This window comes from Medicago sativa, chromosome 1 (genome assembly GCF_051527215.1).
Source record: "Medicago sativa cultivar Bolivia chromosome 1, Bolivia_mono, whole genome shotgun sequence".
Lineage (NCBI taxonomy): Eukaryota > Viridiplantae > Streptophyta > Magnoliopsida > Fabales > Fabaceae > Medicago > Medicago sativa.
The window spans coordinates 37,874,252-38,155,047 of NC_140749.1; the positions used below are offsets into that span (position 1 = coordinate 37,874,252).

Genomic DNA, 280,796 nt, shown 5'->3' on the forward strand with positions numbered 1-280,796 from the left:
TGTAAGCCATAAGCTCATTTAGTGGGCTTACCAAACAGACCCTTACAAGATATTCGGCCTTTAGGGTCATTTTCGACAAAGTTCATCTATCATTTCACATCTTTAAAACAATTGAGACAATTGAATCAAAACTAAGTAAACAAATTCTAATATCTCAACTATATATACTCTTAAACCAAATATGAGTGCGGTTGAGTATACATGTGCGTTTCACCGGCTAGATACGACGAAATCAAACAAATCACAAAGTTCGTCTCTCTTTAACATTTTTCCAAAAGAATGCCATTTTACAAAGCGAAACAAGTTAAAACTCATTGAAATCATTCACAACCATTTTTAGAAATCATGTATTGAATAAACAACCTTAACTCTACCCATTTCCTTTGAGAAAAACGAGTTTCGAAAAAAATCAACGTCCTTAGACACTTTTCAAAAGTTTGAGGTATGATTCATTAAACCAAGTTCAAATCAATTCAATTGATGTTTACAGAGGTTTAGAAAACTTAATTACATTTAATTACATCAAAAGAATCAGTTTGGAATGGTTCGGATCCACCCCAAAACCCTAAAACGACAAAAAATGAGTTGCTGCACTGTACAACTCGCCATGGCCACCATTTTACTCGCCATGGCCACCAGTTTACTCGCCATGGCAAGCTTGGACAGTCCAGCTCTCGGGAAAAATTCCATTTTCACTCCAAAACCCCAATTTTTGATTCCCCAATTCCCAAATTCGTCCCCAAAGTTTGTCTAAACGTTTATAAACATAAAAAGGCACTCAAATCCATATGAAACTTGAATCAAAACAGCATCCCATCACAAATCATCAATTTACCCATTTTTCATAAAACTTTCAAAAACAACTCAATTCACACTACAACTCCACAATTATGAATACTTATGGTATCAATCATCAACAACAACATCTCACAACAACAACAACATCAATTAACCTTGAATTCATCAACAATCCAACAACAACAATATCATACTTCACCAATTTTTTGAGCAAAATACAAAGTATTCACATATATACATCTTAAGCATGTAATTTCAACATCAACAACTTAATTATCATCAAGTTCACATACCCAGACATTGAATCCAAATAAGAGCACGAATTTCACCAATTAAATTCACAATTAATCACTTTACACAATTAAGCACTTATGGGTTTAAGTAGAAAAGAGATTATACTAAAAGATTATGAATGAAAACTATCCCCCTTACCTCAATTAAGCACAAACTAGGCTTAGGCTTCACTTTAGCTCGACCCTCTTGAGTCTCTAACCCTCTTCTTCCTCTCCAAGCTCTTCTCTTCTCAAAACCTTTTCTCTTGCTCTTTCTCTCTCTACCTCTCTCAAAAGTGTGAAATGTGCAAATGATTCTATGTGACCTAATTTCCTCAAAAACTAGAGTTTAAATAAGCTCCTCACAATATGGTTCAACCCTTAAAATGTCTTAATGGGCCTAATACTATTACAAACTAATTCACAACGTTTCTACCCACTTACGGATAAAATAACGAATAGTTACCGGCTCTTAATTAATTACCGCAACCCACTAGTGACTTAATAAAATATTCATTCCCACTTAAAACGCTAAAAATAATCCTCAATGAAAAATTACTAATTTACCCTTTCTCACACAATGACTAAAATACCCCCTAAGTCCAAAATGACTAAAATACCCTTCTAACACCGAATTCTAATAATCTCAACCAAAATACACATAGAGGCAGTTAATCACATACAAGCACACATAAACACACATAATAAATAATAAAATAAATCTAACAAAAATTGGGCTGTTACATTGCTCAGTACTTGAAAGACTTTGGGAAGGCCATTGCTTGGAGTCAGATTCCTCTTAAGGCTGGTGTTCCTCTGAAGCTTATCAGAAGAAAGAGGAAGCAGGCAGAATCTGAAGATGAATAAGAAGAAGAAGAACCAAAGAAGAAAGTCAAGAAGGCAAAGGCTTCTAAACATTCTGCTTCTGGCATCCAAAAGGAAGTAGCAAAGTTAGTGCCTTCTCAGGTTCTGACTAAAAGAACAAGAGGATGAGGTTCTGATGCTACTTCTCAAGCTCAGAAAGTTGTTCAGGAGACACTTTAGAAGCCAAAGAAAGTAACATGGAAATTGAAGCTCTCTATTGAAACTTCTAAAGACTTAGCAGGTGAGGAATGAACTACTATGGCTCAGGTGGTGGTGAAGAAGCATGTAGAAGCTGGTAAGCAAGTGTTTGAAATGTCAAAGAAGCTGGAACAGTCAACTATGGGACAAGCCAGTGAGATTTCGAAGACTAAAATGCAAATCAAGCAGGAACAAGGTACTTCAGAAGTTGTTGGTTCAGATGTTGATGCAACATGTAATATTGCATCCTCTACTCTCTCAAAACTATTAGACTTAGACTCACCTCACACTCCACATATAGATGACCAACATCTTAGCTCAGTCTATTCCAATCTACAAAAAGCTAAAAAAACCATCACCCAGACTGAGACCAATTCCTGATCAAGGAGAGGCTCCTAAGAAAACCACATTCATTGACCCACCAACTGTCACACCATTACATACTCTGCAACCTAGAGAAGAGTATGACGGTGATACCTTGATCCCTCAAGAATACCTAGACAAGCAAGCCATACTTGATCAGATAGATGATCTAAGAGTTAAGTGTGACTACCATAATCACAACATAGAAAGTCAGGTTAGAGCTAGAAGAGTTGCAGAGGGACCTTCTGGTAAGTCTCGAACTTTATCAACCTCATACAATCCTCCTCAAACAACAAAAAATTCATCGTCTATTTTAGTAAGTTTATCACAACACTTACATGGTGAACTCCCCACATATCAACCTAAACCAATCCAACAAATAGACCTTGAAACAGTCCTTATCTTTACTGTTTTAGACTCTCAACAACAACCATTACCTACACAAGAAATAGCATCTGAATTATGCACTGCTATCATAGTTTCAGAAATTCAACATCAACCAAACTCACCCTCACATACAGCCTTTGATACAACTGCTTCTGAACAAGTTGTATCAGAAGATCAAACAACAACAACAACCCAGACTGAACCACCCTTTAATCAAACAGTCTCTGATACATCTTCAGTATTAGAAGACCAAGCCTTCATGTTCAACCTTTGCACTTTGCTAAACCTGAAACAATCATTCATCATAACAACATTCATGATTGTAGTTCAGTGTTTAGGAAACCATCATCTTCTAGGATCAAACCTATTCTAGAACCTATCCTTAGCTTAGCCTCTGATGACAATGCATCTGATAACAATGCAACTGCTATGGAATTATCTAATTCTGATGATGAAGGTATTCCAGTTATCACTGTCACAAAAAACCAAGCCATACATGTACCCCCAACTTCCCAACAAATTTCCTTATCACCACCTCCTATCCTAATCTCAAACACAGTTATGAGATAAGTATGCAATAATATCTTTAATGATTTGATGGAGCTGGTGAATTCAAGAAATCAGGGCATTCACCTAGAGAACTATAAAGATAAATGGAACAATCTTAGGGAAATGGTGAACAGAGTTCTTGATGATCTTTAGAGTTTATCTGTCCAAGCTCAAGATAAGGTTATGAGGAACTGGTTTGATGAAGTTACTAAGAGCATGACAGCTGTGGAAGTCAAGAGGTCAACAAAACAACTTTCAGACTCTCCACACTACATTGATTACTCAAAGATTTCTGCAGTGGTCAAGTCAGGTCTTGATACTTCATGGATCACTCAGATGTTTATCAAGCCAGAGAAAGTTGTTATGAAGAGTCTGAACATGGAAGACCTTGAAGAAATGAAGCCGGTTGAAAAACTTCAGGAGGATCTGTTTGAATAGAAGATGGTGTCTGAAGACTTAATAAGACAGTTGGCAGAGCTTAAGGAAGAACAGAAGCAACAGAGAGTCATTCAAGAAGCTCAGATTAAGAATACAAAAGATCTTGAGATGAGATTGAAGCAACATCATGATGAATCTTTGGCCAAGAAGCTGCCTTGGAAAAGAAACAGGATGAGACTAATGTAGGGACTGCTGACATCTTGAAGATGTTGAAGAATCAACCTTATAACCCTAGTTGCACACCTTTTTTGCTTGTTGTTTATCTTATGCTTCTAATATATCTTATGCTTCTGATACATTATTTCTCTTTGATACAATATGTTAATGTTATGCTATGTTTATCAATTATTAGTTTTGCATCTGATATATTGTTTTTGCTCTGATATGTTAGAAATATTCATGTTTTATCCTTATCTTTTCTTACTCTTTTCTTTAATTTTAGTATTTTCGTTTATGACAAAATGAGGAGTAAGATATAATAACATTTAGGCTCTGAGTCCACTAAATTAAGAATAAAATTAATTTAGGAGAACCTTCTTCTCATCCCTTAGTCTTTGGATTTCATGTGAATTATTTCGAAGTGAAGAATTTTTTGTGCTTAAAATGAATTTAATTAACTTGAATAGAACTCAGAGGAGCTTACAAACCTCACCTTAAGGACTATTAGACTCAGGGGGAGCTTACAAATCTCAAACCCTAAAGTCAACTTATTAATTAGACTAACAACAATTGACTATTAATACTAGTGTTTGTCATCATCAAAAAGGGAAAGATTGTTGGAGCAAAATGTGTTTAACATTGTCACCTTAAGTTTTGATGATAACAAGGTATTAAAAGTTCAATTGGATATGTTAATATTCATTCAAGTGTGCAGTATCATATACTAAAATTTATAAGTCTTTAAACAAGGTATTGGTTCTGAAAGAACAAATGAGAGCAAATGAATTTACAAAGGAAGCTTATGTTGCAAGTCTGAGTCTAAACACAATCAGAGTCTGAAGACCATCAGAAGCTAACTACCAGAGTCTGAAGTCACCCAGAGTCTGAAGTTCGTCAAAGTCTGAAGTAAAGAACCTGGAGTTAGTTATATTTATTGAAGACACAAGTTTGCAGAAGAAATAGAAGATTGGAGCAACGACTATTTCAGAGAAATTAGAAGGCATTGGATGTTTATCCACTAAAGGTGAAACACCCCGTTTTTCCCAAAATAAAAATTTCACATATAAATCAGAGTCATTCAACATAAACGGAATGTCATACTTCTTAAAAATCATAAATGGAATAAATAACAATTCATCTTTCATAAATTGGTCAACATAAATATTCAAAACTTCGCAGCGGATTTTAATTCAACAACAAAATTAGTCTTGGCACGAAGGCCTCATCAAAACATCTCGTAATAATCCAAAAACTAAATCATAGTCATGTAAAATCATAAGCAGTACGTAAGGAATAGAAAATAGCCACAAAAGTTCCCATTCCGTTACGTATCAGAGCACCTAAAGACACAGTGAGAGATAGCCACTCACGAAAGCAATCAACAGCTACTTATTCTCGATCACCTGCAAGTTACTCATACGTAGAGCAACATTTCCAAGAAGAAGGGGTGAGATTCACAAACAATAATGTTAAGCATATAATTCAACAATTATATTAAACAACATGAACATTATCAACATATCATAACAATGGTCATGTAGCATCATTATCATCATCATAATCAACTTCATAATCAACATCAATATCAACTTCATAAATCAACTTAACAACTTGACTCGACAATGCAACTTAACTCGACTATGCAACTCTATCATTTTACTCATGCATGTGGTACCATTCTAGGTAATAAGCCCTCGTCGCTTTTGAGCATAAATATACTCCTAGGGCATGAGCCCTCATCTTTATTGAGCAAAATCTCCTAGGGCATGAGCTTTCGTCTTTAAATGAGTATGCATGGACTCAACATCTTACAACTTAGACAGCATGAACGTCTTATATGACTCCAATAATTTGGATCAACATCTCACATCTTAGACCGACACATGTAGCTTTAATCAATAGTAAACAGCAACATGGTAGCACATCAATAATCTCAAGATATAACAATATCAAAATGTAATCATCGTCTCAAAACATCACTTATAATTCACATAATGCTTATACGATTATATATATCATCAGTAACAACATTAAATCATCTTATAACAACTTCACAGATCATCGTTAATGTTATACCCTAATTTTGGACCTAAAAATACCTGCTCAGAATATTTTTCCATCTTTGATATATGTCTATTATTCTTGAAAGATTGCCAATTTGCTATTGTTTTACACTGATATTTTACTCTGCTTTATCTCCCAATTTATCTTTAAAAATCTTTTCAAACTGTGAATTTGTCTATGTTTTCTTGCATTTAAAACCATCCAAATGTTTTTCTTGCATATCAAGTCACTTTGAAGTTGTCTCTGATCAATTGCATGTTTCTCTGCACTTCATTTCTATATTATTTGCAAAATTCATAATAAAGGGGTATTTTAGTCATTTCATGTGTCCAACTTCATTTTAATCCCTGAAAATTGTCTTTGAGTCATTTCATTTGGTTTAATAAAGTCCTTGATTTAATTCATGTCAAAATCCCTTTTAAAAAAATTACATTTGAGTCATTTTGAGTCAATTTAGTCCTTAAGGGCATTTTAGTCATTTCCAGTGTCAAAACCCTGTTTAATCACTGAAAAATTGTCTCTGATTCTTTTAATTTGCTTGTATAAACTCTTGCTTTAACTCCCTGTTAAAAAACCATTTTAAAATTGCATCTGAGTCATTTTGAGTCGTTTTAGTCCCTAGGGGCATTTTGGTCATTTCACATGAAAGTTTGACAGAGAGAGGTTACTTTAAAGTACCTCATTTATGTAGTTGGTTCATTTTAGTCCTTTTTGTGTTTTTCTTATTGTTTCACTTTACGTTTTGTCCATTTTACCAATTTTATTCCATTTTTTATTATTATTTTCATTTTGGTCCTTTTACTTTCAGAAATTGCACTTCAGTCCTTCTTTCCATTTTATTTTTCTTTTAAAGTCTTTTTCAATTCACATTTTAGTCCTTAGTCTTAAAAATTTGCAGTCCAGTCCTTTATTGTTCTAAGATTTGTTTTGTAGTCCTTTTAACAAAATTGCAGATTAGTCCCTCAAGTCTCAAAAATTGCAGAAAGGTCCTCAAGTCAATTTTAAGCCAAGGCCGAGTTTGTTAAGGTCCAATCCATGTGTCAACGTCCGATTGGAGCACCAGAACACATGGCAGCCTATATAAGGCCACCTAATCATTGCAACAGCACAATCATCAATCACAATACGCCAACTCAACAAACACATTCATCATTTTCTCTTTCTTCTCCCAAAGGATCAAAACTGTAACCGTTTCTCAAGAACACCAAGAACCTTCATCCCCAAATCAAAACCCTAAAATTCCAGAACTACCAATCCAACGCAATTTCAACAAAATTGAAGCGATTCTCAGAGATTTATCATCAAATCTTCATCATCGAATCGTTTTCTTCGCAATTCAAGTGTGAATTCATCACTTACAGTGACGAATTCGCCACGATCACGAAGAAAGGTTTTGAGAGAGAACAAGAAGAAATTGAAGCAAAGTTTTGAACCGGTGAAGAAGAAGAAGAGTTTCACCGATTTATTTTCGGTTCAACACTTACCAGAAGAATCAGAAGCTTTCTGGAGGATCTTTGTTCGAATCTCCATTTCAATTCAGGTAACCACAAAAACCTCCTCGTTTTTCATCGCAAAAAGCTCAACGAAGGTTCGCAAACACAAATAAACGGTGAATCAGAGTAGGTTAACAAGTTCTAAGACTTGTTCTCTCGAAGAACTTTGAAAAAGATTCGAAAAAGTTTGAAACCGAAACCTTAGAATACGAATCTACGAGGATTCACCGTTTATTTTGTAAATCCAAGCTCATATTCAGAATCAGTGTAGAAAATAGTTTAGATTAGGGTTTCATTTCAAGAAGTTCTGAAAAGTTTTGAAAACGTTGAGACCGTAACTTCAAGTGTAGATCTACGAAGATTCACCGTTCTTTTTGTAAAACTAAGTTCAGATTCATAATCAGCGTGAAGAATAGAACAAATTATGGTTTGGATCCATGAGGATCAAAGATGTTTGAAGTGTTGCCGGAATCTAGAATTCATGGCGGTGACAATGAAGATTCCGATGAATCTTCATCGTCTCCAGCCGTTTCATTCCAGAAACCGGCGGTGGAGAGATGAACACCGGTGAAGAGAGAAGTGAGAGCTTCTCTCACTAGAACGAGAGAAGAGAGAGAAGTTGAAGTGTAAAATGAAGTGAACCGGTCCACAAACCCTTATATAAGCAAGCTGAACCGGTCTGGTTCAGTCTTGGTTCACTTGGCTTTGCATCCTGGCCTTTAGATCTAGGGTTTGATCCAATTGGATCAATCCAACGGCCTTTGTTGCTTCCCTGTAGATCCAGGATCCACTTCCCCTTGGGCCTGGGCTTTGGTTTGGATTTCTTGCGTTGTGCTTTGATTTTTTTTTGCTATTTTCATCACTGTTTCTTGCTGTTTGCACCCCTATATGTTCAAAAACTTTGATAAAAATTCCATAAAAATTTACACATGTTCTTGATGATTTTTGTGATGTTTTTGTGCTGTTTGTTTACTGAAAAACTTGATAAAAAATATTGACGTATTTTCTTGCTTATTTCTTGAGTCTTGTATTAAAAAACCTATGGAAAATTGCTTGATTTCCATTCTAATTCTTGAAAATATTTGTGATCCATGCTATGTGACTTTGTAAAGTTTTTTACCTATTGTTTTGTGTGTGTTTTGCTGCATGTGTGAATAATGATTAATTGCTTGCTTTGCAAGTTTTGTTAGTGGATAAATAATGTAAATATGTCTAAATTCACTTCAAAATGCAAAGCTTATCATGTTGCTTTGATTCTCATTCTACAACCTGAGTTTGTGCCTTTGAAAAATGTGTTGAATTATGAGAATTATAGGCCATGTGATTCTTGTATTTTTTAAGGTTGAGTTTTAGCTATATTTTGCATTATCTTGTGTTAATTTCTATGCTCTTGTTATAGTGTTTCACTTGCTTTACCTTTACCATATTACACCTTATGCTACTAACAATTTCATTATGTTTCATTCATCCATAAGCATCTCATCCTCCATCTTATATTCTTAGTCTTTATTTTCTTACACTTTAAAATTCATGCAAAGGTTAGAATGTAAAACTTAGGGATTTTGTAATATTTTTCTTATGCTTTTAAATTCTTGCAAGACCATAGCATGTATTTAGGCCAATGATGTAAAGGACAATGGACTCTAATGATGTACACCGACACAAGCACCGACACATGCATGTACATCACATGGTTACTTTAGGTGAATGTTTAGGGAATGTATGCCTTAGATGTATGCTTATGAATCGCGATACTTAGAAAAATTCTCTTTTCCAAAAAATATGAATAACTTCACTCAAATAATTTTCTAAATAAACTTTGGGATCAAAATCCCATTGATTTTCCCTTTATTTTCTTAAACAAAATCCTAATGAACTTTAACCATACTTAGACTCCTTTTGCAAAATAACTAATTCCACCTCACATTTTTCCAAACCTTATACCCTTGAGGCCTCTCTCTCTTATTCTTCAAAATTCCATTTTCAAACTTAAAATCAACCAACAAAAACAAAAACATTTTTTGGAAGAGAACTACATGGAGTTTGATCCCTTAAAAGGGTATGTAGGCAAGAAGTCAAAACTTCTCCAAGTCAAATAAAATAAAAATTCAAACATCTTCTTCTCCCTCCAATTCTTGACTTAGTAAACTCTTAGGTGTAAATACCATTTTTTCAAATAGCATTTAAAAACAGTTAATATTATATTCAAACATCAACAATTCATCATATAACATCGTATTCAAACATCAACAATTCATCATGCAATTTTGTAGAAACATAATACATAACATATTTCCATGTCAAACCAAGGATACTAGAAGGATTTCACAATTATCAACAACTTTCATGTTTATACCGAAGACCAATTTAAAACAGAGACGTGTGAAAAAGACGTAAAAACATGAAACAGAGAACGCTGTCACCGTACAATTTTGCTAAGACCTCCTCGGAGTATTTTCATCGTAACTCAAAAACTAAAAGTCATTTTCATGTCAAACCAAAGCCACGGGAAAGCTAACAAAATTATCTAAAACTTTCATGTTTTCACCCAAGGCCAATTTTGTACCGATCAATACCCGTTTTCGTTTCGAAATCGAACAAGTTGTGGAGAAAGTCCATAAAAATTCACTGTGACCTACGTACAGTAATTTGACCATAACTCAAGTTCTATAAATCATTTTGACGTCAGACCTACGGAATTATAAAACTAACATCCATACCTACAACTTTTGTGTTTTTACCTAAGACCAATTCTGTACCGATCAATACCAGTTTTTGTTCAAATTCGGAAAAGTTGTGTAGAAAGTCCATAAAAATTCACTGTGACCTACGTGCAGTAATTCGACCATAACTCAAGTTCTATAAATCATTTTGACGTCAGACCAACGGCATTAGAAAACTAACATCCATACCTACAACTTTCGTGTTTACACCTAAGACCAATTCTGTACCTATCAATACCAGTTCCTATTTCAAAATTCGGGACAGAGATAAGAAAAAATCAGGAAAAGCAACTTATATTATTCAAACTTCACATTCATTCAAAATCATCACAATCAACAACAACAACTCAACATAATTCATACCCAATTCATAATATGACATTAACAACAACAATCATCGACAACCACAAATCAACAACAACATAACATAAATCATCAATTATCACTCTTAACCCTAATTCTCCAATTCTCAAAAACTAAACCTACAACATGTTAAATGAAATTTCCAGAATCATAAACTCAAGATTATTGAATGATAGTCCCACCCTTACCTTAGATTGATTGATTGCAAGGATTCTACAGACTTCTCTTCTCTGGTTCTTCTCTTCTCTAGGTTTCTCCTCTTTCTCTAGGTTTCTCATCTTTCTCTCAAAAACAATTTGCACGTAATCCTTATTTTCTAACTCTGACTCTCCTCTTTATATAAACCTTAACCTATTTATTTTCTCTTAATTCAAATTCTGCCCCAAAGCCTCATTATTCTAAATAATTATATTTCTCCACTAAATATATACTTCCACTAAATATATTCTTCCACTAAATATATTTCTCCACTAAATATATACTCTCACTAAATATATTCTTCCACTAAATATATTTCTCCACTAAATAATAAAATAGGGGCTACTTCTCTAAAAAAAAAAAAATAGGGGCTACTAATAAATATCAACACATAATAATAAAAATATCACTTATCAAACATATTAATTAAATTATAACGGAAAAGACTCTAAACTCAAATAAACAAATAAATAAGTAATAAAAATAGAGCGTTACAACTCTCCCCCACTTAGAATATTTTCGTCCTAAAAAATGTACCTCAGATCAGACGATCCTCATCCATGGTCTGAGTACCAGATAAAGCAAACACCTTCCCACCAGACAGAACTTTCTTAGGTTTCTTGCACTGCGAACCAATGTGACCTTCATTACAATTGAAACACACCACATCATCATGCTTACACTCTGTAATAGCATGCCCTTTCTTCCCACAACGGGAACACCGTTTTACATCACCAGAACTAGCATTACTCTTGTGCGTACCAAAAACCACCTTCTGAACCTCACTGCATTACATGACCCGGAAAATTCTTTCAACTTCTTTGAGCCAAGTCTGAGCTCCATCAGGGTCATACCTTCCTTTGAAAGTATGTGGATGATTCCTCAGAAAAGTTTCCAGCATCCTAACTCCGTCATTAGCACCGGCACCAGCATTATGTTGTTTCCCCACAGCTTCAGCTACAGCTTGCAACGCATCAGCAATAACAGCATCATTCCTTCCAGCCATCTTAGTTCTCTACACAACAGACAACAATCAGGACAACACAATGACAGTATTTCAACTGTCACTCGACACAACCGACTCAACTACTTGGCCGGACGGACCGACCTGCTCTGATACCAATTGTAACACCCCGTTTTTCCCAACATAAAATTTCACATATAAATCAGAGTCATTCAACATAAACGGAATGTCACACTTCTTAAAAATCATAAATGGAATAAATAACAATTCATCTTTCATAAATTGGTCAACATAAATATTCAAAACTTCGCAGCGGATTTTAATTCAACAACATAATTAGTCTTGGCACGAAGGCCTCATCAAAACATCTCGTAATAATCCAAAAACTAAATCATAGTCATGTAAAATCATAAGCAGTGCGTAAAGAATAGAAAATAGCCACAAAAGTTCTCACCCCATTACGTATCAGAGCAACTAAAGACACAGTGAGAGATAGCCACTCACGACAGCAATCAACAGCTACTTATTCTTGATCACCTGCAAGCTACTCATACGAAGAGCAACATTTCCAAGCAGAAGGGGTGAGATTCACAAACAATAATGTTAAGCATATAATTCAACAATTATATTTAACAACATAAACATCATCAACATATCATAATAATGGTCATGTAGCATCATTATCATCATCATAATCAACTTCATAATCAACATCAATATCAACTTCATAAATCAACTTAACAACTTGACTCGACAATGCAACTTAACTCGACTATGCAACTCTATCATTTTACTCATGCATGTGGTACCATTCTAGGGCATAAGCCCCCGTCGCTTTTGAACATAAATATACTCCTAGGGCATGAGCCCTCGTCGCTATTGAGCAAACGCTCCTAGGGCATAAGCCCTCGTCTTTATTGAGCAAAAGCTCCTAAGGCATGAGCCCTCGTCTTTAAATGAGTATGCATGGACTCAACATCTTACAACTTAGACAACATGAACGTCTTATATGACTCCAATAATTTGGATCATCATCTCACATCTTAGACCGACACATGTAGCTTTAATCAATAGTAAACAGCAACATGGCAGCACATCAATAATCTCAAGATATAACAATATCAAAATGTAATCATCGTCTCAAAACATCACTTATAATTCACATAATGCATATACAATTATATATATCATCAGTAACAACATCAAATCATCTTATAACAACTTCACAGATCATCGTTATATTATATTCAAACATCAACAATTCATCATATAACATCGTATTCAAACACATCAACAATTCATCATGCAATTTAGTAAAAACATAATAAATTATACATAACATATTTCCATGTCAAACGAAGGATACTAGAAGGATATCACAATTATCAACAACTGTCATGTTTATACTGAAGACCAATTTAAAACAGAGATGTGTGAAAAAGACGTAAAGACATGAAACAGAGAACGCTGTCACCGTACTATTTCGCTAAGACCTCCTCGGAGTATTTTCATCATAACTCAAAAACTAAAAGTCATTTTCACGTCAAACCAAAGCCACTGGAAAGCTAACAAAATTATCAAAAACTTTCATGTTTTCACCCAAGGCCAATTCTGTACCGATCAATACCAGTTTTTGTTTCGAAATCGAACAAGTTGTGCAGAAAGTCCATAAAAATTCACTGTGACCTACGTGCAGTAATTTGACTATAACTCAAGTTCTATAAATCATTTTGACGTCAGACCAACGGCATTTGAAAACTAACATCCATACCTCCAACTTTTGTGTTTACACCTAAGACCAATTCTGTACCGATCAATACCAGTTTTCGTTTCAAATTCGGAAAAGTTGTGCAGAAAATCCATAAAAATTCACTGTGACCTACGTGCAGTAATTTGACCATAACTCAAGTTCTATAAATCATTTTGACGTCAGACTAACGACATTAGAAAGCTAACCTCCATACCTACAACTTTTGTGTTTACACCTAAGACCAATTCTGTACCGATCAATACCAGTTTCTATTTCAAAATTCGGGATAGAGATAAGAAAAAATCAGGAAAAGCAACTTATATTATTCAAACTTCACATTCATTCAAAATCATCACAATCAACAACAACAACTCAACATAATCATACCCAATTCATAATATGACATTAACAACAACAATCATCGACAACCACAAATCAACAACAACATAACATAAATCATCAATTATCACTTTTAACCCTAATTCTCCAATTCTCAAAAACTAAACCTACAACATGTTAAATGAAATTTCCAGAATCATAGACTCAAGATTATTGAATGATAGTCCCACCCTTACCTTAGATTGATTGATTGCAAGGATTCTACAGACTTCTCTTCTCCGGTTCTTCTCTTCTCTAGGTTTCTCCTCTTTCTCTAGGTTTCTCCTCTTTCTCCCAAAAACAGTTTGCACGTAATCCTTAATTTCTAACTCTGACTCTCCTCTTTATATAAACCTTAACCTATTTATTTTCTCTTAATTCAAATTCTGCCCCAAATTCTCATTATTCTAAATAATTATATTTCTCCACTAAATATATACTTCCACTAAATATATTCCTCCACTAAATATATTTCTCCACTAAATATATACTAAATATATTCTTCCACTAAATATATTTCTCCACTAAATAATAAAATAGGGGCTACTAATAAATATCAACACATAATAATAAAAATATCACTTATCAAACATATTAATTAAATTATAACGGAAAAGAATCTAAACTCAAATAAATAAATAAGTAATAAAAATAGGGCATTACATAAGGACCTTAGGGAAAGGACAATAGTACAATTGTACAACCACTACTCCACTGCTCAACTCATGTATGTGCATAGTACTGCTACAGTTGTGTCTCTGCTGGTTAATTCTCTATACAAGGAATGAATTTCAAATTATTCCTGTAATACCCCGTTTTCCCAACATAAAAATTTCATCATAAATCAGAGTATTTTAAATCATAACCGAGTGTCACATACTTCTTGAAAATTCATAAAATGGATAATAATAATTATCTCTCAAATTCAACATCAAATTCTAAAACCATGCAGCGGAAAATAATTCAGCATACTAAAGTATTGGCACGCAGGCCTTATCAAAAATCTCATAAAATAGTTCAATACTTAATCATAAAAAGGGTTCATAAAAGACACGTAAGGAATAGATATGAAAGCAAGCCACATCCCGTTATGTATCAGAGCACCTAGACACAAAGTGAGGAGTCCACTCACGAACACTTCTAGTCTTTATTACCTGCAAGTTACCCATACGAATGGCAACATTTTCAAGCAGAAGGGGTGAGATTTCACAGTCAATAAATTAAGCATGTAATTCATTAAAATGCATTTAGCAACATAAAACATTATTAACATATCAAACATTTATCATTTAACATATTATCATTTCATATTCAAATACCATCATCATATATCATCATCATTAAATATCATGTTCAACTTAACACTTGACTTGACAACACGACTCAACTTGACAATGCAACTCTTATCAACTTAACAACTATAAACCATCGTGAAACTTCTTGATATGCAAATGGATGTGGTACCATTCAGCAACGTAAATGAGCGTAATTAGGCTCTCGACATGTGAGCACAAGGCTGCCGGACCTAAAGCCCCCAACTTTAATGAGCACAAAGGCTGCCGGGCCTAAAGCCCCAACTTTAATGAGCACAAAAGCTGTCGGGCTTAAAGCCCCCATCTTTAATGAGTATGCATTGGACTCCATCTTCCTACAACTTAGGCAACATCACGTACAACTCTTACAATTCCATTAATATGGACAACTTCTTAAATCATTACAACTTAGACCGAACCGTGCAACTTCAAGACATTAACTGTCAACAGCATTAAACAACAGCAAGATACAGCGTATAATAGTGCTTGAATGCATTAACATTAATTGGGAAATGGATTATCTCAACATAATATCATAAAACATCATAATATTACTCATACATCATCACTAATAATCTCAGTCATTTAAACAGACTTCTGGAACATCTGAAAGTATCCTAAACAACCCTCTTTCTTACTTCTAAGGTCAACTCACGACTACACATGCGAAAGGATCGCATCGGGACAATTTTGGGCAACTAACAGCCTAACTCGCAGTGGCGAGTAACCTTGCTCGCAATGGCGAGCAAAGCGTGCACTCTGGGATTCCTAAAGTCCTTGCTCGCAATGGCGAGCTATCCTGCTCGCAATGGCGAGCTTACAGGTCACTCGCAGTTGCGAGTTGTGTTGCTCACAGTGGCGAGCTCTGGTTCCTAGCTCGCAGTTGCGAGTGTTCTTGCTCGCAGTTGCGAGCGATGAATGTCAGTACGGCCAGAAACCTAAAAATTACAACTTTTCACCTATCTTCATGATTCTTTCATCCAAATAGCATCTAATTATCATCTTAGGCAATATCTAAGGTCTGTACACTAATTTTGCATCAATCTAACATCTTTTCATGGTTCAATCATCAAAATCGGTCTTAAACCTAATTCCCAATTCTCACCAAAACTCAACCTAATCATGCTAAATTCATTCTACAGAATTATATCCTTAATAATATTGAAAGTTAGTCCCACCCTTACCTGGTAATTGAAGAAAATCAACAGCCTCCTCTTGTTCTTCTCTCTTTCTGACTTTTTCTCCCTTTTCTCCAAACATGTACGTTCTGCCTAAAAACTTTTCTCACCCTAACTCCTTCTATTTATAACCTCACTCTAATTTCTCTTAACACCTCTAAAAATGATCTTTTCACATCACAGCCCAAATTCTAATATTTTTATTTTATTTTCATATCTTATTTTATTTAATAATAAAATAAGTCATAACAACATAACAACTTCACAACATCATATACCCCACATAATTTATTTATAAATCATATAAACCACTCAACTTCATGAATCATAAAATTCACACATATCAATCATGAAAATCACTTAAATCATATATATAAATATATTTCTAAATAATCAAATAATTAAGACGGGCGTTACAACTCTCCCTAACTTATAGAATTTTCGTCCTCGAAAATTTACCTCAAGCAAACAACTCTGGGTAAGACTCCATCATCTTACTCTCTAGCTCCCATGTCAAGCTTTCACCAGTCGTTCCACTCCAAACAACTCTCACTAGAGGTATCTCTTTGCCCCTCAACGTCTTCATCTTGCGATCATCAATCCTCAAAGGTAAAGTCTCCACCGTAAGGTTGTCTCTAACTTGCACATCATCACCCTGAATCACATGGGACGGGTCTGGAACATACTTCCTCAGCTGCGACACATGAAACACATCGTGCAAATTCGATAAATGCGGTGGTAAGCCAACTCTATAAGCCACCGTGCCAATTTTCTCAGATATCTGATAAGGACCAATAAACCTTGGAGTCAACTTCTTTGACTTCAATGCACGACCAACACCGGTCGTTGGAGTAACTCTCAAGAACACATGGTCTCCCTCTTGAAACTCAAGGTCTTTCTTACGCTTATCATGGTAACTCTTCTGTCGACTCTGCGACGCTTTCATCTTCTCTTGAATCATTTTCACCTTCTTAGTAGTCTGTTGAACAATTTCTGGTCCTAAAACCACACTTTCACCTGTCTCAAACCAACACAACGGAGTCCTACACCTCCGACCATACAAAGCCTCGAAAGGTGCCATCCCAATACTTGAATGATAGTTGTTATTATAAGTGAACACTATAAACGGGAGATGACTATCCCAAGTTCCACCTTGCTCAAGTACACATACTCTCAACAAATCTTCGAGTGACTGAATCGTTCTTTCCGACTGACCATCTGTTTGGGGATGATAAGCCGAACTTAATCTCAACTTAGAGCCTAAAGCCTCTTGCAAACTCTTCCAAAATCTCGAAGTAAATCTTGGGTCTCTATCTGACACAATGCATGAAGGTACACCATTCAACTTCACAATTTCTCGAATATAAATTTCCGCCAACTGAGCTACCGGAAAACTGATATTGATCGGAATGAAGTGTGTCGACTTCGTCAATCTATCAACAATCACCCAAATGGCGTCATTCCCTTTAGGAGTATTCGGCAAACTCGTCACAAAATCCATGGATATACTATCCCATTTCCACTCTGGTACATCTAACGGTGTCATCAATCCAGCAGGTTTCTGATGCTCTACCTTTGACTTCTGACAAATCAGACAAGAGTACACAAATTGTGCTACATCACGTTTCAATCCAGACCACCAAAACAACTTCTTCAAGTCATGATACATCTTTGTAGCTCCCGGATGAATACTCAAGCTACTCCTATGACTCTCTTCAAGAATCATCTTCTTTATCTCATCATTGTCTGGAATACAAATCCTACCTCGAAACCTCAACACACCTTGATCATCTACCTTAAAGTCACTATCTTCAGTTTGGTTACTAGCAACCAATAAGTCCACAAACTTAACATCAGCTTTATGCGCATCTTTAATATCTTTTAAGAAATCATTATCAATTTTCAGCATTCCTAGCTTAACGCTCCGAGACGACATTTCACAAACTAAGCTCATATCTCTAAACTGTTCAAGCAATTCAAATTCCTTCACCATCATAGCAGACATATGTAAACTCTTCCTACTTAAGGCATCCACAACGACATTGGATTTACCCGGATGGTAATTCAAACTAAAGTCATAATCTTTCAACAATTCGAGCCACCTTCGCTGTCTCATATTCAATTCCTTTTGATCAAACAAATACTACAAGCTCTTGTGATCACTGAACACCTCAAATCTCGAACCATACAAGTAATGTCTCCAAATCTTAAGCACAAATACAACTGCAGCTAACTCCAGATCATGAGTAGGATAATTTCGTTCATGAGTTCTCAACTGTCTTGAGGCATAAGCAACCACTTTACCATCTTGCATAAGCACACTGCCTAAGCCCAATTTGGACGCATCACAATACACCACAAAAGGTTCATCAGGTTTTGGCAAAATCAAAACTGGAGCCGTCGTCAAACGCTTCTTTAATTCATTAAAACTGTTCTCAAAATGAACATCCCACACAAAGGTTTTACCTTTACACGTCAACTGTGTTAGCGGAAGTGCTAACTTAGAAAATCCTTCTATAAATCTTCGGTAGTAACCTGCCAAACCCAAAAAGCTTCTAATCTCTGTAACTGACTTAGGAGTCTCCCATTGTGATACTGCTTCAACTTTAGATGGATCGACTGCAATACCACTACCAGAAATAACATGGCCAAGAAAACTTACCTCATTCAACCAGAATTCACACTTAGACAATTTAGCATACAACTTCTTCTCTTTCAGCACTTGCAAGACAATCTTCAAATGTTCCGCATGTTCTTCTTCTGTCTTGGAGTAAATCAAAATATCATCAATGAACACAACCACGAAGCGATCCAAAAATGCATGAAAAATGCGATTCATATACTCCATAAACACGCCAGGCGCATTACTCACACCAAAAGCATCACCTTATATTCATAATGACCATATCGCGTCCTAAAAGCCGTCTTCTGCATATCTTCATCTTTTACTTTAATCTGATGATAACCCGACCTCAAATCAATCTTGCTGAACGCACGTGCACCCACCAGCTGGTCCATCAAATAGTCAATTCTAGGAAGTGGATATCTATTCTTTATAGTTACTTTATTCAGTTGTCGATAATCAATGCACAACCTCATACTTTCATCTTTCTTCTTAACCAACAATACCGGCGCTCCCCAAGGTGAAACACTCGGTCTTATGAACTTCTTATCTAGCAAATCTTCCAACTGTTTCTTCAACTCAGCCAACTCAGAAGCTAACATACGGTAAGGTGTCATAGACACAGGCTTCGTTCCCGGAACAAGATCAATAGAAAATTCAACTTCTCTCTCCGGTGGTACATCAGGAATTTCATCAGGGAAAACTTCAGGAAAATCACACACCACTTGCAACTTATCAATCACTGCTTGATTCTCCAAAGATAAGGATGCCATCAAGGAAAACATCAAGATCCCATCGCGTTCTAATTGCTTCAGCTGCTTAGTAGACAAAAATTCCGTTCCACTTTCCTCTTCAGCAGAAGAGAAACGCACCGACTTACTAAAACAATTAATGAGAACATGGTTGTACTCTAACCAGTTCATACCAAGAATTACATCCATTCCACTCAGAGGCAGACAAACTAAATCAATCTCAAAATCACGATCAAACATAGACAAAGGACATCGTAAACAAACAAGAGAAGTAGTCACCAAACCCTTAGCTGGAGTTTCGACAACCATTTCTCCACTCATATCAGACATGGCAAGACCCAACTTAGAAGCACAATCAAAAGCAACAAAACAATGCGTAGCACCAGTATCAATAATAGCAACTAAAGGAGTATCATTAATATAACAAGTACCTCTGATCAAGCGATCCTCACTATCAGTCTGAGTACCGGTCAAAACAAAAACTTTCCCTCTAGTCTGGGTCTTCTTCGGATTCATACATTGAGATCCAATATGACCCTCTTCCTTGCAGTTAAAACACACAATGTCCCCATGCTTACACTCTGCAAGTGTATGTCCTTTACTGCCACAACGAAAGCACCGTTTAATATCCTTAGTGCAAGCATTACTCTTATGGCCTTTCTCACCACAAGTAAAACAAACAATCTCAGCACCAGCATCTTTCTTATTTGACCTTCTCTCATCATTAGCTCTTCCTTTTCCTTTGTCAGCAGGAGCACTGTAAGGCTTTGGGCGACTTTGCTGGCCCTTACCCCTCTTCTCACTCATAATCTTATAATGGGCTTTGTTGTCATCTTCATAGATTCTGCATCTGCTCACCAAAGCAGAAAAGTCACGGATCTGTTGGTAACCAATGGCTCGCTTAATATCAGCACGCAAACCATTCTCAAACTTGATACACTTAGAGAACTCAGCATTGTCTCCAGTATAATGTGGATAGAACTGAGCCAGCTCCACAAACTTTGCTGCATACTCTGTCACCGACATGTTTCCTTGCTTCAGCTCAAGGAACTCGATTTCTTTTCTGCCGCGAACATCCTCAGGAAAATATCTATTCAGGAACTCCCTTTTAAACACAGCCCAAGTAATGACTGCATCATCTTGCTCTAGGGTAGGTTGGAGGCTCACCCACCAGTCATCAGCTTCCTCAGCCAGCATATGCGTACCAAAACACACCTTCTGATCATCAGTACATTGCATAACTCTGAAAACTCTTTCAACCTCTTTGAGCCATGTCTGTGCTCCATCAGGATCGTACCTTCCTTTGAAAGTGGGAGGATGGTTTCTCAGAAAGGCCTCCAACATTCTCACGTCAGCATTAACACCAGCACCAGCATTATGTTGTTGTCCTATAGCTTGGGCCACAGCTTCCAATGCAGCAGACACCGCAGTATCATTCCTTCCAGCCATTCTAGTTCTCTTATAACAGATACAATTAGCAGCCTCCAGGTCTCTTCTCTGCACAACATATAACAATTAGAATAACATAATAATGGTATCCCAACTGCTAAAGACACAACTCGACTCTCTACTTGGCCGGACGGACCAACCAGGCTCTGATACCAATTGTAACACCCCGTTTACCCAACATAAAAATTTCATCATAAATCAGAGTATTTTAAATCATAACAGAGTGTCACATACTTCTTGAAAAATCATAAAATGGATAATAATAATTATCTCTCAAATTCAACATCAAATTCTAAAACCATGCAGCAGAAAATAATTCAGCATACTAAAGTCTTGGCACGCATGCCTTATCAAAAATCTCATAAAATAGTTCAATACTTAATCATAAAAAGGGTTCATAAAAGACACGTAAGGAATAGATATGAAAGCAAGCCACATCCCGTTACGTATCATAGCACCTAGACACAAAGTGAGGAGTCCACTCACAAACACTTCTAGTCTTTATTACCTGCAAGTTACCCATACGAAGGTCAACATTTTCAAGCAGAAGGGGTGAGATTTCACAGTCAATAAATTAAGCATGTAATTCATTAAAATGCATTTAGCAACATAAAACATTATTAACATATCAAACATTTATCATTTAACATATTATCATTTCATAATCAAATACCATCATCATATATCATCATCATTAAATATCATGTTCAACTTAACACTTGACTTGACAACACGACTCAACTTGACAATGCAACTCTTATCAACTTAACAACTTTAAACCATCGTGAAACTTCTTGATATGCAAATGCATGTGGTACCATTCAGCAACGTAAATGAGCGTAATTAGGCTCTCAACATGTGAGCACAAGGCTGCCGGACCTAAAGCCCCCAACTTTAATGAGCACAAAGGCTGCCGGGCCTAAAGCCCCCAACTTTAATGAGCACAAAGGCTGCTGGGCCTAAAGCCCCCATCTTTAATGAGTATGCATTGGACTCCATCTTCCTACAACTTAGGCAACATCATGTACAACTCTTACAATTCCATTAATATGGACAACTTCTTAAATCATTACAACTTAGACCGAACCGTGCAACTTCAAGACATTAACTGTCAACAGCATTAAACAACAGCAAGATACAGCATATAATAGTGCTTGAATGCATTAACATTAATTGGGAAATGGATTATGTCAACATAATATCATAAAACATCATAATATTACTCATACATCATCACTAATAATCTCAGTCATTTAAACAGACTTCTGGAACATCTGGAAGTATCCTAAACAACCCTCTTTCTTACTTCTGAGGTCAACTCACGACTACACGTGCGAAAGGATCGCATCGGGACAATTTTGGGCAACTAACAGCCTAACTCGCAGTGGCGAGTAACCTTGCTCGCAATGGCGAGCAAAGCGTGCACTCTTGGGTTTCCTAAAGTCCTTGCTCGCAATGGCGAGCTATCCTGCTCGCAATGGCGAGCTTACATGTCACTCGCAGTTGCGAGTTGTGTTGCTCGCAGTGGCGAGCTCTGGTTCCTAGCTCGCAGTTGCGAGTGTTCTTGCTCGCAGCTGCGAGCGATGAATGTCAGTACGGCCAGAAACCTAAAAATTACAACTTTTCACCTATCTTCATGATTCTTTCATCCAAATAGCATCTAATTATCATCTTAGGCAATATCTAAGGTTTGTACACTAATTTTGCATCAATCTAACATCTTTTCATGGTTCAATCATCAAAATCGGTCTTAAACCTAATTCCCAATTCTCACCAAAACTCAACCTAATCATGCTAAATTCATTCTACATAATTATATCCTTAATAATATTGAAATTTAGTCCCACCCTTACCTGGTAATTGAAGAAAATCGACAGCCTCCTCTTGTTCTTCTCTCTTTCTGACTTTTTCTCCCTTTTCTCCAAACACGTACGTTCTGCCTAAAAACTTTTCTCACCCTAACTCCTTCTATTTATAACCTCACTCTAATTTCTCTTAACACCTCTAAAAATGCTCTTTTCACATCACAGCCCAAATTCTAATATTTTTATTTTATTTTCATATCTTATTTTATTTAATAATAAAATAAGTCATAACAACATAACAACTTCACAACATCATATACCCCACATAATTTATTTATAAATCATATAAACCACTCAACTTCATGAATCATAAAATTCACACATATCAATCATGAAAATCACTTAAATCATATATATAAATATATTTCTAAATAATCAAATAATTAAGACGGGCGTTACAATTCCTTCCTAGGACATTAACCAAATCAAGCAACAAATCATTGGAGATGATCAAGCTTCAGTAACAACTCTTTTGATGTGTTGGAACTTCTACAACGTATCTTTTATACCTCTATATAAAGGAACGAATACCTGGAGATTTGCAGAGACTCAATGTAACACCCTATTTCTCAATGATAATTATTAAATAATAAGAATATATTTAATACTAAGGATGTTACAAAACTCGACATTATATAACAAAATAACGATAAAATGTTTTCTTTTAAAATAAATCCACCGGAGAAGAAGAAAATTATTCACTGATCATATTAATAAATTCATACTTGTCGTTCAATAATCATAACTAGGAAAATAGCAAAGTTTCCAAGATTCAACTCAAACTGCAATTAAAATTTAAATCGTCATCCCCAACCCTAGTGTTACAATATCAGAGTTCGTAGCGACTACATGCTTATTCAAATACTAATAGCAGAACTAAACGGAGGGCATCCCCACTTTCTAAAACGTCCCATAGCTACTCCTTGTCAACCTGAGTATCTGTACTCAAGGTACAACTACCATACAGAAAACAACACAACAAAATAAGGGGTGAGAAATCTTGTCATAACATAATAATAGGGAAAAACACGCATATTAAATAAATATCAAAATACTATAATCTCCACCATATCTTCACTCTCAACAGTTATTATGCATAATCTCTTCTTTCACATATCACTGCAACACATCATTTTCACACTTACAACCACCAAGCACAAAACATCATCATATATATGCATATGGACTCTCCTATCGACCTATATGAATGTGGTACCACACCTACTCATCATTTTGCCAGAGTTATGTTACTGGACTTTCACCTACATAATTTGCCAGACGTATGTTACTGGACTTTCACCTGCATAATTTGCCAGAGGTATGTTACTGGACTTTCACCTACATAATTTGCCAGAGGTATATTACTGGACTTTTCTCGACATCAATGCACGACACCATGCTCTATACTCTATATGAACGTAAAGAATTAAATTCGACAAGTATTACACGTATACACTTAATCACATAACCCACATATTAATGCACGACTCCAATGCAAGCACTCAAACACCATCACCACTCTCATCATCATCATAGATAAACATCATCACTCTCATCATCGTTATAGATTAACCATCAACATCATCATCATCACAACAACATAGACATCGTCATTCTCATCATTATTATAATATAACATCATCATTTGCTATCGTAGTAATTTCTTTACATATATATAATATTAATCGTCATCACTCTTTGTTACAGTATGGATTCCTCATCATTACTCTCTATCAACTGTTTATATCACCACCTTATATCTTTATTAATCCAACTCTTACGCATGACTCATTTCTACGTCAACATCCCTCTATTTTATTTCATTATTCATTTTATGGAAATACTTTATTCTCTCCTTTATTTTAGGCTCTCTATGAACTTTATCTTTGATATCATATCCTATTCCTCATTCCTAGTCTCAAGATGTTTTCTTATTCATTATCATTACATACAACTTACCCACCATACATAACTAGGTTCTTCCTCCATTGCCATTAACTCTTTCATACTTATTATCCTCAATAAAACTATTTTATATCTTATTACTTTGTTCTGATACTCGTAGTCATATATTCACCATCCATTCCCCTAATCTTAACTTATTCTAATTTAAAGTTATTATCTCACCTTATCATTAATTTCGACTTCATAAACTTTCCTCACTAAGACTACATTATAATTCAAGGTTTCATTCTCTCGATACTAGTCGTTATTATTATCGTCAACCATTATAACTATTACCTCTTATCCTCTTTCCTATTCATCTTCCCCTCTTCTAATTAATCCATGTTTTATTCATCGTTATCATCATTCCTATTATCTTTCATTACTTAATATACAACCCCTTATCTTCTCTCATTTCATCTTAATGACCCTCTCATCGTTTACAATCATCTACATTAGACTACTATATTCTCTATTCATTTTTTTACACCTTATACATTATTATCTAACATTCATCTTAAGTTCTTTAATTACCTTGGCTCTTTTACTCTTTAACTTAACGGTATTCCTAAACTCATTATTGGTTTAAGGATATTATGTATAACCTCATCAGTTACTCGTAAGAGCACCTACTTCATATCCCCTTTTATCATCGTCTTAAACTCCTTTTACTATATCATGTGTTTTTAGACTCACCACGTACCCACACTATTTGCTCTATTGAATTCTCATCTTATAACCTTAGTTAATTGGATATCTTTTCTCACTGTTATTATCACCACCGACCTTGCCCAATGTTTTAACTCCTACTCGCAACATAACCCACTTCATCAATTACTCGTCACCCTAAATAAGATATGTCATCTGCATTGCTCGTCATTCACAAACATCATTTATTACATCATTCATCATCAACATTAAATAATTATAATATCAACATAGATCTTCATCTTACGACAGTAACCCCTCATCATTAAACAACATCTTACACAAGCATATATACACATCACATTCCTTTGTCATTCATTACTATATTTGGAATCTACTCTCGTCATTCGTTCTCTCCATCACTACATCTTTCATTCTAATAGTATACCCCATTCTCCATTCTAATTTAAGTGTTTACCCCTCTACTAATATTCCTCGTAACGTCATCCAAATTATCTTTCACTTCCCATTTCCAAGCCATCTTGACATTCTTAATTTCTCATAGGCTATTATCTTCGGTTCATATTTAAGTTTGTTATTATCTTGAGGTAAATCACTTCTACTTATGCTCGATCACACTCCCTCATCTATATATGTAAATTAGGGGTCGTTACATTTACTTTGCACACTAATGCCTTTCTTAAAATCACTACTACTTTAATAGATGTTGAAGGGTCCACTAAAAGGATTGTACTGAAATTTCATTAACAACGCATCATGACCCAGGTGCGGTGTTTAAATCATAACTCAAGTTCTAAAGGGACTAATGGATTGCATCCAATGGGAAATGAAAGCTAAAACCTTTATCTACATCTTTCATGAAGAGTCCTAAGTCCAATTTGGTACAGAGAATGGTGGAAAGATTGGTTTTCCTAAACCTAGGCAGTATTTAGATCGTAAATCACGTTATGGATGTATTCTTAAGGTGAAACCAGATCCATTGGAAAGCTAACATACATACCTACATCTTTCATGTTTACACCGAGACCCAGTTCAAAACGGAGAATATGGTTAAAAAAAATAGTTTTTATTTGTTGAGTTGGGTTGACAAAATCGGGGGCCGAATTTCCAAAATCGGGGCCCGATTTTTGTCGAATCAAAACACTCAAATTTTAAGCCATAATCGGTGGCTGATTTCCCAAATCGGGGCCCGATTTTGGCTGACAGACAATCGACCAAAAATAGTCCAAAATTGCGTTTTCTTCCAATTAATCACTTTTAACTCACTTAAGTCAATCCCAACACACCCCAATTGTCCCTAATTATCACTCTAGGTTTACCCTATTGTTTGGGCATTAATTCCTTCTTAACCTATCCAATTTTACACTCGTTCAGGGTCATGTTCTTAACTCTAATCTCTAAACTAGTTTCCCTTAACATTACTCTTTCAACAACAATTTTACATCTGTTCAACATAATTTTCAGTGGAACTCTTCCTTATAACAACAATCATAACTTAAGAATTAATTAACCCCAACAACGTCCTCATCACCATACTACTATAATCCCTTTACAGCCCCACAAGAAAAATAAACCCTATAGATGATTAGATTCTCCCCCTTACCTCGAATCTGTAGAAACCTTCGGTTTGGCTCAATGTTGCTGCACTATGGTTCCACTTCTCTCCATCTGCTTCTTTTCTACCTTTTCTCTGATCAGCAAAACTGATTTCTAATCCCTAATATTCCCATTTATATATGGGCTCACTAATCGTTATAATTGCCTTTATTTCCTATGCACTACTCTTTTACTTCTCCCCTCCCCCACTTATGAAAATCTTACTTTCTACACCCACGACTCTTTATTTATTTTGTTAGGACTCTCCTCTTCGTTTCTTTTTAATTTTCTCAAACTACCTCCCACTCCACATCATTATTTCTATTTTCTCAACAACAAAATAATACTCAAGCACAAGAAGCAACAACAATAGTAATAATCAAAACTCCACTTATTAAAAATTGTGGAATTAATTAAAAATAGAAAATTGGGGTGTTACACTCAACAACATTTAAACTGAGCCAAGACTCTGCTGAAATTGTTGTGCATCAATCACTTAGAATTTCTTAAAAACTTTCATATCTTAGAAATTTTAGAGTCTTAAGAGTCCAATTTGTTTTATATTGTGAACTCCACTGATTTTATATCAAGTGTTCAAACCAAACTTATTTCTGTATAATTTGTTTGTTTAGAAGTCTCTTGCTTTTGTGCTTGAGCATATGAAATATCTTGCTTGTGTGCTTGAGTATTTGAAGTCTCTTGCTTTTGTGCTTGAGCGATTGTAATCAGATTGGATTATAGTGAAATCTCCTTTGAAGTACAAGGGGAAATGGACTACTTCCGGATTGTGGAAGAAACCAAGATAATTGTTCTCTCTCTCTCTCTCTCTCTCTCTCTCTCTCTCTCTCTCTCTCTCTCTCTCTCTCTCTCTCTCTCTCTCTCTCTCTCTCTCTCTCTCTCTCTCTCTCTCTCTCTATATATATATATATATATATATATATATATATATATATATATATATATATATATATCTTTACTTTATTCGTTGCATTAGACTCTGAACATTGTTTCAGACTCTAAACTCTATCAGACTCTGGACTTTGAACTTAGTTTTTTTTTTAAAAAAAAAGAATAATTTGTGCATGTTTTAAAAGATAAAGACTTAAATAGAAAAAAAAAATTAAGATAAAACTATATATAAAGAGAACAACACCTTCTTCAAAAAAAAATAAAGAGAACAACACCTTGCAGCTCCTTTGTGCTAACTTTTTTCTTCCAAAAATGTCATCAATTTTCAATACAAATAACACATGTGATAAATAGATAAGAATAAATTTAAGGGTTAATTATGTTTCTAGTCCCTATAAAATAGTGACCTTGTAAGTTTAGTCCCTACTTAATTTTAATAGCATTTTTAGTCCCTATAAAAAAAAATTTACTTATAATTTTAGTCCCTGCTAAAACAAAGTTTGATTAATTATCCTTAAACTCTTAAATTTTTGAACGATTTTTTTGAGACAAGATTAGAACACTATGAAAGGTTCGTTTACTAAAATTTAGAATTTTCTGACATGAAATGAATTAAATATGAATTTTTTAAAACGACAAAAGTTAAAGATAAAAAGTAATAAAATCTGGATGTAGAAATCAAATTTTGCAATAATTTTTTGCGGACGAACTTTTAGTAATGTTCTAAACATGTCTGCAAAAAATTGTTCAAAAATTTAAGAGTTTAAGCATAAATTAAACAAATTTGAATTGAGTAGGGACTAATACTCAGTGCAGAAAAACAAAATTAAGGACTAAAAATGCTATTAAAATTAAGTAGGGACTAAACTTACAAGGTCGCTATTTTATAGGGACTAGAAACATAATTAACCCTAAATTTAAATATTAAAAAAAGTAACAAACACGATATATATATATATATATATATATATATATATATATATATATATATATATATATATGCTAGAAGACACCTTTTATGAAGGTGTCTTTTATCAAGTTACTCTATGAGCATTTGCGAAAAGACACCAACTTACTTTTATGAAGGTGTCTTTTAGCAAAGTTATAACTATAAAGTGAAAATCACACCTTAAGGTGTGACTTGTTAAAAAACACCACCAAAGTGTGGCTTGTAACAAAACTCATATATATATATATATATATATATATATATATATATATATATATATATATATATATAGACACACACACACATACATACATACATACATACATACATACATACATACATACATACATAACATACATACATACATACATACATACATACATACATACATACACATATATACAGATGTATGTATGTCTGTATGTATGTATGTATTTTTTTCCTTTATCATATAAAAAGTGTAACAAACTAGATGAATATATTTATACTTACTTTTTCATTATCCCAATTATACCCTCAAACAACATTTTCTATAGGCTAAATTTCATTTTTGGTCCCTTAACTATTTATGTAGTATCGCTTTGGTCCCTTAATTAAAAATTCGATTTATTTTGGTCCCTCCACTTCTCTCTGTTACACATTTTGGTCCTTTCCGTTAGTTTTAATTCAAAAACATTAGGTTTTCTTCATCTTATTCTCCTCTTTTTCATCTTCATATCATCTCCATCAACCTTCAACAACAAGAATCCCAGAAAAATTTGAATTTTAATCATACTTTTTAAGGTTAAATAAGTTTTTCTTCCCTATAAATATAATGAATTTTAATTTTAGTCCCTAAAAAATTAAGTTGAATGTTTTCAACCTCACAAATTTTTTTTATTTTGTTTTTGGTCCTTAATGGCCACTTTATGTTCATGTGAATGACAAGATTATAACTCTTTTGTCTTCAAATTGTATTCATGTTATGTCCGCTTATTATGTTTAACGTTTATTATGTTCAAAAAATATCAAAAACATGTCAAAATTATATCTATTAGGGACCAAAAATAAAACAAAAAATTTCATGAGGATGAAAACATCTGATTTTATATTTTAGGGACTAAAATCAAATTTTGATATATTTTTAAGGAAGAAAAACTTATTTAACCTACTTTTTAATTAATAGATAAATACAATTATTAACATATAAGAAATTGTTCGATTTATCTCGATAAATATTTTTTAAATATTTTTTAAAAAAATAATTAACGATATCAACAATCAAAATTGTGTATTGATATGTATAAAGTGATTAATTACAATATGTATTTTAAAATGTAATAAATAACTTTATACAAGAGTGTGATGGTGTTTATTGATTTGACAAGTCAAGAAACACATGTGAAGGTTGTGACTGATGCATACATTTGAACTGACCTTTCCAAGACCGACTAGCTAATTAAGCTAATGGATGGATGGACATATGCTCTGAGTCAGGATAAGTGAGTGTTTCTAAGTGACCTTTTCACCTCTTAAAACGGTTAACATCCGTACCATATTAACTAGCTACGCTCTTCTAAATCATATGCACTCTGTAATTGTATTGCAAATGTCCATCAAACACATCACCTTTAACTCACTTCTCAGTCTCACTTCTCACTTCTCATACTGCAGTGTGTGACAGTGACACTGCTACTACGGACAAAGTGCCATTTTGGATCCGTCCAAATTTAATTGACACAATTTTGTTTTTCACACATATTAAGAAAAATGTATAAATAAAGGGGAAAGTGGAATACTACCTCCGTCCCTAATTATAAGACCCTTTTGAGATTTTTTTTTGTCCCTTTTTATAAGACCCCTTTGTTATTTCCAACTACATTAATTATTTCTTTACATACATGCCCCTATTTATTATACATCTTTTTCTTCAATCAGCAATAAATAACATGTTGAAAACATAAACCAACCCTCTTTTTAAAGGATAAAATTGTAAAAACAATAGTAATTACAAACATATTTAATACAAATATCCACTATCTTAATTCCCGTTATTTTTTCAAAAGGGCCCTATAATTAGGGACGGAGGTAGTATATTGTATTGGGAATGATAAAAGTAGTATTATTTAATGTTATATTGTATTGGAAATGATGAAAGTTGTATTGAAAATTGAAATGGGTCAGTTATTTTGGGACATTTTTTTTTAGAAAATGGATCAGTTATTCCGGGACGGATGGAGTATTGATTAATGATAGGTATTTGTAACTTGAAACCAAGGACATTTGTTAAAAGAATTATATAAAGAAAGTTGTGTTAAAAAAAGTACTATTTATATAAAGAGTTTATTATATGACTAAAAATATTATTATATTTTATTTTTGGAAAAATACTTAATAAAATTTGTTTGCATTTTTATATGAAAATACCTATTTTTCTCTTTAATTTTTCTAATTATAAGAGTTATACGTATTTGTTCGCGTATATTACAATGTTAATTTGAACAATTAATCCATAAATTTATTAGTCATGTTAATATTTTTTTATGCTAATTTTTTTAATTTTAAAATAGACTTTTTTGTAGGTAACTGAAAAATACTAGACATTTAACAAAACAAAAAAATCGGGGTAGCCAAACTAACCCATAAGGACAACAGTCTTCGCTCTTCTCATTAGTATCATTAGAGAGGGACAAATGTAAATAATTTTGTAAGTTATGTTTGAGATCTAAGGTATTATTTGCCTTTGATTACATTCCTTCACCCAAAAATGTGAAAAACTTTTGTAGTTGAATCGTGATAATTCAATTGGATTTAATCTATTTCAATTTAGTTTGGATTTAAGATTCATGTTACATGTTTTAAATCTTGAATTTGAAAAAGAATAAGGTTGCTAAATAAATCTAAACATGAAAATGTTAAATAAAAATTTAAAATTAGATTTTACATTCAATTTATTATCATGAAAATTTAAATTTAATTAGAAAATAATAGCTCTTAGGAATAAAATTATCCAATCAAATTAAGTATTTATTCATAATTAAATTTAAATTCTCTTTGTAGTATATAATAATAATAATAACAACAACAACAACAATAGAGAGAGGATACTTGTTATCAATCGTTTTCATTTTTTAATCTTTAATAAGTACACTAAAAAAACTTGTTAGCAATACCTTATTTTTCAACTAATTAAATAATGATTTATCATAGATCGTTTTTCTTCAATGGCATCATCATTTTGGTCTATCTTTTTTTTTTAGCAACATTTTGGTCTATCTAGATCTTTGATTTATCACCACCAATAAAAACTTTAGTCTGTTATATTATATTCGACCTATCCTAAGTGAATACAAATTAAAAACATGTTGAAACTTTATTATTTTTGTTATTATTAGTTTTTTTTTGACAGAATTTTATTATTATTATTGTTTTTTTGTTTATTACTCCCTCCGTCCCGGTATATCTGAGCCAGTTTGGTTTTTCACACAGATTAAGAAAAATGTATAAATAAAAGGGAAAGTGGAATATATTGAATTGGGAATGATGAAAGTAGTATTAATTAGAGTTATATTGTATTGAGAATGATGAAAGTTGTATTAAAAATTGAAATGACTCAGTTATTTTGGGGTACTTTTTTTAGTAAATGGGTCAGATATTCCGGGACGGAGGGAGTACTATTTTCTAGGGTTGCTGGATATGGCTTGGCGGGGTCTGATTTCATGCATGGCACTGACTTCCACGTGCCCTCCTTCTCATCTCACCATCTTTCTTAGAAATCAATTACCATATTGATCAGTAATCAAAAGGAAAGAAGTACTAATACTCAACCACATGTGATGTCTTCCTATAACTTCAACCAACCTATCACGTTCAAGTCTCTCTCATTCCTTTTGCCTTTTACTTACTTTGAGTCAGAAATATTGGGACAGCACTTGTGTGACATTATGTCACGGTGACATTAAATCTGAGCCACACAACACACATTGCCACACAACATCTGGGCCACACAACACATACAACACATCTGGGCCACACAACACACCACCTTTGTGTGGCCCAGATTTAATGTCACCGTGACATAATGTCACACAAGTCCAATCCGAAATATTGTCATTGAGTTGATCCATCTTCCTCTCTCTCTAGTCTAGTCTCTACACATTTTGGCTAGTTCGATGACTTCTCTATGTACGGATCATACTCAATACAGTTTTAACTGCAGTCAAGAGCATGTAGCTGTTCCCTCGCCTTCGTTACCATCTATCTACATGAGAGCTAGTCTTACGAAAGAAACTTCAAAGAGAAATGATTTTTTATGACTAATTTATGATGATTTTTTCTTCTATATATATATTTAGATTGTGTTTTTACTTTTTCGTTTGAGTGTTTTAGTTTTCGGTTCAATACATACTTTAATTTGTTTATCTTTGGTTGACTCATAAATTGTTCAACAAATGGTTGTTCAAGTAACATTCATCAACGTCAAAATAAAAAGTATAAATGTTGAAATTGAACTTGAGACATTTTTAAAAAATCGGCCGCTAAGATAAGAAGCGTCTCACTTTATAAACATTTATTAAAAGTTTTATCTATCCAATATGGGATTTATGTTTTTCTCAATAATTAATAAATCAATTGTTATGAACTGAGTGAAGACCCACTCTGTTTGAACTTAGGTTCGATCCAATATCTAAGAGCAGACGACATCATACGTCCAAAATCTTATTGGATAATGGTCCGGACCAAATGATCATGACTGTTCAATCTCAATCCAATGCATGAGTACCACCCAAAAGATCACATGCTTAGCATCGGGTCAAGTATCACCATTCTTACCATATGTTAAGTCACAGTCTTTCTTGAACCCCTTATTGACATGGGCTTCAGAGCACGTGCAGGTACACAACCTCCCTCCGATGGAGAAGGACTCAAGGTGGCCTTCGGCGGATGACGAAAGCTCAAACCCTCTAGATCTCAACCCAGCAAGTCATCTTCTCATGTCCAATTGGATCAGTGGCGACTTCGTTGAGGATCGAACCCTAGAACCAACCAAAAGATGGTAAACTCTAAATCCGTCCATCGCAACGTTAATAGAGTTCAAAACGAAGGAATCGTCAATTCCTCCTATTCAGTCCTAGAGCCTATCGCATCAACAAGCAACATAGGAAGATAAATTCAAATGAGTTGTATCTAAAATCACTAGTTTCTCATAAATTTTAAAACCTATATTAGCCAAACAATCAACAACAAAGTTGTCTTTCCGAAGAGTATGACACAAATCAACAATTCAATCTTGACTCAAGAGCTTCTTAATTAAGCTAATCAAGTTACCAAAATCTTTGAATACAAATAACAAATAACACGCCAAAAACCAATCGACCAACACAAATCCAGACCATGGTAAAGTGCAAGAATTCCAACATGTAAGATACAAGAGGGATCAATATTACCATAGAAACCCGTAAAAAAGAGTCTTCGTGATCTCGAATAAGACCACAAAACCCTATTAAACATTAATTCCTAAACACGCTACCATCAACATTAAGGGGACTTCCATGATACATATAAGTAGCTAATTCATTTTAATTAAAGAAATAATTTATATAAAATGTGGTAATCAAAATTTGTCAATTAGTCTTCAAAAACAAATTTAATCTGTCAATTAAAGATGATTTTTTTTAATGTGGAATATTTGAACTGGCATTTGAAGCTCGCCTCTTGGACGAAAACCATCGAGGAGGGGATGGAATTCGAACCTATGTCATGCAATTCGTGAGTCATAAGCCTAACCACTATAATTCTTTCACCGACAAAATTTTGACTCTTTACTTAGGAAAATATAATGATCACAATTTCTTATCACTCTAACTTTTATATTACTCACAAAGAAAAACAATTTCTATATTACTACACCTTATAACTGCAATATGAATTTAAATTTAATTGACATGATACAAGTGAAGCCTTAAAATGATTTTTTATTTATATCTTCAGAATATGTATGTATGCACTACGAAGTAAAACAAAGACTAAATCATGTAAGGACATTAAACTTCTATTCCTACTTATAAAACTGAAAGTGATGTACAATTTGAGTGCCTCATAGACATGTACACAAAAGGATCATTTAGCAATTAACAAAGCTGATACAGAAGAACTATAACATTACAAGTTACCCGTGTGGTTAAAAACAATTCTCACGTGTAAAAAACGCTTCATCTTAGAGGATTGCCCAAAACTTTTTTCTACAAATTAAAACAGTTTCCATCTTCTTTTCTTTGTTCTCTAGCAAATGTGACTCTACATCCCAAAGGAATTTTGGGGCTAAATCGTTGATTCTTGATATAATATGTTCTTCATCCCTAATGATAATAAATCCCTGCAGATAATAAGTGAGCTCTAAGTTATCAACTTTATCCACAGGAAGACAAATAAACACTATGTTGCACTGCTATAGTGTAGCTATAGCCGCTATTTGACAAAACTTTGTACTACATCCGTTCCTTATTATAAGAGTCAATTCACTTTTTAGATTCATTGAATAACCGATGTATTTTGGTATATCAGAATTTACCAAAATTCTTATTTTATTTCAGTCACATAAACTTCGACTTCAATAATACATGCAGAGAACCATGAAGGTAACATTTAAAAAAGTAATTAATTACCAGTGGCCGTGCAAGACGATCCATCTCCAGCATGATATCCTCTAATATACAACCTAGCCCTAGGTTTGTGTACTGGGAAAAGAGGTAGTTGGCATGTAAAAGATCATATGTACGAGGATAACTTGAAAATGGCTCACACCTGATGTAAAAGATATCTACATTAGCTGCAGTCAACTAATAATACACATTTTAACATTGTATTTACTATTTATGACATTAGTTGCAAAATATTACCAATCATGAAAAGTTCCAATCAAACCCCGGTCATAAATTCCAGACAAGGTGTTCTTCATGCCTGCAGGAACTACATTCATTACCCAAACAGGAAAGTTGTTCAATGCAACGGCAAATCCACCATAAAAGGCATTCATATCCATCACGTTGCGTATTTCTGTTTCCTTGACATTCATCAGTCTCCAATAATGACGAGTCTGATCTTGCCAGAAGATAGAATCTGATGTAAATTCATCTCGATTTATACCTGTTGTTTAAAAGGTTAGAAGGGTCATCACATTAGATTGAAAGGGAATTCTGTGTGCACCACATTCATGTTTATTTTATCTTATGATTTCCAGTTGAACAGTTGTCCAATATCGTCCTTTTGATTTAAATGTATTGATCCTTTCCAATCTCAACTAAAAAACAGAGCACAAACAAGATATTGACTTTCTATATTGATATCGGTATGTAAATGAACTAAAAAGAAAACACATATCGTAGGCAATTACGGGAGGTGTTCAACTATATACCTTATGATAATACGCCAAATTTTTTCAGAAACGTGATCTTAGAAAAGCTAATATCTGCTGTACATCATATACCAAAACATGATCTTAGCAAAGCTAATATCTGCTCTAGTGAAGATTGTGCCTTTGATTAATGAAATCGTTATGATGATAATAAAGCATATGTATCATTAGCAATACCATTGGAATCACAGTTCATGAAATTTCTGAGAGCATGCATGGTATATGATGCTATCTGAGATTTGCAACACAATTATATTATGTGCATACAAAAAATCTATGGTGTAAGTGTGCACATCAAGATTGGTAAGAATAATTTAAGAATAAGAAAAATGGACATTAACTTCTTGCACAGTATATCAAAAGAGAATTGGCAGACCTATCTTGTTCAGCTTTTCAGAAAACACTGAAAGGCGCTCGTGACTTGGGGGTAGCTTGTAAGACTCCGCATTAGAATTTCTGACTTGTATACAGTTCTTAAGTGGGATATTCCATGAAGGTTTAGACTCATCATCTACATCACAGGCATTTATAAGCTTTTGTTCTGCATTCTGCTGAAGGCAGGAGGGATGATTATTTTCTTTAATCCATATTGCAGTCTGAACTTTACGAGCAATGAGTCTCCAACACATTGCTGTAGTCAAGTTAACCAACTTATCCCAAATGACAGGAAAATCTTTATCTTTTCTGTAAGCAGGTGGTGCTGAATAAACAAAATAACCATTTGAGCGAAGAAGACGATCCAATTCCTTCAGCAAAATCCCATCTGCGTATAACAAAATAAATTAGCAACAAACAACCCCACCAACAATAATAGCTTTGACATATACAAATTTCATCTATTCTATAAGATAGTCAGATTGAATCTATAACAGAAATAATAAATGGGTCTAATTGGGCAAGGGTTCACCCATCAGTGTTTATAGCAGCCTTTGGAACATATTGTACCAGGTCATTCAATAAAAACAAAAATGATGATGATGATGATGATGATGATAGCTAATAAGGGAAAAAGAAAACCTCTAAGCTATACAATTCAAAACTACAATGAGAATAATGATGCCAGTACTTCTTGTTTTGTTGTTTTCTGTTTTATTTTCTCTTGATGATATATCCTTACAGATGAATTATTAAAAACTAGACAAAATGCAAGAAATAACTTCAACAAAGCTCAATTCTAAAAAAAATAAATAAATAAAATAAATAAAAAAAAAATTTATGGTTCAAAATCTAACAACTCAATACATACATAAAAGTTAACTTTACAAACATGTTTTTAGGGAGCTAGTTTAATAAGATTCCAACACATGTTTTGTAAAATTACCTATAGTTGAGGGAGGGTATTTCCTTTTATCCTTAAAAATACACAACTTTTTTAAAGTATCATATAACAAAAATATACTTCTTGAACAAGGGAGCAATAGCATAAAATGGTATTTTGCACAAACAAAAGTAAAGAGATATGTTAAAATGTCACTCATCGCTCGTCAGATAAATGAATGCTTTGCGGTAGAACGGTAGCAAAAAAGAAATGGTCAGGGACAGATTTCAAACATGGTAATGGAAGTCAATCTTAAGAAGAGACAAAACATACTTCTAACGTGTTGCAATGCATTGGTTGGCTTGAGATCAATGTTATTAGTAAATTTCACTATGGTAAAACACAAACTAATTAAACAACTTTGGAGCACAGCAGTGATACATAAATGGAAAGCTGTCCAACATTTTGGTTTTAGAAAATATCACAATTTGTAAACACAAAAGTACTTCTTTTAGCTATATCAGGCATGTAAACACAAAACTAATTAACGTGTTGCAATGAAACAAAAGTAAACAAAACTTCCTCTCAATTTCTCTCCACTCAACTTCCCTCCTCTCGAAAGGAAAGCCAATATATATAAACATCATAAGGAAAGCCAATTACCATTTTCATGAAAGTCTATACGGCATCTTGAACAGTGAATCATTTCAAATGACCCTGAAGGAAATGGCAGTTGTTTTGTGGACATGGCGGAGATCATTGCACCTATTCCTCGCTCTAATGCAAATTGAATCTGGTTTTCATGACCATCCTTGGGAGCAAAAGACATAGTTCGAATATCCAAGGGAAGAAGATACGCTGAAAAGCTGGCCACACCACAGCCAAGATCCAGAACTTGAACTATGCCCGCAGAACGTAAATCACCAGTCTCATTTGTAATCATATTTCCTATCCTGCATTTGTAAAGCCATCAAAAGACTGACAGTTGTATCTTGCACTACTCACACAACATACAAACATTCCATGCTCAAGTTATAGCACCAAGCAAAATAATTGCAAGATAGGTAGAAATTGATTTTACTTAAAACTTTCAAGTAAAGTTGAAACTGATATTGACCATTTATGTATGAATAAAATGTCAAGACTCAAGATTAGCTTTCCCTCCCCTCTCTCCCTCTCACCGGTGTATGTAACCTTAAAAATATCAGTTAGCTGCATCTGGTTTCAGTCTGTTTCAATAGCACAAACTAACTACAAATTGCAACAAAGCAATGGCCTGAAATAGGTAGTATCTACAAACAGCATTCAATTTTTTACGATGATTTTTGTATTAAGCCCATAAGTCCAAGAGTAAGCCAGAGAGAAAAGGGATTCATTCCAATGTGCCAACCACAACTTTTCCTTCATTAAGTTGACTCCTGAGGCACCATTTTCAAAATAAACACACCCTTGTGGTTCCATTGACTCCAATAATTTTAGTCTATTGTGCGCGTACCTCTTTACTACAACGTTGTAACATAATTTTTTTTTATAACACTTTCTTTTATTGGAAATCGTACTCAAAACAGATGTCTCAGAATTCAGAAACATAAGGAAAGAAGTTTCTGTGGTCAGCCGTGACTGATTATCTTCTGGATTACACATAGTTACTTTAACTTCTTAACACTAGTTTTTTTTTTTATTTTTGGATTTAACACCGAGAGAAGTTTATGTGAGTGGGTCCCAGAGACTGACCAGGGTCAGGGCAGGCCTCAAGGCTCAGGGAGCGCTAGCACTAGGTTTAGATTGAGAAAAAAAAAATAGAAAGAAAAGAAGATCTTAAGGCTTGGTTTGGGATGGGTGCCTGGAGGTGAGAGGAGAGAAGGACGAAAGAGAATTTAAGATAAGTTATCCCCTTGTTTTAGACTTTTTAGAAAGAGAAGGAGGGGACGGAAAGAGTTCGGTGTTTCTTTTAAACCCGGCAAAGTCCTCCTCGCATTTTTATTTTAGTTCCCCCATATACGGGTGTTTAGCCTCCCTCCCTAGCTTTCCTCCAAAGCCATCCCCTCCTAACTCTCAAAGCTTTAAAGTTTGAAACTTTTAATTATTTGAACAGAAATTGAAGACCAAAAATTTCTCTTAATTTCAATTTCAAACAATATTTCTCCTTTCATTGTCTTTTCTCCCATCTAATGTTTTAAACAAAATAACAGGTGAGTCGCAGTTTGCTTGGTGACCATATGATTACACCTTTGAAAGACAATTAAAAATCAGACAGTCACGTCATTTTCCATTCAACACCAATCAATTTGTCACATATTATCTTAAGAATAATTTCCAAATAATTCAATACGATCAGGGTAAAAAGATTATTTAGTTTTCCAAAGAAATAAAGCATAACATGTAATTGCAAAAGAAGAAAATCTAAGCTCAATAAACAAATGCACAAATTATTTGCAGAAGAACCTAGCTCGAGATAAGGAATTCTCAGTAAACCCAAATCACAGGGTATAAATATATTGCTATCAAAAAGAGATAAAAATTTACATCTGGCATTACTCTACTCATCTTTACCTGCTCTCTCACATAGTTATCTCAATCTTAATTTATAGAAGAATCTACTTCAAATATGAAATAGATCATATGTTCACATATCACAAAATGCCATGGCGGTGCCATCTTTCACATGTTGGCCATGGTGGTTGTAAAAAATTCCATCACCGCACTCCGCCATAGTATCACCGTGTTTGACAACATTGAGCCACACTCAATCTGATTTCAAAATATTTATCTCGCGCAAGAATTCATGCAGCAAACAATCAAGCCTTATCCCACTAAGTTGGGTCGGCTACATTGATCAAATTACGCAATAATGTTCTATCATAAACCATATTTGAATCCAACTCATTAATCTCTAAATTTTTTCTAAGTCTACCTCTACCTTTAGTGATCTGACTATCTCCATCTGATTTGCTCTCCTTACTACATAATCTACAGGTTTTCTCTCTACATGCCCAAATCAACTAAACCTAGTTTCCCCCATCTTTTTTACTATAGGTGCTACCACAACTCTCTAATGTTGTCATTTCTAACCCTGTCATGTCTAGTCTTACGCAAGAATTCATACAGCAACAACCAAGCCTTATCCCACTAAGTGGGGTCGGCTACATGGATAAAATTACGCAATAATGTTCTATCATAAACCATATTTGAATCCAACTCATTAATCTCTAAATCTTTCCAAACAATGTCTCTTAAAGTTTTTCTAGGTCTACCTCTGCCTCTAGTGACCTAACTACGCTCCTTACTACAAAATCTACAAGTTTTCTCTATACATGCTCAAACCACTTAAGCCTGGTTTCCACTCTCTTTTCTACTATAGGTGTTGCCCGAACTCTCTCTCTTTCTAATGTTGTCATTGCAAATCATATCATGTCTAGTCTTACAACACATCCAACGCAAAAAAAAATGAAGTTGTAATCAATCATCCAAAGAAGTATAGATAGGTACCTCTGTATGTACTCAGATGCCCCATTCTTGAAATGAGTGCCACCACCAGGAAACCACCAGAGATGATCCTTTGGATGGACCCAATTTTGGCCTCCTTTGACATCAGCAAGATGTGTATGATTCACATTACTCCTCCAAACATAATCCCTACTAAGAGGCCATCTGATAGGTATTTTATAATCCTTAGGCGGCGGAACCAAACAAAACAAACGGTTTTCGAGTGGAGGACAATGTCTCTCCAGCTCTTGTTTTCTAGAAACATCAAGATGAGACATCAATGTTGCAATGTAAGAAACATCGTGACAAGGGATATACTCATTAAACTTCAAGGGACATATATCTACCCCAGTGTCAGGAATTACCAAGGGAATTTTGCGGTAAGTGAGAGCAACTTTGTTACTAAATCGTGAAGTTCCTGTAAAAATTTGCATATGAGTGAGTCAGAAAGTAGCATATTTGAAGGACGGACACAAACACCAGACACGACACAAACACTGACACACTAACACCGCTAATAATTTGAGAAAATCATGTAACTCAGTGTAATTATATGTGTTGGTGTCGTATCCGTGCTTCATAGATATTAAATGAAATTGATATGAAATTGGGTAATTACCGTTAGAAGAGGGAGTGTTGTTGTTGAATGAAGAAGGAGAGGAAGAAGGAAGGTGAGAGATGTAAAGAGGAGTATTGTTACCAAAAAGAGTACCGACATAAAAGGAAACAATCATGAGAAGTAAAGAAGCCATTATGATTTGGCCAGATTTAGAATCAAAGGCAGAACCAATAGTACCAAAACCTCCCATTGTTATTCGAGTTCACTCAACTGGGTTGTAAGATGCTGAATCAGTGTAACATGGGCAATGATTGATGAATGAGAGAAAGAGAAGAAGAGGTTCAAGCTGAGTTAGCAAACTCGTGTTTCAGATCGCTTTCCTTTTTCGTATTATATTTTATTTTTGGGGTTTGATTGTATAATTAATTAATTTTAGTTTCCGGCTAGACAAAGCATAATATATGCAAGGTTCGATGTTTAAAACCCGACCACCAAAAAAAATTGGTTGTATTTTTCTTAAGTATTTTTTTGAAGGAATTTATATCATTATCTATCGTCCTCGTGAGCTTAGCTCTGTTGGTAAGAACAATGCATAATATAATATAATACATGAAAGGTTCGGGGTTTGAATCCCGACCACCACCAAAAAAAAATCATTATCTATCTATCAATCGGACTAGTGTGAAATTTCTTGTTTTTTTTTTTAACAAGCCAAAATGAAATATAATAATCACCAAGAGCTATTCATCTCGCACAAGGCGTGCAAAGATAAACGCTCCTATAAGAATACAAAGTTCAGTTCTCTGATGTCAATAAAAAAACACAAAAAGAAAGAAGAAAATGAACATTACTCCATAACACCCATACAAATTAAAGGGTGCCGCCACCAGTCATTAATATTATAACTGAAAGCTGAAGTTAGCCTATTAGCCTTTAACTAAGAAAACGACACAAATTTTACTTTGTCAAATAGTTGTTCCAAGTCTTCTGCTTTGTCTTTGAAGATCCTGTTGTTTCTTTCCTTCCAAACAATCCACACGCAAGCATGCCAGATCACTTTGAAATAAGAATGTGTAAATCGCGGTAACCCCGCCATGTGACCAAACTAATGTTGATGAGCACTGACAGAGCCTGGAGAGATGAAATAAATACCAAGCCACCGATAAACCCTGTACCAAACACTGCGAAAGATGTCACATCGAATTAGAAGGTGACACGTCGACTCCATGTAGCCACAACCACCTATGCAATTAATGTCGTCCTGATGAAGAGCCCTCCTACGAAAAAGATTGTCTTTGGTAGGACGTCTGTTGCGGAGAAGGCGCCAAACAAATATAGCAACCTTTAACGGAACCTGCTTCACCCACGCTGCATCATAAAGACCACGCTCCATTGATGTGTCAGGAAGTGTAAGAAACTGATAAATCCCCTTAACGGAGGGAGTAATAGGGATAAATTCCTTAAAAGGTTATTTACCCTCTCTGATATTTTCTTTGTTTTAGAATTCTTATACTTTGTATATGATCATTATTAAATTATCTTTGTATTTAATATTGACTTTTTATTTTATAAAATAAATTGGTAGTATTAATAAATTGTATATTTAAAAATAATAATATTGCATCATATAAATATGATTAGGGACAATTTTATTTGCAAATGGTCCTATCTTTAGGGACAATTTTTTTTTTCCCAAATAGAATCTTATAATTAAACACATAGGGAATATATCACATGGAACCGCATCATTGCATGAATGGCTATGATAATTTGTTTATTTTAATGGTAAATGTTATCAATTAATTGTTAGATTAATATTTATTTTTTCATGTCGGTTTAAACTCATGACCTTCAACTCTTTATCTCTTATTTTGAATTAGTTGAGCTACCGCACAGACCATGCGTTGAATATCTTTGCTCTTGATTTGAGTTAAGGAAGACAGCAAAATTTATCTAGGGATTCATATGTTGTTTTTGGAGGTTTACTAAGGTGTAAAGCAGGAAATGAAGATCAATATTGTCAAAATGAAGAAAATGAAGTTTCAAACCATAAGAATTTTTTATGAATCCGGGCCTGGGATTCAAACAACAAATACATGTTACATGAAAATGAAGATTAAATAAATAGTAGTATGCATAAACAACTCAATTCTCAAGACAAGGTCACAACTGTTGTACATCGAAATGGACTTTTTTTAAGTTTGAGAAGCTAATTGTATATTCAATATTGGGTTAATTATGTTTCTAATCCCTATAAAATAGCGACCTTGTAAGTTTAGTCCCTACTTAATTTTAATAGCATTTTTAGTCCCTATAAAAAAAAATTTACTTATAATTTTAGTCCCTGCTAAAACAAAGATTGATTAATTATCCTTAAACTCTTAAATTTTTGAACGATTTTTTTGAGACAAGATTAGAACACTATGAAAGGTTCGTTTACTAAAATTTAGAATTTTCTGACATGAAATGAATTAAATATGAATTTTTTAAAACGACAAAAGTTAAAGATAAAAAGTAATAAAATCTGGATGTAGAAATCAAATTTTGCGATAATTTTTTGCGGACGAACTTTTAGTAATGTTCTAAACATGTCTGCAAAAAATTGTTCAAAAATTTAAGAGTTTAAGCATAAATTAAACAAATTTGAATTGAGTAGGGACTAATACTCAGTGCAGAAAAACAAAATTAGGGACTAAAAATGCTATTAAAATTAAGTAGGGACTAAACTTACAAGGTCGCTATTTTATAGGGACTAGAAACATAATTAACCCTTCAATATTTTGTAAAGGAGTGGATAATTTGACTGAGGGCTATCATATTGCAGATTAAAGTGAACATATTGTGTTTCTATAATCCAATTGTCATTATAATCTCAAAATAAAAATCACCAAGAGAAACAAAAGTAAGCTTCAGGATAAGCAACATGCAGCCAGATGAAAAGCAATATACATTTGATAAAGGATTTGAAAATTTAAAAGATAGAAGAGAATAACACATCAGGCATTATCGGACTTTTTTTTTAAGGAAACTCATCAGACATAAATGAGGAAAAAATTCGGATTATTATAATCAAATGAATGCAAAGTATGAGGTGATACAATGGTGAACAATAATGATCACGAATCGGGAAAAAATAACAACATTAGCACCATTAACGGTGTTCAAGAGCACTAACTTTCAGAGTCAGAATTAGTAACAGAAGCAGAGGCAGTGAATGCAGAAGAGAACACTGGAAATATTAGTACATATTGAAGGACTTCTTGTTGTTGAACAAACTTAGAAAGAAGATAGGAATGTGATAGGCTATTGCAAGGTTTTACAACTCGAGAGTTTACCTCAACTCGTTTTGCCTAGGTAAACTCGACTCGTAAACTCGACTCGAGAACTCGTATGAGTTTACCTAAAATTTAAATTAAATAAAATTTATTATTTACATGACATATGTAAACTAATATAATCCAATAGTGCAAAATATGGCTAAATTATAAAGGTTTTCAACCACAATAATAAAACATTATGTTCAACTAAACATCAAAATACAGAATAATATTGTAAATAGTCCAATAGTGCAAAATATGACTAAATTATAAAGGTTTCAACCACCATAATAAAGCATTATGTTCAACTAAACATCAAAATACAAAATAAACTTGCAAAATCACAAGTCTCTAAGTCCTAACCATCCAAAAAGGCAAGTTTCACAAGTTCCTAAAGTTGTTAATAAAACTATAAAAAAAATTAGACTTACATTCCGATTTTACTCGAGTTTACCCGATTTTACCCGAGTGTACTCGATTTTATCCGAGTTGACACGATTTTAGTACCTAAAAACGTAAACTCGGTAAACTCGGCGAGTTAACACTCACTCGATTTGTGGAACATTGTGTACTATTGTCAATAAGGCCAGCCCTATCCAAGTATACAGCAATTGAGGGAAGAAATAGCTGAATGGAGGAGAATCTGTAAGTATGAAGCAAATGGAGGGAGTTAACAAAACAAACATCTGTCAAGAGGAGATTGGGCTCCAAATGCTGAGAATCATGCACGGAAAGGTATGGAGATATGGAGACTGCCTGACTGTTCAGCTAGTGATGATTGACAAAATTGGAATCAGTTGCACATTGTATAAGAAAGAAATGAATATGAGAATTGTCTAGGAATGAGTAATGAAAAAAGATTAGAAGAATCTTGGTAAAGTATGAATAACTCAGTTCTTTGATTCTAATCAAACTAAAAAATGAGTTAGCAGCAGCAATCGTCAGTCAGTCTACATCCACACAAGAGGTACAGTCAATGTCTTGAAAAGTGATTCTCCCCAAGTAAAAATCATGTATATGATTGGTACAGAGTGGGAGGCACTTCTGGTTCAGGCTTTCATGAATTACTCCCATCCCTTGCACCCATTTTTCTTTCTCCATTGGGTTCACATTCAAGCTGTTTTGTAGCAATCGAACCCGATAAAAGACTGTTGTCGTCTTGTCACAGAAATGAGCAATATGTGTGGGATGCCAGTCTTACTGTTGCCAACGATAAAACCCCATCTACAGGTTTTGGATCTGAAAGATTTCTGTCTCCCATCATCTTAACCTCCTTCTCTGTGGGAAAATGTATTTCCTCATTTCAATTCATATCATAGACTTTCAAATCTTTGCTAAAATGCTTTATAGCTTCACGCTTTGTGAATTTGTGCTTTTCTGCTAATGTCAAGATACAAGAGAACCTCAAGTGATAACTTACAATAGTTTTGACCACCTTGAAGTTGTGGCAACAGCAGAAGAAGTCAAGCCACCTTCTTGCTATGCCGGCATACCATTTGATAATATCGGCATCCTCAAGAGCAACGAGGAATTCAATTGGCCTTGGACGACCCATATGATTTGTAAAAGTGCCAAGAATGGAGAGCTTCTGGAGGGGAGGGGTTTGTGTAGCTTAGTTTTGTTCATAATATAGAATCTCCCTAATTTTGGAGGATTAAAAAATTGTATTAGAGGAGGATTTTAGGAGGTTTGGGTAAATTTTCCAATATATATTGTTATAATACTCGCAAAATTAATAGTACATTAATCATAAGTATTCTTTTTTTCATTCACTAGAAAAACACTCAAAAACATTGGAAGGTTTCTCTATTTTTCCCTCTAATCTCATCCTTCCAAAGTCCTCCCCTCCCCCCTCCAAACTCTCAACCAAAGTCTTAAATGCCTCGCGTTTTGCTATAGCCATCATGTTAGTTCCTAGCATCCTGTGAATCAATAGCCTATGAAAATTTTAAATAATTTTCTTTATTGTATTTTACAACATTATAAATAACTTTCTGTCAAAAAAAGGTTATAAATAGCTTTTTAAATAAAAATCACATGCATAAGCTTTTTTGAAAGCTACTAATTCAAATATTATCAATTATTTACTTATTAAAGAAAAAACATATTGACATAAATGAATTCTTTTTTGAGTGATATTAACATAAATATTAATTTAAACAATTTATGTAACTAATTGTTTATACAAATAGTTCAAACCTTTAGAAAACAAATACAGAGTGATAGACTCAGGTCTCATAAGGTTTCACTCCAAGCAATCAGCATCATTCCATTGCATTTTTCAAGCAGCATAAAGTCACTCAAATGGCCACCCAGAATGTTGTGCATTCTGGCTATTTTCAGGTATACCTGGTGTTAGTGAGCTGCTTCCAGTTGCTCCGTCATTACTTCTAGAATTAGAAGAGCCGAAAGGCCACAAAAACGAAAAAGGGTTTCTCCTTCTTCCACTCTGTTGTGGCAATTCTTGACGGCAAACAGGGCAGGTGTTATGCTGAACCAACCATGGTACAATACAATCTGAGTGAAACATATGTTTACATGGCATTCGTCTTGCATCAGACCCAAGCTCAAATTTATCTTGGCATATTGGACAATGTGGATCTGATCGAAGATGCCTCGACGATATCTTCACAATAGGAATTGCATCTATAGAAGACCGCGATGCAGGTGGGGGGCCTCTCCGGTCATTAGCGGAAAGCTGTTCTAACAGTTCTTCAACTCCAGGACCGGTAAAATAGTTAACCGAGTTACCTATTGTGACACCAGTTCCCGGAGTCCCATTAAAGAGAGCATCAATGCCACCTTGTCTAGAAAACCTGAATGGAATTTGGCCACCATAGATTAACAAAGGAGCAGTAAACCTTGGAGCGTGTTCGGGAATTGAATCCGAGACCGATTGTTCCCTATCTGCCATTTGATGCCTTTGTCCGAGTTCTTCAACGTTGTCCACTCCATAGCTAGAATGGACCATATCGTTGAGATCTTGAACAAATCCCCCATCACAACTAGAGCAAACGGTATGTCTCCGTCCCAGTCGAACCGGCCTCATGCAAATATAACACCAATGAGTATCCCCAGTACTTGACATCCTCCCTTTATTCTTCTTGTCCTCTACACAACAATTTGCTAGTTTCACAGAGAAACTGTGAATGCTTATTTAAGAGGATGATCTATAAATACCATGAATCAGAACTAAGCAGTGTTACAATTGTAAATATGCACTTAATGAAATTGTTTACCAAAACACAAATATAATTTTTATTTCTGGAACTTAAACTCAACATATTCATCATTACAATGTTTTTTTCAGCTTCAATGTGAATTATTTATTTACCATCAAAGAGGCAACAACAATACAAGAAATTAATTATAAAATGTCATTGTCAATACCATAGGCAATAATAAATAAATTAAAATTCCCCAACGAAATTAAGTTTTAATTTAATTTAAAAAAGAAGAGAATTTTGGAGATGTTTGAAATCCAGAAGAGAAAATAGTGAAGTTAATTTAAGGAATCGGTTGAATGAAATAGAAAGTGATAAACATGGTACGTACCTGGTTGAAATACGGATCTAGTGTGAAGTGTGAACAGAGAGAGGGAGAGAGAGAGAGAGAGAATGCAAAGTTCTAATCAGGTCCAGATAGAAACCACTCTCGTTCTAATTTCTTTCTTTTACCTACCTACCGTCAATTCAATATTACTGCTCTGCTACATTCTCGTTATTTTATTTGTACTTGTCTCTTTGCACACAATCGAGTACAGCGTGATAACATCATTTATTTATTATTATTATTACTATTACACTCCTGATACTGAGTGAGTGAGAGAGGAAGACCAATTATTGTGCGCATATGCTCCAATTATTCCATTCAATTTCCCTTTTAATCCATTCTTTCAAAAAAAAAAATTTCCCTTTTAATCCAACTATACTCCAACTTTTTTAGAGTTTCATTTCATTTTTAAGTATTAAATTAAATTGACAAGTTAAACAAATTGACAACTTTATTTTTTTAGGAGATAAAGACATATAAAATTTTGAAAAAATAAATAAAATTAACAATGATAGAACATATTTAGTGGTAGGACCTGCAATCTATTTTTTATGTATTATTTGAAATCCTTACTACAAATTGATTATATTATTAGAAATCACCAATTAATTGGTTATGAGAAATCAGACACTACTATTTAATGGAATATGATGGTCAATTCGGTCTAAGAAACTGGGTCATTGATTTATTGATCGAATCGAAAGACCCGATTTTTTAATTTAGTTTCTGTAAAAAAAACAAATGTACATTTATTAAATCAGATTGATTTGGATGACTTAGGTTAAACCGCTCTATATTAAAAATTAAAAATAATGTTTATGACATGAATTTCATAATAATATAAGTTAATACAATTAAAAAATTCACAAATTTAATAAGAGAGTTGATGTCATTGAAAAGGCAAGTGTGCGACATCAAAACAATTTGTTACTACGTGTTAAATTACAAAACTAAAATTTGGACATCGATATCAGTATGCTGGGGTGGCAAAAATACCCATGCCCACGGGTACCCGTGGGTAAAATCCGTCACGGACACGGGGCGGGTAGCTAAACGGGTATCCACGGGTATAATAAACGGGTATTTGACTACCCATTATTATATGGATATGGGCATGGATTTGATTGTACCCATACCCACGGGTACCTATACCCGATAATAAATTAGGTAAATTACTAAAATATCCTTATATATTTTATCTTATCTTATCTTATTACTTAAAGTTGTTACCTTATTGAAGGAAATTTTACCCCCCACCTAAGATTCCTCATTAATAACCTATTTTTATTTTTAATTTTTTTTAATTCATCTTACTAAGTTCACCGTTTCCACTTCATTCACACCATAAAATATATCCTATGGGTTATGTAAGAATCTTGAATTTTCTATGGATTATGTATGATTTATGAAATTTTGAATGAATTATGTGTGATGTTTAAAAGTTGAAGTATTTTGATAATTAAAAAAAAGTTATTATTTGTATCAAAAATAAATAAATTCAAAAATTCATGGGTACCCATGAATACACATGGATACATCAATATCCACGGGTACCCGCATAGTGGGTACTCACGAGGGTATGCGGCGGGTACGGGTATCATATTTATCCAATGAGGCGGGGACGAGTATCATACTATCCGTACCCATGGGTACCCATTGACATCCCTACGTATGCATAGTATGCATCCATACGGTAGGCATCAAATGTACTTGCAATAAATACAATAAGAAAGCTTAGTCTACGATTAAGGACAAAGTGGTTTGAGAATGGTCCAATGAGATATAAAGTCATGCTCTTTAAATATTATGTTAAATACAAAAATATACTCCCTCCGTTTTAAAATGAGTGCTTTGTGAACAATTATCAGTGTTTTGTGAAAAATTAGGTAAACAAAATTATTGAACCATTCCTTTCAAAAAAGGAAAAGTAATGGTTACTTATTTGGACTTGCCCAGAAAACAAAACAACAAATTAGATCTGCATCTTCTCAAGTTGGGATTTGAGTGGAAAAAAGTTAGAAAAGATAGAGATATGGAAGGAAAAAAAAAATTGTATGTGGAAAGGAATAGATGTTCTCGTTTTAATTTTTCAAATTGATTCAATCTAATGGTGTTTTTTTTGTGCTTCACTGATGAGGGACTTAATTGAACCCTTACCTCAAAACCCACCTCTATAAATTATTACACGTTCATCACCTTTTTTAATTTGTAATCAAAAGGTCCAAAATATATTTTCAAAAACAAAAACTTTTTTTTTCTTACTTAACAATAGGTTTTGTAAAATCAAACTAATATTAATTTTAAAATTTTCCATCATTTCCCTTTTCCTCCCTTCAACAACTCCTAAATATCACAATGAAAACGTAATATCCGAAAAGCCAATGACAAAATATAACAAATTATAATATTTGTGTAAACTAAATCATCAGTGATGAAATACCTACAATTTACAAATTCCTTTCCAATTTGCTAAATTTTAATCCAACACAAATGTGGGTAAGGGGAATGAAACATTTTCCATCAAAACACCAGAGCAACATTTTACCTATGTATTTTTTTAACTTGGAATAGAAATATTCTGCCCCTAAAGACCTGCTTTTTCTATTAAAGGTATGCCATCGGAATATGGCAAAACATTTGCCATGTAATCACGCCACTGAGGCCTATGGCGGGTATCCAATCGGATATTTGGTGGTTGTCAAAAAATCCACCACGCCATTCCTCCATGGCCACCACTTAACATCGTTGATGCCAGCAAACCCTTTTAATCGAGCCAATACCCCCAAGACCGGGGAAGAAAGACCAAAATGGAAAACGGGACTATGCTAAATGTACACTTGTACAGAAATCTAAATCAAACACCCTTACAATTTATGAGGAAAGGAAAAAGCAGAAGATACAATATAGTTTCTTGCGCTAACAAAAAAAAACTGTTCAGCCAAGCAGATGTTATTTTGCACAAAACTCAGACTTAAATCTGGTCAGGTTCTGGGAGAATTTGTCCCTGTTCTTTGGGTCCAAGCTAAGTGTCACATCTTGCATAAGCTTATCAAAGCTTAGAGAAAGTCTCTGGTGTCTGTCCGGTGGCTGCACATTAATTCAAAGAAAATTAAGATTTTAAACTTGTATTACAAGTAGAATAACTAAAGAAGTAGCCATAGTACAAGACTGGTTAAGCCACCAAGACAGTTCAGGAAATTTTATTTTCATTAGTTTGAAAGCTTAAACTTCAGATTACAATGAAGGAACCATATATTTAACATAGGTAAGATTGTTGAGGCTAATACATAGTAATTTGAGAAAAAACTGAACAAATATATAAAGTCTATTTTTTGTATTGCAGTTGATTTTGTTTAATGTTATAAAATTTAGATCAATTACTGATAAATTTATCTACCAAGAGCTCATTTTGTACTTATGACCGTGTTAATATAGTTTATAGAAGCCCATAATACTTGCTAATTTATGCAATAAGACATGCCAGACAAAGCAAATTTCACATAAAGCCTAAGGACTTACATATGAAGCCAAAATTTGAGACTTGATATTTGCAAACATCTGCAAGAAAAGTAGAAAATCAACGAGTCAGTATATACCGTGGAAATCACAGGATTTGTAGGGAGTAGTAAGAAAGGATTCTCTCAATAATACTAGATTAGACAGATATGCATGCATTGATATTGAAAAAAAATGCAAAACTACAAATTACGTCAAGTACTAATGTTAACTTAAGCCCATCAAGACTCCTAACCAAGATCAAACAATGAAAAGAAAAACTCAAACAATTCCTCCTCAATGAGGAAGAAATGCTTCTTCAGGATACATTTGATATTTTGAATACATCATGTTGAGATACTGAAAAGTTGTGACTGTTTAGTTTTATCTCCACTATTTATTGTATTGATTAATCTTCCCTATTAATTGGGGATTAACTAGGAGACTCCTGCCTATATAAATGAACATTCTCCCCACATAATAGGGCAACCCGGTGCACTAATGCTCCCGCATACGCAGGGTCCGGGAAGGGGTCCCACCATTTTTGGTGTATTCTATGCAGCCTTACACTGTTTTTTACACAAGAGGCTGTTTCCAAGCTTGAACCCGTGACCTTTCAGTCACATGCAACAACTTTACCAGTTGCGCCAAGGTAACCCCTCATTCTCCCCACATAATATGATATAATAAACAACATATTTTCAGTCTTAAGACATTATAATAGTTGAATGAGATTCAAACACACACACACACACATTCATCTCAAGCTGGAGCATATAAATCATATGCACCAAATTTATTGCATATATAACTTTGAATTAGAATTAACATGATTCTAGTTTATAGAATCTGAAACTGTACGGATACTTGTGGTTTAGTCTATTTATAAATTTCCTATAAATAGAGCTTTTACCTTAGGAAACTTAAAGGCTAAGAATTGGTCCCTTTTGGGTTTGTGGCTAGGGTTCAAGAGCAAGCGGCAAGAAGAGGGAACACAGAGAAGATCATGGCTCTGGTGTTGAGTGCTTATTGTGGGGTCCTTGAACGAGAGACAAAATCACCAAAAAGTGGGAACTTTTAGGGAAACTTAAGGGCCAAGGGTTGAGAGCTTTTGGGTGAGAAACTAGGGTTGGGAAATACACTCTAAACACCTTGGGTAGACAGATTTCATTAGAGGAATGATTGAAACTTTCTCTCTTGTATTCTTGAGAGAAGGAAGAAACACGCCAAGATGGTTCACCTAGTTTTAGGTTGAATATTGTTGCTTGGATTGTTTGGTTGTTGGTTGCCATTGTTATTTGCTCCACATATCGTCTTGTTTGTTTTTGCACAAGGGTTCGAATTCACAACAATACTCTTAGAATTAGAGTTGACTCTAACTCATCTCAACCCTAGAAATCAGTCTATAAGGTGAAAATTGCCTCCCACTTTCAGGTTGTATCATGTCAAATGTGCTGTTCTTAACAAATACATTATATTAATATGGGACCTAGTTACAACAGGATAGGCATACCTCTTCACTAATTAGTATCATACTTAGAATTGCTCTACCAAGAGTCCATTGATTGCCGCGGTCCTCCAATACAACAACCTCAAATAAGGTTCTCAATATCTGAGGAAAATATGTTAAGAGACAATTAATGATTAGGACACGGTGAATAACATAAGAATGTAAGAAAAGATTTTGGAGAAACAATGTTATACAATATATATATATATATATATATATATATATATATATATATTTTAGAAATACAAAAAAAAAAAATGGTAATCCCATACGTCAACAAGAATCACAAAATTACAAGTAAAATAAAAACACAATAGCTTTGCATAATCCATCTAAATAAAATTTATAAAAATGCTACAAATATGAAACATGAAAAATTTAGGTAATCCATTAATAAAATAAGAGTCGTAAAATTGCAGAGACAGTAATTATCATGATTTGTTTCTTGATTTCCTTATTTATTTAAGATTAGGAGTCTTTTTTTTAGTAGAAGATTATGAGTCTTGTATACCTATAAATAGGGGTGAGTATTTAATCTTTATTGTATTAAGTTAATTGTTAAAGGACTAATAGTTATGGAATGCTTGAGTGAAATTCCACTCAGCTGATCTGGTTTATATACACTCTAGAGAGTAAATACAATATGGGAGTTACAAGAATATTAATCAGCTTTCTAGTTCCTAAGTACATGAATGTGATTTACTAGGCAGATAATTAACTATTGATCTTCTAGCTACATCAATAACTGTACATATTAATAAGGTATTTATTTTATAATTTCAACACTCCCCCTCAAGATGGAGCATATAGATCAAATGCTCCAAGCTTGGAACAAATACTTTGAATTCGCGGTCCCCTTAAGGATTTTGTGAAGATGTCTGCCAATTGATCGTTAGAGCTAACCGATTCGGTGATGATTTCTTTAGAAAGGACTTTCTCCCGGATGAAGTGACAATCAATCTCAATATGTTTAGTTCTTTCATGAAAGACTGGATTGGAAGCTATATGTAGGGCTGCTTGGTTATCACAACAAAGTTTCATTTGTTGAGTATCTCCAAATTTCAATTCAAGAAGAAGTTGTTTAATCCAAATGAGCTCACATGTAGCTACAGCCATAGCTCTATATTCAGCCTCTGCACTAGACCTGGCAACAACATTTTGCTTCTTGCTCTTCCATGATACAAGATTTCCTCCAATAGACACACAATACCCTGAAGTAGAACGCCTGTCGATGGGTGAACCTGCCCAATCTGCATCGCAAAATCCAACTACTTGAGTGCTTCCCTTGTCTTCATAAAGCAGTCCTTGTCCTGGTTGTTTTTTAATGTATTTCAGAATTCGAATTACTGCATCCCAATGATCTTTATGAGGGGATTGCATGAACTGACTTACCACTCCAACCGCAAAAGAAATATCTGGCCTTGTAATAGTGAGGTAGATGAGCTTTCCAACCAATCTCCGGTACCTTTCAGGATCGGAATAAGGCTCCCCTTGGTTGGGTAACAATTTTTGATTTGGATCCATAGGACTGTCAACTGGTCTACAGTCCAACATAGCAGTTTCTTTAAGTATATCTAATGCATAACTCCTTTGTGAAATGATAACCCCGTTCATTGACTGAGCAACTTCAATACCAAGAAAATATTTCAGCTTTCCTAGATCCTTGGTCTGAAAATGTCGGAATAAATGTTCCTTCAGTTGAGAAATTTTTTCTTCATCATTTCCAGTTATGACTATATCGTCTACATAAACCACCAAGTAAACACATCTATTAGGAGAGGTATGGCAATAAAACACTGAATGATCCGCTTCACTACGTTTCAATCCAAAAGCCTGAACCACTGAGCTGAATTTCCCAAACCAAGCTCGTGGGGATTGTTTGAGCCCATAGAGAGAGCGCCGCAATTTGCAAACCAACCTAGACTCCCCCTGAGCAACAAATCCAGGTGGTTGCTCCATATAAATCTCCTCTTCTAAATCTCCATGTAGAAATGCATTTTTAATATCTAATTGATACAATGGCCAATGACGGATGGCAGCTATGGCAAGAAATAAACGAACAGAAGTAATTTTTGCCACAGGAGAGAAAGTATCACCATAATCGAGGCCATAAATCTGGGTATAACCTTTGGCCACCAAACGGGCTTTGAGACGATCAATCTGTCCATTAGGTCCAACTTTAACAGCATAGACCCATCGACACCCAACAGGTTTCTTTCCTGGAGGAAGAGGGACCAAATCCCAAGTGCCATTATGCCCCAAAGCTTGCATTTCATCAATCATGGCTTGTCGCCATCCTGGATGATCAAGTGCCTCACAAACATTTTTAGGAATAGAAATAGAGGATAAAGATGCTATAAAAGAATGATAAGAAGGAGAAAGACGGTGATAACTTAAGAAATTATAAATAGGATGAGGATTTCGAGTTGACCGATTACCTTTCCTAACCGCGATCGATAAATCAGGGATTTCGTCAATCAGGTCTGTAGTAGGGTTGACGCCTGGAGTAGGACATGATTCAGTTGGTCTTTCAGTGCCTTCCAATTCGGTATTAGGAACATGTGGTCGTCGTTGGTATGTAATGAGTGGTCTATGAGATGGTGCAGGTGGAGGAATAACTGGGGTTGAATCTGTAGCTGAAACTGATTCATGAAAAGGAGAAAATGATGGACCAAAATAGGGAATTGGAAAAACTTCTTGAGTGGTGTTAGATTCAACCGATGATGGTAAAAAATATGGTTTTTCTTCGAAGAAGGTTACATCTGCTGAAACATAATAACGGTTGTGAACTGGAGAATAACAACGATAACCTTTCTGCAACCTAGAGTATCCAAGAAAAACACACTTGATTGCTCGGGGGGACAACTTATCTAAACCTGGAGAAAGATCATGAACAAAACAAGTACTTCCAAAAACACGTGGATTAATATGAAACAAAGGTTCTTTAGGAAATAAGATGGAGTGAGGAACTTTGTTATTGATAGAAGAAGAGGGCATCCGATTAATCAAAAAACAAGCGGTTAAAATTGCCTCACCCCAATGACGGACGGGTACATTTGCATGAAGTAACAATGTCCGGGCAGTCTCAACGAGATGTCTATTTTTCCTTTCAGCTATTCCATTCTGTTGAGGGGTATGAGGACAAGAAGATTGATGGAGAATTCCATGTGATGTCAAAAAAGAAGTAATAGCAGAAGAGAAATATTCTTTTGCATTATCACTTCTAAGAATACGAATTGTCTTATCAAATTGGGTTTTAATTTCATTAACAAAAGAAGTGAAGATGGACAAAATTTCAGATCGTTCTTTCATTAAGAAAACCCAAGTACATCTAGAAAATTCATCAATAAAGGTAACAAAATATCTATAACCCATAGAAGACACACGACTAGGACCCCATACATCTGAATGAATAACTGAAAAAGGTGAGTCGACACGACTTTCAACTTGTCTAACAAAAGAAGATCGAACATGTTTTCCTAATTGACAGGATTCACAAGAGAGTGTCTTTATTTTTTCAAGACCTGGAACCATTATTTTTAGTTTGGATAGGTGAGGATGTCCAAACCGTTCATGAATAAGTTTTGGTGAATTGGAGGCACTGCAAATCCAAGAAGAATCAGACTTTAGATAGTAAAGACCATGTGATTCATGTCCTACGCCAATCGTCCGACCCGTACCACGTTCCTGTATAACAAATGAGTTAGCATCAAAGGTTACTGAACAATTATGAGAACGAGTAAGTTGACTGAGAGAAACCAAATTGAAAGGGCAACCAGGTATAAACAAGACAGAACTTAAGGACAGAGAAGTAGTGGGTGACACATGACCTATACCCTTTGCTGCAACTCTAGAACCATCGGCTAGAGTAATAAAATGAGGATTTTTGTTAGGAGAGATAGATGAAAATAATGAACCATTACCAGCAATGTGATCAGAGGCACCTGAATCAATTATCCAAGAACTTTGATCATGACCAGATTGAGAAATACAAGCAGTGGAGTTATGAGCAACTACAACAGATGAGCTTGGAGATTCCTTGGCAGCTTTTAGCTGAAGGTATTCTTGATAGTCAGCTTCTGAAAATTTCATCTCTGATGTTTCAGACTTGGAAGTATTCGCAGATTTTCCAGGAAATCCATAAATAGAATAACAAGTGTCTTGTGTGTGGCCCATTCTTTTGCAATAAGAACATTGAGGTCGACCTCCTCTTCCACCTCGTCCTCCACGACTTCCACGGCCTCCTCGTCCCCCTCGGTTGGAAACCAAGGCAGAAGCTTCAACAACATCAACTGAATTTACTTCTGTTTTAGGCGAAGGGACTCGAAGGAGACGAGTTGTTAAATTTTCTAAAGAAGGAACTTCTTGTCCAGTTAGGACTTGATCACGAACATGATCAAAATCTGGGTGCATTCCTCTTAGAACCAACACCATATATAGATTATCAAGTTTTTTCTTCATTTCTTCAATTTTGTCGGCTTCCAAAGATAATTTTAACTCCTCTACCGCAGATTGAGCTTTGGAAACATAGGAAACCATGTCATGGTCTGTTTGCTTTAGAGTGGCCAATTTTTGTGCAGCATCATACAATTGTTGGATGTCATTAGCAAAGACACTTTGAGCCTTCTGCCAGAAAGAGTGGCAAGTTTTAAAGGCTCTAAAGTTCGTCAAGATGGTCGGCTCAACAGATTGCCATAGGAGAGAACAAAGCTGATAATCAAGCTTTTTCCATTCATCACGTTTTTCTGTTGAAATACTTTCTGATGATTGTTTCAGATGTTCCTCATAGCCTTGGCCAAGAAACCAAAGTTCTACAGAGGAAGACCAAGCTAAATAATTTTTTCCATTCAATTTTTCTGAAGTGATTGTTGGTGTTCCAGAGAAAGAGAAAGTAGGTCCATTATTTTTTTGAGAGCCTGAGGCCATTGTGAGAAAAGCAAGAAAGAACTAGAAACAAAGGACCCAAAAAAAAAAAAAAAAATAGATCCTGGAAACCAGAAACAGAGGACCACAAATGGAGGAGAGTGTGAGAGTGACTTTTGGACTAGTGGTACTGCAGGACCAGAGGCAGTGACCCTTCAAAGAGAACCTGCTCTAGATACCATGTTAAAGGACTAATAGTTATGGAATGCTTGAGTGAAATTCCACTCAGCTGATCTGGTTTATATACACTCTAGAGAGTAAATACAATATGGGAGTTACAAGAATATTAATCAGCTTTCTAGTTCCTAAGTACATGAATGTGATTTACTAGGCAGATAATTAACTATTGATCTTCTAGCTACATCAATAACTGTACATATTAATAAGGTATTTATTTTATAATTTCAACATTAATATCAAGTCATTGACTATCATATTACACAACTATCATATTCGAATTCCTTATCATTTCGCTTCTCCTTCAATAAGCCATAACTTCGACAAGATGGAAAAATTACATAATAGAATAACAATTTGATCAACCCTTTGATTGATAAACTAAAAGCCTGACACTGACATGGCTATAACAGAAATCAACTCTTGGGCTTCAAATCAAAATGCAAATGTATGATTCTTAGCAATGTTTCCTCATAAATATAAGCTTAAAGGTTTGTATATATTTGCGAATGATTTGACATTTGAAATAGGGAAGGTACTAGTAACGAGTATGTAATGCTATGTATATTCAGCAATAACAAGCTTAGTTATAAATAATAAATGACAAAATTGACTACAAGACATGCAATTGAGTCAATTTTTGGTGATGCTGTCTAGCACATCCCATACGCGATAGAGGTGGCAGAATTTGGCCGCAAAAGCGGCAGCTACTGCCTTATCATTAATTTGAACACTATGGTTGCAGAATAGTAGCCACCAGAAGCTCTGCACTTCCGATATAATGCACTATTGACAATCTTGCAATTGACTATTTACAAACTGTAAATTATAAGAAAATAAAGATGAATCTAAGCAGCAAGCCAACCACAGACTTACTCTAGAAAATAGCTCGGGGAACTCAGCAACCAGTCCAACTGTACTAAGAGCAACAGGTGAGGCAACCGACTCTCCAACAGTGACATGGTTGAAATAAAATGTAGCAAAGTTGTCAATAGCAGAGGCGCACTACATAAACAAAAGGAAATTCAATGCATCAAAGCAAATATATGGCATCATTAATTAAGTTTTGCTTAGTTTCCTTGTTCATGGCATAAACAAATTGACATGCACTTCATGAATTAAAAGTCGTATCGATATTCTCAAACCAAAATATGTGCAAATTTTTACAAACCTGAGATGATATTTTTTCACTCAAGTCTTTAATGCCCAACTCGAGCGAACCAACAATTAGCATTAGTGCATTTTTATCTAAATTGAGCACAAATGACAAATGGCCATTGAATAGAGTCTCCAAAAACGCAAAGTAAGACGCTGCAATCTGAAAATAGACCATCAGAGAAAAATGTTTGAGTTGAATAATATAGAATGATCAACTTGTATTTCTTCACAGTGAGGTTGTGCAAACTTATATACAAGAGAGAATCTCTGAAGAAAGGAAAAACATAAAATAAGGAAATTAAATCAATCCAAATAAATAGAGAATAATCAACACTTACATTTAAGCTGGAGCATATATATCATATGCATCTAGCTTGTTACATATATAATAAACCTGAGGCCCCCATAGAGATTTAGAGAAAACATCAGCTAACTGATCATTTTAGTTCACTGAAGTGGTTTTAATTATGTCTGTTAGAAGCATAAAAGTATCTGATGCATTAAGCATCTTAGTGTAGTTTAGTTACACTTAGTTTAAGCTTAGCATTGCAAGCTAATGACAGTTGTCAGGTTGTGTACAATTGTCATACTACCTCAAGACTCTATATATACTTTGTATCCCATGTAAATTGAACTCTAAGAAGAAATAACAAATTCAGTTACAGAGTTAGTTACAACTCTCTCTCTTCTCTCTCTCTCTCTCTGAGTTTCTCAAGCTTTTCACATTCATCAATGGTGATTCTTGTTTCTAACAATGCTAGAAAAAATCTTGACTCAGGTAAAATGACAATCAACTTCTAGGTGTTTAGTCATCTCATGAAAAACCGGATTTGAAGAAAATACAATGTCAACTGATTATCACACATAAATTCCATAAGGCCTATTCTCACAAATTTTCAACTCTTGTAATAAGCGTTTTAACCCAGTTGGAGATCATATCATACCCCAAGTTACACGATTTAAATATCTTGGGTCCATAATACAAAATGACGGAGAAATAGAAGTTGATGTAAATCATCGTATTCAAGCTGGGTGGTTGAAATGGATAAGAACCTCAAGTGTTTTATGTGATAAGAAAGTACCGCTTAAATTGAAAGGAAAATTATATCGGACAACAGTTAGACCGGCGATGTTATATGGTTCAGAGTGTTGGCGGTTAAGAACCAACATGAGAATCAAATAAGCATAGCGGAGATGAGGATGCTGTGTTGGATGAGTGGTAAGACTAGATGGGATAGGATTAAGAATTACACCGTTAGAGAGAGAATTAGGGTAGCACCTATAGTAGAAAAGATGGTAGAAAACATCCCATCATGCACATCACCTGCCCAGTCAGCATCTGAATATTCAACAATTTCGATATGACCTCTATTTGAATAAACAAGTCATTCTCCAAGTGACCCATTAATACAAGATCCGAACTACATCATTGCAATGGTTATCAAAAGGTGGATTTAGAAATTGACTCACAACACTAACAACAAACAAAACATATGGTTTTGTCATAGTGTGGTGATTCAGTTTCTCAACTAACCCTCTGTATTTGCATGGGTTCGGATATGGCTCCCGCTGCTTCTATAGAAGCTTCACATTGGGATCAATAGGAGTATCAACCAGTTTATAATCAAGCATCCTTGTTTCTTCCAAGATATCAAGAACATATTTTCTTAGAGATGGCAATATCTGCCAGTGACTTAAGCTACTTCAATCCCAAGAAAAGAACGCAATCGACCTAAATCTTTGGTATGAAATGGTTGAGTAAATGTTGCTTTAGGTCTTTAATGCCTTCTTGATCATCACAAGTAATAACAATATCATCTAAATATACCACAAGATAAATGACTTTGTTCAAAGATAAACGTCTAAAAAATACAGAATGATCTGCTTCACAATGAATCATGCCAAACTGTTGAATAACCTTGCTGAATTTTCCGAACCAAGCTCGAGGTGATTGTTTTAGACCATAAAATGTTTTTTGTAGTTTGCAAACAAGACTAGACTCGCACTGAGCTACAAAGTCAGGTGGTTGCTCCATATAAATCTCCATGCAAGAAGTCATTTTTAAGATCAAGTTGATACAAAGGCCAATGTTTCATAGCAACCATAGACAAGAAAAGACGAACAGAGGCCATCTTTACAATGTAATCCAGTTTTTCATGAGCGCAGCGAGCACATAGAAATTGATTGTCACTTTATTCGCAAGAAGATTCTTTCTGGGCAGATTGTTGCATCCTTTGTGAACTCTAGTCTACCAAGTTTCTCAATCTCGGGGGCCCAAGAATATCTTATATAATCTTCCAAGCTGGATGCATATGATATATGCACGAGTATTGGGGGGGGGGTTGAAATATTTCCCTAATTTTCTTTCCTTTACCTTAAGCAAATATTTAAGATTGTAAATTTATTAGATTCATAAAGGCTCTTACTCTTATCCCTATAGTTAAAGGATCTTGATTGTAATCCTATTAATATAAGTAGACAGGGCTGAGGGTTAATCTCAAGCAATTCTTCCCCATTTTCAAGTTAAGAGAATAAATATACAGTTTCAGTATTAAATAAATAATAACTATGATATCATGTCTATCCTAATTACCTCTCAAAAAAAATTGTCTATCCTAATTACTTTATATTCCTATGAACAAAATATATTTAGATAAATAGCAACCCATAGTTTTTAAAATAGCCTGGGCTGATTGTTTTGATTCTAAGATTGTGTGATCATGTTTCTATTTGCTCCCTTGACTTGTAAACTCCTTGAGAAAACTAGTGAAATATTTCAGATTCAACTATTACATGTAGGGTTTGATAACGAAATGTCCACGTAACTACAGTTATATCACAATTTACAACAAATAAACAAGAAACCATAGAGGAAAGCAAGTCTTTTATTAACCAACAGAATAAAGAACATGACACAAAAGTAAAGTAATACCTTCCGAAATGCAAATATATCTCCCAGAGGAATTGACAACATCAACTTTATAGTAATATCAAGGGCATCAAAGAGTGCTCTGTCACCATAAAGTTCAAATATACCGAAGTTGACAAAGTTCCCAGATAGTGCTGCGAGCAAAAAATATATATTAGACAAATAATCCTCATATGGGGTAATGAAAATAGAATGCTCTCAGTCTTGTCAAATGCAGATAGCGGAAAATAGCGGATTGTTAAACAAATAATACTATATCGTTTACTCTATTGTATTTTACTTCAAGCACAAAAAAAAAAGTACATAATGTTATAAATAAGACTGAGAATTTATAGTGCCGTCTCTAGCAATTTACATTTCAGACACTCAAGCAACTAAATTTCAATTGCTGCAATTAGACTACATGTATATCATGACAAAATTTACACAAGGATCGGGTGAAAAATCATTCCATAAGTTAAAACCAGCAAAAGATATTTAAATTATAATAGAGTAAGATGATTATGAAAAGTGGTAGAGAGATGATGTATCTGAAAAAATGAATTTAGCATTTGGTGTTTAGGTTTAAATAGCTAAGATTACATATACCAGAACCTAGATAACTTCATGTGTCTGATAGAACAGTTTATCCACTTCATCACATCCTTGATATCAAAAAAGAAAAATCTATAGAAATATAATAATATATTACAGTAAATACAAACCTTGTACAAGAATTATCATACAAATTGAAATCCCCTTGTATTTGGATGCATACATGTCTGCTTTATTAGGAAGAGAAATAATTCTTGATCCATATGCAACAATAAGTTTACTGACTTCTCGGAAAAGCAGTATGCCATTAGGGGAAGAAGAATCAAAAGCCAATCGCTGGGATTTGTTCAGGACTAGTTCAGCAACAAATTTCAACAATGGAGTTGTTACCTGCATCAAGTTATTGACATCAAACATCCCTCCAGATATGCAAACTAAAATTTAATATTCATTGAAACTTGGAAGATTTACAAGATTAGCTATTTCGACATGAACTGTTTAACGGCTACATAATATTGCCAATTCCTATTGCAATTTGGTAAAAGGTGAGCAAGGATTTGACCGAAGGGATTCCAAGTCAATGAGGTTATGCAATTCTAGTACTGGATTCATGGCATCCCCATTTCCATTTTGAGTGACATTGACCTTACCATTTTCAGTGGACCCCACAATATTTTGTGGCGGGGCACTTCTCTCCTTTGCATGCTACAAGGTAATACCTTAACCCTACTTTGCATTATAATCCTAATATTAAACCTGATTACGAGTTAACACATGATTGTCTACAAAAGATACGGGAAATATTAGGGAAGTTAATAAGATTGATGGCCACCAGGCAGATATCAAAAGTATATCAAAGTTTCTCGCTAGTCCAACCTAGATAGCAAATTCTGGACAATAGCACACAGTGGCCTACCTCGAAAACAAGTTTAGAGGTATAGCCCATTGTAGGATGGCTGCAATTTGAATATGTTTATACATATTCAATTATTATTATTAATAATACAACATACATCGAAATAGTTTTATACTATGTATATACAATTATTTTTTATAAAATAAATATTTATGAATACCAAATGTCAACACACACACACACATATTCAATTATTACTAATAATACAACATACATCGAAATAGATATATGGGATGTATCAAATGAGAGGTGTTATTGTGAGAGGGTGAGAGCAGTAAATAATAGACATCCGATTAGAATAAAGATTTATTTTGTTCCTATTGTGGTGAAATTGTTCCTATAATCCTATTATAATGGGATGGAATTGATTTTTTAATAAAAAAATTAAATAATATTAATATTCTATAAAAAGATAAAATTTGTAACTAGAATAATTAAATAAGGGTATAACTGGAAGACAAAAAGCCAGCCCAGAATCATGTATCCTATTATTATTATTGTCATGTATCCCTCAAGGTCTCAGGACCCAAGCTTCTATGGAGGAGTAGCTTGAAACCTTGAGGAGGAGCACACTCTAAGGACCCAAGCTAACACAACCAGACCAACCCAAGTGGGTTATTATTATTATTATTATTATTTGTAAATCACACCTGTACGATTATTATCAAGAAATAATTTTCAGTAATTTCCATTCAAGTGTCTCCCATTGTTTTCACTTTTTAGCAACTATCTATTTGATCAACTTTTCCTATTGAAACCATAATTTCTGTTCTCACCTAACTAAACCACCTACTGCCAATTTATCAACAAAAAAAATGGGAAAGTAAAATGGGAGAAGTACAAACTACATACCTAAAAAAAATACCTTCATTATGTACTCATTAGAGTAGGAATCTCAACTTTAATTCAAAAATTAGTTGTAGTCATATTTTAAATGCAAAAAATTGGTCATGATTGATAACGCAAGACAGTTTGTTAAGGGAAAACTAAATACCAGACTCACCCAAAAAAACAAAAAGGTATAATGATGCAATGAAAAATTATACAAAATAAAGGCAAATTAAGGTAAATGATATTATTCCTTGAATTGCATTGGTTACTTTGTGATCACCCAAAAACCATCATCAACTAAAAAATATGTAGCATACCTCTGGAATATCAGCATAATGTACAAGGCCTTTGAGAAGAATGGGCATGTGTGCAGGATAAAGCCAATCAAAGAGGAATCCATATGTTCTACGACTGTTAAAATGCAATCCAAAGAAACCAAAAGGAACTAATATTTTAAGAACAAAGAGAAAGGGAAAAAGCAATAAACGAACAAGGCCTCAGAAAATAAAACAGAATTTCTACCAACCTATTAGTTGCCATTGCGATTCCACGAAGATCACGCATCAACCCAATAAATGCATATTTCACTGCATCTGATTGGAACAATGCATCAGGTGTTGAATTCAATCTACCAAAAACCTAACAAAGAAAAACCATCAATCAGAATGCAACAAATAAATGAATAAATCAGCAGGATAAATCAATCAATAAAAAACTGGCAATGCTAAACTGTAAACTGCATACATTTTGCTGGACATATTTTACATGAATAAACAAGTTAGGTATACGATGGTGCCACGAAATGTAATAGGATCCATGATTTGAAAAGCCCACTTGGAGATGGAGATGCTGAGTTGGCAAGTTAGTTAGAGTGGGAGGTAAAATACACGTAAAAGGGGTATATGAGAGGGGGAAATGAATTATTCATGGCTTTGGGTTTACTTAGGCTTTGAACTTGGGCAGAAAGAAATCTAAATTCCTCTGAGGAGCATTGCTTTGGGGTTACAGGAGAGATCCTCTAGTAATACATTTCCTTATCTTTCAATCAATAATATAGTATTTTCTTTCATTTGTATTTGAGTTCATAACAATTGGTTCATAGCAATTACCTCTCTCTCACACAACTCATATACCCCTTTCACGTGTATTTTCCCTCCCACTCAACTAATTTGCCAACTCAGCACTTCCCTCTCTAATTGGGTTTTTCTAATCATTGATCCTATCAACATGCATCAATTGTTACATAAGAATCTCAAGATGTCAAACCAATCAATAAAAGGATTAAGTTTTTCTGATCATGGATCCTATCAACATGTATCAATTGTTACATAAGAATCTGAAGATGTCAAACCAATCAATGAAAGGATTAACTAGACAATACTTTAAGTTTGAGGAGTTAAACGTATTAGAAGCAGTTATTCACAAATGGCCCATAGTTGAAGGGATGCACTAGTGTGTGTATTTTGATTAATTAGTTGTCCAAAGACTTCAACAATGTCTTGTGTAAGGAAATAAAAAAATTACATGCACGGAAATCAGATGAACAACTTTCCAGAAGATTCATACAGTCGACTCAATTCCATAAAAAGGATATGAAGAAAAGGTAAAATTACATCTTTTAAAATTCAACATTGCACTTTCTATTGAATTGTAATGGTAAACAAAAACTACCAACCTGTAGGAAAGGTTCCATTGAAGATTTGAATTTCAATTGGCTATCTTCCATGAACACTAACATGCCAATAGTATAATACAGTGTTGTTCTGCTGCGGAAACATTCCCAATTTTCTAAAAAAGGGAATTGTTCCCTCTGAAAAAGAGAAAGAAAAGTTTCCCTTAGAACTTCGATGATATAAACAAGCATGGAAGTTAACATAAATCAAGAAATCAAGTTCCCTTAAATCAGTGCTTTGTATTTCTATCACATCATTATGCACAAAATCATATATAGTGTATTTATTCTCTCTTTTTTTTATTCCTTGTACGGTATAACTTTAATATATATGCAGTACAAAGGAGATCAAAAGTGTATCTCATATTTAATGGTTAGAAGTAACTCACATTCTATGATATAAACAAGCATGCAAGTAAACATAAATCAAGAAATCAAGTTCCCTTAAATCAGTGCTTTGTATTTCTATCACAACATTATGCACAAAATCATATATAGTGTATTTATTCTCTCTTTTTTTTATTCCTTGTACCGTATAACTTTAATATATATGCAGTACAAAGGAGATCAAAAGTGTATCTCATATTTAATGGTTAGAAGTAACTCACATTCTGATTCAAAATTATGTGCTTAACAGTATCCAACTTAAGAAGCAGCTTTCCCGTCATATATCTACAGAAACAAAATCCGTATCAAATCAAATAGACAACATCCAAAAATGTAAATAATAAATGATAATACTCCAAGGAAGTTGAGACAACCAGACTAACCCCGATGCCATTTCCAGGAAGAGAGTTAATGTATGATCAATAACCTCTTTGCACTGCAAATAAAGTTTCCATGTTATGAATTCAATATTAACAGTAATGGGAAGGATGACTGAAATCTAAAATCACCACCTTTGTGTAATACTTGAGATTAGTAGCAATCTTTCCTACAATAACATTCATCAGTAGAAGATGATCATGGAGTCCAAGAAGTTCAGATAGCCGGGTGTATAACTGCTGCAATTGCCATCCAAAATCGCAAGAAAATACAATGGTTAAACTCTCTAAAGAATATAAGAAAATTGAAAGAAAAATATCTCCCAAAGCATTACCTTGGAAGAAAAAACAGCCTGGTCACCAATATAACACCTTCTAAGATGTTGTAAAAAGGTTAGTATAGCTCGATCAAGTCTTTGCTTGCTCACGTCTCCATACCTCTAAATTTATCCAACAGTAGGAAGAAATATCAAAACACAAAGCTAAGGAATAGGAACAGACTTTAGTACTTCAAGAAGAAAGCCATAGAGATACTTTAAAATCAAAGGTAGTTATAACTTCATGATATATCATCAATAAAAGATTTAACGAAAAATAATAAAATGCACAATTGAGAAGCAGGTGAAAGGTGTATTATTTAAATTCTTGACCAACTTTGTGAAATGGTTCACATCAGGGCAAAAATATAATTCAAAATCATCAAATGGACGTGGACATGGACAAGTATTGTATCATAGAGATACTTTAACTACAATATATTAATTTCCAACCAAAGGAACATAGGTCAATTTGAAAAGTGGATAAAGCTGCTTGCAAGTAACTTCATCATAAAAAAGATGCAAAAATGGGATTATGCAAGCCTAAAATAGAATAGGACTCGATGAAAGAAAAGCTCATCAGTAGGTTAATAAATGGGGAGAAAATCATGCAAACACCTCGGTAATGGGCTAAATGAGTTGAGCTACTCATGAGTTTAACTAGTTAAGCACTTATTCAATATGGTTTGGTTCATCAAACAAATTAGCTCGAGTTCAAAGTTAGGTTCAAATATTTAAATGAGGCAAGCTCAAACTTCGTAGGCTTGACGCTAATAGATCACAAATAGCTTTTTTTTATAACTATTATCAAAAGAATTGCAACTTTGTTTAATATTGAATTATTATTTTACACTATGAAAGAAAAGCTCATCAATAGGTTAATAAATGGGGAGAAAATCATGCAAACACCTTGGTAGCAGTCTAAATGAGTTGAGCTACTCATGAGCTTAACTAGTTAAGCACTTATTCAATGTGGTTTGGTTCATCAAACAAATTAGCTCGAGTTCAAAGTTAGGTTCAAATATTTAAATGAGGCAAGCTCAAACTTCGTAGGCTTGACATTAATAGATCACAAATAGCTTTTCTATATAACTGCTTACCTATAAAGATGGACATGCTAACTATGTTGGCACCTCAAACTCTAACAATCATTAGCGTACCTAAGTATATTTAAGAAAAGAAATGATTGCAACAAAGAAACGCAATAGGGGAAGACCATGCCTATTATGGGACATTAATAGATCACAAATAGCTTTTCTATATAACTGCTTACCTATAAAGATGGACATGCTAACTATGTTGGCACCTCAAACTCTAACAATCATTAGCGTACCTAAGTATATTTAAGAAAAGAAATGATTGCAACAAAGAAACGCAATAGGGGAAGACCATGCCTATTATGGTAAAAGTCTTCACTAATGAAAGAGGGAATCAAATCCCACCAAGCATAGCAATCACCGCTAGCCCAATAAGAAACTAATTTGTAACCAAAAGAATTTCCCTCCCTAAAAATATGAGAAACTGTAAAGTACCTGCTCTTAGTGAGAGACACATTTATGTTGGGAGAGTTTGTAAACTGTTGTCTATGTATATTGTGTATAGGCTAACCATAATTATGCTATAACGGTAATTGTAGTAAACTTTGATCTATGTGTTTATTACTTTTCATCTATATGGAAACCTCGTTATGTAGTTTGGAATGGATTGCACTATATACCTTTCTTTTTGTTAATCAACACGGTATACAGAGCCTCAAAACTTTGTAACCCTCCATTGTGTATACTTGGAGTCTCACTCAGGAAATCTTATTCTGTGGGTTAGCCATCTAAACACTATCATTACATCATGCCTGAAAAGTCCGATCCTTACCGCCACAACAAAACTTTCCAATGAACTTTTCCTCTAAAATCATAGCTTTCACAACCTTATAGTAAGGCAGACCCTGAATCTATGCAAATTTATGAGTCTACCAGAGTTCTCACAAATGATTGTATAAGCTAGTTACTTGATTTTGATGCCTACAGTCATAATCCTGGATGATTCTGAGGCAACTCGAGGGGTTGACGACCATGGTCACCCCAATGAGGCAGACACAATCAAACGGGCTTTACGAATAATTACTCAAGCATACTGCAGAAATATAACATGAAAGGATAACCCAATACTGTGTGGATAAATTAGGAATGTTATCATTTTATTGGTTTATAGGAAGATGGAATCCTGGAATTAATGTAATAATTATTGTTTCCCTTTAATCCTTCCTTTCTTATTTTCCAGGATTCTAATTCCCTTTGATTAAGCGATTTTTCTTGGTTAGTAAGACAAAAAAAAGCATATACCACAGGAAAGATCGTGCAGCTTTTCAAATATTTTAAGATACACTAAATTTTATCCTTGAAAATTTATATACCTTTTTATTGAAAAAGCTTGAAAATTTATATACCTTATTGTGAACTCCAGCGTCAGTAATATTTATCAATTGCAGAACACATGCTGAAATCTCCGCATCAAGTACCTCATGTGATTCTCCACTGTAATATAGAAATCATAGATAACTCAACACTTAATTTCCCGAAAGTGCTTAGTTTTCACTAACTGTTTAAGCAATTACCTAAAACCAGACATCTGCTTTGTCTTGAGTATTGCAGCAACTATGTGTGTGAACCAAGCAAGTTTGGTTTCTGTTACAGAAAGTTCATAACTATTCATGGGGATTGGAAGATTTGCTTCCTTCTACACATATTTAAAATAAATATACCAAAATTAGCCAATTGTACAATAAAACTTTAAAGACTTTATGAAAAACAACCACTGAAAGAATACCATATAGCTTTGTATGATAGGCTCCACTATCTTCATTAAATACGAACTGCAACTGTCATACTGAAATTCAACGAATCAATAAAGAACTCAATAGTAAAGATAGTTATTCAAAGCATAAACTCCATGATATTCAAAAATATAATTTTGTACATACGATAACATGAAACTCAGGAAAAGAATCAAAAAGCATCAACCTGAAATCTACAGAGGTAAGGAAAAAATTCAAGCTGATCTTGAAGCACTTCGACATTGTCAAGTGGGTCTTCACCAAGTTCATCAGATAGTTCAGACTGCAATAAACCGATGATTTAAGGTCAAAGTGAGAAAAAATACTTCACTCGCATGCCTATCTGTAAAAGAGTATAAAACACCTGACCTGCAATGAATCAAATCTCGACGATACAAAACATTCTATAATTTTAGGGACATATTCCTCTAGCAGGTTAGGCTTGTCACTCTTGAGATATCGCACAGACGTCGCTGATTTAGACCATAAATTTAGAAGGTAGTAAACACTGCTTCCAGCCCACTGAAAAAAAGAAGAAAAAAAAACACAATTATTAAGTAAACTGTTAGTTGAAACTACGAAAACAATACAGTGGGCATCCTAAAGATGAGAAAATAAAGAAAAAAAGAAAATGAAAAAAGAAATTTATATCAGTTTATGACACCCTGCAATCATTTAGAATGTCTGACATACAGCCCTCTCTTTCACCAAACAAAATGTATATTCGGTGGCCCTAGGGAACATGTTAAATGGTCATAGAAGCATACCTGCCAAGACTGCAAAGATTTTAATGTAAACTCTGCTACTAAGCGTATCCAATCACTATAGCCTTCAGCATTCACAAGTTCTGATAACTACAGCAGAAATAAATAGATAAATAAATAAGGAAGAACTAAGAGAATGTCTTCATTTTAAAAGGTAACTAGACGAGTCAGTATTCATAACCAAAAGATTATGGTCAAATTATTTGTGTATACTAAAGTGAACTAAATCAAGCAAGATAGATTAGGAAGTCGGAAGTGAAGACAAGAACGGGTCACCACGACGGTTTCCATAACCTACTTTCCTGATCGATGAGCAAAGTTTATTGAAGAACAAGGTAACAGAAATACAATATGGGAAAGTGTCAAATATATTAAAAATATTTTAAAGCATCTTGACGTAGCTTAGAATAATTTGGAGTATCTTAGATTATCTTAGCATTGGTCCATATAAATATGCAATTTTTTCCTTTAGTCTCTGTTAAACTATTTTTGTTTTTAATCCTTGCAAATATACCACTTTTTGCTCTTAGTCATTGTTAACTTATTTTAGTCCATGTAAAATTTTAGTCCATGTAAAATTTGTTCATGTTGGAATTGGTCCCTGTAATATGTGTGTAATATTCATTTTAGTCCTTATGTAGCCCATATTGGAGGGATATTGTAGGGATCAATTCCAACATAAACAAACATTTCAGGGAAAACAAAGACCAAAAACAAAACGTGATATATTTGCAACGACTATGAACATAAACAAAATGTAGTATATTTGTAGAGACCAAAAACATATTTCAACCTAAGATACTGTTAATACTATTAGCATCCTTGAGATATTATCCAAATTGTATTTTACGGGATTCTTTCCTTGTTTCCTTTCTTAGTTCATTCTATTTCCAAATCTTGCGGAATTGGTTAGGCCAGCCACCAGTAAATATGTTGTGCTTTAGCCTCATTCTAATATAGTGAATATACAATATATTCAGCTCAAGTGTGATACTTACTTTAGTAAGTCTCAAAGGGTGCATATATTGTTAAAAAAGTTTAGAAAAAAAAATCATGTCTACAATTAAAGGAAACAGGGATAAAGATTAGCCGAGATACAGAAAGAACCGGTAAGAGCATTTGACTCACCTGATAATTTATTTTAAAGCGGCCAAGAAGCCGACAAAATGCATGATAGTTATCATGATCAGCAAGACCTGCTTTACAATGAATTAAAGCATCGGTTATGTACTAAAAAATGTGTATGTACACAACAAGTCCAAAAATTAGCAACATTCCAAGTCTTTTCTTTGAACTGTAAAATAAATTAGGCTTAAGTATATTTATAGTCCTTGGAAATGCGTCTGTTTTTAATCCCTACAAAAAAAATTAAATTTTCCATCCCAAGTTTTATCATCTTAACACTTTTCATTCCAAAAGGACTATGGTGATGTGGCAAACAGATTGCCACATGCCTTCGAGAGTCTAGACACTCATCCTACATGGTGTTGCAAATCATAACTCCCCACCCACCAACTCCATCACAGCACATTCCCAGCAACCTGTTTTAGCACAAAAACAACGGTTAACCAATTTGCTGAATTGCTGCGGAATGTCTGTAGGATTGGAGAGCCATCACAGAAAGTTAATGATGATGTGATTCTGAGACTTGAAACTCTTGGGATATATGGAGATGAATCAAAGCCATGACCTGTGCTCGCTTCTCAAACAGTGGAAGCAAAACCCTGACATTTAATTCAGTGATTGAGAAATCATTCATTGATGTCACCGTTTTGGGAGAATTTTCCTAAAATCAACGGCTAGGGCTGCGCCCTTTCTTTTTGGGGTTTTGGGAAGCATGGTAGATGATATGTAGTGTTACGTTGGATTAATATTGTGGAAATGACATCGTCATCTTTGACATATCATCTATTAACAGAAGTGATGTAACAGCAAGGTTGGGAAATGCCAACAGTGATGAATCAAAGATGGAAAATTGATAAAAACAATTAGGGACTAAAAATGAAGGGACTTAAATTTCCATGAACTAAAACATAATTAGGAAATAAATCAATCCCAATGATGACATTTATATGGCTATTTTCACTTGTATAATGAATGTGTAGTGACCACATACGTTCTAACACTGATATACTGCTGTTTCTATATGGAATTGTGTATTTAGCCTTTCTGGAGCATAATTGGTGTTTCCTCCTAGATCCCTAGACCAATTTAGATAGGGATATATATGTGCATGGGCACAATATGCAGGAGACAAAATAAGTTTTACCTATTCCAGTTTGTAAAATTTCTTTGGTGCCCTGCATTAAGTGTGACAAAAACTTCAATCTGGCAGCATCATCCGAAAACAAAGATCGTCTAGAAGAAGCTAGGCGCACTAAGCACTCCAATGCCTACATGTTATCAAAAAAATAATGTCAAAAAATCATAATACACAGAAGTTTCTTTACATATGAATGGATAAAGCAGACTACCATATTTAAATTTAGAATTTTGCTATGAAGGTAGAAATCAAGAAACAAAGGCCCCTGTTAGAGTTCTTTGGAAGAACACTAGTAGAAAGGGAGTTTATTCGTCCCTGCAGTTTATTGATTGAAAAAGGTAAAGGGAAATCAAGAGAGAATACTCTCCTTCAATGGAATTTCCGGTCAAAACTACAATTGCCAAAAAGATCCGTGAAAGAGAGAGAGGAAGTATTGTATATAGACACTCCTACACAATAGGGCCCAAAGATCCAAAACAAAAAATATCCTAAAAAATAAACTAACTTATTACAAAACAAACTAACAGAATCCCTAATTATCCTAAACCCTAATAGTCTGATAGAATCTGGTACCAAACATGGAGATTTAATAATAATAATAATAATTAACTTTTATTGTTGATAGAATAGGATTACACAATAAATTCCCAAGAAATTTGAGAGCCTTGGTTCTCTCCCCTCCAAGAATTCGAGAGCTTGGTTTCTCCCTCTCAAATAATCACTTTCTTGTAAGTAAATTTATCGAAATCAAACAATAGTAAGAATAAAAATAAATCTAGACAGGTCTTTCAGACAGCATTTACAAAATAATGTATTCAATAAAATTTCCTAGAAGGCATTGACTCTAGTATCATAGTAAACTAACAGAAACAAACCTCTTTTGAAAATGGTTGATTCATTGTATAATAATCAAAAAATATCTGCAATGTTGAGGAATCCTCAATTACAGGTTTCCAAGTTGATGGAACCTGTACAAACAATTTGAATTGCAAATCAAGAACTGCAAACCAGGCGGAAGTAAAAAAAGACAACCATCTATTAACGAAGGAATATACATATACCTGAACAGTACCAATCTCATCTGAGCTTTCATCATATGCTGTCCCCATAAAATCAAATGATAGGCAACTGAGGGAAAGCATAAGAGACAGTTCCTGCAACTTGCTCCCAGCTAAAAGTTTTACATAAAGCACAATTCCAAAATTCAGAGCATGAATCAGTGTTATTACTCCAAAAAATGAATGCATGCATGTATGACCATCATATCAAATATTCAATATACCATCTGCTTTTAACTTGAAAAGAGAAGTTAATGATATCTGGAATATCAGAAAAAGGGATTGATCCCTAAAAGAGCTCGCAATCCTACGTTGACGAGTAGCATGTAATCCAATAGTGTGCTGAAAATGAAGAACACAGAAATGGATAAGTAACAACGACACAACAAAATCATCAGCTAAATAAAGGTACACAAGTTCAAAACAAATATAACATGCGGTAGGTCACCAAAGTAACATTAAGAACAAATATGACATGTGGTTATCATTCTCTGGTTGAACATATCAATAACATCACTAATCAATAGAACCCTTCATAAGAACAGATTTTACGGCTTTCCTTTTATTAGCTAAGCCAATAAAATCCAAATTACCTATATACAAATTAATTATTTGAATATTATTCGGAAACCTGTTCTTTTCAACTGATATATAGCAAGTGCGCTGTGTCTTTGTATAGCCTGATATTAAATGATAACTGTTTGTTAAAGCATTAAATATTGACACAAACCTGATTTATCTCGGAAACAAGCTGACTCAATATCCTCAAACCTATAGCATAATGACATTGTGCCTGCCAAAAGCATTGACTATGTGAGATTAAAATTTAATGCAATTATAAGTGTAATAATACAAATAGAGAAGAATTACAAAAGATGGGGAAAACCAATCAAAAGAACATAAAACAGAACAAAACAATTTAGAATAAAATAATCCCAAAATCCTAAAGCACCATATGCCAGAAACAAAAAAGAAACTATGGAATACATGTCCAGGATTCAAAAAATATTCCTAATAGGCGGCAGTTAGTAGAACTTCCTTCTATCAACATTGAACTCTCTGCATTGCCAGAAAACAAAACCACACTACCAAAATAAACTAAGCACATCTTGGCCAAATACCTATATGAAGTAAATGAGCATCAAAAGTATGTAGATAATGTTTGACTCTATGAAATTAAATGTTTGGCTTTTCGGGGAAAATTATGATCATAAGCCAATATCCTTTGTATAAACATGGTGTTGCAGCCTATAGCGGAAGTATGGCGGATATAATGGGTGTTGCGGCCTATGGTGGCTGCCACAAAACCAGCCATGGCCCACCATAGCGGAAATTTGACAACAATGGATAATATTGGGTGTGACCCAATTCTTCTAATCATTTCAACATATATTCGAAGAAGTAAAGAAGGTAAGCTAAAGTTTTGTGGTGGCAAAGTGCAATGTTTTTAAACTTTGCAGCATTTAGGTGAACTATACGGCATCTAAAATCAACAGTCAGACTCAGAGATTTTCAGAAAAAAGAGAAACAATAAACCAAAAGCATTCGTTAAGAACTAACATAATGTAGCCATTAATGTATGAAATATGGTATAAAAGTCATTTATATGCTGAGTAAATGCAATGTACTAAAATAAAATGGCTGTAAAATATAGAAAGTGGCCTGTTCACATAGACGTAGCTCTCTTATAAACATATGCCATGTCACCTGACTCAAGAAGTTCGTTGCCTCTTTAACAACCTCCCAGAATCTTTCATCATCTAGCCACCCAAACTTTGTAAGACGACATAAAAGTTGAATCAACGATCCAAGCACAAAGGGCTCCAGCTCAGGTCCTCTGCTGGCCAGATAGTTTATGAGATAGTTTCCTTCAGAAAAATTGCAGTTTGATCAATATGGGTAAAAAGAAAATAGCAACTGAAGCAACTATAAGTTTAAAAAATGACAGCAATACAATCCAAAATTATGAATATAAATTTTACAAAAAGAACCTGAAAAGAAAATAGGAGAAATTTCCCTAGGAGGTTAATTCAAGAAATGAGAGGATAATATATGCAAAATCATGTGGCATCAACTAGACTACTAATATTGACTGTGTCTAATTATGCAGAAATCACACTCAGTAAAACCAGGTTAGGAAAATGGACAAATAAATCCCCTAAAATATTCCTAGTTATATTGATATGAAAGCAAGCAAAAATATTACGAATATCAATCCGGAGCTGTAACGGAAGGTTCTTCTCTGTGACTTGCTTCAACAAGCTCGAACTAGCCAACATCAATGCATATGGAGAGGAGGTGTTATCGAGAACATATTGGCACTGTGAAATGTAGTCAGCATTTGAGGAGAAGCATTTGAGGGTACTTTCAGCATGTGCTCGCTCAACGGAATCCTGCGAGTTATAAAGCCTCTCGCACAATGCTTCCAGTTGAGCTAAAGTCTCCATTCTTCACTGCTTAGGAAGTGTATCCAAGAATTCAGACGAAGTCAATTCTTCTCGATTTTCCACGCATAAACAATAAAAATCTACAAGGTTTCATGTGAATTGAAGAATACATTTAGAGGTGGAAACACAAAAGAAAAGTAACATAAAGTCAGTGAAAACAAAAGCAATATATCGAAAGCATGAGCTCTTTCGATGCAAATGATCGGACAACATTGAAGTAAATGAAATTGGATCCATAAAAATAAAAATATTAAATGTTTACAGATTTACAAGATAATATTTCAAGTCTGAAACTGTTTGAATTACAAGAATAGTCTAAAATACAAAGATAGGTGAGCATAAAAGGATGATCACGAGCAAATCCAGCCACTGGTCCAAGAAAAATGATCCTGGGAGAAGAAAGAATACGTCAAAATACGAATCATTCATACATAATATAGAACCATCAACTAAAGTAAATAAAACAGGTATTGTTCACGAGTCACGACACGAAAAAAAACAACTGTGATTCTAATAACATTGGCATTTATGAGTAGCATTCATCCATGATCCATCCCATGAAGGAAGACATTGAAAGAAACAGCGATATCGAATATAGTAGAAAGATAATTAATGAGTGATTGAAGTTGTTGTCCTAACATGATAATTTATTGAAGAAATCTAAGTATAAAATTCTACAATGAATGAATATTGAAGTTGAAAATTGAGCAAACATGTTAGGGTTTTGTAAAACCTAGTTATGTTTGGATTGAAGTTTATGACTACAGAAATTAATTAATTAATTAATCTACCCTAGAATGAATGAATCAATCAAAGTTCATAAAATTTGAACACTCACGTATGAAAAATGAAGAAGATTAATGTTGATGATGAATTACAAAATACAATACAATACAATAGAATGATATGAAGCATAAATAAATAAGATGAATGAGTTCTTACAGTTACAGATAGCAAGCTGAAGCAACAATGGCGAAACTTTCAGGACTAAGGAAGGTGTGTGTGGTTGTTTTCTCTCTCTCTCACTAATTTCATTTCATTTGTAGGCTACGGGTGGAAACGGGTCCGTTTTGTCTACAGCCCTTACATTATTATTATTATAATCAAATCTTTTTTCTAAATTTATTAATTAAATTCAAGTCAAATTCTTTTTAAAAAAAAATCTTTTTTCTAAATTATTTAATTAAATTCAAGTCAAATTCTTTTTAAAAAAATATTTTTTCTAAATTATTTAATTAAATTCAAGTCAAATTCTTTTTTAAAAAAATATAGTCAAATTTTTTTTAATTAAATTCAAGTCAAATTCTTTTTAAAAAAATATTTTTTCTAAATTATTTAATTAAATTCAAGTCAAATTCTTTTTTAAAAAAATATAGTCAAATTTTTTTTGAAAAAATATATTCAAATAAAAAATTGTAATAAAATACAATTTTCTTAATGAATATTTTTTTGGTCCCCGGATGTGTAAAGAATAGTCATAATAATCCTTCAATGTATCGAAATTATATACGTAAATAGTAAAGATTTGATTCTTTTAAATTATATACGAAAAAATTATAATTATTTTCAATTTGCTAATGTTTTTTATCAAATTTTATACGTAAATAATGCAAATTCTATATTCTTTTAATTAAACTTGTACGTGTCAGTCAAAAGTCCTCGTGAGCTTAGCTCAGTTGGTATGGACAATGCATAAAATATGCAAGGTACGAGGTTCAAACCCCGGCCACCACCAAAAAATGCGTGCTAGTCAAAAAAAACTTTTTTTTTTTGACAAAAGTCAAAAAAACTTAAAACAACTTCTATTGCCAGTCAAATAAAAAAAGCTTATACGGAAATAATGCATATTAATATAATTTCCTGTTCATCCTTCAAAAAAAAATCCTGTTCAGTTTATTATTTTAAATAAATTTTATATGAAAATAAGTTCAATGTATCTTTCCTTCAAAAAAAAAAAAAAGAAGTCCAATGTATCTTTTTAATATTAAAATAAGTTCAATGTATCTTTTTTATAATAATAATAATAATACTAATATATACTATACATAAAGAAAATCATTCTTTTCAGCTTTTTTGAATGGTTTTTTCTCTTTCAAAAATATCATCAATTTTCAATACAAATAACACGTGTAACAAATAGATAAGAGTAACAAACACAAATGTCTTGTATGGGTATACTCTTGTAATCTTTGTTTTAAATCTGAAACCACGGTGGTTGCGTTTGCGCCGCCGGTGAACTAGCATTGTATTGTTTTAAGTGATTCTCTTTTGCACACCTTGTGCGAGATGAATTACTTCTGGTAATTTAATTTCATTTTGACTTGTTCAAAAAAAAAACACAAATGTCCACTTTTTCCTTTATCATTTAAAAAATATAACAAATTAGAAGAGTGTACTATACTTACTTTTTCATTTTCTCAATTATACCCTAAAACAACAACTATTTCTATAATAAACATTGATGTTGGTGTCATTAAAGAAATAAGAATTTAAATTATATATTTTTGTTATATTGTTGGTTTCATTATCATTTAAATAGTTTGATTTGTCCTCGTGAGTTTAGCTCAGTTGATATGGACAATGCATAAAATATGCAAGGTCCTGGGTTCGAACCCTAGCCACCACTAAAAAAAAAATTATATAGTTTGTTTTGTTATAATTTGAAAGCAAAAAATATTTATATTAAACTTTTTAAAAGTTCAAAATTTGATGTTTCCAATGCAAAATTGTTAGCATGACCCTAAATTTATTAATAGTTAATACTCTCTTCGACGCAAATTATATGACGTTTTGGCCGTTTCACACATATGTGTAGTAAAAGTATGATTTGTTGGCAGCACATCAGATTATGGAGCCCTTGGATGGTTGTCTTTGATTATGTTGCAAGCTTTCCGACTAATGTGTTTGTTATCTCACAACATCTGGATCAACAGCAAAAGCAAGTCTTCGGTGTGACCTTATGGAGTATCTGGAAGCATAGAAATAATAAGGTATGGAACAATGTCATCGAAACGGCTCAAGTTATATGTGATCGTGCTGGAAGAATGTTCAAACTATTCGTCATCTTACTCCTCGGCATTCCATTACTCATAGAGATTTGATGTGGCTTAATCCAAGTTTCGGTAGGTTTAAATGTAATGTAGATGCCTCCTTTTCTCATGCTCTGGATTGAGTTGGCATTGGTACGTGTATTCGAGATGATGAAGGTCGTTATCTATTAGCTAAAATCGAATGGATGACTCCGCTTCTTGATGTGGATTTGGGCGAGACTTTAGGTTTATTATCAACAATGTATTGTGTGTGTGTGTGTGTGTGTGATTTGCTGCTTGGTATTGTGGATTTTGAGCTTGATTCCAAAATTGTGGTGGATAGTCTTTAATCTTTATGGTAGTAAAAGCGGCGTATCTAGTTATAGTGCAGTGATCAATGATTGTAGACGTTTGTTAGCTTCTAGTTTAGCAACCTCTAATATTAGGTTTATTTGGAGTCAAACCAACGAAGTCACTCATAGTTTTGCTAGGGTTGCCTCGCGTCATGCTATCCATATTCATATTAGGATTCCATCTTGTATCTATACTGTTATTACTAGTCCCCCTACCCGTGCTATCGCACGGGCATTTATAGTCTTGATTATAAAAAGTATAGTACCAAGCCAAGTATCATATAGTAAGAAATCAAAATACAGTATATAAATGAAAAGTAAACTCTTCCCTCCCTTCCCTCTTAGTCTTTAAATCTTGGTAACTTTCTAATTTTTTTTAGGAAAATAAACTTGCATTATAGTTTTTTTTTAAAGAGGAAACTTGCATTATAAACTGGGACCAGAAGTACCCAAAATGGAAAGATACAAAAGTAATACTAATTGATTTAAGTCTTAGTTTTAGTTCCAATGAGAATATGGTGAATAGTATTGCTTCCCAGTCATATTTCAATCTACCTCGTAAGCTATAGAGATATTTTCATGTGTCATAACTTAACTATTGCCTACGAAATAATCAGAACCACGTATTTACTATAAAATAATTAATAGTTTAGATGAGTAGCAAATGAAATAATTAGATGATGTTAGCATATATAACAGAATAGTTTTATCCTACATTGGTAGAATAAAGCAAGAGCAAGGCAAATGAGCATAGTCACTGAAATAATATCACAAAGGTGGGCTCTGCCAAAAAAAAATAGACAAAGGTCCGATATATAATTAGAAAAATGAAACTGAACCACACCTATCATTATGAGGTGTATATGACACTATTATTACTCTTAAAATGAAAACACACCAGCAACAAAATTTCAAAGCATTAGTAACCAACAGTGAATGTTATAAAATATTAACCAACATTTCGATCAAATTTACATGCTTGCAGAAACTAAGCAGATACAAAACAAATTCCTAATGTTGTGTATTGAAAGAAGAAACCAAAATCATATGAACACTCATCTACTGCTGCTACGATATAATTACTCCTTTAATTGTTAAGAAGCTCTGTGTATTGCAGAATGCTAAAGTAATGATATCTATAATCTACATTAGTGCAATGTCAATGCAGACTTTAACAGAAAGAAAGTACATGTGTTTCTTTGTTTAAGAGGTTGCAAATAATTCTCAAGGGAGTTAAAATCTTAATAGGATAATGTGTCATGTATCAAACTTGACACACACTATGCTATTTTGCGACATTTGCAAAATCTATGTTCAACTTAAAAAAAATTAGTTAACACTATTGCACTGAAACTTGCTGGTAGCTTAGACATCGCCTCTTTGCAAAAATGTAACACAGAAGTTTGGTGTCATACTTCTTTCTCATTGCCATTGGAATTTGAACCAAAATCATTGGATAAAAGCACACAGATCCTTCAACGTCATCAACCTTGTTTGGTTATGCAAATTGAATTGAGAATTATGAAACATATTCATAAAACTCTTCCTTGTCATCGACCAAAGATGTCACATAGTGTCTCTAGCTTCCACTCTTCCTTGTCAACATCGACATAAAACTGCTTGGTACCCTCAAGGATCAGCTCATCAGGCTTTTTCATGAATTTCCGAGTAATCATCAGAAGATGATGGTAGCGAAACAAAACAGAACTTACTGTCATGCTAAATAAATTCACAAATACTACTACTAACAACAAAAATAAATTTGATCTTCATCTCATAAAGATAAGCATCATTAGTTTCCTCTTAAACATGCTCCAACGGAACTGCAATTATTAAAGTAAACATGATATTAGAAATATTAGAAAGAGTTAAGTTTGGAACAATGTAAATCACGTGGCAAAGTAAATTATAGTGAGTTATATTTGCATCATATCAAAAAACTTTCTTTTTGATTAAGCTTCTATGAAACATTCATGATCAATAGATGAAAAATAAAATGCAGCAAACCAACGATCAACCATCTACATGATCAATAGATGAAAAAACCTTCACTTCAGCTTCTTCATGTTGTGCCACCGTCTCAAAGTTTCCGGCAATGCTCACCCATTACACGCAGAGAGAGAAAGGCCGAGCACAATTGGAATCTAGGTAAAATGATAAAGATAAGGCAAAGCTTATTTTTTAAGAAGTTAGAGCAAACCTTGTTAAAATTTTTCAAAAGTTGCAACACAAATATGACCATTGCTTCCAGCAGCAAACAACTTTGCACCAAATTTGTCCACCTAAATGAATTACTTGGCAAAATCAATTATTTTGAGGATCGAAACTAAAATTGGCATATTCAAAAGATGTTCAAATAAAATGTCTAATTTGTAAAGTCAAGATATCAACATTAAAACCAAGACTACATGTGTAGAAACCTCATAAATCTGCATAGGACTTGAATTCACTCCAAGTTGGAACTCAAAAGGAAGAGGGTGCCAATGAATTAAAAAAGAGTAATAATCTTTAAAATTTTCTATGCATATAAAGAAGATTGATATGAGGATATTTGCCATTGATGTTAGAATAATATGTGCAGTTGAGATTAGGTAAGCATGCTCGCGGTCTCACCTTTTATACTTTGTTCTGCAACAAATAGCACCAACCATGCCTAACACAGTTAAAAGTGGAAATCTGTAAGTTAGAGAGAGAGATAGAGAGAGAGAGAGAGAGAGAGAGGCAGTAACAGAGAGTGTATACCAAATTGTAAGGAAGCAAAATTAAGAGAATCCAGTTGAAGCCACACGCTCTTGTCCTTTCGGCGAACGACAACATTAATGAAAACAAACAAATTGCAATAATCAGGAAAAATCAAAAGATAGAGAGAGTTAAAACCAAAAGGATCCAGTTTGGGACCATTCAAACAATTTTCTTTAAGAATGGCAAATATAAATAAATGAGTATAAGGAACGGTTCAGATAATTTACATCCATCTTATACAACAATAAATAAACTAATAGGGTTGGGTTTGCATAAAATATGAACTAAATGTCGGTGTCCATCACCTGTTTTGGATTGAATTCAACAATGAATGTTCGCCATTTTAGTCGAATAAGCTCGAGATTTTCATAGTCATCGTCAATAGTGGCTAACCAATCAACTTTTACTGCACATAGACAAACAAACATTATACTAAATCAACATACGCTGCAATGATATATAAATGACATAATTCGGATATGTATGTCTCAGATTCTTTCTATAATTAAAAATCATGCTAATTTTCAGTTCCATCACATTATAACTCTAAGTCCGATTAAAGTCATCATATGAAATCTATATAAATAAAACAACATTACGCACGCAACACATACTGATTCATAGTTTGATTGCAACACATACTGATACATAGTTTGATTACCAATAGTGGTCAACCCTGCACAAATCATCAGAAATTATAGAAACAACACAAAGATGGACAAATGCACCAGACTCAATTTTTTCTTAAAAAAAAAAAACCAAATTTTCAAATCCTTTTTAGTTAGCATTTTACAGAAACAGTATATTCATTAAAATTTGGCAACATAACGTAATCATATAACATTGATTCATAGTTTCCCAAACGGAGAATACGATAACAAAAAAGAAAAGCTTCATAGTTTGCACATAAAAATCTTAAACTGACTTACTGACCTACTCTATACCACTAAACAGCAAATACAGAAAAGACACAAAGGAATACTAAACAAAAAACACATTATAAAACATAATAGAAAATAATTGGACTCAAATGTTTGTATTGAAGATGAGATAGATATATGAATGCAATTAGCTCCACAGATAATGTAATAAGATTCAAGAAACATGTTATTGGTTTGAAATATGATGACAAATATATATTCAAGTTCAATTCAGCACCTGTCATGTTGTGCAAGGCTCTCGCTGTTTTTGCCTTGATATCAAATCCGATTTCTGTATCCATTAGCCTGTTGGTTGCACAACAGTATAGAAGAAAGAAAAGGAAGATGATTTCAATTGGCCTTGATTTCACCACCGTAACCACCGACCATCTACCATAGTTCCACTTCAGGCACCGTCACCACCTCTGTAACCACCGACCACCATTCATTTTCTTACAATCTTCAACCGTTCTTCCTTTTTTCAATCCCAACTAAACCGAACCACATCTTGAGCAGTGGAAACAAAGAACGTTAAAAAAGGGAAGAGGAAACAGATTCTGTGAATTGGAGAAGAAATGGTAGAGTTACGATGATGGCAGGGAGAAGGAGGTGAGGAAAGGAAGACGAAGAAGGGGAAAAGATGGAGAAGAGGAAGAGAGAGGGAGAGAGAGAGAGAGAGAGAGAGTGAGAGAGTGAAGGATGCAAATCGCATAAGAAATGAAACAACATTTATTAATTGCAATTGAATTTGAATTGATTGTTGTGATGTGTGCAAGCCAACATTCAGATAAGATCAAAGGCTGATATGATAGTGGTGCCTAAGGATAGAGATCCAACGGTCAGCATTGTTTGGAGCCAAAAAGAATAGGTTTAGGGTTGGCACATTTTCTTAACATTGTTATTAGTATTAGAAATAAGTTAGATTAGATTAGATGAATGAAATGCAATAAGTTTTCTCTTGTAAAAAAATAAAATAAATGTAATTAATTTTGAATGGGAAAGAGATGTTATGAATTGTTTTACAAATTTTTCCTTAATAAATTATATAGGAAAGATAAATTAAAGAATTGAAAGATGAGAGAGTACTAAATAGTTAAGGATATAAGAGAAAAAGTAATATTAATGTTTCATTAATATTGTAAAGTGGCATGTAATTTTGGACAATTTTTTTTTTCAAAGTGACATATAATTTAGGACAGAGGGAGTATTGTTTTTTCAAATTTGTCATTATGTGAAAACAACTTATCATAAAAGCTTCAAAAACCGAAAACATCGAAAAAAGTGAAAACTAATCATCTCAACCTTTGTCGGTCACCTACACCTCTATCCCCTCCCCTCAAACCCAAACTCTAATAAAACGATGTAGATGTTTGTCTTGGTGGTGAGAAGACTCTCAATGCAACACCACCATCAAACCCCGTCAGGATCTTTTCTTGTAGGATCACCTCAACCTCCGCCAACGTTGGTTTTCATCTCGGTTCCTTATGATTAGGGTTGCTTCATTTCAGATTTGTAAGGATTGAAGGTTGGTTTTTCAGGTTTTGAATATGGTTGCACCTATGCTTGTAGGTGATTGTTCGATTTGGACTGTTTCAAGATAGATCTTGGTGTTGATGTTCGTTTTCATACGTTGGTGATGATCTCGTTCTTCTCCTTCTAATGGGTCCCTCAATGTCGGAGCTGTCGTGTTGGCATGGGTCAGTTTGGATGCTCTCTCTAGTAACTGTGCTACAAGCTCCGCCTCTATCGAAGGCCGCGAAAGCCTTTTCAAAAGGTTTGGTTCACCAGGATCAGGTCTCAGTGACTGGGCTCTGAGCTCACGCTACTTTTTCTTGATAGGACGCTTATCCGATGTATTGGATTGATAGGCTAGAAATGGTCGTGAGTTTGGTGTTGTTTTCCAGTAGATTGTAGGTGCTTGGATTCATTATTGTGTGGCAGTCGGATTCACTCACCTTAATCAAAATCAGGATATGGTATTCCTTGTGCCACACACTTTCTTGTTTTTTTTTCTTTTTTGCAATTTGGTTTCACATTCATACTTACGTGCACTGAATTGTGCTAGTAGTGTGTGTTTGATTGCCATGGATTGCATATGTGCTTACATACCCTCTCGGTTTTATTGTTTTACTATTTTTTTTTCTTTTATTTATACTAGGTCGAATTTATGTATCTCTAGTCTTTTGCACTCTTTATGCTTAACTTTATTTCACTTAGGGTGTTGAATATCCATTTGTACACCATATGTTTAAAAAAAATTGTCATTATGTGAAATGATGATTTTATCTTGATTAGTGTTCCATACACCATACTAGGGGTGTTCAAATCCAAACCGATCCAAAATAAAACCGTAAACCGATCCAAAAAACCGAAAACCACAAAAAAAAACGAATATTTTTGGATGTGTTTGGATGTTGTTTTGGAAAAACCGCTACGATCGGATCGGATTTCGGATTACCTTTTCAAAACCGAACCGAACCAAACCGAACCGCAAAAGTAATTTTTTATACTTATTTATTATTTTATTAGTATTATATATTGCATTAATATATTGCTTATTGGTATTTAATCTTGTATATTGCATTAATTTAATCTATATTATTACTACTTCATCTATTTTAAATATAATCAATCATTTTTACCGTGGAATGTTAACTTTTTTAATAAATTTGTGTCATATTGTGTATCAACCCTATTATTTTATTGTGTATGAGTAATATTAAAATTAATTATAAAAATTACATGTTACACTTTGGATATCCAAAAATCGATCCAAATTAAACCGCATATATTTGGATCGGATCGGTTCAGATTTTTTCAACATAATCATCCAAACCGAACCGAACCGCACATGATTTTTATTTTGGATCGGTTGATTTTTTACCTCAAAACCGATCCAAACCGGACCACGAACACCCCTACACCACACCATCGGTCTCGTTCGTGTAGTTTTTTTTATCACATGACGTTCTTGTTACTTGTGTAACGGTGATATGTTTCTAGATACCACTCATTAATTATATAATGAAAAAATTCAACTTCTATGTTACTTTTATGTAGTTTATGTTTACAAAGAAAAATAGGAGGTCAAAAATAAAAAGAATCTCAAATTACGTATATTTCAGGGTCAATTTGAACAATTAAATCTAATATTAAATGTGTTATTTTATATCATTTTCAACGTTGGAAGAATGTACAAGGTAACATACTTTATAGAATACTTACGAGACATTAAAATATATAAATATGATCTATTCATTATTCAACGGTGCGCTCTTACAACCAGTTGGCGCGAATTAGAGAAATATGGTACATTGTAGTGTACAATGTGTTTAAATGGAAATTTGGTATACTTTGAAACAAAATGAGTTTGTACAATGCATCTGAAGTTTTGATGATAACAGTGTATTAAAAGAACAATTAGGTATTCTAATATATGTTCAAGTGTGCATGACCATGAACCAAATTTTTAGTGTAAAATCAAGTTTTGGCTCTGAAAGAACGTATAGAAGAGCAATTTGATTTTATATAGAAGCTGAAGTTCTGAAACAGGATCTGAAGAACATCAAACTCTAAAGTAGTGTAGCTTCTGAAGGATCAGACTTTGAAGTCGTGGACTCTGAAGAAATAGCTTATGAAAGTCATCAGACTCTGAAGAATGAAGACCGTGAAGGACACGTCAGACATGTCGTCTTCTGAATATGTCACCATCAGACTAAGATGGTACACTTTGTCGTCTTCTGACCATGTGCAAAAACGGATAAAGAACTTCAAGGACAATTGGAATGAACAGATAATTCTTTTTTAAGCAAAGGAATTTCAAATGTCTTTTCAACGACATTAACCAAAACAAGAAACATTCCAACATTCATGATCAAGCTTATCAAAAACTTAATTTATGCGCTGACACTTCTCCAACGTCTCTCATTTTCTTCTCTATTCAAAGAGCTGAAGACTTGAAGGATAATAAATACGAGACTCTGCAATTTTTACAAGTGCCATTACTCTGCCAAATTGAAAAGCGAATAAACACTTCAGAATTTCTTACTAAGTTCATATCTTAGAAATTCTAAAGTCTTAAGAGTCTTACTCTGTTTTGTAATAGCTTACACCCATGGTTGTTTATCAAGTGTAAATTCAAACAATCTTTTATTTAATTAAGTTAGATTGTGAGAAGTCTCTTTCAGCTGTGGTTGAGCATTAAAAGTCTCTTGCTTATGTTCTTGAGCATTTGGAAGTCTCTTGCTTGTGTGATTGAACATTTGTAATCTTAGTGATTATAATGAAAATATCTTGGAAGTGCAATGGGACTGAACTACTCTCGATTTGTGAGAGGAACCAGTATAACTGCTCTCTCTCTCTCTCTCTCTCTCTCTCTCTCTCTCTCTCTGTTGTGTGTGTGTGTGTGTTTGATTTTATCCGTTGCATCCAGAACCTGCATCAGACTCTAAACTCATTCAGACTCTGATCAGCAAAACACTTAGAAAAAGTTTGAAAAAGGTAGCACATTCAACCCCCTTCTTGTGTTTTTCTCACCTTCACGCAAACCACACTTTACTTATCAATGGCAAATTCCCTAAGACTAAATGGAGTTGGGAATGAAATTGTTTGTTTAATATCACTAACGTCGCTAAGTACTGAAAGGAGACCGGAACAAGAAAGCGTGGTTGAACTTAATGAAGATATTTGAAAACGCTAGAGATGCACAAATACTATATATAATTCTTGTCATAGGCCACAACTCAATCTCTCCATAAAGGAAGAGCCGTTCATTACCTAATCTAATAATGTTGCATGTTAAGTATTGTGATTGAACCCCAAACAGTGTGTCTTCCTATGCTTAACATGATGATTGAGTTGAAAGAGTCCAAATGACACCATGTTGTTAGGAAGCCATATAAAGTTACATTTCTCTATATCGTAGCAAAATTCTATCATAATTAAATAATTATTTAAACCACATTAGCGTCTTTGAAAACTTCTAAGTGTTTTTACTTGCTTTCCTAAACTGTTATTGCTTTGAATATTTATTTTATTGTTGTGATACCAAATGAATTATTTTATTTTCTTACAAACATGTCTATTGCTGAAAAGCAATACTATAGCATTTTATATTATTCTTTGAGACAATGTATACTTATACTAAGACTCATGAAAATACATAGCATTTTCAGAGCTACCAAATATGTACTTAATTTTGGCGTATACCACTCTATTTATATACCCCAAAAGCAAACAAGTTAGTTATACCCTTATGACTTGCTAGTTGAGTGATCATTTGATCATATGGAGGGCTTATGTGGGTTCTGACCGTGTTATATGGTGCATCACGATTGTTCGTAGGTACATGCGATTCATAATTTAATATGGACGGAATCTTTATTGAGCCTAAGCCGATATAATAGACTTTGTGTCACGAGGACTGAGCCTTAACTTGATCAATAACAAATATATTAGAAAATTACCATTAGAATGAAGAGAATAAATATCTTGACTAGAATACCTAATACTAATTGTTTTAATATTAATTTAATAATTCATTTGAGTTATCATAATGGTGTTGTCATTTTGGAGTGTACTCTCTTTTTTCAAGTAGGTTTCAGTTCGATTTTGTTACAAATTTCAATGGGTTTAATTAATATATAATATAATAAAAAATAAATTTAATTAATATATAATATAAAAAATAAAAAACAGGGCAATTACGTCTCCTTTCGAGAGAGAGGATCTCCCCTGACCTCTTTAATTGTATAAGCAAAATCAGTACCGCAGACCCAGTAGACTCGCCTAGAGGGACAGTAACTCCGTTAAGCATCCCTCGCTCCGTTTGTCTGTCTGTCCCCGGCGGGCAGTGACTCTGTAACCCTCTCTTTCTCAAGTTATGGAGAATTCTCCCCAAGATCATCATCATTCACTCCCTCCCCCTCCCGGTGTTGTTCATAATTATTCTCTCAATCTTCCTTATCAACAACAAGGAACTACCCTTACTGCTACTCAGGATGCTCTTTTGCGGGAACAAGTAAGTAATTTAATGATAACAACCCTCTCCATATTCTCTCTTTTCTTTTTCAATTAATCATTCTTTTTCTCACTCCTATCATATCATAGGAACTTGCTACCCAAAATATCATTAGGACTCAAAGAGAGATGGCGGCAATGGCATCATCACCTTCTACTTCTACCAAGGATTTTGATAATTCAGACATATTCTCTCAACGTCATCACCCCAATGCCTTGAAGGAACACCTCTTGAATATGGCCACTCACCATAGGGCTCAAATCGCTGTTAAGCGTCCAAACCCGACACATCCACAACAACAAGGTATCTATCATTTCTTTTTCAATTCGATCATATAGATAGTTGAAAATAAGTTAATTCAAGCTTCCTTTATCCCATGAAATTGGATTGGACCATTATCCAGTAGATAGGTTCTCATTTCGGTTAAGGAAATAAGTCTGTATAGTATATGGCTGTGTGCCTGCGTCTATAGGTAGATTTCAAAATTATATTTCTCTGTATTGCTAGTCTGCTTGATGTTTGGTGCGGTGCTGTGGCCACTGCCCATAGCAGATTGCTCTCTGCTTCATCGGAGATATAACCCGTTTCCTCTGTCGACAAAGAAACCCCTTCTACTTTGGATGGAAATGTCCTGGCTTGAATAATTGCCAATCACCAGGGCTACACTGTGCTAAATAGTCCTCCAAGCATCTATTTACAACCTCAATCTGCCCAATCATTTGGAATCGGCTATCATTGCATTGCCTCCATCTTCTTTGGATCAACAATCACTCCTCGTGCAGATATCACATGACCCAATTATTTTACTTCTGTTTCCGCTAACTTACATTTCTTATAGTTCACTACAATGTTATTCTTCCTTGGCAAAAACTGCAGGGAGGTTTCTAAGAGGGTGGAATTTAGCATGGGAAAGCATAGTTGTTTCCCACCATGGGAAAGTCAATGTTAGCCATTAGATACACAATCTTATTATACACCTTCAACACTAAAAATTTTTTGTCACCATCTTCCACCACCATCTCTCTCAACACTTTCAGAAATCAAAACTTAATAACCCAGAACATGAAATTAAAATAAAATGGGTGCTTGACGGTATCACAGCATGAAGTCGCAGTTTTTTCTTCTTCTTTCAATTTCACATCATGTGTTGCCCTAAGAACATGAAGCCACAATTTTATTTTATTTTAATTTCTATGATTTGTTCAATTATTGAATTTCTTTCTCCATTCTTTGTTATCAGATGTTATTTTATTTCTTTCAGCATTTGTCCACTGAAAAAAATTCTCAAAGAATTTATCCCCGTTTTCAGTGGATCTGGATAGGTTGTAGTTTATGTGGTTGTGTTTGAAATTTTGAAGCTTTGAGATGAATGGAAGGAGTTAAAGACACAGGCCATGATGAATTTTGGGACTGCATCTAGCTTCCTGTTTTCTGGATCTATTTTTCAATAAAAATAAAAAGGATAAAACAAAGAGAATGAAAGTAATTTCACAGAATTGGTATTTTGTTATAAAGAGAGTGAGTGAAGAATAAGAAGATGATTAAGGAATTAAGAATTGAAGAAAAGAGTTTGGTATTTCATTAGGGAGAAAAAAATCAAAGAAAAATGGTTGTTCATAACATGTTCGTAACATGGTTTTACTTGATTTGGATTTGATTTTGCTGTGAAGGGAAGGAGAGTTGGGACAAAGATTTTGATGGTGTTGTTGCTGGTGGGGTTGGTTGGTATGAAGGAGTGATGGTGGTGGAAGATAGGGACAAAATAATCTAGTGTTGAGAGTGTATGATAAGATCATGTTCTTTACCTGATCTGATGGCTAACATTAACTTTCCCATGGTGGGAAACAACTCTCCTTTCCCATACTAAATCCCACCTTCTAAGAGGCCTGTTTTCCTGCATAGACTGGCACATATTAAAAAATAGTAGCACGGATTTCTTAAATAAGGCCACACCTTATTTCATCGATCAGCACCTATGTCTCTACTCAATTGATACGACAATAACAACCAAGCCTTATCCCACTAAGTGGGGTCAACTACTTGAATCAAACGATGCCATAGTGTTCTATCAAAAACCATGTCTTTCTCCAACTCATTAATCTCTAGATCTTTCTTAATAGTTTCTCTTATAGTTTTTCTAGGTCTAATTCCTACCTCCAATGATTTGACTCCCCTCCATCTGATCTACTTTCCTTACTACAGAATCAATAGGTCTTCTCTCTACACGAGCATACCACCTAAGTCTAGTTTCTACCATCTTTTCTAATATTGGCGCTACCCCAACTCTTTCTCTAATGTTGTCATTTCTAAATCTATCACGTCTAGTCTTACATAAAAAAGATAAAAAAAAGAAGAGGCAAAAGGTGGTGATGCATAGGAAGTATCTGTTAACTGAAAGAGAACATAAACAATGCAACAATACTGAAATATTGGTGTTGAACGATAACAAATATAATGTAAAAAAACAAGGGGAGAAAACATCTGAATCAAACGAAGAAAATAAAGGAAGCTATGTATAGATGAGCCTTGTGAACTCAACGTAATTGAAAGAAAATCTCTCCTAAAAGTGAACCTTTAGGAGAGATTCGACTAATATGTCTTGACTCTTGAGGGCTACATATACTATTCTATGGCTTTAGACTAGACGACAATTTATTTTATATTGTTTCCCATAATTCTTACTAGTTCACTGTTATTGGTTAATTTCTTCTATAATTGTATTACACATATAAAGAGTCCATGTGATTTACAAGCCTTTATTTCTATATCAGGCAACACAGAAATAGGCAATGGATATGGTGTACCTGGTGGAGGTGCCTATAATGACGTGCCCAAGCTTAACGCTGATGATGCTGGTAAATTTCATTCCAAAATTATTTTAGTCATCCACTGCATCCTTTGGACATTGCAGTAACTGAACTAGTGAGTTTACATTAACTTTGTTTCTTCCGAAACTGTGGAGTAGGTAACAATGCATCTGGTCAGCCTGAATCTAAACTTGATGGATGTTCAGAGCAGAAACCTGCAGCTAAAGAACTGCCAAAGTACCTCAAGCAGAAGTTAAAAGCTCGGGGTATTCTTAAAGATGATAGACATACCGAAGATCCTGTAAGAATATTGGTTTTAGCTTAACTTTGTTACCGTGATTCTTTTTCCCATCTTCTCCACCAGCTTTTTTAGTTTTGTTATTTCTATTTAATTTGTATATTTTTGCCTTCTTTGGGGGTTGGGCTGAACACAGTGGTATCTGACCAGGACCAGAAACAGATTCGAATTTGGATCTTGACATACTTTTAAAAATATTATGCTGCAATTTTAATTAGAATTTGATGTTCAGTTCTCATATTTTATAGATATTTTATGGTATGTTATTTTCAACCTGATAATTTAACTTACAATTTACCTGGTTTTTAATTTCAGAAAGCTACTTCAGCTGAATTTATGGGAAATGAAAAGTTGCCTCCAGGATGGGTATGTATCACTTATTATAATTGTTCTTCTTAGATGTAAAATTTCTCTTCACTTGTTAGGACCCCAAATGTGAATGTGGGCTCAAATGGGCTGATACCATATCAGCTGCCCAAGCCCATAAGGTGGGGAATTTATGTTAAGCAAAAGAAGAGGAAAAGAGAGAATGCTGATGTGCAAGTGGGATGGATTAATTGTGTGATGAATCCTGTTATATTTGAGACCGAAGGAGAGTGAGAGGGTATCTTGGAAGTCATTGGTGAGTTAGAGCAGAGAGAGTATTCTAATCGGTAGGATTGTAGTCAACGGAAGTGTTAATGTTATATAATTGCTGACAATTCATCTCCCATTCTGAGCTTAAATCATTTGTGAGTTAGAGCAGAGAGAGTATTCTTATCGGTAGGATTGTAGCCGACGGAAGTGTTAATGTTATATAATTGCTGACAATTCATCTCCCATTCTGAGCTTAAATTACAAGACTTTTATCATTTTCTAACTCTAGGATTTTTTATTTTATTCGTACCCTACTGTTTACTAGCACATACTAATCACTAATTTGTCATGTAGGTGGAAGCAAAAGATCCAGGAAGTGGTGCATTTTATTATTATAATGAAAGTACCGGGAAGAGTCAATGGGAAAAACCCCGTGAAGCATCTTTAACCGGGCAATCAACAACGGTTTTGTGTCTTCCAGATAGTTGGGTGGAGGCATTGGACGAAACAACAGGTTCATCACATAAATATCCTGCTGTTGCATTTGATCATTTATGAGTTTCATTTGCTATATGTTTCTAACATAAAAGTAAGCGTAACAACTATACATACTCTTGATAATGGTTTTACAATAAATATATTGAATGCTTATTTATTAAGCAGTAGCCTACGGAGGTCTATACTCTAGGAGTAATATTAATCAAACTAGGAAGTTGTACAATTAAAGGAATATCCGAAGATTCTTAATTTTAACACAGTTGTTTCACAAATATTAGAAGCATAATACACTTTCAAATTCTCTTCTCTCCCTTTTCCCCCATTTTTATTTATTTACTTTTTATTTTTGCTCAAGGTCATAAATATTACTACAATACAAAAACTAAGGTATCACAATGGAAGCATCCTAATTCTACTCAGAAAGTTGTGTCGGATCAGGTGGTCTCATCAGTTGGTCATGTGGATGACCAATCATCTAATTTACCAAGGTGCATGGGCTGTGGTGGATGGGGTGTAGGCCTTGTGCAAGCATGGAGTTACTGCAGTCACTGCACAAGGTAGATAGTTGCAACTCTTGCTTACATAGGACTAGTTTTGGATGATTCCTCATCTTACTCTGTTTCCGCCATTGATATACATATATTGTTTGGATTCATGTTTATACTGAAGTTAACTTGATTATACGTTGATAGGTATCCTACATAGTCATGTAGCGACTACCTCGTTAGTTGTGATCGAATTTTGTATAGAATAGTTATGCTAGCAACACCCTATTTAACACACCCTCTCTAATTAGTTAAAATTATGGGTCCCACTAAATTTAGGACCCATTTGAATTTTAACCAATCAATGAGTGTGTGTTGAGAAGAGTGTGTTTATAGCACTCCTCTTTTATATAATAGTGAGCTTTAACATTGATCTCTATCTCTAATATTTCTGTTGGTTTCTATCGTATAAAAAATGAACAAATACAGAGTTCTCAATCTTCCACAATGTCAGTATTTGTCCTTGAATTTGATTAATCAGCAAAGCAGTGTTCCACATCCCAGGGAAAATTCTGATAAAATGGCTAGCAAACAGAGGTATGGTTTTTGTATGAAATACGCATTTCTGTTAAATTGTTCCAGAAAAACTATTGCTTTTCACTGACTGATTCTTAGTAATTTGCCATGCTTGGGGCATGAACTCTCTAACATAAATTTCAGTTGTAATTTTCCATCCTTTAGAATATCTCCTTTTTTACATTGTACTCTCTTGAAAATTCTATCATCTGTTTGTGATTCAATATCTTGTATTACAAGCATATTTTTCTTTTAGGGTTACGTTAGGATCATTTCTTTGAGCAAGAAAGAATTCCTACAACCATGTGGAAAAACGAATTCAAAAGATAGATTTGCAAAAATACTGTAGGATTTTCTTTATTTCCGAGGTGATAATTAAAAAGGAATATTAGTAAAAATAAAATAAAATGAAAAAGGAATCAAACACTTTATTTCCATTATAATATATATGTTGTATTGAATCAAACACTAGGGGTGCTAGCTCACTGGTAAGAGTTTAGTCTTGTAACCTCAAGGTAGTGATTTGGAATTCCCTCAGACATGGTTGTAAAATGGCCGTTAGTGCCACTTTAATTAATAAAAATTTCCCCTTCCCCAATTTAAAAGGAAAGCCCCGTGCACTAAAGCTCCCGCATGCGCAGGGTTCGGGAAGGGGTCCCACCATTTTAATGTATTGTACTCAGCCTTACCCTGTTTTTACACAAGAGGCTGAGTAATGGGAAGGGGTCTTCATTTTTCACGTGACTTGAACCCATTCTGTTTTATATCCTTCCCCGCATTACTAACGGGCCTATTACCAAATAGTAGCGGGCCTAACATTATTCTTTCAAAGCCATAGAGAACATACTGATCCTCATTTGTCTATCCAGGGCTAGCTGGAAACCACCAATTGATAAGGGAAATAAAAAAATGGGCAAGAAGCGTGCTCATGAAGAGGATGACGAGTTGGATCCTATGGACCCCAGCTCCTATTCAGATGCTCCTCGTGGTGGCTGGTATGGATGTATACACACACTTAGATGGATTTATTTTAGTGATAAACTTGGTGTTTTGATAGAAAATCCTGATTAGTAAACACAAATTTACAATTTATTTCAGGGTGGTGGGTCTGAAAGGCGTGCAGCCACGGGCAGCTGACACAACAGCAACCGTACGTACATTTTTTCTTTTTCTTTTCAGAAGCTCTAATCTATGTTCCTATCTTCTTGTTAGTTTGTTTCTTAATAGTGCATTTCATATCTCTATTTTCTTTATGTTTTTTCAACTAAAAGAATGCATCCAACCTGGTATCCATAGATTTTTCAATATATTCTCAAAATAATTTTATAGTTTGCTTTTGTTATCAAAATGTCAAGGTCATGTAAATTATTATAAAGTTTGTGAAAGTATTGTGAAAATGGAAGTTGATGGGTAGAATTGGTGGACATTTAGCTTCCATTTGATGCAAAGCTAGCCTAAAGTGTTGTTAGTATCAAGCGCCATTGGCTGTTATGACTGGTGTTCAGAAGCATAGGAAATGCATGCTGAAATATGCCTGTCATAATTATAGTTTTGGTTTCAGTTTGACCTTTCTCAAGGCTCAACATGGCATATAAACTCTCTTACTTTATCGATTTCAGGGTCCTCTGTTTCAACAGCGACCATATCCATCACCTGGAGCCGTTTTACGAAAGAACGCGGAAGTTGCCTCTCAGAAAAAGAAACCAAATTCAAATTTTACTCCCATATCCAAGAGGGGCGATGGCAGTGATGGGCTTGGTGATGCAGATTAGGACCATCGTATCAACACAAACGTGTTCACCTCTGTCATGCTATTTTTGCTAAGTTGAGGAAATGTATCAAGTACATTTTACTCTAATATCTGTAAGTTAGCTTAGGATGCATTTGCTTGGCGAAACCAGCTTTGCTGTTGTGCATTAATATTGTGGCTTTTATTGCAAATACTGGGGAAAGCATTGTTTCAATGCTGTAACCAAGTGACTGTACAGAAGTTATCTTTATACCAGATAACTGGTTTTGATAATCTTGAAGCATTCTAACAAGTGATGGTAAAACTTGCAATTAGCTTATTCATGAACTGATCCGAGACCGATATGATTTTTCATGAATTGAAAGTTCAAGAGGACTTGAAGATTGGGGGAAAAAAAAGTAAATTATGCAACTTACAGAATTTTCAATGCTCTTTTCTTTTTGACCATCTTTGTGTTTTCATGTTAATCATATTATGCAAGAAATATATTTTTCATGGGTTTTATGTAGTCCTAAGCTTTTTTTGCTTTTTGAGATACCCCTATTTTACTTCTGGGAATTTAGAGAGCTTTTGGTTAAGAATCTCTAGAGATTTGATTTTTTGTTTTATTTATACGTGACATATCTCATATTTATCTAATTGACATCATTTCCAATTTTCCATGAATATATTAAATGGTTAGAATCTACAAACTTGAGGCTAGTCAATGATAATGATATTTTACCATGTTTTCAAAGCTTCTTACCCCCTTGTCTTATTTTAACTCATTGAGTGAATGTGCAAATTTCCCTTCGAAATTGTAAGAATCGGTCAATTAGTCCATGAATGTGGCAAATAAACCCCTAAAATTGTAATTTGTCAGTTAAAATTGTCTATTGGTAAATTTTTGTCCTGAGATTGTGGTTTGTCACATTAGATGAACATGTAGTTTTTCACAGAGATTTCACATCAATATCATATAACCAAAATCTTGTGTTGCACGTTAAATTTATGCTTGTGCATTTCAAGCCTCCAGACTGCCATTTTAGGATTTAATTACGTTAAATAAATCATTTCACGTGTAGTTTAATCCTCGGTGATGCGGCATTTATCTTAATACAAATATTTTATAAATTTTGACTTTATAATAAATTTCAATCTTTTTTTTTTAACAAATTAAAATGGAATATATTGTTCAAACGAAAGAATAATTCATCCCGCACAAGGTGTGCCAAAATGATGAATCATCCAAATCTGTTACAAACCAGAGCACCTATGAATAGGTTGCCACCATAAAAACAAAAAAAAATTACACAACACCCATACAACAAAGTGGGTGTCTTCACCAGTCATGATAACCAAAAGCAATAGGAACAAAGTGCGAAGACAACCAAAGAAATGAGTTCATCTTCACCTTTTCAAGAATACTGTGTATATTGATTACCGCATTTTTGAAGACACAGTTGTTTCTATCTTTCCAAATTGTCCAAGCACACGTATGCCAAATAATTTTAAGGTAGGAATGAGTAGCTCTCGGGAGCGCCGCTAATTGAGTAAACTGCAAATAGTGCTCCTTGATACTTCCTGGAAAAACCAAATAGATACCAAGCCATTGAGAAACTAAATTTAAATTTTATCAATCAAACAAGTGAGACGATGAAGAAAGTTGCAATTTCTTTTTCGAATACATTTATCAGGAAGAAGAAAAATGAAGTGAATGTTTTTATTTTTTTGGTTACTTCTTGTAATGAAGTGAATGTTGAAAGCTACTCTAAAGTTTTGTTAGGCAAATTTTACTAGTAGTTAGTGATTAGTTGTTGGTATAGCCAATTCTCATTCTTTCCTGTTCGAAAATGAGACCTTTGACTCCTTCTATTTTTAGTTCAAATATATATTTACTAATTTAATTTTCTTTTGATAGAATGATAAAAGTTGGGTTAAATAAAAATATATATAAAACTATGAAGGTCTCATACTTATTTGAAAATCTCTTCACAGTTATTTTTTGAAAAGTTTGTTAACGTAATTTAAAATATAAAAGATAAGCTAATGTTTTAATTGAGTACTTTTTGAAAATAAATGAAAATTAAGTTAGACTGAAAATACTCTTATGATCCTTGAAAAATATTAACCTATATTGTATTTGTAATATAAAGCGTGATGTTTTTAGGAATATGAATTGTGTCCATGGATTAAGCCATTAGCCGATGTTTATAGTGGAAGGATTTGAACAGGTACTTCACTGGATAGTTGTAGGTATATCGTGATGAGATCATGATCAGATCATATTATTTGATTATTGAAACTGTTTGCGTATGCCTCTAAGACGTATCCATTATATAATTCACTTTAAAACTTACGACTTAGGATGACCCGATCTGTTATTGGATTTGACCTTAACTCAATTCAAAACTATAATATGTAAAAATAAATAATAAGAAATAGTTTTATTTTAGTATTTTTAGTAGAATTTATATCCACAATTCCTAATCATTAATTAACGAATGAAAAAATGCAAATGAGATTGAAAATTACAATGCACATGAACCCGATAGACAAAAAATGCTATGAAAAAAGTTAAAGGACTAGTATATGGTTAAAAAATGATTGATATAATTTTATTTTACCATTAATCATTTATCTATCTATCTATTTATTTATTTTCACTCGGTGAGTGAATGGTCAATTCTTCCAAATCCAATCGATTAAAATCAATGGGAAGAGAACAGGTAGAGCTAGAGCCATGGCATAAGCTGGACGACAAAGTGGTGTTAGTAACCGGCGCATCCTCCGGCCTCGGATACGACTTCTGTCTCGATCTCGCTAAAGCCGGCTGCAGGATCGTTGCCGCTGCTCGCCGTCTCGACCGTCTCCACTCCCTCTGCCATCAAATCAACCATCTATACGGTAACGGAAACCTCCGCGCCGTAGCCGTTGAACTCGACGTATCCGCGGACGGCGCTGCCATAGACAAGTCCGTGCAGAAGGCGTGGGATGCCTTTGGGCATATTGATACATTGATTAACAATGCTGGTGTTAGAGGGAGTGTTAAATCTCCTTTGGATTTGTCTGAAGATGAATGGAATCATGTTTTTAAAACTAACTTAACTGGTTCTTGGTTGGTTTCTAAATATGTATGTAAACGTATGTGTGATGCACATCGAAAAGGTTCTGTTATTAATATTTCTTCAACTTCTGGTTTGAATCGGGGACATCTTACTGGTGCTGTTGCTTATGCATCTTCAAAGGCTGGCCTCAACATGCTTACAAAGGTAATTGTTTTTCTTTACATTTCATCGTATTTTTTTTGCTTACAATTATGCAATCTAGTATTGGTTTTGGATGAGAGTTATCACTATACTGTATATATATCCAAAATCAAGGTTGAGTTTAGTTTAGCCGCGTGTTACGATTAATATTGTAATACTGATTCTAGAGATAGAAATGCAGTTGTTGGCTTTGGCAAAAGAACCATAACTTGTGTTCAAATTGAATAGTGACAATGTTGTTGTAGCAAGTAGAGAAGGATCCGTAATTTATAACTTGCCCACGTATTGTTGGGAAATAAGTAATGGAATTAATAAATAAGGAGTTAGACCCATATATTTAGATTAATGTCTTAGGAATTTGAGTGAAGATTCAGTGACCTGTTCTTAGTGTTTTGTTGCTTGGTCCATTCGTGTAGGTCTTATTTACTTTTAGGCTCCCCCTAACCCCCCAACAAGTGGTATCAAAGTTGATGGCTTGGCTGCCGAGTAACTTGAAATTGTGGTTAGTGTGGGTTTGCTACTAACCTAGGGTTTTGGAGCCATGTTGTTAGGCACTTTGGCTCTTTGTACCTCTTTGTTACTAATCTTGTTGATACTTAAAGAGACTTTCACATGATGGGTATCATAATATTGTGGGGACTCACATTTTAAGGGAGGAGAATGTTAGAAACTTAGGAAGTCAAATGTAAGTTTTCACAACCTTCATCTGCACTTCAGTCTGCTACATAAAACGTGTAGGCTTACTCGCCGCCAAAGTCAACCAACTGTGTTTGCGTTTGCAGGGAAAGACGGAAGAGTGAACAGTTTCCTTTATATTTTTTTTCTTTTTTTTTTTTTAATTAAAAAATGCTTAATTTTCAATTTTTAATATCATCCCTTGGATGTTTTTTTGCCGCGTGTTGTGCATCCATACATCTAAATGGACAACACCCTACATGGAGCAGATCTAAACTCGGAAATGTCATATACACTTGGTGGTTTGTTCCTCGACCCACTGGTGCAAATCCTCCCTTGACCCCAACACTTATATGGCATATGTTAGGACATGAAAGTTTGGGAAGTTATGTAACAGATCCAGTAACATGTGGGATTTGGATTAGATATCAAAACTTCCCGCAGCCACCGTAGTCTGCACATCTTGGTTGTTGGATAAAGATCATACGATTTGTATTCGTAGTTTTAATTAGAACCTAATTTGGTGAAGTCTGAATACAAATGATCCAATCTTGATTCAACATATGAGATCTTTGACGGCACTGTAGTCAATACAGTTTTCTCAACTTGGTTGTTGCACTAAGACCAGACTGTTGGGATTATGAGTTTAATTTGAAATCTAATTTGGTGAAGTCGGAATGTAAACTGTCCGATCATGATGCAACAATTGAGATTGATGACTGCAGTTACTGCTGACATCTTTGATCCAAATATGACATAGGTAGTTACTTGGAGAGTTTTTTTAGTTACACCCCAAGAAGATCCAGTTACACCCAAATTTGATTAGTATTTTATCGTTATACTATACCGAAGTTGCCCTTTGTCACATATAAATTAACACTTACGTAATCTAGTTTAATTTATAAATTATATATAATTTGAACGTGAACTCAATTTACGTTGGTGTAAGTGAATTTAGTTCACGTAGTAAATTTTTCAATTGCAATCTTTTTTTCAACTTCAATAAACTACCTTGAATTCATGTATGCTATGAATCGGTGAATTTGTCTAAATTGTTCTATGATATGTTCCTAGATTTCGTACTGATCCATTCAAAGTGCAACCAAGGTGCAGAAGAAAAATCACTTAAGTAACCAATTCATGTGAATTAAGTAACACTTTTCAATTTCTTTTCATGTTTTTAATTGCACTAAGTATTGAATGTGTTGCAGTGATTATGTTTCACGTACGCTACCAAATTTAGGTAAAACCAAGATGAATTGTAAAAGTTTAATTATGTTCAACAGTGAAAATTGGGTGCAATTGTTTTTATTGAATGCAGAAGATGAAGAGGATGAAAAAGGAAGAGGGTAATTGTTTTTTTTTTTTTTTGACAAAAGGAAGATGGTAATTGTTGAAAATTTAAAAAAGATTGAAGGGTATTTTTGTCAAATCTGGGTGTAACTGAAATTTCATGGGGTGTAACTAAAATAAGTCTTACTTGGAGTGTCTATAGATAAGGCTTCTTGTCAAGGTGTTAAGGATGCCCGGTTTCACTTCATTCAGACAAGCTAAAATTGACTGATTTTCATCAAGTCACTCCATGGAATTTGTTTTTCCAAGTTCATTTATTGACGATTATCATCATTGTCCTTTTCATCAATCTACAAACTCATATACTTTTACATTTAGGTACTTTAAATCTCGTTAATTCAACTGTTGCACGCTTATCTTCCTTGCCATTTTCGTGTTAGCAATTTTTATCTCTTGCAAATTTTCATTTTGCATCTTCATTCGGTGGCCTTTTTATTCTTCCCTATTTGCTTTGAACATTTTAATGCCACTGCATCTTTACATTTGTTGTCAATTACTTTCAGTTCTTTATAATTTCTGCACTTCACATCTCCTTTTCTGCACTTGTCAATTGCTGCAGCGTTAAGTTTCTGCACTTGACATCCCCGAACATGTCCAAATAAGCCCTTTTAATTGCTAGTAAATGCTGTATTAATCAAGAAAAAACAAAATAATAATCAATAGCCAGGGAGAAAAATATATTTCGTGATCTTATGTTGGCATGCCTTAAGCAACTGTGAAATGGAGGAGTTGAACACTATGTAAATCAATTCTACGTGTTAAATTTCTTCTAAATTTGTTTTGGTCTTAACCCTTCGGTTCCTAAGGAAAAGAAAGAGGCCTGGTAATTAAGTGTTCGTCTAAAAAAATTATCTATTAATTATTACAGGGTTTAGAGTTCAGAAGTTCACATGTTAATTCATAGGCAAAAGTAAAAAACAATTAACTTATAGCTCTGTAATATGTTCAATTTGTCATTTACTGATTATATTCATAATGATTAAACAGCGGCATATTAAAATCATTTTGTCCAATGATGTTTGACAGGTCATGGCTTTGGAATTGGGTGCACACAAAATTAGAGTGAATTCAATATCTCCTGGAATTTTCAAATCTGAAATCACTGAAAAATTAGTACAAAAAGCTTGGCTGAATAATGTGATCACGAAAATAAACCCTTTGAGAAGTTTGGTTGCTTCGGATCCTGCATTGACATCTCTGGCTCGTTACCTAATTCATGATTCTTCTGAATATGTCACGGGTAACAATTTTATTGTTGATGGTGGAGCAACCTTACCTGGTGTACCGATTTATTCTTCTTTGTAAAGAATGCATATATTGTGCACTCCCCAAAAATAACTTTGATCAGCCTTTTTTGTTGCATGTATTAGTAGTATATAATATATACTTGATCTTGTGATCATAGAAGAATACTCTACCTCCTAATATAACATTGCTTCAGAGAGTTATTGATTGTGAAACACATCATGTAGTGGTTAGAATAATTATCCTGTTCGTAGAATACCATCAAATGAGGTGGAAAACCGTATGCAACCAATCGAGAAACTCTAAATCGTGTCTTTTTTCAATTTGATAATTTTTCTCCAATTGGTGTTGTTTCATATGTTCCTAGTTAATCTTATTAACCTTCTTTGTGAATTTATCCAAAGTTGAGACAAGTTTATGCCTCGTATCTTATTAAACCAACTCAAATGTTCCTAGTTGATCTTTTAAGTCTTCAAATTTGTTTTAATCTCTTTAAATGATTGCAGTTAAGATGTAAACAAAATTCTTAATTATCATTAAATAAATACTCTATTCGGTTTTATTTATAAGAGATATTTGTGTCAACAAAATTGATGTATTTGATCAGACTTCGAAACAAATACATAAATTTTTATTGACTAAAATATCTCCTATAAATATAACTAGAAGGAATATATGTCTCTTATAAAATGTTTGCATATTCGAGTTGGGGAGAATGTTTCTTAGATGTTCAAATTCAAAATCGGAGAGAGACAGAGAAATAAAATGTACTATTGCTTTCCAAAAACAAAGGTAAATAAGAGTTAACCATTAGCTAACTTTATTAACCCTTGGGTAGTTTTATTTAGGCTGAGTTTCTTCTTTTCATAAATTTAACCATTAAAGATACACACATCCAAGAAGTTGATCGAGAGAATAATTAAAGTGAGATGAAAGAATGGTATTGCATTAGTCATAAGTGCATCATGTCTACATTTATGAACAATTTTTATTCCTCCACCCGTTTCTTTTCATCATGTTGTATGTATCCCTTATATATTACACATGAAGTATGAACAAAAGCAAAAATGATGATCATCACTATCCAAAACAATTTGATATATACAATATGTAAATATATATATTAGATACCAACATATAATTTATTAACTGGAATTTGTCATCTCTTGTTGATCCACTGCTTCCCCCTTTGATTGCATTTGTCTTCTATGTACACTTCCTTTGAATCAAGATCAATAAGCAACAGCCGGAACATGGCAATCAAATCCTACAACTCTAACCTTTGCCGATTTAACTCCAAACTTCATTCTAACACAACCCCCTTTCCGAAATGGCGAAGATGGAGAGGATAAACCAGATGATGCAGAAGAAGATGATAAACCTGGTGATGATGAAACTACATTTGTTGATTGAGGAATGTGTTCCTCCCATTTAAATTGCTCATCTTGGATCAAAGGATTAGAAGCTCTAACAGGAGGAGAGCCAAGAAAATAAGGCGGCGATGATGAAACTTCCATGTTTTGAATGATATCTAGAAGCTCTGTTCCTACATTTGAATCATACCCTTCGTTTTCTTGGCAAAATTTCAATCTTAATTGCCTGGTTGGAATTGGTTTGGGACAAAAGAACGTACCCTTCTGGTCAAAACTAACATCTTCAGGGGTTGCATAAGAATTGTGTTGAAGAACAAAATGATTCATCTTTGCGTCAATTTAGGTTCCTCAGGTGATGATGTAATCCCTTGAATAAACATTAAAAACTTTTTCTGGGACGTCATGCAATGTTTGGTGTAGAAATTTAATTCAAATAGCTAGGTCTAATGCTTACAACTCAGAACAACAAACTTTTTGAGTAAATTAGATTAAGAAAACACCAAATAGTTTGCGTGATGTATGGTCTTGTGTGGAAGATATAGCTGTGTTTTCCAATGTTTAGGCAAACTTTCTGTATCTAAAATTAGAAGATGACTAGTGGTTGTTATTAATGTATAGTGAAAAAGTACAAATCAGATGATATTTCTGGAAGGAAATTTGAGAGCTTTTCTCTTACGTGCCTACAAAAAGGATGTCCATGTTATCGTTAAATATTCAGTTCTAGACTTTTGAGCTAGCGTTGTATATTTATGGCTCAAACTATGATTTTAAATTTCGATTGTGGTCTAAACTTCTTTGTACATTTACATAAAAGACATAAATATATTTTTTTAAGTGGCACTATCACATGCAAATTTCGTATAAACATTTTCGAGCAAAATTAATCTTGTTTTACGAAAAAAATGTGCCCAATGATCTCATCCCTCCACATAAAAGAACTATCATATTCCATCATAAGAGTAAACTTTCTTTGAAGCTAAATCACCTTAAGAATTTTTCATATGTCAAAAATCGGACTGAAAACTTACGGTGCAACTTCCATGTTGGTAGGGAGCTCTTCAACCCCGACATAATCTCACATCACACTTTTCAACAACGTCAATCAATACTCGAGTACAAATCAACATCTTGTGTAATCCCGATTGTATCGACGCATCCTTGACTTAAAAATTCTACAAGCTAAAATTAGTTGTTCTATCAATTTTCTATAGCTCAAATTTCACATCCAATTGCAACAATGTCATAGTACCACCTTTCCTTTTCAAGTGTGAAAGATCAGACAATGCTGCAACCACAAAACATATTAAAAATTCATATTTTTGGACCAAACCAAAAGCTCTAATATTTATTTTAGGGACAGAAGCTCTAAAATTAATCGTTGAACGAACATAAATAAAAATAAAGGAACCCGACAGATATACAAGTATAAGAGCACCAATATCAGTTGAAAAATTGAGTGTCTTCGTTTAACACTATGCCACTTTGTCAAAGTAGCGAGGATATATAACATTGTGGGACCTATTTTAGAGTTTTGTATGAGTGATATCATATATGTATATTTAAAAAAATTATTTTAGTGGTTTACATAATTAAAAAATGTACATTAGTATAAGTGGATGCAGATACTTTAAGGAAAGTATATTGAATTATGTAAACCACTAAAATCACCCGAAACGGTTCGTCCTTGGTTTTACCCAATTTGAAACTCAAGGTTGTCATTGAAGCCGTTAGGATGGTATTGGAAGCTGTTTACGAAGAAAGATTCGTCACTTTTTGCTACGGTGGACGTGTTGGGATGGGTAGACACACTACTATAAGGTTTACTTGGTGGTTTACCGTTAGGTTTAAGCCTCATAGATTTGAAAATGCACATGTTGAAAAGTTGTGTTTTTTCGTTGAACGTAAAATCAGAGATTGTGTTTTCATTGATTTTATTAAGAGGTTGTTTGAATGAATGTGAGGTTTTGGTGATTGAATTGGGTGGTAATTCGTTAGGAAAAGGGCTTCCTCAGGAATGTGGGTTGTGTTCTATTTTGATGGGTTTGATAAAGAGATACAAGAGACGCAGCTTCGAGAAAATCAAGAGAATCGTCAATGCGGTTTGGGATCTGGTTTGGGATCTGATGTGTTTTATAAACCGGTTAAGGTGTATGCGGTTAGGTATTTGGATGAGATACTAGTTGCTACTTCGGGCGGATCCAAGTTGTTGGCTATGGACTTGAAGATGAAGGTTGTTAAAAGCTTGGAGCTTGGTTTGAGTTTGCGGGTTGATAAATTAAACACGGCTATTCATAGCGCGGTGTCGGAGAAGATTGAGTTTCTTGGGATGGAATTGCAGGCTGTTCCGCCCTCGGTTTTACGCCCACCTATGTCAGAGAAAGTGATCCGAGCATGGAAGAAGTACCTTAGACAAAAGGAAGTTAGAGCTCTTGAGTTCAGAAATGCTAGGGCGAGGAATAGGAGGATATTGGGGTTGAAGATATTTAATCATGTTTATAAGAAGATGAAGCAAAGTGACGGGTTTAAGTTTGATTTTAGTATTGAAAATGAAGTCCGGGAAATTTTTAACTCTTGGGCAGATGAAGTAGTGCAAGAGTTCTTGGGGAGTGTGGATGAGTTTCAAGAATGGCATCGTAGTTTAACAGCCGGTGATTTCCTTTCCTTGAGACACATTCGAGATCAGTTACCGTCTGACCTTGTTGTTGCTTATGATAAATTCGAAGAACAGATAGATAAACATTTGAATCCTGTAAAACTTAGGAAAGTAATCGAGGACAAAGAAAGAAAACAAAACCAAGAGGAAGAACAAAAATATTCAAAAGGAACAGTTGAGGATTTGACTAGGTTATGTATAAAAGTAGATGCACCAGTAGGTCTGGTAAGAAAAGCTGTGAGGTTCGTTGCTTTTACGAATCATATGGGTCGTCCAAGGCCTATTGAATTCCTCGTTGCTCTTGAGGATGCCGATATTATCAAATGGTATGCCGGCATAGCAAGAAGGTGGCTTGACTTCTTCTGCTGTTGCCACAACTTCAAGGTGGTCAAAACTATTGTAAGTTATCACTTGAGGTTCTCTTGTATCTTGACATTAGCAGAGAAGCACGAATCCACTAAGCGTGAAGCTATAAAGCATTTTAGCAAAGATTTAAAAGTCTGATATGAATGGAAATGATGAAATACATTTTCCCACAGAGAAGGAGGTTAAGATGATGGGAGATAGAAATCTTTCAGATCCAAAACCTGTAGATGGGGTTTTATCGTTGGCAACAGTAAGACTGGCATCTGACGAGCCTCCCACACGTTGTATTGCTCATTTCTGTGACAAGACGACAACAGTCTTCTATCGGATCCGATTGCTACAAAACAGTTTGAATGTGAACCCAATGGAGAAAGAAAAATGGTTGCAAGGGATGGGAGTAATTCATGAAAGTTTGAACCAGAAGTGCCTCCCACTCTGCACTGATCATATAAATGATTTTTACTTGGGGAGAATCACTTTTCAAGACATTGACTGTACCTCTTGTGTCGATGTAGACTGACTGACGATTGCTGCTGCTAACTCATTTTTTAGTTTGATTAGAATCAATGAAGTGAGTTATTCATTCTTTACCAAAATTCAACTAAATTTTTTCTCATTTTCCTAGACAATTCTCATATTCATTTCTTTCTTATACAATGTCCAACTGATTCCAATTTTGTCAATCATCACTAGCTGAAAAGTCAGGCAGTCTCCATATTTGCAAACTTGTTTTTGCTGTTTGAGCAACAAGTGCTAAATTGTCAACATATATATGTTCCCTTGCATGATTCTCAACATTTGTAGCCCAATATCCTCTTGACAGATGTTTATTTTGTTAGCTCCCTCCAATTGCTTTATACTTTCAGATTCTTCATTCTCCATTCAGCTATTTCTTCCCTCCTTCATTGTATACTTGGATAGGGCTGGCCTTATTGACAATAGCCTATCACATTCCTATCTTCTTTATAAGTTTGTTCAACGACAAGAAGTCCTTCAATGTTCAATATGTACTAATATTTCCAGTGTTCTCTTCTGCTTTCACTACCTCTGCTTCTGTTACTAATTTTGACTCTGAAAGTTAGTGCTCTTGAACACCGTTACTGGTGCTAATGTTGTTATTTTTTCCCGACTCGTGATCATTATTGTTCACCATTATATCACCTCATACTTTGCATTCATTTGATTATAATAATCAGAAATTTTTCCTCATTCATGTCTGATGAGTTTCCTTAAAAAAAAAGTCCAATGAGTTATTCGCGGTATGCCTGATGTGTTATTCTCTTCTATCTTTTAAATTTTCAAATCCTTTATCAAATGTATATTGCTTTTCATCTGGCTGCATGTTGCTTATCCTGAAGCTTGCTTTTGTTTCTCTGGGTGATTTTTATTTTGAGATTATAATGACAGTTGGATTATAGAAACACAATATGTTCACTTTAATCTGCAATATGATCACGAGAATAGAGTTGTGACCTTAAAAAAGTCCATTTCGATGTACAATAGTTGTGACCTTTTCTTGAGAATAGAGTTGTTTATGAATACTACTATTTATTAAATCTTCATTTTCATGTAACATGTATTTGTAGTTTGAATCCCTGGCCTGGATTCCTCGGAAATTCTTATGGTTTGAAACTTCATTTTCCTCATTTTGACAATATTGATCTTCATCTCCTACTTTATACCTAAACCTCCAAAAACAACTTGTGAATCCCCAAATAAATTATGCTGTCTTCCTTAAATCAAATCAAGAGCAAAGATATTCAACACATGGTGTGTTGGGTAGCTCAACTAGTTTGAGATAAAAGATAAGGAGTTGAAGATCATGAGAAATGTACTCTTTTGGTTGTGTGTACTTTTTAGCAAATTAGTGATTTGATGATTAAGTAATCAACAAATTGTGAGATGTACTCTTATTAGTTGCCTTATGTATTTTCTGCTACCAAGTTGGGTATTAAGGAAAAATTATCATTATCTTTGGTATAAGTATAGTCTTCAGTATGTTATCTATTTGGTACTTCATATGCTATCAATTTTGAGTTCCTGCATCTGAATTCAGTTCTCATGATTATGAGATTTGGAATATCATTCTTCCCTTATGAACTTTTTCAATTCTTTGCATATAAGAAACTCAGCGCTTCAATTATGTACTTCTTAAGCTATCAATTTTCAGTTCTTGCATCTGTTATAGTTAATTATGTACTCCTTAACTGCTTGTGTTCATATTCTACAAACTTTCTCACTTAAATAAGTCTGCCAAATGATTAATCTTTTGCCTTGAATTTTCCTGAAAATCAGCTTACATAAACCAATGTTTTCCATTTCAAGACAGTGTATCGGGACTGTCATATGTAAATTGCGAAACATGTAGAAGAGGCACCAAGGCCAAAATGCATATCATGACTGTCATATTTATAGGATATAGTGTTGCAATGAGATCATGAATATTAACACTATTGTGCTCATCCTGACAAGTTCCATTGTGGTCATTCTGATAATGCAGCACATAGACCATGAAAATTAAGATATTTATTCCAAGTATGGCAGCATTTTTTTAGTATAATCAATTAACATTCCTTTTGGATATTCAATGAAAATTAGTTATTCCAAATTAAGGTATATATGAAATTAGTTACTTCTTTGTGAAAGGATATAGTATAATCAAAAAGGAATTATATGAAAATCCAAAAGGAATGCTAAATGAAAATCCAAAAGGATATAGTATAATCAATTAACATGGTATTGGATATTCAGCATATTGAATTATATGATAAATTTTTTAATATAAATTTTCCAAATTAAGGTATATATGAAATTAGTTACTTCTTTGTGCAAATTCTTTTAATCACATAGTGGACTATATATGGACTTAAAAAGGAAAGGAATGATGAGATACACATGGAAGCTTTTTACAAAGAAAATTGCTTTTCTGACATAGAAAAGTTCCTATTGACACAAGTAAATGACCAAATTATCCCAGTGGTACTTAACTACCGCTGGCATATGCGCCGGAAGTTTTTTTTTTTTGAAGAAACTAAACGAAATATATTAAATAAAAAAACAGTCCCTCAAGCACAAGGCGTGCCTAAAGGATCTGAATAGTGTTGTTACAATACATAAAGGCTATAAACAGCCTAAAAAACCCAGACATTACAAAACAGTCTGTAAACAAAGCAAAGGGTTTTTCCTCCAAAAAGGATAGTCAAAATCGAACAAGATGTAAGTCGCTTTCAACCACCAATACGTTTGGATTTTAACCCTTTCAAGAAGAGCATCTAGATGATCAAAGTGATTCTGAAAAATTCTCCTGTTTCGGTCTTTCCAAATGACATAAAGAACCGAAATCCAAATAATAGTAAAACCTGTTGTTGAGTTCTTTGAGAAACCTCCGAGAGCACAAAATTGGTTAGCATGAGAATATAAATTACCATGTAAAGCCGTAACAATACCAAGCCAATGGGAAATCAAAAGCCAAAGCCGACCATAATGATCACAGAGAAAGAACAAGTGGTCCCTATCCTCTTCCTTACCACACAAAGTCGCACAAGCCACAAGAGTCGGATCAAGGACATTTCTTTTGCACAAATTGTCCTTTGTAGCAAGTCTATTCAAAAAGAAACGCCAAACAAATATGTTAACCTTTAACGGAACCGCTTTTAGCCACAAAAATTGAATAAAATCTTCAGAGATGTTAGTATCCACCGCCGTTAGATAAGAATAGGCCGATTGCACATAATAGGTGTGAGTTGAATGGAGATTCCACACCCACCTATCATCGACATCTACCTGCAAAACAAAGTTAGCCAAACGCCCCACACAATCCCCCACCAATTCCTCCTCCCAAGCGAATAGTCTCCGCCTCCACCGCCACGCATTCCCATCAGCCCCCCAACCTAACAAAAACATCTCCCTCACCGTGGACATTTTGTACTCTGACAATTCAAATAGCCTAGGAAAAGACACAGCTAACGAAACGTCGTCCAACCACGGATCCTCCCAAAACAAAGTGGTACTCCCATCTCCTACCTTCCGAGCAATATTATCCAACAACCACCTAGCATCCGCCAAACCCACACCAGATCGAATTTGGTTTATGTGGCGCCACCAAATCGATCCCACCCCCTCACTAAACCGCACCCTCCCTCCATACTCGCCATACTTCGCTCGAAGCACCACATTCCACAAACTCTCCCTCTCCTCCAACACCCTCCACACCCATTTCCCTAACAAAGAAATATTAAACTCCCGCAACCTTCCACAAAAAATTTGAATTTTCACGTAGAAACCTTCCGAGCAATATTTTCACGTTTTTTTTTGAACTCATGTTTAGAATTAAAAAATAACATCTTCCACAAAAAATTTGAATTTTTCGACAAGGGACGGATTAAATATGAATTTTTAACGCGCCTAAAATTTAAGACACGAAAACATCAAAAAATAAACCTAAAAATTGAATTTTGAGCTGTATTTTTTGCAGACATCTCTATAAAAATACATATAGAGGATATGCAAATTTTCTTAGTATTTCGAGTAATCCTCAATTTATTTTGAATTTTTTACTGAAACACGTAAAATTGCAATATTTTTCCAACTGCGCGTCCGGAAAAGTTATATAGAAGTTGAATTTTTTCATTATTTTTTGTACACATATTAAGAACATATAAAAAACATTTCCCGCAAAAAATTAGAATTTTTCGACAACGGATAGATTAAATATGAATTTTTAATGCTCCAATAACTCAAGAAACCAAAACATCAAAACGTTGACCTAGAAATTGAATTTTGATCTGGTTTTTTGCAGACAACTCTAAAAAAATATATATAGAGGGTCTGTAAAGTTTCGTAGAATTCTGAATAAGTTTCGATTTATTTTGATTTTTCGACCGAAACGCGTAAAATCACAATAAAAAACAGCAAAGCCAGAGGCAGTTAACTGCCGCATATGCCAACGTTAATTAACTACCGCTGGGGGTAATTTGGTCATTTACTTGTGTCAATAGGAACTTTTCTATGTCAGAAAAGCAATTTTCTTTTACAAAGGATAGTGGATCTTTTTGCAAATTAAGTTACTGTGTTTTACAGCACACATTCACTATTGAAATTCTCATCACACAAACACACACTACACTCTCCTCTTTCACTCAAAGATACGTTCTTTCATTCATCTCCAACTCGTCCTCACTAAAATTACACACTCCAACTTTACTTTAACCCACACAAAGCCTTCATTATAAATAATCTCTTTCACTCAATTAGTTACTTACTCTCATCACACAACACTCTTCAACACAAACAAACACCTTAATCATTTTTCCCTCTTGCCTCCTCCATTCTTAACCTCTCTTCACTTGTTTTCTGAAAACTCAAATCTCTCTTACCATGACAACAACATCTAACACCAAGCCATTCATTTTTTCCATGATTCTCATGTTAATGCTTGAAGTTCTTTTTTTTTTTGGAAAATCTAGTTATCCATGGAGTGACTTCTGACAAGATCAGAATGTTACCTGATCAGCCGAAAGTCAGGTTCAACCAGTTTGCTGGGCACGTCACAGTTGATCATGAAACACACCATAGATCACTCTTCTACTACTTTGTCGAGGCAGAGGTAGATCCTGCTCAGGGCCGGCCTAAGGGGGATGCCACTAAAGCAAGGGCTTTAGGCCCCCGATTTTTTTAGGCCTCATATTCCTATCAATCTATTTCGATGTTGGTTATTTTAAATATATCAAGACAAGTAGTGTGCAATCAAAGTTTGTAAAAGTAAAAAAAATAATTTATATTTGTATTATTTCAATATTATTTTGTTATTTTAAGATTTCTAACAATTGGTAAATACTGTCTATATTAAATATTATTTTCAACACACGCGCACGCACGCGCACCCGCGCATATACGCGCACGCGCACACACATATATTAAAAAGGTCACGCACTAACGGAGTTGATTATAGCGAAAGAGGATATACTCTCACAATGTCACAAACCAAAGTTTGATTTCTAGCTGACAAAATACTCATTTATTTAGTGTCTGACACACATCATATAGAATTACTTTCGATTGAAGGAACTTATGAAATTCTTTTCTTAATTTTGTCTTATTCTATCTAAACGCATATAAAAGGCCTTTGTTTAAATTTCGCATTAGGCCTCAAAATACATTAGGCCGGCCCTGATCCTGCTTCAAAACCAGTTGTACTCTGGTTAAACGGAGGTATGTAACTAATTCTGTTAATTAATTTTACACAATCTACTAACTGTTTTTGTTTCAAAACACTAACTACATTCTTCTTAAATTCTTCAAGGACCTGGCTGCTCATCAGTAGGCCAAGGTGCCTTTTCAGAACACGGTCCTTTCCGGCTAACAACAAAGGGTCTTGTTAAAAACCCCTTCAGTTGGAACAAAGGTAACATAACAACTTTCATACATTTTTGTTCATTTTTAATATTTTTTTTTGTGCTAAAAATTTATTTTTTCTACATTTTGCAGTAGCTAACATGATCTACTTAGACACTCCAATTGATGTTGGTTTCTCATATTCAGCTAATAAGTCTGATTATGCTTTTGTGAAGGACCAAATTACAGGTTTTGTTTTTTTACTTAATTTTCTTCACTAAATCACCTCAATAAACCTCAAGTTTTGATATTGTTACCAATCCCTTGTTATATATACAGCTAGGGATAACCTGTTGTTTCTACAAGGCTGGTTCTCCAGATTCCCCATGTATCGAAACAATGGTTTCTATGTCAGAAAAGCAATTTTCTTTTACAAAGGATAGTGGATCTTTTTGCAAATTAAGTTACTGTGTTTTACAGCACACATCCACTATTGAGATTCTCATCACACAAACACACACTACACTCTCCTCTTTCACTCAAAGATACGTTCTTTCATTCATCTCTAACTCGTCCTCACTAAAATTACACACTCCAACTTTACTTTAACCCACACAAAGCCTTCATTATAAATACTCTCTTTTACTGAGTTAGTTACTTACTCTCATCACACAACACTCTTCAACACAAATAAACACCTTCATCACTTTTCCCTCTTGCCTCCTCCATTCTTAACCTCTCTTCACTTGTTTTCTGCAAACTCAAATCTCTCTTACCATGACAACAACATCTAACACCAAGCCATTCATTTTTTCCATGATTCTCATGTTAATGCTTGTAGTTCTTTTTTTGGAAAATCTAGTTATCCATGGAGTGACTTCTGACAAGATCAGAATGTTACCTGAGCAGCCGAAAGTCAGGTTCAACCAGTTTGCTGGGTACATCACAGTTGATCATGAAACACACCATAGATCACTCTTCTACTACTTTGTCAAGGCAGAGGTAGATCCTGCTCAGGACCGGCCTAAGGGGTATGCCACAAAATCAAGGGCTTTAGGCCCCCGGTTTCTTTAGGCCTCATATTCCTATCAATCTATTTCGATGTTGATTATTTTAAATATATTAAGACAAGTAGTGTGTAATCAAAGTTTGTAAAAGTAAAAAAATAATTTATATATGTATTATTTCAATATTATTTTGTTATTTTAAGATTTCTAACAATTGGTAAATACTGTCTATATTAAATATTATTTTCAACACACGCGCACGCACGCGCACCCGCGCATATACGCGCACGCGCACTCACATATATTAAAAAGGTCACACACTAACAGAGTTGATTATAGCGAAAGAGGATATACTCTCACAATGTCACAAACCAAAGTTTGATTTCTAGCTGACAAAATACTCATTTATTTAGTGTCTGACACACATCATATAGAATTACTTTCGATTGAAGGAACTTATGGAATTCTTTTCTTAATTTTGTCTTATTCTATCTAAACGCATATAAAAGGCATTTGTTTCAATTTCGCTTTAGGCCTTAAAATACATTAGGCCGGCCCTGATCCTGCTTCAAAACCAGTTGTACTCTGGTTAAACGAAGGTATGTAACTAACTCTGTTAATTAATTTTACACAATCTACTAACTGTTTTTGTTTCAAAACACTAACTACATTCTTCTTAAATTCTTCAAGGACCTGGCTGCTCATCAGTACGCCAAGGTGCCTTTTCAGAACACGGTCCTTTCCGGCCAACAACAAAGGGTCTTGTTAAAAACCCCTTCAGTTGGAACAAAGGTAACACAACAACTTTCATACATTTTTGTTCATTTTTAATATTTTTATTTTTTTTTGTGCTAAAAATTTATTTTTTCTACATTTTGCAGTAGCTAACATGATCTACTTAGACTCTCCAATTGGTGTTGGTTTCTCATATTCATCTAATAAGCTTGATTATGTTCTTGTTAATTAACAAAACAACTCATTACTGTTTTCATGTTACTTTGCACCTCAGCTTGCGGAGCTAATCCTCCATACCAAAGCCAATAAAAGACTGAAGGGGATTTTTTTTTTTAGGGAAAAAGACTGAAGGGGATGACATTGAGTATAAATATAGATTATTATTTTAAATAATTTTCGGTTACGAAACTATAATTTTTTATATACTAACCTCAATTGATAAAAGTCGGCTGATTTTTATCTTCTTCTTCTTCAAAAAAATAAATCAGTTGATTTCTAAACAACTGGTACTAAGTTTTCCCGTCCTACTTTGTCTTTTAATGCCGGCATAGTTCACCTTTCAATGTTCAATAAATAACTCTTAATTAAATCACATAACATTGAATCATTACATTAGAAATATTTTTCAAGTATACTAGCAATATTCAAGCAACATATACAAGTTCACGTTTTCAAATATTCACAACATTCACCAAATTTCACCAATACACATAATAACCAAATCACATAGTCAAGTATGACACGTTTCACCTATCTCAAGTGCATGAAATGTTATAGACATTTCTAAATGCATGTGGTACAAAGTTTTGGATTCGGAGATAATTTTACCGAGATTCCACCAACGTAACAAACACCGTGTTAGGCAGTATTTTCGACAGGCTATAATAAAGTAGTCAATAGAGTTGACTTAGACTTTGAAGAGAATTGTGGAATTCGACTCATTTGTTCGGTCAAAGTTATATTCTTAAAGAAATGTGTTGTTCTAGAGATGACGTTTCGACAAGCATTTTGACAAGCAAAAAGGAGTCAAAGGGAAGTTGGTGCCAGATAAGGAAGCTAAGCAGCGGTTGTAACGGGTTTGGTTATGGTGCATAAGGATTTTCCTTATGCACCCTGCATAAGGATTGCTAATATGGTCCATTAATCTGTAGCCCAACAAATTTGCTTCCTACACCACCCAAATTCATAAAGCTCTGAGGAACAAATTCATAAACAAAATCTGTCGTCAGCGGTATTCGCCGCCGTATGATAACACCTTCCACCGCCACTCCCATTCCTCTCCTCTCCACCACCAACGACGACCACAATGCAACCGCCTACAACAGCAATAGCGACAGCGACGACAACGACAACCACCACACTCACACTCCACTTCTCGATTCCGTTCCCGAAACCGTACCCGTTGATTCCTTAGACGATAACATTTGCATTACCTGCAACAAACTCAAAGGTGAATTGCTCGTATGTTCCCAAACCGATTGTTTCGTTTCTGTCCACGTCACTTGCATCGGTTTCGAACCTAAATTCGATGATTCTGGAAACTTCTTTTGTCCTTATTGTGCTTACAAACGCGCGTTGAAGAAAACTAGAGAATTAAGAGAAAAAGCGATTCTGGCGAAGAAAGCTCTTTCTAGCTTTTTAGACAAACTGGTGGTGGTAGTGGTGGTGACGTATGGTTAAAACCATTAGACGAGGATTGAAGTTCGCTGAGGGTGAGGATTGTTTCTGGTTGTGGGTTGCACCACGGTGGTGCTTTTTTTTTCTTTTCTGGAAATGGTTTAATTTCGAATTGGTTTTCAGAGTAGAATGGTTTAATTAAAATTCACAGTTTAATTTCGAATTGGTTTAATTTCTGGAAATGGTTTCATAGTGTTGATTCATAGTGTTGATTTGTTTAATTTTTGGAAATGGTTTCATAATGTTTAATTTCGAATTGGTTTAATTTCTGGAAAATCAACTCAGATAGTTTAATTTCAGGAAATGGTTTTCAGCTTTTTACTCTGAAAACCAATATGCTGTGTACATGGTTTTAGCAAGTTTCACTCTGAAACCATTTTGCAGTGGAAATGGTTTTAGAGCGTTGATTTGCTTTGGAACTGTTTTTAACAATTTCTTTGTTTGGTTTAGAATCTAAGTTGTAAAATGTGTTATTTTGCTCTGAATTTGAAATGGTTTACATGTAATCCATCAGATGATAAGACTTGATATGAATCAGTTTAATTGCGAAACCAAATTAATTGTCTAATGGTTTTGATAGACTTGTATGTGAAATAGACTTAATCTTAATTGTCTCAGGAAATGGTTTCATACTGTTGATTTGTTTCTTATTATAGTATGTTTTGTTTAAAAATCATATAGAAAACCATTTTACTCTGAAAACCAATATGCTGTGTAAATGGTTTTAGCAAGTTTTACTCTGAAACCATTTTGCTGTGGAAATGGTTTCAGAGCGTTGATTTGCTTTGGAACAGTTTTTAACAAATTTCTTTGTTTGGTTTAGAATCTAAGTTGTGAAATGAGAAACCATGGGAAGAATGACAAGGCTGCAAAAACTATGGATTTGAGAATTGGAATCTGTTCAACAATATTAAGCAACTCAAGCAATTGCAAAAGAAACTTAGGGGTATGGAATAAGTTTCATAGTATAATGTTCATTTTGTTTTATTTTTGGCCCAAAAATGTTCAATTTAATTTAATTTTATTAAACTTAGGGGTATGGAATACTAAAACCACAAGTATGGTTTAATGGTTTTGATAGTGGACTATGTGAAACCAATATAATTGTGTAATGGTTTTAAATGAAATTATTATTGGTACATGGTTTTAAATAATGATTAAGATGTTATGCACTGAAATTATTACTGAAACCATACGTATGGTTTAATGGTTTTGATAGTTTTCAATGTGAATTAATCAATAAGTAACCACTTTTTTTTTGTAAAGCCTCGTCATCTCTCTTTTATTTCTTACGTTGTAAAACGAATTTCTAGCTTTGTCTAAATATAATTGCACTTTAATGGTTTTAATAGACTTGTATGTGAAAGAAAAATAATTGTCAAATGCTAAATAAAATAAAAGAATAGTGAAAATACATAATGATAGATTGAATTATATGGAGATGTGGTTGCTATATACTGAAAGATTCAAAGGTATACCATCAACAAACTCTATCTTAAATCTAACTACCCTTCCTTGAAAAGTAAGCACAAGGACTAAAAAAATTTTTATAGGGACTAAAAACATCTTTTACATTATTTTTTTAATATTTTTTATTAATATTATTAGTACATCACTACTGCAAAACATAAAACAACATCTATTATGCTATGTGCAGAAACAAGTGATTCAAAATAACAATATAGTTCATGATGAAAAAAATTGTCTCAACATTTTTTTTAACTTGAAACATTCCAAATTACAGAACTAGTACACAATACTACCCGACTCGAGGAATTAGTTTCTCCAATTGCGCGGAGAAAATACCAGGTTTACACCAAAACATAGAAGAGCTTAGCACACATCAGAAAGATTCTTAAAAATAGTGGAGTGGGGAAATGATTATTACACAACCAGATACAAGAGACAGAACAAAGACAGGGAGGTGAAGATAGCTGATGATGAAGGAATGATGATAGGTTTCAGTAGTCATCAACATCATTATCATCACCAGCTTCACCTTCAGCTCCAACTTCTTCATAGTCTTTTTCAAGAGCAGCAAGATCCTCCCTGGCTTCTGAAAATTCACCTTCTTCCATTCCTTCACCAACATACCAATGTACAAATGCCCTCTTAGCATACATGAGATCAAATTTATGATCAATGCGAGAGAAAACCTCGGCAACAGCTGTGTTGTTGCTTATCATACAAACCGCACACATCACCTTTGCAAGATCACCTCCCAGCACCACTGTTGGAGGCTGGTAGTTGATTCCACACTTGAAACCAGTTGGACACCTGAAAATAGTCACCAATATCACTCAGTCAAACTGTTTTTTAGTAAAAGGCGAAAGAATAGTTCGCTTTGCGCTCATCACACGGCTCAATCATATTACATATAATATGTTATGTCCCCTATGAGAATAGAGCAGTTATAAGATATAATATAACACAAAATCAGTTCTATAATATTGTTGTGCCAAATTGCATAATTTCAGCACTTTGATCATTCTAGGTAGTTTAAATTGCAAGGAACATAATCTAAATTATCACTCATAAATCATAATGTGATATTCCAAGGAGTCTAAGTGTAATTACCAGTCAAAAAACTGAACTGTTCTTTGTTTTGATATTTGAAACAGCTGCATTTACATCTTTAGGCTCAACATCTCCGCGATACATGAGGCAGCATGCCATGTACTTTCCGTGTCTAGGGTCACACTTAGCCATCATACTTAACGGCTCAAAAACTGCGTTGGTGATCTCAAGAACTGATATCTGCTCATGGTAGGCCTTTGCAGAGGATATTACAGGGGCATAAGACGAAAGCATGAAATGGATACGAGGATATGGTACCAGGTTAGTCTGGAATTCAGTAACGTCCACGTTGATTGCACCGTCAAATCTCAAGGAAGTTGTCAAGGAAGAGATCACTTGAGAAATCAAACGGTTCAAGTTGGTATAACTTGGCCTTTCTATATCTAATGATTTTCTGCATATATCATATATTGCTTCATTGTCCAAAAGTACAACCACATCAGTGTGCTCAAGGAAGAGAATGAGTGGAAAGAACATTGTTGTAAGGTTCAACAACTGCAGTAGATACCTACATATTAAAAGGTATTGTTAGAATCAAAGAATCAAATCCTAATATATATTATTAGGATTAGAATTAGCAAATCATATCAGTTTGTATTTATTCTGTATGCGATAATGAATAGAGGCGAGTGTAGTCTGATCTATCTAGATACATAGAATCACAAATTTAACAGGTATTATTGCCATAAACCATATGAATGAGTGGAAAAAATATAAAAATAGTGGTAAGAAAAGCATAAAACATGAATTAAGAAAATGAATAAATCACAGAAGAATGTAACAAATAACAAAGTAGGTACAAATCTTTGATGCTTCACAAACAGTTCATATTGTCTTCATTCTTAATACCTGAGGAGAAGGATAGATGGTAAAACCAAGTTTAGACTTTTTGCCATAATCAACAGACAACCTTTCCAAAAGTAACGATCCCAAACCAGAACCAGTACCTCCACCAACAACATTGAAAACAAAGAATCCTTGCAATCCAGTGCAATTGTCTACTAATTTTCTGATACGGTTGAGGCATAGTTCAACAATTTCTCTTCCAACTGCAGCACAGATACACAAATAATAACCATTGTCAAGCTAAAAAGTGAAGAAAATAGCTAATTTAAACTGCATTAGAAATTGACTTACCTGTGTAATGTCCCCTTGCAAAATTGTTAGCAGCATCTTCCTTGCCATAAATTAATTGCTCAGGGTGAAAAGTTGTCTGTACGAACCAGTTCTTACTTCATCGATAACAGTAGGTTCCAGATCAACAAATAAGGCCCTTGGTACATGCTTGCCAGATCCAGTCTCACTGAAGAAGGTGTTGAAAAATGACGTCGGACAGGTGAGAAAGGTTGAAATTCGTACAACCTAGACGGTGAAATCACGTCGCAATCACGGCTGGAAAACGACGTCGGAGCGGCGAGCAAACGTGAAGCAAGGTTCGCCGGTGAAATCGGCGCAATCACTCCGTGACGTAGCTTGAAAACCATGTCGGAAATCGGAGCAAAGAATGCAGTCGCGAAAACGGAGAAAGATAGCAGTTTTGCGAAAACGGAGAAAGATTGTGGGGTCTGAGTTGAGAACCATAGGATCATTACAAGTGTCCTGTTATCTGATGGTTGTGATTAACTTATGCATGGTGCATAAGTTATGGCTTATGCACCATAACTTTTGCCGGTTGTAACACCCCAATTTTTAATATTAGTTTATTAGTATTATTGTTAGATGATATTAATTTTAATATTATTAATAGTATTGATTTGTGTGATATTATTAATTTAATTATTAGTATTTATTGAGAGATTAGGCTCGGTTAAAGAGTGTGAGAAAATAATATTTAAGAAGAAAATAGAGTTTTTTGTTTTGTTTTTAGAGAATAAGAAAGTAGAGTGCGAATGGAGGTGGGTTTGTAAAATTTGGTAGAAAAGAGGCGTAGTTAGTGAGTTGAGTAGTGTTTTAATGATTTAAGCAGAGAAAGGTGTGAATAAAAGAAGAAGTTTAGTAGCAGTGAGTCTTTGAGGATGGCTTTGGAGCCTACTCGTTTACTTATCACTTTTGGGAGTCTTTATCCAGTCGAAGCTCTGATCTATGACACTAGGGATTGGGGATTTATTCTATTTTAGATTTCTTTTGAATTCAGTTTTGATGTTGATACAAATGATGTGAAAGTTACTTTGATTTTTGAAAAATTTATTCTATTGCTACATTTTTAATTTAAATGAAGTATTTTTGAATTGTAGAAGATGTGTGACACCCTTGCATGTTTAATTAATTATTGTATTTTTATTAGAAAATAATACATGGGGTTTAGGGTGTTACATAGTGGTATCAGTGCAGGTCGGTCCGTCAGACCAAATCATAACTATTTTAATCCTCTTGTATGCGACAAGTATGTAAATACTGTCGATACTCGTTCTAATTGGTTAATAGTAGGAATTAGCAAAGTGGGGGAAACGTGGGGAGGTGAGCGTAACTTAGGAGTTAAAGAGTCGAACGAAGGAATTTTATCCGAACTGTTTCCTTTAGGTAATTTTCGAGGGCGAAATTTTTTTAAGTGGGGGAGAGTTGTAACACCCCAATTTTTAGTATTAGTTTATTAGTATTATTGTTAGATGATATTAATTTTAATAGGAAAATGTTAACTAGTGCCCCCGGGGCACTAGTTAAAGAAAGCAAATATAGTATAAGTACCTTGGAACTTGTGTAGTCAAAGTTTAAAAAACGTAAAGAAGTAAATGATCCCTATAAATATTCAGAATTATTTTTTAATCCCTACAAAATAAAATAACATTTTTTAGTCTCTGTCACATTTTCCTTAAGCATTTTAGGGACCAAAAATATTGACAAAATTTTTTGACAGGGACTAAAAATGCTGATGAAATTTTTTTTATAGAGACTAAAAATGCTGAGAAATTTTTTTATAGAGACTAAAAAATGTGATATTATTTTGTAGGGACTAAAAATAAAATTCTGAATATTTATAGGGACCATTTACTTAATTAACCCTAAAATTTATTTATTTTTCATTTAAAATAAGATTGTCCAGTACAACATGATATAAATCAATTTCCAAAGATAGGAAAATTAATTTTATTCACGTAAATCAATTTTTGAACCTAAAAATTTGATTTCTATTTATAAAAACATCTAACTCACTATAACTAACAAACATGATTTCTGAGCATTCAAACATTTAACGATTAGCACAACCAGAACTTTTACCCAAACAATGAAGAAACTAATATATTGCAATATGATCCATTACATGATATGCGAATTAGGGTTTAAGATTTGATTGGTATATAGCTGATAAGTAGTAGTAAAATTTGTTGCTTGCTAATATATTTGAGGGAAGTAACAAAAACTCCTACAAAAGTATTAGCGAAACCTAACAAATTAGGGTTGGTATTAGCTGTTAAAATAAAGGATTAGAGGAGGAAAAATAATGTGCAAAAATCAGAAAATAAAAATATATGGAGGAGAAGATATGCGATTTGGGGTTTAGGATTTGATTGGTATATAACTAATAAATAGTAGTAAAATTTGTTGCTTGCTAATATATTTGAGGGAAGTAACAAAAACTCCTACAAATTAGGGTTAGTATTAGTCAAACCTAAAAAACTTAGGGTTAGTATTAGAAGGGAAAAAATTAGGTTAAGTTGCTGCAGACCTAACAAAATTAATAAATAAGGATTAACTCAAAAAAAAGTTAGGAAAAAAAATACCGAAAACTTGGATGTTACATTCTCCAAGCACATGCATATAAACAAACTGGAATTCAGAGTTAATGAACTATAAAATAAAAAAATAAAAAAATAATAAATAAAAACTAAAGTTTAACATAAATAAACAGCAGTATATAAAATAAATACATTATAATTGCCATTAGGAAACAAAAATATAGTCAATAGTCATGACTCATGAGCAGCAAGTTGGGCATCTTATCAAGCCATTTTCATTACAATCAATGCATCTTTTTTCAGATGATGAATCATAGTATCTTCTCAATTTCCCTTTTTCCTCTTCAAACACTCTTCTACTACCATTGCATTTTGAGCAAGGAACAAACCTTGCATCTCCACATCTCTCACACACAAACCCAAAATCCTTAATAGGAAAACCTTTCAACAGATTTTCCAATTCACCAGACTCATGTAGCAACCTGATTTCCTCAGCATTTCCCACATGTTTTCCTCTGATAAAAACATGTGGCAAAGTCACCATTTTGTCTCCAAGTGCATTCTGCAATTCCTTCCTATAAGATGAGTCCATTGAAATGTCCCTTTCATCTACTCTAACTCTGAATCCCTTCAATATCATCCTAACCGAACAACAATCTTCATAGGTCTTCCGGATACCCCTTAAACTTGTAAAATAAAACACTATTCTGTCTTCAGCACCAGGTAAACAGCACAAATTGCTAGAAATTGAAGAATGACAACAACTCAAAGGGCTATTACTACTACTACTACTACTACTACTACTACTACTACTACCACCACCACCGCTGCTAGATTCCGCTGACCTTGATAGATGGTTGTTGCTTCCAAGTTTTCTTGATAACAATGCTCTCCTGTAACTAGAAACAACATTTGGGTCCAATTTAGCAAGCAAAGCTTCCTCAGATAAATGTTGCCAAAGTGGCTTCTTGTTCAATGATGATGGGGAAGAAGAAGAAGAAGAAGAAGAAGAAGAAGAAGAAGAAATGTTCTTCTCCATTACAGTTCCTGAGAAAGAATCAAGCAGTGAAGACCCATCAAATTCTTTTTGCCTCCATGAGCTTGGCTTCTTTGAATAATCCATTGGAGTGTCAAAATTTGGTTCATCATCATCGTTATCAAGGCCATCCATGAGTTCCCAAGCGTTGATGACTGAATCAGGGGACAATGATTGTTCTGGCTGTGTTTGGTTCAGTTTTGAGGGTTCATCATCATAATCGTTTTGGTTAATCATTAGAAGGGAACCATAGGTGGTGGAGGTGAGGGAGACAAGGTGATGAGTATCACCTTTTCTTGTTGGAGGGTGATGCACAAGAGGCATTGGGAGAGACATAGCTTTCGGAGCTTGTGAAACTGAAGGTGAAGAATTAGAATAGTGGTCCTCGGAATTTTTAACAACTATGGTAAGGTTTTTTGAGACCGGACAACCCATGAATGAATGTGTTCAAATTGAAGAAATTGATGGAATTTGTGTGTGTATGTCTTAGAACACTACTTTTTAGTTTCACCTTTAAGGTTTGTGTTTGTCTTGTTAGGAAGACATAAAGAAGAAATCATGTAGTGTCGGGTGAAAGTGATGTTTCAACATTGAGGTAGGTTTGGGAAGGGTGTGATGAATGGTGTATGAAAAGATAGATCCATAAAAATCGTTATTAGTTTAGGACTAATAAGAATTTTTCTTAAATTGATAATTATGAGGGAGAAATTAATGGAGGACTAGGAACTAGGGCAAAATAGTTAGTTGGAATTTGTAAGATTTCTGTTACATTTGATATGCATGAATTTTTCTATTAGCGTATTGACTAAGCATCCTTTTAGCTTGCTTCCCTTGTGTTACGTCTTTATTCGTGAAAACACAGTGCATTTGACTTTTCAAAAAGAGAACTGGTGATTATATTGAACATTAAACAATGATCATTTTAAAAATTTCATTATCTCCCTTATATGTAAAAAAAATAAAAAAAATAAAACTATGTTTTTGCCGGTAGGCGCGATTGATACATGATAATAATATAGTATTAGAAAAAAAATCAAATCTCACGTTGGATAGATACAACTCTTGATAAGAATTTATAAAATAAAAAAAACACTCATCTCATTACAAGTCGCCTGTGTAAGAATGAGTTATGCCCCAATTTCAACATATAATAATAAAATATTAGTAATTGTTTTAAACTGGACTTCGGCCAAATATAATATTGGCCAACGGACCCATGAACCCATGAACCAAATAGACATTGCAGCTCTGACACTCCGACAATCAGAGTTGTTGATACGATCTCCAACTAACTCCAATGTTCTTTCGGGAGTCTTCGATACAATCTCCAATTAACTCCAATGTTCCTCCGGGTTTTGCGGATACATATATGGTCGAGCACCCCTGTAGAAGGACAATTGCGCGCCCTTTCAAGGGAGATTCATTATTAACCACTTTTATTAATTCTTCTAGAGAGTCTTCACTATATTATCTCTTGTTCTTGTAATGTCATTGTACCCACACTGGAGCATTACCACCATTGTAAGCTATCATAGCAGCGTCACACCAACGAACCTCTTTTACGATTATCGTTGATTTAATACAAACGATCTTGTTTACACTTGGAAATTAATTTATAAATGAGGGATGTAATTTTGTAGGAGTAGTAAGACTTAACTCCAAGTTTAATATTAAGAGTTTAATCTTATAATTCTAAGGTAATGAGTTTAAATTATCTGAAGGACAATATTAAGAGAGAATGACATCAAATAGAATAGAGCACGTGAGAAAAATTCTTGAGGATCAGGAAAAGCCACATCATTTAAGCGTATCATTTGTGCTTTAAAAAAATATATACCCATTATTAAAAAAAAATATCGCTTTTTTTTAAAAAAATTAGAGCACGTGAATTCAATTTTAACCGGTCATTCGTCCAACCTAATTATCATGATTGTTAGATCTTCATCATCGTATTGAGTGTCGAATTTTTTTTTGTTAAGTAGTTTAATGATTAGACTCACACATTATAAATATAAAGATCTAAGAAATTTGAAGTCCATTCTCCGATAAGTGCATATCAATGTCCATGTAGCTATCAACCGAGCTAAATGAGTGTGAAAGGTTTTATGTTGGGAATTTAAGAAGGTGTTATCGTTCGCGTGCTTAACTATTACATAAACATTAACATCTATTCCATGTCGTATAGGATATCTTAGCTTAGCTAGTGTAAGCTAGCAGACAACAACCGATTCGTAACCTAAAGACACTATGGTTTGCCGTTCCCATGTAAGAATTTAAGCACAATAATTAAAATAAACTAAAACACATCTAAAAGGGAAAGAAAAAGTACATACCTATGTTGATGCTAATAAAGAGCCAAATAATTGAGTGCATACCCCGCAAACAGAATGAAACAAATATTTATTCAATGTGGAGGACCACAAGTCACACAAGTCCTTTATTCTCGTGCGGTTTGTGCAGCTAAAGTTGGTGTTTGATCTTTTCTTTCTTTTTTCCAATCATAACCCTTTTCAAATTTCAAAAGAAAGGCTTGAGATCACAATTGTGAAGGGGGGATTCAGAGTGTATGAGTGAAGCTTTTTTTATTAAGAAAAAGTTGAGATGAATTAGATTTTGTAAGCAGATTTTAAGACTTTTAAATGCTGATGTTTAAGAGGTTATCAAGCCAGCAACGAAAGTTAAACACACGTTTTTGTCGGGGTATAAATTAATTCTTCAACATTTAAATCCACCTTCATTGGTTTATTGTAGCTTTTCATGTCAACAAATTAATCAAAATATTATTTTCCTAATAAGAAAGAAAACCCACATATGTACTAGGCATGTGTCATACCCTCATTAAAAAGAGGTTGAAGAAGAATGTAACATTTTTGTAATAATAATATAAGCAAATTAAAGGAAAATCCATGGATGATTAAGAAAATAATTAAGTGACACTTTGTGGTTGTTAAAGTGTGACATCGATTTTAAATTCATTTTTTAGTCGTTGAAGTTGTGTGTTGTGTCTAAAAAGTGGGCGAACCCGTGCATATTTGGGTAGTTTATTTGCAAGCATAATGTTATTTCCACAACAACAATTATTATGAATAAATTCCAATTTCTTATCCATAATATTGGCAAGCAGATAAAGCAAGAACAATAATTTTTGATCTTTCTTCTTTTATAGGCAATGATAAATTTCAAACCCAAACGAATAATGGTAGCCTTCACTCTTTGAAACAGTTGCAAGCAGCGATAAACAATATCATCAAATGCTATCATGAGCTTAGCTCAGTTAGTTAGTAGAGACAATACATAATATATGCAAGGTCCGGGGTTCAAACCCCGGCCACCACAAAAAAAAAAAAAAAAAACAATATCACCAAATCAAGAACAAGATTCTACCAAACACCAATCATCTTCATATTTTCCTTCTTTAACTTGTTCTATAATCAACGGAAACCCAACTACTTCATCTATGGTGCATGAATGATTGACATAATAATCATTGTCAACACTTACATCTTCCACATCATCATCCATTTAGAAATCAGCAAGATTGTTTAAAGTCTCGGTTGCGGACAACCCAATAAGATTCGAATCAGGTTGATCCATGACCCTAAAATGCTTGTGATTACCTTTGGATTTGTTCTTTGACTTGGAGACCGGATGGAGGCGACAGCCGGAGCACTGTGGCGTGCCGCATTTGCCGGTGAATTTGGAATGATTGGTGGGCTTGGAGGGGACTTTTGTGAAGAGTCCAGCAGTTGGAGGGGAATCGAACCGGGTGATGAATCGAGTACCAGGTGTCGGGTTAGGAAGGATTCGATATGTCCTCACCATACCATGTTGCTTACCCTCCCTCTTCATTTTTGTTGAATTGGGTTGTGGGCTAAAGAGATTGATGAGAAATAGATGAATGGATTTGTGATTATATATTGATAACTATGAGGTTGGTGCCTGCAGGGGATGGAGTGGACCTTGGGAAACAAGGTGTATGTAGTCATAGTTATGCGTGCTGACCAAGTGTTAACAAATAATGGACCAAGCAAAACAATTGTTATTATAAAGAATTAAAATATTAGAATTTATTTGAGTTTGACAACTCATTTAGATTAAATAAGTGTAGACAAAAAATAAAGCAGTTATATTAAATAAGTTGAATGATTCCTTCTATTTTTTTTACCTGTAGATAAAATGGGAAATATCATAAACTCACACAAGTGTGAAGTTTTAAATTTAAGTTTGAGTTGAAGATGAGGATATTGCTTCAAGTAAAAGCCTCTTCCACTATAAAATCAATTCCTTCAAGTGGCAAGTTTTCAATCCAAAGTTCCATGCTAAAGCAACGACATTAGTTATCCAAGTACATGGTAATTACATTAACTTAGGCATAATTTCATGACAGTTTTTTTCTCTTACATGTAAAGCAATAATATATTATATGCATATGTCCAAAAGACACTCATAGTAAAACTGAGCACATCACCACCAAACATATATAACCGATTTTTTAACATGGGTTTCTTTACTTTTTTTTTTCTTTTCTTGGATAGAATTAATACGTTTCGTATTTATTTTGATTGTGCTAGAAAATTTAATAGTGCTAAGCTAATATAGTTTCAATAAAAAAGTTAGTGACAAGTGTACCAAATCGCACAAATAATAACGTGGTAAGTAAATCGTCTTGACGAAGATTGTTGTTTCTACTCAACAATTAAACTATGCTTAATTAAAGAGTAAAATATTATGATATCAAGAGTTCAGTTGCAATTGAAAATTAAATAAGACTTGAATAAGAATGATTTCACGGCAGTTCAACAAAATAGATCAAGACCAATTTCTTGGTTCAAGGACACGTTTATCTAATATAGAACCCTAATGTCTTAGCTGAAACTCTTATTATCAAAAACGTTATCAACTATTAAACTATCCGCCACACACTTTCCTATATCCTATGACTAGGTGACTTGATTGGAAAACATTATTATTTTTTTTCAATAAATAAGAATTTTATTATACACACATTATGAAGAATAAAAAAACATAAAACTTACAAAAATGAGGAGTTTTGTAGAAATGACAACTTCATATGTTATTTTGAGCATAGTTCAGTTGATATGGACAAGGCATAATATATGCAAGTTCAGAGTTCAAATCTCTGCCACAACAAAAAAAAATGACAACATCATCTCATACGTTTATAGAACAAAATAAATTATTTATAGAACAAAATAAAAATAAAATTGAAATAATAGAACAAAATAGATTGTTACCCTTATTTTTCGTTATTAACCATGTACGAAGATTCGACCAATAGTAACCCAACGTGGATTGTTCCCTCTCAAATCCAATCCATTGTCGGTACCCTTATCTAATCCCATAATCTTTGCTTCCTTCTCCAATCATTCATTCATTCTCAATGGAAACCATTTCCCTCTCTTCTCATAATATTCTTCTTCTCAAACTCTCTCACTCCTCATCTTCATATTCATCTCCACCACAAAAACCTCATCATTCTCGTAACCTCATCACTAAGAAAAACCCAATTTTTCAGCAACCCAATTCATTACTTATTCACAATGATAAACACAAACACTCTTCTTCTTCTTCTTCTTCTTTACCTTCATTGATGTTACATTACACACAAAATGGTTACTTTCATAAATCTCAAACCACATGGGAACAACTCCTAAACAGTTCATTTCACCCTTCTCTTCATTTCATTTCTAAATTATTCAAATCATACGCAAAACAACGCAAATTTGATCATATCATCAACATTCTTCATTCACTCAATTCAAAAAACTTGACCCTTTTGCCTCAGTTTTACTCATTGGCAATCTCTTGTTTTGGAAATGCAGGAAACTTAAAATTGATGGAAGAAACAATCAATGAAATGGTTTCAAAGGGTTTTCGACTTGATTCAAAAATAGGTAATGAAATTCTTTTGTATTATAGTGTTTTTGGTAGTTTGAATGAAATGGATAATGCTTATGGAAGGTTTAAGAGATCTAGGTTTTTTATCGAGGAAAATGTGATTAGGGCTATGGCTTATGGTTATATAAAGAAGAGAAAATTCTATGAATTGGGTGAGTTTGTTAGAGATGTTGGTTTAGGTAGGAGAAATGTTGGGAATGTTTTGTGGAATCTTCTGTTGCTTTCTTATGCTGCTAATTTTAAGATGAAGAGCTTGCAGAGAGAGTTTGTTAGGATGGTTGAATCAGGGTTTCGTCCGGATGTTACGACGTTTAATATTAGGGCTATGGCGTTTTCGAGGATGGCGCTGTTTTGGGATCTTCATCTTAGTATTGAACATATGAGGAGTGAAAAGGTTGTTCCTGATTTGGTTACTTATGGTTGTGTTGTGGAGGCTTACTTGGATAGAAAGCTTGGAAGGAATTTGGAGTTTGTTTTGAATAAAATGGATGTGGATGATTGTCCGAGATTGTTTACAGATCCGTTTGTGTTTGAGGTTTTAGGTAAAGGTGACTTTCATTTGAGTTCGGAGGCGTTTTTGGAATACAAGACACAACAACAGAAATGGAGTTATAGGGTTTTGATACAGAAATATCTTAAGAAACATTATAGGAGGAACCAGATATTTTGGAACTACTAACTAACTTGACAGATGTTTTTGGTCCTTTCCATTTCTTGATGAAATTTGTCATGCTTCATGTTAGATTCCTTTCCATTATATGAGGAACCTTGATTTGATACACACGTTCAGTATTATGTAGTTAATTTGAAACGAAGTTGTACTTATGGTGGATTCCTATGAAGATGAAGTGTTAAGGTGGAGGCATATTTGCAGACAAATCAAACAACAGATACATCCAATCTGGAAGAATACTTGGTGAAACTGAAAACTGGCATGGTTCATTGTTTGACAGTTTGCACTTGAAAATCCAGGGAATTTGTATTCATTTATTTTGTACAACATTCCAACTCTTGGCATTCTCCAATCTCTACAATACGTTTCTAATCTGAACAAGTTTTATCAAATGGTTTTAGAGCCCCTTCTAGGAGCTGTGAGTATTTGATGCAACTGTTTGATGGTTACCACAAGCACGGAGTCAAGATTGGAGTCTATGGAGCACATTCATGAAGCTTGGGCCAGAGAAAGCGGCCAAACAATTTCAGGAAAATCAAGAGAAGGAGAATTAGTTACCGCGCGAGTTGAATGATGTACTGATCAAAAGTTTGAAACAAACAGTTTTTCTAGCAGCTTCCATGGAGAAGTTCAAGAGGTATGCAGAAGGTTATGGTTTGTTTAAATCTAGTATGGTCTATGGGAGTGTCCAGAAGTAGAGTGGGGGATACAAAAGACTTGTTGAGGTTGGAATATGCTATAAATCAGAAAAACGAAATGTTTTAGATGTGATGAGAAATGTGAGCCTAATCGTGTATGTAAAAATCAAACAATATTAGGTGATGTTATAGGAGGTTGCTTTACCGAGGTTGTGCAGTACTTGCTAACCATTGACCCTTGAAATCATTGGTGGATCTCTCTGTAAGCATCCTTTTGTGGTATGACAAATTATGAAGGAATGATTGAAAAGTGAGTCAATTTTGAACTCTAATAAAAGACTTAGTCGCCTCCGGAATAGCTTTATATCTGTGATCTTACCTGGATCGACATTTGTGCTGAACTGTATGAGCTAGATGAGAATGAAAAGAAAGCTATGAACACATCACCATAAAAAAATTGGATTAAATCTTCGTTTTGTCCTTTTGTATTTACGATTTTGATTCAGCATTCAATGATCTTGTAATATGAGCTTAGCCGACAAGAATTTGGTTAATGCCGTGTTATACAAATGCTGAACCAAAATCATAGAATGTCAATCAGGTAAACATTATGGCACAGATGCCTTAGGACATTGGTGACTTGCATAACTTGAGAAACTCTATATGTGGTTGTTCAAGGTTGAGTGAACTGCTAGAACACTGAAGAATTTTGGGCAGTTAAAACATGTAACGTATGGCATATCATATATTCAATGAGGAGGTGGCTTCATTGTAAGAAAATTTATCTGAAATTTCCAGTCTGAAGATAAAGATACTTAAAGTAGATATTAGCTTTATACAGTAATTTTAGGACCTTTTTATTTTACAATGCACACATCCGTGACAAAGAAAGGTTGTATTAGTCAGCTAATGTAATTGACTCTAATCACTATATTTTATTGATTTGCCCCTTCATTTCACATGTTTTGGAGTTACTGTTTTTATCTCAATGTTCATTGTTGTTGCCAATGAATTCCATTATTATTTCTTTCGGCTCTTTTGTTTCATGCAATTATATTCTTTCCAATTTATACTCCCTCAAACGAATGTATGGAAACATCATTATCTAATGAAAGATATCCAAACCAGGTTGTTCAGATAAGACTGTCTTCAATAAGCTCAGAAAACAGCCCTTCTTTTTTTCTAAATGTATGTTCTTTTTAAAAAAATTGATTCAAAATAAGCTCATGACAGTATAGTTGTTTTTCCTTCATAGTAGGTACCCTTTAGAATGAATCTCTAAGTTCCCCTCAAAGAAGGGCAAGCTAGCTACCAGTTCAAGTGCTATATGTCGCGAGAAATAATTTCCCGACAATATCACGAGCGCATGATTTCTCACACACCGCTTGCATTTTAAGTCTGGATTTTACCACACCTACCAGGTATATATATCATTAGCCACATTTACACTCAAATGTTTCTTCAACTATATATTACCATTGCACCTTTTAGATCCACCTTACATTTATACATGTGGCTCAATTATAGAGAGACAATCATCCATGATTTGGAGTATATAATTTTTATTTATTAACAATTATCGTAAGTTTTATTAAAGTGCCTATTAACTTTGTTGATGCACATCCCCGTGAGCTTAGCTCAATTGGTAGGGATATTGCATGTTTTATGCAGGGGTCGGGGTTCGAACCTCGGACACCCCACTTCTCCACAATTAAATTGTGTAAGTTCTAGTAACTAGGTTACTTGACAAAAAAACAAAAAATTGTTGATGCACGGAAAAAAAGAGAGAGAAATAATCTATTTTGTTTTTTTATAAGTATATAATTCTTTTTCATTAAAGTAAATAAAGTCATGGGTAGTTAACCGCTTTGCCACTTGTGAATGCTTACTAAAAAAGCGCTGCATATCAAAAAATCTTCTCTATTGCCATTCGTGAACTTTTCGGGAAAATGCATGTCGCGAGATTAAGCATTTTCCAAAAAATAAATCTAATATGTAAAATAATGGTTAGTCCAAAAGAATAAGTAGGAAAGTAGTGGATTTAGATTTCTAACATCGGATTCTCTACTTTAGGTTTAAAAAGGAGAGAGAATGTAGACAAATATAGAGAAAAATGAAGAGAAAAAAAAAAAAAAAAACTTTGGGATTCAGCAAGGTTGGAGAAGGCAAGACTCAAATAGCACAAGTATTTACAGGTCCTCGCATCAGCCGGAATTGAACTCTAGCCTTACGGGTGACTTAATTTCTTATTAACTAAGTCAACCTAATATTTCTTGTTCGACAGGCCCCTCAAATTGCTCTATGGATCGAATTGTAACTCCAGATTGATTTTTTTGGGTGTAAACCCCCATCGAGTCGTAATTCCCGATCAGTTTTTTTTTCTTTCAAAAATGCGAGCAATTTTTAGAGGCCTATTGAACAACCATCTTAACGTAGCAGCTCTTATTTAACCCTTGAAATAAACTATGCAACTTTTTTCACATGTTTTCCTTCTACACAAGGTAATACAATACAAATGCAAACAGTAGAAAACCGCAGATGAACTATCTTTGACTACATAAATCCATTGCCTTGGAAGGCCAATAAAAATAAGTTTGCCAAATTAATGTTTGAATCCTACAACAGGAAAAACACTAGAGAAAAATCCTGCACACCTAAAAGCAGCTTCCTTATTAAGACTCAAATTTCATCCTCTTCAAAGGGATCTCGTTCAGGGTAGTCACCAACCTGGGAAGAATTTATAAAGATTACAAAAAATCAGTGTTTTTTGGACAAATATTATCAGATATGAAATTAAAGATACTTTTCTCCACTAATCAGAAATAGGACCTTTTAAAATTGCCCCTTTGCCTTATTGTATTATATTTCAATGAGTCTGATGTTTGCTAGTTCCATAAAAGCGTAATTGCTCAAAGATGAACTCAAAATACCGATTTTTCAAAACCAGTTCAGTTAAAGAATCGTGAAAGGAAAATATCAACTATCTAATCTGAAAACCAAATAATTATTGACGGAGAAGAACATGACCGACAATGTCAATATTATTGTCAAACTTAATATCATATAGGTCTTTATCCTGAACCTCATAAAGCATAATGCTTGGTTTCATTCTTCGTGTCTGTTACTTTCCATTTACATGTTTTGAGGACAATGTGATGTCTGTTACTTTCCATTTACATGTTTTGAACTAAGATGTTTGACATAGGCTTCAGTTGCCATGCTGAGGGACAATGTACATCAAAGCAACAAAATTTGTTGCATCTTGCAAATGTCCCTGATGTCACTATGTCAGATATTTGTTTAGACAATATCACTAACAGAAACATTAAAAAATATCTGCTATGCGAAATATTAAAAAAATTAATGGCTGGAGGCAAAACAGACACATCTACCCCAAGAAAATCAGCCAATGGGATTAAAGCTATGTCAAATGATAATATGCTTTAAGGTCTGTTTAGGAGGGTAGGGGAGGACTTTGGAAAAAAGGACGAAAGGAACAAATAAGGAAGGATAGAACCCCAACTTGAATGGGAGTTTATTTACTTCATAATACAAAACCCCCGTAATTTGGAGGAACTCAAAAGGTATTGCAGGAGAATATTAGAGGGATTTAGAGGGTTTTGAAAAATTCTTCAAATCAATTTAATGTTATAATACTCTGAAAATTAAAAATATATTAATCATATGTATTCATTTATTATTCTCTACATAATCACTCTAAAATAAGGTGGAAGACTTCTCTTCTGTTCCCTCTCTTTCCCTCTCCCCAAAGCCCTTTCCTCCAAGCTCCCAAATGGAGCCCAGGTGTGTGCAGTTAGCAAGGAAAAAGCAGTACAGCACAACATTAAATTTGGGATAAGAGTAGGCTTTTGGATGTATGAAGTTATTTTTGCTCTTGGTCATTGTGTTTTATTTTTGTGTTAAGCAGTTTTATTTGTGTTAAGCAGGAGGCCTTGTCATCGTATTTTTCCTTTTAATTTTATCAGGCAAAAAAAAAACATGAATGAAAAATATTCTGATACTAAGGACTACTACATGATTTCCAACAAACCTTCACTTTCTCCGGCCTAACTATTCCCCCGTGAGATGGAGGGCATTGGAAGTAACGTACTCCTTTGACCCTGTAACATAACCAAGGGAAATTCTGAGATAAATGTAGGCATAATTGCTGTTTTTGAATGCAAAACAGAACACAATAGCTAAAAGCAGGAATTAGCATGATGACTGATGAGTTGGTTGACTTACATGCCATCATGTTTGCCCAAGGGTTCATCATATTGAACTCCAACCCAGAAACCAGGACCCAGTGGTTCTGCCTGACCAACAAATTTTACAACACCTCTTTTTGCCCCAGGTTCAACTTCACACCTGGATCCTACCTTAATATTTTGGAAATTGGAGCAACCACAAAAAAATTCAAAGAGATTCAATTCAGAAACACCAGACGAATTGATCGACATAACAATAACTGGAAAAACAAAATATGCTATATATCCCTTTTACAGCAAAGCAAAACTGCAAAAACATATGAACCATAACTAAAAGAACCAAAGAAAACTACTCATGATTGAAGGATCCAAAAAATAAGTCCAATTCATGATGCATCTAAAAATAAATATTCAAGTAACTGAGGCTACAGCCTACAGTATACTGCTAGAAAACGATAACATATCTTTAGTCAAACCCATTTGTTATATGACTAGCAGTTGATAGTTGATACAAATTGATACTAGCAAAACATTATATTCAAACCGCTAAAAACATTCAGATTCGTACAGGCTATCTGGTGTATGTTAATCCCATCCAAACTACACGTTCAAGTTAATCCCCCTCTAAATCTTTCTTGTTAAGCAGTTTCAATAGAAACCAAACTAACCAAATACACCTTTCATTCATTCTTCAAGGGAATAGGCATAAATGAAAAAGTCATTGTGGAAAACAAATGATGCTACAATGATGTACCGTAAGCAATTTTTTATTTTATTAAATATTATCATTTATTCTGTTGACTGAAAATCCTTAATTATATTTCATCAAAACCAGCTCTTTTGTTGTACTAAATCACAAGTTTTCACCAAATTCATCAAGCAAAAGTTAAACAAATTATCACAGTTTGACGATTTCAAGGACATTCAGGTTGTCTTGTGCTTTATTCCAGCTGTTTCGCCAAGCTATCTTCCCTACAGTGCTCAGCTTGCTTATTGCATCTAATTCATGGTTACTCTTTCCTGCTATGGTTTTTAAATCCCATATTATATGAAGGCTTTTTGAAGTTTATTTGTTGTTAGATATATAAAGCAGTTCTGAGATTCCACCTAATAAATACTTTACGCTTCCCAACTGCTATGCCAGCTCAGCATCCTTCTTCTTAAATATCTTCATGTGGTGCACTCTCCACAAATTAGGCCTATTACCTCCATCTGGATTCAGCTGGCCCACAACTTCATTCAAATTTCTATCCAAATCTCCTATCAATCTAACCTCGCATTTCGAATTGTATCTTTATTCAATTTTCCTCCTTATCAACCTAAACCTTATAACTTTGAAAACTATACTAAAATAACCTATACAACAATTATGCTCGTAGTAGAAAATAAAACATAAAAATGATAACTAACAAACCTTGATATTAGCACAGATGTCTTCCATGTCGGTGTCTGGTGTCTGCACGAGAAATGCCAAATCAGTGAAAGTGTCCATTACCCAAAAGCAAGGACATGAGCATATGGCTTAAAGCTTATAGCTAATAAACTCGCATGACTAAAAAAAAACCGTTAGGAAACTATCATTTTCACACTAGCTTATAGCGTATTTTGATAAGCTAATTCAAGTAGCTTATAGCTTATCACCTTTTATCTCGATTTTACTCCTGCAATCTTAATTGAATACACCTTTTTTTTTACATCATTTTAAATTTATAGGCTACTTCAACCGCTATATAACAAACACTACAAATTCAATCAGTTAGATTATCCGCTATCAGTTCTAAGCTAGTTTATGAGTCATCTGCTAAAAGCTCATCTGTTAAACTATCTTATCAGCTATCCGCTATTTTTTTACCAAACAAAGCATGACTTTGTGCCAGGATAAGTCAATGAAATGCTTACCTTTGCGTCAATAGTCGATGGAGCATGCGAAGTCAATTTCTCCCTATATTTTCTGAAAGTGTCTGCTATAGCATAATGAAAAAAATATATAATAAGCTACAAGAACCAGTTTTCACAAATAAAAAAAAGTTGTGTTGAATGAGGTGATAGAGGGACATGCCTCCTCGCTTATTATAGGCTTCTTCAGAAATTTCGTATTTCTCCACCAAAGAAGTATCTTCCAACCATCCACCCGATGTAACAGACGCTGGATCAAGATCAATGACGTGCAAACGAAACCTGCCACGGTCCACAAGGAATAAAAAGTAAAAACTCTAAACAATTGATGAAGAATAAAATAAAAATAGAAAGAAAAAGAGAAAGTAACTAACCCATCAAAGGGAGAATAGAATCCAAGGAGTTTGGAATGATCAGAGAGATCAGCGATTTTATTGCGAAGTTCGTCGTAGAGTTCGAGGTGCATTGAGTTAACAGAAGTACCACATTTTTTCCATAGCTTGTCCTTGACTGCTTCCACTGTGAGCTGCAGGGAGAAGCGAATGTCGGGGTTGAATGATTTGAGATTAGAATGAGTAACGCGCAATAGTACGGACTCGTCCCCTTCGATTTTTTGTAAGCTCGATGCCATTTACTAATTTGATTCACTCACTATCCAGGTCCCTAGGTCAACAAGTACAAACTAGTTTTAATAATTATTATTAATATTATCATATATAACTTCAATCAAAATGGGTTATTAAATCAAAAGCAATATTATAACATCCTGTATAATTTTTCTATAATTTTATACAAAATGTTACAACTGATACCAGATAATTAAAATAATCTTGTCTTATTTTCGAGAACAAGATACAATTCTCAAAATGTACATGAAAAAAAATCCATACGTTTACATAAAAAAATCCAAAAACACGAGTCTTGAAGTCTATTCTTCAAGAGCTAACCCTTGTGTCCACAATAAACTTCACCTGTCTATCTGAAAAATAAAAGGAGTGGGAAGAGACCTACTTGTCTTAGTGGATTCTCGAACTACAACCATAATATCAGTCACTAACTAACTATAATATTGCATGTTAAGTTAGTCCACAATAAATAACCAATGGTTATGTGATCACTAACAATATCTATTATAAACCTGAATTTGTCAACTGACCACCAACATTGTTCAGCAATTACAATTCAATAATAATATAAGTCATGAACAAAAGTAAAGGTGGAACACACATTAATTATCTTGGTTGTTTTAGTTGTTGTAAATACTATCAGGCGTGAGGGTACTCAATAGTATTCACCTGCCGGTAAAGCGTTAGATATAGGGTGCGTTTGTTTCAGCTTTAAAAAAAACAGAATTTGTGTTACAAGAATCTAGAGATTTTTAAAAAAATCTGAAGTTATTTTTGTTTGCCTACTACCCATAAAAATCCATTTTTTTTTTTTAAATGAGTTATAACTTGTACATATGTTACCTCCTTGTTTAAAAAAATAAAAAATAGATTTTGAGAAAAGCTAATCCTAATAGCTTTTCATTTTAGGGTCAAAATAGATTTTTTTGATAAAATGATTTTTCTAAAAATCCTAAACAAACACTTAAAAATGAAACAAACAGGGCCATAATAAACAATACTTTACCGGAGCTGCCTCACAATTTTATCATAATTTAACTGAGCAAACACTAATGGTTCAAGTACACTGAAAAAATGATCACCTATACCATTAGCATAATTTTGTCATTATTTTATTTAATAACAACTGACAGTTTCAACCTGTAGAAATTTGAGCGTTTAACTATTGTTAAACATTTATTGTACCTATCCAAAACAGTTCAGACAAAACAGTACGAACAATATAGACATATTTCTAAAATGATTTAATAGTTGAACTGTCATTCATTTCACAATGTACCTCTCAAGAAAATACTTTTCTTTTTCTCTGTCTTTAGACTACCCAAGTTCGAAGTCTATGGCATAATTTGCAGAGACATATAACAAGATAAAACAAATCTATTTGTAGGCATCAGTGTCAACATAAAACAGAATTTGATCTTTCATAGTAACTAAGCTTAATCCATTCATTCATATCACACATACATATATATATATATATATATATATATATATATATATATATATATATATATATATATGTGGGCTGAAGGTTCATATGGGTATATAGAAAACTAAACTCAACAAAGTCTAATTTTGACATTCTATTAATTACTTAATGTTCCTAGGCATAGCTTAGTTAAAGAATTTGTATAACTATAATTCTAGTTCCACACACTAATCCATCCTAATTCTAATTTCAACAACAATTTCCAGAAATTATCATTCATGAAAATAACTTAATTTCTGATACTAATCACAGTACCCATTAATCCAACATAAAGATATCAATTATAACTCAAGCCTAGGAGAGGAAACCCACTTCAAAGAACAACTTCTAATTTTCACTCCACCATTGAAAATCATCAAATTTAAGCATTTGTAATATGAATGAGAGATGGTATCTAATTGCAAAAATCATAATGCTGATCATTACTTACTTTTTCTATCAATGTAGTGGATCGTTGTGCGCCTATGAGGAGTGGATATCTCGGAGAGAAATTGAGCAATGCGTCAAACGGAAATCAAGGAAAAACCTAAATCTCGGTATAGAGGTCGAGAACTGGGGACCGTTTGTTACGAATCACGTTTTTTATTTGGCATATTTGTTGCGAATCGCATTTCAGCTAGGAAGAAAAAGAAGAGAAGGTGTGAATCGTGTTTGGTTTAAGCCCTTTTCAGTGAATCGTGTTTCTGAAAAATGAGAGAATCGCGTTTCAAAAATTCAGTGAATCGTGTTTTTGAAAAAACGAGAGAATCGCGTGTCAGAACAGAAGAGAAGAAAGGTGTGAAATTTTATTTGAGAAAAACCGGTTCAATAAAATTGTAAACCGGTTTTAGTTTGCTGAAATAATATGGGGTGTGGTTTTTTTTATTTTATTTTTTTTCTATCAAACCACCAGATGAGATCTCAATAAATTATTTGAGAAAAATCGGTTCAATAAAATTGTAAACCGGTTTTAGTTTGCTGAAATAATATGGGGTGGTTTTTTTTTATTTTATTTTTTTTCTATCGAACCACACCATATGAGATCTCAATAAAAAAGCGGAATAACCAAAAAAACCTGTCAAAACCACAAGTCAAGTACAAATGAAGCTTTGGGGGCATAGTTTTAAAAACCGGACCGGTCATCGAACCGGGTCAGAGTACTGGGTCACAGGTTGAATTACTGGGTCAATTAATTATACTTTTGTATCATTTTCCCTATTTAATTTAATATCATTTTTATGTATGTATATATATATATATATATATATATATATATATATATATATATATATGGGTTATGATAGAAGACACCTTTTATGAAGGTGTCTTTTATCAAGTTATTCTATGAGCATTTGCGAAAAGACACCAACTTACTTTTAGGAAGGTGTCTTTTATCAAAATTATAACTAAAAAGTGAAAATCACACCTTAAGGTGTGACTTAATAAAAGACACCACCAAAGGGTGACTTGTAACATAACCCTATATATATATATATATATAACACAAGTGTGCAGGCTTAAAAAAAAAAAAACGTAAGTGTGCTTTATTCGTATAAAAAAAAATATATACATTTGTGTGTTTTATATTTTTACAAAGAGATTCCTTAAAAAAAAAAAAAAAAAAAAAGAGATAAATATATATGGTTTGTATCTCAAAAAAGAAGATTTATGGGGTTGCATATTAACCCAACATATTATAGCTATAGCCAACTATCAATTTTAAACAAGGATCTAAAAACATTAAAAAGAACCGGCATGAAAAATCTAATCTAACATATAAAAAGCCCACAAATAGGGGTAATGTTGACATTTTACTATGTAGGGTTTCTTTTGCTTGTATTAAGCGTAAGCAACTAGCAGACTGTCAAAAGCTTTCAGCCGCCACCTTCTCCCTTAATCTTGTTAACAACAACAATGAGTAAATAAGCAATTACCCCCTTGAAATTGTAAGTTTCGTCAATTAATCCCCTGAAATTAACAAAACTTCAATTACCCCTCTGAAATTGTACAATGTTAATCAATTTACCCCCTCCGTCAAATTTTTCTGTTAGTCAACATAATGTTTTGCAAATACCCCCTGAAGTTTTGCACTTATGTGCAAAATGCCCCTTGAACTTGAAAATTTATATATTTTTTTCTTCTATACTTGATTCAAATTACTGTGATCTCAACTAGCTGCTTGGGCTGTATTCTCCAGTTATCTAATCTAACTGCATGTACAATGTGTTTCATCATTAACAAATAACAAGCTGGCAGCAGGAGCTTACCATGGATTTGGGAATCATGCTCAAAAGATGGAATGTTAAAGATTTGCAAGATGAATAAATAAATATAAACATCAAGAGATGTGCAGCACAATGTATCCTTATAGTTTGGAGTCCATAACAAGCAAGACAGAACAAGTGCAACTTGAACCATTGTACAATTAAGACCAATAGGTAATATAAAAATAAATTGCAGGTCCATCATTTTTTTTTGAAGAGACTAAAATGGAATATATTACCACAACAGGGTTCCTCCTGGCACAAGGTGTACCAAGGGAGAAACACCAAAGTCAATACAAGGATAGCAAATAATTACAAACCAAAGGCTTACACCACAAAATGAACCAAAGTACTAACAAATTAGCCTATACCGAGAAGAGTGAACAGACTAAGCCACCAACCATGATAGTTAAAGGGAAGAGTTGCAAACTTCACCTTCAACCACTGAAAAGTTAACAGCTTAATTCTGTCCACCACCTGCAAAATAGAGCTAGCTTTGGCATTAAAAATTCTATTGTTCCTTTCCTTCCAAATTTCCCACACAGTCGCGTACCATATAACCTGAGTAATTGAATGCCGTGACTTAGAAAAACCGCCAAGATGGCTAAATTGAGTAAAATGACCTGTTACATCATGAGGCATAGCCGTAACAACACCTAGCCAGAGAAAGATGTGATTCCAAACCAAGCTAAAAAGATTGCAGTGAAAAAATAAATGAGTGGATGTTTCGTTCACTCCGCAACCACCAGCACAAGATTGAGCATCAGAGTCTATAACACGCCGCCTATGTAAATTATCCCTAGTAGGGAGGCGATCGCGAAACAAACGCCACACAAACAGCACCACCTTTAATGGAACGTCCTTATGCCAAATTGAAGGTGCTGCCGCAATTTCAACATGAACCTGAGCAATGAGAGAAAAGTATGCACTTCGAACTGTATAAAGAGAAGATGGGTCCACCTTCCATAGCCATTTGTCCTCCCTGTGAACCTGTAAAGAAACATCTTGAAGTAAAAGCATAAGTTCCCCTACCGTCTCCTCCTCCCATGCAAACAACCTACGCCTCCATCGCCAAGCATCACCATCGACTTCCCAACCTAAGGCATTCATCGATGCCACTGTCTCCGTCTTCAGCTCCGATAAATCATACAACCTACTAAATCTATCCCGTAACGACACGTCTCCCACCCAAACATCCGTCCAAAACAACGTTTTAGTGCCGTTACCCAAAGAACGACTGACATTACTATGGAACCACCCCTCCGCTCGCAAAGCCGAGATGCTCCGCCACCACGCAGAACCATCACGACCACCACCTCTCAGATGACCGCCCTCCAACCCATACCGCAACGCTAACACCCTAAACCATAAACTCTCCCTATCCACCAGCACCCTCCAACACCACTTTCCTAATAACGCTAAATTAAATTCTTTTATTCTCCTTACCCCCAAACTACCAACCTCCTGACTCCGACAAATAGATTTCCAATCAACCCAAATGATTTTTCTGTGGTCTGCACTCCCCCCCCCCCCCCCCCCCCCAAAAAAAAATTATTAAAAATAGATTCGATAGAGGATACAATACCTGACGGAGCCTTGAAAAAAGAAAGAGCATAAACAGGCAGGGATGACAGGACAGACTTAAGTAAAACCAAGCGACCTCCCAAGGACAAGTGTTTTGATTTCCAACCAGACAATCTAGAATTAATACGATGTATAAGGGGCTCCCAAAAATCCAACCGGCTAGCATTCCCACCAATTGGCAAACCAAGATACATGAACGGGATGGTACCGACCTTACAGTTCAAAACCGAAGCCGCTTCAGACAACCACGACCCATGAACATTCACTCCAACCAGAAGACTTTTAGAGAAATTCACTTTTAGACCAGATAGTTCTTCAAAGAGCAATAAAATGGCACGAGTAGCTCTGATGTTGGCCCAAGATTTTTCACATAAAATAATGGTATCATCTGCAAATTGAAGATGTGACACCACTACCGGATTATAGGTACCCACGTTATACCCAGAAAAAATATTATTATCAACCAAAGCTTCCATCAACACGTGAAATCCCTCCGCCGCGAGAAGAAACAAGAAAGGAGATAAAGGATCCCCTTGCCTCAATCCCCTACGGAAAGAGAACTCATCTGTTGGAGACCCATTTACCAACACCGATGTTGTGGCCGTCCCCACGCATTCCTTGATCCATTTACGCCAAAGAATCGGAAAACCCATTTTCAACATCACTTCCTCCAAGTAGTTCCAATCAATGGAGTCAAAAGCTTTTTCAAAATCCACCTTGAAGAGTAACAGTTCCTTTTTCCGTTTACGGGCCTCATCTAGAATTTCATTAGCCACCAAAATCCCATCTAGGATCTGACGACCTTTTATAAAGGCCGACTGAGAATCAGAAATAACAGAGCCAATAACAGAACGTAGCCTATTTGCGAGAACCTTTGCCAAAATTTTATACATGCTACCAACCAAAGATATAGGGCGAAAATCTTTCAGAGATTGAGGGCTATCGACCTTAGGAATCAGAGCAATAAAAGTGCTATTTATTCCTTTGGCCAATTTCCCGTTCCTATGGAACTCCACCAAAAAACGCAACACATCATCCTTCAGCATATCCCAAAATTCTTTTAAGAACCCAAAAGAGATTCCATCAGGACCAGGACTTTTAAAATTCTCGCAGTCCCACACAGCAATTTTAATCTCCTCCAGAGAGAAAGGTTTAATCAGATCAACCCCTTCACGAACAGATAAAGAACGAAAATTTAACCCTTCCATACTCGGACGGCTGACTCTGCGAGCTTGAAAATGAGAAGAAAAGTGATTATATACTGCTGTCCGAACATTGGCAACCCCTTCAACGAACTCACCATCCACAAGAATAAACGGAATAGAATTTTGACGACTCCTACTGGACATAAAAGTGTGAAAGAACTTAGAATTCGCATCACCTTCGCGTAACCATTGAAGCCTCGATTGTTGCCAACAAACACTAGAGTTAATCCGAGATAGAGAAAACAATTCCTCTGAAAAACCATGCAACTGTTCAATTTCCTCTAACGACAAGACCGAGGTCTCTCCCTTCACATCAATTTTCGCAATCTGGTCCGATAAAGAATTGATTCTTGCCGGAGTATTTTTAGAATGAAGCAAGTGCCACTCTTTTAAAGCTAATTTTATTAACTTTAATTTTTCTTTCAATACATAACCTCCCCAGCCTTCCAGATGAAAAGAACTCCATTTTGCGCGGACAAAAGAATTATAACCTGAAAAAGTCTCCCAACATTTAAGCATTCTCACCGGTTTCGGGCCCCAATTAGCACAATCAATACAAAGATGAATAGGACAATGATCTGAAAGTCCTCGCGTAGTGGCTAGCTGAAAACAGTTTGGCCATGTTAAGCACCAATTTTCCGACAACAAAAACCGATCAATCCGACTCATCGACCTCCCATCCCCTCGATACCAAGTAAACTTGCGCCCCCGAAGAGGTAAGTCGACCAAACAATTAACATCAATGAAATTATTGAAAACAGCGCTGCTTGTTTGATGTACAGTGGTACCCACACTTTTTCTTTCCTCCGGAACACGAACCGCGTTGAAGTCACCGCACACACAAACATTTTCATCCATTAAAGATGCCAACCGAACAGAGATGTTATGCCACAGAAGTTGTTGGCGATTAGAATCGCACGGGGCATACACATTTAAGAGAGTAAATTGCACACCAGTCTTCACAAATTTGCCTTGAATACCCAAAACATGTTCAAAATTAAAAGAAAACCACACCTCTACTTCGTTACGGTTCCAAAGAGTAATTAAGCCTCCCGAAGCACCAATGGAAGGTTGATAAGAAAAATTGACAGCTTGATCATTCCAAATAGCTTTACAAACCAAATCATTCACCACAGACAACTTTGACTCTTGTAAACATAAAATAAAAGGATTTTTCTCCCTCACCATCTGACTCACTTCCCTTCTTTTTTCAAAACCGCCTAAACCCCTTACATTCCAAGAAATGATTTTCATCACAACCACTCACACCCCCACACCAACACCCCTCTCCCCTCCTCACACCAACACTCAACCTTATTTCCCATTACCATCACCCTCTTTATTTTTTCTTCCAATACCTGACAGCACATCAAACGGATTGTTTTTATCCCCTTTAAAATGCAAACCCACTACTTTTCCCACATCCCGTACATCATCTGACAAAGCCTTAGAATCTCCATGGAGAACCAACCAATTCGTCCAGTCATTTTTATTAACTGAATTCTGAGAACCATTTACAGAGGAGTTATCAGAAGAATTTACCTTCTCTTTGGATGCAACCGAAGCCACCTTTCTTCGCCTATGAGTCTTACGCAAAGCACGTAAAACTTCCTTACGGTCTTCATCCGATAGCCTCGCTATACGCTTCAAGTTATGAGCACAATGACGAAGGAACCCGCTTCCCTTTTTCCGTGTGAATTTGCGAGCAGCTGAAGATTTATTGGAAACATTAGGATCCAAGAGTGAAGTGTCTCCAATCACAACATCCTTGTGCTTATGTGCCCATTCCAAACTCCACGGACCCGCCGACACATTGTGGACTCTTCCCGGAGGACAAGAAGAAGTCCGCTGCAATCTCTTCTTTGAAACACAAACTGATTGGCGGTTGGAAAAAATGCCTCTTACATCTTCAGAAGCATGATGAGCCGAAATTGAGACTTGATCTGAGACCTTATCCAGTGCGACATGAACATGATTAGGAGCCAAAACTGAAGCAAAATGTGCATCCTTTGCAGGTCCATCATTAACTATAGCTTCAGATCCCATTTCTTCATTACTATGATCTCAGCTAGCTGCTTGGGATTTATCCCCCCATTCTCTAACTGTATGTGCAATGTGTTTCATCATTCACAAATAACAAGCTGCCAGCATGAGCTTACCAAAGCTTTGGGAATCATGCTCCTTCATCCAATTAAGAAAAAAAATATATAAATTTTCAAGTTCGGGGGGCATTTTGCACATAAGTGCAAAACATCAGGGGGTATTTGCAAAACATTATGTTCACTAACAGATAAATTTGACGGAGGGGGTAAATTGATTAACGTTGTGCAATTTCAGGGGGTAATTGAAGTTTTGTTAATTTCAGGGGGATAATTGACAAAACTTACAATTTCAGGGGGGATAATTGCTTATTTACTCCAACAACAATAGCCATATACTTCATTGTGTGAATGGCATGTATTCAAATTCTGTGACAATATAACAACTTCCTATCAAGTATTTATCTAGAGCTGCCGTTTGTTTTTCCTTTCTTTACATCTTCTCTGTTTCGCCATTTCTATCAATCCAGATCTTTTTTTTTCGCCTCCTCATCCTTACTAGGATTGACCCGGCCGGTTTGCAGAAACCCCCGGGTCACCGATTTTTTTTTCCGGTTTTCAGCGGTTCACACCGGGTCACGCCGGTTTAACTGCATAACCGATCCAATAGATGGACTGAACCGGTTACCCCTCCGGTTCCTGGTCCAACCAGTTCGACTGGCCGGTCCGGTCCGGTTTTTAAAACACTATTTGGGGATTAGCTAGAGCTAATCCTCCATAGAAGGTATAAAACAAATCAATATTACCATTTTAAAATTGAGTAATTATATTTGTATAACCATTTTGCAACTATTTTTGCGACAACCTTTATTTTAGCAATGGGACAACCTTCTTGTTCTCTCTTCTTATTGGCTAGAAACAATAGAGAGAAAAGGAAAGAGGGAAAGGAATAGAGAGAATAAAAATACAATTGTGAGTAAGATAAAAATTTGTACTAAAGTTGGTATACAAATATTATTTCTCTTTAAAATTTGTAATTTGTATTAGCAACAACTTGTCGAAAAATACTTGGATGACATTGAATGTTAATAACATTGGTGACATTAATGTATTTTCATGAAAGAGAATGATCTATAAATGATTAAAATAAATGTATTATCATTAGAGAGAATGAAGAGCTATGAGAAAGATAGACACAATGTTACCAATGTCACCAAAGTGCAAACCCCGGTGCTGCAAACCCCCGCTTATCAAGTGTGTATCTTTCAAAAAAAAAGAGCTTATCAAGTGTGTCAGAATTATTATAAAATTTGTATTAACAACACTATTCTCGTGTCGACAACGCAAACTTTTTCCATGCACAATAATTAATTTTAAAATTGATATCACCAACAACTTATCTTGTATATAAATTATTTTAAATTTTTTAGCCAACTACAACTTCTGTGCATAATAAAAAAAAAATTGTGGTGACCAGAGTTTGAACCTCAAACCTTGCATATCTTATGCATTGTCCATACCAATTGAGTTAAGCTCACAAGGACTCTGTGCATAATAATAATCAACAACAGCTAGTCCCATGTATAATAATTATTTTTAAATATATATATATATATATATATATATATATTAAATAAGAATTTAAAAGACGGTCTCCATTTTATAAGGGAGAAGCGTATAAAACCTTTTTAGGAAAATTCTGAATCAATTAGTTTTTTTTTTTAGACAAAGTAGCAAACACCGCCTAAAACACATACAAGTGCAAGGTTGTGGTCGTGTAAAGTCACCGACCTAACAATTTTGATATTTTTAATTAAGCTACACCCAATTAGCATTTTTCTACTGAAGAAGCATTCAATACCAGAACATCGGAAGATTTAATCAGCATTAAATTTACTCACACATCAAAACACAATTACACAGGATGATCTGCCAAAGTACTATTTTTTTTGTTACAAGTACACTTTCATTTCTTTTTCTTGGACAATTTGTTATCCAATTGAATATTCCGATGGGGAAAAATATAATACAAAATAGGTCATTCAAATTTCATATATACAACCTCTGAGAAGAAGTGCTCCACTGTTAAACATGTTGTATCCAAAGTCCAAACACTGACATTGCAGCCATAGAGCAGGACTACCAAGGATACTTCCAATCTAGACTACTTAAGTTGTAGGCAATATATCACAACCATAAAAACCGCAAATCAAACTGATTAGTCTATCTTTTCATCCAAAGGTGTCAGTGTATTTACCTGCATGAGGATACGAAGTATATGAACAATAAATGATTGAATAATTTTTCAGTCATGAAGCATATTAAAATTTCACTCAGAACATTTCATAAGTGCATGAATCATATTAAAATTTCCAGTTTATATTGCAAAATTATACAAGTATTTTGACACAGTGCCTTGTAAGTATATCAGCAACATACTTAAGTTTCTTTATATTTGAATAGCAAAATTGTTTATTGCCCAAAATAAATTGAAAATATGAAAGATAACAAATCAACTTAGCTTTCAGAACATTAGCTTTCTTAAAAAAACCAGAATCTGCTTCTCTAACTATTTACATCATTTAGTTTAAATGACTGCATGCAAGCAACATTTGATCCAGAAGAACATTAACTTGGTTCAAAGACCAAATATGCAAACAAACGACAATGATATTAAACTATAAGGATTTTTCAAAGTTTTGTTTTCCTGTTACGCTTTATCAGAAATCAAAAATCTATTAAATACATCTGCTGTTTTTTCATGTCGTTATTTAATCATGCCCAATGCAAGATCAGAAAGTTGGCATCTAATATTTCAAATCAAAAGATCTATCAAAATTTTGTTTTCATGTTACGCTTTATCAGAAATAAAAAATCTATTAAATACATCTACTGTTTTTTCATGTCGTGATTTAATCATGCTCAATGCAAGATCAGAAAGTTGGCATCTAATATTTCAAATCAAAAGATTTATCAAAATTTTGTTTTCATGTTACGCTTTATCAGGAATCAAAAATCTATAAAATACATCTGCTGTTAATTATTTTCATGTTGTGATTTAATCATGCCCAACGCAAGATCAGAAAGTTAGCATCCAATATTGCAAATCAAAGATGCATAAACGCTTAAGCTTTCATTCAGAGAGGCATACCTCCTTGACCGAGTAGCTCTTTTCTTGGTGATAGAGATATCACCATTTTCATCTTTCACATTGGTTTTTTTAACTCTGGACCGTTGAGCTCCTATAATTAGCAGCATCATGTTAATTACAGCAATACAATCAGCCATATTCACAAAACCCGTGTTTAAAGTTCTAACCTCTTGTCTTAACCATGGGTGATTGGACTTCAATATCCACTTGATCTGATTCAATCAATTCACTCAAAACACTAGAAGATGCTTTGGTGATAGAGATATCACCTTTTTCACCTTTCACATTGGTTGTTTTAATCCTGGACCGTTGAGCTCCTATAATTGGCAGCATCATGTTAATTACAACGATACAGTCAACCAGATTCACAACAGCTGTGTTTCAACTAACCTGTTGTCTTAACCATGGGTGACTGGACTTCAATATCTACTTGATCTGATTCAATCAATTCACTCAAAGCACTAGACGATGCTTCTGGTACCGGTTTAGAACTTGATTTGCCATTTATAGACAAAGCATTTGTCCCTTCAGTGCTTGTAACAATTACTTCACCATCTACTTCATCTGCAGAAAACACAAGATTGTCAGCAAAAACAGTAAACATAAAATTCACTAGAAGTTCATCCAAATTGAGAAACTACATGACCAAATAAAATCCCTCAACATCATATTTTTTTCTCAGCAGACAGTTGTTTATCCAGCAAAATCATGTAGCATATTTACGCTTACGTGTTCATCCTCTTTGATAAATTGTGAGTGGATTGGCATTTGTCAGTACATTCTTGATGGTTTGTTTTATTCCACCATTAATAACGATTTATCATGTAGGACACATGTCCCATTATAAATTTTTTCCAATGTCTTGTTTGGTGCAGCAATCATTACAGTTTTCAGTACTTGCACACATTTTTAAGTAGGACTGTATCTATGCATTGTTGTATACTTGTGAGTGCAATACCACAATTCTGAAAGAAGGTATAAAACAAATCAATAATGTTCAAAAGTAGCTTGGACTATTTGTTCTGAACGTAGTATAAACAGCAAGTTGATAGGAAGCTAATATTTATGGAAGTGTGTGTCGAGGGGTATTGGCAAGGGGGTGGAGGTGGGAGGGTGTGGGTAACTGATTGGGGGGATGTTGTAACAGAGTTGAGACACTAATGTAACTAGCTTTGTAATTAATCCTTTGATAGGAAGTTAAGGGGAGCTAGTTAGCTAGTTGGGAATTTACTCAGTCTTGTAAGTAGTAAGGTGAATCTAGACTGTTACTCTTGTATCCGTTCTTAGTCTCTGAATCTACTTGATTGAAGGCTATATCTAACCCCATTTCATCATTCTTTGGCCCGTCGTACCAGTAGATTCTATCTCAAGTACTCTGGTCAAATGATAACCGTTTTCCGTTGGTTTGTAAAAGCAGCATCAATACCATATGCTAGATGATAAAAATTTACCAAAATACCACAAACCTACCCTCAAATATAATATATCTATTTACAGTTGGAAATAACATAAATTCATAATATTCACGCAAAACTACCAACAGAAGTGAAAAGCATAAACAGGAGAGAAGATATTACTAGCAATTGTAGAACTGAAAAATAAAGATTTTCGATATAAAAAATGCACTCAAGGGGAAGGATTGCTATCACAGATTACAGATTCATTAGTAAGAAAGCAGAAACTATAAAACCGGAACATTTTAAAGTTTAAGAAGTTAACCTGAAGATGTATTAGACTTCGAGTGATCTTCGGAATTTTTATTCACATTAAAGCCTTCCCTGCTGTCAATCTTCTGTTGATGGATTTGGGCATTTCGAGCAGTAACTTCCTGTTCCTTCTTTTCCATGTGGAACTTATTCAGCTTATCTTCAAACTCCTCAATGTAAGTTTTAAGTTCCAATTTTGCAAACTTCTTTGCCTGATTTCAATTTAAAACATAAATTAAACAAGAAAATAAAAGGTCTTTGCCATTTTCACATAAACTACTTAAGAGCAACAAAAAACATAATTACCTTGTTTAATATGTTTCTAAAATTATCCATAACAGAATCCTCTGACAAGGCATGTTCATAGGTCTTAAATAAATCTATGAGTTTTTTCATCCCCTTTTCAGTAAATGATAGCTGAGATAGACAATAAGATATATGCTCCCACTGTCTGACATCTGTAGAGAAATCAAGACAAAATTGATCATTATGAGCAGTTGTTATAAATAAGGCAGAAAACAAAAAGTGAAACTGTTTGTATTTAAAAAAAGGGGTAAAATGTTACCTGTGACACCACTAAACCGATTACATAGCTTTTCCACCAGTGCTTCCATTTGTCTGTCCTGTAGTACTTAAGAAACTAGATGAGTATGACAATCAGAATAAATATAGAAAACATCAACATTGTGAGATAAAATATACCTTCTTAATGGAAGCAATTAAAAATTGCATGATGTTGCAGAAAGATTCATTGCTCAGGTTCTGCTTGGATAATTTGCTAAGTATGTCAGGAAGCAAATTATATATTGGATTGTTTCCTGTTGTAATGCCAGGAGACTATTAAATACCTTCCTACCTTGAAAAATGTAATATCGCAAATAATAACAGACACTTTTATACAAAAATAAAATTATAAGGAAAAACCTTTCTTGGAAAGTTCAAGAAAAAACAGCTTAGCCAGATTTGAAATTCTCTCATCTTCGTCTTCTAATCTAACTGCCATTTCATTAATGTACCCTTTCACCTGATAGAGAAATGACGCATCAGTGTCTAAAGCACTACAAAATTGAAAGGGATAAACAGAATATTAACAATTTACGCGACTCTACCTTCATCATGTCATTTAGTATGAGATGTGAAAGCACCAAAACCGCATTCTTCCTAACAGATATAGAAGTATCTTGTAGGCGGGCATACATTTTTTCAGTCCATGGTTCTAAAAGATTGGGAAACCTTACTGCTAAATCTCCTAGTGCAATAGTGCAATTAGAACGGACAATTTCTGACTGTGCATTTTCCACAACTGTGAAGAGAAGCTGAAGATTTGCATCACTGAAAACAATTCAATTAGAACATCTTCATTTAATTATAAGGCATAGATAAACTAGGGAGAGAAATTTAGGATAAGAGGTATAGAATTGACAGTAACTCACCAAAAGTCTGCATCAATGACCATCAATCGACACAAAGCTAGCATTGCAGAAGCCTGTAGTTCTGGATACTGAAGAAATGGAAGTAGTTATTTTATTTTATCAAACAACAAAATCATGAATTAAAGCCGTGAAAGCATCATATATAAAGATAAAAATGAAAAAAGTTGATTTCACATGATCTTTAAAATTGTATGTGAGACAATAATTATCAATAGAAATTATATTCAATTTTCCCATTTCAAATGTAAGTGATGGTTTCCATATACAGTCACTCATTATACGCATGATGACAAAAAAGATACCAAATCATGAACAGATCAGTACATAATGCAAGATAGTTCATTTTTATGAAGGAGGAATGGATATCAAAGCAATCACCTTCTGCAGTAGTCCAAAATTTCTACAAAGCTTTGACAAAAAGGTTGCACAGATACCAACCAAATTCTTGTCCTTTGAACCGCCAGAAACAATTTCCTTTTCTGCTTTTTCAAACATTGCATCAAGTGCAGCATCCTCAGAGGCTGCAAATCCTAACTCGGCATTTATATCATTATCCTACAACACATTAATAAGCCAAATTTATAAGAATTTGACAGTAAAAGATCAAAATATGTTGCTTATAACTGTTAGTTAAAGCTATCAAGTATGACAGAACAGCAGTATAAAACACTGATTGCACCTTCTGTGTACCGGTTGATGCTGTGCCATTGCTGTCTGTACTCTGCCTCTCAATGTCCTTTCTCTCTTTTGCAAGTTTCTGCTTCTGAATTTTACGAGCACATGATTCAATATAGACCAATTGATTCATGGCTGTATGACTTATGACAAATAAACATCTACTCAGCTTTGCGACTTGAACTGTGATTGGCATGCTGCTACTAGTGTCAGTGTCACTGCCACCACAATCCTTATAAACAGAACTGAGGGATTTCTTTATCATGTCAGCTGCTATGATTTCTGGAGTAGGGTGAACAGCATAAATGGCAGTTATTGCTTTGTCAGCAGCTGCATACCAAATATTTGCTGGAAGCCAAAAGCCAGTAATTAAACTATCGAGAATGCCAAATATTCTAACACTATTATTTGCCAACAATTTTGCCTTGTCATCTTCAGAAAGCCTCTCGATAGCAAGGCAAGCTGTCCTTGCCAGTAAAGGATCAACTTTAGACCAACGACCAAACCCAATATCAATGATGTCTTGTAAATGAGAGCCAAGCACACCAGTTGATGTCTTTTCAACCATGCAAAGGACAGATAAAGCACCACGGCTTTGCTCTGCGGTGGTTCCACCAACATTGAAGCAAAAGAAATCCCATAAAGCTGATATCTGCGATAGTGGATACATTTTGAGAAAATCACACCAATGATGAAAACCAAACTCAATATGATGACATCAACAATTTATTGACATAGGAAATAAAAAACAGCACCCGTACTAATTCAAATAAGAGAGCCATTGCCAGCATAAACAATCTGAGTCCTACTTCCCAACGTACACGTTTTATGTTTATTTATGTTTATTTAAGCGCAAATGATATGTAAGCATGAAAGTATCATCCAATCTCATTCCAAATCATATTTAAAATTTCAATTTGAAAACTGGGATATAAAACTAAAGAAAACATACAGCCTTGTTTACATCAAATATTTAAATCGTATGAAATATTTTATTTAACTCAGAAAAGAACCACTGAACTGTTTTACCGTATGGATTGACATTTGGCATTTGACATAACTAGGATGTAGTGTTGCTAGTCAGTCATGTTTGTAAAAAAATATAGGCTTGTTACTGTATTTCATTGTAAAATCCCCAGAAATGAAATATAGAAGTGTAAACTTGAAAATTGGCGACCTCAGTGCATTTATCTTTTCAGGCCTAAAAACAGTCAGATTCCTAATTCTAGGTATAAAATATAGTCCTAAAGAAAAATTTAGAGGCATTCAATTAAGTATTTTATACAGCATATTATACAAGCCGATGCATGAAAACATACTGTGCTGGAAGATATATCTCCCTTAGAGACCAGTGTGCCAACTATAAACTCAAAAGCTGCTAGATCTCCTGTGTTGGAATCAGTTGCAAGACTCAAGAGATTCTTGGCAGTTTCCATTGGGTTTTTCCTTATGTATATTGTACTGAAAGCATTCTCCACTGCTTCAAAGATTGATTTATCCTGAGAAAATGCCTACAACCGAGAGCAAATGCCAGAAAGAAAGAATAAATTTCAGAAAAAATCGATAATTCACATACGCAGTACATAACATATTTAAGAAACAACAACATCCATCGACTTAAACAGACAGGGTTACATGGATCATAGAGAACCATTCCAACTTGTCCATTGAAGCAACGACTACATAAACCTTGAATATCCTTGTTAGACAATAGAAAGAACTACGGCTTACCAGGGGCAACATCTTTCGGAGACATTCTTCTGAGCCATCAATTTGAAATTGCTTACACCTCATCAACAAGAGAATTGTATTTTCAACATCAGAAGCAGAAGATGATGCCATCAATTGGACAAGTGTAGGCATTGTGGCCTCTATACATTTAGAGAATCTCAAACCAGCCTCAAGCGATGCAACCAAGGCCCTAGTCTGCTCCAAGTTCCCAACATCAGGCACACTACTATCACTACCATTCTGCATAGGGATTGCATCTTCTTCCTGTGACATGAATGTATCAGTCACACTCTCTTGCCGCTCCTTCTCAACAGCTTCAAAATTCAAATCATCTACCTCACCATCCACGTTAGAGTTTTCATTGTCAGAACCTTCTGAAGGCTCAAGCTCTTTCAACTTCTTCCTATACTGATCCAAAGTTGCCTCAAATGAAGCTACTCGGAGCTGTGGACCAAATGGGTTATGCTGCAACATCATGATCAAAAGATTCAAAGCAGATTTTCTGACTATTGCACTCTTGTCCTCCAATCTCCCAGCAGCAACTTCCGCAACCTCGTTCCACAAACCAATCGAAACTGAGTGTTCCTCACATAACTCCCCCCACACCTGAAGCACACGACTCCTTGTGTAAGCAGAAACATCCCTACATCTCTCAAGTAAAATTTCCAACATAGCTTGTTTAGTGCGTAACCGAATGTTCTTTGTACTCGCTTCACCATCAATATCCTTAAAAGCTTTTGATACTAGCTTCCCCAGCACAGCTACAAGAGCATTCCTAATCTTATAAGACTCTCCACCAAAGTGAGGAACAAGAATGCCAATGTTAGTTGATATCAATTTTGGAATACGGTCAGCTAACTCCACAAGAAAACGCCCCACATTTTCAGCACCAATAGTATCTTTGACATAATCTTTTGGATTAGTCCTTCCAATTTCCCTAACAATGGAAGTTGCAAGGCTTCCATCTGAATACTTCTTTTCGGCACCAGCAACTGCATCGGCCATGTGGACGACAACAAAATCATACTTGTGAATAAGATGCATGATGGATACACTAGACTGTGTCGTGTAATGGTACTTTGTGGAGCAGGCCCCGATTATGCGACAGAGGGCATCTTTTGAGTTGGAATCTTTCAAAAGCGCGGCATTTTCAAACATGGCGAATGCATTTCTACAACAAGTGGATGAAAAAATCAGAAAGTCCTGTTTAGTGTTAACAAAATTAAGAAAGAAGGATATCACTACTCACTTTGTGATGAAAGACAAGTAACCTTCGTCAGGGTCAGATGAACCAAAAAGTAATTCAAGGTTTATCTCCAATGAGCTTGCAATGAGATTCAGTATCCGAGCTCTCTGTGGCTCCCAATTCCATGAATGCACGGGTTGTTTCTTCCTGCTACTTGCGGCCACCACCTGAAACCGCAATACACCATGCTTCAAACTAAATGGGGAATAAACTTGCAAATTCAACTTCAAAATTTAGTGACAAACACATTAGTTTTGAGAATACAAAATTCCTGTCGAAACAATGTGTTTGAAAAAGTGATTCTGAACTATAATTGATTCTGCTGAGAGAAAAATTTATTTTGAGTAAATTGATTATAGCTAAAAGCCAGTTGAAGGTAAAGTGATTATTAATGTTCGGATACATTTACGTAAAAGTGAATTGAACAATAAATTTGAGTGTTCAACTCAATTTTAGAGTTAAAAGCCTCAATTTCTAGCTTCAAGTGGAATCAATTGTGGAAGGCAAAATCAATTATAATTGAGAGCAACCAAACATGTCAAAATCAATTTTGGCCCCATTAGAAGTAAAACTAGACATACACCAGTAATGTCAAACGCATTTAAAGTTTAGATTATTACTCTAATAACAATTATAATTTATAATCTTAAAATTTATCCTAAAATCTTAAACCTATAATATTACAAATTACAAAATTAATTGTGGAGGCAAACTCAATTCTAATGCCAAACATGTCAAAATCAATTTTGGCTCCTCCACGAGTATACAAAATTGATTTTACTAAAATCTGCTTTGAAGTGATGTCAGCAGCGATTAAAGTCTGGATTATTTTACTCTAATAACAACTATAATCTTAAAATTTATCTTAAAAAATCCTTAACCTATAATATTACAAATTAGAAAAGCTAATTTGAATAACGAAAAAGTAATTTAAAGGAAAAATCAATTTTAATTAAAAGTAACGAACCAAACATACCTTAGGAGCATTGTTGGAATCTTCAGCGAGAACAATATTAAGAAGAAAGAAAGTATAAATTTTAAAAGCATTACGATGAGAAGCAACACGGTCAACAACAAGAACATGATCATCAACATCTTCATTGGAAACCCTTGAAAGCGAATCAACATTAGGAAGAAGAACAGCGAGATTAGAACGGAGACTTTCAACAAGGTTGAGTTTACATGAGTGATGTAAAGAAGAGTAACCGCGAACCAAAGAGTAAACACGGTCGAATACGTCTTGGTCTTGGATGCAGAGGATTTCTCTGTCGGAGAGATCGAATGAGACGCCTTTGACGAATTCTTCGAGTTGGGAAGAGGAGAGGGAGGGGATGTTTGTAGGGTTTTGGACGGAGAGATGGTTGTGGTTGTCGTCGTCTTCGGAGGGTGAATCTTGTTCGAGGTGTTGAAGAGTGCGAGGGAAGATGAAGGTTGGAGCCATGGAAGAGAGAGAGGTTTTCTCTTCTGTTGCGTTGGATCTGGTCTGTGTGGAAGCGTACCGTTGGGTTAACTACGAAATTCAAATGAAAGTGGAAGTGGATAGAAGCGGGAACAAGAATTTGGTCTGAAATCTCAATTATCAATATTTTTTAGTCAACTTAATTTATTGGGTTAATTATGTTTCTAGTCCCTATAAAATAGCGACCTTGTAAGTTTAGTCCCTACTTAATTTTAATAGCATTTTTAGTCCCTAATTTTATTTTTCTGCACTGATTATTAGTCCCTACTCAATTCAAATTTGTTTAATTTATGCTTAAACTCTTAAATTTTTGAACAATTTTTTGCAGACATGTTTAGAACATTACTAAAAGTTCGTCCGCAAAAAATTATCGCAAAATTTGATTTCTACATCCAGATTTTATTACTTTTTATCTTTAACTTTTGTCGTTTTAAAAAATTCATATTTAATTCATTTCATGTCAGAAAATTCTAAATTTTAGTAAACGAACCTTTCATAGTGTTCTAATCTTGTCTCAAAAAAATCGTTCAAAAATTTAAGAGTTTAAGGATAATTAATCAAACTTTGTTTTAGCAGGGACTAAAATTATAAGTAAATTTTTTTTTATAGGGACTAAAAATGCTATTAAAATTAAGTAGGGACTAAACTTACAAGGTCGCTATTTTATAGGGACTAGAAACATAATTAACCCTAATTTATTTTACCAAATTATCCTAATCAAGTATTAGTTTGTTTTTCATTAAAGAAAAAATAATATTTTGGAAGTAGTGTATATATTATTAATTGAAGGGTACAATTGAAAAGAAAAAAGTTATTATTACATTAGAAACTGAAAGTGACATTCATTTTGAAATAATTTTTTTTTTGCTAAAACAACGCTCATTTTGAAATGGAGGGAGTAAATCTTTTTTTTTTTTATAAACAAAGAGGTAGGGACGACATCAAGATGAATCACAACATTCCAACTAGGTAGACACCCTGCGAAAACATCCATCGTCTACCACCTACTTCATATTTATATTATATATAAAGAAAACTATTCATTTAAGCTCTTTTGGACTGCCTTTTTCTCTTTCCAAAAATGTCATCTTATCTTATCTTTATATCTAATCCTAAGGTACAATGCAAACCTTACTTAAAAACCCTAAACCTAAACCTTTGGCGGGAATTATGCTTTCTAGCCTCATTTAATGCAAAATTTGAAATTCAAATCTTCCACCTAAGCATCTTGGCAAGTTTTGTGTATTTTTTCCATTTATTTTAAGACAACAATGTTTTGGAATTGTAATGTCATTTTGGCAATGTTTTTTCCGTTTATATTGTAGTTACTTAAAGGTGTTTAACACTTTTTTATATATCAATTGCATTGTGTTTTCCATTCATTCAATGGGCTGTCTTATGTGAAAATAGTTTATGTCTTGACTTCCGATATGGACAATCGAGTTGTTTCAATTTTCTTTTATAGTCGTGTAATCTATAGGCAACATGGTGCAGCCATACTGGACATGATTACTCTTTTGCCAATGATCTTCTCATGCAAAAAGGGTTTAATGGTTGGGAGAGCTAGAATTAGCATTCGAATTGAATCAATAATAGAAACATCATCTCTAGATCTTAAAAGATCAAGCTTATTCAAGGTGGCATTTGTGATGGGAAAGTGGAAAGCTTTCCTATGATGGGAAAGTAGTGTTTTAGCCATAGATTTATTAATATAAATATTCAATGGTTCAGATTTGTTACTTATAACTTTTTGTTCACTTTTTGGTTATACAAATACTTCAAAAATTCGGACCCCACCTACTCTTGGTTTAATGTTAATTTATTTAATGGGCCATCAGCTTTTTATGGGTCAATAGTTACAGGCCTGTATCATCTAAACCAAAATTTATGAAGTCTGAATGAAAACGTTATATTAACACCCCCTGAAAGTTTTGCCTTATTGTACATATCAAAAACATTAATTAAAATGTGGTAAAATAATTTGTTAGGTGTTGATGCATATTAATAGGAGATAATTATGTTGAAAAAATATAGAATGTGGTGGTAGCAACATCTTAATTGAATAACAATTTGTAAAAATAAAATAAACTGGACTAGTTTATTAGAAAATATATGATGTGGTACAATGAAAAATGTTCATTAAGATCAAATGTAGAAATCACAAATGTTAAACAAAAGTTTCATTAAGCATTAAGGTTCCTTAAATTTTACATTGATAGGTTTCTCTTGTGTTTCCTTAAATCTTACATTGGCTGGTTTTAGAAAATATATGATTTTTGATACAATTAAAAAGTTTCATTAAGATAAATTGTAGAAAGCATGGATGTTAAAACAAAGTTTCATTAAGCATTGGTGTTCTCTTAAGATTTGTTTCATTAAGATAAATTGTAGAAAGTATGAATTTTCACTGTTTAATTGATTGGTTTCATTTAGGGTTCGTAAGTCTTATATTGATTGGTTTCTCTTAAGTTAGCTTAACTATTATCATCAATTGTTTCCCTTTTGATTTCTCTTAGGGTTCCTTAAATGTTATATTGATTGGTTTCTTTTGAGGTTTCTTAACTCTTATAATCATTGGTTTTCGTTAGGGTTCTTAAGTCTTTCTATTAGGGTTTGTTAACTCTTATAGTCATTGATTTTCCATTTGATTTATCTTAGGGTTCCTTAAATCTTATATTGAGTGGCTTTGATTAGGGTTTGGTAACTCTTATAGTCATTGGTTTCCCATTTGATATCTCTCATGGTTCCTTAAATCTTATATTGATTGGTCTAACTTGAGGTTTGTTAACTCTTATAGTCATTGATTTTCCATTTGAATTTTTTTATGGGTTCCTTAAATCTTATATTGATTGGCTTCTACTAGGGTTTCTTAACTCTTATATATAGTCGTTGGTTTCCCATTTGATATCTCCTATGGTTATTTAAGTCATATATTGATTTCTCTTAGGGTTCTTTAAGCCATATATTGATTGGTTTCTCTTAGGGTTGCTTAACTATTATAATCACGGGTCTATCTTTTGATTTCTCTTAGGGTTCCTTAAGTCATATATTGATTGGTTTCTCTTGGGGTTGCTTAACTATTATAATCATTGGTCTATCTTTTGATTTCTTTTAGGGTTCCTTAAGTCATATATTGATTGGTTTCTTTTGGGGTTGCTTAACTATTATAATCATTGGTCTATCTTTTGATTTCTCTTAGGGTTCCTTAAATAATATAGTGACTGGTTGCTCTCATGGTTCCTTAACTCCTACTCATTCTGGTCTTTATTATAAGAAACAATTGACTTTTTAGATTCATTGCATAAGTGATGTATCTAGTCTATATTTTTAACGAGATACATTAATTATTCAACGAAGGTAAAAAAATCAATTGTTTCTTATAATAAGGACCGGAGGGAGTACTTTAGAATGTAAAATGAGTATAACATTTCATATATATTTCTCTTAGGGTTCCTTTAGTATATCATAATAATTGTTTTTCCTTTTGGTTTTTAATAATTTTAAGGGTTTTATTATAACTAAATAACCTCCTAACTACGGTTTTGGTTTGGTTTGGTTAAGGTATATTTTATTTTTTGAAGGATAAAATATTTTTATACTTAAAGATTAGTTATATTATAATGGGTTAATGGTGCTTTACCCCCTGTAATATAGGTCATTTTCAGTTTTACACCCTGTAAAATATTTTTTTTGATTTACCCCCTGTAAAATATTTTTGTTTTGATTTACCCTCCTAATAGGTCATTCAAAAACCAGAATTTTTGAAGGAAAAAAATAACAAATTGGTTTTTGAATGACCTATTAGGGGGGTAAATCAAAACAAATATATTTTACAGGGGGTAAATCAAAAAATATATTTTACAGGGTGTAAAACCGAAAATGACTTATATTACAGGGGTAAAGCACTATTAACCCTATTATAATTGTTTTTAACTGTTTTTTTTTTGTTGTTGTAGTGGTTTAGAACCTGTTTACCATTCCTAATTGGTATAGAACCGGGTTCTCTTCTTCTTCCTAATCAGATCTACACAAACGCGTATGCATTCTCTTCTCTCAATTTCAAAAACGCATTTTTTTCCTCCTTCCTCATCAGATCTAAAAACGCAGACGCTTTCTCATCTCTCAATTTCAAAATGTCCCTCTAACAGATAACATCGCAACCCATTTCCACCTTCTTCCAATCTTCAAACGCGTACGCTTCAGACTTCCGACTCACTTTGAACAAATGACGGATCTACCGAACAATCGTAACCGGCGTTCTTCCGACTCAATCTCGCAAAGTTTGGGTCCGAGTTCCATGTCTGTAGCTGCGAATGGTTCTTTAAGGGGATGAAACTGTTGGTGTGGATCGCATATTGTGCTCTTGATATGTAGAAAGGGGGTTAACAAAGGCAGGAAGTTCTGTAGATGCTCTTACTGGATGGTAAAGTTTTATCTCTCTTTTTTGAATAAATTCAATTTTCCTTTCACGATTATCTTAGTGGGTTGAAATTAATGAAGATCTTGTTTTTATTTGAAGACACCAAGCGATTGTGGTCTGTTTGTCTAGGAAGATCGCACAGTAGAGTGCTTAGAACGAGAAAATCAATCTGAAACCAATGTTGTTGCCCTTGCCATGGATGTTATTGAAGAATTAAGGAAGAAGAATGGTAAGCTTAAACAAAAATTCGTTGCAGAGAGATCAGAGAAGCAAATGGTCATGATGTTATTGGTACTGCCAGTTCTGTTAAATTTGGGGTTGATTGCTTGTTTATGGTTTTAGATTTTATGATTTCTGGGTAGGTTTTATTGTTTTTGCTACCTTTGTTGGTTATGTTAGTTTAAATCTAAAGATTCGAGTTCTAGCTAGGTTTTATTGTGTTGTTGTTATCTTTGATTTTGAGATATTGTTTAGGGTGTTTGAATCTGTTAGTTTTATTTTTGAAAATGATATTGTCTTGAATCTTTATTATGAAGAAGTATTGTTTTGAACCTAAATTTGTAAAAATGGTTGTTAATATGTTGTTGTAGATCTGGGAATTCCAGAAGAACATGCTGAAAGGTTGAACCAGTTCATTAAAAAATCATACGAATAAAACTATATTTATAAAATGGAAAAATTAATTTCATGAAAAAACTATATTTTTAATAAAATGAATAATAATGGGTAATTAATAAATAATAATGGATAATTATTGGTTTAGAGATAATGGTTAACAGTTGTATTGTCCTTTTTCTTAAAAAAAAGGTTGTATTGTCCTTTGTAGGGGTCCTTTCTGCTGTAACAGTACTTTCCACTGGTTTCCATGCATGGTCACTTCTATAACAGAGACACAGTACTGACATAGGGTGCTTGTGGCTGCTTACTTGTCTGTTAAAGCAAAATGTAATTATTTGGATTCCAACTAGTCTTATTACACCCTGATTTTTATTAGAAAAAAAAGAATTATATCATAAATGTGAGTTACCGTGTTAATGATTTAATTGACCGAAGTTATAAAATTAATCTTAGTTTCTATTTTATGTAACGTAAGAATAATGATTTAGTTGACCAAAGTTATAAAATTAATCTTTGTTTCTATTTTATGTAACGTAAGAATAAATTGAGTTTAGTTTATACACTTAATTAACTCTTTAAAGACTAGCATTAAATTGAGTTTATACACCTAATCAACTGTTTTGACTTTTTTTTTAAAGGATAACTCCATTGATATATTTTTTTGAGCAAACTCCATTGATCTTATGCACTCACTTGTTTAACTATTTAAATAACGTAGGAGGCGAGATGCAATTGGTTGTGAAAAATTGGTCATGGCTTCTGGAAACTTACACAATTATTCCAAATAAAAAGGTTGGTTGATTCCATTCCTTCCTATTTAAATTATATTATGTAATATTTTGTTTGATTTTAGTGGATTAAAAAAGTACAACCAATTATATTTCTATTTTATGTAATGTGTTAATATAAAATCATATTGAGTATCTAGTTACATATAGACTAAGTACTTTGATTTATGAAAAAGTGTCTACTCTTACTTGAAGTGACGTAGATGAAATATTATAGAGCCTAATACATCAATGTTCGGCTGTTTGCAGGGGTACTGTACGCACAACCTCTTAGAATTTGACACATCACACTAGAGCCATCATAGTTTTCTACTACTCAGAAGTCTTTCTTACTTACTACTCAGAACCAAGTCTATATGTATGTATCCATTACCACCATAACTCTACTCTACACATAACATCAGAAAGAAAAAAAAACTTCCAAATCCTCAGTGAGTACCTCAATGGACACAACCATGATGTATTCAAGTTTACATGAAGATCAATCACCCATGAACAAAAACAACATGTATGTTATCATTCTTACACCCTTCATTGTTGTTGTTGTTGTGTTTTTAAATAGTGTTTGTTATCTGATTTTTAATTTTTTTTCCAGGATGAATGCACCTCTTGATGCTAATGATTCAAACAGTGAGTGTTATGTTTTTAAGACCACACAGGCTGAGCACATAGTTCCAACTAATGTGAGCAAAGACATTACTTTAGAGGATGTGATGAAGGAAATTGTTGCTCTAAGACAAATGGTTCATGACATGAAAGAGGTCAGTGTTATAGTTTTGGTATGAACTCTACTCTATTCATTAAATTGTTTTTTCACTAATGATAATGTTATAAATGGCTTAAATATAGGGAACAAAGTCTGAACTTTCTGTCATAAAGGCAACTTGTATCTCCATTGAAGAATCTGTCAAAAACCTTGAAGAAATGGTGGTGTCAAAACATCAAAGGGATGAGGTGATGAAAGAGACTTCTCAAATGATTGAACATCCCTCTCTTTTTGGGATGCAAAAATCTGCTGAAATTTGTATTAGGTCTGAAGTTTGTGTTGGGTCTGGTTCAAAAGGCAAAGGTAAAATGACCGCTGATGTTGAAATGCCCTCGTTTGAAACACAGTCTGATGCAACTGTATGTGAAATGGGACCTAAAGCTTTCGTCCCAGATATTTGGTTAAACGCCTATAATGATGTTAATCTTGAGAAAGAATTAAACGAACAGGAAATTTACCGCAGTCAATACAAGAGGACTGCTGAGTTGATGGTATGTACACCACCTTTTGATGATGTTAGTATATATTGATGTTAAAATAAATCTTTTGAAATTGTATGTACTTAGATTATTGAGCTAGTATATGATGATGTTAGTATATGCTGATGTTGAATGTTTGTATATGCTTAGTTGGTATATGATGATGTTAGTTTATGCTAATGTTGAATGTTTGTTGTGCTTATAACAGAATGAGGGCAGAATTCCTCCAGCTGGTCAGGTAGTAATCAATAAAAAATTATGCTTTACTCCATCACCAAATGGTACACCTAGTCAGGGTTCAAAATATGCTTTGACTTCTGCTTCAAAAAGTCAATCAAAGTATAAGTCACGTGTATGTCAATCAAAAGATAGTTTGTCAAGTGGCAAAAGTGTATCAAAGAAAAGCAAAAATGTTGCAAGTGTTCTTCCTAAGGTAGAAATAGATTTTATTTTTCCAGATATGATATGTTTTTATTCTATCCTATTCAATGACAAAATGTTGACACAATATTATTCATTGATAGGGTTTGAAAACGGATTTTCGTATAACTTCTGAAATGATGTTAGCACCTATTGAGGCTCAAGCATGTTCTTATTTGTTTCAAAAAACAAATAATCCAGTGTTAATGATGGAAGACCTCGTGAAGGTTGGAGGCTTAACGGCTACAAGGTCAGAGTTACGCACCTTGATTCCACCGAGACCAATTACTCATATGGTAATTAATATACTAACTTATACAAGTTAAACTAAATTTACATAATTTATTATTCAATTATTCAAATTTTGATACAAGATTGTGACTTATTAGATTCTAACCTTAGCTGCTGAAAAAGTCCGCTTTATGCAAGCAATGGCAATGTTTCAAAAAGTCTGGTGTCTACCACCAACATTTATGGTATCTACCTCATCAATGATTCTAATTAATAATTATACTTAAAACTAATGTAAATACAATTCTTGTAATGTGTCAGTTCGGTTAAACCCTTTATGCATTATGTAAGCTGACATTTACAATGGCATGAAACTGAATGAATTGTCTGAAAAATATATGGCGCATTGGATGCCTCCATATGAGAAACTGAAGTTTGTAAGTAAACTACTACGTGTTTTACATAGTCTTTCAAACAACTTGTTTTATATTTTACCTTTGAACATGGTTAAATATCAGATTTATATCCCTATGAGTACTGTGCATGGTCACTAGTATTTGATGCTCATTGATGTTGAGCTTGGAGTTATTTACCACTTTGACACACATTGCTCCTTGGCTGCTGTTGAATTGAGGATGGGTAGAATCAAGAAAATTGTAAGTGTACTTGTTTTACATTTATTAATAAATTTAAAGAAATTAACTTTAAACTTGATTTGTTTGGCTGAATAATTCTTGTAATAATAGGGTGAAATGTTGTATCATTTGGTGTTGGATCTGGATTATACTATGACATTGTGCAGCAAACAAATTGACTTTGGGAACATGGAGATCATGTTAGCTCGTGGGATCCCAAATACGGGAAGAAGGTGATGCACTATTAAATTTGGACATACATATTAGCAGTGGTTATATTAGTGGTTCTATTTTATTAATTATTTTATGTTGTTACAGTGACAACTCTGGTGTGTGGTTGTTGGATTGGATTCACATGGAATAGCTGGTAGTTTTTATTTTCATTTGTGTATTTTGTATCATATGTTTCATGACAATATTGGTATGGAAAACCTAACCAATTGGTGGCATTTACCATGTGGAAGTTTACCCCTTTCCCACGGTAAATACCACCACCGTATATTTTGATAATATTAATGAAGAAATGTTGTTTAGCTATACAAGTTTTCTATCTGTGTTTGTGGATTTAAGGTCAACATTAGTTTTCATTTCAACATACTATAAACTAACAAAAATTTAATGTCATTGAGTGGTTAGACTAATGTGTACGATGCACATAGATTAATAACAATGCTTGATTGTAACTAAGAAATAAAATAAATAAATAACAATGTTTTAATGTTTACGAGCTACTTCTAGTGGTTCTTAATTATGAGTACAAATTTAGAGATACATCAATAAATTTAGAGCGTACAAATTCTTGGTCTAAGTGGTCCTCTTATGTGTGAACTAACATTCTGTTTGATACTGATAGTAATATTATCTATTCATCTAACCTTTGCACTAAATTTTCTTCAAAAGCCTACATCACTGAGGCTGAAAAAACACAAGCAACTCCCCTAACAAAACCAAAATAAAACAACAGCAGTAAGTCACCAAAAAACCAACTGACAGATGCGCACATTAGACAATAGCACGAAATAATACAATTAGCACCATTAACAACCTGGGCATAAATTGAAAATTGTGACGTAGTCATTAATACATTACACAAACTAAATTCAAACAATCTGGACATTAAGTCATTGACACATTGTAGTCTAGGCATAAATTGAAACTTAGTCATTAATAAGCTCTAAAAACCAGAGTTAACAAACATCAAATTAAATAACAAACAAGCTACCATTTCCATTTTCCCCTTGCCCAGCTCACAGTCAGATGCTTTGATTTCATACATGGTAAAAAGTCTGTGTGAGATTGTCTTTCAACTCACATCCTACATATTAGATAAACAACAAATATATCAGTAGGTACAAACTTAATCTCTCTTCCGCAAACACATTAATAAAATTTATTATACATACCATGTCAATGTTGCACCCATCTTCATCTTCATCAAAATTTTCATTCCCATACTGAAAAGACTCCATAGATATATTTTGTGATTGAGTAAGTGATTCGCTCCTGATGTGACACGAATGCCGGTTGTGACCAACAGTACCACATAAACCACACTTATTTGCTTTTCGCTTAAACTTGTCAGATCCAATTGCAGATAACGGTGTGCCCCCACCACCCTTCCGCCTCATCCGTGGTGGATTTCCTACTGAGCAATCTGTTTGTAAACCCACCCCAGACTGTGAAACTTCTTCACCCCTAGCCACTGCCTCCAACAAACATGTACGTGTCTCTACCATTTCAATTGAACTACACAAATATTCTGGGTCTCCACATTCGAAAGCTGCATTCACCATTCTTTTACATCTTTCTACAAACATAACATATGATGTTATAAATGCAGGGTTACGCAAACCTGAACTATTTGAATTCGAGGCGTTGACCACATCTTTTGCACCTATGGTCCATCTATGCAGCACAACACAATCAGGCATGTTAACAATATTCAAGGAAATCACAACATACATCACATGCTCACAAGCAATGCCTAACGTCTCAAGTCTCTGACAGGTACATTCAAAGTAGAGTCTTCGTTGACAATAAGAAACAACCTATTTAATATCTTCTCTAGGCTATTTCGTCATAGTGTATTTCAAAATGGAACCGCTTTGTGATATTCCCACTATCTTACAATGACACGCTTTGTCCAGCACGGAACGTACAAGCCTAAAAATAGCTTTTGTGTACAACTTGGAAGCAGATATCTCTAACTTTCGGTGTTGCGTCTGAAGGACAACTTCACCAAAAGAAGATGAAAAATCAGCCTCAATCTCTCGGTATCTCATGTAATTCAACCAACAGAAAAATTGTTGTAAAAAAATCTCTCAAATTAGTAAGAACCGAGACATATTTCCAAATTCAGAATACAAACCTTCGCACCTAGAAGTTGTCCTAAAACCCGCAAAAAATTTACCTCAAATATGAGCAGTAGCCGAATACTTCCGCTTCTGATACATCTCTAACATCCATAGATTTCCTTCCAATCCAAACTAAGTCACTAGTTCATCCCACTTACGCTCAAACACATCAACATCTACATCACCCAACAAACATTGTTTAAACTTACGAACAAAATGAGGATTTTTAATGTTACTAGTGGCATTTCGTATCAAATGCCAAGCGCAAAGACGGTGATGCAATTCCGGAAAAACCTCTCTTATGGCATTTCTCATTGATAAATCTCCATCAGTTATAACAGAGACTGGACATTTTCCTCCCATCACTTCAAGAAAATTCTCTAACAGCCAAACATATGTCGCTTCAGTTTCATCACCCACAATTGCAGCCCAAAAAATAATGTTCTGATTATGATGGTTAACTCCAGAAAATATGACTAGAGATGTGTTGTATTTTATTTTCTTATAGGTTGCATCAAACGCCAAGACATCACCAAAGATCGAGTAGTCCATGCAACTAACACCGTCACACCAAAACAAATGTTTCAAACTTCCATCTGCATTAAGTATATGCTTCCAAAAAAACATATCACTCCTCTTGCACACACCCTTCAGAAAATCTATAGCCTCTTCAGCATCAGAAAGCCTAGAACCCCTTCTCTTGAATTGCTCATTACACATATCTCGTTTATTGTAACCAACATTTTCATACCCGTCAGCCTGAGATGCAAAATAACTATAAATTCGTGTTGTTGAAATTCCTGCGTTCCTCATCGTATTCATCTGATATTTGTCATGCTCACTCATCTTTCTATGTGCAGGAAGCATCCTCTCAAATTTTTCTTCAACAAAAGAATGATTATGCTCATCATCAAATAGTTTAATGTACCAACGTTGACAACCCATATTCAGATAAACTTGTATTTTAGCTTGACATCCACACCTAGTCAATGGTTTGTGCTCTCTTTTGCGAGATGTCGAATTTATGTATTTTTCTTCCCTCATACCGTCCCTATGACAAAGAAATGTTTGTTGAACCACTACACCATTTCTATTTCTAACAACTCTACTCTTTCTAGCAGCAAATCCATGTAGACACCCTTACCAGTTATAAAACATATATGCAACTTCACGATCTAGAAAATGATACCTCATGCCCTCCGGAATAGTCATGTCTTTGAAGTTGATTAATTCCAAATCAGTAACCAAGTTCACAGCGAATTCATCTACAAAATTGCATCCTGTTCCCTCATTGTTGGTGCCTTCAGCAGCTTCATTGGTGGTGCCTTCATCAGCTTCATTGCTAGTGTCTTCAGCATCTTCATTGTTATTGTCTTCAACATCTTCTTCTAAATCACACCCACCACTCTCCAGTAAAGAACAATTAGGCATACCCTATTCATCAAGAATAAATCATAAATTACCACCATATTCACTTCCATAATACAGATACATTACAAAAACATAAAAAACAATAATAGATGCTAACCTCAGATTCACTGTCATCAGGTTCATTGAGGCGTGGTACTTGAAAATTACTCATGATTTCATCAGCATCCATAATGCAGATCAATTGCCATCAGATTCCATCATCGAGTCAAAAAGTCAGAAATGGATTTTAATTTATAAACCCACATAAAAATATTTGTACTCAAACTAATATGTCAGTAATCATTCTAATGTTGCAAAGCAATCGAACAACAACTAAGGAAAAATTCAAAGAAATCAAACACATAAATCAGTGTTTCTTATAAATCTTTTTTTTAAAGGATGTTTCTTATAAATCTTATAAATAATAAACTATCGAACAACCATAAAGAGTGGTTAGAATGAGGCTATTTGACAACACTGGCAATAGCAGCCATAAAGAGTCTATGTAAAGCAGGTGTAACAAAAAAAAAAGCGGCAAGAAGAAATATATATTACTGCATAGTTCTAAAGCCACAATGAAAAGAACAAAACATCACCAACCTAAGATCTACATAATCAAATATATTATAACATACTATTGCATAGTTCTAATTCTGTACTTTTGGTAAAATCTTGAAACCGAAAAGGTCAACACAATGCTAATGATTTAGTGACAGTTGATAATAAATAAAAAACTATCGAACAACATATTTGCTATCAATTAAGCAATTTAGTTGATAAGATTCAAAAGAATCCATTAAATCTTACACGTTCTTATAAATTGCTTAATCATTCTATGTTGCAAAGTTATCCAACAACAACTAAGCAAAAATTGAAAATAATCGAAAATATAAACAGATCTGAAAATTTCAACAAATTAAGCAACTTATAAGATTTAACCCATAAGAACATATAAATCAGTGTTTGTTTACCTTCAACAAAGAAAGAATGAGAACCAGTTATGGAGTACAGATCTCTAGAGAAAAAGTCTATTCAGATCTTCACATATGAAGTTGTTGCTTTGGTGATGTTTTTTTCCAGAATTTTGGTTGAACTCATGTGACTATCTTTCTTCATCAAGTCTGAACCACGTGTGTCTTTTTTGATTAAGTGAGAGATGATGATTTTTATGTTGTAAATAGTAATCTCTATTAAAGAGGGGGGGGGGGGGGTGTGATACCAAATTTAGTTTAATATTCCATTATAATTTGTTTGTCCCTTAGAAAAACCAAACAAAAGCTACTTTCAACCTGTAAAACTGCCACGTGTGGGTTACAACACAACTTTCCCATGGTGGGAAAACTTTCCACTTTCCCATGGTAAATGCCACCCTTATTCACACTTAACTTTATCATTAGTTAGTTTTCTTTTTGGTGTACCAATCCATTAAAACAAGGTTGCCTGAAATTTGATCATTCACACTCCGTAAGAATGAACTCCAAATACATTGGAAAAATCCCAAGAGGTCATTTTTTTATTTTATTTCATAAACTTGGCTAATAGCCATAGTCATTGATCTCACGTGCAGACTTATAACTTTGAAAATTTATAATGGTCCCAATGGTAACTATCACAAGGTGATTAATCATCTTATTTGTTGATTAGAGTCGTGTGTCTATCAAGGATTTCTTAAGTCATGTATAAATGATGGCATTTCTATAAACCTACTATATACATATGCATACATGTGTACCATTAACCCATTGCTCCATTTTCTCCATAATCAGTCACACGTATAAATACAACTCCACTCACCTTTCATATGGTTTCTATACTAATGCTTTCCTTGAATCAACATTTATTCCATCTAATTTGTAAAAAAGTTATATTGTTCATCCCAAAAGCTAGCAATTGGTTATTGGATTTTCTTGGATTAATTAGCTGGTGTCGTGATGTGCTAACTTGAATTGAATCTTGAAAGTCCCTTAGCATTTAAATGAGAATTATGTCTTATGTTTTAGTAAAGTTCAATGCTGTCATCGTGAGTTTAAGTCAGTTGGTATGGACAATGTATTCTAGAGTTCAAACCTTGGCCACCGCATAAAAAAACTACAGTTCAGTTAACATAATTTTCTTTGCCTCTTCATAAAAAAAAATTGAGCCAATTTCCAATGTAGAGTTCAAGTGAGAAGTTAAACTTTGGTCATTGAAACGGTTAGTGCATGCGCAAGTTTCAATCATTCCTATGCACCATTAATGATTTGCTGAGCATTAATTGTGACCGTTCGTTTTTTGTGTGTAGGTAAACTAGGTTGTACACGTTTCAATTTACCATCAATTCTACCGGTTTCCAATGCATTAAAACATGAGAGGTTAATCTTAGGGTATTTACATATGCTAATAAGTGGTAGAAATATGGTGTCTTGAAATGGCTATTAACAAAAGTCAAAGACAGTCACTCAAACAAGTTGGTGTACACCTTCCACAATCTGTGTTCTTTCATGGTCAACTGTATGTTGCAATATCAAGAGTTACGTTAAGGAGCTGTCTGAAAATTCTATTGACAGATGAGGGTGTTTGCATTAATAGTATCGAAATGAATTCCTTTAAATACAATTGTATTTATTATCTTAATGTGAATGTTTTCAGCTGGGTATGTAATATGTCATTTTGTTTTTTAATATGAAATTTGCCATTTATATGACCTGTGTGGCAGCACGGGTGGAAAGTCTAGTCTTATATAATCCAAAGGTACAATACGCAAACCCTACTTTGCCAACCCCAATTGCTTGAGCGGGAACCTAAATTGCCATACTTAATAAGCCAATTTGAAATTCAAAAATGTAATTGAGGATTACAAGGAGCAGACAAACTAACTATTGGTATTCCAATAGCATTCAATGTTCGCTTCCTTCCCAATGAGTTGTTGTGCTTTTCCATTTCCCTTGCACTATGTTGTTTTAAATGCAGGCATTTCCCAATGCTTTACGGTTGATACCGAGGGTGGGTGGCATACAATCAGTTATGGATGCTTTCAATATATATATATATATATATATATATCCTCCTCAGCTACTTATGAAGGCCACATATCAAAGTTAAATTTCATCCTATTTCTACGTGCTCATTCCAACCATTCAACTCATATGGCTCCATTGTAGCCGGGAAAATCAACATTAAGTTGCGCGTTCGTGTGATACACCTCTGGACAATTCCTGAATTCAACAAGCCTAATGAGGATAGTTCCATCCACATGATGTTACTGGACGATAAGGTTACAATTTTGTGTTATATTATTTGATCTGCTTTTTGGATAAATATGTTGATGAAACAACATTGCGCATCTGACTGTATATTTATATATTTTTGCAGCTTGGGAAGATTCAGGCCAGTGCTAAAAAACATTTGGTTCTTAAGTTTAAGTTAATGGTGGAAGAAGCTGCTACATATGAGGTTGAGAATGTTTTGGTTACCAGAAATGATCCTAAGTATCAAACCACTCATCACAAATTCAAGCTCAATTTAATTGAGAGGACAAAGTTTACAAAAATTGATGCAAGCAATATCCCTTTGAATCATTTTGATATCCTCCCTTTTAATGACATACTAGAGTCTGATAGAGAGGAAAAGATAATAGGTTTGCCTGTGTGTATAATATATTGTTGGAACAAAATGTGTTTAACAATGAACCTTAAAGAGTTTTGATGATAACAAGGTATTAAAAATTGTAAATTGGACTAGCTAATATTTGTTCAAGTGTACAGGACCATAATTATAAAGTTACATCATCATTGGTTCTGAATGAGCAAATAAAGAGCTAAGGAAACAACAAAAATTTGAAGCTTGGAAGCTCCTGAAGGCAACTTGTTACTGAAGAGGAAAAGCGCTCCTGAAGTTAAGTCGCTTCTGAAGTTGGAATAGCGCTCCTGGAGTTAAGACGCTTCTGAAGTAAGAATAGTGCTCCTGAAGACAAGAATTTCAGAAGTCTTATCATCAGAAGCTGCATCATCAGAAGCTGCATCATCAGAAGCTGCAGAAGTCATCTCATCAGAAGCTGCCTCATCAGAAGCCATTTCACCAGAAGCTGAATATCAACTGGATTTGCAAAGAATCAAGAATTGAAGAATTATCAATGCAAAAGCTGTCTATTGGATTCGAAAACACAAACAAAGGATTAGTGGAATTTTGCAACGGTCATTTCAAAGGTGTTTGAAGGTGTGTGTTTGCAATTTGGACGAAAGCGTTGACATTGTACTCTGTACGAATTGTACAACCACGTTCTCCACTACTCTGTTTTGTGTCCACGCTACAGGACAAGAAAACAGCTCCAGAATACGGTTTCGCCTGCATAGATGTTCCTTTGGATAAGGAATGGATTTCAAATTTGTTCTTCATAGGACAACAACCATATCAGGCAAAAGATCATTGGTGAAAGATCAAGCTTCAACAACGACTCTTTGGTGTGCTGGCAATTTCACAACGTCTCTTTCACACCTCTATATAAAGGAGTGAAGACCTAGAGAATTGGTAATGCAAGAACGCTGAACGAAAGACTCACAAGATTTTCACAAGTACCAAACCTCTGCTGAAATTGTTCTGCATTCACTTAGAATTTCTGTGTCTCAAAGTCATATCTTAGAAATTCTTAAGTCCTTTGAGTCTGTATCTAATTTGTATTGTGAGCACCTCTGATTGTATATCAAGTGTTCAACCTTAAACAATTTTCTGTGTAATTTTGTTTAGTTAGGAAGTCTCTTGCAATTGTGCTTGAGCAGGAAGTCTCTTGATTGTGTTCTTGAGCAAAGGAAGTCTCTTGCTTGTGTGCTTGAGCAAAGGAAGCCTCTTGCTTGTGTGCTTGAGCATTTGTAATCAGATATTACTCATAGTGAAATCTCCTTGGAAGTGCAAGGGGGACTGGACTACTTCCGGTTTGTGGAAGGAACCAGTATAATTGCTTTGTGTTGTTCTTCTTCTCTCTCTCTGTTTTATTCCGCTGCACTTAGATTCTGATCATCACTTCAGAAGCTGTCTCAATTAGCTTCTGATCAGTGTATTCAGTTGTTTAGAGAAACGAAGAATTTTTTTTTTTTTCAAAACACAATTCAACCCCCCTTCTTGTGTTTTTCTCACCTTCAATTGGTATCTAGAGCCTTGGTCTGTTGTGTAACACTTAACCGTGCAACAGTCAAAGATCTGAGAAAAACATGACTACTCCTCCTCCTAATGGTTCTGGTTCTAGTGATACTAGCTATAAAAATGTCTCACATGATTATAGTGATAGTAAGAAAACCAGTGTTGGAAAAGTTCCAAAGTTCAATGGAGATGCTGAAGAGTTCTCTTGGTGGAAGACCAATTTTTACAGTTACATCATGAGCCTGGATGAAGAATTATGGGATATTCTGGAAGATGGTGTTGGTGATTTAGTCCTTGATGAAGAAGGAGCTGCTGTGGATAGAAAGAAACATACTCCAGAACTGAGGAAACTCTACAAGAAGCATCATATTATCAGAGGAGCTCTTGTCACTGCCATACCCAAAGCAGAGTACATGAAGATGAGTGACAAATCCACTGCTAAAGCTATGTTTGCTTCTCTCTGTTCAAATTATGAAGGGAGCAAGAAGGTCAAAGAAGCAAAGGCTCTTCTGCTTGTACATCAGTATGAGCTATTCAAGATGAAGGATGATGAAACTATTGAGGAGATGTACTCAAGGTTTCAAACCTTAGTTTCTGGGCTACAGATTCTAAAGAAGAGCTATGTTGCTTCTGATCATGTAAGCAAGATTTTCAGAAGCTTACCTGCCAGATGGAGACCCAAGGTGACTGCCATTGAGGAAGCTAAAGATTTAAACACTTTAAGTGTCGAAGATCTTGTTAGTTCTCTCAAAGTTCATGAGTTAAGTCTTAATGAACATGAGTCTACTAAGAAGAGTAAATCAATAGCTCTTCCATCCAAAGGCAAGTCATCAAAAGCTCTCAAAGTGGTTGAATCTGAAGAGGAAGAACAGTCAAGTTCAGATTCTGAACCAGATGCTGCTGAAATGGCCATGCTCTCAAACAGACTTCAATATCTGGCCAAGAAGAACATAAAGTTTCTCGCCAAAAGGGGTAACTCCAGAAGCTCAAGGAAAGAAGATCAGAAGGGATGCTTCAACTGTAAGAAGCCTGGACACTTCATTGCTGAATGCCCTGATCTTCAAAGAGAAAAGTCAAAGGACAAATCAAAGAGGTCTACATTCAAACCAAGCAAATTCAAGAAGCAGATTAAGCAGAGTTTAATGGCAACCTGGGATGACTTGGGTAGTGAATCTGGATCTGATAAAGAGGAAGCTGATAAAGATGCAAAGGTAGCTGTTGGGTTGGTAGCAACAGCAACTTCAGAAGCTGGATCAGATTCAGACTCAGAAGATGAAAACGAGGTATATTCCAAAATTCCCAGAGATGAACTTGTTGAGTCACTTAAAGAACTTCTTACACATTTTGAAGTAAGAACCAATGAGTTGAAGGATTTAAAAGAAAAATATGCTGATTTGGTACAACAGCAAAAATCAACTCTATTGGATCTGAAAGCTTCTGAACAAGGACTTAGGGGCTTTGACTTCATGTGTAAAACATATGAAGATCAGCTCAGGTTCTTATGTCAGAAGCTACAAGAAAAGTGTAATGAAAAACCTTTAAGTAATCATGAAATTGCTCTTGAAGATTTCATTATATCTGGCATTGACAGAAGCAGAGTAGCTTCTATGATTTATAGCATTTACAAGAACAATGGCAGAGGAACTGGTTTTCCAGAAGTGAAACTTGAGAAAACCAATCTAAAGTCTTGTTGTGAATGCATCAAGGAAGGTCTGAAAACATTCTTTGTACCAGAAGGGGCTGAGTTGGAAACTGTTATTCAATCAGAACCTGAAGCTTCTAGTTCTAAGGCTAAGATTATTTCAAAGCTAAAGAACTCTAAGTCAAAGGCTATGATCAAATCTGATTCCAAGACTTCAAAGGTTAGGATCTTGAAAAGATCAGAACCTATTCCTCAGAGTCTGGTGAAACCAAAATCTGGGGTTTTGAAGTCTAGGTTTCAGAAGAAGACAGTTACTGCTTCTGAAGTACCAAAACCTAAGGTGATGGTTAATCAGAAGCAACCCAACTCACAGCACAAGGTACAAGAAGTGAAGAGTAAAACCTTAAGTACTAACCTTCCAGGACCCATAGAACAATGGGTACCTAAAACTAAAAATGTCAATGATGCAGGTATGTCTAAGAGCAGTGCCAAAGCAAAGATCATGGTACCTAGACAGCGGTTGCTCAAGACACATGACAGGAGACAAGTCCATGTTCCTCAGCCTAACAATGAAAGAGGGAGGAAATGTGAAATTTGGAGGCAACCAGTCAGGCAAGATCATAGGTACAGGAACTATTGGTAATTCCTCTACCTCAATTAATAATGTATGGTTGGTAGATGGTCTTGAACATAACCTCTTGAGCATTAGTCAATTTTGTGATAATGGTTATGATGTGTTTTTTGAAAAACCCAACTGTACAGTAATCAACAAGGAAGACAAATCCATTGTGTTCAAGGGAAAGAGAGTTGACAATGTCTATAAAATCAATTTTTCTGAACTGGCTGATCAGAAGGTGATTTGCCTACTATCAGTGAATGATAAGAAATGGATGTGGCACAGAAGGTTGGGACATGCTAACTGGAGGTTAATCTCTAAGCTTAGTAAGTTACAACTTGTAAAAGGGCTACCAGACATTGACTATCATTCAGATGCACTCTGTGGTGCATGTCAGAGAGGGAAAATTGTGAAATCATCTTTTAAAACCAAAGACATTGTTTCAACCTCAAGACCTTTAGAATTACTCCATATTGATTTATTTGGACCAGTAAGTACTGCATCCTTATATGGAAGTAGATATGGATTAGTCATTGTTGATGATTACAGCAGATGGACTTGGGTGAAATTCATAAAGAGTAAAGATGTTGCGTGTGATGTATTCAGTAGCTTCTGCACTCAAATTCAATCTGAAAAAGAATCAAAAATTTTGAAAGTCAGAAGTGATCATGGTGGAGAATTTGAAAATGAGCCATTTGAAGCCTTTTGTGAAAAACATGGAATTTTCCATGAATTCTCTTCTCCTAGAACACCACAACAAAATGGGGTTGTAGAGAGAAAGAATAGAACTTTACAAGAAATGGCCAGAACCATGATTCATGAAAACAATTTACCAAAACATTTTTGGGCAGAAGCAGTGAATACAGCATGCTATGTTCAAAACAGGATCTATATTAGACCTATTTTGGAGAAAACAGCATATGAACTCTTTAAAGGAAGAAAACCCAATATCTCTTATTTTCATCAATTTGGATGTACTTGTTACATTCTGAACAACAAGCTCTACCTAAAGAAATTTGATGCCAAGGCCCAAAGAGGAATCTTTTTAGGTTACTCTGAAAGGTCAAAGGCATACAGAGTGTATAATTCAGAAACACTCTGTGTTGAAGAATCTATGCACGTTAAATTTGATGACAAGGAGCTTGAAGATAAAACTTCAAAGCAAGGTGAAAGTTTTGCAGAGATACAGGTTCCTGAAGCTACTCCAGAACCTGATCAGATAGTTGAGTCTGAAGATAGTCCAGAAGCTGAACCCACATCAGAAGCGCAAGATGAAACTGCTTCTGATGAAGCACAAGATGGCTCACATCAAGCAGATCCTCCCAGAAACACATTCAAACACAAGTCTTCACATCCTGAGGAGCTAATCATTGGAAACAAAGATAGTCCAAGAAGAACAAGATCACATTTCAGACAAGAAGAGTCAATGATTGGACTAATCTCAATGATTGAACCTACAACAGTTGATGAAGCACTTTCAGATGATGGATGGATCCTAGCTATGCAAGAAGAGTTGAATCAATTTCAAAGAAATGATGTGTGGGATCTGGTACCCAAACCTCAGCACAAGAACATTATTGGAACAAAATGGGTATTCAGAAAGAAGCTGAATGAGCAAGGTGAAGTAACAAGAAACAAAGCCAGGCTTGTTGCACAAGGGTATAGTCAACAAGAAGGCATTGATTACACTGAAACGTTTGCTCCAGTTGCAAGATTGGAAGCAATCAGGTTACTTCTTTCCTATGCAGTTAATCATGGCATAATATTATATCAGATGGATGTCAAGAGTGCATTTCTCAATGGTGTCATAGAAGAAGAAGTGTATGTTAAGCAACCTCCTGGATTTGAGGATATTAAATATCCTGACCATGTTTTTAAACTGAAGAAATCACTATATGGCTTGAAACAAGCTCCCAGAGCTTGGTATGATAGACTAAGTAATTTCTTAATCAAAAATGATTTTAAGAGAGGACAGGTTGACACTACACTCTTCAGAAGGACCCTTGAGAAAGATATTCTTGTTGTGCAAATATATGTTGATGATATAATATTTGGTTCTACTAATGCATCTCTTTGCAAGGAATTTTCTGAGTTAATGCAGGATGAATTTGAAATGAGCATGATGGGAGAGCTGAAGTTCTTCCTTGGCATTCAAATCAATCAATGCAAAGATGGAGTCTATGTTCATCAATCAAAGTACACAAAGGAGCTTCTGAAGAAGTTCAAACTTGAAGATTGTAAAGTGATGAACACTCCAATGCATCCTACATGCAACCTGAGCAAAGAAGATGAAGGAGTTAAAGTAGATCAGAAGCTGTATAGAGGTATGATTGGTTCTTTGTTATACCTCACTGCATCTAGGCCAGATATTTTATTCAGTGTATGCTTGTGTGCAAGATTCCAATCAGATCCTAGAGAATCTCATATGACTGCTGTCAAGAGAATCTTCAGGTATTTGAAGGGAACAACTAATCTTGGACTCCTTTATAGGAAATCCTTAGATTATAAGCTAATTGGATTCTGTGATGCTGATTATGCTGGTGATAGGATTGAAAGAAAGTCAACCAGTGGCAATTGTCAATTTCTGGGTGATAATCTTATATCCTGGGCTAGCAAAAGACAAACAACTATTGCTATGTCTACAGCAGAAGCAGAATACATTTCAGCTGCAAGTTGTTGTACACAACTACTTTGGATGAAACATCAGTTGGAAGATTATCAGATAACTGCTAACAGTATTCCCATCTATTGCGATAATACTGCTGCTATTTGTTTGTCTAAAAATCCAATTTTGCATTCAAGAGCTAAGCACATTGAAATCAAACACCATTTTATCAGAGATTATGTTCAAAAAGGAATTTTAGATATACAATTCATTGATACTGAAAATCAATGGGCTGATATATTTACTAAGCCTTTAACCGTTGAAAGATTTGATTTTATAAAGAAAAATTTGAACATGCACTTTATATCTGATTAGATGTTTGCTTGCTCATGAATAGGATTTTAGGTTCTGAAGTTAGTTCAGAAGCGGTAGTCCATCAGAAGCTCTTTATTGAGGTTCTGAGGAAAACTCGCTTCTGATGATGACGTCAGCATCTGAAGTCCAGAAGCTGGAATTGTTGCTTCTGAATAGTTGAATTAGTGTAAATGTTGGAAGTTACCTTTTAAAAAGTAACTTCTGGCCCACTAACTTGGTAGTTACTCTGTGAACTTCTTACGTGGCCTGTATGTATTGGTGTATAACAAAAAGGGCAATGATGATTTAATAGCTTTGAAAGTACTTTTCACGCGCCCCCAATTTTGTCATTAATGTTATGTTTGTTTGTCTCTTTTGAATTGCAATCGTTTTACTTTTAACACTTTGACAATTCACACACTTCTCACTCACAACAAACACATTTGCTCTCAAACCTCTTGCGAAGTAAGCGCATTCTCTCAACCTTAGAACCCTAAAATCTTCATTTTCTTCAAATCTTCGTCAATCATCAAATGGCATCATCTAGCTCGCAACGAGAAGATTCAGTATCTACTTCACGAATGGTCCCTGAATATGACTACAGAGGAAGAAGCATGAAATTGGAAGAATGGGATTTGCAAGTTCAGATAGAGAATCCAGTGGATTTTGATTCTCTGAATTTTCATAGGTGTTCAATCAGAAGCTACTATGAAGAGCAAGGACTCATGCATTATTTCAAAATGTTGAATGGACCAACATATGAAGCTCTGGTTAGACACTTCTGGGTAAGAGCAAAATTTTACAACAAAGCGGCATCCTTAGCTGAGGAAAGTCAGATGGTGTTAATGTATCCTGAATTAAAAGGGAAAACAAGAGAAGAAATGGGTCTTGCGCCATTTGTTGAAGATGAAATCAGGTCTAGCATCTGTGGTATTCCAGTAAGAATTGCACAATGGCACATAGAGTATGTTCTTAAGGCTGCAGCTTCTGGATACTACTCTGGAATTGATCTTTCAGATGCTGCTGAAAAACGCATTTGGAAAAAGCAAGCCAACTTGGTGATATACAATTCTGAGAAGGAGAAGAAATATGCTGAATTGAGCATGGAAACTAAGATGCTTCTGAAGATTCAGAATGAGAACCTGTTTCCATGTGGTGACTGTGTGAAACCAAATCTAGCTCAGAAGGTCCTTCTCCAGCACTTCATCAAGAAGGAAAAGGTGAATGTGCCCAAATACATGTTCAAGTACTTGGTAGAGTGTCTGAAACAGAGTCAGCTACTGGATAAACCCTGGGTTCCTTATGGAAGACTCCTCTCAGAGATATTCTATCAAGGAGGTGTCTTGGACAGTCTCAGTCAATCTCAAGGCTTCACAGATCAGCTACTTGACACAAAAACTGGAAAATTCATTAATGCTCATACTCTCTTGAATATGAAGCTAATCAGTGAAGTCACCAAACTTCAAACTGATTTAAGTGAATCTCTTGTTGTATCTGATCTTATGAGAGAATTTCCACCCATCTGCAAAAAGGATCCTATTGAAGTGCAGATGAGGTACATCAAAGATCACTATGAGGCAACCAACAAAGTCATCAGGTTGGATGAAGTACCTGAGGAAATGTTTGGTGGTGCTGTGCCTCTAGCAAAAGCCAGAAGGAATAAAAGGAAAATAACTGCAGAAGAATATCTGAAGGTTGAAAAGTCTGTTAAGAAGGCAAGAGTTGCTTCTGACAAGCTCAAGATTGGTGGTTCTTCAGTACCATCAATTGAGGAAGCTATTGGAGACGTGGATTCCAGGTTGATCATGGATGTTGGCATTTCTCTTGATCAACCTGCTATACCAAAGAGGAAGAGGAAGCCAGCCTTGAGGAGAACCAAGGATTTTCCTCATATCACCTTAACAGCTCAAGCTGCTTCTGATTTAGAGTTAAAAGAGTTACAAGAGAAGAAGGCAGCAGCTGAAAAAGTCTTGGAAATTGCTGCTGAGCTACAAGAGTCTGTAGTATCAGAAGCCAAGCAACTGTTGCAGATGTCCAGTGAGTCTGCTAAGGAGGATTCTGATCCTGAACCAGAGAAGGTAATTAATATATCATCAGATTCCGCATCCAAATCATTATCAGATTCTGATGATTCTGATGATGATATACCCTTAGCTCAACTGTTTCAAAAACCAGTAAAAAGCCAATCAACATCAACCAAAACCAACGATAAGCCCTCTCAGTCAACTACTTATGAACCAGTTGGTCACATAATTAATGAGAAGTTGGCTGAACTGGCTGAGCAGAGAGAAAGAGTCATTGATACTATTTTTCGCCTTCACCCTCAACCTCTTAACATTCAACCTCTCAACATGATTCCTCCAGAAAATGTTGAGTTTACCTCAGAAAAGGCCTCTGAAACAACTCCAGAAGCAGCTGCTTCTGAAAACGTTGTTTCAGAAAACCCCCATCAACAAACACCTGAACCACATAAACCCACAACACCCCCACAATCACCATTAGCTACCATTGACCCCCAACTCAACAATCAAACAACAAATTCACCACAACAACCACCAACTGAAACTGAATTTCAACCTTTACCTGAACACTCTCCAGAACCAACTCCCATGGATGTTGACATCTCTCTAGTCAATGTTCAAGCCTCAACCTCCACCTCACACATTGTTTCTAACCAGCCTTCATCTTCAAACACACAAACACACCTTACCATTCCAGTTCCTAACCCTGTTCAAGATCTGGAAATCAGTGATTCTGATCTTGAAACCCTTGATCAACCACCCACAAACATCCTGGAATCTGGATATATTAATTCTGAGCTTCTGACAATTCTGAGTCAGATGCATAATCTGGTGGATCAAAGAAGGACGATTGATCTCGCAGGTGCATATGAAGACTCCTGGGCATCTCTTCAGAACCGGGCAACTGAGCTTATCGAAGAAATCAAGGCTAAATGCATCAGAGTCAAGCAAGCATCAGTCAGAAGGCTAATGGAGCATGTGAATCAGAGTCTTAAAGTAAGAAGTTCTACACTGCTCCTGGCAAACCAGCCTTTCTTCTTTGAAACGGATTACTTGACCAGAGAAGCAAGGTTGTGTAAGCTTCTGAAGAAACAGATGGCACAGCAGCAGCAAGAAGCTAGAGAAAGGGAACAAGCTCTTCTCCAGAGGCAACAACAACTTGAAGAACTGTTGCAGAAGAAGATTGAAGAAATGGAGGAGATGGAGAAACAACAACAAACCAACCCTTAGTTGCACACCCTTGTGTTTTACTTTTTGTTTGTTGTTTGTTTTATTTTCTTAGTCCTTGCTTCTGAAACCATCTTGGCTTATTTCTCTTGCTTCTGAATGCTTACTGATTCTGACTGTTTAGCTGCTTCTGACAATTGAATATACATGTTCATATATTTTGCTCTGATTTATTTAGTTCATTGCTTAGTATACTCTCTCATGTTTGAGTTTTTTTTTTTTTTTTTTTTTTATCTTTTTGTCTTTTATGCTTATATATATTTCAATTTTTTTTGATAATGACAAAAGGGGGAGTATATGTGACAAGTATTTAAAGGCTCTGAGCCCCATTAATGGCATTTGAAATTTTTTGAAAAACTTCTATCATTTTTTTTTACCTTATTGGTATAAGCTATGAACAAACGAAGGAGTATCAAAATTCAAGTAAAGTTAATTGAACCATTCTTCTTATCTATAAGTTAATTCTTTCAATGATTCAATTTTGTTTTTAAGCTCTGATAATATTATTGCGCGAAAAATGAATTTAATTAACCTGGATAGAATTTAGGGGGAGCTTACAAACCTCACCTTAAAGACTATCAGACTCAGGGGGAGTTTGAGCTTACAAACCTCAGATTCTGAGCTTACAAACCTCAGAACCCCAAAGTTAACTTGTTAATTAGATTAACAACAATTGATCAATTTTAAATACTTTTGTTTGTCATCATCAAAAAGGGGGAGATTGTTGGAACAAAATGTGTTTAACAATGAACCTTAAAGAGTTTTGATGATAACAAGGTATTAAAAATTGTAAATTGGACTAGCTAATATTTGTTCAAGTGTACAGGACCATAATTATAAAGTTACATCATCATTGGTTCTGAATGAGCAAATAAAGAGCTAAGGAAACAACAAAAATTTGAAGCTTGGAAGCTCCTGAAGGCAACTTGTTACTGAAGAGGAAAAGCGCTCCTGAAGTTAAGTCGCTTCTGAAGTTGGAATAGCGCTCCTGGAGTTAAGACGCTTCTGAAGTAAGAATAGTGCTCCTGAAGACAAGAATTTCAGAAGTCTTATCATCAGAAGCTGCATCATCAGAAGCTGCATCATCAGAAGCTGCAGAAGTCATCTCATCAGAAGCTGCCTCATCAGAAGCCATTTCACCAGAAGCTGAATATCAACTGGATTTGCAAAGAATCAAGAATTGAAGAATTATCAATGCAAAAGCTGTCTATTGGATTCGAAAACACAAACAAAGGATTAGTGGAATTTTGCAACGGTCATTTCAAAGGTGTTTGAAGGTGTGTGTTTGCAATTTGGACGAAAGCGTTGACATTGTACTCTGTACGAATTGTACAACCACGTTCTCCACTACTCTGTTTTGTGTCCACGCTACAGGACAAGAAAACAGCTCCAGAATACGGTTTCGCCTGCATAGATGTTCCTTTGGATAAGGAATGGATTTCAAATTTGTTCTTCATAGGACAACAACCATATCAGGCAAAAGATCATTGGTGAAAGATCAAGCTTCAACAACGACTCTTTGGTGTGCTGGCAATTTCACAACGTCTCTTTCACACCTCTATATAAAGGAGTGAAGACCTAGAGAATTGGTAATGCAAGAACGCTGAACGAAAGACTCACAAGATTTTCACAAGTACCAAACCTCTGCTGAAATTGTTCTGCATTCACTTAGAATTTCTGTGTCTCAAAGTCATATCTTAGAAATTCTTAAGTCCATTGAGTCTGTATCTAATTTGTATTGTGAGCACCTCTGATTGTATATCAAGTGTTCAACCTTAAACAATTTTCTGTGTAATTTTGTTTAGTTAGGAAGTCTCTTGCAATTGTGCTTGAGCAGGAAGTCTCTTGATTGTGTTCTTGAGCAAAGGAAGTCTCTTGCTTGTGTGCTTGAGCAAAGGAAGTCTCTTGCTTGTGTGCTTGAGCATTTGTAATCAGATATTACTCATAGTGAAATCTCCTTGGAAGTGCAAGGGGGACTGGACTACTTCCGGTTTGTGGAAGGAACCAGTATAATTGCTTTGTGTTGTTCTTCTTCTCTCTCTCTCTCTCTGTTTTATTCCGCTGCACTTAGATTCTGATCATCACTTCAGAAGCTGTCTCAATTAGCTTCTGATCAGTGTATTCAGTTGTTTAGAGAAACGAAGAATTTTTTTTTTTTCAAAACACAATTCAACCCCCCCTTCTTGTGTTTTTCTCACCTTCATATATTTGGTAGTTGTTTAGGTTTTTTTATTACGAGATTTATATAGGTTTTCCTGTCAAATTACAGATGTTATTGGCCACGTGGTAGAAAGGGATGTTCTGAAGGACAAGGAGGTCAATGGCAGGATCAGTAAGCTTTTGGACATTACGCTGCAAGATTATGAATAAGTGTCTATCACACAATATGTTACCAGGTATAAATAGTGTTTTATAAATATTGTGCTTATATATTTCCAAAATTTTGGTTTTTTCTCGGTTGTTGACCGGTTCTGGTACTTGGCGATTTTTAGCTTTGATCGGACCGGATACAGGTCCGGTTCCCGGACCAACCAGTTGAATCGGTCGGTCCGGTTTGATAACCTTAGCTAAAATATACCTAATTAAGGTATGGAGAGCATGTGTTTTATAAATTATTTAGTGATAAAACTATTTCTTAAACGAAAAGGGGGTGAATATGACTGAAATTGTCAAGTTTGTTTATGTTATTATTATCTTTCTTTCTCTATTTCTTGTTGCAACCAATATTAAAGGTGGGCAATGACGCAGCTAATGAGGTAATAACCGAGGCGCGTCTATTGCTTGTTGAAAACTATTTCCAAACCCCCTCTGGACCTAGCTTGTCTTGGGCCTTTGAGAATTTCTGGAAGAGCTCACTTTTTGGGTAAAGCCCTATAAAAAAATATATTAAAGGTAAGCCATTTTATCATTTTCAATTTTTTTTCCTGCTACGTACACGATATTTTATCGTATTTTTGTTACATTATCTTATTCTCTTTCTTCATTACAACAACGTTTATTAGATGCTTTGACGATGAAGATTGTGTTCCAAAAAGGTGTCATCCTCCTCAGACACCAAAGTGTGTGGGCAAATTATGTAAATGCAGACTAGTGAAATTTTCTCAGTTAATTTTCCTAATTTTGTAATTTTTCTCACACTTAACTTTATATTTTTCTTACATTTAAATCTTTAAATATAAATATAGGGTTTGTTCTCTTTCAACAAATATGATAAATAATACGTCTATACAATTAGTTGTTTATTTTTTTGTGTCGTCTTTAATATAGCAATTCAATTTATGTTACACCCTGATTTTTGACAGCGACAGTGTAATTTTTTAATCAACTTCTGGAAACGATTTAAAACTTTAGGCATGATCATACTTTCATAAAGTTAGAGAAATTTTTTTGTTTCAACTCCTCTTCTAAAATGATGATAAGATTGAATTCGATTTTTGGAAAGGCACACTCACTACAACTTCAATTAAAAATAAACATCTACCCAAAATAAATGAAGAAGTGATAACCTCACGAAGATCCTTAGGATTATCCTTAACTCAAAAGACAACGTTGGCTGGGTACTAGAGAACCCCTATGAAACCAAATATAAAAGCATCTGGTCACCAATCCAAGTCATTTCTCTTCTATGGTTCAGTCATTATCATGATTTCTATGTAACTTAATCTATTAAAGCCTAAGTCGCTCAGACTAGTCCATCACAATAGTAGAGGTCATAATATAAATACAACATATATACATAAATCATGGAGGAAGTACACAATGCATGTTATAAAGATAAAGGATGCATAGCGATGACATGTTATCTTACGTTATTCTTAGCATATTTTTCAATCATTTTTAGTTAGTTTTAATCAGGAATAGAGGAGTATTAGAACAATTACCTATGGTTTTCGGAACATTTGTAATGTTTTCTAATTGAATTATGTAATTCTAGTTTTCTCCTAAACATAGCAATTCTAGAGTGTTTTTAATTTAGTTCAAGAAGAAATCATGCAAATCGACAAAAGCAAAACATTTGAAGACTTGTGACAATCTTGGGAACACCATGAATGAAGATTCAAGAGGCCTCGAAAGACATTTCAAAGGGAGAAATTATGTTCTCAAGTCCCAAGACATCTTATATTAAAGCAAACACCCAAAAAGACGAAGAAACATGTGATTACACGCAAATGCAAACACTCATGCGGCTTGGGCATGCTGCCAGGCGCCTTGAGCATGGAGCACACACCTTGAGCATAGAGAAATGGCCTATGCACCCCAACCATGCGCCTTGAGTATGCTGGGAGCAGATCAAAACTGCTTTTTGCACTTTTTTAGTGGAAAAGTCCAATTTTTCGACCAAAACCCAGTCGGAAACTTGTCTATAAATACCAAACCGCTCACTTATTATTTATCATTCAGAACAAAGCGGTTCAAGAGGCAGACAACCACTAGGAGCTTCAAGGGAGGAGTCTCTCCTCACTCTAAGTCTCTAGGGCATGTTTTATTTCTTTTGTAATTTGTTTTTAGTTACCATGAGTAACTAAACCTTTCTAGGCTAGAATTCTATGATGAACATCTATTTTATTTTTTTTTTAATTTAAGTTCTTTATGTTGAAAAAAATAAATGAAAAAGAAATAAATAGGTTCTGATAGGGTTTAAAATCAAAGAATCTTGAAGTGACAAGGGGGAATCTAAAACTTTTATTTTTGCAAAGGGTAAAATCAAAACTCTCCCAAATGACAAGGGGGCTAAATATTATTTAATCCTTTTTACTTCTTCCTCAAGGAATAAGAAGAAAAATTTATACTTCAAAATCAGAAATAATTATACAAATCACAAGAAAGCGATACACACTTGACTAAAAAAACAAATCATGACAGACCAACTATTTTGAGTTGAGTGTTCAGCAAGTAATAGCAATGTTTTTCATTTGATCAGGTGTAGACTGTAGATACAACTCTGTAAACACAGTTTAATACACTCTAAGCTATAAATAACAACATCAAATCACAATAAAGCTAGTATATAAACAAAGTAGAAAAAAAAAACACTATGCAAAGCTATGTACCCTAATGGACACAGAACAAAAAACAACCCAAAATAAAAGAGGAGTTCATTATTTATTAAGAACATACAAATCCTTTCAAATTTAATTTCCCATTACTACAGATTGTGGTTAGTGAACTCCTATACACACGTTCACCGAAGAGTTGGAATTTCATAGTCCGTCAAACTTCTAAACTTCTATTTACAAGCACTTCATTTTAGCGATGTTGTTCAACCTGCAAGCAAGATAAACAAATATTATTACTACTAGGTGTATGACCAAAATGATTTCATGCTTTGTATACAATGGTAAAATAACGAAGGTTTGAAGCTTTTCTTTGGCCTTGGCAGGTTGTGCTTTATTATCTATGCCAGTTTGAATAGTAGCACGATTGCTGATGACTTAACAATGATTATGCATTGTTCATTCCCAGAGTCATAAATCGAGCCTTATACCCTTTTATTGTCAAAGATTAAGATAATATAAATGTCAGCATAACAGCATGACATAATGGATGGATATTCTCTCTTCCTCTCAAGGTTGGACAGGAAAGAGGGTAGTGATTTCTTACTTTGTTCTCCATTTTGAAGGAAGTTCTCATTAGTAGTACCCAGGTAGGGACACCTTGGATAGCTCTCCATTATATCTGATAAGAAAGAGACCAATCTGTTAGTGCTAATGTACTTCATAGTTTGATGTACAAAATTAAAAAGCCTGGTTGAAGTATAAAGTGATTAATTATTTACTGATCATCACCACCTCCAAAGCCCCGATACTCCAAAAATCACGAAGAATCGTATCCGATACGTATCCGATACCGATACGCCCCGATACGTCCCGATACGCGTATCAGAAAAGTATCGGATAATTAAATTAATTAAAAATATATTTAAATTACCGATACGTATCCGATACGGCTAACTTATACAACCGATACGGCTAAACTTACCGATACTTCGATACGTGGACACTATTTATTTTTTTTGGTTACAGACTATTTTTTATTATTACTTCTTTTACTTAACCGACTACATTTTATAAGAATAATAATAAAATAAACAATAAGTAGTGGAAGTGCAGCTGTCTCTCATTCTAAAAATTATAGATCTGGAATGGAACCCATTGCTCCAGTAGCGTAAGTGATTCTCCTCCAGTCCTTCTAACCTACCGATTGCTCCATCTCAACATCAACAACAAAACCTCCATCAACATCTTCAGGTTCTCTACTCTGATTCTCTTCTCTCTACTGCTCTATTTTCTATTTACTTCTATTCTCTCTAATGTTTTGTTCTTCTCCCTTGAATATCTTCTTTTCTCTTTAATCTTCTCTTTTATTTCACAAAAAATGTTTACTTTCTTCTTAATAAGATTGTTTGTATTGATGATTGTCTTTAGCATATGTAAACAATAAACCCTAGATTTGTTTTTTCTTTTTATTTATAATTTATAATACCAACCTCTTGTTAATGTTTTATTAACCTCTTGTTAATGTTTTATTATTGTTTCTTTTGTTAATAGCTATGCCTCCAATAGAAGAAAGTGTTACTAGTTCGTTTGCTTCAAAAGAACCCCAAGATGATAGTAAACCACTATGGAAATTTGTCACTGTGGTGCAGAATAATGATTCTGCAGGTGGAAACAAGCTTTGGAGGTGCAACTTTTGTCAAAAAGAGGTGAGGAGTTCATACTCTAGAGTGAGATTTCACTTATTGAAAATTGCTGGTGAAGGAGTTCAGGTATGTCCTAAGGTTACTGATATATTGTTGGCTGATTTGAATAGAATATGTGAAGAGGCTGAGAATAGATTAAAGCCTAAACATGTTCCATTGCCTTCCTCTAAACCGTCTCAAATCCCACCAGTAGTGCCACAAAAGAGAAGAAAGAGTAGTATAGAAAATGCCTTTAATGTTGATGATAGGAATCAGCTCAGAGAAACTATAGCAAGGATGTTTTATTCTGGTGGCTTATCTTTCCATCTTGCTAGAAATCCTTACTATGTTAGTTCTTATTCTTTTGCTGCTAATCACAGCCTCAGTGGCTTCCTTCCTCCTAGTTATAATGCTCTAAGAACCACTCTTTTGAAGCAAGAGAGAGCTAATATTGAAAGGTTGCTTCAACCTATAAAATCTTTGTGGACATTGAAGGGAGTTACATTGGTTTCTGATGGCTGGACTGATGTGCAAAGGAGGCCTTTGATAAATTTCATTGGCATTTGTGAAGGAGGACCTATATTCTTAAAAGCTGTAGATGGCTCCAATGAATATAAAGACAAGCATTATATGGCCAGCATATTTAAAGATGTTATCAAGGAGGTAGGGCCACAAAATGTTGTGCAAATCATAACTGATAATGCTCCTGTTTGCAAGGCTGCGGGAATGTTAATTGAAGCTGAATTCAATCATATATTTTGGACACCTTGTGTGGTTCATACATTGAATTTAGCTTTGAAAAATATTTGTGCAGCTAAGAACATTGATGGAAATGAAAATGTTTATAATGAATGCAATTGGATCACTGAAGTGGTTGATGATGTATCTTTTATCAAGACTTTCATTATGACTCACTCTATGGCATTGGCTATTTTCAATGAATTTTCTACTTTGAAATTGCTTTCTATTGGTGAGACGCGTTTTGCGTCAATGATAGTGATGCTAAAAAGAATCAAGCTACTCAAAACCGCTTTGCAAAGGATGGTTATTAGTGATCAGTGGACTACTTACAGGGAAGATAATCAACCAAGAGCTGCACATGTGAAGGAGCTTCTTTTAAATGATGTATGGTGGGACAAAATAGATTACATCCTTTCTTTCACAAATCCCATATATGACATGCTTCGAATATGTGACACTGATGCTTCTACCCTTCATAAAGTATATGAAATGTGGGATTCTATGATTGAAAATGTAAGGGCAATTATTTATAGGCATGAGGGAATAGAAACAACTGAAACGTCCAATGTTTGCCCTTTCTATGATGTTGTTTATACCATACTCAATTCTAGATGGGGTAAGAGTTGCACTCCACTTCATTGTTTGGCACATTCATTGAATCCAAGGTAATTCTTGTTACTTGTTGTCTTTGAATGAAATGTTCATACTTTGAATATTAATGGAATGTTTTTTTTTTAATAAATAATAGGTATTATAGTGATGTGTGGCTCAGGGAAGCTCCAAATAGGATTCCTCCTCATCAAGATTCAGAAGTTTCTAATGAGAGGAACAAGTGTTTGAAAAGATATTTTCCATCATCTGTTGAGAGAAATAAGGTGTATGAAGAATACGGCCGATTTTCATCTTGTAGTGGTCCTTTTGCTTCTTTTGACTCTATTGAAGGTAGGTATATATTAGATGCAAAAACTTGGTGGGTGACACATGGATCTTCCACACCTTGTATCCAAAAAATTGCTTTAAAGCTTCTTGTGCAGCCTTGTTCTTCATCATGTTCTGAGAGAAATTGGAGTACTTACTCTTTTATCCATTCTTTGAAAAGAAATAAAATGGATCCAAAAAGGGCTGAAGATTTGGTTTATGTGCATACTAATCTTCGACTCTTGTCAAGGAACGAAGAAGGGTATAAGAAAGGAGAGACAAAGTTCTGGGACATTAGTGGAGATGCGCATGACCCGCTTGATGGTGTTGGAATTGAATTAGCTGAGTTATCTTTAGATGAACCGGAGTTGGAGGCTACAATGTTCTTTGATGATGGAAACGGAGGAGAGGAGACTGAGACAATCCGTGTTTCCTCTTAAGTAGTGAATGTTGGACTATGATGTTCTTTATGAATAGCTAAACTATGTCCTTTTTGGGTAGTGCTGACTGCTGATGATGATTTTTTTGGATAGTATTAATGATGTCCTTTTATAACAGTACTTAAATTAAGCTATGTAAATGTCACTTGTTTGCTCATTTTGAGTGAATAGCTAAACTATGTCCTTTTTGGGTAGTGCTGAATGCTGATGATGATTTTTTTGGATAGTACTAATGATGTCCTTTTATAACAATACTTAAATTAAGCTATGTAAATGTCACTTGTTTGCTCATTTTGAGTAATTTGAATGGTAATTTATCATCAATTTTAGTAATGTTTATATATTGTGCATTTATATATTTAATTTTAAATTTAATATTTTAAACGTATCCCAGCCGTATCGTATCGGGAATTTTGCAAATTTTTCCGTATCGCCGTATCGGTATCGTATCGTATCGGTATCGTGTCGGGTATCGGGGCTTCATAGATCACCACTCATCAGGAAACACATTCATGAAAGAAGAAAAGCAAGCAACCACACCAAAACAGATGCAACGTTGACTAGTTATGAATTGGAAATAAAACATACCAGAACTCTGAGAAAAATCAGCTGTCAGATCTGAAAGGCTGAGGTTTCTAGAAATCTGCCCCAAAACTCCGAAGGATGAAATATCTGGGTCCAGGAGTGCTCCATTCATAGAATGAGAGTTTGAGTCGACACTATTGAATGATGTAACTGCTGCATCACCAATAGTTGGGCATGCTTCCAAGACAGTGCCATCAGGACCAAAAATATAAGGAGGGCTACCTGAATATCCAGGTTCTGATTTTATCATCCCCCCATTAATTCCTTGAATCAAACCCAAGCTTGAGTTTTGAGATGAAAGCATGCTTGGTGGGCTGCTAATCCTATTGCCACGAGCAGACATCTGAGCCAAATCGCGTACCCTAGTATTCAGCGACGACCCACCATTATTAAACACATCATGCAGGGTGGAATCAAGACCATGTCGCATATTTTCTGGCTTCACAGCTGCACTGGCTTGCTCAGCAGCATAGCAAGATGGATTTTGAGGTACTGTTAAGAAAAGATATAAGTGTTGGAAAATTGAAAAAGTAATTCAAGTCAGACGTGATACAGGCCTGTAGTAAAAAAACAAGCAACTGGATTGCACACTCGGTTTAACTATACAACCACTTTCCAGCTTATCATTACCTCTCTGCAAGAAAAATTATAGTAGTTTCCGTGGTATTCTTAAATAGTCTTTCTACTCTTACGAAGAAAGACACCGATTTTTCAGCTCAAAGAGGAAGTAAAAATAGAATTCCACCCATTTACTTTCTAAACAATTGCAGCATAGTGTAGTGAAAGGGAGGCTTTACAGAAATATCAAATAGTTATAATAAAATGCAATGGAGTCAGAAATCAACCAATCCCACCACACTCTTCAAAATAGACATTTTCAGCTAGCTATCTAAAATTTCATTAGACAAGAAGATAAACTGTAGTTTATAACCAAGAGATGGATACTTGGCGCAATGGTAAAGTTGTTGTCACGTGACTGAAAGGTCACGGGTTCAAGTCCTGGAAACAGCCTCTTGTGTAAAAAAAAAAGGGTAAGATTGCGTACAATACACCAAATGGTGGAACCCCTTCCCGGACCTTGCGTATGCAGGAGTTTTGTGCACTGGGCTGCTCTTTTTATACCCTAGAAACCAATTTTTTTGATTGCAACATAACTGAACCAAATACTTAACTTGAGGTAACACAAACAGGAGTGCATGAACTATAAACAATACAATTTGAGCTTACACTTAACTTTTGCAATAATTCATAAATGTTAAGGCCCAACTAACTTTTTCCAATTATATGCAATGTGCTAGGAAAGGGTAGGGGAAAGGTCGGCTGGGTGTATTAGAAGTGAAATCTAAAACCTAATAGAGCGAGTCAAGGAACCTGATATGCTATTCAAAATAATTTTTAAGAGACTGCAAAACAGGAATAATAAATGTTTACTCAAAAAGGATGAAAACAATGTCCATGAAACTAATATTGACTTACATGGAGGAATATGTGAACCGTTAGAGTTAGGTAGCGAACCAACTGCAGTTGATTGTAGCTGACTTAACTCAGCTTGTTCCTTCAGCAACCTGTTGAACTCTGTTATTTGCTCCTTCAGCAGCAACCTCAGATAATAGGCCTTGAAAAATTCTTGATTTTCTTCTTCGAGCTTTTGCCAAACTGAAACACATTAATACACACATACATATTAGAAAGATAAAAATAAATCATGTCTGAAAACTAAGTATGTTTATTATAAGTTTTAGGAGTTTAGATAAAGAGAGAAGACAAATAATAAAGATTTTCAATATTAAGTTAGTAATTATGGTTTAATATGAATGATGATCATTTGAAAAAAAGACTGAGCACTAACCCTTGTATATACTGATACAAATATATAGGGAAGCAAATCATGATAATAATAAAAAATTACGGAAACTAATTATCTGAGATAATAATAGATACCCTAAGATAAGAAACTGATCTTATGAGATAATCTAATATACTCTGAGATAATATCATGATTTCATAAAATAGTTTCACATCTTCTAAATGTTGACTTTAGTATCTAATTTCATGCACTGCAGACTTTCAACAGCAACTAAAAATCATAACCAAACCTTAATCCAGATAGGAACATATTTACAAGGGACGTTTGGAAGCTAGAACATGACTTTTTTTAGGTTACCATGATATTGGTACGAAGTTTCCACTGCCGCTTAGCAGTGACTAATCTCCGTCGCACCTGTGGGGCACACAAGGTGGGTTCAGGAATCGAACCCCTGACCACATGCTTAAGGGGCCCAAGTCCCTTACTAATTGGGCCAACCCATCGTTGGTAGCTAGAACATGACTTTAGAAAGTACAAAAGCTGTGTTGGCTTTTATAATACTGCCATGACAAAATTTCAGAGCCTGTACTTGAAATTTCAAGCATCAGCTATCAACAAGTATGACATGTAGTTTATATATTGTTTATTATTACCATTAGTCTGATGTAAGACTCATACTTTACAAATTTGGCTTCAACACAACCATTTTGGACATCCTTCTTGAGGAAATATGTTGGAAGTTGAGGTCATAATGTTGAAATTGAAGTGTGAATCGTGAATTTTTCCACAATGAGTTAGGCGATGAAATGTAAATGGGAACACCTATTTAGTAATTTGCCTTGAAGGTGGTCAAGATGTATTCCAATTTGTGTTGGCACGAAGTTCAAGGAACAATAAGTAAAATAATTGTAAAATACAATTACGAGTACTCAAAGTGTTGACAAAATTTTCAACATAAATTCATGCAACGGATAAGCACAACATGGACACGGCTAATATTTTGATGTCTATGTTATTCCTTGCATTTTAGTAAAGAATCTATATTATTAAGTGCTACCCATGTTGCAAACCCTCAAAGACAGAAGACAAAATATTATACAAAATTAAATAAAAATGACATCTGGTGGGAAGATAAGTAATCATCGAATCGAAAACAGGAAACAAAGAACATATAGCAATAGCAGTGTAAAAAACTGCAACTTTTATAGCATGTGTCATATGCAATCGCAGCATCAGAGGATTCCATCATAAATACAGGAATATTCACAACATATGTAAAGGCAAAGAGACCCTCTCGAAGATTCTATCAACTCAAATGAAATTAAAACTTCACTAAATTGTCAAATGCACAAGGCAGTAAAGCAGGGGTAATAAAAGAAAACGAAAACAAAAAATACCACTGAAGAAAAATTACTACCAAGTTCGGTAAAACCAGGCTCAATTTTTGCTTGAGCTAGTAGAGTTTCCACAACTTCTTTTGGGTTCATATACAGTTGCAGACATCGTTCTATGAGATTTTGTACCTGGAAAGAGCCAAATAAACACCATAGCAAAAGTCAGATAAAAGAGAGTAGAGTGAATCATAAGGAGATATTGTAAAATAATATTAGTATCAATTAACATATTAACCCCATTGAATTTGCTGCAATCTTTCCTGGTTATCCTTTTATGTTGATTCTATTTCCTAATCTTTAGGGATTGGCTAGGTTATTCATGTGTGTGTGTGTATATGCGCGTATTGTATCCCCGTCTCTCTTTGATATATAGGTACAAGAAATACAACATTATTCAGTCTTAAGATGGTGTCAAGAGCTAGGTTGCAAAAACCCTAGTTTCAAGGTTTAGCCACCATCAAAGGGGCTCTCCTAGTTTCAGTTTTGATGTCAGGTGTATACAAGGACACCACCGTTTGGATAAAAGGACGCCAATCGGCCATGCCCTAAGCGCCAACACTAGAGGATGTCCCACAAACTCTCATGCATATCATTTATGTGCCTGTCTCGCCAGCATGTGGGGTTCCCACACCGCCTTTCTTCAGCTGGTTTGCCATACTATCAGCTCTTTCAGGAATGTTCTACACAACTTCTAGTTTGTGGGTCCCACACCGTAGGTGTGTTTTGGAGGTTTCATTGCTGTTGTTTTGGTCTTTTCTCGTAATTGCATCCAAAAAGTTTTCTTAGCAGCTGTTTTGGTCACTTGTCGTTGTGACTACGTTGCAAGGTCTGTTGGTTCAGTTTTCTGGTTTGCTTCATTGCTGTGTTTTTCATATATTGTGTGTAATGAATGTGATAGAACACCAAGATAAGGCACATTCTAGAAGCTTGTAGACGCTGTAGGAATGCAAATAGTAGCAATATTTATTGGAATCTAGGAAGAGTTTCAGTTATCCAAGAGAAGGAAGCAGAGGGTTAGTCATTAAGAACAGAGTTTCAGTTATAAAAGAGAGGGAATCCTAGAGGCTGATGCATACAGAAAATTTAGTAAGAATTGTCTAGGAGAGAAGTTCTCTCTGGTCTAGGAGCTTAGCTCTGGTAGGAGTTCTCTAAACTCTGGTTTATCATTTCCTTTTCTGTTTTATCGCCATTGTAGAGCTCTTAAACACACCCATTTACATTCAATAATACAATTTCTTTATATTGAATTTCGAGGTTCTATCAGAATTAATACACGTCTCTCACTGCTTGAGCTCTTTCTCCCGCTCATTAGTATCCTTGTTTTTTTCGGTTGCCCACCTTGCTTCAACACTGTTGGAGATTAGTTCTCGATCCTTGTAACAGGTTTTCTCTTCAGCCTGCTTACTTTGGCTCTCTTTGGTAATTCTATTGTTTGTCTATCTCTTTATGAATTTTAGACGTTGATGTTTCTGATCATACAGTAGGTAATCCCTCTCATCTCTAATTTGTCACCTCATAAAACACCTCACCACATTACCCATGCTAATGGTTCTAACACAACCAAATCCCTTGATTTTGGGACATGACCATAATTAATATCAAAACAGATCTAAATATAGTCTATTTGCAAAAGAATATTAGCATAGCATAATTTCAAATATCTCAACAAAGTCATTGAGTATCAATCAATCATCAATGTAATGCTGAAGTTTCAAAGCGCCTTGAAGTTCCTAAGGAAACTCCTACTAAAGGGTTTTAAGAACGTAAAGTTCTCTCCATATTACCTTCATCCTTCCCATAGAAAATCATTGTATATCTATTGCATGTCATTAAGGTTCTTTCTTGAGCATGAATTCACGAAATGATATCTGGTTTGTTATCCTTTCCCCATTAAATTAAAATAGAACACAAACAAAGAACAATCTTTACGGAAGAGAACGACGTAAAAATGTGATTCACCGTAAACGAACATATTCATCTGAATCACACCAAGCCTCAAAGAAACAATCTTTTGCAAATAAAATTGTATATCCAAGCATTCATTTTCATTTATGAAATAAAAATTGAAAATAAAATAAAAAGTATGTTGAACAGGGTGAGGCCCAAGATCAACTTACCAGCTGTATATCTTCCCGAGAAACCCGTCTCACAGATCCACTTGACATGTCTGAAGTTCCCAAACGCATTTGACATAAGAAACATAAAGAATAATTAGAAACAGTTGATAGTAGTTTCAAGGCATGAAAACTGAAATTAACAAGACAGAAAGCGTACAATTTTACTCCCTTGTCAGCAAAGTTTAAACCACTACCTAGTCTTCCAAGGATGCCAGTATTAACATTTTCATCTTAAGAGAAATTTGACATCAATTTACACACTTAATCATGAAATAATACATCAAAATCACCTTTGTGCAATTCTAAGGATTCTTAATGACTCGATTTCATATGTTTCATTTTTTTTTTGGTACAATCATATGTTTCATTTTAATTATTCTAAAATTGGAAACCATATGATTAATAGGCATTCTTTAATAAATTTTAGTATATTAAAGGAAATTTCTGAAATTCTAGGAGAAAAGCTCCTCAACAGCAGAGCAGTACAGCTCATGTCCAGAAAAGAAACACATGACAAAAGGAAAATAACAACCAGAGCTTCAAGAAGCAACTTGTGCTTCTAAAAAAATGACTAATCCATTCCTCACCAATACCACTCTCTGCTTGTTGGTAAAATCGCTTCTCCTAATGAATTCGAGGCTCGTCTCACAACAGATGCCATTGTCACCCCAGAAAGTTCGACATTGATGGACCAACAACTACGTTCACTTTATCCTTCATCCCACACACGAAGGCTTCCTTCGTGAACTCCCTGAACTTCTTTCGGTATTCCCCCACACTCCCAACTTGCCTCAACCCCATCAACACGTTTTGTCTGGAGACAGCCTAGAAACATGCTATATTCTAGTTTCCAATCACTGGTACCAATTCAATTACCTTCTAAACACACCAGTGCCACCTTTTCGTCCTTGGAAACTAGGGGTGGCAAAACGGGCCCAACCCATTGGGCCGGCCTGTTTAGCCCGCTACTTTTGGCGGGCTGAGTCGAAGTTTTGAACTCATCCCCTCTACTTGGCCCGCTCCGCTTAACTCGCTGAAAAAACGGAGCGGGCCGGCTCGCCAACTTGTCTAATTACTTTTTTTTTTGTTCAATGGGTCAGACAAAATTTACAGTGGAGTGACCCAATAATCCATCATAACCCAAATTTGTCTCATAAGCTTGTTTTTACCACAATATATTTTTTTAAGGGACAACATATTTTTTTTTATAACGGGCCGGCTCGTCAACTCGTCAGTCCACCACTAAGCGGGGCAGGGTGGGATTTTGTACTCGGTCACCTAAAATGACTCGGCTCGTCTTGTGTTTAGCGGGCTTAAGCAGGGCGAGTCTAAACGGGGAAGGCTAGCCCGCTTTTCCATCTGTATTGAAAACTTGAGAAACGCCAAAATAAAGCTAAACCTAATATATCTAGTCCGCCTAAGTCCTCACCGGTGAAGTAGGTACCTCCAATCTTATCATCCTCTCCCACCCTCTTTGCTTTTTCATTGTCATCTGGTCCTTCTCCTTCCTCTATGGAACCCTTATGCTACCTCGTAGTTTCCTCAAATTTTCTTCCTCGTAATTACCCTTGTCTGTCACTTGAGGTGATAGCTCAGGGCCAAGAGCTTAGCTTGTAACCTCAAGGTGCTAAGTTCGAATCCCCTCCGGATCGGTTGTAAAATGGTCATTAGTGCCTCTATAATTCAGAGTTATGGAAAAGAAAAACCTAAACTTTCTCTGAATGAATTAACCCTATTATAATTCATCTCAAACTTAATTCACATAAACACAAACAAATTAAGCCATAATATTCCATCAATAATTAATCAATAATTAAGACAGAGACAGTAAAAATGAAACAGAATACAGAGAATTCAGAGAATATAGAAGCGAAAAAGACAGAAATACCTATTTATAAGGTTCTCTTCTCAATTCCGAAAAAAAAAATCACAGAGATGATTTGATTGATGTAGAGAAAAGGTGAAAATGAAAAGAAAAATGATGAATAAGAAGCACGCGCGCACGCACCTGAGAGGAAAAGAAGAGCGAGAGTCGAAGAGAGAGGAAGATGATGATAAAAAAAAAAGGTGGATGGATGGATAAATGGAGGTGACGGAAATGTTGTAAAGAGCTTCCGATCAATATGATCACCTTTTCCCAGCAATAATACTTCGGTTATACCCAAATTCATATAAAAAACAAACATAATAATCAAATCAAATACATTTTTATTTAATTAATTTAAAAAACTCATTTGCGTCAAAAATCTAAAAACTCATTTTCGGTTTTTTTTAAAGAAAGAAACTAATTTTAGAATTTATTTTTAACTGGAAAAGTAATTTTGGATTGTTTACCAAAATGATTATTTTTTAATCCTATTTAATGTCTAGGGCCCGTTTGTTATAACTTCTTTTAAAATAGATTTTTGTAGTGCAACATATTTTTGTTAAAGTTTTTTTAACAAAGAAATTTTTATAGAAAGCTTCAAATAAACAATCGGTTTGAATAGCTTATCTTAAAATGTCATTCTAGATATTTCATCATTTTGTTATAATTTTTTTGGATACTAAAATTTTGAAAAAATCTCTAAAAAAAAAAACTATTTCAAATAGCTTTTCATAAAATTCAATTTTGAAATATATCATTTTGAAAAAATATGCGATTTTTACTATGTAAAATCTCGAACAATGAATATTTAAGTTAGTGAATGTCAAAATATCTTTTTTAACTTATAACAAATGAGTTTGAAAGAACTTATACTATTTTTTTAGTAAATTTCCAAAAAAAAAATAATCTATTTTTTAAAATACAAAGGAAAATCTATTTTTTTTAAATCTATAACAAACGGGGCCTAAATCTTTTTATGTACAAAAATGTCAGAACTTTGTCCGTAAGATCATTATTTTAAACAGGTCCCACATTGACACATCACTTTTTTTTTATCAATTCTTAATAATAGTACCTAATAGGAAGTCAACCACCTCAATGGAGATCCTCTAAGACCATTTACAATGGTGAAAAACATTCAACACCAACTTTTTCAATTCCCAACACTCCACATCATTTTCTCTCTCTTACTCCCTCCGGTCTCAAATATAAGAAAAGATTCCTTTTTTAGGTTCATTGAATAATTAATGTATTTGCTTTACAATGTAGACTAGATACATTAACTACTCAATGAACCTAAAAAAAGGAATCTTTTCTTATATTTGAGACCGGAGGGAGTATTCAACAATCATTCAACTTTTATCATCTCCAATGGTTTTTCATTCAACACTCTACCCCACCACCTTTTATTTCTTATTCTTATTTAATTTTATATTTTTGTTTTTATAATTACATAAAATTACAATTATCGATTATAATTAAATTAAAATAATAAACACTTAACAATTTATTTTTTGTTTTTTGTAAAAACAATTTTTTTAAATATTTTTTTTATTTTCTTAAAAGAAGATTAAAACTATAAAATAAAAGCTAATAGAAAGATATTAATATTAAGATAGTAAAAAATTTCCTTTTTTTATTTCTGTGTCCAAATCAAATGAACCAAGTCTCTATTGATAGACATTTTTTTTTTAAAAATAATAATTTTCAATGAAATAATTGAGTTCAAATTAATAAAATGAGATTAATCCAGACAGCCAACCAGGAAGCGCCACTTGTTAGACTTTATCTACTATCCTCTTCTCTCTCCGCGTCACTGTCAATCCCACACGCGCCTGTCGGCGCGTGGGATGCACGCGCTAGCTTTGACAAACCAAAACACGCCAAGTGGCCTGCTGTCCCTGGCTTTTTGCAGCATTCAACTAGTTGAAGATATTCATCACCTCTTTCCTCTACATCATTTTTCATCCAACTTCAACTCACTATTGCAAGGCTTCAACATGCTGAATGTGGCTTTCAACACCACCATTATATATGGTCTAACAAAAGGTCTAAATGAGTCTCACCAATAACTCAAATGACACCTCAAATAATGATTATTTTATTTAAAAGTGGTGTGGGGGTCCACTTAAAATGGGGTCTTAAGTGAGACACGAAGTCTTAAGAGACCCCCAAATTTTTTTTCCACATTGGGGTACCTATTAGGTACTGGGTATTAAATGGTAAAGACACTACCAATGTGGATGGTCTTACAATGGTTGACACTCTCAACACCCACTTTTTCTCTTTCCAACACTCCACATCATTTTCTCTCTCTTCCACCTAATAATGCAACACTCATTCAACTTTTACCCTCTCCAATGGTTTTTCATTCAACACTCTACCCACTACTTTTATTTCGTATTCTTAATTAATTTTATATTTTTGTTTTTTGATTACATAAAATTACAGTTATCGATTATAATTATAATTAAATTAAAATAATAAACACTTAACAATTTATTTTTTAGTTTTTTGTAAGAACACAATTTATTTAAATAATTTTTTTTTTATTTTCTTAACTTAAAATGCAATACAACAAGCTAAGCACACGACACACAAATAACTTAAAATGCAAGACAACAAACTAAGCACACAAGTAACTTAATTAGTACGATACAAATCTTCTTCAAACTTTCCAAACTTTGCCCATATGTCTGCTTGCAATTGGTGATGAACATTTGGATCACGCAACTCGTAAAAACCAGATTAAAACTTCAAAAGAAAGGCTAATAGAAAATTTTGTTTTTTTTTTGTTGTCCAAATCAAATTAACCAAGTCTCTATTTATAGAAAAAAATATGAATTTTGGTAAAAAAATTAATAAAAAAAAATTTGCAATGAAATAATTGAGTTCAAATTATTAAAATGAGTAAAATCCAGACAACCAATCAGAATTTGCCATGTGTTAAAAACACACTCTCTCTCTCCTCTTCACTGATGTCCTCACACGCGCAAGCAGTTCAGTAAAAAATTAACACGTGGCGGCTACGGGTCCCCCTTTGCAGACTTCAACTCACTTGAATACATTCAACTCCTCTTTCCTCCACATCATTTTTCCCCAACTTCAACACTCCATTGCAAAGGGACCAAATGTTGAACCTTGTTTTCAACACCATCATTCAACACCATTGCACTTGGTCTAATAATTGTAGTATTATATTTCACAATAAATAAACAAGATGAATAAATGTAAAATACTTAACCAATTGATTGGGATTTAAGAACAAATTACTAACAATGTATCCAAGTTGAAGTCCAACAAATTTTCTTAATTGTCCTTCTTTAAACTCATGAATAGCTTAATTTTATGTAATTAATAGTCATTTTTTTAAATTTAAAATTAATTCTTTTATATAATTAAAATTTAAAAAATACAAACCCTTCTTATTCGGTTTTGATCGTAACTAATCCCTAGTATTTAAAAAAAAACCGTTTTTATCTAATTTTGGGTGTAACTAATTCCCTATCTACTAACAATATATAAAAGTTGAAGTTCAATAAAATATATTAAAGTTGAAGTCGAGCAAATTTCCTTAATTTTCCTTCTTTGAATTCATGATCACCTTAATTTAATGTATTTAATGGTCATTTTTCAAAATATAAAACTAATTCTTTTATATAATTAAAATTAAAAAAAAATACAAACCCTTCTTATCTGGTTTTGTTACTCGTTGCTCTTTATGGTTTGAGTACATTGAGCATAAAGATTTTGTATTACTGGCTTGTGACATCAATTTCTTATGGAAAATCCTTTATATACACAATAAGAAGTAACCGAAACTAACGGTCATAAAACTATAAGTCTTCGAGAAAATCCAACATGCCTCCACGTGTCTTCGACCTTGGACATTGCCTCTTAACAGATAATTTGAATTTCATCTATCGAAACTGAATGATTTTGAATATGCCAAGACTATCACAAGCTGTCGAAGTAACTTATTTCCCAATTAACACTAAGAGTGACACTTAGCTTCTACTAGAAATTTTTCCCGTTGAAAATAAATATTGAAAATATAGGCTAACAAATTGTCACCCAAAAATGTCACTATCGACTGAATTTTGAATGAAAGAGGAAAGTGACATTTTTGAAAACTTTTCCATGTTTCCAAGAAAAACATGTTGATGTCATCATCATCATGGCTATTTTCAAACTTGTCTTTTCAACTCACATCTTGCAAAAAGTTTACTGTGGCATTTAGGGTGTGTAAGGTTTGGAAGAGAAGTTGTGACGAGAGAAATAGGTGAGAGAGAGTGAGAGAAGAGAGAAATATGTGATAAATAGAGTAGATTTGATGTATTGTTTGGTATAAGAGAGACAAAAGAAATAGAAGAGTGAGGTATGTTGATTATATATAAAAGTACTATATTACCCTTGATCTATTAAATTAAATTAAATTTGTTTACAAATTTATTTATTGATTAATTTAGTAAATTGATCCAATTATCAAAATGAAAAGTAAAAAAACTCTGTGTTCATCTCGTAAAATTACGGCTTGTTATTTTTTCAGATGAATAAAATTGTTGTCAATAACACCATTTCATCATCATCGCAATGCTTTTTCACTACCTTAAGAGACCTGCAATGGCACCAACACACTTGAAAGTTGAAATGTCACAGTTGATGATTTTTGAGTTTGATAAGAAAGTAGTTAAGAGACAAGGGTATGGATGTAATAACATCTAAAATTTGGTTTTCTCCCCTCTTTCTTCACTGATTTGCGAAGAAGAAAACAAAGAAAGGCCCACACGTTTTTAGTCACTCTCCCCTATTTCTTTGCTTTGACAAACTGGAGAAATGGTCCTTTTCTCTTCTATCTCTCTCGCTTCAACTTCTTTCTTCCCTAATTCACCTTTACCAAACAAGTTGTTAGGGTGGGAGAGGGAAATATTTTCCCACTATAGGTCTGTTAGTTTTAGCCATTAGATTGTAAAGGAGTGTTGATTTTATCATGGACCGTCTACACCATATTTATTTTTCTTTTATACAAAAAAAAACAAAAGTTTAAAACTAATTTTCGGTGGACCCTCTGCGTCTCTTTCCTTCTTCACCTGGGTTCTTTTACAGTTTATCTCTTTAATGACTCACCTGAAGCTTTTACAATAATCCTATCACTCATGATTCTTTTACCTTTGTTGTTCTAAAATCAATTGAATAATAGTTCTAAAATCAACTGAATAATAGAATTTGCATCTTATAATAAAAAAAATAATTCACAAAAGTTTATCAGTGGGCACACATATTCATAAAAATATGTTTTAAAAAATTAAATCAAATTCATAACAGTCGTATTCTATTGTTAAATTAGATTTCCAATAGGAACAAGTCTCAAGCTATAAGTATAGTTTATGGTGTCATATTTCTCAAGTCCAGTGATGAGATCTATCACTGCCATCGTAGCGGTTTTGTCGTTCGACGTTGTTTTCCCTTGGTATAGGGGAATGAGATCTATTCCTTCAATTGATTCATTTCTTTGTTGTTTAATGTTCTTTAAAGTTGCTTAATCCAGTAAATGAAAAGATGAATAACTCATTGATTCCTTCAAATGTGTGTTAATACACAGAAATGCTAGAAATGGTAATTAGGTGGATTTTAACTTGTGAGAGGTTGTTGCTAGAGTGTTGGTGGTCTTGGCCCGGTGGGTGAAGGAGGACACGAAGGAGAGAGAAAAATGGTATAAGATAGTGGGAAAAATATAGTGTTGAAAGGGTATGATAATATTGTAGTCTTTATTTGATCTAATGGTTAAAACCTAATTTCCTATGGTGGGAAAATCTTTTCCTCTCCCACACTAAATGCCACCAAAGTTTATGTTCTGGACCGGTAAGAAGACCAACCACACGTTGACACATGGCCGAACTTACACCACCTTAAGGCTCTGCGTCTGAAGGAGCACGTCAGCTTGCATGCATCGTGCTGCACAGAAGCGCTCCCCCGCACGAGGATCACCCTACACGTGTCCTCCTCCGTCCCGAAACACGCCGCATGTAACATCCTGATTTTTGCTAGATTTATTTTATTTGTTTATTATGCGTGCTCATATGTCCTTGTATGTGATTAATTGTCTCTGTGTGTATTTTGGTTGGGATTAGTGGATTTTGACGATAGAAGGGTATTTCTATCATTTTGGACTCAGGGGTATTTTGGTCATTTTGTGAGCAAGGGTAAATTAGTAATTTCATTGTGAGGATTATTTGTAGCGTTTTAGTGGCAGAAATCATTTTTTTCCAAGTTACTAGTAAGATAGAGTGATTAATTAATTAAGAGTCGGTAACTATTCGTTATTTTTGTCTGTTAAGTGAGTAGAAACCTTGTGAATTAGTTAGTGTGAACTTGGAGCCCATTAAGACAATTGAGGGTTGAAGCCATTTATGTAGAGCCTATATAAATTCTAGTCTTTAGAGAAATTAGGTTACATATACTCATTTACACATTTCACAAACTTTTGAGGGAGGTAGAGAGAGAAAGAGCAAGAACAAGGGTTAGAGAGAAGAAGCTTGAGAGAAGGAGAAAAGATTAGAGATTCAAGAGGGTGGAGCAAAAGTGAAGCCAAGGCTAGGATTTTGCTCATTTGAGGTAAGCGGGATAATGTACATTCATAACTTAAGCTAAAATCTCATTTTCTACTTAATTTCATAAGTGCTTATTTTATGAGTTGTGCTTTTTGTGGATTTAAATGATGAAATTCGAGGTCTTACTTTGATGCTAAGTTTGGGTATGTGAAATTGATGCTAAACATGTTGTTGTTATTGAATTTACATGTTTGATTTGTGGTTATATGAACTTTTGTTGATTTTTGCTCAAATTGGTATAAAATGTTGTTGTTGTTATTGATTGATGACGAATTCATGTTTAAATGAAGTTGTTGTTGAATTGAAATGTTGTTGTTGCTGAATTATACCATGGGTATTCCATTTGTGAAGTTGTGGTTTGAAATTGTGAAGTTGTGTCAAGTTGTACACGTGAATGACCAAAATTAACTTTTGATATATGAAGTTGTTAACTGAGATTTTGATGTTGTTGGATGAGTTAGACCTGATAGAATTTCTGTTTTTACATTAAGGTTATGTTAGTCGAGTCGTTTGGGAGAAAAATGGGGGTTTCGTGTGAAATGTCGATATTTAAGTGTTTTTGAAAATAAGTGATTATGTGAGGTTATGGAAAATGATTTTGGGATAGATGAAACTTGAATTTCTATGTAGAATGTGATAGAGCTATGTTTCAGAATCGCGTAGGCGAAAACGGATTAACGGTTTGGATTTTAGGCGTGAAACGGTGAAAACAGAAAAATCGGAAAATTTGTGCTGTCAGTCTAGCCCGACCGTGCACCCCTTGGCACGGGCCGTGTGTGACTCTCTGTTAGTGAGGCACAACCGTGCCACTTCAAGGCATGACTGTGCCAACCCTGCAGATGCTGGAAACCCCAATATTTTTGTGTTTTCGAACTTTTTAACCCTTTTTTGTTTTGATTTAGCTTTCAGTGTAAACAATAAAGTTTTAGATAAATTTGTTAGCTCTCTAATGGCTTTGGTTTTACTTGAAAATGATTTTTAGATTTTGTGTTATGATGAAAATACTCCAAGTAGGTCTTGGTGAAATTTAAGGAAAAATTTAGCATAACTATTTTTAAGTCAACCCAAAACTTTTGGTTTGTTTCCAAACTTCAAAACTTGAGTATTATGAGTTCAATTAAGGTGTTTAAGACTATTTAACCTATGATATGATGGATCTAACTTGGTTTTCATTTATGTTGAATTAACTTTGTTTTGAGCTGAAATTGTCGAACTTGGCGTTTTAATTGCAATTGGCCGATCAGACAAACTTGTATATGCAATTGTACACATATGAAACTGTACGCAATTTGTCGTTGTTTTGGGGTGATGATTGTTAAATGATGATTTTATTTATGTTGTTGATGTTGATATAACCTTTGATTATAGCCGTTGATTTGTTGTGAACATATGCATGGTTGATTGAGTCATATGTTCATTTATCATATGTTATGTCGGATGTTTACATCCATATTGCCGTTGACCGGATACTTGTATCCATATAGCCATTGATTATAGTCGTTGACTATGATGTTATATTTTGCATCATGAGGTGACGACCTAGGAGAAGAATGGTACCACATGCATATAAGAGTCGGTTCTAAGCGCATTGCATGATGTGGCATGAGTCCTACTTGTTTATGTGCTAGGATCGATGATTTGATGTGATTGATAAATTGTATACTTGTGACAATGTGACTTTATATATGATGATGATTGATGTGTAAGTTGAACTATTATTTTGTTTAATCATTTGGAAGTTTAAATTGATGAAAACCTTTTCAATTGATTTTTTTTTTTTATATTTTATGAAATATGAACTAACCCCCAGTGGTCGTTTGGTTGACCACCTCACTATATTTAAATATGGTGTAGGCGGCGTGCATGATTAACCTATCTTTGCTTGGTGAGTTGCTGGAGGCTAGCTTTGGAGCTACCTCATTTATCTGCATTTGGAGTCTTAGTTTAGGGCTCTGATTTAAGATGTCGTTTTCTTTTTTATTTTGGTGTTAACTTTGTTATTGAGATTTTTACTCATATGTTGAGATCAGAGATTTATTTGGTGATGTATTTATGTCTGCTTATGATATGGCTGTTTGGAGTTGTATGCTATTTATCTGCTGCGACGATTTTTGATAAAATTTTAGTATGCATGTTTTGAGAACTATTGAAGACGTGACATCTATTTTTTTTGAATATTTGTATTATTCGCGTGTTTTATCACTTTAATAGAAGTAGGGCGTTACACCGCATAAGCCGGAGAATTTCCTGTTGGTATACGATTGACATTGAGTTACCTTCGATACTTGTTCTGTTGTTGTTGTTCTTATCTGTTGGTTTGGTTTTGTGTAGAAGTGAGATGGCTGGTGGTAGAGATGATGCGGGAATTGTAGAGGCTTTAGCTGCAATGGCACATTTGTTGGCTCAAGCCAACAAGCAGGCGACGATTGGTTATCAGAATCATGGAGAAGCTGAGGAGTGGAGGCTCGATCGTTTCTTGAGAAACAATCCACCAACGTTCAAGGGTAGGTTTGATCCTGAGGGAGCTCAAACCTGAACGCATGGCATGGAGAGGATCTTCTGTGCTATGGTGACTAGTGATGATCAGAAGTTCAGGTTGGCTACCTAGATGCTTGTTGAGGAAGTTGAGTACCGGTGGACGAATGCTAAGGGGAGACTTGAGGCTGGTGGAGAGGTTGTGACTTGGGCTAGGTTCAAGAGTGAGTTTCTATGGAAGTACTTTCCAAAGGATTTAAGGACCAAGAAGGAAGTGGAGTTCTTGAACTTGAAGCAGGAGAACTTGTATGTGGCAGAGTATGCAGCTAAGTTTGAGGAACTTTCGAGGTTTTGTCCGTACATCAACGCCGATGATGCTATGGTTTTGAAATGTGTGATGTTTGAGAGTGGTCTGAGGCCAGATATATACAAGTTTATGTGCATTCAGGAGATCAGGGATTTCGATACTTTGGTGCATAAGTGCCGTATGTTCGATGATGCCGGAAAGGCTAGGGCAAACCATTACAAAGCGATGCATGATAAGAAAGAAAAATGACATGGATTTGGGAAGCCGTACAACAAGGATAAAGGGAAGAAGAGAGAGGTTGGTGGAGGCTCTAAGCCGAGTGTAGCTGATGTCAGATGCTTTAAGTGTGGAACTTTGGGTCATTACTCTAGTGAATGCAAGAAGGGAGACAATTTCTATAAGTCTGGGCAGCAAGGTCACAAGGCATTTGAGTGCAAGAAGGATATTACTTGTTTTAACTATAGAGAGGCAGGCCATATCATTACTAAGTGTACCAAGCCGACGAAGGCGGCGGGTAAGGTGTTTGCTTTGAATACTGAGGAAGTGGAGCAGCCAGATAATCTCATCTGAGGTATGTGTTTTATCAATAGTACTCCTTTGATTGCAATTATTGATATTTGTGCTACTCATTCTTTCGTCTCGGTTAGTTGTGCGGAACGTTTGAATTTGGTTGTAACTCCGTTGTCGCGAAGGATGGTCATCGATACCCCGACTAGTGGCTTAGTGACTACTTCCTTGGTGTGTGCTAAGTGTCCCGTTAACTTTGGTAATGTTGATTTTGAGCTGGATCTTGTGTGTCTTCTGTTGAAGCATATGGACGTAATTTTTGGTATGGAGTGGATGTTGTTGGAACAAAATGTGTTTAACAATGAACCTTAAAAAGTTTTGATGATAACAAGGTATTAAAAATTGTAAATTGGACTAGCTAATATTTGTTCAAGTGTACAGGACCACAGTTAAAAAAGTTACATCATTGATTGGTTCTGAATGAGCAAATAAAGAGCAAAAGAAAATGAAGCTTAAATGATTCTGAAGGCAATACGCTCCTGAAAGTAAAAGCGCTCCTGAAGTCAAGCTGCTCCTGAAGAAATAACGCTCCTGAAGTAAAGCTGCTCCTGAAGAATAGTGCTCATGAAGACAAGAGGTCCAGAAGCCACATTATCAGAAGCTGCATCATCAGAAGCTGCAGAAGCTGCATCATCAGAAGCTGCCTCATCAGAAGTCATTTCACCAGAAGCTGAAGATCAACTGGATTTGCAGAACATTCAAAGATTGAAGAATCTACATTGCAAAAGCTGTCTATTGGTTTCGAAAACACAGCAGAAAATCAGTGGAACATTGCAACGGTCATTTCAAAGGTGTTTGAAGGCATGTGCTTGCAATTTGGACGAAAGCGTTGACATTGTACTGTGTACGAATTGTACAACCACGTTCTCCACTACTCTATTTTGTGTCCACGCTACAAGACAAGAAAACAGCTCCAGAATACGGTCTCGCCTGCATATATGTTCCTTTGGATAAGGAATGGATTTCAAATTGGTTCTTCATAGGACAACAACCAAATCAGGCAAAAGATCATTGGTGAAAGATCAAGCTTCAACAACGACTTTTTGGTGTGCTGGCAATTTCACAACGTCTCTTTCACACCTCTATATAAAGGAGTAAAGACCTAGAGATTTGGTAATGCAAGAACGCTGAACGAAAGACTCACAACATTTTTACAAGTGCCAAACCTCTGCTGAAATTGTTCTGCATTCACTTAGAATTTCTGTGTCTCAAAGTCATATCTTAGAAATTCTTAAGTCCATTGAGTCTGTATCTGATTTATATTGTGAGCACCTCTGATTGTATATCAAGTGTTCAACCTTAAACAATTTTCTGTGTAATTTTGTTTAGTTAGGAAGTCTCTTGCAGTAGTGCTTGAGCAGGAAGTCTCTTGATTGTCTTCTTGAGCAAAGGAAGTCTCTAGCTTGTGTGCTTGAGCAAATGAAGTCTCTTGCTTGTGTGCTTGAGCAATTGTAATCAGATATTACTCTTAGTGAAATCTCCTTGGAAGTGCAAGGGGGACTGGACTACTTCCGGATTGTGGAAGGAACCAGTATAATTGCTTTGTGTCGTTCTTCTTCTCTCTCTCTGTTTTATTCCGCTGCATTTAGATTCTGATCATCACTTCAGAAGCTGTCTCACTTAGCTTCTGATCAGTGTGTTCAGTTTTTAGGAGAAACGAAGAATTTTTCAAAACACAATTCAACCCCCCTTCTTGTGTTTTTCTCACCTTCAATTGGTATCTAGAGCCTTGGTCTGTGTAACACTTAACCGTGGAACAGTCAAAGATCTGAGAAAAACATGTCTATTCCTCCTCCTACTGGTTCTGGTGATACTAGCTATAAAAATGTCTCACATGATTGTTTTATCTTGGTTTTCGGGTGTCAAACATTGATTACGTTTGAACCTTTTAAACCGGTGATATCTTATTTTTTTCTTGGGAAGGGAAAAAGTAAGCAAAACCCTTGAGAATCGAGGTCCGGGAGTTGTTTTCGCTACGGGAAGGTGTTAGGCACCCATAACGACTATAGTATCCTATAGGAACCGTCTTTAATTTCTACGCGCGCGCTTTATTTTTAAATGCTATTTGAAAATGTTTATTTAAACCTAAGAGTTTCTAAGTGAAGAATTGGAGGGAGAAGAATGTTTTTGGATTTTTATTTTAGTTGAATTGAAGGAATTTTGTTCCTTGCCTACGTACCCGTTTAAGGGATCAAATCCACCGTAGTTCTCTCTCAAAAATGTTTTTGTTTTTGTTGGTTGATTTTAAGTTTGAAAATTGGAATTTTGAAGAATGAGGGAGAGAGGCCTCGAGGGCATAAGATTGTGAAAAGAGTGAGGTGGAATTAGTCATTTGCAAAAAGGGTCTAAGTATGATTATTTTTCATTGAAATTTGATTAAGAAAATAAAAGAGAAAATGCAATGGGATTTTGATCCCAAGGTTTCTTTGGAAAATTATTTGAATGAAGTTTGTTTAAGTTTTTGGAAAATGATTTTTCTAAGTATGAGTCCTAGGCATTCATCTAAACATACAATCCTAAACATACATCTAAACATGCATATTCTAGCTATATACCTAAAGTGAAGTGTGTGCATGTGTCGGTGCTTGTGTCGGTGTACATCATTAGAGTCCATTGTCCTTATTACATCATTGGCCTAGATACATTCTATGGTCTTGCAAGAAATTTAAATTGCATGAAAGTAAAATATTACAAGAAACCCTAAATTTCTACATTCTAAGTCTTGGTACAAATTAAATTGCAAGAAGTAAGATGGAGATGGAATGAAATGGGAATGCTCATGAAGAATATGAGACATGAGATGAAATGGTTAGTAACACATGATAATATCAAAAGAAATGAAGCAAGAGGAATACTATAACATAAAGCATAGAAAATAACCTAAAATAAAGGCAAGAAAGAGTGTAAATATGACCAAAATTTGCTCATAAAGGGCAAGACTCATGTGACTCGTAATCCTCACATTCCAACACATTTTAAAAGGTTTAGAATCAGATTTTGGAATGGGAATTAAGGCAACACGACTAACTTGGCACTTTAGAAGCAAACTTAGGCACATTTACATTATTTATTTACACAAGTAACTTGTAAACTAAGCAACCTACCAAGATTCACAATTATGCAACAATATCAAACACAAACAGCAGCTAAAACTCCATGAAATCAAGTGGCATAGGTCACAAATGTTCATCAAGAAATTGGAATTGAAATCAAGCAAATTTTCATTCATTTTTGGCACAAAATAGTAGGGAAATTAGCCACATTATGTTCACCAATTTTTTAATATGTAAAATTATCACAAGAACACCACAAAATTATCAAGAAATGTGTATGAAAATTTTTAGAATTTTTAGAGAATTTTTAGACACAAAAACATATAAAATTTCACAATTTTTCAACAAAAATAGTAAACAATTGACAAGAAAATACCACACACCTTTTAACCAAGATTCAACATATGACAATATCACAAAAATATCAAGAAAATGATTAAGAACACATAAGAATTTTTTAGGAATTTTTAAAGGATTTTTTAGGCTAAAAAGTGCAAGAAAAATACTAATTTTAACAAAAAATAATAAAAAAAAGCTTCCAATATTCTTCTCAAGCTTTGGCACCAAAAAAATGTCACAAAAATGTTAGCAAAAATGTCAAGAACACATAGGAAAAGATTTAGAAATTCTTGTGAAGAAATTTGGACAGATAAGGGTGCAAATAGCAAAAGACAGCAAGAAACATGCAGGACAGGGGGGTGTGAACAGCAAAACTGGCATACAGGCATGGAATATTGGGCTTAAGGACGGGTCAGGAGGAACCATGGGTTGAACCATGGATGAACCGGTTCGTTGGCCTATATAAGGCCTTGAACCGGTCCATCAGCCATTTCCCTTCTCTACTTCTCTCTCTAAGACAAAAACTAGAGAGAGAGAGTCTGCAAATGACTCTCTCTTCTCCGACGAGACCTTCCACCTCCGACGTGGTGGCCCATGGTGGCGCCGCCGCGTCGGAGCTTCAACCTTTTCCGATCTGAGAACTAAATACATCTTCTTAAAGCTCTTTCTCTTCTCTTTATGATTTTGAAAACGTTTTCTTAAAAACAAGCTCAGATCGGAGTAGATCTAGGATTGAATCATTCGGTTCTATGTTTTCAACTTTCATGAAACGAAACCCTAACATGCTCTATTTTCTTCTCTGATTATGAAATTGAACTCGTATTTGAAAAACGAACGGTGAATCTTCGTGATTTTTCAAATTAGGGTTTCGTTTCAGATTTTCTTTGGATTTCTTCGAAGTTTTCACTTCGATTCACCGTTTATTTTCAATCTTGAGTCTTCGATGATGATTCAAAGTGCAGACGAGAGGATTCTTTTGAATATACCTGGATTTAGTGGAGATTCGAACGGAAATCCTTGAGAAAGTTTCTGATCCTTCTTCTGCTCACTCTTTTCGTCCCTGTGATCGTGTGAATCCACTGGATTTGCACTTGAATTGCAGGGACTAGTTCGATGATGAAGTTTCTTGCGAGGAACCTCTGAGAACTTCGAAAAAACCAATTCGAAATGATTTTTGCTGCGTGATTACTTGGATTGAGGCTTGTGTTGCGAAATTGATGAGAACTTGTGGTGATTTTGTGTGGATTTTGTTCTGGTTTGGTACGAATTTGGATATTCTGGACAGTTAGGGTTTGAAGATGATGAACTTGTTCATCATTGTTCTTGAGCTTTTCTGGATTTCTTGAGAGTTTTGATCGAAAAGTTTGAGAGAGAGAAAATGGAAATGTGTTTGTGCTGAGTTGTGAAAGAATGAATGGTCTCCTTCTGACACGTGATGAATTGGCTGGTATTTATAGGCCAGCTTGTAAAATTCATATCCAATGAGCCTTGGACACCTGTACTGGACCGTAACTAACTCTTTCTTAGCTGGAAATTTGGCTTTGAGGACCTCTGTGCAATTTTAAAACTCTTGGGGACCTTACTGCAAAGACACTAAAGGACTAGACTGCAAATAAGACTTAAGAAGACTAAAAAAATCGAAATAGAAAAAAGACTTAAAGAAAAAAAACTTGAAATTAGAAAAGAGGACTTGAATGCAATTACTAAGAGTTTGAGGACTAAAAAAGAAAATTAATAAAATTGGATTAAAAATGGTAAATTTGACTAAACGTAAAGTGGAACAATTAAAATTGACACAACGGACTACAACGAACCAATGGCTTAAATGAGGTACTTTAAAGTAACCTCTCTCTGCCGAAATTTCGTGTGAAATGACCAAAATGCCCCTGGGGCTAAAAACGACTCGAAACGACTCAAATGCAATTTTTAAAATGGATTTTGACATAGAATGAAGCAGAGACTTATTCAAACTACCTGAAAGGGCTCAAACAAAATTTTGAAAGACTGAGAGAAATTTTGACATAGTGAAATGACCAAAATACCCTTGCATGTAAATTTTGCAAATGACATTGAAATAGAATGCAGAGAAAGATGCAATTGATCAGAGACATATCAAATGACTTGTAATGCAAGATAAGAAGAAATGAGTTAGTATTTTTAGGTCCAAAATTAGGGTATAACAGCTGCCCCTATTTAAGTTTCTTTGTCCGGAAAGTCAAGAGACGAAGTCTTAGAGTTGACGGGACGAAGATACTTAAATATTAACATTTGCATTGCTTTTGGACATAAAAATACGTTTTCAGAGTTTCAAAGATATGAATGCCATGCAATACTTTGATTATGAATGCAAGACAGACAACTGGAGTCCATGGAACATGTCATGTCACTGGGGATTCAGATGGATATTGACAGGGTGGACAGACCAGGGGATAGAAAATAAGGTACAAGTTGTTCTTTGGGTCGAACTAGTCACTTGACCAAGGAATACAAAACAAGAGATAGGCACAAGCTGTTCTTGGGATCGAACTTGGCACTTGACCGGAAACATAGACATATAGGCAGATACAAGCTGTTCTTTGGGTCGAACTTGACACTTGATTGAAAATACAAACAGACAGACAGACGCAAACTGTTCTTTGGATTGAACTGGCCGTTTGGCTGGAGATATAGACAAAAGGGTAGATACAAACTGTTCTTTGGATCGAACTCGCTTGTTGGATTATCACCACGTCATGTGGGAAGGTGCAAACTGTTCTTGTAGATCGAACTTGCCGTTTGACCGATAACAAAGCATAAGCTGGGTACAAACTGTTCTTCAGATTGAACTTGTCGTTTGCCCGGGGGTATAGGTATATAAGCAGGTACAAGTGGTTCTTTTCTGGATCGAACCTGGCACTTGACCAATAACAAGACACAAATTAAAAGTCTAGTTTAACAAGATACCAATTGAGGGTAAATTGTCATTGACTTGATTTGAAAATAGACATGACCATTTTTGTTGGCCCAAGAGCAAATTGGGAATGAATTGACATTGATTTGAATTGAGTTGAAAGTTGATATTGAAAGAGAGATTGAGAGTTGAGATCGAGCAAAGACATAGACATAGACATCGGATTGGAGAGTTGAAATTGACATTGAGATTGGATTGAAATTGGATTGAAAATTGAAATTGACATTGACATTGGAGATTGGATTGAAAATTCGAGATTGAGATTGAAATTGAAATTGAGATTGCTTCGAATTTGACGTTGAATTGAAATTGAAATTGAAATTGCTTCGAATTTGACATTGAATTGAAATTGAAATTGAGATTGCTTCGAATTTGACATTGAATTGAAATTGAAATTGGAAATTGCTTCGAATTGACATTGAATTGAATTGAAATTGGAATTTGAGAGTTAAGATTGCATCGAATTTGACATTTGAAATTGATTTGAATTTTGACACTGGAGAGTTGATATTGCATCGAATTTGACAGTTGAAATTGATTTGGATTTGACAGTTGGAATTGAGATTGAAATTGAAATTGAGTTTGACAGTTGCAATTTGGATGGAGTTGAAATTGAAATTGGATTGAAATTGGGAATTGAATTGAACTTGACAGTTGAGATTTGGATATGCAATATGTATGTATGGTATAACAAGATTATTGAATGTATGAGCACATAAAATGCATGATTATGCATGTATGAATGCTTGAAATGCATGATTGGTTTGCAACTTGACAGAGAAGTTTCACAAAGGCAGACAAAACATTGGAAGGTTGGGCACGTAGTGGCTCGTGCTGCAACATATTCACAGGGGAAAACTCTTTGGAGAGACTGTCGTTGAGAGATGTATCAAAACCATAGCTGAGGGAAATAAAACTTGTAAAGGAGGGACCATTGGAAAGTTCTTGGATACAGGTCGCCGTTGCTAGGCGTGTCAGTGCTGGGTAAACATTGGATGTTCGCATCTGTGGTCAATGCTTTTCAATATTTCATTCTTTCATTTTTCATTTTTCAAATTCCATTCTTGCCTGAACCGCCCTTTCGGGTTTTCGATTCACCGGGGAATAGATTCTTTTCATTGCCCCATTTTTGCCTGAATTGCCTTCATAGGTTGTCAATCAGCGGGGTGCTCATTTTTGCCTAAGCCGCCCTTTCGGGTTTTCAACTTAGCGAGCTCTTCATTTGTATTTTCCATTTTTCATTTTCATTTTTATTCTGTTTTTTCATTCTTGCCATTGACCACAGATCATCCTGGGGAGTAACCTGCTTGTAACATGTATTGAAATAGACATTGACATTCATTCATTCATGCATGTTTCATTGAAATGTACCCTATTGCTCAGGTTTGTTTTCAAAATAGACGGAAAAAGGTTTTTCAATTTTCAAAAATGTTTGTTTCAGATATCGACATCATCAAATAGAAAGAAAGTATTTTGTACATAGCATTGAAAGTAGAAAGAAAAATAGAGTTTCAAACAATAGCACAGGCTCAAATTGATGTAGAAGAGTGAAAGTCAGCCAAAGGCATGACTCCACAGATTTACAAAGCTTGGAAAATGGTAATTTTATTGGTTGGTGATACATTGAACACGATGACCGCTACATTTCATAGAAATTTTGAATTCACAAGTGTAGGAGCTTCTGATGAAGATGATCATTGACAGTTGCAGATGCCCCCAAGGGGTGTTGGTGATTTGCCAGATATAGTTACTTGTCTTTTATTGTCAACCTCATTTTTGCATGAGCCGCCCTTTCGGGTTTTCGGCTCATCGAGGCGCTCATTCTTGCCTGAGTTGCGTACAATCTCAGCGAGCTTTTTCATATTCATTTTTTGTCCCTAACTTTTGCCTGGATCGCCCTTTCGGGTTTTCGATCCACCGGGAAGCGCATTTTTGCCTAGGCCGCCCTTTCGGGTTTTTGACCTACCACGCTGTTCTTTTCTTTCTAGACAAAGTATTTCTTGACTATATCGGCATTAACAGGATTTGGAAGCTCAACACCATCCATGTGTGTAAGAATCAAAGCACCACCAGAGAAAGCCTTCTTGACAACATAAGGACCTTCGTAATTAGGTGTCCACTTGCCCCTTGGGTCGGGTTGCTGACTTATCCTTCTTTTCAATACAAGTTCGCCTTCCTTGAATTCTCGAGGTCGGACTTTCTTGTCAAAAGTATTCTTCATTTGCACTTGATACAACTGTCCATGAGTCATGGCATCCATACGTTTCTCTTTAATCAAATTCAATTGATCATACCGACTTTGACACCATTCAGCCTCAGTTAATTTGGCTTCCATGATTACTCGGAGAGATGGAATCTCCACTTCCAGAGGGAGAACTGCTTCCATACCATACACAAGAGAGAAAGGGGTTGCCCCGGTTGAACTGCGCACTGTAGTACGGTAACCATGCAGGGCAAAAGGTAACATTTCATGCCAGTCTTTGTAAGTAGTGACCATCTTCTGAACAATCTTCTTGATGTTCTTGTTAGCGGCCTCAACTGCACCATTCATCTGAGGTCTGTAAGGAGAAGAGTTGTGATGTTCAATCTTGAATTCTTCACATAAAGCTTGCATCATACTATTGTTCAGATTGGAACCATTGTCAGTGATGATTTTGTTGGGAACACCATATCGACAGATGATGTTATTCTTGATAAACTTCACAACCACTTGCTTGGTCACATTTGCATAGGAGGCAGCCTCAACCCACTTGGTGAAGTAATCAATTGCCACTAGAATGAAATGATGTCCATTGGAAGCTTTTGGTTCAATTCTTCCGATCATGTCAATGCCCCACATAGAGAAAGGCCATGGGGAAGATATAACATTGAGAGCGTGTGGAGGCACATGAATCTTGTCAGCATAGATTTGACATTTGTGGCATCTCTTGGCATGTTTGTGGCAATCACGCTCCATAGTTATCCAGTAATAGCCGGCTCTTAACAGCTTTCTTGACATAGTGTGGCCCGAAGCATGGGTCCCAAAAGTACCGTCATGTACATCATGCATCAACTTCTCAGCTTCTTGTTTATCAACACATCTCAACAAGACCATATCATAGTTCCTCTTGTATAGGATTTCTCCGTCCAGGAGGAATTTGCTAGCCCATCGTCTCAAGGTCTTTTTATCTCTGTTGGAAGCACCAGGTGGATATTCACGATTCTGCAAGAATTGTTTGATGTTGTAATACCAAGGCTTTTTATCATTCACAACCTCATCCTCTTGATCTGGCATCTTTTCAATAGTAAACACATGAGCGGGTCTATCAAGACGCTGTACCTTGATCACGGGCACATCATTCCAGTGATTGACACGAAACATGGAAGACAAGGTAGCAAGAGCATCAGCCATCTGATTTTCATCCCGAGGGATATGGTGCAACTCAACCTTGGTAAAGTATGTCAACAGACGTCTTGCATAGTCACGGTATGGGATCAGCTTCTCATGATGAGTTTACCATTCACCCTTTATTTGATTAATAACACGTGCAGAATCTCCATAGATGTCAAGGTGCTTAATTCTCAGATCAAGGGCTTCTTCAATGCCCAAGATGCATGCTTCATATTCGGCTATGTTGTTTGTGCATTCGAAAGTTATTCGAGCGGTGAAGGGAATGTGGTGCCCTTGCGGAGTTACAATGATGGCCCCAATTCCTTTACCATAAGCATTAACAGCACCATCAAACACCAATCCCCATTTGCTATTGGGATCCGACCCTTCATTGATCAGTGGTTCTTCACAGTCTTTTGCTTTCAGATACATGATCTCTTCATCAGGGAAATCAAACTTAGTTGGCTGGTAATCATTAAAAGGTTGACAAGAAAGATGCTCAGCAAGGATGCTTCCCTTGATTGCTTTCTGAGCTTTGTACACAATATCATATTCAGACAACAACATTTGCCAACGTGCGATCTTTCCAGTAACAGCAGGCTTTTCAAAGATGTACTTGATTGGATCCATTCGGGATATCAACCAAGTTGTATGATTCACCATATAATGACGCAGGCGTTTGGCAGCCCAAGCTAAAGCACATCAAGTCTTTTCAAGCATTGTATACCGAGTCTCACAGTCGGTGAACTTCTTGCTCAGATAGTAGATAGCATGCTCTTTCTTACCAGTCTCGTCTTGTTGACCGAGAACACAACCCACTGAATCATCTAACACTGATAGATACATAATCAAAGGCCTTCCTTCCACTGGCGGGACAAGGATAGGTGGCTCTAACAGGTATTCTTTAATGCTATCAAAAGCTTCCTGGCATTCATCATTCCATACAACAGGCTGGTTCTTTCTGAGCAATTTGAAAATTGGACCACAAGTAGTAGTCATGTGAGATATAAATCTTGAAATGTAATTCAGACGTCCGAGGAAACCTCTGACTTGCTTCTCAGTTTGAGGGGCCGGCATCTCTCTGATGGCTCGGACTTTGTCAGGATCAACTTCAATGCCTCTTTGACTGACAATGAAGCCTAGCAACTTTCCAGATCGTACACCGAATGTGCACTTGTTAGGATTCAACCGCAGCTTGTACTTTCTCAGTCTTTCAAACATCTTTTTCAAATACACAACATGCTGCTCCTCATCACTTGACTTCACAATCATGTCATCAACATATACTTCAATCTCTTTGTGAATCATATCATGAAACAGAGTGGTCATACCCCTTTGATAGGTAGCACCAGCATTTATCAAGCCAAACGGCATCACTTTATAACAGAACGTTCCCCACGGAGTGATGAAGGACGTCTTTTCTCTATCTTCAGGTGACATTCGTATCTGATTATAACCAGAGAAACCATCCATGAAGGAGAACACTTTAGATTGAGCAGTACTATCAACAAGCACATCAATATGAGGCAATGGGAAGTTATCTTTTGGACTGGCTTTGTTCAGATCTCTGTAATCAACACACATTCGAACTTTCCCATCTTTCTTTGACACTGGTACGATGTTGGCAATCCACTCAGGATATTCAGCTGTCATGAGGAAACCCGCATCAATTTGCTTTTGTACTTCAGCCTTGATCTTAAGAGCCATGTCTGGACGAGACCTTCTCAATTTCTGCTTGACAGGAGGACATTCAGGTTTTGTCGGTATTCGGTGTTCCACAATCTTGGGATCTAGACCCGGCATATCTTCATAGGACCATGCAAAGACATCTGGATAATCATGGAGAAGCTGAGTAATCTTCCTTTTCACTTCTGGCTTAAGTGCAGCACCAATCTTGATCTCTCGCTTGTTCTCTTCAGTACCCAGGTTGATAAGCTCAATCTCTTCCTGGTGAGGCTGAATGGCTCTTCTTTCTTGCTCAAGCAGTCGAGTGATCTCATACGGTATCTCTTTATCATCATCCTCATCTTCAGCTTCATATACAGGGAATTCAAAATTTGGAGGAACCATAGGGTCACTGTGTTCAACGGGTTTATTGTGGTTCAATCTGCATAATATGATTGGGATGATTTTTAGAAAAAGTGTTTTCATGCAGATTTTTGAAATTAATAAGAAAATACAGATGTTTTGGTTTTTTCTGGCATTACCATTATTTCCAAGAAAAAGGCACTAAAAAGTAAAAAAACAAAGAGTCGTGAGAAAGACGACAACTCTTATTGATAACGGCAATGCCGAAACAAACATGCCCTTACAATGATATCACTTTCGCCTTGGGCAGAGCGAAAGGATTGTTATTCTGAAAACAAAGAAAACATGAGCAACAAGACACATTACATGGAAGCATGCATGACTAAAGGAACATCAATGGCCTCCCAATTTCTCACAGTGCCTCCTGGTACCACAAATGTAGGCACGTAACTACTTTCAGCAGCATCTTCGGCAATAGCATTAATGAACCCAGCACTGTAGAAAGTTCCTGTTGAAACAGCAGATGTTGGGGAGAATCCAAGGCCCTCTTTACGCTTGTTTTCCAAGATCTGAATCACTTTGCCCCAGCCAGCAGCTTGTCCTTCTTGAACAGCCTTCTGGGCGTCTTTCAATGAAGCTATGCTAATACCAGCCCTCCGGGGCTCTGCACCCTCAACGGTCAAGCCTTGAAACGACGTCCCTTCAGCGGATCCGTTCCTCACAAACTTGAGCTTTTGATGCAAAGTAGAAGTGATTGCTCCAGCGTCATGAATCCACGGTCTTCCGAGGAGACAGCTGTAAGAAGCATTGATGTCCATGACTTGGAAAGTGATTTGGAATGTCTCCGGACCAACGGTAATTGGCAAGTCTACTTCCCCAAGAACATCTTTGCGAGATCCGTCAAAAGCTTTAACCAAGTAGCTGCTTCCCCTCAAAGAGATTCCGTGATGGCTCAATTGCCTTAGTGTGGATTCAGGCATTACATTCAGGGATGATCCAGTGTCCACCAGCACGTTGGATATCATGTCAGATCTACAATGTACTGAGATATGCAGATCCAAGTTGTGGTGTTTCCCTGCTTCGGGGAGTTCATCGTCACCAAATCCCAAGTTGTTGCAGGCAGTAATATTACTCACTATCCCATCAAACTGATCCACAGAGACTTTATGATCAACATAAGCTTGCTCAAGTATCTTCATCAACACTTTCCTGTGAGCTTCTGAGCTCAAGAGCAGAGACAAGATGGATATTTTTGATGGAGTTTGCAGCAGCTGGTCAACAATTTTATAGTCGCTCTTTCTGATGAGCCTCAGAATTTCGTCCAGATTAGACTCTTTAATGGGCTGGCCCGAGGGGCTGGCATTCTCTTCCTCAAGGTTAGCCATGTTTCTTCTCTTGTACAATCTTGTCTGATAAACTCTATCTGGTTGGTGAATCTTGCGAGCACGAGCCACTTTTCAGACTGCGGCAGAAGAACCAGGAGACAATGAGCACGGGAAGCCATTTGTGACCGATGAATGATGCATATGATGCATGATATGCAAATGTAAAAAGACTCTTTTTTGTCAGAGGACTTTGTCAAAGTGGTTGTGAACATCATGGAGAAACACGGTTTTATTTGAAGATCTTGAGCAAAACTAGAAGTTTAGTTGAGATGGTATCACTTGGTGTTCACATCCGTGATGTTCAAAAGATGACTTGTCTAAGTCCTCCGATAAATGCATGGAAAAAAGTTTATGTATGTATGCATGAATGCATGATTATGTTCAAGTTCGGAGAAAACATGGTGGGTTTGAAGTTCAAAGTCGAGGAGTCATGGGTGGACACGGTGTCCGGTGAATCTAGGGCTTTAGGATAATAGTAACCGGGTTCTAAAAAGGTTCCCAAGTTGCAACCTCTCCGACGTATATCACGGTGTCATGAGACAAACACTCGCTCCATGATTATCCGTGGAAGGTCTAACTTGAGTGTAGTATCGCGTGACGACTAAAACTCGAGACAACACTCGGTTTAGCCTCCGCACTACGTCCTAGAAAATGGCCATGGATGGGTTTGGTTATCTACAGTTCATAGCGTCATAGAACAATTAGAAGTAAAGTGCCTAAACGCGACAACACGCGCCGACAACATCACCCCTAAAATGCCTCAGCTATGTGGGATTGATCGCATAATCCAAAACACGAGGCAACCCCCGGAATGAATTGTCGATTATATCCCTCCTAAATCCTAAGTTCACTCAGCCCGGGTGCAGGACTTTTTGATATTTTCACCCCACACGTTTGCAAGAAATTAAACATTTATTCACATAGGGAAGCAAGTAAAAGAAACAAGTAAAAGTACAAGCGCAAGCGTGGAAATAAAGACTAGGCGTAACTCTCGAATCTCCCCAGTGAAGTCGCCAGCTGTTTTATCTTGGTTTTCGGGTGTCAAACATTGATTACGTTTGAACCTTTTAAACCGGTGATATCTTATTTTTTTCTTGGGAAGGGAAAAAGTAAGCAAAACCCTTGAGAATCGAGGTCCGGGAGTTGTTTTCGCTACGGGAAGGTGTTAGGCACCCATAACGACTATAGTATCCTATAGGAACCGTCTTTAATTTCTACGCGCGCGCTTTATTTTTAAATGCTATTTGAAAATGTTTATTTAAACCTAAGAGTTTCTAAGTGAAGAATTGGAGGGAGAAGAATGTTTTTGGATTTTTATTTTAGTTGAATTGAAGGAATTTTGTTCCTTGCCTACGTACCCGTTTAAGGGATCAAATCCACCGTAGTTCTCTCTCAAAAATGTTTTTGTTTTTGTTGGTTGATTTTAAGTTTGAAAATTGGAATTTTGAAGAATGAGGGAGAGAGGCCTCGAGGGCATAAGATTGTGAAAAGAGTGAGGTGGAATTAGTCATTTGCAAAAAGGGTCTAAGTATGATTATTTTTCATTGAAATTTGATTAAGAAAATAAAAGAGAAAATGCAATGGGATTTTGATCCCAAGGTTTCTTTGGAAAATTATTTGAATGAAGTTTGTTCAAGTTTTTGGAAAATGATTTTTCTAAGTATGAGTCCTAGGCATTCATCTAAACATACAATCCTAAACATACATCTAAACATGCATATTCTAGCTATATACCTAAAGTGAAGTGTGTGCATGTGTCGGTGCTTGTGTCGGTGTACATCATTAGAGTCCATTGTCCTTATTACATCATTGGCCTAGATACATTCTATGGTCTTGCAAGAAATTTAAATTGCATGAAAGTAAAATATTACAAGAAACCCTAAATTTCTACATTCTAAGTCTTGGTACAAATTAAATTGCAAGAAGTAAGATGGAGATGGAATGAAATGGGAATGCTCATGAAGAATATGAGACATGAGATGAAATGGTTAGTAACACATGATAATATCAAAAGAAATGAAGCAAGAGGAATACTATAACATAAAGCATAGAAAATAACCTAAAATAAAGGCAAGAAAGAGTGTAAATATGACCAAAATTTGCTCATAAAGGGCAAGACTCATGTGACTCGTAATCCTCACATTCCAACACATTTTAAAAGGTTTAGAATCAGATTTTGGAATGGGAATTAAGGCAACACGACTAACTTGGCACTTTAGAAGCAAACTTAGGCACATTTACATTATTTATTTACACAAGTAACTTGTAAACTAAGCAACCTACCAAGATTCACAATTATGCAACAATATCAAACACAAACAGCAGCTAAAACTCCATGAAATCAAGTGGCATAGGTCACAAATGTTCATCAAGAAATTGGAATTGAAATCAAGCAAATTTTCATTCATTTTTGGCACAAAATAGTAGGGAAATTAGCCACATTATGTTCACCAATTTTTTAATATGTAAAATTATCACAAGAACACCACAAAATTATCAAGAAATGTGTATGAAAATTTTTAGAATTTTTAGAGAATTTTTAGACACAAAAACATATAAAATTTCACAATTTTTCAACAAAAATAGTAAACAATTGACAAGAAAATACCACACACCTTTTAACCAAGATTCAACATATGACAATATCACAAAAATATCAAGAAAATGATTAAGAACACATAAGAATTTTTTAGGAATTTTTAAAGGATTTTTTAGGCTAAAAAGTGCAAGAAAAATACTAATTTTAACAAAAAATAATAAAAAAGAGCTTCCAATATTCTTCTCAAGCTTTGGCACCAAAAAAATGTCACAAAAATGTTAGCAAAAATGTCAAGAACACATAGGAAAAGATTTAGAAATTCTTGTGAAGAAATTTGGACAGATAAGGGTGCAAATAGCAAAAGACAGCAAGAAACATGCAGGACAGGGGGGTGTGAACAGCAAAACTGGCATACAGGCATGGAATATTGGGCTTAAGGACGGGTCAGGAGGAACCATGGGTTGAACCATGGATGAATCGGTTCGTTGGCCTATATAAGGCCTTGAACCGGTCCATCAGCCATTTCCCTTCTCTACTTCTCTCTCTAAGACAAAAACTAGAGAGAGAGAGTCTGCAAATGACTCTCTCTTCTCCGACGAGACCTTCCACCTCCGACGTGGTGGCCCATGGTGGCGCCGCCGCGTCGGAGCTTCAACCTTTTCCGATCTGAGAACTAAATACATCTTCTTAAAGCTCTTTCTCTTCTCTTTATGATTTTGAAAACGTTTTCTTAAAAACAAGCTCAGATCGGAGTAGATCTAGGATTGAATCATTCGGTTCTATGTTTTCAACTTTCATGAAACGAAACCCTAACATGCTCTATTTTCTTCTCTGATTATGAAATTGAACTCGTATTTGAAAAACGAACGGTGAATCTTCGTGATTTTTCAAATTAGGGTTTCGTTTCAGATTTTCTTTGGATTTCTTCGAAGTTTTCACTTCGATTCACCGTTTATTTTCAATCTTGAGTCTTCGATGATGATTCAAAGTGCAGACGAGAGGATTCTTTTGAATATACCTGGATTTAGTGGAGATTCGAACGGAAATCCTTGAGAAAGTTTCTGATCCTTCTTCTGCTCACTCTTTTCGTCCCTGTGATCGTGTGAATCCACTGGATTTGCACTTGAATTGCAGGGACTAGTTCGATGATGAAGTTTCTTGCGAGGAACCTCTGAGAACTTCGAAAAAACCAATTCGAAATGATTTTTGCTGCGTGATTACTTGGATTGAGGCTTGTGTTGCGAAATTGATGAGAACTTGTGGTGATTTTGTGTGGATTTTGTTCTGGTTTGGTACGAATTTGGATATTCTGGACAGTTAGGGTTTGAAGATGATGAACTTGTTCATCATTGTTCTTGAGCTTTTCTGGATTTCTTGAGAGTTTTGATCGAAAAGTTTGAGAGAGAGAAAATGGAAATGTGTTTGTGCTGAGTTGTGAAAGAATGAATGGTCTCCTTCTGACACGTGATGAATTGGCTGGTATTTATAGGCCAGCTTGTAAAATTCATATCCAATGAGCCTTGGACACCTGTACTGGACCGTAACTAACTCTTTCTTAGCTGGAAATTTGGCTTTGAGGACCTCTGTGCAATTTTAAAACTCTTGGGGACCTTACTGCAAAGACACTAAAGGACTAGACTGCAAATAAGACTTAAGAAGACTAAAAAAATCGAAATAGAAAAAAGACTTAAAGAAAAAAAACTTGAAATTAGAAAAGAGGACTTGAATGCAATTACTAAGAGTTTGAGGACTAAAAAAGAAAATTAATAAAATTGGATTAAAAATGGTAAATTTGACTAAACGTAAAGTGGAACAATTAAAATTGACACAACGGACTACAACGAACCAATGGCTTAAATGAGGTACTTTAAAGTAACCTCTCTCTGCCGAAATTTCGTGTGAAATGACCAAAATGCCCCTGGGGCTAAAAACGACTCGAAACGACTCAAATGCAATTTTTAAAATGGATTTTGACATAGAATGAAGCAGAGACTTATTCAAACTACCTGAAAGGGCTCAAACAAAATTTTGAAAGACTGAGAGAAATTTTGACATAGTGAAATGACCAAAATACCCTTGCATGTAAATTTTGCAAATGACATTGAAATAGAATGCAGAGAAAGATGCAATTGATCAGAGACATATCAAATGACTTGTAATGCAAGATAAGAAGAAATGAGTTAGTATTTTTAGGTCCAAAATTAGGGTATAACAGCTGCCCCTATTTAAGTTTCTTTGTCCGGAAAGTCAAGAGACGAAGTCTTAGAGTTGACGGGACGAAGATACTTAAATATTAACATTTGCATTGCTTTTGGACATAAAAATACGTTTTCAGAGTTTCAAAGATATGAATGCCATGCAATACTTTGATTATGAATGCAAGACAGACAACTGGAGTCCATGGAACATGTCATGTCACTGGGGATTCAGATGGATATTGACAGGGTGGACAGACCAGGGGATAGAAAATAAGGTACAAGTTGTTCTTTGGGTCGAACTAGTCACTTGACCAAGGAATACAAAACAAGAGATAGGCACAAGCTGTTCTTGGGATCGAACTTGGCACTTGACCGGAAACATAGACATATAGGCAGATACAAGCTGTTCTTTGGGTCGAACTTGACACTTGATTGAAAATACAAACAGACAGACAGACGCAAACTGTTCTTTGGATTGAACTGGCCGTTTGGCTGGAGATATAGACAAAAGGGTAGATACAAACTGTTCTTTGGATCGAACTCGCTTGTTGGATTATCACCACGTCATGTGGGAAGGTGCAAACTGTTCTTGTAGATCGAACTTGCCGTTTGACCGATAACAAAGCATAAGCTGGGTACAAACTGTTCTTCAGATTGAACTTGTCGTTTGCCCGGGGGTATAGGTATATAAGCAGGTACAAGTGGTTCTTTTCTGGATCGAACCTGGCACTTGACCAATAACAAGACACAAATTAAAAGTCTAGTTTAACAAGATACCAATTGAGGGTAAATTGTCATTGACTTGATTTGAAAATAGACATGACCATTTTTGTTGGCCCAAGAGCAAATTGGGAATGAATTGACATTGATTTGAATTGAGTTGAAAGTTGATATTGAAAGAGAGATTGAGAGTTGAGATCGAGCAAAGACATAGACATAGACATCGGATTGGAGAGTTGAAATTGACATTGAGATTGGATTGAAATTGGATTGAAAATTGAAATTGACATTGACATTGGAGATTGGATTGAAAATTCGAGATTGAGATTGAAATTGAAATTGAGATTGCTTCGAATTTGACGTTGAATTGAAATTGAAATTGAAATTGCTTCGAATTTGACATTGAATTGAAATTGAAATTGAGATTGCTTCGAATTTGACATTGAATTGAAATTGAAATTGGAAATTGCTTCGAATTGACATTGAATTGAATTGAAATTGGAATTTGAGAGTTAAGATTGCATCGAATTTGACATTTGAAATTGATTTGAATTTTGACACTGGAGAGTTGATATTGCATCGAATTTGACAGTTGAAATTGATTTGGATTTGACAGTTGGAATTGAGATTGAAATTGAAATTGAGTTTGACAGTTGCAATTTGGATGGAGTTGAAATTGAAATTGGATTGAAATTGGGAATTGAATTGAACTTGACAGTTGAGATTTGGATATGCAATATGTATGTATGGTATAACAAGATTATTGAATGTATGAGCACATAAAATGCATGATTATGCATGTATGAATGCTTGAAATGCATGATTGGTTTGCAACTTGACAGAGAAGTTTCACAAAGGCAGACAAAACATTGGAAGGTTGGGCACGTAGTGGCTCGTGCTGCAACATATTCACATGGGAAAACTCTTTGGAGAGACTGTCGTTGAGAGATGTATCAAAACCATAGCTGAGGGAAATAAAACTTGTAAAGGAGGGACCATTGGAAAGTTCTTGGATACAGGTCGCCGTTGCTAGGCGTGTCAGTGCTGGGTAAACATTGGATGTTCGCATCTGTGGTCAATGCTTTTCAATATTTCATTCTTTCATTTTTCATTTTTCAAATTCCATTCTTGCCTGAACCGCCCTTTCGGGTTTTCGATTCACCGGGGAATAGATTCTTTTCATTGCCCCATTTTTGCCTGAATTGCCTTCATAGGTTGTCAATCAGCGGGGTGCTCATTTTTGCCTAAGCCGCCCTTTCGGGTTTTCAACTTAGCGAGCTCTTCATTTGTATTTTCCATTTTTCATTTTCATTTTTATTCTGTTTTTTCATTCTTGCCATTGACCACAGATCATCCTGGGGAGTAACCTGCTTGTAACATGTATTGAAATAGACATTGACATTCATTCATTCATGCATGTTTCATTGAAATGTACCCTATTGCTCAGGTTTGTTTTCAAAATAGACGGAAAAAGGTTTTTCAATTTTCAAAAATGTTTGTTTCAGATATCGACATCATCAAATAGAAAGAAAGTATTTTGTACATAGCATTGAAAGTAGAAAGAAAAATAGAGTTTCAAACAATAGCACAGGCTCAAATTGATGTAGAAGAGTGAAAGTCAGCCAAAGGCATGACTCCACAGATTTACAAAGCTTGGAAATTGGTAATTTTATTGGTTGGTGATACATTGAACACGATGACCGCTACATTTCATAGAAATTTTGAATTCACAAGTGTAGGAGCTTCTGATGAAGATGATCATTGACAGTTGCAGATGCCCCCAAGGGGTGTTGGTGATTTGCCAGATATAGTTACTTGTCTTTTATTGTCAACCTCATTTTTGCATGAGCCGCCCTTTCGGGTTTTCGGCTCATCGAGGCGCTCATTCTTGCCTGAGTTGCGTACAATCTCAGCGAGCTTTTTCATATTCATTTTTTGTCCCTAACTTTTGCCTGGATCGCCCTTTCGGGTTTTCGATCCACCGGGAAGCGCATTTTTGCCTAGGCCGCCCTTTCGGGTTTTCGACCTACCACGCTGTTCTTTTCTTTCTAGACAAAGTATTTCTTGACTATATCGGCATTAACAGGATTTGGAAGCTCAACACCATCCATGTGTGTAAGAATCAAAGCACCACCAGAGAAAGCCTTCTTGACAACATAAGGACCTTCGTAATTAGGTGTCCACTTGCCCCTTGGGTCGGGATGCTGACTTATCCTTCTTTTCAATACAAGTTCGCCTTCCTTGAATTCTCGAGGTCGGACTTTCTTGTCAAAAGCATTCTTCATTCGCACTTGATACAACTGTCCATGAGTCATGGCATCCATACGTTTCTCTTCAATCAAATTCAATTGATCATACCGACTTTGACACCATTCAGCCTCAGTTAATTTGGCTTCCATGATTACTCGGAGAGATGGAATCTCCACTTCCAGAGGGAGAACTGCTTCCATACCATACACAAGAGAGAAAGGGGTTGCCCCGGTTGAACTGCGCACTGTAGTACGGTAACCATGCAGGGCAAAAGGTAACATTTCATGCCAGTCTTTGTAAGTAGTGACCATCTTCTGAACAATCTTCTTGATGTTCTTGTTAGCGGCCTCAACTGCACCATTCATCTGAGGTCTGTAAGGAGAAGAGTTGTGATGTTCAATCTTGAATTCTTCACATAAAGCTTGCATCATACTATTGTTCAGATTGGAACCATTGTCAGTGATGATTTTGTTGGGAACACCATATCGACAGATGATGTTATTCTTGATAAACTTCACAACCACTTGCTTGGTCACATTTGCATAGGAGGCAGCCTCAACCCACTTGGTGAAGTAATCAATTGCCACTAGAATGAAATGATGTCCATTGGAAGCTTTTGGTTCAATTCTTCCGATCATGTCAATGCCCCACATAGAGAAAGGCCATGGGGAAGATATAACATTGAGAGCGTGTGGAGGCACATGAATCTTGTCAGCATAGATTTGACATTTGTGGCATCTCTTGGCATGTTTGTGGCAATCACGCTCCATAGTTATCCAGTAATAGCCGGCTCTTAACAGCTTTCTTGACATAGTGTGGCCCGAAGCATGGGTCCCAAAAGTACCGTCATGTACATCATGCATCAACTTCTCAGCTTCTTGTTTATCAACACATCTCAACAAGACCATATCATAGTTCCTCTTGTATAGGATTTCTCCGTCCAGGAGGAATTTGCTAGCCCATCGTCTCAAGGTCTTTTTATCTCTGTTGGAAGCACCAGGTGGATATTCACGATTCTGCAAGAATTGTTTGATGTTGTAATACCAAGGCTTTTTATCATTCACAACCTCATCCTCTTGATCTGGCATCTTTTCAATAGTAAACACATGAGCGGGTCTATCAAGACGCTGTACCTTGATCACGGGCACATCATTCCAGTGATTGACACGAAACATGGAAGACAAGGTAGCAAGAGCATCAGCCATCTGATTTTCATCCCGAGGGATATGGTGCAACTCAACCTTGGTAAAGTATGTCAACAGACGTCTTGCATAGTCACGGTATGGGATCAGCTTCTCATGATGAGTTTACCATTCACCCTTTATTTGATTAATAACAAGTGCAGAATCTCCATAGATGTCAAGGTGCTTAATTCTCAGATCAAGGGCTTCTTCAATGCCCAAGATGCATGCTTCATATTCGGCTATGTTGTTTGTGCATTCGAAAGTTATTCGAGCGGTGAAGGGAATGTGGTGCCCTTGCGGAGTTACAATGATGGCCCCAATTCCTTTACCATAAGCATTAACAGCACCATCAAACACCAATCCCCATTTGCTATTGGGATCCGACCCTTCATTGATCAGTGGTTCTTCACAGTCTTTTGCTTTCAGATACATGATCTCTTCATCAGGGAAATCAAACTTAGTTGGCTGGTAATCATTAAAAGGTTGACAAGAAAGATGCTCAGCAAGGATGCTTCCCTTGTTTGCTTTCTGAGCTTTGTACACAATATCATATTCAGACAACAACATTTGCCAACGTGCGATCTTTCCAGTAACAGCAGGCTTTTCAAAGATGTACTTGATTGGATCCATTCGGGATATCAACCAAGTTGTATGATTCACCATATAATGACGCAGGCGTTTGGCAGCCCAAGCTAAAGCACATCAAGTCTTTTCAAGCATTGTATACCGAGTCTCACAGTCGGTGAACTTCTTGCTCAGATAGTAGATAGCATGCTCTTTCTTACCAGTCTCGTCTTGTTGACCGAGAACATAACCCACTGAATCATCTAACACTGATAGATACATAATCAAAGGCCTTCCTTCCACTGGCGGGACAAGGATAGGTGGCTCTAACAGGTATTCTTTAATGCTATCAAAAGCTTCCTGGCATTCATCATTCCATACAACAGGCTGGTTCTTTCTGAGCAATTTGAAAATTGGACCACAAGTAGTAGTCATGTGAGATATAAATCTTGAAATGTAATTCAGACGTCCGAGGAAACCTCTGACTTGCTTCTCAGTTTGAGGGGCCGGCATCTCTCTGATGGCTCGGACTTTGTCAGGATCAACTTCAATGCCTCTTTGACTGATAATGAAGCCTAGCAACTTTCCAGATCGTACACCGAATGTGCACTTGTTAGGATTCAACCGCAGCTTGTACTTTCTCAGTCTTTCAAACATCTTTTTCAAATACACAACATGCTGCTCCTCATCACTTGACTTCACAATCATGTCATCAACATATACTTCAATCTCTTTGTGAATCATATCATGAAACAGAGTGGTCATACCCCTTTGATAGGTAGCACCAGCATTTATCAAGCCAAACGGCATCACTTTATAACAGAACGTTCCCCACGGAGTGATGAAGGACGTCTTTTCTCTATCTTCAGGTGACATTCGTATCTGATTATAACCAGAGAAACCATCCATGAAGGAGAACACTTTAGATTGAGCAGTACTATCAACAAGCACATCAATATGAGGCAATGGGAAGTTATCTTTTGGACTGGCTTTGTTCAGATCTCTGTAATCAACACACATTCGAACTTTCCCATCTTTCTTTGACACTGGTACGATGTTGGCAATCCACTCAGGATATTCAGCTGTCATGAGGAAACCCGCATCAATTTGCTTTTGTACTTCAGCCTTGATCTTAAGAGCCATGTCTGGACGAGACCTTCTCAATTTCTGCTTGACAGGAGGACATTCAGGTTTTGTCGGTATTCGGTGTTCCACAATCTTGGGATCTAGACCCGGCATATCTTCATAGGACCATGCAAAGACATCTGGATAATCATGGAGAAGCTGAGTAATCTTCCTTTTCACTTCTGGCTCAAGTGCAGCACCAATCTTGATCTCTCGCTTGTTCTCTTCAGTACCCAGGTTGATAAGCTCAATCTCTTCCTGGTGAGGCTGAATGGCTCTTCTTTCTTGCTCAAGCAGTCGAGTGATCTCATACGGTATCTCTTCATCATCATCCTCATCTTCAGCTTCATATACAGGGAATTCAAAATTTGGAGGAACCATAGGGTCACTGTGTTCAACGGGTTTATTGTGGTTCAATCTGCATAATATGATTGGGATGATTTTTAGAAAAAGTGTTTTCATGCAGATTTTTGAAATTAATAAGAAAATACAGATGTTTTGGTTTTTTCTGGCATTACCATTATTTCCAAGAAAAAGGCACTAAAAAGTAAAAAAACAAAGAGTCGTGAGAAAGACGACAACTCTTATTGATAACGGCAATGCCGAAACAAACATGCCCTTACAATGATATCACTTTCGCCTTGGGCAGAGCGAAAGGATTGTTATTCTGAAAACAAAGAAAACATGAGCAACAAGACACATTACATGGAAGCATGCATGACTAAAGGAACATCAATGGCCTCCCAATTTCTCACAGTGCCTCCTGGTACCACAAATGTAGGCACGTAACTACTTTCAGCAGCATCTTCGGCAATAGCATTAATGAACCCAGCACTGTAGAAAGTTCCTGTTGAAACAGCAGATGTTGGGGAGAATCCAAGGCCCTCTTTACGCTTGTTTTCCAAGATCTGAATCACTTTGCCCCAGCCAGCAGCTTGTCCTTCTTGAACAGCCTTCTGGGCGTCTTTCAATGAAGCTATGCTAATACCAGCCCTCCGGGGCTCTGCACCCTCAACGGTCAAGCCTTGAAACGACGTCCCTTCAGCGGATCCGTTCCTCACAAACTTGAGCTTTTGATGCAAAGTAGAAGTGATTGCTCCAGCGTCATGAATCCACGGTCTTCCGAGGAGACAGCTGTAAGAAGCATTGATGTCCATGACTTGGAAAGTGATTTGGAATGTCTCCGGACCAACGGTAATTGGCAAGTCTACTTCCCCAAGAACATCTTTGCGAGATCCGTCAAAAGCTTTAACCAAGTAGCTGCTTCCCCTCAAAGAGATTCCGTGATGGCTCGATTGCCTTAGTGTGGATTCAGGCATTACATTCAGGGATGATCCAGTGTCCACCAGCACGTTGGATATCATGTCAGATCTACAATGTACTGAGATATGCAGATCCAAGTTGTGGTGTTTCCCTGCTTCGGGGAGTTCATCGTCACCAAATCCCAAGTTGTTGCAGGCAGTAATATTACTCACTATCCCATCAAACTGATCCACAGAGACTTTATGATCAACATAAGCTTGCTCAAGTATCTTCATCAACACTTTCCTGTGAGCTTCTGAGCTCAAGAGCAGAGACAAGATGGATATTTTTGATGGAGTTTGCAGCAGCTGGTCAACAATTTTATAGTCGCTCTTTCTGATGAGCCTCAGAATTTCGTCCAGATTAGACTCTTTAATGGGCTGGCCCGAGGGGCTGGCATTCTCTTCCTCAAGGTTAGCCATGTTTCTTCTCTTGTACAATCTTGTCTGATAAACTCTATCTGGTTGGTGAATCTTGCGAGCACGAGCCACTTTTCAGACTGCGGCAGAAGAACCAGGAGACAATGAGCACGGGAAGCCATTTGTGACCGATGAATGATGCATATGATGCATGATATGCAAATGTAAAAAGACTCTTTTTTGTCAGAGGACTTTGTCAAAGTGGTTGTGAACATCATGGAGAAACACGGTTTTATTTGAAGATCTTGAGCAAAACTAGAAGTTTAGTTGAGATGGTATCACTTGGTGTTCACATCCGTGATGTTCAAAAGATGACTTGTCTAAGTCCTCCGATAAATGCATGGAAAAAAGTTTATGTATGTATGCATGAATGCATGATTATGTTCAAGTTCGGAGAAAACATGGTGGGTTTGAAGTTCAAAGTCGAGGAGTCATGGGTGGACACGGTGTCCGGTGAATCTAGGGCTTTAGGATAATAGTAACCGGGTTCTAAAAAGGTTCCCAAGTTGCAACCTCTCCGACGTATATCACGGTGTCACGAGACAAACACTCGCTCCATGATTATCCGTGGAAGGTCTAACTTGAGTGTAGTATCGCGTGACGACTAAAACTCGAGACAACACTCGGTTTAGCCTCCGCACTACGTCCTAGAAAATGGCCATGGATGGGTTTGGTTATCTACAGTTCATAGCGTCATAGAACAATTAGAAGTAAAGTGCCTAAACGCGACAACACGCGCCGACAACATCACCCCTAAAATGCCTCAGCTATGTGGGATTGATCGCATAATCCAAAACACGAGGCAACCCCCGGAATGAATTGTCGATTATATCCCTCCTAAATCCTAAGTTCACTCAGCCCGGGTGCAGGACTTTTTGATATTTTCACCCCACACGTTTGCAAGAAATTAAACATTTATTCACATAGGGAAGCAAGTAAAAGAAACAAGTAAAAGTACAAGCGCAAGCGTGGAAATAAAGACTAGGCGTAACTCTCGAATCTCCCCAGTGAAGTCGCCAGCTGTTTTATCTTGGTTTTCGGGTGTCAAACATTGATTACGTTTGAACCTTTTAAACCGGTGATATCTTATTTTTTTCTTGGGAAGGGAAAAAGTAAGCAAAACCCTTGAGAATCGAGGTCCGGGAGTTGTTTTCGCTACGGGAAGGTGTTAGGCACCCATAACGACTATAGTATCCTATAGGAACCGTCTTTAATTTCTACGCGCGCGCTTTATTTTTAAATGCTATTTGAAAATGTTTATTTAAACCTAAGAGTTTCTAAGTGAAGAATTGGAGGGAGAAGAATGTTTTTGGATTTTTATTTTAGTTGAATTGAAGGAATTTTGTTCCTTGCCTACGTACCCGTTTAAGGGATCAAATCCACCGTAGTTCTCTCTCAAAAATGTTTTTGTTTTTGTTGGTTGATTTTAAGTTTGAAAATTGGAATTTTGAAGAATGAGGGAGAGAGGCCTCGAGGGCATAAGATTGTGAAAAGAGTGAGGTGGAATTAGTCATTTGCAAAAAGGGTCTAAGTATGATTATTTTTCATTGAAATTTGATTAAGAAAATAAAAGAGAAAATGCAATGGGATTTTGATCCCAAGGTTTCTTTGGAAAATTATTTGAATGAAGTTTGTTCAAGTTTTTGGAAAATGATTTTTCTAAGTATGAGTCCTAGGCATTCATCTAAACATACAATCCTAAACATACATCTAAACATGCATATTCTAGCTATATACCTAAAGTGAAGTGTGTGCATGTGTCGGTGCTTGTGTCGGTGTACATCATTAGAGTCCATTGTCCTTATTACATCATTGGCCTAGATACATTCTATGGTCTTGCAAGAAATTTAAATTGCATGAAAGTAAAATATTACAAGAAACCCTAAATTTCTACATTCTAAGTCTTGGTACAAATTAAATTGCAAGAAGTAAGATGGAGATGGAATGAAATGGGAATGCTCATGAAGAATATGAGACATGAGATGAAATGGTTAGTAACACATGATAATATCAAAAGAAATGAAGCAAGAGGAATACTATAACATAAAGCATAGAAAATAACCTAAAATAAAGGCAAGAAAGAGTGTAAATATGACCAAAATTTGCTCATAAAGGGCAAGACTCATGTGACTCGTAATCCTCACATTCCAACACATTTTAAAAGGTTTAGAATCAGATTTTGGAATGGGAATTAAGGCAACACGACTAACTTGGCACTTTAGAAGCAAACTTAGGCACATTTACATTATTTATTTACACAAGTAACTTGTAAACTAAGCAACCTACCAAGATTCACAATTATGCAACAATATCAAACACAAACAGCAGCTAAAACTCCATGAAATCAAGTGGCATAGGTCACAAATGTTCATCAAGAAATTGGAATTGAAATCAAGCAAATTTTCATTCATTTTTGGCACAAAATAGTAGGGAAATTAGCCACATTATGTTCACCACTTTTTTAATATGTAAAATTATCACAAGAACACCACAAAATTATCAAGAAATGTGTATGAAAATTTTTAGAATTTTTAGAGAATTTTTAGACACAAAAACATATAAAATTTCACAATTTTTCAACAAAAATAGTAAACAATTGACAAGAAAATACCACACACCTTTTAACCAAGATTCAACATATGACAATATCACAAAAATATCAAGAAAATGATTAAGAACACATAAGAATTTTTTAGGAATTTTTAAAGGATTTTTTAGGCTAAAAAGTGCAAGAAAAATACTAATTTTAACAAAAAATAATAAAAAAAAGCTTCCAATATTCTTCTCAAGCTTTGGCACCAAAAAAATGTCACAAAAATGTTAGCAAAAATGTCAAGAACACATAGGAAAAGATTTAGAAATTCTTGTGAAGAAATTTGGACAGATAAGGGTGCAAATAGCAAAAGACAGCAAGAAACATGCAGGACAGGGGGGTGTGAACAGCAAAACTGGCATACAGGCATGGAATATTGGGCTTAAGGACGGGTCAGGAGGAACCATGGGTTGAACCATGGATGAACCGGTTCGTTGGCCTATATAAGGCCTTGAACCGGTCCATCAGCCATTTCCCTTCTCTACTTCTCTCTCTAAGACAAAAACTAGAGAGAGAGAGAGTCTGCAAATGACTCTCTCTTCTCCGACGAGACCTTCCACCTCCGACGTGGTGGCCCATGGTGGCGCCGCCGCGTCGGAGCTTCAACCTTTTCCGATCTGAGAACTAAATACATCTTCTTAAAGCTCTTTCTCTTCTCTTTATGATTTTGAAAACGTTTTCTTAAAAACAAGCTCAGATCGGAGTAGATCTAGGATTGAATCATTCGGTTCTATGTTTTCAACTTTCATGAAACGAAACCCTAACATGCTCTATTTTCTTCTCTGATTATGAAATTGAACTCGTATTTGAAAAACGAACGGTGAATCTTCGTGATTTTTCAAATTAGGGTTTCGTTTCAGATTTTCTTTGGATTTCTTCGAAGTTTTCACTTCGATTCACCGTTTATTTTCAATCTTGAGTCTTCGATGATGATTCAAAGTGCAGACGAGAGGATTCTTTTGAATATACCTGGATTTAGTGGAGATTCGAACGGAAATCCTTGAGAAAGTTTCTGATCCTTCTTCTGCTCACTCTTTTCGTCCCTGTGATCGTGTGAATCCACTGGATTTGCACTTGAATTGCAGGGACTAGTTCGATGATGAAGTTTCTTGCGAGGAACCTCTGAGAACTTCGAAAAAACCAATTCGAAATGATTTTTGCTGCGTGATTACTTGGATTGAGGCTTGTGTTGCGAAATTGATGAGAACTTGTGGTGATTTTGTGTGGATTTTGTTCTGGTTTGGTACGAATTTGGATATTCTGGACAGTTAGGGTTTGAAGATGATGAACTTGTTCATCATTGTTCTTGAGCTTTTCTGGATTTCTTGAGAGTTTTGATCGAAAAGTTTGAGAGAGAGAAAATGGAAATGTGTTTGTGCTGAGTTGTGAAAGAATGAATGGTCTCCTTCTGACACGTGATGAATTGGCTGGTATTTATAGGCCAGCTTGTAAAATTCATATCCAATGAGCCTTGGACACCTGTACTGGACCGTAACTAACTCTTTCTTAGCTGGAAATTTGGCTTTGAGGACCTCTGTGCAATTTTAAAACTCTTGGGGACCTTACTGCAAAGACACTAAAGGACTAGACTGCAAATAAGACTTAAGAAGACTAAAAAAATCGAAATAGAAAAAAGACTTAAAGAAAAAAAACTTGAAATTAGAAAAGAGGACTTGAATGCAATTACTAAGAGTTTGAGGACTAAAAAAGAAAATTAATAAAATTGGATTAAAAATGGTAAATTTGACTAAACGTAAAGTGGAACAATTAAAATTGACACAACGGACTACAACGAACCAATGGCTTAAATGAGGTACTTTAAAGTAACCTCTCTCTGCCGAAATTTCGTGTGAAATGACCAAAATGCCCCTGGGGCTAAAAACGACTCGAAACGACTCAAATGCAATTTTTAAAATGGATTTTGACATAGAATGAAGCAGAGACTTATTCAAACTACCTGAAAGGGCTCAAACAAAATTTTGAAAGACTGAGAGAAATTTTGACATAGTGAAATGACCAAAATACCCTTGCATGTAAATTTTGCAAATGACATTGAAATAGAATGCAGAGAAAGATGCAATTGATCAGAGACATATCAAATGACTTGTAATGCAAGATAAGAAGAAATGAGTTAGTATTTTTAGGTCCAAAATTAGGGTATAACAGCTGCCCCTATTTAAGTTTCTTTGTCCGGAAAGTCAAGAGACGAAGTCTTAGAGTTGACGGGACGAAGATACTTAAATATTAACATTTGCATTGCTTTTGGACATAAAAATACGTTTTCAGAGTTTCAAAGATATGAATGCCATGCAATACTTTGATTATGAATGCAAGACAGACAACTGGAGTCCATGGAACATGTCATGTCACTGGGGATTCAGATGGATATTGACAGGGTGGACAGACCAGGGGATAGAAAATAAGGTACAAGTTGTTCTTTGGGTCGAACTAGTCACTTGACCAAGGAATACAAAACAAGAGATAGGCACAAGCTGTTCTTGGGATCGAACTTGGCACTTGACCGGAAACATAGACATATAGGCAGATACAAGCTGTTCTTTGGGTCGAACTTGACACTTGATTGAAAATACAAACAGACAGACAGACGCAAACTGTTCTTTGGATTGAACTGGCCGTTTGGCTGGAGATATAGACAAAAGGGTAGATACAAACTGTTCTTTGGATCGAACTCGCTTGTTGGATTATCACCACGTCATGTGGGAAGGTGCAAACTGTTCTTGTAGATCGAACTTGCCGTTTGACCGATAACAAAGCATAAGCTGGGTACAAACTGTTCTTCAGATTGAACTTGTCGTTTGCCCGGGGGTATAGGTATATAAGCAGGTACAAGTGGTTCTTTTCTGGATCGAACCTGGCACTTGACCAATAACAAGACACAAATTGAAAGTCTGGTTTAACAAGATACCAATTGAGGGTAAATTGTCATTGACTTGATTTGAAAATAGACATGACCATTTTTGTTGGCCCAAGAGCAAATTGGGAATGAATTGACATTGATTTGAATTGAGTTGAAAGTTGATATTGAAAGAGAGATTGAGAGTTGAGATCGAGCAAAGACATAGACATAGACATCGGATTGGAGAGTTGAAATTGACATTGAGATTGGATTGAAATTGGATTGAAAATTGAAATTGACATTGACATTGGAGATTGGATTGAAAATTCGAGATTGAGATTGAAATTGAAATTGCGATTGCTTCGAATTTGACGTTGAATTGAAATTGAAATTGAAATTGCTTCGAATTTGACATTGAATTGAAATTGAAATTGAGATTGCTTCGAATTTGACATTGAATTGAAATTGAAATTGGAAATTGCCTCGAATTGACATTGAATTGAATTGAAATTGGAATTTGAGAGTTAAGATTGCATCGAATTTGACATTTGAAATTGATTTGAATTTTGACACTGGAGAGTTGATATTGCATCGAATTTGACAGTTGAAATTGATTTGGATTTGACAGTTGGAATTGAGATTGAAATTGAAATTGAGTTTGACAGTTGCAATTTGGATGGAGTTGAAATTGAAATTGGATTGAAATTGGGAATTGAATTGAACTTGACAGTTGAGATTTGGATATGCAATATGTATGTATGGTATAACAAGATTATTGAATGTATGAGCACATAAAATGCATGATTATGCATGTATGAATGCTTGAAATGCATGATTGGTTTGCAACTTGACAGAGAAGTTTCACAAAGGCAGACAAAACATTGGAAGGTTGGGCACGTAGTGGCTCGTGCTGCAACATATTCACAGGGGAAAACTCTTTGGAGAGACTGTCGTTGAGAGATGTATCAAAACCATAGCTGAGGGAAATAAAACTTGTAAAGGAGGGACCATTGGAAAGTTCTTGGATACAGGTCGCCGTTGCTAGGCGTGTCAGTGCTGGGTAAACATTGGATGTTCGCATCTGTGGTCAATGCTTTTCAATATTTCATTCTTTCATTTTTCATTTTTCAAATTCCATTCTTGCCTGAACCGCCCTTTCGGGTTTTCGATTCACCGGGGAATAGATTCTTTTCATTGCCCCATTTTTGCCTGAATTGCCTTCATAGGTTGTCAATCAGCGGGGTGCTCATTTTTGCCTAAGCCGCCCTTTCGGGTTTTCAACTTAGCGAGCTCTTCATTTGTATTTTCCATTTTTCATTTTCATTTTTATTCTGTTTTTTCATTCTTGCCATTGACCACAGATCATCCTGGGGAGTAACCTGCTTGTAACATGTATTGAAATAGACATTGACATTCATTCATTCATGCATGTTTCATTGAAATGTACCCTATTGCTCAGGTTTGTTTTCAAAATAGACGGAAAAAGGTTTTTCAATTTTCAAAAATGTTTGTTTCAGATATCGACATCATCAAATAGAAAGAAAGTATTTTGTACATAGCATTGAAAGTAGAAAGAAAAATAGAGTTTCAAACAATAGCACAGGCTCAAATTGATGTAGAAGAGTGAAAGTCAGCCAAAGGCATGACACCACAGATTTACAAAGCTTGGAAAATGGTAATTTTATTGGTTGGTGATACATTGAACACGATGACCGCTACATTTCATAGAAATTTTGAATTCACAAGTGTAGGAGCTTCTGATGAAGATGATCATTGACAGTTGCAGATGCCCCCAAGGGGTGTTGGTGATTTGCCAGATATAGTTACTTGTCTTTTATTGTCAACCTCATTTTTGCATGAGCCGCCCTTTCGGGTTTTCGGCTCATCGAGGCGCTCATTCTTGCCTGAGTTGCGTACAATCTCAGCGAGCTTTTTCATATTTATTTTTTGTCCCTAACTTTTGCCTGGATCGCCCTTTCGGGTTTTCGATCCACCGGGAAGCGCATTTTTGCCTAGGCCGCCCTTTCGGGTTTTCGACCTACCACGCTGTTCTTTTCTTTCTAGACAAAGTATTTCTTGACTATATCGGCATTAACAGGATTTGGAAGCTCAACACCATCCATGTGTGTAAGAATCAAAGCACCACCAGAGAAAGCCTTCTTGACAACATAAGGACCTTCGTAATTAGGTGTCCACTTGCCCCTTGGGTCGGGTTGCTGACTTATCCTTCTTTTCAATACAAGTTCGCCTTCCTTGAATTCTCGAGGTCGGACTTTCTTGTCAAAAGCATTCTTCATTCGCACTTGATACAACTGTCCATGAGTCATGGCATCCATACGTTTCTCTTCAATCAAATTCAATTGATCATACCGACTTTGACACCATTCAGCCTCAGTTAATTTGGCTTCCATGATTACTCGGAGAGATGGAATCTCCACTTCCAGAGGGAGAACTGCTTCCATACCATACACAAGAGAGAAAGGGGTTGCCCCGGTTGAACTGCGCACTGTAGTACGGTAACCATGCAGGGCAAAAGGTAACATTTCATGCCAGTCTTTGTAAGTAGTGACCATCTTCTGAACAATCTTCTTGATGTTCTTGTTAGCGGCCTCAACTGCACCATTCATCTGAGGTCTGTAAGGAGAAGAGTTGTGATGTTCAATCTTGAATTCTTCACATAAAGCTTGCATCATACTATTGTTCAGATTGGAACCATTGTCAGTGATGATTTTGTTGGGAACACCATATCGACAGATGATGTTATTCTTGATAAACTTCACAACCACTTGCTTGGTCACATTTGCATAGGAGGCAGCCTCAACCCACTTGGTGAAGTAATCAATTGCCACTAGAATGAAATGATGTCCATTGGAAGCTTTTGGTTCAATTCTTCCGATCATGTCAATGCCCCACATAGAGAAAGGCCATGGGGAAGATATAACATTGAGAGCGTGTGGAGGCACATGAATCTTGTCAGCATAGATTTGACATTTGTGGCATCTCTTGGCATGTTTGTGGCAATCACGCTCCATAGTTATCCAGTAATAGCCGGCTCTTAACAGCTTTCTTGACATAGTGTGGCCCGAAGCATGGGTCCCAAAAGTACCGTCATGTACATCATGCATCAACTTCTCAGCTTCTTGTTTATCAACACATCTCAACAAGACCATATCATAGTTCCTCTTGTATAGGATTTCTCCGTCCAGGAGGAATTTGCTAGCCCATCGTCTCAAGGTCTTTTTATCTCTGTTGGAAGCACCAGGTGGATATTCACGATTCTGCAAGAATTGTTTGATGTTGTAATACCAAGGCTTTTTATCATTCACAACCACATCCTCTTGATCTGGCATCTTTTCAATAGTAAACACATGAGCGGGTCTATCAAGACGCTGTACCTTGATCACGGGCACATCATTCCAGTGATTGACACGAAACATGGAAGACAAGGTAGCAAGAGCATCAGCCATCTGATTTTCATCCCGAGGGATATGGTGCAACTCAACCTTGGTAAAGTATGTCAACAGACGTCTTGCATAGTCACGGTATGGGATCAGCTTCTCATGATGAGTTTACCATTCACCCTTTATTTGATTAATAACAAGTGCAGAATCTCCATAGATGTCAAGGTGCTTAATTCTCAGATCAAGGGCTTCTTCAATGCCCAAGATGCATGCTTCATATTCGGCTATGTTGTTTGTGCATTCGAAAGTTATTCGAGCGGTGAAGGGAATGTGGTGCCCTTGCGGAGTTACAATGATGGCCCCAATTCCTTTACCATAAGCATTAACAGCACCATCAAACACCAATCCCCATTTGCTATTGGGATCCGACCCTTCATTGATCAGTGGTTCTTCACAGTCTTTTGCTTTCAGATACATGATCTCTTCATCAGGGAAATCAAACTTAGTTGGCTGGTAATCATTAAAAGGTTGACAAGAAAGATGCTCAGCAAGGATGCTTCCCTTGATTGCTTTCTGAGCTTTGTACACAATATCATATTCAGACAACAACATTTGCCAACGTGCGATCTTTCCAGTAACAGCAGGCTTTTCAAAGATGTACTTGATTGGATCCATTCGGGATATCAACCAAGTTGTATGATTCACCATATAATGACGCAGGCGTTTGGCAGCCCAAGCTAAAGCACATCAAGTCTTTTCAAGCATTGTATACCGAGTCTCACAGTCGGTGAACTTCTTGCTCAGATAGTAGATAGCATGCTCTTTCTTACCAGTCTCGTCTTGTTGACCGAGAACACAACCCACTGAATCATCTAACACTGATAGATACATAATCAAAGGCCTTCCTTCCACTGGCGGGACAAGGATAGGTGGCTCTAACAGGTATTCTTTAATGCTATCAAAAGCTTCCTGGCATTCATCATTCCATACAACAGGCTGGTTCTTTCTGAGCAATTTGAAAATTGGACCACAAGTAGTAGTCATGTGAGATATAAATCTTGAAATGTAATTCAGACGTCCGAGGAAACCTCTGACTTGCTTCTCAGTTTGAGGGGCCGGCATCTCTCTGATGGCTCGGACTTTGTCAGGATCAACTTCAATGCCTCTTTGACTGACAATGAAGCCTAGCAACTTTCCAGATCGTACACCGAATGTGCACTTGTTAGGATTCAACCGCAGCTTGTACTTTCTCAGTCTTTCAAACATCTTTTTCAAATACACAACATGCTGCTCCTCATCACTTGACTTCACAATCATGTCATCAACATATACTTCAATCTCTTTGTGAATCATATCATGAAACAGAGTGGTCATACCCCTTTGATAGGTAGCACCAGCATTTATCAAGCCAAACGGCATCACTTTATAACAGAACGTTCCCCACGGAGTGATGAAGGACGTCTTTTCTCTATCTTCAGGTGACATTCGTATCTGATTATAACCAGAGAAACCATCCATGAAGGAGAACACTTTAGATTGAGCAGTACTATCAACAAGCACATCAATATGAGGCAATGGGAAGTTATCTTTTGGACTGGCTTTGTTCAGATCTCTGTAATCAACACACATTCGAACTTTCCCATCTTTCTTTGACACTGGTACGATGTTGGCAATCCACTCAGGATATTCAGCTGTCATGAGGAAACCCGCATCAATTTGCTTTTGTACTTCAGCCTTGATCTTAAGAGCCATGTCTGGACGAGACCTTCTCAATTTCTGCTTGACAGGAGGACATTCAGGTTTTGTCGGTATTCGGTGTTCCACAATCTTGGGATCTAGACCCGGCATATCTTCATAGGACCATGCAAAGACATCTGGATAATCATGGAGAAGCTGAGTAATCTTCCTTTTCACTTCTGGCTTAAGTGCAGCACCAATCTTGATCTCTCGCTTGTTCTCTTCAGTACCCAGGTTGATAAGCTCAATCTCTTCCTGGTGAGGCTGAATGGCTCTTCTTTCTTGCTCAAGCAGTCGAGTGATCTCATACGGTATCTCTTCATCATCATCCTCATCTTCAGCTTCATATACAGGGAATTCAAAATTTGGAGGAACCATAGGGTCACTGTGTTCAACGGGTTTATTGTGGTTCAATCTGCATAATATGATTGGGATGATTTTTAGAAAAAGTGTTTTCATGCAGATTTTTGAAATTAATAAGAAAATACAGATGTTTTGGTTTTTTCTGGCATTACCATTATTTCCAAGAAAAAGGCACTAAAAAGTAAAAAAACAAAGAGTCGTGAGAAAGACGACAACTCTTATTGATAACGGCAATGCCGAAACAAACATGCCCTTACAATGATATCACTTTCGCCTTGGGCAGAGCGAAAGGATTGTTATTCTGAAAACAAAGAAAACATGAGCAACAAGACACATTACATGGAAGCATGCATGACTAAAGGAACATCAATGGCCTCCCAATTTCTCACAGTGCCTCCTGGTACCACAAATGTAGGCACGTAACTACTTTCAGCAGCATCTTCGGCAATAGCATTAATGAACCCAGCACTGTAGAAAGTTCCTGTTGAAACAGCAGATGTTGGGGAGAATCCAAGGCCCTCTTTACGCTTGTTTTCCAAGATCTGAATCACTTTGCCCCAGCCAGCAGCTTGTCCTTCTTGAACAGCCTTCTGGGCGTCTTTCAATGAAGCTATGCTAATACCAGCCCTCCGGGGCTCTGCACCCTCAACGGTCAAGCCTTGAAACGACGTCCCTTTAGCGGATCTGTTCCTCACAAACTTGAGCTTTTGATGCAAAGTAGAAGTGATTGCTCCAGCGTCATGAATCCACGGTCTTCCGAGGAGACAGCTGTAAGAAGCATTGATGTCCATGACTTGGAAAGTGATTTGGAATGTCTCCGGACCAACGGTAATTGGCAAGTCTACTTCCCCAAGAACATCTTTGCGAGATCCGTCAAAAGCTTTAACCAAGTAGCTGCTTCCCCTCAAAGAGATTCCGTGATGGCTCAATTGCCTTAGTGTGGATTCAGGCATTACATTCAGGGATGATCCAGTGTCCACCAGCACGTTGGATATCATGTCAGATCTACAATGTACTGAGATATGCAGATCCAAGTTGTGGTGTTTCCCTGCTTCGGGGAGTTCATCGTCACCAAATCCCAAGTTGTTGCAGGCAGTAATATTACTCACTATCCCATCAAACTGATCCACAGAGACTTTATGATCAACATAAGCTTGCTCAAGTATCTTCATCAACACTTTCCTGTGAGCTTCTGAGCTCAAGAGCAGAGACAAGATGGATATTTTTGATGGAGTTTGCAGCAGCTGGTCAACAATTTTATAGTCGCTCTTTCTGATGAGCCTCAGAATTTCGTCCAGATTAGACTCTTTAATGGGCTGGCCCGAGGGGCTGGCATTCTCTTCCTCAAGGTTAGCCATGTTTCTTCTCTTGTACAATCTTGTCTGATAAACTCTATCTGGTTGGTGAATCTTGCGAGCACGAGCCACTTTTCAGACTGCGGCAGAAGAACCAGGAGACAATGAGCACGGGAAGCCATTTGTGACCGATGAATGATGCATATGATGCATGATATGCAAATGTAAAAAGACTCTTTTTTGTCAGAGGACTTTGTCAAAGTGGTTGTGAACATCATGGAGAAACACGGTTTTATTTGAAGATCTTGAGCAAAACTAGAAGTTTAGTTGAGATGGTATCACTTGGTGTTCACATCCGTGATGTTCAAAAGATGACTTGTCTAAGTCCTCCGATAAATGCATGGAAAAAAGTTTATGTATGTATGCATGAATGCATGATTATGTTCAAGTTCGGAGAAAACATGGTGGGTTTGAAGTTCAAAGTCGAGGAGTCATGGGTGGACACGGTGTCCGGTGAATCTAGGGCTTTAGGATAATAGTAACCGGGTTCTAAAAAGGTTCCCAAGTTGCAACCTCTCCGACGTATATCACGGTGTCACGAGACAAACACTCGCTCCATGATTATCCGTGGAAGGTCTAACTTGAGTGTAGTATCGCGTGACGACTAAAACTCGAGACAACACTCGGTTTAGCCTCCGCACTACGTCCTAGAAAATGGCCATGGATGGGTTTGGTTATCTACAGTTCATAGCGTCATAGAACAATTAGAAGTAAAGTGCCTAAACGCGACAACACGCGCCGACAACATCACCCCTAAAATGCCTCAGCTATGTGGGATTGATCGCATAATCCAAAACACGAGGCAACCCCCGGAATGAATTGTCGATTATATCCCTCCTAAATCCTAAGTTCACTCAGCCCGGGTGCAGGACTTTTTGATATTTTCACCCCACACGTTTGCAAGAAATTAAACATTTATTCACATAGGGAAGCAAGTAAAAGAAACAAGTAAAAGTACAAGCGCAAGCGTGGAAATAAAGACTAGGCGTAACTCTCGAATCTCCCCAGTGAAGTCGCCAGCTGTTTTATCTTGGTTTTCGGGTGTCAAACATTGATTACGTTTGAACCTTTTAAACCGGTGATATCTTATTTTTTTCTTGGGAAGGGAAAAAGTAAGCAAAACCCTTGAGAATCGAGGTCCGGGAGTTGTTTCGCTACGGGAAGGTGTTAGGCACCCATAACGACTATAGTATCCTATAGGAACCGTCTTTAATTTCTACGCGCGCGCTTTATTTTTAAATGCTATTTGAAAATGTTTATTTAAACCTAAGAGTTTCTAAGTGAAGAATTGGAGGGAGAAGAATGTTTTTGGATTTTTATTTTAGTTGAATTGAAGGAATTTTGTTCCTTGCCTACGTACCCGTTTAAGGGATCAAATCCACCGTAGTTCTCTCTCAAAAATGTTTTTGTTTTTGTTGGTTGATTTTAAGTTTGAAAATTGGAATTTTGAAGAATGAGGGAGAGAGGCCTCGAGGGCATAAGATTGTGAAAAGAGTGAGGTGGAATTAGTCATTTGCAAAAAGGGTCTAAGTATGATTATTTTTCATTGAAATTTGATTAAGAAAATAAAAGAGAAAATGCAATGGGATTTTGATCCCAAGGTTTCTTTGGAAAATTATTTGAATGAAGTTTGTTCAAGTTTTTGGAAAATGATTTTTCTAAGTATGAGTCCTAGGCATTCATCTAAACATACAATCCTAAACATACATCTAAACATGCATATTCTAGCTATATACCTAAAGTGAAGTGTGTGCATGTGTCGGTGCTTGTGTCGGTGTACATCATTAGAGTCCATTGTCCTTATTACATCATTGGCCTAGATACATTCTATGGTCTTGCAAGAAATTTAAATTGCATGAAAGTAAAATATTACAAGAAACCCTAAATTTCTACATTCTAAGTCTTGGTACAAATTAAATTGCAAGAAGTAAGATGGAGATGGAATGAAATGGGAATGCTCATGAAGAATATGAGACATGAGATGAAATGGTTAGTAACACATGATAATATCAAAAGAAATGAAGCAAGAGGAATACTATAACATAAAGCATAGAAAATAACCTAAAATAAAGGCAAGAAAGAGTGTAAATATGACCAAAATTTGCTCATAAAGGGCAAGACTCATGTGACTCGTAATCCTCACATTCCAACACATTTTAAAAGGTTTAGAATCAGATTTTGGAATGGGAATTAAGGCAACACGACTAACTTGGCACTTTAGAAGCAAACTTAGGCACATTTACATTATTTATTTACACAAGTAACTTGTAAACTAAGCAACCTACCAAGATTCACAATTATGCAACAATATCAAACACAAACAGAAGCTAAAACTCCATGAAATCAAGTGGCATAGGTCACAAATGTTCATCAAGAAATTGGAATTGAAATCAAGCAAATTTTCATTCATTTTTGGCACAAAATATCACAAAATAGTAGGAAAATTAGCCACATTATGTTCACCAATTTTTTAATATGTAAAATTATCACAAGAACACCACAAAATTATCAAGAAATGTGTATGAAAATTTTTAGAATTTTTAGAGAATTTTTAGACACAAAAACATATAAAATTTCACAATTTTTCAACAAAAATAGTAAACAATTGACAAGAAAATACCACACACCTTTTAACCAAGATTCAACATATGACAATATCACAAAAATATCAAGAAAATGATTAAGAACACATAAGAATTTTTTAGGAATTTTTAAAGGATTTTTTAGCCTAAAAAGTGCAAGAAAAATACTAATTTTAACAAAAAATAATAAAAAAAAGCTTCCAATATTCTTCTCAAGCTTTGGCACCAAAAAAATGTCACAAAAATGTTAGCAAAAATGTCAAGAACACATAGGAAAAGATTTAGAAATTCTTGTGAAGAAATTTGGACAGATAAGGGTGCAAATAGCAAAAGACAGCAAGAAACATGCAGGACAGGGGGGTGTGAACAGCAAAACTGGCATACAGGCATGGAATATTGGGCTTAAGGACGGGTCAGGAGGAACCATGGGTTGAACCATGGATGAACCGGTTCGTTGGCCTATATAAGGCCTTGAACCGGTCCATCAGCCATTTCCCTTCTCTACTTCTCTCTCTAAGACAAAAACTAGAGAGAGAGAGTCTGCAAATGACTCTCTCTTCTCCGACGAGACCTTCCACCTCCGACGTGGTTGCCCATGGTGGCGCCACCGCGTCGGAGCTTCAACCTTTTCCGATCTGAGAACTAAATACATCTTCTTAAAGCTCTTTCTCTTCTCTTTATGATTTTGAAAATGTTTTCTTGAAAACAAGCTCAGATCGGAGTAGATCTAGGATTGAATCATTCGGTTCTATGTTTTCAACTTTCATGAAACGAAACCCTAACATGCTCTATTTTCTTCTCTGATTATGAAATTGAACTCGTATTTGAAAAACGAACGGTGAATCTTCGTGATTTTTCAAATTAGGGTTTCGTTCAGATTTTCTTTGGATTTCTTCGAAGTTTTTACTTCGATTCACCGTTTATTTTCAATCTTGAGTTTTCGATGATGATTCAAAGTGCAGACGAGAGGATTCTTTTGAATATACCTGGATTTAGTGGAGATTCGAACGGAAATCCTTGAGAAAGTTTCTGATCCTTCTTCTTCTCACTCTTTTCGTCCCTGTGATCGTGTGAATCCACTGGATTTGCACTTGAATTGCAGGGACTAGTTCGATGATGAAGGTTCTTGCGAGGAACCTCTGAGAACTTCGAAAAAACCAATTCGAAATGATTTTTGCTGCGTGATTACTTGGATTGAGGCTTGTGTTGCGAAATTGATGAGAACTTGTGGTGATTTTGTGTGGATTTTGTTCTGGTTTGGTACGAATTTGGATATTCTGGACAGTTAGGGTTTGAAGATGATGAACTTGTTCATCATTGTTCTTGAGCTTTTCTGGATTTCTTGAGAGTTTTGATCGAAAAGTTTGAGAGAGAGAAAATGGAAATGTGTTTGTGCTGAGTTGTGAAAGAATGAATGGTCTCCTTCTGACACGTGATGAATTGGCTGGTATTTATAGGCCAGCTTGTAAAATTCTGATCCAATGAGCCTTGGACACCTGTACTGGACCGTAACTAACTCTTTCTTAGCTGGAAATTTGGCTTTGAGGACCTCTGTGCAATTTTAAAACTCTTGGGGACCAAACTGCAAAGACACTAAAGGACTAGACTGCAAATAAGACTTAAGAAGACTAAAAAAATCGAAATAGAAAAAAGACTTAAAGAAAAAAAACTTGAAATTAGAAAAGAGGACTTGAATGCAATTACTAAGAGTTTGAGGACTAAAAAAGAAAATTAATAAAATTGGATTAAAAATGGTAAATTTGACTAAACGTAAAGTGGAACAATTAAAATTGACACAACGGACTAAAACGAACAAATGGCTTAAATGAGGTACTTTAAAGTAACCTCTCTCTGCCGAAATTTTGTGTGAAATGACCAAAATGCCCCTGGGGCTAAAAACGACTCGAAACGACTCAAATGCAATTTTTAAAATGGATTTTGACATAGAATGAAGCAGAGACTTATTCAAACTACCTGAAAGGGCTCAAACAAAATTTTGAAAGACTGAGAGAAATTTTGACATAGTGAAATGACCAAAATACCCTTGCATGTAAATTTTGCAAATGACATTGAAATAGAATGCAGAGAAAGATGCAATTGATCAGAGACATATCAAATGACTTGTAATCCAAGATAAGAAGAAATGAGTTAGTATTTTTAGGTCCAAAATTAGGGTATAACAATGATTATAGTGATAGTAAGAAATCCAGTGTTGGAAAGATTCCAAAATTCAATGGAGATGCTGAAGAATTCTCTTGGTGGAAGACCAACTTTTACAGTTACATCATGAGCCTAGATGAAGAATTATGGGATATTCTGGAAGATGGTGTTGGTGATTTAGTCCTTGATGAAGAAGGATCTGCTGTGGATAGAAAGAAACATACTCCAGAACTGAGGAAACTCTACAAGAAGCATCATATTATCAGAGGAGCCCTTGTCACTGCCATACCCAAAGCAGAATACATGAAGATGAGTGACAAATCCACTGCTAAAGCTATGTTTGCTTCTCTCTGTTCAAATTATGAAGGGAGCAAGAAGGTCAAAGAAGCAAAGGCTCTCCTGCTTGTACATCAGTATGAGTTATTCAAGATGAAGGATGATGAAACTATTGAGGAGATGTACTCAAGGTTTCAAACCTTAGTTTCTGGGCTACAGATTCTAAAGAAGAGCTATGTTGCTTCTGATCATGTAAGCAAGATACTCAGAAGCTTACCTGCCAGATGGAGACCAAAAGTGACTGCCATTGAGGAAGCTAAAGATTTAAACACTTTAAGTGTTGAAGATCTTGTTAGTTCTCTCAAAGTTCATGAGTTAAGTCTTAATGAACATGAGTCTACTAAGAAGAGTAAATCAATAGCTCTTCCATCCAAAGGCAAGTCATCAAAAGCTCTCAAAGTGGTTGAATCTGAAGAGGAAGAACAGTCAAGTTCAGATTCTGAACCAGATGCTGCTGAAATGGCCATGCTCTCAAACAGACTTCAATATCTGGCCAAGAAGAACAGAAAATTTCTCGCCAAAAGGGGTAACTCCAGAAGCTCAAGGAAAGAAGATCAGAAGGGATGCTTCAACTGTAAGAAGCCGGGACACTTCATTGCTGAATGCCCTGATCTTCAAACAGAAAAGTCAAAGGACAAGTCAAAGAGGTCTACATTCAAACCAAGCAAATTCAAGAAGCAGATTAAGTAGAGTTTAATGGCAACCTGGGATGATTTGGGTAGTGAATCTGGATCTGATAAAGAGGAAGCTGGTGAAGATGCAAAGGTAGCTGTTGGGTTGGTAGCAACAGCAACTTCAGAAGCTGGATCAGATTCAGACTCAGAAGATGAAAACGAGGTATATTCCAAAATTCCCAGAGATGAACTTGTTGAGTCACTTAAAGAACTTCTTACACATTTTGAAGTAAGAACCAATGAGTTGAAGGATTTAAAAGAAAAATATGCTGATTTGGTACAACAGCAAAAATCAACTCTATTGGATCTGAAAGCTTCTGAACAAGGACTTAGGGGCTTTGACTTCATGTGTAAAACATATGAAGATCAGCTCAGGTTCTTATGTCAGAAGCTACAAGAAAAGTGTAATGAAAAATCTTTAAGTAATCATGAAATTGCTCTTGAAGATTTTATTATATCTGACATTGACAGAAGCAGAGTAGCTTCTATGATTTATAGCATTTACAAGAACAATGGCAGAGGAATTGGTTTTCCAGAAGTGAAACTTGAGAAAATCAATCTAAAATCTTGTTGTGAATGCATCAAGGAAGGTTTGAAAACCTTCTTTGTACCAGAAGGGGCTGAGTTGGAAACTGTTGTTCAATCAGAACCTGAAGCTTCTAGTTCTAAGGCTAAGATTACTTCAAAGCCAAAGAACTCTAAGTCAAAGGCTATGATCAAATCTGATTCCAAGATTTCAAAGGTTAGGATCCTGAAAAGATCAGAACCTATTCCTCAGAGTTTGGTGAAACCAAAATCTGGGGTTCTGAAGTCTAAATTTCAGAAGAAGTCAGTTACTGCTTCTGAAGTACCAAAACCTACGATGATGGTTAATCAGAAGCAACCCAACTTACAGCACAAGGTACAAGAAGTGAAGAGTAAAGCCTTAAGTACTAACCTTCCAGGATCCATAGGACAATGGGTACCTAAATCTAAAAATGTCAATGATGCAGGTATGTCTAAGAGCAGTGCCAAAGCAAAGATCATGGTACCTAGACAGCGGTTGCTCAAGACACATGACAGGAGACAAGTCCATGTTCCTCAGCCTAACAATGAAAGAGGGAGGAAATGTGAAGTTTGGAGGAAACCAGACAGGCAAGATCATAGGTACAGGAACTATTGGTAATTCCTCTACCTCAATTAATAATGTATGGTTGGTAGATGGTCTTGAACATAACCTTTTAAGCATTAGTCAATTTTGTGATAATGGTTATGATGTGCTTTTTGAAAAACCCAACTGTACAGTAATCAACAAGGAAGACAAATCCATTGTGTTCAAGGGAAAGAGAGTTGACAATGTCTATAAAATCAATTTTTCTGAACTGGCTGATCAGAAGGTGATTTGCCTACTATCAGTGAATGATAAGAAATGGATGTGGCACAGAAGGTTGGGACATGCTAACTGGAGGTTAATCTCTAAGCTTAGTAAGTTACAACTTGTGAAAGGGCTACCAGACATTGACTATCATTCAGATGCACTCTGTGGTGCATGTCAGAGAGGGAAAATTGTGAAATCATCTTTTAAAACCAAAGACATCGTTTCAACCTCAAGACCTTTAGAATTACTCCATATTGATTTATTTGGACCAGTGAGTACTGCATCCTTATATGGAAGTAAATATGGATTAGTCATTGTTGATGATTACAGCAGATGGACTTGGGTGAAATTCATAAAGAGTAAAGATGTTGCGTGTGATGTATTCAGTAGCTTCTGCACTCAAATTCAATCTGAAAAAGAATCAAAAATTTTGAAAGTCAGAAGTGATCATGGTGGAGAATTTGAAAATAAGCCATTTGAAGCTTTTTGTGAAAAACATGGAATTTTCCATGAATTCTCTTCTCCTAGAACACCACAACAAAATGGGGTTGTAGAGAAAAAGAACAGAACTTTACAAGAAATGGCCAGAACCATGATTCATGAAAACAATTTACCAAAACATTTTTGGGCAGAAGCAGTAAATACAACATGCTATGTTCAAAACAGGATCTATATCAGACCTATTTTGGAGAAAACAGCATATGAACTCTTTAAAGGAAGAAAACCCAATATCTCTTACTTTCATCAATTTGGATGTACATGTTACATTCTGAACAACAAGCTCTACCTAAAGAAATTTGATGCCAAGGCCCAAAGAGGAATCTTCTTAGGTTACTCTGAAAGGTCAAAGGCATACAGAGTGTATAATTCAGAAACACTCTGTGTTGAAGAATCTATGCACGTTAGATTTGATGACAAAGAGTTTGAAGATAAAACTTCAAAGCAAGGTGAAAGTTTTGCAGAGATACAGGTTCCTGAAGTTACTCCAGAACCTGATCAGATAGCTGAGTCTGAAGATAGTCCAGAAGCTGAACCCACATCAGAAGCGTAGGATGAAGCTGCTTCTGATGAAGCACAAGATGGCTCACATCAAGAAGATCCTCCCAGAAACACATTCAAACACAAGTCTTCACATCCTGAGGAGCTAATCATTGGAAACAAAGATAGTCCAAGAAGAACAAGATCACATTTCAGACAAGTAGAGTCAATGATTGGACTAATCTCAATGATTGAACCTACAACAGTTGATGAAGCACTTTCAGATGATGGATGGATCCTAGCTATGCAAGAAGAGTTGAATCAATTTCAAAGAAATGATGTGTGGGATCTGGTACCCAAACCTCAGCACAAGAACATTATTGGAACAAAATGGGTATTCAGAAACAAGCTGAATGAGCAAGGTGAAGTAACAAGAAACAAAGCCAGGCTTGTTGCACAAGGGTACAGTCAACAAGAAGGCATCGATTACACTGAAACGTTTGCTCCAGTTGCAAGATTGAAAGCAATCAGGTTACTTCTTTCCTATGCAGTTAATCATGGCATAACATTATATCAGATGGATGTCAAGAGTGCATTTCTCAATGGTGTCATAGAAGAAGAAGTGTATGTCAAGCAACCTCCTGGATTTGAGGATATTAAATATCCTGACCATGTTTTTAAACTGAAGAAATCACTATATGGCTTGAAACAAGCTCCAAGAGCTTGGTATGATAGACTAAGTAATTTCTTAATCAAGAATGATTTTAAAAGAGGACAGGTTGATACAACACTCTTCAGAAGGACCCTTGGGAAAGATATTCTTGTTGTGCAAATATATGTTGATGATATAATATTTGGTTCTACTAATGCATCTCTTTGCAAGGAATTTTATGAGTTAATGCAGGATGAATTTGAAATGAGCATGATGGGAGAGCTGAAGTTCTTCCTTGGCATTCAAATCAATCAATGCAAAGAAGGAGTCTATGTTCATCAATCAAAGTACACAAAGGAGCTTCTGAAGAAGTTCAAACTTGAAGATTGTAAAGTGATGAACACTCCAATGCACCCTACGTGCACCTTAAGCAAAGAAGATGAAGGAGCTAAAGTAGATCAGAAGCTGTATAGAGGTATGATTGGTTCTTTGTTATACCTCACTGCATCTAGGCCAGATATTTTATTCAGTGTATGCTTGTGTGCAAGATTCCAATCAGATCCTAGAGAATCTCATATGACTGCTGTCAAGAGAATCTTCAGGTATTTGAAAGGAACAACTAATCTTGGACTCCTTTATAGGAAATCCTTAGATTATAAGCTAACTGGATTCTGTGATGCTGATTATGCTGGTGATAGGATTGAAAGAAAGTCAACCAGTGGCAATTGTCAATTTCTGGGTGATAATCTTATATCCTGGGCTAGCAAAAGACAAACAACTATTGCTATGTCTACAGCAGAAGCAGAATACATTTCGGCTGCAAGTTGTTGTACACAACTACTTTGGATGAAACATCAGTTGGAAGATTATTAGATAACTGCTAACAGTATTCCCATTTATTGTGATAATACTGCTGCTATTTGTTTGTCTAAAAATCCAATTTTGCATTCAAGAGCTAAGCACATTGAAATCAAACACCATTTTATCAGAGATTATGTTCAAAAAGGAATTTTAGATATACAATTCATTGATACTGAAAATCAATGGGCTGATATATTTACTAAGCCTTTAACTGTTGAAAGATTTGATTTTATAAAGAAAAATTTGAACATGCACTACGTGTCTGATTAGATGTTTGCTTGCTCCTGAATAGGATTTTAGGTTCTGAAGTTAGTTCAGAAGCAGTAGTCCATCAGAAGCTCTTTATTGAGGTTCTGAGGAAAACTCGCTTCTGATGATAACGTCAGCATCTGAAGTCCAGAAGCTGGATTTATTGCTTCTGAATAGTTGAATTAGTGGAAACGTTGGGAGTTACTTTTTAAAAGTAACTTCTGGCCCACTAACTTGGTAGTTACTCTGTGAACTTCTTACGTGGCCTGTATGTGTTGGTGTATAACAAAAAGGGCAATGATGATTTAATAGCTTTGAAAGTACTTTTCACGCGCCCCTAATTTTGTCATTAATGTTATGTTTGTTTGTCTCTTTTGAATTGCAAACGTTTTTACTCTTAAACACTTTTTCAATTCACACACTACTCACTCACAACAAACACATTTTGCTCTCAAACCTCTTGCGAAGTAAGCGCAAAAACCTTAGAACCCTAAATTCTCTAAATTTTCTTCAATCATCTTCAAATGGCATCTTCAAGCTCAAAAGTTTCAGAATCTACATCAAGCAAGCAAGGCGCATCAGGATCTGGGCCAGTCTACAAAGAGAAGACTATGGATATTCTATGGAAATCTTTAACAGTTCAAGTATAATCACCGGTGGACTTCGCTTCACTTAAGAAGTACAAAGTAAACATGGAAGGATTGATAGAAACTCAGAAGCTGTCTGAGTATTTCAAGATGCTAAATGGGCCAACATATGTGAACTTGGTCAAGGACTTTTGGTTAAAAGCTGAAGCATACAATGAAAAGCCTGCAAAAGTTGTAAGCAAACAAGCTGGGTCAAAGAAAGGGAAAATGACCATGGATATGAATCCTACATCATTTGAGAGCTTAGAAATAAGGTCTGAAGTGATGGGCATTCCTATAACCATCACTGAGGGCGTTATAGCTAAAGCTTGTAGAATGAATGCAGAAGGAAGGTTTCAAGAAATAGTTAAGAAGGATGATGTCCTGCTGCAAAGCTACTACAACACTCTTCTGGGTGGTAACAAAGATGCTAAGCCTTCTGAAATGGAGATTCATCACAGGATGTTGGTGAAATTCTGTACTGATTGCTTCTTTCTAAGAGCAGGAGGGTCTGACCAACCAAATCATCAACAGAAACTGGCAATCTACTTCATGGCCATGCTTGAGAAGATTAATTTCCCCAGATATGTCATGGATTATCTCTGCTGGGCTATTAATGAAGGCACTGTCAAAGGAAGGAAACAAGTGCCCTGTGGAAGATTGTTATCAGAGATCTTTTATCAAGGAAGAGTGCTGGATTTCTTGAAAAAGACAAGGGATGCTTCTGATAAATGCTTCGAAGTTTCTACTGCTGAGAAGACTATCAGTAGCAAGACATTGCATTCTATGCATGTTTTCAAGATAGCCCCTAAAGATGAAAAGTGGTTGGAGATGACCACAGAAGAAACTGAGATTATCAGGGACTTTCCTTCCATCTTTAAGGAAAGTAATCCTGAACACTTAGCTAAATTAGTAGCTGAGTATGTCTTGGAGGAAAATGCGAGCTCTCAGGAGGAAGCTGCTCTTGCTAAAGGGAAAGGCAAGAAGGCCAAGGCAGTTGCTGTGTCAGAAGCTGTTTTTGATGCACCTAAAGGGAAGAGGGCCAGAACTAGTTCAGAATCTGATGCTGCTCCTACTAAAGGAAAGAGGGCCAGAACTAGCACTGAGTCAGAAGCTGCTGTTGCTAAAACCAAAAAGCAAAAAGTTGCTAAGTCTGAAGATGAATCTGTTTCTGCCAAGGATAAAGGAAAGATACAGAAGGTTGGTGCTGCTTCTATTCCTCAGAAAAGAAGAAAAGGTAAGGCAGATTTGGTAATCACCGAAGAGCAGCTAGAGGAAGCTCTCGAAGAAATAGAAGAAGAAGAGGCTGAGCCAAAGCTGAAAAGGAAGAAGGCTCCTGTTGACAAGAAAAGTTCCATGGTTGAATTGACTCCAGTCATGAAGAGAATGGCTAAGGAATTATCTGATGACTATTTGGCAAACAGGCAAGAAGTTAAAGCCATGAAAGAACTTGAAAAAGAACAGGAAGGAGAAAGAACTCTAATAGTGGATGAAGCTGTTGCTGAAAATGTAGAGCAAGTTCAGAATCTTGGAACTTCAGAAGCAGTAGATAACTCTGCAATGTTATCTAAGGCACCTCAAGTTTCTCACACATCTTGTAGCACATCCTCTATTCCCTCTGAAGACACATCTCTTTTAGATCACCTAGAAAGTCATTATCTAGGTGAACTACCCCAATCTGGCTTTAACACAACCTCAGAGAAAGCCTCTGAGACAACTCCAGAAGCAGTGCTTCTGATAAAGTTGTTTCAGAAGACCCCCCACAACAAAAACCTTCACCAGAAAAAGCCTCTTCACCCCCTTCAACTTCATCACCCCCATAACAACAACCAATTGTTCCTGAACCATCTGTTCCTGAACAACCAACTCCTCAAAAGACCGTTCCTGAACATTCTGTTCCTGAACAACCGGTTACTAAACCCACTCCTGAACCTGAACCTGAAACTGCCGCTCCTGAACACATTGTTCCTGAGCTAACCTCTGCTTCCATATCTTCTTCACCAGTTCAAGTCATCAAGATCATCCACCATACTGGTGTATGTGATATGGACACAGACTCTGAGGATGATCAATATGATCATGCCTCTGATATGGTAGTTGACCCCACTCCTGACCAACCATCAACCAGCCAATCATCAACTACAAATGACCAATCATCATCAAACCTACCAATTGTTCCCCTAGCCCCTCCAAAACCCTCTAAACAACATTCACCTCCCACCATTTACCTGGATTCTCAAGTACTAAAAGATGTGTGGGAAGATATTGCTTCTGAAGTTCTCAGACTGATAGCAAGTAGAAATGATCTGGGTCATACAATAAGCTATCAGAAGCAATGGAGAAGGATCAAGGAAAGGGTCATCAACCTGATTTCAGCTCTGCATGATTCCTGCATTGAGGCTCAAGAGCAAGCCAAGCAGAAGCTGGAAGATTGGTTGAATGGCATAGAAGAGAATACTGAAGATGTAGAAATTCTTGCTACTTGGGTGAAGAATCCACTCAGTATCAGAAGCAGAGAACTTGATGAATTCCTGCCTAAGGAGCTGCATCTGATCATTCCTTCTGAGATTCTGGAAAAGATTGATGCACCTAACCTGGCTCTAGCTCAGGAGAACAAGGTGCTCAAAGAAGAAAATGAAAGGTTGGAAACAGTGCTACTAGAGCAGAAGCTGAAGATATCAAAGTTGGAAGCTGACATGCAAGAAGCCAAGATCAGAGAAGACAACTACAGAAAAGATATGGACAAGAAGTATGCTGATGTTCAAGAGCTTCTGAAGAAGATTTTAGAGAAATAAGCCAAACCCATAGTTGCACACTTTTAGCTTATTTTTCTGTCTTTTTAGGCTTTTGATATTCTTTGTTCATTTCTGCTTCTGAATTAGTTCTTTTTGCTTCTGATATTATAAGCTTCTGAATTCTTCCTGCTTCTGAAAATCTTTAACTGTTTATACCTTGTATGTCATTATTTGCTTTGATAATAATGCTCGCTATGCTTGTTCATTTAATCTTTGAAGATGGTTAATATGCTTTAAAATGATTTGAATTATGATCTGAACCTTTAATCTTACGTTTTTCTCATCTCTTCTTTTTGTTTATGTCTTTTTGCTAATGACAAAAGGGGGAGTATATGTGATAGTATTTAAAGGCTCTGAGCCCCATTAATTAATGTTTGAAAATTTTGAAAATTTCTATCCTTTTTTATCGGTGTATCAAAAAGGGGGAGTATCAAATTTCAAATAACAATTAATTGAACCATTCTTCTTATCTATAAGTCAATTCTTTCAATTTTTTTTAGCTCTGATATTATTGTGCGAAAAATGAATTTAATTAACCTGGATAGAACTTAGGGGGAGCTTACAAACCTCACCTTAAAGACTATCAGACTCAGGGGGAGTTAGAGCTTACAAACCTCAGACTCTGAGCTTACAAACCTCAGAACCCCAAGGTCAACTTGTTAATTAGATTAACAACAATTGATCAATTTTTAAATACTATTGTTTATCATCATCAAAATGGGGGAGATTGTTGGAACAAAATGTGTTTAACAATGAACCTTAAAAAGTTTTGATGATAACAAGGTATTAAAAATTGTAAATTGGACTAGCTAATATTTGTTCAAGTGTACAGGACCACAGTTAAAAAAGTTACATCATTGATTGGTTCTGAATGAGCAAATAAAGAGCAAAAGAAAATGAAGCTTAGATGATTCTGAAGGCAATACGCTCCTGAAAGTAAAAGCGCTCCTGAAGTCAAGCTGCTCCTGAAGAAATAGCGCTCCTGAAGTAAAGCTGCTCCTGAAGAATAGTGCTCCTGAAGACAAGAGGTCCAGAAGCCACATTATCAGAAGCTGCATCATCAGAAGCTGCAGAAGCTGCATCATCAGAAGCTGCCTCATCAGAAGTCATTTCACCAGAAGCTGAAGATCAACTGGATTTGCAGAACATTCAAAGATTGAAGAATCTACATTGCAAAAGCTGTCTATTGGTTTCGAAAACACAGCAGAAAATCAGTGGAACATTGCAACGGTCATTTCAAAGGTGTTTGAAGGCACGTGCTTGCAATTTGGACGAAAGCGTTGACATTGTACTGTGTACGAATTGTACAACCACGTTCTCCACTACTCTGTTTTGTGTCCACGCTACAAGACAAGAAAACAGCTCCAGAATACGGTCTCGCCTGCATATATGTTCCTTTGGATAAGGAATGGATTTCAAATTGGTTCTTCATAGGACAACAACCAAATCAGGCAAAAGATCATTGGTGAAAGATCAAGCTTCAACAACGACTCTTTGGTGTGCTGGCAATTTCACAACGTCTCTTTCACACCTCTATATAAAGGAGTAAAGACCTAGAGATTTGGTAATGCAAGAACGCTGAACGAAAGACTCACAACATTTTTACAAGTGCCAAACCTCTGCTGAAATTGTTCTGCATTCACTTAGAATTTCTGTGTCTCAAAGTCATATCTTAGAAATTCTTAAGTCCATTGAGTCTGTATCTGATTTATATTGTGAGCACCTCTGATTGTATATCAAGTGTTCAACCTTAAACAATTTTCTGTGTAATTTTGTTTAGTTAGGAAGTCTCTTGCAGTAGTGCTTGAGCAGGAAGTCTCTTGATTGTGTTCTTGAGCAAAGGAAGTCTCTAGCTTGTGTGCTTGAGCAAAGGAAGTCTCTTGCTTGTGTGCTTGAGCAATTGTAATCAGATATTACTCTTAGTGAAATCTCCTTGGAAGTGCAAGGGGGACTGGACTACTTCCGGATTGTGGAAGGAACCAGTATAATTGCTTTGTGTCGTTCTTCTTCTCTCTCTCTGTTTTATTCCGCTGCATTTAGATTCTGATCATCACTTCAGAAGCTGTCTCACTTAGCTTCTGATCAGTGTGTTCAGTTTTTAGGAGAAACGAAGAATTTTTCAAAACACAACTCAACCCCCCTTCTTGTGTTTTTCTCACCTTCAGATGTTGCCTTTTGGTGTTAACATTAATTGTTTAACCAAGAGTATAACGTTTTCTAAGAAAGTAGATGAGGCGGGTGAGAAGTTCTTGACCGTGGTGCAGGTGAATAAGTCTTTGGACGGTGAAGCTAATGTGTTTATGATGTTTGCTTCATTGAAGGAAAGTAGTAAGAAAGTAGATAACGATTTGCCAGTAGCGCAAGAGTTTCCAAAGGTTTTTCCAGTCGACATTACCGACTTACCGCCAGAGAGAAGTGGAGTTTGCAATTGATTTGGTGTCAGGAACGAGTCCGATTTCGATTGCGCCGTATTGGATGTCTGCATCTTAGTTAGGTGAGTTGAAGAAGCAGTTGGAAGAGTTGCTCGAGAAGCAGTTCATTAGGCCGAGTGTTTCGCCATGGGGTGCTTCAGTGTTGTTAGTGAAGAAGAAGGATGGCAGCATGAGGTTGTGTGTGGATTACCGGCAGCTGAACAAGGTGAAGATTAAGAATCGGTATCCACTCCCGAGGATTGATGATTTGATGGATCAGTTGGTTGGTGAGGAAGTGTTCAACAAGATTGATTTAAGATTGGGATATCACCAGATAAGAGTAAAGGCGGAAGATATATCCAAAACCACGTTCCGAACAAGGTATGGTCACTACGAGTATTTTGTGATGCCATTTGATGTGACTAATGCGCCAGGTGTCTTCATGGAATATATGAATAGAATATTCTATCCTTTTCTAGACCGTAGATTTTTGGTGTATTCAAAGTCAGAGGAGGAGCATGCTGAGCATCTGAGGATTGTGTTGCGTGTCTTGAAGGAAAAGAAGTTGTTTGCTAAGCTGTGGAAATGTGAGTTTTGGATGCGGGAAGTGAGTTTTCTTGGTCATGTGATTTCGAAGGGTGGTATTGCGGTGGATCCGTCGAAGGTTGATGCATTGTTGCAGTGGGAGTCTCCGAAGTCTATTTTTGAGATCAAAAGTTTTCTTGGGTTGGCAGGTTATTATCAGAGGTTTATTGAAGGATTATCTAAGTTGGCGTTGCCATTGACGTAGTTGACTCAGAAAGGACAAACGTATGTTTGAGATGCGAAGTGTGAGAAGAGTTTCCAAGAGTTGAAGAGGAGGTTAACTTCAGCGCCAGTGTTGATTTTGCCGAATCTGAAGGAATCGTTTGTTATGTATTATGATGCGTCTAAGATGGGACTTGGTGGTGTGTTGATGCAGAATCGTTAGGTGGTGGCTTATGCGTCGAGCAGTTGAAAGTGCATGAGAAGAACTATCCATCTCATGATTTGGAATTGGCGGCAGTTGTGTTTGTGTTGAAGGTTTGGAGGCATTATCTGTATGGTTCTAAGTTTGAAGTTTCTGCGACCGCAAGAGTTTGAAGTACTTGTTTGATCAGAAAAAATTGAATATGAGGTAGAGAAGATTGATGGAATTCCTTAAGGACTATGATTTTCAGTTATGTTATCATCCCGGAAAGGTGAATTGTTGGATATTTGTATGTTGGCTTCACTTTTGTCTAAAATAAATATTCAAATGTAATGTTGGAGATGATGTTCCAACATTCTAGCAAGGCTCAGTGCGCCCTGTACCTGTGCCTTGATTTACGCACGCGTTTTATATTTAAGGAATCCACGCCTTTATTTCTTGTTGGCCAAGCCGCGTGTTTTTATGTTCAGAATCATAACTTTTATTATTTCCTGAAGGAGTGCTAACGACTTAGGAAAGCATGGATATGTACGAAGATGTTCCTAATGATGTGCCTACATATTAAGACTTTCCTTATTTGGTTCTGATTGATCACCGTTTGTTTTGAAGCCCAACAAGTTGTTCTGACTCGTATTGCTTCAGTATATATAGAAGACTACAAGACCATTTTTATCATCGAAGCCATTATTACAAGATGAGATCATTTCTAGGGTTTTGAGTCTTTATTTGTAAGCCTTTCGTGTATCATCTTGATGCATGTTTAGGACTGTGTTTTGAGTTGTATTCTATTCACTCCTTTGAAGCTTTTAAGCAAAGAGGTAGGTAGTTTGAGTACTGCTCCAAAACTGTGAAGCACGGTGTAAAGTTGTTTGTTTTGAAGGTAACTTCTTGTTTGATTGAGTCTGTAATCTGAGAATCATAGAGGCTTTGATCATTTGTAAGGGAGTGAGATGGGATCTCAGATCTAGGAGTTCCTAGATTGAAGTCAATACGGGTAGGTCCTAGGTCTAGAGTTGTAAACGAGGAGTTTACTGATAACTTAGAATAAGGACTACACTAGTGGATTTCCTTCCTGGCTTGGTAACCCCAGAGTAGGCGACGTTGCATCGAACTGGGTTAACAACTTCTGTGTGCCATTTACTTTCCTGTCATTTATTTTACTTTTTATTGTTCATTTGTGTTAGCTTAATGTTCTAAACATCTCTTACAACATCTGCTTTTGTGACTGGTGTTGGAATTTTTCATAGAACATCTTAAGTCTAACATGCCAGAATTTCAATTGGTATCAGAGCAGGCACCCTGCCTGTTTTTAGGGTGAGATCCAGAGGAGGATATTTATGGCATTATGAACAAGGAAGGAGGGCTTGTTAACAGACCACCTCTGCTGGATGAGACCAATTATGATTACTGGAAATCACAGATGAGTGCATTTCTTAAATCCATTGATAGCAAGACGTGTAAAGCTGTTTTCAAAGGTTGGGATCATCCTGTTGCTCTTGATAAAGATGGAAACAAAACTATTGTTCTGAAATCTGAAGAAGATTGGACTGTAGCTGAGGATGAATCCTCTCTAGCTAATTCTAGAGCCCTGAATGCCATCTTCAATGGAGTTGACAAGAATATCTTCAGAATGACCAAACAATGTAGTGTTGCTAAGGAGACCTAGGAGATTTTTAAAACCGCAAATGAAGGCACTGCAAAAGTCAAAATATCAAGACTTCAACTTCTTACTACTCAATTTGAAAATCTGAAAATGGAGGAAGATGAAAACATTCAAGAGTTCCACATGAATATCCTTGACATAGCTAATGCCTTTGATTCTCTTGGTGAGAAGATGTCTGAAGAAAAACTGATTAGAAAAATTCTCAAATCTTTACCCAGAAGATTTGACATGAAAGTCTGATAAGTGCTCAAAAGTGATATATTTCATGTGTTAGTTTAGGCATTTTAGTGACTTGTTTTGCAAGATTATCCATGGAAAACTCCAATATTATGCAAATATGTCATTTATGCTTTTGGGCCTTATTCTACCCTTTTTGTGCAGGAAAATACAAGCAAGGAGCAAGAATTGTCAAAGTTCACAAGAAGTCGCTATTAGCGAAATCTCTCCAGAGAGTTACGCTATCAGCGTAACTGGGGCGAGATCAGGAGCAAGTTTGAAGATGTTCGCTATTAGCGAATATTCCGCTAATAGCGAAATTACTCCAGACAGTTACGCTATCAGCGTATCTGGAGCGAAGTCAGAAGATGGTTTGGAAGAAAGTCGCTATTAGCGACATCTACGCTATTAGCGTAAGAGCTCCAGGGGACTACGCTATTAGCGTGATTTGGGCGAAATCTCATGAAGAACAGGGCACAAGGACCAACGTGGCACAACCCCATTGGCCACCACTTAAGCCGACATGCATTCGCTAATAGCGAATATTTCACTATTAGCGACATCCCCGGCAACGGCGCCATTTTGATGTAAGATTTTTACATGTCATATAACTATATACACGTGAGTATAATATAGGATCGTTTCCACAGGGAGTTGCTACAATCATAAGCGTGTTCACAATAGTTCACATTAAGGGTTTGGGTATAAGTTGTTTGTTTGTAAAACTATTTTTCTATTCGACAATAAAAGTAAAACGAAAAGAGATAGAACTATTTCGCTTGCGGTTAGAGAAATCAACCAAGCAAAACAGAAGCAATCTCTCAATCGATTAACAGATTCTAGCTTTATAATCAATATTATCACAATCATTTCTACAACATCCTTCGTGTCCAAAGTGATATCGTTATTTCTAAAGTATCGTTTAAACATTCGTGTCCAAACATTTAAAAGATAACAAAGTCGATCGGATAACTTAATCGACGATTTCCCAACCGATTAAATGTCCGAAAGCATTAAGCTCTTGATTAAAGGTGATTATTAAAGATTAACAAACATGTCAAGAGTGATAACTTAAGATAGATTGTTATTCTAGTTTTAGATTCAAGAGTTTGTGTCCAAATCATCTTGAATCTCTTTGAAAGCATTAAAAGCAAGAATAACAACAATATTGAATCATTATGCTATCAAGGAAAGACAAAGAGCGGCAATACTCAAGGTTTCTTGAACTCTTCAAGAAATTGCAAATTGATATCCCATTCTCGGAAGCCCTGGAGCAAATGCCGGCTTATGCTAAATTCATAAAAACATCCTTTCTAAGAAGAGAAGAATCAACGATGAAGAGACCATCCAACTCGACGCCAATTGTAGTGCTATCATTCAACGAAGGTTGCCCAAGAAAGAACAAGATCCGGGAAGAGTCACTCTACCGGTAGCAATCGGCATAACCAATGTAGGTAAAGCACTACTTGATCTTGGGTCAAGCATTAATCTCATGCCTTTGTCCGTTGCCAAAAGAGTTGGTGACCTTTGTATCAAGCGGACTAGGATGACCTTGCAATTGGCCGATAAGTCCTTTGCAACACTGTAACGCCCCGTTTTCCCAACGTAAAAATTTCATAATTAAAAATCAGAGTAATTCAACTTTAACGGAATGCTACACTTCTTAAAAATTCATAAACTGAATAAATAGCAATTTATTCTTCAAAATCATTTAACATAAGTAATTCAAAACTTCGCAGCGGAATTAGTTCATTCAACATAAAAAGTCTTTGGCACGCAGGCCTCATCATAAAAATCTCAAGTCTTGTTCAACATTTATTCATAATAATCCATAAGTAATACGTAAGGAATAGAAATAGAAGACATAATCCCATCTCGTTACGTATCAGAGCACCTAAGACACACTTGTGAGGAGTCCACTCACGACTGCAACTAATCCTGGTTACCTGCAAGTTACCCATATGTAGAGCAACATTTCCAAGCAGAGGGGTGAGATTTCTCAAACAATAATATTAAGCATATAAATCATATAAAGTACATTCAACAACTTAAACATCTTATAATTCATTAATCATATCTAACAACTTAAACTTCCTTAACTAGTGTCATTAATCTTCTTATATTGGTCGTAAAACTATCTTAATACTAATCATAAACATCTTCATATATTATTAATTACTAATCTTAACATCATCATATAACATCAAATAATAGTCTCCAACAATCATCACATAACATCAATATTAATCACAAACGTCACCACATTTCATCAAACATCATTTATAAGCATCAACACCTAATATCAAATATAATCATAAGCGTCATCATGTAATTTCACATAAGTATTATTATCAAAACATAGCATTACCGAAAACAACTTCATAATCAAATTCGTAATCAACTTCATATATCAACATAATTATAACTCACGTAACATCTTATCATAAATCACATAGTATCCTATCATAACAACTTCATATTCAACCATCATAAACAAATCATAATCAACATCATCATCAATCATAAACAACATCATCGTCAAACATCATCATCAAACATAAACAACATCATCATAATCAAACATCATCATCAAACATCATAGACATCAACAACAATAATCATTTAGCATCTTATAATCATCACAACAGCATCCTAATCAAACTCATAATCAACTTCTTAATTATAATCCTAGACAACTCCATAACCGACTCGACTCTTGACTTGACAATGCGACTCAACTCGACTATGCGACTTCATCATAATAATGCAACTCTTAACAACTTTAAATCATCGTAAACTTCTTGATATGAAAATGCATGTGGTACCATTCAGGGCATCAAGCTCCCAACATATATGAGCGTAAATAGGCTATTCAACAAGTGAGCATAAAGCTGCCGGGCCTCAAGCCCCCAACGTAGTTTGAGCATTAAGCTGCCGGGCCTTAAACCCCCATCTTTAATGAGTATGCAATGGACTCAATCTTCCTACAACTTGACAACTTAAACAACATCATGAACATCTATGACATCCTAACATCTTGACATCTTGACAACGTAACATCTTAACAACTTGATGACTTCATAACGACTTGACGACTTAACAACTCTTATCATCTTAACGTTTTGACATCTTAGCATCTTGACAACATATGGATCACATAAATAATTCATGTCATATCATAATATAACAATATCAAATGATAGTTAACAACATCTTAAAACATCATATTCATCAATCATAAACAACTTCATATAACATCGTATTTAAACATCGACGATAATTCACTATGTATCTTTGTAAAAACATAATAAATTATCCACAACATATTTTCATGTCAAACCAAAGCTACTGGAAAGATATCACAAATATCAACAACTTTCATGTTTACAACAAAGATCAATTCAAAACAGAAACATATGAACAAAACGCAAAAACATGAAACAGAGAATGCTGTCACTGTACAATTTTGCTAAGACCTCCATGTAGTATTTTCATTATAACTCACAGACCAAACATCATTTTCATGTCAAACCAAAGCCACTGGAAAGCTAACAAAATTATCTAAAACTTTCATGTTTACGCCTAAGACCAATTCTGTACCGATCAATACCAGTTTTCATTTTAAATTCGGAAAAGTTGTGCTGAAAGTCCATAAAAATTCACTGTGACCTACATGCAGTAATTTGACCATAACTCAAGTTCTATATATGGTTTTTACGTGAGACCAACGACATTAGAAATATAACATTCATACCTACAACTTTCGTGTTTAGACCTAAGACCAATTCCGCACCGATCAATACCAGTTTGAAAAAAGAGATACTGATAAGCTGTTTTGCATAAATAAGTTGTTTTGAAAAAAGAGATTATAATATGCCGTTTTGCATAAATAAGCTGTTTTGAGTAAGTTATTTTGAAAAAGGAGATCCTAATAAGTTGTTTTACGTAAATAAGCTGTTTTGAATAAGTTATTTTGAAAAAAGAGATCTTGATAAGTTGTTTTACATAAATAAGCTGTTTTGAATAATTTATTTTGAAAAAAGAGATCCTAATATGCCGTTTTGCATAAATAAGGTGTTTTGAATAAGTTGTTTTGAAAAAAGAGATCCTAATAAGCCGTTTTGTATAAATAAGTTGTTTTGAATAAGTTATTTTGAAAAAGGAGATCCTAATAAGCCGTTTTGCATAAATAAGTTGTTTTGAATAAGTTATTTTGAAAAAGGAGATCCTAATAAGCTGTTTTACGTAAATAAGCTGTTTTGAATAAGTTATTTTGAAAAAAGAGATCTTGATATGCTGTTTTGTATAAATAAGCTGTTTTGAATAAGTTTTTTTTTTTAAAAAAAAGAGATCCTAATAAGCTGTTTTGCATAAATAAGTTGTTTTGAATAAATTGTTTTTAAAAAGATATCGTAATAAGTTGTTTTGAATAAGTTATTTTTTTCAAATAAAAGAGATCGTAATAAGTTGTTTTGCATAAGATAATTTGTTTTGAAGAAATAAACTATTCTAACTTTTAATTCTAATTTGTTATTTTTTTTAATAAAAGTGATTTTATTCATTGGATAAAAAATATTTGTTTTGGTTCGGATCGGTTTGGTTAATAGGTAAGAAAATGGTTAACCGAACCATAACTTAGGTTCAGTTCGGATACTTCCAAACTTTAAACGGTTCGGTTCAGTTTTTCCGAACCATTTCAACACTTTGGTTCGGTTCGGTTCGGTTAACATGGTTAACCGAACCATGCCCACCCCTACCAGTTTTAATATCAAAATTCGGGCAGAATGCAGATTTTCTTCAAGTTTCACCTAATCTCATGGTGCTAACCTCAAAACTACTTCCAATAATCATCCTATGGATTATCTAAGGTCTGTACACAATTTCTACATCAATTCAACAAGTTTTCATCATCTAAATCATCAAATCTCTCTTAAAACCCTAATTCTCAAATTCTCACAAACTCTCCCCAACTTGTTAGATGTAATCTAATGATAGCAGCGTTCTTCTTTCATAAGGTATTCTCCTCCTCTCTTGACTTTTCTCTTCTCTTCTCTTCTTTCTTGTTCTCCTCTTTTCCAAAAAGCGGTTTCCGGTAAACTCTTTCTAACCTAAGCTTCTCTATTTATAATACTAAAATATTCTTCCCAAATCTATTTAGGCCCAACAACTTATTCTTCTTTCTATTCTAACCCCCAAATCCACTCACACTAATAATCCTCATATTATAATAAATAATATTTCTCTACTAAATATAGTCTTCCACTAAATATATAATAATACACCATATAACAAATAATAACATATTTCATCAAAATATATATGTATATAATATTTTAACATCAAATAACAAATATACCTCTTCATTGAATAATAAATATATTTCTACACCAGATAACATATATATTTCCACACAAAATAACAAATATATTTCTACACTAAATAACATATATATTTCCACACAAAATAACAAATATATTTTTACACCAAATAACATATATATTTCTACACAATATAACAAATATATCTCTTCATCAAATAACAAATATATTTCTACACAAAATAACCCCGCAACTTAATATTTATTTTATTTTCGAATCTTATTTTATTAAACAATAAAATAAGTCATAACGTCTCATAAATTTCTCTAAAATCATATAAATCACATAAATCTTATAAATCACACTAATAATATAAATATATTCTAAAATTCATTTAAAATAATTAAATAAAAAGGAGGGCGTTACAACTCTCCCCAACTTAAAGGAATTTCGTCCTCGAAATTCAAGCACAATAGAAAATAAGTTTAGTCATTACTTCATCAAACAAAACACAAAAACTACATCAAGTTGGTCAGTTAAACATGATCACTTAAAAAAAAAACAATAACTACTAACTAGAAAACATGACGACATGACACAACGACTTATCTACTTGGCCGGACGGACCAACCTGCTCTGATACCAATTGTAATACCCCGTTTTCCCAACATAAAAATTTCTTAATTAAAAATCAGAGTAATTCAACTTTAAACGGAATGCTACACTTCTTAAAAATTCATAAACTGAATAAATAACAATTTATTCTTCAAAATCATTTAAGATAAGTAATTCAAAACTTCGCAGCGGAATTAGTTCATTCAACATAAAAAGTCTTTGGCACGCAGGCTTCATCAGAAAATCTCATAAGTCCTAGTTCAATATTTATTCATAAAAGTTCATAAACAATACGTAAGGAATATATGTAAAGTCAAGTCCCATCCCGTTACGTATCAGAGCACCTAGACACACATGTGAGGAGTCCACTCACGACGCCTCTAATCTTGATTACCTGCAAGTTACCCATACGAAGAGCAACATTTCCAAGCAGAGGGGTGAGATTTCTCAAACAATAATATTAAGCATATAAATCATATAAAGTACATTCAACAACTTAAACATCTTATAATTCATTAATCATATCTAACAACTTAAACTTCCTTAACTAGTGTCATTAATCTTCTTATATTGGTCGTAAAACTATCTTAATACTAATCATAAACATCTTCATATATTATATATCAACCATAAACATAATCACAAACAATCCATCTTAAATATATTCACAACGAATCATCATACATCATCATTAGTAAACGTATAACATCTTATCATAAATCACATATCAGCTTATCATAAATCACATAGCATCTTATCATAAATCACATAGTATCTTATCATAACAACTTCATATTCAACCATCATAAACAAATCATAATCAACATCATCATCAATCATAAACAACGTCATCATCAAACATCATCATCATAATCAAACATCATCATCAAACATAAACAACATCATCGTCAAACATCATCATCATAATCAAACATCATCATCAAACATCAACAACAATAATCATTTAGCATCTTATAATCATCACAACAACATCCTAATCAAACTCATAATCGACTTCTTAATTATAATCCTAGACAACTCCATAACTGACTCGACTCTTGACTTGACAATGCGACTCAACTCGATTATGCGACTTCATCATAATAATGCAACTCTTAACTTTAAATCATCGTAAACTTCTTGATATGCAAATGCATGTGGTACAATTCAGGGCATCAAGCCCCCAACATATATGAGCGTAAATAGGCTCTTCAACAAGTGAGCATAAAACTGTCGGGCCTCAAGCCCCCAACGTAGTTTGAGCATTAAGCTGCCGGGCCTCAAGCCCCCATCTTTAATGAGTATGCAATGGACTCAATCTTCCTACAAATTGACAACTTAAACAACATCATGAACATCTATGACATCCTAACATCTTGACATCTTGACAACGTAACATCTTAACAACTTGATGACTTCATAACGACTCGACGACTTAACAACTCTTATCATCTTAACGTCTTAACATCTTGACATCTTAGCATCTTGACAACATATGGATCACATAAATAATTCATGTCATATCATAATATAACAATATCAAATGATAATAAACAACATCTTAAAACATCATATTCATCAATCATAAACAACTTCATATAACATCGTATTTAACATCGACAATAATTCACTATGTATCTTTGTAAAAACATAATAAATTATCCACAACATATTTTCATGTCAAACCAAAGCTACTGGAAAGATATCACAAATATCAACAACTTTCATGGTTACATCAAAGATCAATTCAAAACAGAAACATATGAACAAAACGCAAAAACATGAAACAGAGAATGCTGTCACCGTACAATTTTGCTAAGACCTCCCTGTAGTATTTTCATCATAAATCAAAGACCAAACATCATTTTCACGTCAAACCAAAGCGAATAGAAAGCTAACAAAATTATCTAAAACTTTCATGTTTACGCCTAAGACCGATTCTATACCGATCAATACCAGTTTTCATTTTAAATTCAGAAAAGTTGTGCTGAAAGTCCATAAAAATTCACTGTGACCTACGTGCAGTAATTTGACCATAACTCAAGTTCTATAAATTGTTTTGACGTGAGACCAACGGCATTAGAAATATAACATCCATACCTACAACTTTCGTGTTTACAAAGAGCGGCAATACTCAAGGTTTCTTGAACTCTTCAAGAAATTGCAAATTGATATCCCATTCTCGGAAGCCTTGGAGCAAATGCCGACTTATGCTAAATTCATAAAAACTTCCTTTCTAAGAAGAGAAGAATCAACGATGAAGAGACCATCCAACTCGACGCCAATTATAGGGCTATCATTCAACGAAGGTTGCCCAAGGAAGAACAAGATCCGGGAAGAGTCACTCTACCGGTAACCAATGTAGGTAAAGCACTACTTGATCTTGGGTCAAGCATTAATCTCATGCCTTTGTCCGTTGCCAAAAGAGTTGGTGACCTTTGTATCAAGCGGACTAGGATGACCTTGCAATTGGCTGATAAGTCCTTTGCAACACCACTATGAATGGCCGAAGATGTTCTTGTAAAAGTGGACAAATTTATTTTTCCGGCGGACTTTGTGGTGATGGAATGGGAAGGAATTTCATGCAAACAGCTCTGATGATGATTGATCTTGATGATAATATCATGAAGGTTAAATTTAATGATGAAGAGGTTACCTTCAACATCCGGGAAGCCTTGAAGCACTCAAAAGACAAGGATGCATGCTTCAAAATGGATGCAACCGAAGAAGTCATCTTGATCACTCGGAAGCAATTGCATAAACGAACACCCCTTGAATGTGCTTTGATGGACGCACTCAATGCAATAGATGAAGATGAAGCAAGAGAAATTGAAGAGTGTTTGAAGGAGCTAGATTCCTTGAAAGAGATTCCACCTCATCAAGCTGTACTAGAAGAATTGAAAGAGGAATCTAAGGAAGAAGTAAAAGTTGATGACACCAAGGTAGAGTTAAAAGTTCTACCATCTCATTTGAAATATGTATTCTTAGAGAATGATGGTACCAAACCGGTGGTCATTAGTAGCTCCTTGTCCAACAATAATGAAACAAAGTTGGTAAAAATCCTCAAGTCCAACAAAGAAGCGATAGTGTGGAAGTTATCCGACTTGAAAGGGATAAGTCCATCTTATTGCATGCACAAGATAATGATGGAAGAAAACTTCAAACCGATAGCACAATCGCAACGCCGCTTGAATCCAAACATGAAAGAGGTGGTGCGCAAGGAAGTAGTAAATTTGCTTGAAGCCGACATGATCTATCCAATCTCGGATAATGCTTGGGTAAGCCCAGTTCAAGTAGTTCCCAAGAAAGGAGGGATGACGGTGATCACAAATGAGAAAAATGAGTTGATCCCAACTAGAACCGTCACCGGATGGAGAATGTGTATTGACTATAGAAGACTTAATCAAGCTACAAGGAAGGATCACTTCCCATTGCCCTTCATGGACCAAATGCTTGAAAGACTCTCCGGTCAATCCTTTTATTGCTTCCTTGCTGGTTACTCAGGTTACAATCAAATCGCCGTAAACCTGGAAGATCACGAGAAGACGGCTTTCACTTGCCCCTTTGGTATTTTTTTCTTATCGAAGAATGCCTTTTGGCTTGTGTAATGCACCCGCAACTTTCCAAAGGTGTGTTCAAGCCATATTCTCCGATTTAATTGGTATGTGTATGGAGGTGTTCATGGATGATTTCTCAGTTTATACATCATCATTTGATTTGTGTTTAAAGAGCCTGGATACCGTACTGAAACGGTGTTTTGAGACTAGCTTGGTGCTCAATTGGGAGAAATGTCATTTCATGGTTACTGAGGCTATTGTCCTTGGTCACAAGATTTCTTCAAGGGGTATTGAGGTAGACCAAGCAAAGGTCGATGTCATTGGAAAGCTTCCACCACCGGTGAATGTCAAAGGTGTTCGTAGTTTTCTTGGCCATGCCGGGTTTTACCGGAGATTCATCAAAGACTTTTCAAAGATAGCAAAGCCAACGAGCAACTTACTAAATAATGATAAGTCTTTTATTTTTGATAATGATTGTCTTTTTGCATTTGAAACTTTGAAAGAGAGGTTGACCACCACACCAATAATCACAGCTCCTAATTGGGACTTAAATTTTGAATCAATGTGTGATGCAAGTGATTATGCTGTTGGTGCGGTGTTAGGTCAACGTAAGAACAAATTTTTTAATGCTATTCACTATGCAAGTAAAGTTTTAAATGAGGCACAAATCAATTATGCCACCACTGAGAAAGAATTACTTGCAATAGTTTATGCAATGGAGAAATTTCGTTTTTACCTTGTGGGTTCCAAGATTGTTGTCTATACTGATCATGCAGCTATCAAGTATCTCCTCAATAAGTCTGATTCAAAGCCAAGGCTCATCCGATGGATGTTGTTGCTTCAAGAGTTTGACTTAGAGATCAAAGACAAGAAAGGTACGGAGAATCTTGTGGCTGACCACCTATCAAGGTTGACAAAAAATGAAGTGACAAAGAATGAACCAGAAGTTCCTGAAGAATTTCCCGATGAAAAGTTGCTTGCAATCAATGTGAGACCTTGGTTTGCCGACATGGTGAATTACAAAGCAACTGGGTTCATTCCCGAAGATTATACATGGCAACAACGCAAGAAGTTCCTCCATGAAGCTAATCATTATGTATGGGATGAGCTATACTTGTTCAAAATTGGAGCAGACAATCTCTTGCATAGGTGTGTTGATGATGATGAGGCAAAGAAGATCCTATGGCAATGTCACAATTCACCCTATGGAGGTCACTTCAACGGGGAAAGAACCGCCACAAAGGTGCTTCAATCCGGTTTCTATTGGCCAACTCTTTTCAAAGATGCCAATACACATTGCAAGCATTGTGATGAATGTCAAAGAACTGGTTCAATGTCAAAGAGAAATGAGATGCCTCTACAGAGCATCCTTGAAGTAGAAGTGTTTGATTGTTGAGGTATAAACTTTGTTGGCCCTTTTCCTTCGTCATACTCCAATGAATACATCTTGGTAGCTGTTGATTATGTTTCAAAGTGGGTGGAAGCCATCGCATCGCCTAAAGCCGATAGCAAGATGGTAGTGAAGTTTCTAAAGAAGAATATTTTCACCCGATTTGGTACACCAAGAGTTCTCATTAGTGATGGAGGATCACACTTTTGCAACACACAACTTGTCAAAGCCTTAGATCATTATGGAGTCAAGCACAAGGTGGCATCACCGTATCATCCTCAAACAAATGGTCAAGCTGAAGTTTCCAACCGGGAGGTCAAAATAATACTTGAGAAGACAGTCTCAGCATCTCGGAAGGATTGGTCGGCAAAACTTGATGAAGCTTTGTGGGCATATAGGACAGCATACAAGTCTCCTATAGGTCTCACTCCCTTTCAAATGGTCTATGGCAAGTCATGTCACTTACCGGTCGAGCTCGAACACAAATCATTTTGGCCACTCAAGTTCCTAAATTTTGATCAAGAGAAGGCCGGTGAAAAGCGGAAAGTTCAAATGCATGAGCTTGAAGAAATGAGAAATCAAGCTTATGAATCGTCAAAACTTTACAAAGAAAAGCTCAAGAAATACCATGATAAGAAGATCATCCAGAGACAATTCATGCCTGGACAAATGGTGTTACTTTTCAATTCGAGGTTAAGACTTTTTTGGGGCAAATTGAAGTCTAAATGGTCCGAACCTTTCATGGTTAAAGAGGTGAAACCATATGGAGCTGTTGAACTAGAGGATCCAGTTACTAAAGCTAGCTGGACAGTGAATGGGCAGAGACTTAAGCCCTATTTTGGTGGTGAAATTGATCGGAGTTTTTTGACGATTTCACTAATCGAACCATGATTTCTTCAAGATAAAGGCGTCGAGCTCATGACGTAAAACAAGCGCTTGCTGGGAGGCAACCCCAGTTTTGTAAGTATTTCTTTTTATATTTTATTGCATGTAGGAATTAGGTCATAAGTATTGAAAGCCAGAAATGAAACAATTTGAAAAACTGAGTCTGAAACATTTCGCTAATAGCGTAGAAACTCCAGAGAGTTTCGCTATTAGCGAAATTCGGTACGTTTTGAAAAAAATTAGTGGGCCCAAAGGGGAGTAAATCCCCTTAACTCCCCATAACCACTCATTTCACCCTCATTTACCCATTTTCACGTTTCATTCCTTCACACTCTCACAAACACTAAAACTTCCTTCCTCTCACACACTAACCCTAGAAACCAAACCCATTTTGAATCAAGTCAAGTATTCACTTCATTGCATCAATCTACATCTTGTACTTGCATCATTTCACTGAACTAACATGTTTGATTCTCCATTCCTTTCCTTGTTTTTGAATTGAAAATATCATGCTTTTTGCATTTTTAGAATTGGATAGGGTTAGGATTTGATGTTGTGATTAGAGACTGCTCTTCATAGGATTATAGTTTGGAAAGGAACAAGAATCACAACTTGCATGCAACAAACACTTTGTTCTGAATTTTGACCCATTTGTAAATTTTTGAATAAAACAAGGGTTTGAATGATTTGTTTGCAAATGTTGTGATTCAGGCTGATTTCATGATTCTATTGTATTTGTAGAGACATAGGGTGAAACTAGGGTTGAAATTTGCTGGATTTTGCTGTGAAATTGCAGGAACAAAGATTTTGAAAATATGAAAAATGGCAGGTGCGAAGAAATTCGCTGATAGCGAAATTTTTACGGTAATAGCGAAATTTCTCCAGATTTCGCTAATGCGCAATTTTTTCGCTAATAGCGACTTTCTTGTGAACTTGCCCAGATTTTCAAAATTTTTGAATTTTTTTTTAAATGTCTAATTCCATGTTGTGCTAATTCTTTCTATACTATATGTTGGTATTTCCTGGTTGTTTTGCAGATGGCTCCTAAAAACCCAGCAAAAACTACCGGTACCAAACGTCCTCGAGGCAAATCTGCCTCAGCATCAGCTGCACCTCAACCAATCCCTTACCGTTTCCCAACACCAGCCCACTCTGCCAGGTTCATTAAAATGGGAAAATATAAGACCTGGTATGAGAAGACCTTTGACATACACCCAGATGGCCCACACCAAGAGATGCTCCATATGTTCGTTGAACGCAAATGGAATAAACTCCTCTTTCCTTGCACCGAAGTTAA

At 35.4% G+C, this 280,796-nt stretch overlaps 19 protein-coding genes, 3 long non-coding RNA genes, 1 other non-coding gene and 3 pseudogenes across 45 annotated transcripts; 11 read left to right on the forward strand and 15 right to left on the reverse strand.

Moving 5' to 3' along the window:
* Positions 1-18,989: 18,989 nt before the first annotated feature.
* LOC146954773 (uncharacterized) lies at positions 18,990-21,276 on the reverse strand. Its single transcript, XM_085702225.1, has one exon. It carries the CDS (start codon positions 21,274-21,276, stop codon positions 19,321-19,323), a length of 1,956 nt encoding a protein of 651 aa, XP_085558351.1. The 3' UTR covers positions 18,990-19,320.
* A 13,945-nt stretch (positions 21,277-35,221) lies between these two features.
* LOC146954774 (putative methyltransferase PMT6) lies at positions 35,222-42,272 on the reverse strand. Its single transcript, XM_085718530.1, has 7 exons — positions 41,965-42,272; positions 41,349-41,763; positions 38,523-38,812; positions 36,978-37,364; positions 36,087-36,333; positions 35,853-35,991; positions 35,222-35,563 (listed from the first exon to the last, which is right to left on the reverse strand). Exons 1-7 carry the CDS (start codon positions 42,152-42,154, stop codon positions 35,405-35,407), a joined length of 1,827 nt encoding a protein of 608 aa, XP_085574656.1. The 5' UTR covers positions 42,155-42,272; the 3' UTR covers positions 35,222-35,404.
* Positions 42,273-47,286: 5,014 nt separating this feature from the next.
* Positions 47,287-48,975, reverse strand: RHC1A (RING-H2 finger C1A). Of its 3 annotated transcripts, none has more exons than XM_085718376.1 (2): positions 48,777-48,975; positions 47,287-48,347 (listed from the first exon to the last, which is right to left on the reverse strand). In XM_085718376.1, the coding sequence occupies exon 2, from the start codon at positions 48,307-48,309 to the stop codon at positions 47,518-47,520; it is 792 nt and encodes a 263-aa protein (XP_085574502.1). In that variant the 5' UTR covers positions 48,310-48,347; positions 48,777-48,975; the 3' UTR covers positions 47,287-47,517. The 3 variants fall into 3 exon arrangements, with proteins under 3 accessions (XP_085574502.1, XP_085574496.1, XP_085574488.1); XM_085718370.1 differs by having other exon boundaries at positions 47,287-48,364; positions 48,777-48,969; XM_085718362.1 differs by having other exon boundaries at positions 47,287-48,391; positions 48,777-48,969.
* Positions 48,976-51,142: 2,167 nt separating this feature from the next.
* LOC146954776 (uncharacterized) lies at positions 51,143-78,403 on the reverse strand. 16 transcript variants are annotated; one of them, XM_085718497.1, is made up of 30 exons: positions 78,304-78,403; positions 77,686-77,750; positions 77,121-77,441; positions 76,622-76,782; positions 75,645-75,707; positions 75,139-75,256; positions 74,918-75,027; positions 74,732-74,824; positions 73,863-73,986; positions 72,722-72,789; positions 71,597-71,683; positions 71,199-71,351; positions 71,017-71,112; positions 70,823-70,882; positions 70,611-70,732; positions 70,443-70,530; positions 68,018-68,122; positions 67,818-67,919; positions 67,689-67,741; positions 67,527-67,590; positions 66,922-67,056; positions 65,773-65,885; positions 65,564-65,657; positions 63,670-63,889; positions 62,969-63,099; positions 60,050-60,196; positions 59,755-59,883; positions 53,782-53,880; positions 52,293-52,331; positions 51,143-51,860 (listed from the first exon to the last, which is right to left on the reverse strand). In XM_085718497.1, exons 3-30 carry the CDS (start codon positions 77,359-77,361, stop codon positions 51,723-51,725), a joined length of 3,153 nt encoding a protein of 1,050 aa, XP_085574623.1. In that variant the 5' UTR covers positions 77,362-77,441; positions 77,686-77,750; positions 78,304-78,403; the 3' UTR covers positions 51,143-51,722. The 16 variants fall into 16 exon arrangements, with proteins under 16 accessions (XP_085574623.1, XP_085574568.1, XP_085574596.1 ...); XM_085718442.1 differs by having other exon boundaries at positions 67,818-67,922; XM_085718470.1 differs by having other exon boundaries at positions 72,722-72,792.
* Positions 78,404-81,740: 3,337 nt separating this feature from the next.
* LOC146954777 (uncharacterized) lies at positions 81,741-85,094 on the reverse strand. Its single transcript, XR_015015014.1, has 4 exons — positions 84,644-85,094; positions 83,486-83,891; positions 83,357-83,396; positions 81,741-83,025 (listed from the first exon to the last, which is right to left on the reverse strand). It is a non-coding gene; the product is annotated as an uncharacterized LOC146954777 (long non-coding RNA).
* Positions 85,095-90,109: 5,015 nt separating this feature from the next.
* LOC146954778 (WW domain-containing protein) lies at positions 90,110-97,687 on the forward strand. The gene is made up of 11 exons (XM_085718537.1): positions 90,110-90,424; positions 90,514-90,727; positions 93,196-93,279; positions 93,390-93,532; positions 93,845-93,895; positions 94,460-94,619; positions 94,959-95,160; positions 95,578-95,685; positions 96,534-96,659; positions 96,763-96,814; positions 97,284-97,687. Exons 1-11 carry the CDS (start codon positions 90,287-90,289, stop codon positions 97,434-97,436), a joined length of 1,431 nt encoding a protein of 476 aa, XP_085574663.1. The 5' UTR covers positions 90,110-90,286; the 3' UTR covers positions 97,437-97,687.
* A 2,335-nt stretch (positions 97,688-100,022) lies between these two features.
* LOC146954779 (uncharacterized) lies at positions 100,023-104,150 on the forward strand. Its single transcript, XM_085718548.1, has 2 exons — positions 100,023-100,665; positions 103,717-104,150. Exons 1-2 carry the CDS (start codon positions 100,072-100,074, stop codon positions 103,993-103,995), a joined length of 873 nt encoding a protein of 290 aa, XP_085574674.1. The 5' UTR covers positions 100,023-100,071; the 3' UTR covers positions 103,996-104,150.
* A 710-nt stretch (positions 104,151-104,860) lies between these two features.
* Positions 104,861-105,779, reverse strand: LOC146954780 (uncharacterized). Its single transcript, XM_085718549.1, has one exon. It carries the CDS (start codon positions 105,633-105,635, stop codon positions 105,168-105,170), a length of 468 nt encoding a protein of 155 aa, XP_085574675.1. The 5' UTR covers positions 105,636-105,779; the 3' UTR covers positions 104,861-105,167.
* Positions 105,780-106,962: 1,183 nt separating this feature from the next.
* On the forward strand, positions 106,963-110,407 carry LOC146954781 (nuclear intron maturase 3, mitochondrial-like; annotated as a pseudogene). The gene has a single exon (XR_015027407.1). The product of XR_015027407.1 is annotated as a nuclear intron maturase 3, mitochondrial-like (transcript).
* A 3,998-nt stretch (positions 110,408-114,405) lies between these two features.
* Positions 114,406-115,062, forward strand: LOC146954782 (uncharacterized). The gene is made up of 3 exons (XR_015015052.1): positions 114,406-114,537; positions 114,629-114,730; positions 114,814-115,062. It is a non-coding gene; the product is annotated as an uncharacterized LOC146954782 (long non-coding RNA).
* Positions 115,063-115,259: 197 nt separating this feature from the next.
* On the forward strand, positions 115,260-116,634 carry LOC146954783 (serine carboxypeptidase-like 45). Its single transcript, XM_085745969.1, has 4 exons — positions 115,260-115,662; positions 116,218-116,266; positions 116,358-116,459; positions 116,549-116,634. Exons 1-4 carry the CDS (start codon positions 115,438-115,440, stop codon positions 116,632-116,634), a joined length of 462 nt encoding a protein of 153 aa, XP_085602095.1. The 5' UTR covers positions 115,260-115,437.
* Positions 116,635-119,817: 3,183 nt separating this feature from the next.
* Positions 119,818-120,294, reverse strand: LOC146954784 (tubulin alpha-1 chain pseudogene; annotated as a pseudogene).
* Positions 120,294-122,140, reverse strand: LOC146954785 (tubulin alpha-5 chain-like). The gene is made up of 5 exons (XM_085745978.1): positions 121,961-122,140; positions 121,794-121,869; positions 121,506-121,705; positions 120,711-121,151; positions 120,294-120,356 (listed from the first exon to the last, which is right to left on the reverse strand). Exons 1-5 carry the CDS (start codon positions 122,138-122,140, stop codon positions 120,294-120,296), a joined length of 960 nt encoding a protein of 319 aa, XP_085602104.1.
* A 2,368-nt stretch (positions 122,141-124,508) lies between these two features.
* LOC146954786 (uncharacterized protein At3g28850-like) lies at positions 124,509-126,736 on the reverse strand. The gene has a single exon (XM_085718509.1). It carries the CDS (start codon positions 125,799-125,801, stop codon positions 124,569-124,571), a length of 1,233 nt encoding a protein of 410 aa, XP_085574635.1. The 5' UTR covers positions 125,802-126,736; the 3' UTR covers positions 124,509-124,568.
* Positions 126,737-128,543: 1,807 nt separating this feature from the next.
* Positions 128,544-129,324, reverse strand: LOC146954787 (uncharacterized; annotated as a pseudogene).
* A 1,424-nt stretch (positions 129,325-130,748) lies between these two features.
* On the forward strand, positions 130,749-133,555 carry LOC146954788 (pentatricopeptide repeat-containing protein At3g42630-like). The gene has a single exon (XM_085718555.1). The coding sequence runs from the start codon at positions 130,768-130,770 to the stop codon at positions 131,962-131,964; it is 1,197 nt and encodes a 398-aa protein (XP_085574681.1). The 5' UTR covers positions 130,749-130,767; the 3' UTR covers positions 131,965-133,555.
* A 1,483-nt stretch (positions 133,556-135,038) lies between these two features.
* EMB2804 (tubulin folding cofactor B) lies at positions 135,039-141,624 on the reverse strand. 2 transcript variants are annotated; one of them, XM_085718561.1, is made up of 8 exons: positions 141,246-141,624; positions 139,075-139,363; positions 138,864-138,982; positions 138,704-138,765; positions 138,219-138,260; positions 136,842-136,975; positions 136,648-136,717; positions 135,039-135,323 (listed from the first exon to the last, which is right to left on the reverse strand). In XM_085718561.1, the coding sequence occupies exons 2-8, from the start codon at positions 139,329-139,331 to the stop codon at positions 135,276-135,278; spliced, it is 732 nt and encodes a 243-aa protein (XP_085574687.1). In that variant the 5' UTR covers positions 139,332-139,363; positions 141,246-141,624; the 3' UTR covers positions 135,039-135,275. The 2 variants fall into 2 exon arrangements, with proteins under 2 accessions (XP_085574687.1, XP_085574684.1); XM_085718558.1 differs by having other exon boundaries at positions 138,704-138,768; positions 141,246-141,576.
* Positions 141,625-149,754: 8,130 nt separating this feature from the next.
* On the reverse strand, positions 149,755-159,308 carry LOC146954790 (binding protein). The gene is made up of 17 exons (XM_085718570.1): positions 158,805-159,308; positions 157,832-157,995; positions 156,583-157,753; positions 156,171-156,362; positions 154,856-155,503; positions 154,555-154,731; positions 154,177-154,244; positions 153,853-154,075; positions 153,668-153,767; positions 153,446-153,561; positions 153,309-153,366; positions 153,050-153,201; positions 152,757-152,955; positions 151,428-151,601; positions 151,205-151,354; positions 151,038-151,128; positions 149,755-150,143 (listed from the first exon to the last, which is right to left on the reverse strand). Exons 1-17 carry the CDS (start codon positions 159,267-159,269, stop codon positions 150,140-150,142), a joined length of 4,152 nt encoding a protein of 1,383 aa, XP_085574696.1. The 5' UTR covers positions 159,270-159,308; the 3' UTR covers positions 149,755-150,139.
* A 6,054-nt stretch (positions 159,309-165,362) lies between these two features.
* On the forward strand, positions 165,363-166,476 carry LOC146954791 (uncharacterized). Its single transcript, XM_085702429.1, has 3 exons — positions 165,363-165,621; positions 165,709-165,874; positions 165,963-166,476. Exons 1-3 carry the CDS (start codon positions 165,557-165,559, stop codon positions 166,407-166,409), a joined length of 678 nt encoding a protein of 225 aa, XP_085558555.1. The 5' UTR covers positions 165,363-165,556; the 3' UTR covers positions 166,410-166,476.
* A 91-nt stretch (positions 166,477-166,567) lies between these two features.
* On the forward strand, positions 166,568-168,130 carry LOC146954792 (uncharacterized). Its single transcript, XR_015006583.1, has 6 exons — positions 166,568-166,791; positions 166,883-167,074; positions 167,168-167,446; positions 167,528-167,665; positions 167,756-167,877; positions 167,963-168,130. It is a non-coding gene; the product is annotated as an uncharacterized LOC146954792 (long non-coding RNA).
* A 566-nt stretch (positions 168,131-168,696) lies between these two features.
* On the reverse strand, positions 168,697-169,607 carry LOC146954793 (uncharacterized). Its single transcript, XM_085702583.1, has 2 exons — positions 169,048-169,607; positions 168,697-168,959 (listed from the first exon to the last, which is right to left on the reverse strand). Exons 1-2 carry the CDS (start codon positions 169,573-169,575, stop codon positions 168,948-168,950), a joined length of 540 nt encoding a protein of 179 aa, XP_085558709.1. The 5' UTR covers positions 169,576-169,607; the 3' UTR covers positions 168,697-168,947.
* A 523-nt stretch (positions 169,608-170,130) lies between these two features.
* On the reverse strand, positions 170,131-171,604 carry LOC146954794 (protein FAR1-RELATED SEQUENCE 5-like). Its single transcript, XM_085745993.1, has 3 exons — positions 171,527-171,604; positions 171,188-171,432; positions 170,131-171,049 (listed from the first exon to the last, which is right to left on the reverse strand). The coding sequence occupies exons 1-3, from the start codon at positions 171,596-171,598 to the stop codon at positions 170,131-170,133; spliced, it is 1,236 nt and encodes a 411-aa protein (XP_085602119.1). The 5' UTR covers positions 171,599-171,604.
* Positions 171,605-187,707: 16,103 nt separating this feature from the next.
* On the forward strand, positions 187,708-187,856 carry LOC146954795 (U4 spliceosomal RNA). Its single transcript, XR_015025094.1, has one exon. It is a non-coding gene; the product is annotated as a U4 spliceosomal RNA (small nuclear RNA).
* Positions 187,857-189,870: 2,014 nt separating this feature from the next.
* LOC146954796 (histidine-tRNA ligase) lies at positions 189,871-201,811 on the reverse strand. Of its 4 annotated transcripts, none has more exons than XR_015015095.1 (7): positions 201,675-201,811; positions 199,667-199,716; positions 197,573-197,678; positions 195,825-196,004; positions 194,258-194,840; positions 190,587-190,774; positions 189,871-190,250 (listed from the first exon to the last, which is right to left on the reverse strand). XR_015015095.1 is itself a non-coding variant. In XM_085718582.1 (7 exons), the coding sequence occupies exons 2-7, from the start codon at positions 199,712-199,714 to the stop codon at positions 190,246-190,248; spliced, it is 903 nt and encodes a 300-aa protein (XP_085574708.1). In that variant the 5' UTR covers positions 199,715-199,716; positions 201,675-201,811; the 3' UTR covers positions 189,871-190,245. The 4 variants fall into 4 exon arrangements, 2 of the variants coding, with proteins under 2 accessions (XP_085574708.1, XP_085574716.1); XR_015015103.1 differs by lacking the exon at positions 201,675-201,811 and adding an exon at positions 201,555-201,627; XM_085718582.1 differs by having other exon boundaries at positions 190,587-190,661; positions 194,352-194,840.
* LOC146954797 (uncharacterized) lies at positions 190,779-193,893 on the forward strand. Its single transcript, XM_085718577.1, has 3 exons — positions 190,779-191,233; positions 191,534-193,070; positions 193,154-193,893. The coding sequence occupies exons 2-3, from the start codon at positions 191,536-191,538 to the stop codon at positions 193,761-193,763; spliced, it is 2,145 nt and encodes a 714-aa protein (XP_085574703.1). The 5' UTR covers positions 190,779-191,233; positions 191,534-191,535; the 3' UTR covers positions 193,764-193,893.
* An 8,941-nt stretch (positions 201,812-210,752) lies between the features above and the next one.
* LOC146954798 (uncharacterized) lies at positions 210,753-211,175 on the forward strand. Its single transcript, XM_085746000.1, has one exon. It carries the CDS (start codon positions 210,753-210,755, stop codon positions 211,173-211,175), a length of 423 nt encoding a protein of 140 aa, XP_085602126.1.
* The last annotated feature ends 69,621 nt before the right edge of the window (positions 211,176-280,796 follow it).

Excerpts from the sequence above, each read along its gene's own strand:
- LOC146954774 (XM_085718530.1), bottom strand. The coding sequence starts at position 42,154 with ATGGGAGGTTTTGGTACTATTGGTTCTGCCTTTGATTCTAAATCTGGC. Across the intron at positions 37,365-38,522 it reads TATAGACTTTCATGAAAATG|ATGGGATTTTGCTGAAGGAA; the intron begins GTAATTGGCTTT and ends TGTTATACGCAG. Across the intron at positions 36,334-36,977 it reads TGAAAAGCTGAACAAGATAG|GTATAAATCGAGATGAATTT; the intron begins GTCTGCCAATTC and ends TTTAAACAACAG.
- LOC146954779 (XM_085718548.1), top strand. The coding sequence starts at position 100,072 with ATGGTCAATTCTTCCAAATCCAATCGATTAAAATCAATGGGAAGAGAA. Across the intron at positions 100,666-103,716 it reads GCCTCAACATGCTTACAAAG|GTCATGGCTTTGGAATTGGG; the intron begins GTAATTGTTTTT and ends GATGTTTGACAG.
- LOC146954776 (XM_085718421.1), bottom strand. The coding sequence starts at position 77,361 with ATGGAGACTTTAGCTCAACTGGAAGCATTGTGCGAGAGGCTTTATAAC. Across the intron at positions 76,783-77,120 it reads ACAGCTCCGGATTGATATTC|GAAACTATCTCATAAACTAT; the intron begins GTAATATTTTTG and ends ATTTTTCTGAAG. Across the intron at positions 68,123-70,442 it reads ACGCTGGAGTTCACAATAAG|AGGTATGGAGACGTGAGCAA; the intron begins GTATATAAATTT and ends GGATAAATTTAG.
- LOC146954793 (XM_085702583.1), bottom strand. The coding sequence starts at position 169,575 with ATGCCTGATTGTGTTGTGCTGCATAGATGGACCATAGGTGCAAAAGAT.
- LOC146954794 (XM_085745993.1), bottom strand. The coding sequence starts at position 171,598 with ATGGATGCTGATGAAATCATGAGTAATTTTCAAGTACCACGCCTCAAT. Across the intron at positions 171,433-171,526 it reads CTGATGACAGTGAATCTGAG|GGTATGCCTAATTGTTCTTT; the intron begins GTTAGCATCTAT and ends CTTGATGAATAG. Across the intron at positions 171,050-171,187 it reads ACTATTCCGGAGGGCATGAG|GGACGGTATGAGGGAAGAAA; the intron begins GTATCATTTTCT and ends TCTTTGTCATAG.
- EMB2804 (XM_085718558.1), bottom strand. The coding sequence starts at position 139,331 with ATGGCATCGAGCTTACAAAAAATCGAAGGGGACGAGTCCGTACTATTG. Across the intron at positions 136,718-136,841 it reads TTGGGCAAACATGATGGCAT|GGTCAAAGGAGTACGTTACT; the intron begins GTAAGTCAACCA and ends GTTATGTTACAG. Across the intron at positions 135,324-136,647 it reads TTAGGCCGGAGAAAGTGAAG|GTTGGTGACTACCCTGAACG; the intron begins GTTTGTTGGAAA and ends AATTCTTCCCAG.
- LOC146954798 (XM_085746000.1), top strand. The coding sequence starts at position 210,753 with ATGCTTGTTGAGGAAGTTGAGTACCGGTGGACGAATGCTAAGGGGAGA.
- LOC146954791 (XM_085702429.1), top strand. The coding sequence starts at position 165,557 with ATGGACACAACCATGATGTATTCAAGTTTACATGAAGATCAATCACCC. Across the intron at positions 165,622-165,708 it reads CCCATGAACAAAAACAACAT|GATGAATGCACCTCTTGATG; the intron begins GTATGTTATCAT and ends TTTTTTTTCCAG. Across the intron at positions 165,875-165,962 it reads TGGTTCATGACATGAAAGAG|GGAACAAAGTCTGAACTTTC; the intron begins GTCAGTGTTATA and ends GCTTAAATATAG.
- LOC146954788 (XM_085718555.1), top strand. The coding sequence starts at position 130,768 with ATGGAAACCATTTCCCTCTCTTCTCATAATATTCTTCTTCTCAAACTC.
- LOC146954773 (XM_085702225.1), bottom strand. The coding sequence starts at position 21,276 with ATGGCTGGAAGGAATGATACTGCGGTGTCTGCTGCATTGGAAGCTGTG.
- LOC146954790 (XM_085718570.1), bottom strand. The coding sequence starts at position 159,269 with ATGGCTCCAACCTTCATCTTCCCTCGCACTCTTCAACACCTCGAACAA. Across the intron at positions 153,202-153,308 it reads TCGGTTTAGTGGTGTCACAG|ATGTCAGACAGTGGGAGCAT; the intron begins GTAACATTTTAC and ends ATTTCTCTACAG. Across the intron at positions 151,355-151,427 it reads ACCCATGGTTAAGACAACAG|GAGCTCAACGGTCCAGGATT; the intron begins GTTAGTTGAAAC and ends TGCCAATTATAG.
- LOC146954783 (XM_085745969.1), top strand. The coding sequence starts at position 115,438 with ATGACAACAACATCTAACACCAAGCCATTCATTTTTTCCATGATTCTC. Across the intron at positions 115,663-116,217 it reads ACTACTTTGTCAAGGCAGAG|GCCGGCCCTGATCCTGCTTC; the intron begins GTAGATCCTGCT and ends AAAATACATTAG. Across the intron at positions 116,267-116,357 it reads TGTACTCTGGTTAAACGAAG|GACCTGGCTGCTCATCAGTA; the intron begins GTATGTAACTAA and ends AAATTCTTCAAG.
- LOC146954786 (XM_085718509.1), bottom strand. The coding sequence starts at position 125,801 with ATGGGTTGTCCGGTCTCAAAAAACCTTACCATAGTTGTTAAAAATTCC.
- LOC146954785 (XM_085745978.1), bottom strand. The coding sequence starts at position 122,140 with ATGGTTTTCAAGCTACGTCACGGAGTGATTGCGCCGATTTCACCGGCG. Across the intron at positions 121,706-121,793 it reads TGCAAGGGGACATTACACAG|TTGGAAGAGAAATTGTTGAA; the intron begins GTAAGTCAATTT and ends TCTGTGCTGCAG. Across the intron at positions 120,357-120,710 it reads GAGATGTTGAGCCTAAAGAT|GTGTCCAACTGGTTTCAAGT; the intron begins GTAAATGCAGCT and ends GACTATTTTCAG.
- LOC146954778 (XM_085718537.1), top strand. The coding sequence starts at position 90,287 with ATGGAGAATTCTCCCCAAGATCATCATCATTCACTCCCTCCCCCTCCC. Across the intron at positions 93,533-93,844 it reads ATAGACATACCGAAGATCCT|AAAGCTACTTCAGCTGAATT; the intron begins GTAAGAATATTG and ends TTTTAATTTCAG. Across the intron at positions 95,161-95,577 it reads TACTGCAGTCACTGCACAAG|AGTTCTCAATCTTCCACAAT; the intron begins GTAGATAGTTGC and ends GAACAAATACAG.
- LOC146954797 (XM_085718577.1), top strand. The coding sequence starts at position 191,536 with ATGCCTCCAATAGAAGAAAGTGTTACTAGTTCGTTTGCTTCAAAAGAA. Across the intron at positions 193,071-193,153 it reads GCACATTCATTGAATCCAAG|GTATTATAGTGATGTGTGGC; the intron begins GTAATTCTTGTT and ends AATAAATAATAG.
- LOC146954780 (XM_085718549.1), bottom strand. The coding sequence starts at position 105,635 with ATGAATCATTTTGTTCTTCAACACAATTCTTATGCAACCCCTGAAGAT.
- RHC1A (XM_085718376.1), bottom strand. The coding sequence starts at position 48,309 with ATGTCAAGTACTGGGGATACTCATTGGTGTTATATTTGCATGAGGCCG.
- LOC146954796 (XM_085718582.1), bottom strand. The coding sequence starts at position 199,714 with ATGTCAAGTGGATCTGTGAGACGGGTTTCTCGGGAAGATATACAGCTG. Across the intron at positions 196,005-197,572 it reads GCCTGGTTTTACCGAACTTG|TTTGGCAAAAGCTCGAAGAA; the intron begins GTAGTAATTTTT and ends AATGTGTTTCAG. Across the intron at positions 194,841-195,824 it reads CGGTTCACATATTCCTCCAT|TACCTCAAAATCCATCTTGC; the intron begins GTAAGTCAATAT and ends TTTTCTTAACAG.